Here is a 279,149-nt window from a genome sequence, read left to right as displayed (position 1 = left end):
TTGACCTTTTTTTTTTTTTTTTTTTTTTTTTTTGTCCTAGAAATGGATGACTTTGAGCAGGGTGGTACCGTCACACACGTGCTGGAGTGGGGTTTCAATAATTTTATCTTAACATATAAAATGACTTTAGACTGTCCTGGTAAATGATCTAAAAGCTGCTTTTAGATAGAGCTATTAGAATCTTCCTAAAGTTACTTGTTCTCCAGGAAAAAAAAAATCTGAATATCTAGTTGCTATTTATTGGTCTAATTGTCTCAGCCTAAATCCATCTTATAATACTAAGAATCTACTCAGAGCTGGGCAGTGGTAGCACACGCCTTTAATCCCAGCACTCAGGAGGCAGAGGCAGGAGGATCTCTGCGAGTTTGAGGCCAGCCTGGGCTACAGAATGAGTTCCAGGAAAGACTCCAAAGCTACACAGAGAAAAAAAAATAATCTACTCAGGTATTTTGCAGTCTGAGTATTAATTTTATCTGCCTACCATAGTGACAGAATTCTTAGACCCTGGTACACATGTAGAGACCTTCACAAAGAATTAACTGGTAAGTAGAGAAATGAAGATGAGAAGCAATTCTGACTTGATTGTTTGGACCACTCCACTGATCACTCAGTCTGCTGCGCAAAGAAACAGTATGAGTTGTTATTCATATGGCAGTAGTGTGTTGCAGGGATTCTCAAGCCTCAGACTCCATCCAGCTCTTCTGCTCGGCAGCCCCGTTACCTTGGACACTAACTTGATCCCTTTGTGTCTCATAGTCACTGGGATTCTTGTGATGAATAATGAGTGAGCATGAGATCCTGGTCCAGAGTTGGCATGTATATATGTTCATTAGCATTATATTTGCTTAATTTGTGTGTGCAAAGAACATGAGTGTACACACGAATTCTAAGGAAGGATTTAAAAACTGATTTACCCCATGAGAGGTGGCTAGGTAAATGCCATTGCCTACTGGCTTCGGATCTGTAGGAGGTGGAAGGTATTCTCCAGGGAGAATGTACTTTGGTAACCATAGGCACCACGGTGAGAAATCTTAGTTCTAAACTAATGAGCTAAATGTCAAGCTCCTGCTGTTCCCATATCTTCTGCTTAGGAGATACAAAAAGTATTTATGAAAGGAAGTCCAAGTCCATCATGAGAGAAAAAAATAAAAACACTCTAGTGTCAAAAGTCAGAGAAGATGCAGTTGAGCAACCCAAATCAATTCCTCCTGTGACATCTTTAGAAATCACAGGTGTCTGTTTCCAACTCATTTATAATTCTTGGATGTTAGCATCAAAGGCAGGAGCAATCGCAACAAAAGGACTCTGCTCTTCCTAGTCACCATGTAAACACAGGTGCTTTCATCCGCTCAGCACCGAGCTAAAGACTGCATGATATGAAATTCTGGAGTTGCAAATCATTCTGAGGTTCAGCGATACTTCATTCTCATCAAGGTAGATGAAATGGGATTATTTCAAAGGGCGAGAGCTTTTATAAGCATTATGCTTTTAAAACTCAGATGAGACTTAACAGTTTCTCATTTGACTTCACTGATGCCTCTTTCTCCACATAGCCCGGAAGTCAAGCTGAGCTCAAATTAAAATCCATTTTCTAGGCTGCTTCTGAAAGATAAAAACGCTAATTGGTTTGCAGCTTCTTGGAAGCCCATCCAACAGGTTGGGTTTTAGATGTTTAATCAGGTGTGGTCTGGAACAGTGTCGACCCAATTACCGGCAATCCTGGGCCTTTGATGAGTTGTTTTCTGTTCGTGCTTGTGATCTCACCAGAGCAGATCACTGGTTCTGCATAAGCACCTTGTCACTATTAATTGGAGATCTTACCCTATGTCACCATTGCTGCCACCGCATTTATCGCTAATGAAGCGGGTGACGTAGGTGCCACAGCTCTTTTGCTGTGCTCCAGCAAGGAATAAGCCCATCAGATGAAGAGGCGCTGGCTTCCTGGACTGCTGTGACTCCTTCTGAGCCTCCGTGGAGAAATGTTAAAAATAAATACGTGCGATGGTCCTGAGGGCAAAGAGCAAGTGAAATAAATAGTCAAGAATATCTATAAAAATTTAACAAAACAATGTGAGAATCTATGGTATCTAAATGAAGACCATGCTCTCCTTCCCGCAGCTGGCTAAGTAAAGCAGAAACATCTACACATGGAAATACAAAGGAGTTTTCTCAACCTGAAAAGGAGCACTGTGCAAAGGCTAGCTAGCTAACCTCATTACTGGTGAAGGAGCTGTCGGGTATGTGTCAATACTGACCCTCACGCCTCCGACCTAACACTGTACTAGAGATTCTATTTAGGGACACTAGGCAAGAAAAAGAATTGGAGAGGAAGAAGTCAAGTGTCTCTATTCACAAATAGCATGCTCTTCTATACAGAAAAATTTAGAGAATCCATCAAAAGCTATTAGGACTAAAATAAAGTCAAATTTCAGAACACAAACTGTGTTTAAAATTGTGTGTGTGTGTGTGTGTGTGTGTGTGTGTGTGTGTGTGTTGTATTGATGTGTGTATCTGAGTGCAAACACACATGTACCACTGAAGGCTTGTGGAAATCAGAGAACAACTTTCAGAATTGGGTCCTCTCTTTCCACTCTACTAGGCTTTTTCTTTTGGGCCACTAACTAGTTCCCAAATCATGACACAAAGACTTATTAGTTTTGAATGCTCAACCTAGCTTAGGCACATTTCTGGCTAGCTCTTTTAAATTAATCTGTTTATTTACCTTTTGCCTTAGGATTTCTTATCTTTTCTTACTTTCTTGCTGTTTGGCTGGCAGCTGCCTGGCTTCTGGCCCTGGGAGTCTCCTTTTTTCTTCATCTCTCAAGCCTAGATTTCTCCTATTTATTCTCTCTACCAGCTAGCCCTGCCTATCCTTTTCTCCTGTCTAGCTATTGGCCATTCTGCTCTTTATTAGACCAATCAAGTGCCTTAGGCAGGCAAGGTGAAACAAATGTAATACACCTTTTTATAATTAAACAAATGCAGCACAAACAAAAATAACACATCTTTACACGGTTAAAGTAATATTCCACAGCATAAACAAATGTAACACATCTTTACACGGTTAAAGTAATATTCTGCAGCATAAACAAATGTAACACATCTTTACACGGTTAAAGTAATATTCCACAATACTCCACTACAGGAGTCGGGGGTCAAACCCAGAGTAAGCACCTTTATCCCTCCAGTCATCTCATTGGCCCTCAGCTTTATTTTCATACAAGTGCAATGAACAACCTGAAAAATAAGTTAGAAAACAACTCCATTCATGACTATATCAGAAGAATGAAATACTTAGGGACAAAATGAACAAATGAATTGCAGAATTTCTACTCTAAAAACCATAGCACATATTTGAATGGAATTCTTGACGGTCTGAGTAGGTAGAAAACCATCCCATGCTCTTAAAACAGATGGCCCACACCATTGTGAAAAGGCAGTGCTCTCCAAACTGAGCTACAGATTCAACACCATTACCTTGATAGTCACAGAAAACATCTTTGTATAAAACCAGGTAGAGTTTCAAGGGATCAAAAACAGCCCAAGAAATTCTGGCAAAGAATAAAATAGGAAGATGCATACTTTTTGCTTTAAAATTTACTACAGAGGTTGCATACAAAATCTATATGATGCACACACACACATACATACACACACACACACACACACACACACACACACACCAGGCAACATACACATATACAATGTGCACCCTCCCCAAACTCAGTATAAAATTCAGAGTCCAAAAAATTGTGTATGTCTCTGATCAACTGATTTGTGACAGGTGTGCCCTAACCATAGTGGATAGAATGGTGTACTTGGCAAATGGTGCTGGCATCCAACAGCGTAGCCACATGTCAAAATGTAAATTTGGACTCATTTCAATTTATGTATAAAACCCAGCTCAAAACAAAAGTAACAAAGACTATTAGGGTCCAGCCTGTCTGTAGTCTTCTCCCAGAGTTCCAGAAGAGACACTACCAGTGGCAAAATAATCTGAGAGATTCTTGAATAAATCTACATACATGAAACTCTTTAGTCCATTCATTTATTCTTCTCTAAGTCAATTCTCTCTCTCTCACAGCTTCTTTTCTGCTCTCATCCATAGCTCATTTTCTGCCTGATATTTCTATCTTAATTCTACCATCTAATTCTTCCCTATCTAGTTCTTCCCCATCTCCCATTTTTTTTTTTTTGTTCTAGTTCTCCAATCTAGTCCTCCTCAAGTCTCTGAGGTTTACAGTTATATACCCATGCAATAGCAATGCTCTGGCTAAGGCATGTTCACCAGGCTTGAATGCCCTCAGGGTCAAAAGGAGGGGTGATAAGATCCACACAAAGTACAGTAATTGTCAGCTATCATAGCAACCCAAAAGGGAAGTGGCTAATGGGGAAAGAAATCAACTAAATGCTGGATTCAGTTAATAGATCTGAAAAGAAGGATATGTGTTCTCAAACTATATTCTTAGAAGTGGTTAGGTAAAATGTTAGGATTCTATAAGTCACTGAGTGAAAATAAAACTGCCTTTTATTCCTATGGCCTGAAATCTACCTTGGCTGTGCTGTACTCTAGCAGAGTTGGGGAAGTGCTTGGTAGCTAGGCAACCTGAGTCACAGCTTGATGTACCTGGTATATAAAAGCCCTTTAGTTCTGAGTTAATTGTTAAAGGTAGATCTCAAATTAGAGATAGCCCTTGGAAAGGGGAATGCTAAGCTTAATCAGCATATCTGCCAGGCATTCACTGACAGATAGTCTGGATGCTTATCTGTCTGCAGTCAGTTCTTAGAAAGTCTGAGAAGTATCTTAGATAAGATACTTTCATCCAGAGAAGGTCCTGACCAGATATTGCTAATAACAATAATTACAGAAAGGCCTGAAATTAGGGGTCTGGCTGTGTGACTGCTTTTAGCACAGTTTGGAGATGTTATCCAAATATTTTAATTGTATAGGGGAAATTGTGCTGAATGATCAAACACACTGTTCTAGGAATGGAAAAGCTACAATAGCACACCAGAAATTCATTGCAGGAAATGGCTAATATTCAAAAGCCAGTATCACCAAGACTCTTTAAGCCTTGGCTTCATCCTCTGGAAAGGCCCTTGGCTTCTCCCAGGGATAGCATTGTCACAGTCAGCTGAATTCCTGCTTCATATGTCTGTGGCCTGCAGCACAAAAGTCACAGTTGCAAGGTCTAAAAGGATGGAGGAAAACTTTAGAAGAAAACACAGGAATAAATTTTATGATATTACTATTCATGACATCAAAACCAGGAAAGACAAAAATCAGAACCGATGAATTGGGCTTTGTCTTGTTCTCTTCAAATTCACAGTCACTTTTTCTTTAATTGCTGTTACATAAATGTGTGTATCTTTACATAAATATAACCTGCTTAGTCTGTATCATGTTACTTGTACATATGCATTTTCAGACTGACCATTGGTTATTGGAAACCAATGTGCTCTTCCCTGGAGAGACAATTTCTCTCACTCTCAGCAACCTCTTTGTCTGGGGTTGAGGCCTCATGAGCTTTCCTTCATCCAGACTTTCTTCTTAATGAGATGTATTTGTCGTAAGATTTACTTTGGAGAGAGTTGCACACAGTTGTGCATATACTGAAGACTTAGATGTAGCATGAATTTACATGAGAGAATTGTGCTGGCTCATTTATAGAACTTAATATCTGTGTTTGGTACAGGACTCATACCTCCCTGGGAGCAAGGAGCATGTGGTGGATCAAAGATACTCACTTCGTGGCAATAAAGAGACACAGAGTGAGGGGATGGTTACAGGATACACCTTCCAAAGCCACACCCTAGTGTCCTACTTGCTCAAACTGGATCCCACTTCTGGGAGTTTCTGCCACCTTCCAGTAATCCTCTCTGCAGGCAATCAAGCCTTTAGCTCAGGACCTTGGTGGGTGGGTTTATGATACTCCAATAATGCAATTTTCAAACAAACAAACAAAAAAAGCCTGCTGAAAAGGAATCAAGAAACACAGAAATGAAGTGTATTCGGTAAAGCAGCACTCAGGAAGATTCTGGCCTCTGCATTCTGAGTAGCAGTGAGAGAAGGATGCATGGCCTTCGGGTTACTCATGACAGGTATTGATGTGCTCAATTCACACAGAAAATGATAAATATACCTCTACATTTTTCTCCTTGATATTTTGAAATAGAAGAAATGCAAAGCCAGAGGCTATAAAGCATTTTGGTTTTATTGAAATTTTTTTCATACAATATATTCTGATCTTGCTTTTCCGTTATCCCAACTTCTCCCAGATCCTCCTCACTTCCCCCCTCACTCAGTTTCATACCCTTTCTTTCTCTCCACAAGCATTCTTAAGAGGACACATTCTACTTAACATTCTTTGTGTTCTCCTAAACCTAGTAGCATAGAGCAATGATCACTTTGCGTTTAGAGAAAAGAAACACAGGAAATGTGTGATTGTACCTTACCTATGTTCCTAATTGTATTTTAAAATCTTACTTTGTCTCCCAATAGAGAGCAAGCTCCACAATCCATTTATGCAACAAATGTCTTTTGGGTCTTCTCAGTATTCCAAGCACTGCGCTGGGAGCAAACTGCAAAATTTCATGTCTTTATAGAATTTATATTCTGTTAAGAGGAAATAGATCAGCACAGTTAAGTAAATCATGGGGTGTGTTTGGGGCGGGGGGAGTTACACGGAGAAAACAAACTATGAGACAATGATTCAATATGTTCCCACCTGCTTCCAGCCTTGGTGTCTGGAAGAGCTTCTGGCTCAGGGAAGCAATAATGAATGCGTAGGTGCATTAGCATGGCTCAATCTGCATGCCTTCTAAGGCTTTGTGGTTTGCACTCTGGGCTATCTTTTTCTTCTCAGGAACAGAAAGTTTAATATCTGTCTCCCCACTGCTTGGGTTTGCTCTCTCAGAGGAGAGATAATGGATTGCTTAAGCACAAATGTCTCTACAATGTCTGCATATTCTGTCTTCACATGTCAGCTTTGCTTATTATTTCTGAAAACTTGAATGATATTTGTCTTTCTTTAGAATAATTTTAATTACACCGTCTTCTTTCACTGTGGCTTGAGGCCTTTTGCTCTGAGGAGTTCCTACTATAGCTAATTCTGATGCTGTCTGTTAACTCCATCCTGGTGGTTCCTAGTACTTTTATATTCAGTCAAGATTTATTACATGTTAGTTGTTTTCAAGGCACTGTGCCAATCCTAAGGGTATTAAATAATGATGGGACCATCACAGGTGATGTTAGTGATCTTTCTCTTCTGTCAATAGGAAATGTGATATCTAGGTCCTCTGTAAGATTCAGATCTCTGGCAGCTAAGATTGTTTCATTCACATTCAGCATCCTCAGAACCTTTCCAGTGGCTGGCACATGAATATGTATAGCATGTTTGTTGAATAAATAAAAAATTTGTTATCTAGTAACATCAATCAATTGTATATGCAAATAGCATGCCATTGTAACTGATTGAATGTACAGTTTAGAACATCTCTGGATTGCTAGAGATTGGCTCACATTTTATGGATTCTTTCAGAACAACAGTATCGTTATGGAGGTTGATCAGATGACCCACAGCTTGACAACAGCTCAGGAGCATGTTTCCCTACTCAGACATCAGCCAACAAGATGAGTTAAGGCTGGGGAGCAATTCCTTTCTTCCTCAGAAACATTATTGCAACTACTCTCTCAGCCACCACCTCCCAGCTCTGCTAACTGGTTCTTTATCTTTTAAGCCTTGCTAGATAATCCCATTTCTTCCTTTTGTCATCCTCTTTGAAAAGGAAACCAACAACAGGATTTGTTAAGGCATCTCACACAGACAGTAATATAGTAGGTACGATATCAGGGTACCAGGTAACAGTAAATTCTTTGGCTGTTTATTTCCTTCATTGTGGGTGGAAAGAGAAAATGCGGCAATGTCTCCTGTTGCTATGGTTACCAGGCATTTCAGCTAGTAAAATCCAGTTTAGTGAGATGACTTTTCTCTTGAATGTTCTATCTACCCAGCAAACTTTTTAATAGAATAAATTATAAGCCACATTAGAACCTGTTATTTACATTCTCCCAACTTTTTCCTGCAGCTTTACATTGCCTAAATATCCTCCATCCATCCTATATCAAAAAAAAAAAAAAAATGAAGTGAAGAAATAACCACAGCTCCACTTTTCTTCCCATCAGAGCAGGAAACCAACACAATTAATTCTACACAGTTTTATGTAAGGGTCACAACAGGTTTGGCCCAATTGTGATAATTGGCTTTTAAAAAATATCTTCAAAACCCTACTTAATTATAAAAAGCCATACAAACACCTTTTCATCATTCCATTGGCTCATTAAGAGTATTTTTAAGGTGTGTGAAATGGAACAAAGCACTAAGCAAATTGGTTGTTATAAGGGAAAAGAATCAGAAAAGCTTCAAAAGAAAACTCAAAAGACATTCAAGGGTAAAAGAAATATCTGTCCCTGTGTGTGAAAGCAGTTAGGCTCTTTCTAAGAATACACACTTCCAAAATGTAAAATGCTGGTTAATCTTCATCCATACGTTGTAGATGAATGACTTTAGAGATTTGTAACAGCAAAACCGGACACTGGGTCAGTGAGATGGCTCAACAGGTAAGGGGGCTTGCCTCCACGTCTAAGAACCCGAGTTCAGGTAAGAGGGCTTGCCTCCACATCTAAGAACCCAGTTCAGGTCAGGGGGCTTGCCTCCACGTCTAAGAACCCGAGTTCAGGTCAGGGGGCTTGCCTCCACATCTAAGAACCCGAGTTCAGGTCAGGGGGCTTGCCTCCACGTCTAAGAACCGAATTCAGTCAGGTAAGGGGCTTGCCTCCACGTCTAAGAACCGAGTTCAGGTCCTAGGAACGGGCTTGCACAGTAAACAGAGAGAACTGTCCAGTCTAAGACTGAATTCAATTCTTGGAACCTGCACAGTAAACAGAGAGAACTGATTCTGGCAAAGTGTCTCTTAACCTCCACATGTACACAATGGCATGGACTTACACACACACACACACACACACACACACACACTGTTTGAAACTCTTTGGTCCCTCATAATCTTTAGAAGGGGCTCAGGTTCATTGTATAAACTGAAAATTCTGCATTATTCAATAAACATTTTCTGGACTGTTTTTCTGGAGGCTGCCATGTTGGAGATGAAAGGACTAGGTTATGTGTCACCACAACTGGATTTTAGCCACAGCTGTGCCTCCAGCTGTGTGGCTTGCGATGAATCATTTAACCTCTGTGGTCTTCATTTCATCATCTGAAATTAGAGGTTAGACTATATTATTTTCTAAAGCCCTCTGACATCTTCAAATATCTACACCTCTTTGAAATGTATACACATCTCCATTTTTATCCAATTGATACCCAGCCCCAAGGTTAGAAACTGTTTTTAAATAGGCTTACTAAGTTCAAAACCAAATTAAAAAAAAATAAGTTTCAAAAGTGCAAGCCTGCCAGCAACTTGATTTCCATCTTGCACAGCATTTAAAACACTTTTACATTTACAGTGGAAAATAGGAATTCACCCGCACTGAGGAGGGTGGCTTCAAAACATTCAGTATTCGTGATGATTTCCCCAGCTGGGAAGTGTGTCATCTTAATCCTGGGTAACAATAACCGTCATCATTTCTTAGGACATGCTGGATATTTGTTAAGTGCTTTATGTGGTCCAGGGCACCAGCCCTCACAGTGAACTATGAAGCAGGTTTTATCGCGTCTGTTTTACAGTGAAAATGGACGCGGTAAGAACAAAAGGGGGGGGGGGGGGACGACTCTGTCCTAAGGTGTCCGGCTAGTGCATGACAGTGCCAGGATTTGATTCCCTCCTGGTGCTTTTCTCCAAAGCAGTCCTCTGAGTGTCTGACCTCAGCGAAGGACATCATCTGTCACCCATGACAGAAAACTGGGAACGATGCCGGTAGTTAGCTCATTTTCCCTCTCATCCACCTTCCTGGCCCCTCTCACTAAGTTCCAGATGTAGTGCATTTAATAACTAAAAATGGGTGCGTGGTCAGAGTCCCAGAGAAAACCTGGCTTATTATTAGGTACTTAGATGAAGGTGAGAAAATCGGGTTAGGCTACAGTAACCACTGGAACATGGAGGGACTAACAGCAGTAAAGGCTGATAACATCTGTAATGGGTTAAGGTGTGTTGCACACACACACACACACACACACACACACACACACACACACACATACAGATATATCGTGGTATCTGAACACTCAATATCTTGCCATTTGACCTTGTTTGGAGTCAGCCTCTTTCCAGAGCTAACTAAGCTAAAATGAAATCATGAAGGTAGACCCAGGTCCAGGCTGACTGGTGTCTTTAGAAAAAGGGGCAAGTTTGACACAGATACAGCCACACACACAAGAGAAAGCTGTGTGAACTCAGAGGCAGAGAGCAGAATGGGTGCTATAAGACAAGGAACTCTAGATATCCAGGACATCCAGAAACTGGGCCACATGAAGCAGATTTTCTCTGAAAGCCCTGAGAATCAGCCTGGCCTGTTCATCTCAGCCTCTAGTACTTTGAGACACTCTAGTTCTGGTGTTTGAACCACTCGGAATGCTCCTAGAAGAGCCTCAGGAAACATGCAGTCTCCTTCGGTCTAAAAGTGCAGGAGAGGGTACAGGACTCCAGGAGGCAAGCAGCAGCTGTGGCTATGGCAGAAAGGCTGCTTTCCGTGAAACCTGGACCAGGGAATACATTTCCCAGCTTTTCCATAGACGGTTTGCTTACGTTGAATAATAGAATTTATATGGAAAAGCTACAATACCTGCTTGATTGATTTTCTTTGCTGATTATTTTCCAGGATAATGGGTTGTTTTACTAGTAACCCCTATATATGACTTGCTTTTCGATACGCGATAAACAGTGTTTTGATGTTTTCACATACTTTGTGTATTACATCTCCTGCAAGCTATTTTAGTCTGTTTTTTTTTTTTTTGTAACACTAATAACTATTTGAGATAAGATCAGCTTAAAAGAGGAAATATTTGTGGTGAATTTTGATGGTTTCAGTCCGTGTCTGTTGGCCAGCTGTTTGGAAAACTATGCAGAGACTGTGTGCCATGGCAGGAACATGCGTTGGAGGATTCTGCTCATCTCATAGCGGCCAGGAAGCAAAGACGATGGAGGTGCTGGGATCCTAACATCCCCTTTAAGGACACACACTCAGCAACCTTGTGCCCTCCTACTAGACCCCGCCTCTTAAAGGTTCCACCACTTCCCAATAGTTCCATAGGCTGGGACCAAGCCTCTTAACACATGAGTCTTTGTGGGACACTTATCCAAACGATAGCATTGCCGTGTTCTTACTTAAATTATCTCTGGTTTGGACCCCAAATGTCTCTTCCGGTTAGGTCTTTTGTGATCTTTACATGCCCTAGAGCAGCAGTTCTCTCAACCTGTGGGTCATAACCCCTTTGAGGGTCAAATATTAGATATTTACAATTCATAAGAGTAACAGAATTACAGTTATAAAGTAGCAATGGAATAATTTTATGGTTGGGGGGGGGTCACTGCAACATGAGGAACTGTATTAAAGGGTCACAAGATTAGGAAGGTTGAGAACCACTGCCCTAGAGGTTTCTGACATTCTCTCACCAGAAGGACAAAATGCCTAATCTCATCTTGTACATTTCTCATGCTGGACCTGAGATGAATCAGTTTTCCAAGGAGTTCTGGCTTAGTTTTGTGTTTGTTTTCTTTTTCAGGAAATGACAGTGAATACAGAGTGGACATTGTCTTCATCCCTTGGAAGAGTCCATTCCCTTTTTGGAGGACCCCTGGTGGGAGGGTGGTGGAGATGACCTGTCTCTGCGTTTGAAGGATGCTCAGCCTTGCTTCTGTTATCAGGCCCCTGGCTTGTTGTCATGGCCTTGCTTTTCCTTAACAGGACCACTGGGCTATGTCAGAAAAACAAAAGTCTCTGCGACCACTTAAGGTATGAATCTTTTAACAAGAAGAGGCTACGGGTGGCATTCCTTAACCCTCATTCAGCTATCGAAGCTCTCCATTGCCAGTGTGGAAGCATTTGGGAGTTGAGGCATTTTGTAAGGTGGTTCTGTTTACATGAAGTCATAATGGTGGGGTGTCTCATGGTAGAATTAGCACCTGAAGAAGAGACAAGAGCTTTGGATGTCCTCCCTTGTCCCCCCACCAGTACACATTGAGAAAAAGCCACTTGAGAATATTTTGAAGACAATTGTCTGCAAGACGAGAGGATATCCTTGCCATAATGGAATTACCTGGTGCTTTAATATTGAGCATGGCTTAGTTGGAGATATGTCTTAGAGGTGCAAAAGGTAAGGGAGGGGGCAGCAGGAGATTTACATGTTCAAGGGCATGTGTTCTTTCACAGTGACATGAAGGGATGGAAGCTTTGTCCATGTGAACGGAGCAAGTGTTCTACAGCGAAAATGGAAAGGAAACAGTGTGGGGCTGGGACTCTATAGTGGGGTGGGGCAGGTCTGTGGAGAGGAAACTCCCCCTCCCTTCTCTTCCACCCAAATGTAACTCCAGAGATTCAGGGGTGGCATATGAGCTAGAATGACCATTTATATAGAGTTTTTTTCATAAAATCACCCTTTTCATCTCAGACACTTTCTGTAATAACAGCTGTAACCACAAACCAAAATCTTTACATGTGGTTGTCAAAAAATTCTGTATTAATGTACTGAGTAAGATATGGATCTTACGCTGTAAAAATTCAGGCTTGGATTCTCCTCTGCCAGTGGATCTCTACTACTGTCTCCAAGCAATGAGAAGGGCCTGGAGGTAGGAGTGAGCCGGCTGAGTTCAAATAGTAAAAGGAAGACTGCAGCATTATGGGGATGAAGGACAATGGGAGATAGCATCTGAGGCTTAGGAGGATGACAATGTGGAAGCCATTTTAGACCACAGTAAAAAGTATGGGTTTACTCTAAGTGTGAATGCCCAGGTCGGTGGACACAGGAGAGCCCTGGAATCTAATTTCCCCTCGGAACACACTTCTCTGGCTGTCATTCAGAGAATAGGAAAAGAAGACCTAGTTTCTCCGAGGAACATTGGGGTTCCTGAGGTTGAGGGCTCAGTGGGGTAGATGAAGAGAAATAGTCAGATAAGGAATGCCTTTTCGAAGTAGTGTCAAGCTTTCTCAGTGGGTCAGAAACAGGGGTGAGGAAAGAGGGACTCAAATAAAGATGGCTTCCTAGCTCTGGAGGAAGTGGGGAGGTGCTGGTGCCTTTCAATAAGATGGATGGGGCTAAGGGAGTATCATCCGGTAAGAAAAAATGAAGGGTTTTCTTGACTTGTGTGATTTCCAAGTGGAAATATTTGTTATGGCTCTGCCTGGAATCTCTTGTTCCAGTCCTGAATCAAACACTCCCCTCACCCCCATTCTACAAGCCATGATCCTATTAATCTTTCTAAAGCTTGGCTGAGGTCATACAACCCATCTAATTAAAAATACTCAGCATATCCCTGTTGTCCCCAGACACACACAGATCTCAACTTGGTTTTCAATACTTACCAACTATGGTCCAGGTATTCCCCTCTATACTGCCTCATGTAACTGCCACGTGTCTACTATACTGCCTAGTCAACTGGGTGACTTTCTCATCACTAAATATACCTTGGACCTTTGCTCAGGTTTCCCTCAATCGCGAATCTCTTTCCCATCAATTTGGATTGTTGCTTATTTTTCCAAATATAATTTGATGGATGGCAGCTGTCACCAGACTTCAGTAACTCCAGTAGTCAAGTGAGATCACTTTTTCTATCCTTTTACAAGGTGTTGTTAAGATTACATGCATGTACTAGGACTCCACTGGGCTCTAAAGTTACTGACATATTCATTGTTGACCCAATTTAATAGAAAACTCCGTGATACAATCAAATGTGCTTTCTTTTCACCTTTGTATTCTTTGCGTGTCTTTGAGCCTTATAAAATAAAATTCAAAACTAATATTTAGTGGTCAGTGTGCAGTACACATACCTGTAGTTGTAGTATTTGGTAAGATGAAGCAGAAAGATTGCTTGAGTGAAGAGTTTGAGACCAGCCTGAACAACATAGCAAGTCCCTCCTCAATGATAATAACATTTAACAACTGAAAAATCAATCAAATTATCCTCTGAGTCAATAATAGATTTGCATAGCAAACAAATAAATGACTCTACCCAGCCGATCTACCAGTCACACATTTTTAGGCTTATAAGATCCAAAAGGCATTTACAGACCAATGATAAGAATATATTTTTAACTCCCCCCCCCATGATTAGTGTCATTAAAATGAGTCGTATAAGTGAAGACTTGGGATGGAAGAGTCCAGCTTTCACCCACTCCTCAATATCTATCCTAACTATTCCCAACAATTTTAGAAAGGACTGTTGACTCCATTTGAATTCTGTTAGGCCTAACCATAAATAATTCTGTTTGCTAGGAAATGCTTTTCCCTTAGAAGCATAAACCTGTCCTCTAACTACTTTTGACTGTAGGGTCTGTTTCTCCTACTACTTAGCAATCAATCCCAATTTTCAACAATGAAGAAAGGGGCTGTCCTAGGCTCTCTCACACTCTGTGGAGTGACCAGGCTAACTTCCTCCGCCCCATAGTTTTAGCTGGTCATCTGGAGGTTTGTCTGGACTCAGACACCCATATACTTGGTGGTCAACACTGACTTAATGGGAGCTCTGGAGGGATGTCAGTGTCTCCCTAGGTCCTTTGCCACAATAGCCACTCCAGCTCCACTTGGTTCTACAGGTTAAGGGTGGCTATTTCAGTCTATCTCCACTACCTTCTGAGCAGTTGGGATAGTTTTTCATGCTATCATCAATGGTCAAAGATTCCTGAAGCCTTGGTGTATAACCAAGGGAACATATGTCCAACTTTATAAGGAACGAATGCCTTCTGATCTGAAAACAGAAAACAAATAGGAAAGGTCCAACTATCTCCTTCCACATTGTTCTTCCTGTTTCCAGAACAGAGGTTATAAGGTGGTCGCAGCACCAGAGAGACATTGGTTAAAGATCCATATATGACTAACCTAGAACAGATCACTTGAGTTAAAAAGACTGTGTTCTTACTGGAAACATCAGACTGTAATGGTTGTTGGTTGGAGAAGATTCAGTGAGATAATAAATGTGATTACATAACACAGAATGCCTGTTGCATAACAGAATGCCTGAGACGATTTTAAAATTTTAATTTCATAGTCCTATTACTATTGTTGCCCTTAGTAGTGTAAAGAATTTTACTCTTTTATTTAAAAGTTAATTTCACAACATTTTTACTTGGGGTGTGTAGAATTAATTTTATTAGTTATTTTACATCATATTATGTGCCTGTGAATGGGGCAAACACAATATACCTCATACAGTATTAGAAAACTAGTAACAATTTTGTTTTAATCTTAGCCCTTGGGAGGCTGAGACAGGAGAATTCTATGAGTTTGAGGAGCCAGCCTGAGCTACAAAGTAAGTGCCAGGCCAGCCTGGGCTACCGTCTCAAAAGAAAGTTAATCTTAAAGCATGCAAAGTGGCTGGCAGATACCAGTATTCAAAAGACCATAGTGTTGCTATAGCAGGGTAGTGAGCAAGATTTCAAACCCAGGGCTTCTGATCTTTTGTTCCATTGGTTTTTTTTCCCCATGACTTCACTCAACAGAAAAAATTCTTTTACAGTTTCGCCCCCATTTGCTCTCACTGCCCTTCTCAAGGAATGTGCAAATTGGAAAATAAATTCTCAAATTCCTGAAACAGTCAGGTTTTTTTGGTTTTGTTTTGTTTGTTTATTTGTTTTTGCTTTTCAAAACAGGGTTACTCTGAGTAGCTTTGGAGCCTGTCCTGGAACTCACTCTGTAGACCAGGCTGGCCTCGAACTCACAGAAATCCGCCTGTCTCTGCCTCTTGAGTATTGGGATTAAAAGCGTGTGCCACCACCATCCGGCCAGGTTTTGTTTGTTTGTTTGTGTGTGTGTTTGTTTTTTAAAGGATCATGATGATAAGATTGTAAGATGGCATTTTTCAGAATATGTTAAGGTTATGGTTTAGAGCTAAAAGAGAAATTTTGTTTTGTTTTGTTTTTTGTTTTTCGAGACAGGGTTTCTCTGTGTAGCTTTGTGCCTTTCCTGGACCTTGCTCTGTAGACCAGGCTGGCCTCAAACTCACAAAGATCTGCCTGGCTCTGCCTCCCAAGTGCTGGGATTAAAGGCATGTGCCACCGCTGCTGCCGCCACCACCACCCGGCTAAAAGAGGAATTTTAAGAGAATAAACAAAGATCAAATGCAACATTTGTAATCAACTAGGTCTTGGTGCAGTCAAAATTCTGAGGGATTGACACTGGGTCTTTAGGGATGCTGGGGTAACAGGGACACCAACTGAGCTTTAGTGACTCTCCCCAAGTGCCCACAGTCTTTCTGGAATTTAAGTGCATTTATAGTTTCAAATGCTCATTAATAAATATGTCATGCCAATGCTGTGGCCAATATAGCCAAGAAAAGTTATGAAGGTGCATAAATGCGTAGAACAAGGAGTCTGTCTCAGTAACCTTTAAGAGTCACAAAACCCACTATTTAAATTTTTGTTTAGTTTTAAAATCACATTATTCATTCATTTATTTACTGTATTTGTATGCATGTATATGTGTGTGCATGCCTTGGCACACCTTGGTGGTCAGAGGATAACTTGTAAGACTCAGTTCTTTCTTTCCAGCAGGTGGTTCCTGGGGATGGAACTCAGGCAGTCAGGCTTGGTGGCAGGTAACGCTACCAACTGAGCCACCTCACCACCCTGACACTCAGATATTTTAAAGAATGTTTTGTATAGTTGAATCTAGGGAATTCAAGGAGAGAATGGGCTTTTAAAAATAACATCATTGAATATATGCTGCTGGAGGAAAGAACATGTCATGTAAGTTGTACAAGAATAAAATTTTATTATTTGTGTGTGTGTGTGTGTGTGTGTGTGTGTGTGTGTGTTTCTGGAAAGGCATAACATTTCCCCATTTGACTAACTCTTCTTCCCACTGGTACTATTTTAGAGGATCTACAGGTTTACCTTCCCTGCTTTAACACGTTATCTGAATAGATAGATGTGAATCTGGACACAAAGACTCCCTGCAGAGCTCTTGGTAGAGGAGAACTAGTGTCCAACCTTAAGGCAGACCAATTCCCCTGATGGGCACACTTTTAACCATGATCCCTGCACTGGAAAACCAGGGCTTTCTCCCATCTCTAAGACGATCTGTGTTTTGTGTGCTTGGCAATTCAAGTTGTCTTTTTCTTCTCTCATATATTCCACTTTTCCAGCTGGGGAAAGGCTCAGAACTCATTTAGTTCTGGGCTTGGGAGTCTGTCTGGCCGTCCCAACCCCAGAGCCACTGCTTCCTCACAAAGCTGCCTTTGTGGCAGGGCTCCTTGACAGCAGAGAAACCCACTGGAGCCAGAAATTTCTTTCATTAGCTCGTGGGAGCTGTGACAAGACTTCTGGGAACTCAAACCAGGCATTCTGATTGTCCAGTCAGGTTTCTATGGCTACATGGTCCACATTTTGCAATACTGACTTTGGAACACTTGGGGAAAGCTCCAAGAAATAATAAGTGTTCTCCTGAAAGAAATGTCATTTCAGAAATGATTATAAATCACTTATATCTGAGAACTCAGTGAAATGTCTCATGCCCTGGGGAGAGCTCCTGGTTTAGAGTGGAGGTGCCAATGCTCATGGTCAAGGTTCACACTCACTGATGAAATGGTCTACAGATAGGTGATGCCCACCACATCAGAGTTTCCAATCAAAGTCATCCCAACAGAGTCAGAGGGCCAAAGGCAGGGTCAAGCCTACGTGAAATGTAAGACCTAGTCCTTAAAACAGTTTGAAAGGGACTGCAGAGATGACTCTGGTTGACAGAACTTACTGCTCTTCCAGAGGACCCTTGCTTGGTTTCAGCCATTTAGCAGCCAGTATCTTCAGCTCTTTGAGGATCCAATGTCCTCTTCTGGCATCTATGGGCATCTACACACACACACACACACACACACACACACACACAGAGAGAGAGAGAGAGAGAGAGAGAGAGAGAGAGAGAGAGAGAGAGAGAGAGAGAGAGAGAGAACAGTTTGAAAGAGCTATCAAAATGTTCAAGTACAGAAACTCAAGAGCTATATGCTGGGTGTTGACACCTTCAGCTCAGGGTAATAGGCTTCTGCCTTGAGCTCACGGGGAAGTAAGCCTCTGGTTTTAAAAGCTTGGAGCTACTCCTGAAGACTGGGAAATCTAAACCTGGGGGCTTAGAAGCCCAGCTTGTATGAGTCTCAGGGCTATCAACACAAAGGAAGCTGCTCTGTGCCCACCAGGAACTTCTACCCGGATAGACTGGAAGAGTCTTCAGCCAGCAGTTGGTTCCACACCTAGGGTTGCACTCCTCTGCTCTGTAGTCTCCACCCCAGACACACGGCTGGGAGTCTGTTCCCCATCCCTGGGAATAGCTTCAGAACAACCACTAGCCTCCTCTCTCCTACATTTATATTTCACTCACTCTGGAAGTTAGACTAGGATAACTCAAACTCATGGGCTGTGGAGGACCCTGCCTCTGGCATTTAGTGACTCGATTTTCTAGAAGAGGTCAGGCCTTAGGAAGACTTAAGAAGAAAGACAAAGTGTCCTGTCACACACTGACCGACCTTCCAGTTAAGTGACCAGAGCAACACTTGCTGCACTGTCTGGGCCACGGACCGAGTCTCTGTGGCACCTCAGCCGTGACAGAGATCAATCCCTCCCTCTGGAGTCACGTCCTCAGAGTGCTTCCTCTGATTCTCCCTCAGACAACCTGTGTCCTCCAGAAGAAAGTGATCCCAAGCATTAACATTTCTAGCCAGATACCATATTGACTCTGCTTGTACCTCCTAGCAGATTGGTGTCAATATTCCTATTTCCTAACATCTCTTTTTTTTTCCATATCATTTGAATTGATTTTAATGTCTCGCTGCTTTATACATTAATAAGTTACTGTTCCACACATGTTAATCTTCTATTGTTTGAAAGCATGTAATGTTTTAAACTTTTTGAATGGTTATGTTTGAGGTTAAGACTCCAGGTTTGGGGATCTTGCCTGTGATGTTCCTGCTAAAGGGTTGCCAAGCTCACTGGGACTTAATCAAAATGCTAGGGCTACACAGGCCACTTTCAGATGTTCTTGCTTTGGCGGGGGCGGTTTGATCCCCTTCAAAACACATGGGAACGTTGCCTGCTGCTGCTTTAGAGGTGAAATGAAACAGCAATAGCTTTGAATGTAGAGAAAGGGCTTGGGGGTTGTACCAGAAGCCTCTAATAATACAGGGCAAACTCAATGAAATCTGTGTCCTCAATGGCCAGACTTGGAGGAAGACCCCTTTACAGAGCCCAAGGGGTTGGACCTCATTACTCTGACCCTTGTCTTCCTGGTCATCTCTCCTTCAAGAACATTCTATTATTGTCTACCGTGACCACCATTCTGCCTGGGTCCCTTCAAGCTGCTCAGATTTTTTTAAAAAATATTTTTATTTTATAATTAACTTATTTTTACATATCAGCCATGAATCCCCCCATACTCCTTCCTCCCCCATTCCCACCCAGCCCTTCCCCCCCAATCCACTCCCCATTCCCACCTCCTTCAAGGCAAGGTCTCCCCTGGGGAGTCAGTCCAGCCTGGTAGACTCAGTTGAGGCAGGTCCAGTCCCCTCCTCCCTACACCAAGGCTGAGCAAAGTGTCCCAGCATAGGCTCCAGGCTCCAAAAAGCTAGCCCACACACCAAGGACAGGTCCCGGTCCCACTGCCTGGGGGCCTCCCAAACAGTTCAAGCTAATCAACTGTCTCACTTATCCAGAGGGCCAGGTCCAGTTCCATGGGGACTTCTCAGCCAATGGTTCACAGTTCATGCGTTTCTGCTAGTTAGGCTGTTTGTCCCTGTGCCTTTTCCAATCATGGTCTCAATATGGATCTCTGCATCCCCTTCCATCAGACACTGGATGAGAATTCTATCATGACAGCCAGGGTGTTCGGCCATCCGATCACCAGAGCATGTCGGCTCAGGCACTCTCTTGACCATTGCCAGTAGTCCAAGCTGCTCAGATTTTAATAGTTCTTGAGAACACATGATTTCCTGGACATTTTCACAGCTATGGCTAGGAGTTAAAGCTGCTGAGATGGTGCTAGATGTCAAGAGAATAATGAAGCTTACAAAATATGGCCTCCCTCATGAGCCCTTGAGAGACCAGGCTTCCCATTCATCTTTGCTTTGTATTTCGGTCCTTGGGTTCACACTGCTGGAGACCATGATTGGTCATGTGCAAGAAAGCTCTGTGAACTTGCTGCAAATACTGGCATTAGGCAATACGGAGACAGTTTGTCACTAGAAAATGGCAGTGTATAGGATCCTACCTCTCCCACATGGTTTCTACCATCAAGTGTGTGCTGTTTCTTCCATTTCTGAACAGCTCACCTGTGTCATCAGCTGCTGTAACAAACACACAGACTCTGGCTTGAAACAACACAAGTTTATTATTTCACTGCTCTGGAGGTCAGAATCCAGCACAGGTCTCCCTGGCATCGACTCACAGCTTGGACAGGGCTGCATTCCTGAGGCTCTGAGAGAAAATACATCTCTCCCTTTTCTGGATCTTCAAGGCTGCCCACATTTCTCGGTTCTCTCTTGCATCCTCAAAGTCAGTGATGCCCTTCATTGTCCTTTTAACTGTAGTCACACCTACCCCTGACCATAGCTGGAAAGGGTTCTTAGATTTTACTAATGTCAGGAGTGGGGTCCATCTGGGCAATCTTGGGTGAACACTTCATCTTGGAATCTTGAATCACATCTGAAACGTTCCTTTTGTCATACAAGGTAATGCTTATAGGTTCTGGAGATTGGGATATAGATGTCTTTGGAAGGCTATTCTACTTATCATGGTCTGTTAATCTTGAGATTCGACAGAGAAAAACCAATTCCACCACTTTGAGCCAAATTTGAAGCAAGCTTTAAATATTAAATACTGACCAAGATGGACTTTGGTCAGAACCACTCCCTGGAATTCCCAGCTGAGTGGCTTGAGTGTTGTAGGGGCTTATGAAGATCACTGTGCTTTCCTATGAGGCTTTATTATTTTTCAAGAACTACAACTCCCAGCATCCCAGGAAGTTACCTGGTCCTTGGGGAGGTGGGGGTTACAGGTTATTTTCTGGTCTTACAGATCATGCAGATTGTATTTGAAGGGAGGAAAAATTCTACCTAAAATATAAAATGACTTCTGCCTTCCAGGGATATGATGTTACTCTTTTCCAGAGTAAGGCTTCTTGTTTTGTTTTAATTTTCTTAGGATAATACTGATGTTTTCACTCAGCCACTTGCTCTTACAATGAGCTTAAATGTGATTAGATAATTTCAGAAAAAGAGAAAGGTGTTCTAGAAAGCTGTACCTAAGGACATACATGAAGTGCCCCTCACAGTCCTTGACAACTTGTTTACACATTGAAGTTAGCTTTTCTTTCTTTGTTGACAAGTTCTCACTATGTTCCCTTGGCTGGCCTGGAACTCACAGTGTAGAACAGACTGGCCTCAAATTCACAGGGATTTGCCTGCCTCTGCCTCAAGTACTGGGATAAAAGTCTTGAACCACCATATCTGGCTTTACATACTGAAATTTTAAACCCTCTAATTTAGGCTTTCCAATGTGACTGAGATTCCACAGTCATTCTTTCTTTGGGGCCGTTTACTGTGGGCGTGCTGTAGTAGTAGTAGTAGTAGTAGTAGTAGTAGTAGTAGTAGTAGTAGTGTGTGTGTGTGTCTATTGTGTCCCCCTGATTTCTTTCTCAGTATGTTTGTCATTGGTATATATAAGGTTCCTACTTTCTGTATGTGTCTTAGTTAGGGTTTTCTATTACTGTGAGGAGACGCCACAACCACAGGAACTCTTATAAAGAAAACATTTAATTGAGGTGGCTCACTTACAGTTTCAGAGGTTCAGTCAGTTATCATCACAGTAGGGAGCATGGCAGCATTCAGATAATGTTGTGGGGCTGAAGCTGAGAGTCCTTACATCTTGATTCAGAGGCAACAGGAAGTTGACTGACTCACTGGGTGGTATCCTGAGCATAAGAAACCTCAAAGCCCTGCCCTACAGTGACACACTTCCTCTAACAAGGGGGACACCCACTCCAACAAAGCCACACCTCTTAATAGAGCCACTCCCTATGAGATTATGGGGGCCAAATACACTCAAACTATCACAGTGTGTTAATGCTGTCCCTGCCACATTGCTGAAAACATTTATTAGCTAAAGCCTTTTATGTGATGTCATTAGGGTTTTCTACACATAGAATCAAGTCATCTGCAATAGGGGTACTTAACTGCCTTTCATGTTTTTATCCTTCTGTTTTCTTCCCTTTTCTTACAACTAAGACTCCAAGCTCTCTATTGACTAGAGGTGGAGAGAGCTGATACCCTTCACCTTCTAACAACTTCATAAGAATAGTTTAGAAGTTTTCCTCCTATGTCTATTTCATGGAATAAATTAGGCATTTGAGGTGTTAATTCCTTTAAGGTCTGGAAGAATTCTGGAGAAACTCCACCTAGTCCCAGCCCTTTTGAAGTGGGAGACTCTCCATTAAGTGCTTCAGTGTTGTTGCTGGTTACAGAGCTATTTAAATTATTCATGTAATCATTTCACCTTGTCTTAATTTTGGTGTTTCACACACATCTAGAAATTCAGCCACTTCTTTTAAGTTTTCAACTTAGTGCAGTTTAAGTTTTTAAGGTATGTTCTTATTATTTTCTGAATTTTATTGTCACCTTTTGTAATGTCTTCCCTTTCTCTTCTAATTTTACTAACCCCGGTCTTCTCTGTCTTGGTTTTGGTTAATTTGCCCAAGTGTTTATTAATCTTCCTTATTGTCATTGATATTTAGCTTTTTTTGTGATCAAATAGAATACAAAATCTTATTTCAGTTTCTTATATATTATGAAACTTTATTTGTGTCTTAATACATGATCAATTTTGGAGAAAGTTCTTTCATGAAGTTAGTCCTATCCACATTTGATGATACTATTTTTAAACTATAATCTCTTCTTGGTGGGTTGTTCTTGTAATCAGTATAGAGTGATTATCTGACTGACTTATCTCTTCTGACTAATTTTGGTTTGAAATAGAGTTTGTTAGACATTAGAATAGCTATGCTTGTTTGTTTCTTATTTACAGTTGCTTAGTTACTGTTTTTATCATGTTAATTTTAAATTTTCATTTAATTATAATAGTTGTGCTTTGTATAATAGTCTATGAACTTGGAATAATCATTCTAAATCCTTTTGGCTTTAAATGCTGTTAAATATTTCCTGGTGGATCTGTCTTTATAAGTGACTTGACACTTCTCTCATGTAGTTTTTGGTACCTTTCATTATTCTGTGGTCTTGCTGTTTTAACTATAAAATGCTACAGGGAGTGTCTTATGTTGTCTTGTATATTTGGTGTTCTATAGGTTGTTCAGTCTCTGGATGGGCATCTCCTTCAGGTTTGGTAACATTTTCTTCTATGATTTTACTGGAAATATTTTCTATGCCTTTGGTGTGATTCTCATCCCTTATCTTCCTATGCCCAGAGAAGATTTGGTGTTTACACACACACACACACACACACACACACACACACACACACACAGAGAGAGAGAGAGAGAGAGAGAGAGAGAGAGAGAGAGAGAGAGATTTATCACTGACCTTTATTGAGTAATTTAATTCCTCTATGTTGTCTTCAAACCCCAATACTGTTTTAAACACGCCCACGTTCTATTGGTGAAGCTTTCTTCTAAGGTTTATTGAGTTTTTTTTTTTACTTCCAACACCACTTTGGTTTGGCTTCTCCTCAACAATTCTATATTGAATTTTGTTTTCATATCTTAAATTGTCATCCTCACTTCATTCAGATCTTTGGTTTTGTTCTCTGGAGTACATTTATATCTTTGAATTGTCAAACAACATCATTGTTCTGAAGTCTTTGGTGTTGTGGAACATTATTTTAATTACACAAAGATGTGTTACACTTGCTTATGCTGCAGAATATCACTTCCCTGTGTAAAGGGGTGTTTCTTTTGCTTGTGCTGCATTTGTTTAATGATGTAAGGATTGTGTTGAATTGTGTAAAGATGTGTTGCATCTGTTCCACCTTGCCTGCCTAAGCCATCTGATTGGTCTAAAAAAAAAAAAAGCTGAACTGCCAATAGCTAGGCAAGAGAAAGGATAGGCGGGGCTGGAAGGCAGAGAGAATATATAGGAGGAGAAATCTAGGTTCAAGGTAGAGAGAAAGGAGGAGAGAATGAGGGACTTGCCCAGGGCCAGAAGCCAGGCAGCCGTCAGCCAGCCAGACATAGAGGCAGCAAGAAAGTAAGAAAAGGTAAAAAGCCCTGAGGCAAAAGGTAGATAAAGAGAAACAAGTTAATTTAAGTTAAAAGAGCTAGCCAGAAACATGTCTAACTAGGCTGAGCATTCAAAACTAAAAAGAAGTCTGTGTGTCATGATTTGGGAGCTGGTTGGTGGCCCCAAAGAAAAGGCCTGCAGAGTCTGGAAGTTCTCCCTGGTCACTCTTACTGGGGGCGATGGGATTAGTAATTCTGGGAGGAGTATGTTGTTTGATACTTTGTTTCTGCACAGAAACTTGTGTATTTGGAAGTAGCTTGTTAGTTGAGGCTTTCATTTTTCTTTCTTCCGTTCACTCATGTCAGCTTTCTTCTTTCAGTGAAAGCATTTACAGTGTTCAAAAGAGACTCAGTCATAGTAGGTGGAGAGGTCATTTTCCTCTGGAACTGATATTCCAGGCTCAGGCTCTATCTGTAGTTATCTCCTGATAGTCACCTACTGTCAGCACTAACAGTTGCTATCCAGGGGTCAAAACACCCCTGGGTGGTCTCTGCTTCTGCTGCTGTTTGGTGTGGCTCTCTCTCCACACCTGAATGCTCTACTTTGGGTTAACTCCGACCCAATCCTCATTTCCACAAGTAGTATGGAATTCCGTGTACCTGAGTCATCTACCTCCTTCCTGAGTCCACAGCTTCCATCATGAGTTGTGAAACTCACCTGGACATATGTTAATTCCCTGGGTCTCCCCTTATGTTTATAACTCCATTCACAATTGCTCCACCCTCATGACCCAATCACTTTTCAAAGGCCCTGCCTCTTAATACCGTCGTATTGGGGACTAGGGTTCAACACATGAATCAGGGGACACCAACTTTCAGTCTATAATGAAATGTGCTACTTATTCTCATCTCTGGCATTTTCATGTGATTTAATTATGCTAAGCAGATGCCCTGAAAGCTTTGAAAGACAGAAGTTCATATCATGGGGCTGTTTCTGGGCAAACATGGGAGGCAGATGTTTGGACTCTCTGTAGTAATTGCAGCTGAGGGCTCGGTGGCTTTGTGGGTGACAAGAGGCAGGATGTGGAACACCCACTTTCACAGACAGCAGCAGAGGTAGTGGGTGGCCTTCTGGTTGTAGCAGAAGCTACGAAGTGTGGCTCTGGAAGCTGACCCTGGAAGCTCAGCCTAGTGCATAAAATCTAAGAGTAAAGGAAGGTTCGTGGGTCAGATGGTAAAACATGACAACAGGTGTGTGTTTTCTGCTTGGATTTGCCAGAGGTGTTTCTATATTATACGAATGTGCTCTGGTGTGTATGTACCCTCTCTGGAAATAGTCATAGCCCAAACTATGAGAATGTTCAGTGGTTTTGTTTCTTGCTACATGGGGATGTTTACACTTTATGTCAACATAGACGGCTACATGGATAGGAATTGAGGCAGACAATACAAATCATATAATGATCCCCACTATCTGTGAGGTCTCATAGCATACATTATTTTTTCCTATGTTTAATATGCACCATGCTTTTGAACTTGAGATTCCTCAAAATATTGACCATGTGCCGCCCTCCCTTTGCTTAGACTCATTTAATGTGGATATTTGCCTGCAGCCGAGATGGACTGTTTCTTTAAATGAGATTGAAATACGATCCTAGAGAAACAAATACCGGGGCATAAACTTTAAATAAGTAGTTCACTTAGTGTAATTTTCCCTCTCCCCTAATCAATTTATGGTTATTGATTTTTGCCCTGTAGATCTTGAGGTAAGGTCAAACTTAAGGCTGAATGGTTATTTCTGCTCTGAACCACAGCCACAATTTCATTCTATCAAATCTTTCAATACTGTGAAATCAACCCAAGCTAGCAGCCTGCAGTTGGTAGGTCAGAAATACATTAAGAGAAGAAGTTCCAGAGGCGGGAGTATAAACTGTTACAGCCACTGTGGAAATCAATGTGGAGGTTCTGCAAAAAAACTGAAAATATATCTACCAAAAATTCAGCTATTCTCCTCTTGGGCATATAGCTAAAGTACTCTGTATCTTACCATGGAGTTATTTGCTCATCCGTGTTCACTGATTCATCATAGCCAGAAACTGGAACTGGTCTAGCTAACAACGCTAATAGTACCCCCATGTCATTTTCATCTCCACCACTGGGTGGCAGCCAGCTGCCAGGTGCCAAATTGGCTATACTGACAAATTTCTTGGGACAGTGTATGACTTCCCCATGCATCACTTTCTGGGAGTCAGCTTTCTCCATCACAGCCTTGCTGAAAGCATGAAGTAGGGGCTCATGTTTGACCCTGTGACCTCTGCTTTCTCAAGTACTTCTCTTCAAATCCTTTCTTTTGTCCTTAGAGGACTCGGTCCCCGACTAGCCAGTGGCTCACTGGATTTGTTCTCCAAAAAGTAAAGTGTCAAAGAGACCACACAGCTGGTCATGAGGAGTGGAGTCCAAATGGCCAAAGCACTGGTCACCAAAGGAGGAAAAGAAGACGGATTTGACTCCATCAGATGTCAAAGTGGGCATCAAGGAACACTACCAAGTAAGTCAAAGGCAGCCTTAGGGCTGAAAGTAAGTCTGCAAACCACACATGAGGTGGGGTCAAGAGTGAAGAATTCTTATGGTACAACAACAAATAGGCTGGAATTCATTAGAATATCTAATTTAGATATGGGGAGAGGATCTGACAAGATCTTTATCCATAAAAGATGGCAGGGAGCATGAAATCAGCATGGAGTAATACCTGTAGCCAGGCATTGTAGAGAGCCACCCCTTTCAAATGAGCATCTATAGAAGGCTTGCTATGTGTGCCAGGCATTAAGGACACACAAAACAATAGGGTATAGCCCCTCCTCCACAGTGAGGCAAGAAACCGGCTTGGGTTACACAGGCAGAGAGAAATGTGAAAAGTAGAGATGTGGCTCAGGCCTGGAGAGGTTTATACTCTAGTGGGGAAAGGCTGTTAAATAAACAAACACAAACAGGACATTAGATGTAAGCAGAAACTGAGTTGAAATAAAGGTGGGTTTTTATACAAACGATGACTATTGAGCTGGGTTTGTTTCATGGAAAAGTGTGCCGAGAGTTGCAGAGGTGACGAAGCCCTCAGGATCTGGAGGGACAGATTCTGGGTGAGGACTCAGAGCACTGCAGTGCTCATACATGCTTGGTCTCTGGCTGGCTGCCCATCTACGTTTCTCTAGGCCTCAGTTTCCCTGATTTAAGAGATGAGGAGACCATTTGGATCATTCCCTAGAGCTACTTAAGATTTTTGTTGTTGTTGTTGTTTTTCAAGATAGGATTTCTCTGTGTAACAGTCCTGGCTGTCCTGGAACTCACTCTGTAGACCAGGCTGGCCTCAAACTCACAAAGATCCATCTGGCTTTGCCTGCTATGTAAGATTTTTATAGGTTGCTTTTCTTACTGGTATGGAAGATAGGATATATTTAAATAAGGTAGGAAAGTCCGGGAAAGAATATAAACTAAGTTTCTGTCTGACTTGGAGCCATTATTAGCATCTGAAAAGGTGTGTTTCACAGGCTGGTCTTTAGGAGGTTGTAAGACTGACAGGATTTTAATGAGCCGTCCAGACAGGAGGAGGGAGAGGCAAGGGCACATGTTATTGATTGTGACTAAATGCTTCCTGTACTGTCTAACTCCTTGGCATGATACACTTGTGACTCGGTCTGAATAGCAGGAGTTGTCCTGGGGACATCCAACGTGTCCATTGTTTGTTTTGAGATAGCGTCTTACTATGTAGTCCAGGCAGACCTCCCTCCCCAAACCTTTTGCTTCAGTGTGAATGCAGCGATAGAACATAGTCACTACCATGCCTGGCTGACAGACATTGAAGAGAAACAGCTGATTTTCTTTGCTTGTAGCATGCACAGAGGCAAGTGTGGTTGGAAGTTTTCCTGTGTCCCGGCTGGCCGGCCATCGGGACAAATCTCTCCCACTCGCGTGCCCCAATTAAACACACAGAGGCTTATATTAATTATAACTTCTTGCCCATAAGCTCAGGCTTATTACTAACTGTTACACTTAAACTAACCCACAATTCTTATCTATGTTTAGCCACGTGGCTTAGTACCTTTTCTCAGTTCTGCCTTGTCATCTTGCTTCCTCTGTGTCTGGCTGGCAACTCCTGACTCAGCCCTGCTCTTCCCAGAATTGTCCTCTCTGCTTGCCCTGCCTATACTTCCTGTCTGGCTACTGGCCAATCAGCGTTTTATTTATCAACCAATCAGAGCAACACATTTTCACAGCGCACAGAACGACATTCCACAGCAGGCAAGACAGAGGGGAAGATGAAAATGGCGTCCACTAGCCAAAGCTCAGAGTGCATCCTCTGGTCACATGATGTCCTCTTTACCTGTTTAGTCCTCTTTACCTGCACTCTCTTTCTCCCCAATACCAAAAGACTACATACACAATACATATATGAACGTTGAATTGGAAATCAGAAAAATAAGTTTTAAGACAAAGAACTGAAAAGCATAAGGAGGGCTTGGCTTCACAGCTGTCAGCAACGCCCTCATAACCTGAGTTCTTTTCATTCCCCTTCCATAATGTCTGCTTTTCAAAGGAGCCCTTTTGGAGTCTCAAGATGGCTGCAAGCCCTGATCTGTGGGCTCCCTGTTCATCTGTACAGCATAGAGAAATTTCATCCCAACATCCCCCATGGGAGTCCTGAGATTACTCTGCTAATCTCACTGAGGTCACGTGCTCACTGTTAATCTAGCTGAGGTGGCTGTGAGGCGAAGGCAAAGGTCCACAGCCATGGCCACATGCTGCATGCCTCTGGGTGGAATGGAATTTTCATTTCTGAGGCCACGTAGCTCTCCTAAATTAAACCAGAGGTCTGTCCTTTACTCGTGTATTTTCAAGATCAACAAATTGTTTCAGGCCCCACTTCCAGAAACACCTTAGGTTTATCTCTAGCTGTTACTCTGATTTTTCTAAGCCTAAGCACTCCTACTTATGACAGAGTACTAACTCCAAACAAGAACCATGTGGAAGGGTCCAGAACTGTGTGGACACATGTGGTCAGAAATGCACAGACACAGAAAAGCGGGCAGTGGTGAAGACTGCTTTTTCCTATAATAGTGATGAGGTGATGTCACGATCCCAACTCTCCAAACATCTGTTGGGAGGCTCCTGTTGCTAAAAGTGGAAAGGCTGATTAGAGGACAAAGTTCTTAGGGCCTCCACTCACTTCCAACCAAAAGGGAAAGCCAGTTGGTGTCACAGAAGGCACGGTGACTATAGGAGGAGGTGACTGAATCATCTCGGAATTCATAATGGCAGGGAAGAGGAACAAATGGACATGTTCAGACACACCCACTGGCTTTTCTTTTTTTAATCTGAGAAGAGTAAAATGAGTTTGTAGTGTGTTTCTAAAAGGGACCATCATTTAAGAAGAATATATAGCTTTAAAAAAAAAAAAAAAAAGAATGCTTACTTGGTAATCTTGGGTTATCCTAATGAGAAGGATACAGGGAGTATCCACTTGGAACCATCCAGCAGAGATTTAGAAAGAACAGAAACAGAATTTTGAAGGAAGGGCACATGGTCAAGGCTGAGCATGAGACCCTGGGCACAGACATTGTGCCAGTGAAATACACTGAAAGGCCGGCTTCGAATACGTTGAAACTTGAAAAATATTAAGACCAGAGAGGCTCCTTGCTTTTTTTTTTAAGTGAGAAGATAATGAAGTGAGGAAAAGTCGTTGGAGCAGGCAGTGTCAAATTAGATGTCAAAAAGAAGTGGATCTATACAGTTGCTGCTTTGCTTGCCTCTCCCCCTCTGAGAAAAGGCTTTTCAACACGGAAAGGCTAGCATTGCAGAAAAAACTATTCCAAAAGAACAAATACCCCCAGCAAGAACACTAGCCCATCAGAATCCATTTCTGTAACAAAGACAAATAAATGAGACCCCAAGATAATGGAGCCACTATCTTGAGTGACGGGTCTTGGGGAGTGTGGTAGGCAGAACAATGGCCTCTTTCAAAGACAACGGCATCATAATCCCTGAAACCTGTGACTTTATGACCTCACGTGGCAAATAGGGCTTTACAGATGTGATTAAGGCTCTTGTGAGGGAAAGATCCAACTGTCTAAATAGGTCCATTGTAACCACAAACGTTCTAGTGAGAAGGAGGATGGAGGGTCAAAGAAGGCAAGGATGGTGTGAGGATGGAAACAAAGGTTGGAGTGATGCCTCTGATGGCTGGGGGCATGAGCCAGGAAATGTGAACAGCATCTAGAAATGGGAAAGGCAAGGGCAGGGTCATCCCTTAAGAGCATCTAGGAGGAATCAGCCCCACTAACACCTTCATTTTAACTCAGTTTTGATTTTTTGCTCTTCAAAGCTCAACACAACAAATCTGTGTTGTTTGAAGCCAGAAAGTCCATGACAACATGCTTCAGCAGCAACAGGAAACTAATACAGTCTTGGTGCTTCAGAACTAAAAAACCACTGTAAAGAGGAATGGTACGGAAGATGGTGACAGGCACACCCCAGGATTATTGTGTTATAATAAGCACAAACTTAGTACTCATCATCGATGAAAGTTTCGATTTGCTTACTCAAGAAGTGGTTTGAAGATACTTAGAAAAGTGGGTTAACACCAGAAGGAAGCATATGCAAAGCATCCATTATCTCCAAACACGGTGATTCTGGTTTTAAAGTTATTAGGCTTATTCTCAAGGACATGTCTGTATCAAGCAAATAAAAGACTAAAAAAAGAATAGAATTCCCAATGACACTCATTTGTAGACAAGACAAACCAATGTAGACCAAGTCATGAAAAATTTAGGGAGATTCATAGTTGACTGAACAGATGTACCAGTGTGTTGATTAGTGGATCAGAGCCATTTTGGAAAAATCAAAAGCAAAAGGGAAAGCAGTCTTCTCTGCTATCCTTTATTGATAATATTAATGACTCTGTAAAGTACATCCTCACTCTATGGGTGTCTCTGTAGATTACATCCTTTCTACATTTTGTGGATGAAAACGGTGTTAAAAACGTGACTAAAAAAAGTTCGTATTCAAAAGGTCTTCCTAGATTAAAAAAAGCGAACAGAAGCTAAATGTGAGACAGAAAGGGGATGACTGGGAACTCTGGCATCAGGTTTAAAAGTGTGAAAGTAGAGCGCAGATGAAGGAGACCTGGAATGGTGGGGACTCTTATTTCAGAACAACATACACGGTGATTTGAGTTAGCAATGAATGGAATTTAGGAAGAATGTGATCTAATTCTAGCTTCATCGTGATGACCATTTGGGAAGCTATGCCCTGGACTCAACTGCTACTGGAGGAAGTATCGAGTTTTACTTAGCACACAAGCCAAATATAATGTGAAGGGTTCTAAAGAACTAAGTATGTAGAGTGTGTGCTTGGGTTAAAGAGAACAGCTGGGCCATCGTGGGGGTCTGTCACTGGAGATATGAGAAGAACCCACAGCTGCAGTGACTAGGCTCCTCAAGTCTAAGCCCGAAGTGTGGGTCTCCTCTTGATGGCAGAGATATGTTAGATTTGAATATACAATGGTCTCCATAGACCCGAGATTATTCTCAATCTTTATTGCCCAGAAGGTGGCGCTATGGAGAGGTTGTGGAACTTTAGAAAGTAGGCCTGAACTGGAGGAAGTAGATCTCTGGCCAAACCTGTCACTCTCCTTCTGCTTGCTGTCCACTACAGTGTAAACAGCTGTCCTCCATCACACCATCCTCCTGTGGATATCGCTCTATATAAATAAAACACCGATGGCCAGTAACCAGACAGGAAGTATAGGCAGGACAAGGAGAGAAGAGAATTGGGGAAACAGGAAGAAGGGGGGGGGAGACACTGCAGCCACCATAAGGACAAGCAGCATGTAAAGATGCTGGTAAGCCACCAGCTACATGGCAAGGTATAGATTTATAGAAATGGGTTAATTTAAGATAAAAGAACAGTTAGCAAGAAGCCTGCCATGGCCATACAGTTTATAAATAATATAAGCTTCTGAGCGATTATTTTATACGTGGATTGTGGGACTGCGGGGCTTGGTGGAACCTGGAGAGAAGCCCTCCAGCAACGCCATCCCATTATAGTCCTCCACAGCACATGGGACCAAGCAGCTAAGGCATGCACTCTATGAAGTAGTGAGCCCAAATACATCATTCTCCGTTCAAGCAGTTCTTGGATCACAGAAATCAAAAGTAACGAATACAAGAGTCTAAGAAGTAAAAAGCAGAAGGGGCTAGCTAGAGTTGTGTTTCTGAGGTTAGATGCGACTTATTAACACACTTGGTAGACAAGTGCTTAGGGTCTACAATCTAAAACAGAAGATAGAATGCTGGTCTTCAATTTCCTTGTGTGTAACTATGGGCAGAATTTTATACATCTCTGTGTCAGTTTCCGAATCTTTAAATGTACTTAAGGACAGTGTCTACATATACAATTATGGGAGGAATTAAGTAAGTTAAAATATATGATGCACATACAATTGTTTCTAGCATGCAGCAGATCTGAGCAAAAACTAGCAAGTAGCTGTTGTTATTCAAACTTTGGGTGCACAAGCAATAAGAATTCAGAAAGGAAGGAAGAGTCACACAGAGCATGATGGAGGCAAAAACCCGGGGACTTTGCTGTGTATCTGAACTCTGACTCATTTGCTCTTGGCCGTTCTGAAGCATGCCAACCTTTGTTCCTGCCATGGCTGCAGAATGGAGTCTGCAAGGTCCTCATTGTCTGAAGCCTTTACCTTCACAAAGCCCCAGAGTGATGTTCATAACCTTTGGCTTTTACATTACACTCCCTTATCTGTTTTCTCACTTTATCAAGTTTGGGTACTGTTTCATATATGAATTTCTATCTCCTACAGCATCCGGCAGAATGGCATACAGATAGTGGTATTCCAAATGAAATATAGCTCTCCAGCATGCATTGAGGATGTTTTTCGGGGCTTCCCCTCCCTCATGGTGTCAAATGGCCGGTGCTCAAGTCCCTTTTGCAGAATGGTATAGTATTTGCCATTAACCCATATGCACCCTCCCCTAAACTTTAAATCATTTTGACATTACTTCCAAAACCTATTGCAATGTAAATGCTATATAAATCACCACTACTCTGTATTGTTTAAGAAACAATAGAAAAATGTTCGTTCAGGTTCAGTTTAGACACTATTTTTTCCCTCATAATTTTGATCTTCAGTTGCCTGACTTCTTAGAAGTGAAAGCTATACAACTGAAAATAGGAATCAGGCTAAGCTAATGACTTGGAGCTGTGTAGCTTGTCTTGGGGAGAGTGGTGTCATCTGTAATGGTGGCAGAGATATATACAAAGGACGGGTTACTTCGCCCCAGAAGCTCATAAGTTCAATTTTGGGGTACAGTGAGGTCATAACTTACTTTGACTTAAGTTACAAAAGCACTAAGACAGAACTCAATGCTTTGGTTCCTGTTGTCAGTCCTCTTTCATCAAGCACAGATGAAATTATTCAATGAATATTCCTTATTAAAAGATGCTGTCTTCTGGTCATGTGAGGTGGTGGCGGTTTTCCCAAAGAGTACTGTGAAATGATTAAAAGCCTCAGTGCTCATGATTGGCTGGTGTATGATTACATGGAATCTAGTCAGAGATGTACACTGAGTTTAGATATGACATTTAATGCTGGAGGTCCGTTGCAGTGATATTTCTCTTTCCTTGATGATGACCTTTTGATGTAACCTTTGGGAGACATGCCCACCAGTGGGAAAATATGAATACACGAAACTGCCTTTTATTACAGTTGGGCTTTGAAGACAGCTCAGGAGGAGAAGGCAGGGTGAGCTCTCACATTCTTTTTAATCCCCTCTTTGCTCAAAATGATATGCATGCTTTCTGTGCTATCCCAAATACACACATGGAGAAAAAAGAATACTATGGGGATGCTCTTTATTATCTCAGTAAATGTGGACTACTCAATCAACCACCAGCTTTAAAGATGGGGTAAAAAGAGGACCATCAGTCTGACACAGTGTGCAATTATCATGGCTATAAATCAGAAGAGACATCCTAAAAACACCAATTTGCTCTGGAGGGGAAAGTGGAAGCCAAAAATGCAATGTTTCACTTTCCTAGACTTAAGAGATGTTTGTCGTGACTGACGGGAATGTAAAAGCCAGCAAATGAAAGAAACAACCAATTAGGCAGAAAATGTAAGTCTCGTCACGGGGACATTCTGGCCATGTGGTAACAGTCAACAGACAATATGGTTGATAGAAAGGAGCCATGAGTGGAGCTCAGAGAGGGATACCACGGGGCCCTTCACCTCAAATGCCTGAGTCAGGCTGCCTTGTTTTGTTGACACTGGTGTCAAGGAAAAAGAAGATCATGAATCTGGACATCATTCCTCCTAATATCAACCATCTGCCCAAACGTAACCTATTTAGTTCCTGGCTGACATTCAGCTTGTGTGGCTCTTTCCTTCGTAGTGATTATGAAGCATCCCTACTGGTGACTGGGACTCACTAACGTCACAGAACAGTAGTTTGGAGGCTGGTTTCCAATTCTTTAATGACAGGTTCCCTTCCCTACCATGAGAATTTAGATGTTAAAATTCCAAGAGGGTGGCCAGGCAAGTTCATGTTCCTTGTGGAAGTCTCCCAAATGAGACCTGTTTTGGAAACTATTTTTAGAAGATTAGCATGAAGAGTTGAACAAAAGGGTACAAGGCCAAGGTTAAATACCTCTGGCAGGAAGGGAAAAGGGACTGAAGGTTGTTGTTTCAGGATTCCCCCACCTCCAGGAGCTGGGAGGAATCATGGTTCGCTAATGCACCACAGCTGTTCAAACAGAGGTGCTAACCTCATCGTCTCAACCAAAAGTGGTTGGAAAATGATGTTTAGAAGATGTGACAAGGTGCTATCTTTAAATGTGAAGGATTATGAACACAGGCAGATTAGACGAGCAGGAGACCCTCAGAGACACTCCTTAAACTATAGCAGTTCTTTTGCTGAAAATTTGACTTTCCTTTCATTTGTTGCTCAGAGTGGGTTAATCCCCTTGGAGTCTACAAGATCAAATGTGCATTGCATAGCTAATTATAGGGAGATTCTAAGAGATTTGGGGGCAAATCCACAATTAACCAGACTCCCAGTTTTATCTTGGGCCTAAAATTGCACTGATCCTTAAACCATTAAACAAAATGGAAGTATTCATTTTGGTCAGCTCTGTTTCCTCAACTGTAAACAAATGCAATGTTAGGCTTGGTTAGGGTTCTCTCTTCATTTGCACGTGTGCTTGTTTATGTGTGTAGATGCATGTTATATGTAATCACAAACACAACTTTGGATGTGATCCACAGAACTGGCATGCACATCCTTTGGTACACTGTCTTTTCGGCTCAGAGCTCACAAATTACACTAGACTGATGGGCCAGCGAGCCCCAAGGATCATGTCTCTCCCTCTTCAGCACTGGGATTACAAGCACATACCATGCCACCATGCACAGCTTTTTCCAAGACTGCTGAGGATTCGGGTCCTCATGCATGTGAGGCTAGCAGTGTACTGACTCTCTATAGTCAGTCTATATCTCTAGACTATATCTCTATAGTCCTTGGTGGGGGCTCTTGCTGCACAGTCCTCAGGACAGGGATGTATTTGGTGTGCCTCTATCAGACAGCGTTTTCCATCACCCCTAACTTTTTAAGGATCAGTTCAAAGTGTTCTACTGGTTGAGTCTCTGGCATCTGTCTTAGTGTTTTCTCTGTCCCTACATTTTCTACTGTGGTATTCAGTTCACAAACATTTATAGGTCCATGGCAGATGAGCCAATGAAGTCAGAGGATGTGGAGTGATGGGCTTCATCTCTCACTTATATGGTTACTGCAACTTGGGGATGGATGTGGAAGTCAATGCAGGAGGGAGGATGCAGCTTACTCTAGAGTTCTAGTCTCTTCCCTTGTAACCACCGTGTCATGTCCAGGTGGCTGGTGAAGGCAGCTCTGCTCTCTTCCAAGTTTTCTGGCTTTTGTCCTCAAACATCAGTTGTAATTTCAAGCCCGTTAAGATGAATGCTCTGCTACTAGGGTCTGCACTGCGTCACTTTAAACTTATTTTCTCGTCCACTTGGCCTTGAGCAATGTGTTTTTCCTTTTCACCTCTTCCTCCTTCAGATGCAAGACGTGTTACAAGGAGTTAACAGTTTAGCAGTCCTGTAGCAGGCAGCAGTAGATCCCAGTGAGCCACTTCTGTACACAGAAGTCCAGTCATCCTCTTTGTCTGTGGTGGAAACCTGTGTTCTGGAGGCAGAGGAAGGACAACACAGGGTTGTTGATTGGCAAGTTTGTTCTAGAAATAATAGCTTCATGGATTCAGCTGGACTCAGGGAAGTTTGTCATTCTCTCTTGCTTCACAATGGCCAGTAGAACACACATAAATCCAGGAAATAGAACAAAAGAGTCTCCTTGCCTGTATCTCTGGCTACTTTAGAGCTTAGACCATGTTAAGCCAGTATTAATCATCTTAGGCTAATGATGATGATGCTGGCAACTTACTATCAATGGAAGAGATGTTTTGGCAGGAACTTGAAGAGGGGCTGTCACTGAGAGTTTGCAGAGCAAATGTAGAAATAAATGGGTAAATAAATGCACACAGATGTAAGATCAGTAGGTACACACTCATCTCTCAGGGGCTTTTCCTTGGCATGGGGTGAATAGAATTTATAGTACTAACCAGAGACAATTTATTTGCTTAAGAACAAAGAAAACACATGTAGTCATTGAAAACAAATGAATGGAAGCAGGCAAGTTGGCAGTTCATAGAATCTATCCTGTCACCTAACATCCTCATCCTTCTCTTACTCACTTGGCCCCAACCACCTTGTGGAAATGTCTAGTTTAGTCTTTCTCCTTAAAACACAGAGAGGGGCCAAGAAGATCAGGGGCTGTATCAGTGTTAGCAATAGAATCAATGCTATGACCAAAAGCTCTACAGGGTTATCTGGGTTGGAATCCTTGTTCTTCAGCATAACAGCTTTGTAATGCTGGATGAGGAAAGTCCACTTATACCACTCACACAAGCCTCATGTTCTCATCTATAAAGCAGTAGAGCGCCGGGCAGTGGTGGCACACGCCTTTAATCCCAGCACTCGGGAGGCAGAGGCAGGTGGATCTCTGAGTTTGAGGCCAGTCTGGCTTACAAAGCCAGTTCCAGGAAAGGCACAAAGCTACACAGAGAAACCCTGTCTCAAAAAACCAAAAAAAAAAAAAATTTAAAAAAATTAGTAGAGCAATACTTGCTTTGGTGACTTGATAAGAGGGTTTTATTATATATATATATATATATATATATATATATATATATATAATATATATATATATATAATTTATATATATATAATTATATATAATATATACATATAATATATAAATATATATATCTTTAATATCATGTACCTATATATGTATATATACACACATCTTCTACATAATGATCCATAAGGTAGGTGAAATAGGGCAATGGGTAACACTGTAAAACAATGCCAGGCTAAGATTAGGGAAGAACTAGATAGACTTCAGCTGTGCCTAATGGGATGCTTGGTCACAAGGGACAGAGATGGACTTTGCCTTACAATGGTATGGCAAGACCAAACTTACTGCAGGCTCCACAGAAATGATAGGAAATAGACTGTTATGAAGAGGCAAGCTCTTCTTGCATGCTAGCAGTTAGATCTTTGAGCATCAGTGTGGTCCTCACTGGAGTCTAGAGGCTTAAAGAAGAGGATTGTCACTTTGCATGGGACGCTATGACTTGGGAACTCAGCTCCTACTCTGGGAAGGTCTGGTCCTTACCTGCTCGTGCTTGCCTTCTCTAACATATGCCGTTTGTTTCCCAGTTGGGCTGATTTGGGAGTAGACCAAAGTGAAGCTTTTAAACATCATCCTAGTCATCATTCTTGTGGCTCCTTAAACCGGGACCGGCGCTTTGTGGGTTGGCCTAGTTTAATGACTTAAGCCTGACATTGAATTACAAAGATGAGGATGAGCTTGGAGAATGAGAGAAAATACCAAAAAGCCATATATATATAAACGGGGGTGGGTGGTTTTAATTGATTTATTCTTGTTGGAGGTTTTGTTTTTTTTTTTTTTTTGTTTTTTTTTCCCAAGAGTCCTATGAATGGGACTGACACTTCAATCATTACTCCTAACTTGGACTATTCCCTTCAAGATCTAAATTACCAGGGGAAGAAATACAATTGGTCCACCATAGGTATGTGTCTAAGGTCCACCTACTCCTCCTAATGAAGGGAAGGTGTTCTCTTGGAGAATAGAGAAGTGAAGCTGTGTGTCTATACGTCCTTTAGTTGGGACTCTTGGCGGAAGAGCTTGATCTCCTTGGGTTGGCAGCTCACAGTCTCTGGAGTGAGATGCTGTGGAAAAGCACAGGAAGACCATGATCAACTGGAACCTAACTGCTGCTGCACCCGACTCTTAAGCTAACAATGCTTATACAACTTCTATGGGGCACTGGACAATTCAAACACAGCAGCCCTGTATTTTGGACAAAAATCTGTATTTAGACACCCAGAAGGACGCTAACCTGCATGCATATGAGGTTGGTTCAATTCTAGACCTTGTTGCAGAGTGACTTCTACCTATGCAGCCAGAAGATGGGATGCTAGGGATGCCGCCGAAGTCAGGATAGGGTTGGTCTCTCAACACTCTAGGATAGTGACCACAAACAGCTTTGGGGGCTGTGTTCTTGTGGCACAAGGTTTTCTCTCATCCCAGTCAACTCATTCTGAAGCAGCTCTTCAAGCCCCACCCTACCTCCCAAGGCAAAGTATTCCAATGCATGGGTTTCTGTCACATTGCTTTCCTATTCTCTGTGAGGTCAAGGACTCCATCTTTATGCAACCCATTCACAACCTGTTTCTAGAAAAGATTGAGATACTTGTTCACACAAAGAATAAACAGTAGCTAATGTCTGTAAAAACGTGTTCTAAGAGCTGGAACTGTCACTTGCACCCCTTCATCTCTGTCCATCTCGCTGTCTTCCTCTCCACCCTAGGAGACTGACTTCTATGACCTCTATCAATGGGCTCCTTCGCCAGTGGTTTCTGCCTGACTTTCTCCAATGGCAGGGACTGGCAGGGTTCAGAAGAGGACACGCCTCCCGCTCCTATTGTGTGATCCTTTCCTGATAGCTGCAGCTCTCTCTTTTACAATCCCTCTCCTTTTTCTGCAGATTTAAGACTGATAAAAGCCCCCCTGCTTTGTCCTGGCTCATTATGCCTCTGCATGTCTTACTGGTGTCCCTTAACCTTGAGCACATCTTGGTAAATAGTTCCTAAATGAGCTTTTTTAATTGCATTTGAATGTAGTATTTATTTGCTGAGCAGTCTCCTTGATAGCTTAGTATTATTGATCCTACTTTATAGATGAGAAGGTATGGCCCAATATCTTGATGAAATTCAATGCTAACCCAGACACCCATTTACAGAGCTCAGATTTATGAACCTAGTCTACCCACTGTCCTGGTGTTGAACATCAGCTTCAGCTTTGCCCTCCAGCCTCTCAGGCATTAAGTCACATGTAAGAAGAGCACACATCAGAAGAACAGCCTCTTCTGATCCCATAAAGAAAAGATCCCTCTTTGTCCTACCTCCTAAACACAATCTGGGTCTTCATTATCACATCATGAAGAACATTTTCTTCTATAGTTAAAAAGAATTGCCTGGAATCCCTTCTACATTCAGGAATAGCTCCTGAGATTTCAATATCTGAGATCCTATTAAGCAGAGCTCTTAAATGTAATTATTGGAAAACAACCTTAATAAAATCTAACTCAGGGCAAGTTCTGAAGTACCAGCTAGTGGAGGAACCTAATTAGCTACTTCACTCCCTCCCCCATACCACAAAGCACACTGAAGGGTGAATAGCCTCATAGATTATCCAGGCTCTTAACCTCATTTTGGGTAATACAGACCCTCTGAAAATGTGAAAAGTCTTAGGATCTTCTCCCAGGACCATTTCAGAATTGTACACTGTCTCATTCTTGCTTTCTTACACACACACACACACACACACACACACACACACACACACACACACACACACAAATCTTACTTATAACTATTTGTTTTCTATCTCTGTCTTCCTGAAGGCCATTCCCAGGCCCCTAGATTAATGTTTTCCATTTCCATTCTAAACTAATGCTTAGGTTTGCATGCAAAATAAATGTGTTGCCTAGGGTCACACAGCTTATTAATTGACATATTAATCTGATTTGGCTAATTTTTTTCTGTGGTAATGAGGTTTCTCTTCCCATGCATGTGGTCTCTGCTATGGGTTAGTTCAGGTCTCTATTCTATGCCATTTTTGTCCAGCAGTGTAGAGTATCTGGCACCATCTGTCACCATGAAAGGAGAGCTGGAAATTCTAGTGCTGATTTTTTAAAAATGACTCCTCAATGATGGTCATACACCATTGGCTGTAGCAAATCATATGGCCATTCCTAAATCCCAGGCTAGAGGAGAAGCCATTGTAGAGTATAAGACAAATGATATCGAGGATTGGAAAAGGAGAGGAAGAGGTAAGGGAATTAACCTTTTATCCCATGTGTCTCACTCTTCCCTGGCTACCATACCAAACTAATTCATCTGGATGTATCTCGCAAAAATATTCTTGATTATGAAGGCTAAATTTCCCCCTACAAAATTGAGCCTAATACTTGTCATAATGCCAGAAAGTAATGTCAGTTTTCTGGGAGAGAAAAGTCATCAACAAGATTAATCAGCTGTGAACCCTACAAGCTAAAATCCCACGCAGCCAGGTAGGATGTGCCCACTGGTGTGACTGTGGCATGATTGCTATGGGGGTAACCAATAATTTTCTGATTGGACTTGAAGTTCACTTCACAGGAAGAATTGATGCCTGGTACTGTAAACCTAGCTAAAAACTCATGGCTGGGGAGTTCATAGACCCTAAGGGTTTCCCTACCACTGTGGATATAGTATCAAACCGCCTTCTAAATATGTTTATACCCATGGACTCTGAGCCTTTATCAGAGAAGCTTCTGTTTGCAGTGGGCAATGGTTAATGCAGCGACTCATCACTCGTCAAGGCGCTATGTGACAGTTAAGTGCTTAGCTTTAAGCAGACAGCTGTATCATCCCCTCAGGCTCAGAGAACATCATAGGAGAGGCAGCAGAAAGAATGTGAGAGCCAGAGGATGGGAAAAAGTATTGTGAAACACTATCTTCTGGACATGACCTGATTGTTACACCCACATACTCACATCAGTGGTGGTTACCTACATGAGACCTGCACAAGACCAGGCCTGCCAATATCCCATTATGGATGGGGGAGAGGACAAGGGGATAAGAGGAGTATGGTGGTGGGACATATGATCAAAGTACCTTGTATATGTGCATGGAATTGTGAAAGAATAAATAAACTAGAAAAATATAAAGCAACAATAAAAATTGAGCCAAGCTTGAGGCTTTTGTTTATCTTCCTGCAATGCTGCTTGCTGCCACGGTTGGGTTCATATACTACCATAGCAAAGAAGGCCTGGTTCATAACGTGGGTCATCCTGGACTTTAAAAAAAAAAACAAAAACACTGATTTTCAAACTAAGATGTCTTCTATATTCTGAACTGCCCTGATGTTTCTAGTACTCCTTTTTCTTTCCTACTCCTCTGTAGTTTGGAACCTAAGGTGTTACCAATGCAGGTACAAGGGTGTCTCTGGACTTTTCTCATGATTGGTCAGAATGACAGCTCCTGTTTTCTCTCTGGGTGTTCACTCATTCCACAACTTACTGAACAGCTGTTTTGCTCTAAGGGTTCCAACAGGGACTAAATTAGGACTAAATTCAGAATCTGGCCTAGAGTAGATACTCAAAACATGCAAACTGGTCTTGAAATTACATATATGTGTGATGATGATTAAAAACACATATATGCTCTGACAGGTTGGGTCAGCATCTTGGTGCCACCACTTACTATAAAAATCATAAGATCTAGGGCTCTTTTAATATCCATGTACCTCAGTTTTCTCATCTGTTAGGTAGGGAATAGGGATACTATAAAACTCTTTTTTTTCCATGATAAGAACTAACTAAAACAATGTATGCAAAAATCTGCCATAATCCAATGTTTAGAGAAAGTGTTTAATATAGTTACAGTTCTTATTGTTGTCAGAATGGTTATGGGAGAACAGTAGTGTTGTTTGCCAACTAGATAGTGTAGTAAGGAGGAAGATCCCAGGCTTTGTAATTCAGTAGACTTGTGCTGGAATCTCAGCTCCATCATGGTGTGGATGTGCACTAAGGACTGCTCTGGAGAGCTTTAGTTTCTCAGCTTCCTTGTCTTGCAGGACACTTGGGGTGCACCTGTAGGGATACAATACTGCAGTGTCTCATGCATCGAGGTGTGCTGGAGACATGGACTAAACATTGGTTCCTCTGGACACTGTGGGGATATGAAGATGAACAAAGGCAGCCGTCCTCTCTCTTGCCTTCCTAGAGATCATCGTCTCATTGTGGAGATTGGACATGCTCACCTACAATGACTGATAACCCTTCTAGGTGACTGCCACGAAAGAGTTGCAGCTGCTCTTTCCACAGGTGTGGAAATTTGCATGAAGTAGTTTAAGCTGGAAAAAAAAAAAAGGTGCTTTTTACTAAAAAGAGATTTTAATTTACAAGCCCAATTTCTTTCATCTCTCTTTCTCCCATCAGCCCCTTCTTCACCCCCGAAACCTGAGGATACCCTCTCAGGACCACAAAAAGCTTATGTGGCGAGCGTAGATCCACAGCCCTCCCTCTAGCAGTTTCCTAATGTGCTCTGTTTCTGCTGGTGATATTCACGGTATTCAGCTTTGCAGCCCTGATTTTTCATTTGCTGTCTGAAATTCAATGCTCTGGCACCCGGAACCTCTGCCGGAAAGACTTACTTAACATTCAGAATCGATGAACAAAGTGGAGAAACGTTTTACCTGAGGCAGGCAGGCTACGTGTGGGACTGCGCTTTGGTCCTTAGCAGGGGGTTAATACACTCCACTGCTGTGCTTTCTGCGGCCAACCGCCTCTCTCCACCTCATTACCAAATAAGATGCCTCAGAGGTGTCCGGACCTGAGCTTCCTCTCCAGGAAATGTTAGAGCCCAGGATCTCTGGGTGTCATTATTATTTCCTTTTAATTGTGGCCTCTGGACTTACTCATTGTTGTGGGAGCTCTTTTTTTTTTTTTCCCCTTTCCTTTCCACGTGACTCTTCTGGGACTTGCCCTATGAAACAAAAGACTTGTCTGAAAGAGCTAGCAGGCCTTCTCTTTGCCTCATTATCTGTGCATTCGGGCTGCTGATTAATGCATGCTTGTACTCTTGAGTTTCTCATAAATCCTGCCTCTTAACTCCGTGAGATTGGTCAGCACAGGTGGGGTGGTTGGGAGCTACCCCACCCCCATTGGTTTTCGACTCTAGGGAACGTGCATGCTGTTTACCATGGGTGCAGGCAGACACTTTCTTACCCTACTGCCTTTCATTTTCCAATTCTTCTACTGAGTGGTTGAAGCCTATGGGGGTTCTGAATGCTTCAATTACTCACCCTCCCACCCCATATTAAAATCATTGTGAAGTGAGCAGCCATTTTGTATATCTTCATACATGCTCCTGACTGGGTTTCATGCACTGCAATGTAACAGGAAAGTTTCCATGAATCTCTTCACTGAGATTTGGGGTTTGAGACTAAAAGACTGAGGCTAGTCCACTCATAGGGACTAGAGCTAGACAGGACATTGGGGATAATCGGATGCTATTTTTCTTCTGTGTGGTAACGGTGTGCAGTGAGAGAAAAATGGAGCAGCACACCAAATGGAGAGGAAGAGGGAAGGAGAGAGGGTCCTAAAGGTCTCCAGAAGCTTTCTTCTGGTGGGGTGGATTCTTCAACCTTCCACCTTCCTGTGGGGTGCCCTCGACCTTTTCCAATGAAGGGTTTTGGCTCAGAATAGTCAAGTGGATTTCTGTCTGAGATAATCAAAAGCTGATACTTAGTGCAGTATTGTTGTTGGTGTTTGTTTTTAATCGAGTTGCCGGTTTGATGGTTTTGAATAGCTTACAAGGAGAAAAGCTAGGGTACTGGTTGTCATCCTTCTGACAGTATAGGAAAATGCTAAAATTTTAATGTGCTCCAAAAGAGTCACCAATTAAACTCAAAAGAATTGAAATTAGGGTCTTGACTAGGGAGGTATCTGTACACCCACCTTCGTACATTGTTATAACCGAAAGAGAGAAGTAATCCAAGCGCCGACTGAAAGCCGAGTGGATGAACAGAATGTGGAATGCATATTTGATGAAACATTACACAGTTTTAAAAAGGAACATCTCATTTCAGAGATTAGCAGAGGAGAGCAAGCAAGTGGCCAGAGCATGAGAAAGTCTCCCAGCACAAGTCTACATAATGAGTTATGGGCCAGCCAGGGATTCAAATCAAAAACAAAAACAAACAAACAAACAAAAAACAAGCCCAAAACAAATGATGGGTTAAAAAAATCAATAAGGACTTTGTCAGGAGGAATTTGACTAAACTTTTATTTGCTGGTGGCTACTCCACATACCCCAAAGGGGGATCTAGTGAAGACCCCACACTACTGTTCATGACACTCTGGAAGGGCATGGTGGTCCACTGAAAACAGAGATAGACAATATTCTTATCTCCAGGATAATCCAAAGATGGCACATCCATCAATGAACACTGAGGACATTATGCTAAATAAAATAAGCCAATTCCCAAAGATACAAACACTGTATTTGTATGAGGTATCTAGAACAAACAAATCAATGCAGACAGAAAGTATAATGGTGGTTAGTGGGCAAAGGATGCTGGGAGAGTGGGTCATTGTTCAATGAGTATAAAGCTTTAGTGTTGGCACAGCAAAGGGGTTCCCAAGATTAGCTGCATAACAATGTGGATGTACTCTACACTGCTGAACTGCATGTTTACAAATGATTATGATGGCAAAGTTCATTATGCATACTTTATCATAATTTTAAAATCATCAGCAAATTCCACAAATAATAGTCCGATGTATGGGATAGAGTAAAACAAAACAAAATTAACCCTTATTTTGAGTGAAAGCTCTAAGTTCTATTTGTGGCTTGGAGCTCTTGTCTTTGTTCTGTTTCTGAGATGCATCTCCATATGCTGCCCAGACTGGCCTTAAACTCATGACCTTCCCACCTGAGCTTCCCAAGTAAGTGGGAGTTTGCTTTTGTTGTTGTTTACTCTTGGTTGGTGGCTATGCTGAGGATCAAAACTAGAGCATCAGGTGCTCTACCACTGAATTGCACCCTAAAACCTGACCTTGAATTCAAGGGAGTATGACTTGTCCCAGGCCCTTTAACTTCTTCAAGCCTCACTTCACTCCTGGGTTACTTCCATTAACTCACACAAGTGCCTGCTGAGGATTTCATGTCCCATGCAAACTTCTGGGAACACAAAGGGGAATAAGAGATGGGTTAGTGGACAAGCCTGATCACAAAATCTGTTGTTATGGAATATTATTTTAACTGGGCAAGGATGTGTTACATTTGTTTATGCTGTGGAATATTACTTTAACTGTGTAAAGGTGTGTTGCTTTTGTTTATGCTGCATTTGTTAAATTATGAAAAGATGTGTTGCATTTGTTTACCTCGCCTGTCTAAGGTACCTGATTGGTCTAATAAAGAGCTGAACAGCCAATAGCTAGGCAGGAGAAAGGATAGGCAGGCTGGGAGGCAGAAAGAATAAATAGGAAGAGAATTCTAGGCTCAAAGTAGAGAAGAAAGAGAGAAGGAGAGAATGAGGGACAAGCTCAGGCCCAGAAGCCAGCCAGTCATCAGCCAGCCAGTCACAGATACAGTAAGAAAGTAAGAAAAGGTAATAAGCCCAGAGGCAAAACACAGATGAAGAGAAACAGGCTAAGTTATAAGAGCTAGCCAGAAAAGAGCTAAGCTAAGGCCAAGCATTCAAAACTAGTAATAAGTCTCTGTGTCATGATTTAGGAACTGATTTGTGACCCAAAAGAAAATGGCTGGTACAATCCATCTTTGAGGTCTCTAGAAAGGCCGTCAGAGAAAGGCTCACTAGGTAGAAAGTACAGGATGAGGCTCCAGGCAGGGAAGTAGTGTATACGAAGCCAAAGAGGACGAGCATGCCTGAGATGTTCGGGCTGAAGACAGGGATGAGAGCTTTCTCTTGGTAGTGGCTGGCTGATGGGTGGACCATCTGGGGATATTCTGGAGGTGGTGATACTTTCTGTCTGTGAGTTCAGTGGTCCACCACATGCTTTAAGGGTCTCATTAGCAACAATCTGGGTCTGGACTATACTACCCCTCCTTTGGGGTATGTTGAATAGCTATCAGCAAATAAAAGTATAGGTGGATTCCTCCTGCAATAGTCCTTATTGATTTTTTAAAATCCATCATTCCTTAAACTTATATAGAATCTTAAAAATATCCTTTAGTGGCTGTGCTGGTTCATTCTTAGTCAGCTTCATACAGGCCAGGGTCATCTGGGAAGAGGGAACCTCAAGTGAGAAAATGTATCCACCAAACTGGCATGTAGGCAACCTGTGGGAGCATTGTCTTGTTTAATAATTGATGTGGGAGGGCCCAGCTCACTGGGGCAGAGCTACCCCAAGGCTGATGGTCCTAGGTGGTGTAAGAAAGAAAGTTGAGCAAGCCATGGAGAGCAAGCCATTGAACAGTGCTCCTCTATGGCCTCAACTTCAATTCCTGCCTCCAGGTTCCCTTTCTGGCTTCCCTTCATAATGGAATATGTCTGTGATAGAGAGAGGGAGGGGATTTATTAGACTGGCATACAGGCTATGGTTCAGGTAGCCCAACAATGGCTTTCTGCAACAGAAAGGCCAAGAACCAGCAGCTGTGCTGTCTGTGAAACTGAATATCTCAGCAGCCTCGATCTGGTACTGAATTACTAGAAGATTTCTGGAGAACTGTTGATATTCAGTATAACTTAGAATCACAAAGTCCTAATCCAAGCAAAGGAATACTTCAGCAACAGGATACAAGAACTAGTGAGAGTAAGCTCAGGCAGACAGGAAGCAAAGGCTTCCTTCTTCCCTGTGCTTTTATGTGGGCTGCAGCCAGAAGGCGTGGCCCAGATTTAGGGTGGGTCTTCTCATATTAAATCAGGAGATCAAGAAAGTCCCTCATAGGCATTCCTAGCAGCTTGGGTTTTAATTGACTGCAGATATTGTCAAATTGATAACCATGATGAGCCATTTCAGCTACCAAAGATGGAAACTAAAACTGCTTCTTGCCTACCTGTGATTTCTAACTTGGAGAACAAAAGGACCCAACTGCTGGTTGGCAACATCAAGGTGGAGAAACATGGGTATATATATGTGTGTGTGTGTGTGTGTATAAATGTATATGTATGTATGTATGTATATGGAAGTATATATATAGTGCATATATACATGTGCTAAATGCCAAAAAGGATGGAAGAGTATTCCATGGGAGTCTGAAGAGCCAGAGGCAGAGCACTAGCCTATCACGTGCAAAGCTCCAAGTTAAATCCTTAGCACTTAAAAAAAAAGAAAAAGAAAAGAAACAAAAGAATAAAGAAAACACTCGAGAGTCAGAAGGACTTGGGGAAGGATAGTGAGACTGAAAGGGATTTAACTGAACAGAGAACACTTGACCTGAGAAGACAGGATTCGAAGAAGCAGACTAAACAGCTAGGACATTATCACACTTAGTATTTAATCATGTAATTATACAGTCATATAGTATGAGCACATATTTCTTCTTGACTGACTTGCATCAATATCCACTCACTGCATTCAAACAATAGCTATCGACCCACTTCAGGAAGGCACGTGTTCTACCTGTTAAGAAGACAGCAAAGAACTAATCAAGTCTCTACATTCATCAAACTCAAATTCTAGAGGCAGCTTTTTGTAACTGTCTAGAACACAAAGGCTCTGAAATAGTGTGTGTAGTATGATCCAATCTTTAACATCTGTGAATATATATACATTACAAAAATGAGACTGTGTGTATGGTTATATACAAAGGGAAAGAGAGAGCTACACAAGAATTTTGAGAAAGTAGATATGATAGTGTCAGCAGTAATGGGATGTCAGCTGTGGAATAAGCTTTACTTTTCTATCTGTATTTTCTGTACCATGGGCTCGGGGCATAAACTTGAGCTTTGCTGTACTGGTTTAGAAGCTGTGTTATACACAGCCAAGCTACTGAGCACTAAAAGTACGAAGCACCCTCACCTGTTTTCTCTATTTCCATCGCCTAAAATAGCTGTCACGCTTCTAACTCAAGGCCTTTTGATGTTCCACATCCCCCACTAGGTCTGCTATAACCCCCAACCCCTTGTTTGTAGTCCATAAATCCCTTATTTGGTCAAATAATGTCTTCGGTTTGAGGGGAGTGTTTTTCTTAAAGAACTCTGTACTAGGAATCTGAAGCTCAGGGCTTTGAGAAGGCACAATATGTTGGAAGTGCAAATGCTCACTTTTGTTTCTGTTTGCTGTGTAGACTGTTAAGAGTGTAGAAAATGTTCAAATAAAGCTGGCTAGAAAGTAGCTCATTGATTTTTACAATGGAAACAAAAGAACCACAGAGTTCAGAATCCCTTCCTGTGTCTGTCTTCATTACAAGGATGGTTGAGCTTAAGTGTTGTATCTTTCCCTGGCCTCAAGTGCACACGCTACTGGCCTTGATTTCCCAGTACTCAGCCAGGAGGCTTGGCCACCCGGTGCATTAGCAGAGCTACATTTTAGGCGGCGGTTCAGGGAAAAGTGTGTTTGCCATGGCATCACTTCTGGCAAACACAGATGTTTCTTTTCTACCAAAGCCCCAGTTTGCCGGCAGGACCTGCTTACCTGGCATGGCTCGTCAGCAGTGGTTGGCTTTCCAGAGCTGGGTCTGCTGTCAAAAGCCAGGGTGTGGTGGCTTTGAACGGATTCAGGGTTTTGAATGCAATTTTTTTTCAATGACTTTCGCTTGTTTGCCTTTCTGTTTCCTAGTCTAACCATTCCTGCGCTTTCCTCTCAATTTGATTTGTGAACATTTTAATGGGATTTTTTTGGTGCATGCATTTCATTGACAAATCCCCCCCTTTTGCACCCCAATGGGTAACATAATTATGAATCCTGCTGTCATTTTGAGTTAAAACTCCAACTATTTGCTTGTACCATTTTTTTTAAAAGATGAAGGTTCAGTAGAAGTAGATATAACTTGAGAAATGATTTATGTAAATTGTGGACAAATGAGAATGAGTAATTCAAATATTAAAATGAAAGCACATAGTTAAAATTATGTCAATAGGGAGAACCCTCAAGATTTAAATAAAAACTGATAACTCATCAAAAATCCATTTGTGTGATTGTTTTGTTTGTGACTTAGAATTCCCTGAAGTTTTCTGCTGCTCTTGGAATCAAGTTCAAGTACGTAGGTCAGCCTATATACCACCAGCATCTCCTCGTCCACAGCCCCGGCCCTTCCATACACCTTCAGTGTACCCACTTCTCCTCATTTCCTCCCATCCCTGTGCTGTCGCATTTGGAATTCTGCCCATTCCCCTCCATCTGTATAACTTTGGCTTGTTTGTCAGGCCTCAGCTCCCAGAGGCTTTCTTGGAGGAGTCTTCCCAAATCTTGGTCTAGGCCAAGGTCCTCTGTGCTGCGTCATCATTAGATAGTATCACCTGTTGTGTTCATAGTTCCTCCATTACCTGTCAAACTGCTCAAGAGGAGAAACAGTGTCTGTTATCATTTTGGCCTATGGACCTAGCACAGTAACTGGGTGACACTTAGTTTGTGTACAATAAATAGTTCTTTTTTGGTGTTTTTTTAAAATTATGTGTATGTATGTGTGTGTGTTCGCATCTTAGTACAGGTGCCTCCAGAGGTCAGAAGAGGGTGTAAGATTTCTTAGAGCTGGAGTTAGAAGTGGTTGTGAGCACCCAATGTGTGTGCTTTGAACCAAACGTGGGTCTTCCACAAGAGCAACATGCACTCTTGACCGTGAGCCATCTCTTTAGCACTCAACACATACTTCCTAACTGAATGGGAACCTGGGAACATTTGCTGAGAAAAAGGAATCACAATTAGGGTTAATTTTAAGGTTCCATGCTGTCCGTAGGTTGAGTACCTAGGCTATCCAGCCGATGCAGATGGACAAATGTTGAACTCCAGAACATGTGCATACCATTGCCCCTGTTCTTCCCTTACACTGTCTCGTAGCTGGGGGCACTTGAGCTCAGTGCACATGAACAGTACCTACAGAACTCTGGGCTGCAGAGTTCATCACTCCCCATGCTATAGGAGGCTGCAGCTGCTTCAAAACTCGATGCTGTTGTCACAACCACCTACTACACTCTGCTCTTGGGACAGCTGAGCCCTTGGACTGCCTCTGTAAGAGGGAAATCAGAGGCAGACACTGAAGTACATTCTGAAAAAGGAGAGAAGAGAGCATGGAGAAAACTCTAAGAACCCAGACATCTGGGGTTTGGACTCCCTTTTGTCCCTACCTGGCTGTTTTCACACTGGACAAGTCACCTAGACTCTCCAGGACCTTGGCCTTCTCAGCTACACACTGAGCGAAAATGACTGGATAATCTCTTAGAGGCACTTCAGTTGAAAATTCTACAATGCTAATCTTAGTCAGTATGTAGCTTTAGGATGGCATAGTGACTTCTGCTCTGAGGCTCACAAGGTCCACATGAGATACCTCACCTCGCCGGGCTCACGTGGAATCTCATATTGAATGAAGACAGCAAACAGAATTTCATACCACCCAATTATTAACTTTTTTGTGTGCATGCACAGGTAACTAAATAAGAACTACGAGTTGGGGAGGATTAAATAAGAAGAATGGCATGTAGTGAACATGCTGCCTTTCCAGGACCTGTCTGCAGCTTTCCTTTCAATGAGACCAAAGGGAATGTCTCCTCTTCAGCACAGCCTTCTACAGTCACACAGCACACGCTTTCTAATGGACACTTTCCGATGATCGTTTGTAGTTCTGCATCTCTTGAAATTACTTTGTGTATTTAAGCAATTAGCAATCAGATCTCACATCTTATTGCTGCACATGCAAATCTGAAACATAAAAATGCAAATTGTGGGGAATGAAAATAGATTTGAGATTGTTTGCATATAACTTGATCTTCATGAACAATTAAAACAGTAGATTTGTAATAATCTTTGAAGGTACTAAAGTAAATAAAATAATTGTATTACCTATGTGTGAATTTAGTCAAAGAAGAGGAAAATTGTCATTCTGGATTTTAAAAAGTTTAGCTTTTTAAAACACTACAGGGTAAAAATTTAAATGTGCGTAACTTTCAAACCTTGGTGTTCTAACAGGTCTTATATTAGTGACTTCTTTAAGGGCCCTTAAAACCCCAAGTTGTGAAGAAAGAAACAGAAAAGAATTTAAAATGACCAAACAGTTTGAACTTCAGAATTTGTTTGGGTTAAAACAGTAGACAATGCCAAATGATAGCAAAAAAAAGGGGGGGGATACTTATTTTTATCCTGTTTACTTCCTGTGTATCTACTTGAAACTGCATTACTAGTCAAGAAATTCATTTTCTTTCTCTGTCACCATCTGCCTCAGCCAATTTAGGTAAGTCACTTTAAGCCCTTCGGAGAGAATCGTTGATATGCATGGAATTATTATTTTATAAAAAGGTGACTAGAAACTTTAGGAAAACGATGAAAATATGCCAGCAGGGATGACACTGTAATTTACAGCCTTATTGCAAATTAAATAGATTCTGGAAGGATATGTCCACATTTTATAGGAAAACAAGTGATTCGATTTCTTTCTGTATTGGATCAGCTTCCTGTATTGAGATGGGATATCTGTCCTGGAAAGGGCTTGATCACTGGCCCTGAGGTGCGGGTATAAGTTCCAGACCATGGGTGGGAGAATTCCTGAAGGTGGCAGTCTGTACAATGAAGAGTAGAACAGCCTTTTCTAAGTTTGAGTTAAAGCTGCCAGCATATTGGAACGCCTCCTGGAAAGACCTCTTCTTCTCAGAAGGATGTACATCTCTTACATTTTAAAGTACTAAGCACCTTTCCCCCAGAGAATTTAATTTAATTACAAGTGAGCAGCTGTAATTTCTTTATCATAAAATCGTGTGTTTGATTGGTTTCAATGACAATATAAAAGTTTGTGCCACCTGTGGACTAGAGAGTTTATGTCATCTGTGAAACTCAGATTGTTGCAAGGAATGGGGGTTTTACGTGTTAATTATAGAGAGGGATACGACTTGGGTAGCACAGCTTAGGAAGCAGGCCTCATTTCGAGCATCACTGTGGTCTGAATGACCTTGCTCCCTCCAATGAGTGTGTTGAACTCTTGATCCACAAAGTGACTATCCCAGAAGAGATGGGGCTCTTGGAGAGTGACTAAGTCATGAAGGTGTCATCCTTGAGGGTGACATAAACATACTAACTAAGGAAGCCACATAGCAAACTTGTCCCTCTTACCATGTGCACAGCAGGAAGACCCTCCCTTTCCACCAACCCTTCAGGTGCCCTGACTCTGAACTTGCCATCCTCTGGAACCAAGAGGGAGGCTTTTGTTGGTGGTGGTTTTTGATATTAGAAGCCTGTCCAGTCTATGGTGTTCTTTTATGATAGCAGCCAGAGCTGGCTAATGCAAGCTAAGAGCAGATGGTCAAAAGTGAATTCTCTGGAACTCCAGGCTGAGCTGGAGGGACCAGCTGAAGCCTGCTGAGGAGGGAGAAAGAAATAATCCATAACAAGAGGGGTCTGTTAAGTGCGGGAGGGCGTGGCCCTGAGGGCTGATGGACAAGGCCATGAGAAGGAGTGCACACAGGGAGTTATGAATAGTATGGAGGTCACAAGAAAGGTTACTGTGGTTACAAATATGAGGACAGAGTGTGAGGGGCCAACAGGAGTCAGGGTGGTGATTATTAGTGAGTACACTTGACTGGCTACCAAAAGTGCTTTCCTGAAAAACAACGCTGTGCGAAAATTTAACTGTCTCAAGCTACAAACATGCTAAGTAGACATTTCAAAGGAAGGGATGTCTGTCAGGGAAAGGGCACTTGGGTAACTCAAATTCCAGTCCTCTGAATTAGTTCTTTTGCAATTCAAGATTCATGTTTATGTAAATTTTTTAGGGCAATGGACAACTGAATGAAACAGTTGGAAGGAAAGTTCTCAATTGTTTTAGTTTGGGGTGTGGCAGCAGTAAAGTACAGCCTGTTCCCAACTGAAAGAAGCCCTTGCCTTCTTCCTAATCCAACTCCTCATCCTCCCCTGACGGGAAAAACAGAGAAAGTGTTCCAGAGTAAGCGCCCTCCTGTTAACTGAAGGGTACTGCCTGCTCACCTCAGAACTGACTGGGCAGCAAGAGGTGGGACCCCACAATCCTCCCTCCCACTCAAGGCTCTCTCTCTCTATTCATGGGCTCTGACTGGTGTGTTGTGTGTGGAAGGGCAAGCACACCTCCTCTCAGCTCTCACTTTCCTCTGGTGCCTTCCAGCTCCCAAGGCCTGAAATGGGGCATCAACCCTGTGACTCCTGCTTCCCGAGTCTCGCCTAAAAGAATTCATTATAAGACTCCCAGGCAGCCGAAAAAAGAGAAGTAACTGTTATTGGCTCTCCAATGGCCAGGGACTGTAGTAATATATCTTACAGAAGGAGACAGATAATGCTAAGAGAAAAAATTTATCTCCCAGAAAGCAATAAAGCTTTAAAAGTGAGTGTAGGAAAAACAAAAACCACAGCCCGGTTTCTCAGCAGTTCTTCCAGAATTTGTCAAGAATGACCCCTTATACTGGTCCAAGTTTCATAGACCCCAGGAAACCACAAGTATGATGTGTTTGAAGATGTCGTAGTCCCTAAAAACATGTCACTTTGCTCTGGCTTTCTCTTCTCTGCACACCATCTAACCTTGCTTCCTGCCATTTCTCCTCAGAGATCCCACATGCGTCTCTGGTATTCCAGAAACGGGAACACCATTTTTATTTGTAACTGTAGAGAATGTGTCGCATGAGGATTCAGAAGGAGGGATGGAGGGGAGGAGAGTGTGTGTGTAACTTCCAAGCACTTCTTTATTCTCTGTAAACACCATGATGCCAATCCTAAGTTATGGCTTAGATTTTAATATCAGTGATGAAAACTGTTTTATTAAGTAGTAGCCTTGTACCACCTATTTCTTCTTTTTAAATTTAATATTTTTATTTATTCTTTGGAAATTTCATTCTTGTATACTATATATTTTGATAGTTTCTACTCCCACTTCCCATCAACTCTGCCCATACCCTTCTACCATATCCTCATCCCAACTTGACGTCCTTTCTTAAAAAAAAAAAAAAAAAAAAATACCCCCAATCCAATTAGTACTGCCCATTGCTTGGCAGCGAGGGGTGGGGCCTCATGAGTCCCTTCCACCTCCTCACTGGAGTGTTGACTGGCTTGATCTTGTTCAGCCCTTATGTATACAAGCCCAGCTGCTGTGAAATCATAAGTGCAATGGCGTATCATATCCAGGAGACACTGTTTCAGAGCAGTCATCCTTGACCTTTGGCTCTTAATGGTTTTTCCGCCCCATCTTCCATGAGGTCCCTTGAGTCTTAGGGAGAGGTGTTGTGATATGGATGCCCCCAGTTAGGCCTGAGCATTCCATGGACACACTTGTCTGCACTCTGACCTGTTGTGCGTCTCTGTATCAGTCACCTGGTAGGGGATGGGGGGAGTCCCCTGATGAGAGCTAAGAACTGCATTAATCCATAGGTAGAGACATCATTTAAAAAGCAGTTTGATGCTGTGTCTATTTAGCAAACTTTAAGTAGTAGGTTCTCCCCTACGAACTATAACCTCTTCAGACATTTATAGTAGCAGGCATGAATTCCCCCTTCCTTTGGAGTGGGCCTTCCATCCAATCAGATGTGAGCCAATGTACCTGGCTCTTATGTGGGTGCTGAACTCAGGTCCTCATTGCTTACACAGCAAGTTCCTTACCCCATGGGCTGTCTCCCTAGCCCAGCACTGTTATTTTGTTGTTGTTTTAATGTTTTAAAGCCCTGTTTTATTTTATTTTATTTTTTTTACAAAATAAAACCTTTAAATTTTTTCTTTTTTAAAAAATTGAAAATAGTTTTTTTTTTTCCCATACAGTATATTCTGATTACAGTTTCCCCTCCCCCTACTTCTCCAGTCCCCACCCCCATCCCTCTCACCCAGATCCACACCCTTTTTGTTTCTCTTTGGAAAACAAACAGGCATCTAAAGAATAATAATAAATAAGATAAAACAAAACCAAACAAATTGGAATAGGACAGAACAAACAGAAGAAAGAGTCAAAGAAAAAGCTCATGAAATAGGTATAGACACAGAGACACACACTTTCGCACACAGTAGAATCTCACAGAAATGCAAAACCGGAAAACACATGCTTATAGAGTGAGGACACACAGAGGACCTGTAAAGCTGAAAGAAGGGAAAGAAGGAAGGAAGGGAGAGAGGAAGAAAGAAAGGAAAAAAACGGAAGGAAGGAAGGAACGAAGGAACGAAGGAAGGAACGAAGGAAGGAAGGAAGAGATAGCAAGCAAGCAAGCCCTGACTCAACACTGAGACAAAGACCCTACAAAGATTCCTTTGAGTTCATTTTCTGCTGGCCATCTACTCCTGGGCATGTGGCCTACCCTCAAGAGTTGTTTGTTTCCCCAATGAGATTCCCTTGGAAAAAACTAATTTTCATTTGCAAATGGTAATCAGTTGGAGATAGCTTCTGAGTTGGGGAAGGGGGCATGTGCCCATTTCTTTCCGTTCTAAGACCTCATCTGTTGGAGACATCTGGGCATGCTGCCTCAGTCTCTGTAAAGTTCATACGTGTGTCAGTCCTGGTGATTTAAAGGTCCTTGCCTCCTTGGTGTCCTCCATCCCCTCTGGCTCTTATACTCTTTCTGCCTCCTCTTCTGCAGAGTTCCCTAAACCCTGAGGGGAGGGATTTGATGGAGATATCCCATTTAGGGCTGAATGTTCCAGTATCTCTCCCTCTGCGTATCTTCTGTCCATAGATCTCTATTTGTTCCATCTGCTGCAAAACAAAGCTGCTTTGATGATGGCTGAGCAAGGCACTGAGCTATGAGCGCAGCAGAATGTCATTAGAAGTCATTTTATTGCTATGTTCATTAAGCAGGACAGTAGCATTTGGTTTTCCCCTAGGTCACTGGCCTACCTAGTCTCAGGTGCTTGGCTACCAAAGCAATGTTACATATGGGTTCCATCTCATCGAGTGGGCCATAAGTCTGTTTTGAAGTTGGAGACCACTGGGAAAAGACAACCAGACTCAATTCAAATAGTAATTAGTCCAATTTATTAAGAGTGCTAACAGGGCTGCAATCTCTAGCTCAGATCAGAGACTGCCGCTCAGAGGGAGGTGCAGGAAGGGCTTTTAAAGGCAAGCGAGCTGCTCTGCTCTGCTCTGCCAAGACTAGATGGTCGAGGTGACTTCAAAACAGCTCTTGAATGTCTGCATAAGCAAGTTACAGATGGTCATGGATGCACATTGCTAGGTGGGAGTCAAGGAGTCAGGGTTGTGGAAAACTTATTTTCCAGGAACTGGAGTCAGAGACAAACAACTCTCAGGTACCAAAATGGATGCTTAGCACAAAATGGAGTTTCTTTAGCCATTACAATTCCAACCAGGTGGTGGTTGGTTACTCCCACAAGCTTAGTGCCACCATTGCACCAGTGTGTTGTACAGGCAGGTCGCTAGTGTAAATCAAAGGGTTTGTAGCTGGATTGGTTACCTTTCTACCTTACTAGTGAGCAGAGTCACACTTTGCTGCAGTTTTTCCTGTCTAGTTCTTTTTCTCAATTAATTTTAATCTATTTGTGTTTATGTGTGTATACGTGTGTGTGCCACAATACAAGTATGGAGGTCAGAATACAATGAGTAGGTTCTCGCCAATGTGTGGGTTCCAGGAATCAAACTCAGGTGGTCAGGCTTGGCAGCAGGCATCCTCACCTTGCTTGTCAGCCCATTTTTTTCCTGTTTTCCTGCCTTTTTTTTTTCTTTAAATAGGATCTCACAATCTATCTCAAACTGAGTCCAAATGTAACAATCCCCCTGCCTCAGCCTCCAGAGTGCTCGGATTATGGGAATACACTCCAACACCTGGTTTTGTTTTCTTTAAAAAATGTTAAGACTCTGATGCATCTTGAATAATGAACTTAATCCTTCTAAGGCATAAAGATCTGTTTGGAGAGATTTGCAGTAAACTTTCTTACAGCTGGTTCAACTTTCCATTAAGTTGTGACATTTCTGAGGTTCCAGCGGATGATCTAAGTATTCTGTTGTGGCTGATTGTTACATCGACATCTCTAGACTGTGTGAACTATAGAAATTGTCCGGTTTACCCTCAGTCATTCTTTGCTTTACCTAAAGAAATTTCACCTTGTGACAGTACAAGACCTTGTTCTGCTTGCTGTGCAATGGAAAGCAATTAGTTGAAAGGCAAGGTTCTGGCTGGAAGATGGTAGACCATAGGGCTGTGTGGTGGTATTGTGTTCCCCAAAATATTGTGTACCTTAATAAACTTATCTGGGGTCAGAGAACAGAAAAGCCACTAGGTAGGCGGTGATAGCACACACCTTTAATCCTGGCATTCCAGAGATAGAAATCCCTCTGGATCTCTGTGAGTTCAAGGCCACATTGGAAATAGCCAAGCATGGTGACACACGCCTTTAATCCCAGAAAGCCAGCCTTTAATCCCAGGGAGTGGTGGTAGAAAGCAGGAAGATATATAAGGCGTGAGGACCAGAAACTAGAGGCATTTGGCTGGTTAAGCATTTGGCTGGTTAAGCTTTTGGCTGGTTAAGCATGTGGTTGGTTAAGCTTCAGGCTTTTCAGCAGCAGTTCAGCTGAGAGCCATTGGGATGAGGACTCAGAGGCCTCCAGTCTGAGGAGACAAGACCAGCTGAGGATCCGGTGAGGTGAGATAGCTGTGGCTTGTCCTGTCTCTCTGATCTACCAGCATGGACCCCAATAACTCGGCTCAGGTTTGATTTTATTAATAAGAACTGTTAAGATTCTACTACAGGGCTGTTCTGTGGGGATGCTGATTTAGGAGGAAATATATAGGAGGTGGTTGATTGCATTCTGGTGAGTGCCTCTCCAAGGTAGAGATTTGTGTTTAAATGGTGCACATTTGATCTTAACCACTTAGTCACAAGATGTGGTTTCTAGTTCTGCAAATCTTGAGGAGGAGGAGGAGGAGGATCATTATTTCCTCAGTCTATTCTTGTACTTGTTTATTTTGCCCATATGCAGTTCCCGATGTATTGCACAATGAACAGACTGGAGTGGGTAGCTGTCCAGAGGCCCTGTTGCTGATCAACAAACTCACAGTAAAGACAATAAACAGATCACACCTGTTTATTGTGAAAGACAAGAGTCTGCTGAAATTCAGTCAGGAGCTGGGCAGAAGAGGAGCTCTTAACACATTTTGTACCACTCAGGAGTTTTCTCGTGTTTCACATACTGAGATACACTTAAAGAATTGCCCAATATCCTTAGCCATTAGGGAAATGCAAATCAAAACGACTCTGAGACACCATCTTATACCTGTCAGAATGGCTAAGATTAAAAACACAAATGACAGCTCATGTTGGAGAGGATGTGGAGTAAGGGGAACACTCCTCCACTGTTGGTGAGAGTGCAAACTTGTACAGCCACTTTGGAAATCAATATGGTTATTTCTCAGAAAAATCAATCTACCTCAAGACCCAGCTACCACTCTTTGGCATATACCCAAAGGATGTTCAATCATGCCACAAGGACATTTGCTCAACTATGTTTATAGCAGCATTATTTGTAATAGCCAGAACTTGGAAACAACTTAGATGCTCCTCAATTGAAAAATGGATAAAGAAGATGTGGTACATTTACACAATAGAATATTAATCAGTTGTAAAAACAATGACATCATGAAATATGCAGGCAAATGGATGGAACAAAATAAAATCATCCTGAGTGAAGTCACCCAGACCCAGAAAGACAAATATGGTATATATTCTCTCATAAGTGGATATTAACTGTAAAGTAAAGAATAACCATGCTGCAATCCATGACCCCAGAAAGGCTAGGTAAAAAGGAGGGCCCAAAGAGGGACACATGTATTTCCCTGGAAAGGGAAATGAAGAGATCTCTTGGGTAAACTGGGGGCTGGGGTGGGGGGTGGGAACATGAGGGATTGGGTTGGGTAGGCTGGGAATGGGACAAAGGGGGATAGTAATGAAAGCAATGTCTTGATGGGGGAGCATTTCGGGGTCAGGAGGAAACCTGGTGCCAGGGAAACTACCAGAAATCCACAAGGATGACACAAGCTATATCTGCAATATGGAGATATGCACTGCTGAAGGAAAATGATTGCAAGAACCTGTACTTTCAGTCCTTAGACCCTACCTTGGCATAAGGCACAATATTAACCAGGATAATTATTACAATGCGACGACGTCTACTGCTGAATTGCTGCTACAGAACAAAACTAGAGTCTGTGGGGCTATTCGGGAGGGTAGAGGTTTACCACCAAATCTGAAAATGAGAGCATCAAGAATGAAGAAAGATGACATAGTATTTTTTAAAAAAAGGTGATAGTCTCCTAGCATGGAAAGCCAAGGGCATTGTCCAAATGATATCAACGATCTATGACGCTTCTGTCTTGATAACAGGAAAAAAATAGAAAAATGGGAGAGACTGTGTAAAACCTACCTGCATCAAGGAATACAGTGCCCATGTGAACAACATTGACCCTGCAGGTCAGTTCCTTTTGTGTTGTTTTGTTCTAAGGAAAACGATGAAATGGACGAAAGAAGTAGTGCCGTCCCTTCCAAACTGTGGACTTTTCAGCTCCTTTCGAGTGTACAGCATCCTCAATCCACAAGCAAAAATGAAGTATAAACAGTTTCTGCTATCGGTGGTGAGAGACTGGGTAACAGATGACAATAATGAAGGCTCTCCAGAACCAGACACACATCTGTCCAGCCCTTCCCCTGGGGTGCAAGGAGAGGATCATGTAAAGATCCACCCCAAAGGTGGTCAGGTGATATGACACAGGATGAACCTGCGTGCACTCCAGCGAGTGGACAGAAAACATTTCCTAAGAGAACCTGCAGAGATTGTGCTGATCATGGGAAAAGGAGCGAATCTGGATTGGTCCTTCTTCTTAGAGGAAAATGTTTTGTACAGTACCATATGTTTAAAAAGTACTAGGAACTTTAATTGTTTAATTGTTTTTATAAATAAAAATGTCATCCTTATTGAAAAACAACACCTAAAGTGCATTGTGATCTGGAATTATGATGATTTAAATAATGTACAGTTTGCCCAAAAACATGTGGTTTCTGGTGTATGTCTTAGAGATTTCTATGTGGCAGGAAATGTGTTAACACTCCGCTTCACTATGAACTCCAGGCTTGGGATTAGCTGTGGACTCCAGAAGAACTTTGAACCGGTATCTGGAGTTCTGTGTCTGCCCTGTAGACTCCAGACATCTTTGTCTCCATGAATTGTCCACTCTGTCTTTAGCTCAGTCCTTCTCCTGTACTCTTCTCATGAGTCTCCTCCCTATAGCACTTTGCACTCATGAACTCCACAGCTAGAGTCAATGCAGCCCTACGACCCACCTCTCTTATCTCCCTTTCATCGAACACAGTCCTGCTGCCCAGTGTTTAGCATGAGGTACTGAGCACACCCTCCACCAGCAGCCCACGGACCCCCTCCAAGACAGATCATAGTCCAGGTCACAGAGCAAGTCTTAACAAATATGAAACAACTGAAATGATTTCTTAGCTCTTTTCAGATCACAGTCAAATAAAACTAGAAGTCAATAAGAGAAATCACAAAGGCTGCACAGACACTCGGAGTCTGAACTGTATGCTGCTGAAGGGCGGTAGCACAATCAGTAAAGAAACTGGGGAGGAAATTACAAATGAAAATGAGTGCCCAGCTTACCAGGACCTGCATGATACATCTAAGGCCGGCCTAAGAGGAAAAGTTTGCAACTGTGAGTGCTTGAGTTAAAATGCTAGTGATATATCAAATAACCTACTGTGTACCTCAAGGTCTTGGGAAAAAAACAGAACAAAACAGAAGACAAATAAATACCAAAGCTGCTGATAGTAAGATAGAAGATCAGACTGAATCACCACAGAGCCACAGAAATCAATGAAATGGAAGCTAAAAGAACAATACATAGACCAAAGCATTAGTTCTTTAAAAAAAAATAAACAGGATTTACAAGCCCGTGCCCAATACAATCAAAAGAAAGAGAGAAAGGCTAATTTGTAAAGTTTGATATGAAAAGGGGGTGTCATAACAGGTTCCCACAAAATTCAAAGTTCACTAAGGAATACTTTGAAATTTTATACATAAAAAACCTACAAAATAAAGACAAAATGAGTACATTCCAAAACACTTAAAACTTCTTTAAAATTCCATCTGACCCCAGTCGGAATGGCTGTCACTGAGAAAACATACTTTTGGAGCCCAGCACCTATGGTGGGACACCTTACACAGCCTTGGTGCGGGGGGAGGGGCTTGGACCTGCCTCAACTGAGTGCCCAGGCTTTGCTGACTCCCCATAGGAGGCCTTGCCTAGGAGGAGGTGGAAATGAGGGTTAGGTTTGGGGGGAGGGCTGAGGGGAGGGCGGGAGGAGGGAAGAGAAAGGCATCTGTGGTTGATATGTAAAATGAACAGAAAAATTTCTTAATAGTAAGAAAAAGAAAATAAAAGAAAACAAATACTGGCCAAAAGGTGAGGAAAGAAATGTATACACTGTCAGCAGGGTGTCACCTAGTCTATCCACTCTAGAAATCAATATGAAGGTCCTCCAAAGGCTAGAGACAGAGATAACCTATGACCAGCTACACCACTCCTGGTTTGAAACTCCAAGGTTTCCAAGTCAGCATCCCACAGAGCCACTTGCATATCCGTGTGTGTGTGTGTGTGTGTGTGTGTGTGTGTGTGTGTGTGTATGTAGGATAAAAATAGAAAAGAGGCTATGGAAAAGGAAGAAGAGTAAAGGGGGAGGGGAAGCGAAGGGGAGGATGGAACATGAAAGCAGAAGGTGGGAGTATGGGGGAGGGGGGAGGGTAGTGGGGAGGGACCAGGAAAGCAGAGAGGTGAATGGGAGAGGCAATAGCAAGAACACAACACAGTTATTTGTGTATGAAAATGTGACAGTGAAACACATGTCACTGCATGCTAACCAAAAACTTAGTAAAATAAAAGGAAAATAAACCAGCTATTCAGAATATTGTCTTGAGTTACAAGTCATGGTGAGAATATATGTTTCTTATTATAACAGTTCAATTACTTATCGCAGCAGGCAGCAGAATTTCCAGCATTAGATGTTTTACAATTGTGCAATCTTTCCCCAATTGTGGTTGAGAGCTTATTTTAGCTACGAGCCACAGCCACTGATAACTGCCGAGAAGTGTGGGCAAGCGAGGCGCTGTCTGGGTCCCTCGCTGTGGAACAACAGAGCGTGCAAACACACGGGCTTATTGGGAGCACATGGGCAGCGGTGCCTCTTGGCTGAGAGCTGATGCTTAGCACTGACTCAGCAGGACCTATAAGCAAAACACATGCTTGTGACTTCCACTGTCCAGGCCCCAGCGGGTGCTTCTTTATATCTCTTGCCCTGTGCTCCTGAGTCAGAATGCTGCAAACTCTCTTAGAATGCTGTGAAGATTTTGGGTGATGATTGCAGACAGATACTACTTTGGAGTGCTGGGAGTATTTGAACAGTAGAAGTAGTGAGAAAATACAAGACAAATTAATTAGCTTGCCAAATTCTTCCTGTCAAGGATCTGGAATATGATAAACTTTTACTGATCATTAGTCATTTATCAAGTGTCAAAAATTATTTTCTTTATTCTTTATTTTTTAATTAAGTTTTTTATGTGTATGCACGTTTCAACTGCATTCATGCATGTATGTGTCTATGTGTGTCTGTATGTATGGTAAGAAGGCACTGAATCCCCTAGAACTGGAGTTACAGATGGTTGTGAGTCACCATTTGTGCTGGGAATTGAACCTGGGTCCTCTGCAAGAGCAGCCAGTGCTCTTAACTGCTAAGCCACCTCTCCAGGCCCAAAATGTTTTATTTCCTTGATTCTCTTGTTTCAATTTGTTTTCCATAAGGTGCCTAGAAAATTACGATAGCATTTGTAATAGTTCAACATAGCAGATGAAGAATGATTGGGAATATTTTAATAGTTCCTGTTGTGTTTGTATGCCTACAGATGTAGTCATAACATAAATATAATGACATGCACCCTTTACCTCACCAATGAGACAGATGCTGAGTCCTAGAATTATAAGTAGGTTAGAGTTGAAAATATTTGTATATTTATTAAGATAATGAATTTATATAAAGGCAAATTGTTTTAATTCCAGAATCATTTCAACACTTGAATATTTTATGTTGATAATGTATATGTATATTGACTTAATTTTAATATCTCTGAAACATAAAATTTCAGAAACATGAAAATATCTTATTTTTAAAGTTCAGTTTTAATAATTAATAAGATATATCCAGATCCGTATACTTCAAATATTGTTTTAGTATTTTTTAATAGTTTATAATGGATACAGATTGAAACCATGATAAATACAAAAAATATGAAAATATAGCATGTGTGTATATGTGTGTGTGTGTGTGTGTGTGTGTGGTGTGTGTGTGTGTGTGTGTGTGTGTGTTGCTGGGGGCTGAGCCCAGGGCCTCCCACATACTGAGCAAGTGCTCTACTACTGAGCTACATCTCCAGCCATCATTTTACTGTTTATTTTGAGACAAGGTCACGGTAAGTTGCCCAGCCTACCTTTAAATTCCCTATGTAGCAAGCTGGCCTTGAACCTTTGATACACCTGCCTTGACCTCCTGAATAGCTGAAATCACAACCCTACATCACCAGGCCTGACAGCATCTCAGTTTTAAAGAGCTGAAGGGGAAAACATAAATGTCATTATGAAGATGCAAATCTGTCAAGGTAGGAATATTTGTCAAGGAGAATTGCCCTGGTTTGTGACTGAACCTGACAGAAACAATTTCAAAGGAAGGACCTGGTTTTGGCTCACAGTTTCAGAGACATCAATCTATGGTCAGCTCAGCCATTTCTAGTGCCATGCTGCAGCAAAGCATCAGAACATGGTAGAGCTGCTTGCCTTGGGACAGCTGGGAAGGAGAGGGAGGGGCAAGGAAGGAGGGACTGAGGGAGGGAGAGAAAGAGAAGACAAGGTATATTTTTCCTAGACGTGTCCCAGTGCCTGGTTATGCACCTCCTCAGCCAGGCTTCATCTCCCAATAATATTATGATGGTATATCATGTTATAAACCCACCAAGGGATTAATCTATTGTTCAGTCAGAGTCCTCAGGAGCAAATCACTTCTTAATGATTAGGTTTACCAGATGGGAACCAAGCAGCTAACATATAAGACTTTGGGGAATGTACTTTATATACAAACCATAACTGTTTCTATTGTAACTGTGTGTTCTTATATTGGGCAAACCCAGTGGGGACCATAGACAGACTAATTTGAGAATTCTTGTTTCCCGAACTGCTAATTACCCCTCTGCAAGAGGGCTTCCTTTTATTTACCAACCATCCTATGGCCAGGGCTGAGGCAAGTAGGCCTGTCTCTGAGACAGGACTCCAGCCAACAAAAGATTTAAACCCAAGCAAGGACACTGAGGCAGACATCTATCCCCACATGGATGTCAGAATTTGTAATGGGGTGGGGTGGGAGGAAAAAGCAGGTACGATTCACCTGTCCGTTTCCTGCCCAAAGGCCTCAGGGCTACACCCACAACAAGCTTGTGTGTTGACTCCCAGAGCTGCCTGTGGCTGCTCCTAGCACATTTCCTACACAGGCCAGGAGTGACCCAGAGCTGGTGGAAAACATCGTTGATTCCTGCTCACCAGGGTAGGAGACAAAAAATAATCGAGATATTTTTATCTGTCCCATGTGATTAAGAATTGTCTTCACAGCAATGTTTTATAAACACTTTAGTCATAAGCACCTCGCTAAGCATGTCTCCCAGGGCAAAATTTATGGTCTGCCTGTGATCGGTTTTGCTGGGTTACTCTGGCTGAACCAAGATTTATGTGGTGTTGTCTTCATGCCAATCGCTGAACTAGGCACCAGGCGAACTTTAGGAAGGAGACATTGGCTATCAGCTTTTAATGGACTGCTTCAGCTGTGTGAGGAAATTGTGTCTGTGAAGAACAGCTACAGAAACAAATCAGAGAAGCAGAAAGGGAGCCGGGGTCATTCATTTAGCTAGCGGAGAGTGCCTCTCTCTTACCTAAGCAATCATCCCAGTGAACCTCAAGTTGATTACTGCCTGCCCCACAATGAAATGTTGATGTTGGTTACAAATGAGCCAAGGACCCTGAACTATGGGAAGGATGAACTGTGCTGCATGCTGCATTCTTGCCCCCTCCCCCAGCCTCTAGGTGAGTGAATGCAACCTTGGCTGCCTGGTACCAACACAAGGACAGCTCTTAACAATATTGTTGCCCGAATCCACTCGAGCCCAGTAAGTAACATTTCCTTGGACATAGAACGCTGGCACATTCAAGTTATTAAAGCTTCCCAGATGATGGCAACGTGTAGCCAGGACTGGCATTTGCTAAGCTGGCTAGCAGGCTATTGGTTGCAAGGTAATTGCCTAGGAAACAATTAATAAACTGAACTAGGAACAAGTAATTTTTGCAGGTGCCAGTCTGAGAGAAAAACAATAAGGAGAGGGCTGCCCCCTTACGATGGCTGAGCCGCAGACAGGACCCTTTGTCTAGCAGTATGGCCCCACTGCAGCTGTAAGATGGCGTGTGTTTGGAGCAGGGCAGTGGGTGGCTTTCATCTCTGCTGGGGAGCAGTGAAGCAGCCTTGTGGTGAAGGCTTCCTTCGCCAGCTTCCAGTCCAGGGTTGTGACGAAATCACTGGTGTTTTAAAGTCGTACTGCCTTAGTGCCTTTGCAGAACAAATGGCCTCTGTTCATATTCACTCCTTTGTCTAAGATAGATGTGGCTTCCTTTGGTACCTGGGGGATATCTTGGCTAACAGGCCCTGGTGAAGGAATAAGAACGGCTCTTCTCAAGCTGGCGAGTGGTGGTGCACGCTGTTAATCCCAGCATTCGGGAGGCAGAGGCAGACAGATCTCTGTGAGTCTGAGGACATCCTGGTCTACAGAGTGAGTTCCAGGAAAGGTGCCAAAGCTACACAGAGAAACCCTGTCTTAGGAAAAAAAGAACATCTCTTCTCAGTAGATTAAATTAACTCAGATCACTCAGTTCTTGCCAAAATGTGATTTTGGAGGTAAGGTTAAAATACAAACAAGTTAGATAAGCTGCCTTATCAAAATATTTACAATGAATTAAAAAAAGACAGATGGATAGATAGGTGAATGACCAAATAATAACTTAAACCCCTGTGGCTCCCCATTGGCTCTGTAATGCCAAACTGATGCCAAGCGCAGCCTAGCACACAAGTACCAGGGTCACAGAGGCTAACACCAAGGTTCCAGGGAAGAGGCAAGAAGGGCAGCCAGTGAGGAGCAGAGCTGGAGTCACTGAAAAGAGACCCCGAGGGGCTGATATGTGAAGCGGTGAGGGTGAAGCCTGAGTTTCAACAGAGACCTGGGATGTCACGGATGGCAAGAATGTGGCTTGAGGAAAACTGCAGGCCCTGAGTGGAGCTCGCCCTAGAGAAACGTCACATATGACACAATAACTGATCTATAGAGGCAGGGCTACACAAATGCAGAGCCAGATGAGGCCACTGTTTCCCAGATGCTGGATGAGGAGCGAGGTTTGGTGCTCACCTTGCCGAGTTTCAGCCTTGCTTTGGCACAGTGTTTCCTTCCTCTTTTTCTCTCCCTTCCCTCGGAATGAGAGTGACTATGGCATGTCACTATAAATTGGAAGTATGAAACCTAAAAAGGATTTCACAGGGGCTCACAGTGAAGAGATTGCGTTAAAACTTTGGTCTCTTGAACAATGTTGGGACTGTTAAGAATTTGAGGACTGTTAAGAATTTGAGGAACTGGACGTATTTTCATTATGAGGAAGCCATGAGACTACGAAGGCCAGAGGGAGAGTGTTATGGTTTGAGTGTGAAGTGTCTCCCATGGGCTCAAGTGTTTAACTGCTTGGTTCCCAGCTGGTGACCCTGTTTTGGACATGTTGTACAACTGACAGATGTTGATGACCAGTAGTGGGCCTTAGGGATTAGAACTACGCCCACTTCTGGCCCAAGGACTCTCCTTTCTGATCAGTGCTTTGTGGGAAGCCACCACTGCAAGCTCCCTCCATGAAAGCTCCCTCCACACAAGCTCCCTCCACTGCAAACTCCGTCCACGCAAGTTCCCACCACGCAAACTCCCACCACTGCGAGCTCCCTCCATGCAAGCTCCCACCATGCAAGCTCCCTCCATGCAAGCTCCCACCACTGCAAGCTCCCACCACTGCAAGCTCCCACCACTGCAAGTTCCCACCACTGCAAGTTCCCACCACTGCAAGTTCCCACCACTGCAAGCTCCCACCACTGCAAGCTCCCACCACTCAAGTTCCCACTGCAACACAGCAATCCCCACCAATCACCATGCAAGCTCCCACCACTGCAAGCTCCCATCCATGCAAGCTCCCACCATGCAAGCTCCCACCACTGCAAGCTTCCACCATGTGAGCTCCCACCACCGCAAGCTCCCTTCATGCAAGCCATGCAAGCTTCCACCACTGCAAGCTTCCTCCATGCAATCTCCCACCACACAAGCTCCCACCATGCGAGCTCCCACCACCACCAGCTCCCTCCATGCAACTCCCTCCACTAAAAACTCTTACAACCATAAAGCAACCCAATCTAGTTGGCATACAGTTCTGGGCATGGTTATCTTAATCCTCTGAAATTACAAGTCAGAATAAATCTGATTTGTTGAAGAGATATGGGAGGCCTGGATAGGTAGGAATGAGAAGACAGGGAGAGGGAGAGCGACTGTTTTTGCTAGGCATGAGATTCCCATAGCTGTTGATAATAAATAGCATTCCCCAAAGTTCTGGACACTATCAGAATTTCCATAGACTTGGGCTCCAGGCCACTTGGGATTAATTGAGATCTGAGTTTACAGTGGGTAGCTCCACCTTATGGATCACAGAACCAGCTCAGGATGCCTACAATCCTAAAATCTTTGACATAAAATAGTTGTGGTGCTAATGCATACTGCAAGAGTGTCTCCTAGACTAGGCTAGGATGCTCCCTTGGTTCAGGGGTCAGGAAGCCTGTAGAAATAGTCTTGGATCCCCTACCTCTGCTCTGAAATGTTGAAATCCCTAGGCCATCAACAGGGCAGTCCCTGAACTCCCCGTTTGCTTCCCTGGGAGTAGCTGTAGCTTCTCTTAACATGATATAAGCAAGGATTTCTTCCTGCTCACCACTTAATCCAGCACAGCACCTGCCATTCCGAGCAGCCAGTGAAGACTGTTTGTCGTGGGTCAGAGACTAAAGGTGTATCAAGGGGTTCATGTCAGATATAAGAATGGGGTGTTAGCCGTTGGCTTGGGAAAGCAGCGGACACATCTGAGAATTAGGAGAAGGACATCAGAAACATGATACGACAGAGAGACGGAAGAGCATTTGAAAGGACACAGCACATTGTATTAAAATAACGTAACAGGGCTGTGAAGTAAAGAGAGGCTTCTTTTTAAAGCCTGAAAAAGAGCTTCATTAAAAGGGACAGCTTGAAGAATGGAAGGCCTGCAGGATGAGGTGAGGAGAAAGGAGGGGCTGGGCACCAGGATGGACCATAGTTACAGGCTATAAAACTACAGAACTTCTTAACTCTCTGTCCCAGGAGGGAAGCTGAAGAGGGCATGGCTTGATTTCTCCAGACTGTGAAATCTGACCTCTTAGAGTAACCAACATTGCAAAGGGATAGGCCCATAATGTATCCATTTGAATTTAGTGTCCTGGTCTGCTTTTTTGAAGATCCATTTGAATTTGAGAATTTCCCTAGAATTTCCCGTTGGACAGTGTGCCAATGCTTAAACTGTGTATACCTTGGGAAAGCCATCAGGTGGTCTCAGCCTAGTAAGAACTAATCCCATTTAATTTCTTTTCCTTCTCCTGCTGAGTTGAGGGAAGAAAGAAGCCAGAGGGTGGAAGACAGTAGCAAACTGTGCTTATTTCGTGGCTGTGTTTAAAGCTGTTGCCACCAGATTCCACTGAGAAGGAAACAGGTTCACTGTTAGCTACAGATGACCCATGCACAACTTTATTAGAAATTTTTTGCAACAAACTGAAACCTCTATTCTGTTTCTTTATCTGAAAACCTTTACCTCCTCCAATCTCCTCTTCCATATCAGATAGGAACAATGTCCTTCATTCATTATTGTAGCCAAGCATCTTCAGTTACATTCCTGCATTTCCATGGCACATCATTTCATGTCCCATCAGGGCTTCAGTCAACATACTCAGTGCATGACCTTGCTTATGGGAAACTGGAAGTGGAAGTACTCCAAATCATACTTTTCAAATGCTGTTTCTGACCACAAAATGGGGCAAAATTCCTTTCCCAAGCTTCCAGGCAGAATCTCCATCCATCTTCAGCCAGATGAAATGTGTGTCATACTAGCAGCCAGGAGCCTTGGGGAAGGCAAGACCCTGAAGGCCGTGGAGCAAAGTCATGAACCACTTGGGATGGAGAAGATACAAGGCAAAGGATTCTTAACCCTAGATGACCTTGAACCCCAGCTCTACTCATTGCTAGCTGGTGTCCTTGGGGAAAGTCTCTCTTCTCCCAAGCTTCATTATCTTGGCCTGTAAACAGTTTCCACCAGCTGCTCTGAATCTCCCTTAAAGGTGTTAGCTTCTGTATTCTGGGCATACTTCTGTGTCTATTGGTATATTTTCCTGAAACCATGGTCCTGTGAGTGGTGAGACACAATTATCCTGTGCACTTTCAATATGATAAAACCACAGCCTTAGCCAGAGGCTAGCTATGATCTGAAAACAACTTTGCTTTTGAGTCATTGGGAAGTCCAACTGTTGTGTTGTATGTGGAAGGACTTGGAAAAGAGTGATTTAAAGATGACAACAGAGGAAGCTGACAACCTCAAATCTCTGAGTCAGACAGGACTCTGGCTGTGTGGCTAGTGGTAGAAAGCTGGATGAGATGCTTCCCTAAGCTTCAGTTATGTCCTATGGAAGCAGACAAGATCATGGTATCCCCTTCCTGGGGTGTTAATGGGAATAAAGATAAATTGTTGCTGTGAAGCTCTAAGTATAGTAGCCTATATATCAGCTGCACATGTGTGGGCCATTACTGACATCAGGACCATGATTTTGAGGCAGGGTAAAAAGACCAGGAACATTACAGTGACATGGACAGCAGTTTGAGGTATAACTTGGAAAGGAAAATGGCCCATTGTTTCTGGGTCTAGCTTGACTGTCCAGCTGATGGTGTCAGGAAACTGATAAAGTCAACATTATCTACCGAGGAGCCCATGTTTGTCTACAGACGTCTCCCAGAGCGGTGCTGAATGCAGTAAATAACCTGCTGTCGGAGAGCTCCCCTCTCTTTGCTAAACCTAATAATGTCCTTCATAAATCCACGTTACAACTTTATTTATTAAAGAAAATTCTTTAACTTTTAACTGTTATCATTACACTTTGGGGTCATTGTTAAACTGAAAGTCGTCTTAGCAAACTTTACAGATGTGACCTGAGGGCCACCAACCTCCTATCTGTGTCTTTTGTAAACCAACTCTGACTCCCTTGAGAACCCTAATCCACGTTTGGGTGTGTCTCTTATTCCTTCCCTGGGTCTCTCTTTCTATTTACCCTGCTTAAAGTTTGTATTAAAACATCTCTCTCTAATTCTGCTGCATAATGGCTAACCCTGAAATTCATTTCTTCCTCGAAGCTGTGAATTGTGGTTTTGACTGAGTACAGAAAGGCCCCTAAAAAGAAAAGGCACTCTTTAACATATTGTGAGGGATGGGTTAAGGCTGAGCCTCTCTCTGTGTCATGGCTGATAATTTTAAGGTATTGATCACAAAGTAGGGTAAGCCCAGTTTCTTCAAGGGCCTTTCCTTGTCTTACACATGTCATCCTCCATTCCCTCCTTATTCCTATGTATGTGTAAAATTCAGAGGGAACACTGATCACTACCATGATTTCCAACCAACCCACTGTGTACTATGGGATGCCAAAGCCTCCCTCTACCTCCCTGGGATAAATGGAGTTCTACACCCAATACTTCAGCAGACACTGGGCAGTCCTTTCTAGCCATACCCTCTCCTTGCCAGCCTCCAACAAAGGTTCTTGCTTGGGCTGTGCTCTTCCCATCCCCATCTTCCACCCCAGTCTGCTTTGTCCCTTTTGTGCCTCAACTCTGAGCTGTCAAGTCTCCCCACTGTCCCCTTTTGTGCCCCTGGCTCCCTTTACTCATCATTGGACCCAGCACGTCTTGAGCATCATCACTTCCTGGTTCCACACTCTCTCTTGTCTCGGCCATCGAAGCCATCCCTATTATGACTGATGGTGGGAAGCTTTGCTTTGGTCAGGCTTTCATTGTCTCGCTCTGCCATTCCATTTTTAGCTCACTTATGATTCACACGGGGATGTGCACCAAGAAAAATACCAGCTGAGGCTCAGACTGCGTCTCTCAGAGTCAGCCCTCCAGATGTTTCCAGCAACCCAGGAGTTTTGGTCATAAAGCTGAATTCCTGTCCACTTAGGTGAATCTTTAACTAGTCCTCATGATGTGGCCTCATTCATACACAAACTGTGGTTTATTCTAGTTAAGAGCAGGATTACTACCTGGGTGTCATGGCACATGCCTATATAACCTAGGCACTTGGGAAGTAAGAGGTAGAAGCCAGGAGATCAGGAGTTCAAAGTCATCCTTAGCTACCTGCTGAGTTTGAAGCCAGTCTGTGTTACCCAGAGATCTTGTCTCAAAAACAAAGGAATGAACAGACAAAAAAAAGAAAGAAAGAAAGAAAGAAAAGAAAGGTCTCATGACTCATGATACACTGACTCTGGGATTGCCTCTAATGCAAATACACGTTTTTTGTTTTTGTTTTTTAATAGCAGCCTAATGAGTCTTTGCCAGCTAGTGTCAAAACCCAAGTATTCAGAACTGGAGAGGTGGTTCAGTGGTTAAGAGTACTTACTGTTCTTTCAGAGGACTCTGGTTCAGTTTCTAGAACCAACACAGGAACTCACAACTATTTGTATCTCCACTCCCAAGAGGATCAGATGACCTTCTCTGGCCTCTGAGGGCACCAGACATGCATGTGGTGCATATGTGCAAGCAATATATATATATATGTTAATACTATATATAAAATAATTAAGAAATACCAAGTATTCTTCAATGCACTTGAGCTTTGGTAATGGAGAAAGAAGATGTGGCTTCATCTTTCAGGCCACTGTGGTGCAGTTTTTCAGACAACCTTTTCCTAGTGGCTTCCAGGGCATCTGCACACCTTCCTTCTACCTCTTCTTCCCCGACTCATGGGGCCAAGTAGAAATCATATAATCTGCAGAAAACTCCCCAGACCCCAGCATGGAAACCCTGCTCTTGCCCTGACAAGTGTGTGTTCCAAGCGAGTGTGTTGCATGGGCAGCTACACCAATGCATGTTTTCATGGAGCAAAGGAGCTGCCACCCCAGATCACAGCACCCAAACATTAGAGAGAAAACCACAGCATCAGGAAGCTCACCCTGACCTCTCCCTCTTCCCCTGAAGCAGATCATGAAATTCCTTCAAGAGCCCCCACTATGCCCCAAGGGAAGGCACAGTTCTATGTCTGAAGTCAAAAGAAGACAGAGAAGAATCTCAGCGTATAGTCCTTGCTATGACTCTGCCAAGTTATAGCCGTATGATCACAGATTGTGCAAGCACACTTCTGTCCACTGCCCTCTTCAACAGATTTACCCAGCAGAAAGGCACACAACTGTCCCTGTCTCTCTGGGTCTTCATTTTCTGAAGGATCTCATCTTACACCAAACCTGCATTAATAAGTGTTCTTTCTTTTCTCTTGTATATATATTTGGTCCTCAACCATTTGCCAATGATAAGTGAAGACATCCTTTCTTCTGTGCAGTCTGTGTGTCTATGGAAGTCTATAAGCCATTCAGTGGAACATTTTCCTCTGATCACTAAGATTATCTGATGTTTTTCCCTGATTCCAGAGATAAAAAAAATGGACTTCCCAAAATGTTTTGAATATTTTCACTATAAAGAAATTATCAAAGTTTTAGAAGATGTGTATGCTTAATTGATTTAAAGATGATACAACATATGAACATACTGGAATATCACATGGCACTCTAAAGGTATGTACAACCTGTATATCTTATGTATAAATTAAACAATAAAATCTGCAGAAAGTAAATACCATAGTACCCAGAAAATGATATCATAATGCAGATGTTGATGAATGGAAGCCATTCAATCGATAGGGACATTAGATGCTTAGGCAAACTACTTTCACAATCAACAAACAAATGACTAAAAAGTAACTGTGTAAACTATGAAAATAAAAGGGATTATTAATAAACTAGACTACTTAGCCGGGCGGTGGTGGCATACGCCTTTAATCCCAGCACTTGGGAGGCAGAGCCAGGCGGATCTCTGTGAGTTCGAGGCCAGCCTGGACTACCAAGTGAGTCCCAGGAAAGGGGCAAAGCTATACAGAGAAACCCTATCTCAAAAAACCAAAAAATAAATAAATAAATAAATAAATAAATAAATAAATAAATAAATAAATAAACTAGACTACTTTCTATCTAAAGTGTAGAGTTGTCATTTTTTAAAAATGTTTCCTAAAGATTGCCTTGTTTGGACACCACTGGGTAACTGGGCTTGTTCTGACTGTGTGTGTGTGTGTGTGTGTGTGTGTGTGTTTGTCCCCGAATCTTCACGTTCTTTCCATGGCCACAGTTGGCCTTCCAGAGCATGAGGCCGCAGGCTGGTGTCTGTGGTTGGGCTGGCTGGTGAGCTGGGTCCAGCTGTGCTTCAGACTTTCCGTTGGTCTCTAACGGCCAAGCTCCTTCAATGTGTCCTCAGCTGCTTTAGCCTAGCCAGGCTGTGTCTGAGCAAAGGCCTCTCAGTGATTTCTTTTTTGCAAAAAGTTTTAATAGTGTGATTTTTTTCCCTTCAAAAAGCAATTCTGTGATGTTTGGCAGTTGGGAGCATCAGACTGGCTCTATAGTGAAGAGATTTCCTAAAAGTAAATACAGCCCTTGGGGGAGGAGGCTGTTAACATTGAAAGTACCACTGTGTCACTCAGCCATACATCAAGAGTTCTGTGAGCATAAGATTTTTCCTTTAATCCAGAGAAGATTTGAATTTATTTTTTTAAATGCATGCCATACAAACTCAATAAATTGTCAGACATGGGTAAGAACACAAAACAAGAGGGAAAAGCAGCACACATGTCATACGAATGCATTGTCAGAGGGCCCTGGAGTTTTAAACATCTTTAGAGTGTGTGTGTGTGCTGTCTGTTGTGTGTGTGTGTGTGTGTGTGTGTGTGTGTGTTCCTGCGTGCACAGAGACCACAGATCAATATCAGTGTCTTCCTCTACTGCTTTCTACGTTGTTTTTTTTTGTTTTGTTTTTTTTTTTTGAGACAGGGTCTCTCCCTGAATCAATGCTCAGTGATTGGCTACACTGACTGCCTGGCAAGCTCAGAGCATGGGCTTGTTTCTGCCCCCACCCCACCCCCATGCCACCCCACGCCACCCCACCCTACCCCCGGCGACTGCTAGCACTGGGTTACAGACACAGGGTGCCACTCCCTGCCTTCTTTTTTGTTCTTATGTGGCTGCTGGGGATCTGAACTCGGGGCCTCATGGTTGTGCAACAAGCACTTTACCCAGGGAGCCCCCTCCCTGGCACTGCCAGGGATTTAAAAGAAAAGATTTTATCAGCATAAATCATTTGCATAACATCACTGTGACATTTCCATACAAGAACTTCAGTCATATCCACTCATCTTTTAACCTTCTTTGCCTCCCTCCCTGCCCCCACTGGCATCTGTGTGAACAATTACAGACCCTCTAATCCCATGTATTTTTAAAAAATTGATACCGGAGGATAGAAAGCACGTGGCATTTGTTTCCCTGAATCTGGTTTGTTTCAGTTAATATGAGGCACTTTATTTCCATCTCTGTTCCTGCAAATGACATAATTCATTTCTCTGTATATATGTCTCATTCTCTTTTTTTAAAAAAAAAAATGTTGATTACTGTTATTAGTGATAGTATTAATAGTGTATCTGTGGTGTGTGTGTGTGTGTGTGTGTGTGTGTGTGTGTGTGCATATGGCATGTACATACCATAGCCTGCATGTGGGGATCAGAGGACAACTTTTGAGAGTTCTGAACTTCCACCATGAGACTCACACAGCAAGTGCTCTTAGCTGCCGAGCCAGGCCCTAAACCACATTTTCTATATCCATTCATCCACAGATGGCATCAGGATGACTCTGTAAACTGGTTATATGCCTAGAGCAGCAATGAACACTAGTGTGCGGGTACACTGAGTCACAGTTCAACTTCGTGTTTTCTGGGCCCCTTCCCACTCAGAGCTATAACATTGTAACAGATACCCAAACTAATGTCGTTTTCACCCTCCTGCCAAGTGGGAACTCTGTTTCTTCTCTAAGGAGAGCCATTATCACAAGTCTTGACCTGAACTGATGGATGCCTGAGGACTTTAGAGACCTTGTGTCAGTTGCCTTAGGCCCGATGAAAACAGTGGTGCACTGTTAATTGCCTTATAAACAGAATAAAACCATAATCTCCTTTCCCTGTACACAAGCAGAGCTGAAACAGCCCCGCTGAGTCTCAATGACTGTAGAGAATGCAGTGGGACCAAAGCCATGCTGCCTACTGAATGATGTCCTGCTTGATCATGTGGGAAGATTTTTATCCTCCAAAGGGCTGCTGAGGTGCCTGTATCCTATGCCTCCCTGGGGGCTTCCGGGACCCACCATGTAAGTCCTCACAGATCTTAGATGATGCATTACCTCACTTTGCCTTCCAGTCACCAACTAGGCCACCTCACCCTTCCATAAACACATCTGCAGCAGATGTTGAGCACTGAGGGTGCAGGTAGTGTGAAGACCAAATTCTGAGGGCCATCATGATTTTTCTCACCTAATCCTTCGGTGGTTCTGAGTTAAAGTTACTTTATCTCCATTTTACTGACAGAGAAATAATGACTCAAAGACTAACTTGCCCCTTTAATGGAACTCAGAGGTAGAGAGACTTCCAATCTATTCTCCAGAGCAGTGCTTCTTAACCTTCCTACGACCCTTTAATATAGTTCCTCATCTTGTGGTGACCAAAACATAAAGTCCTTTTCATTGCCACCTCATAGTTGTAACTTCACTACTGTTATGAATGTTAATGTAGATGTCTGCTATACAGGATATCTGATATACGACCCCTGTGAAAGGGTCGTTCAGTGCCCAAAGGCATCAGGACCCACAGGTTGAGAACAGCTACTGTAGTGGTTACACCAGGATGCATGTTTTAAAGGGCTAGACTGGCCTTGGGGTTGGGAAACATTAAATATGTCGAGAGTTATGTGACAGAAAAGTGTAAAATACTGTCTTTGTGCAATGCTTGGGTCTGACTTCAGTATAGTTCATAGTGCAGGACTGAGACCCCTCTGTGAGTTGAGCTGGATAAACCAGCTGTGGTGCCTCATTGGAGTAAGCATAATGGGCGATTTTTATCTCTCGAGATCAGATGTCATTTGAAGAGTGAGTAACACCTCAAGCCAGAGTATGAATGATGCTGTATTCATTTATTGGGAGCCACCAGATAGGAAACCAGAAGCAATCGTCTTCGCTTCTAATTTCTCCTGAATGTTATTCTTTCTCAAGGAAAGGGCAGTGAACAACTTCCTGCTAATGTACTCTAAACTCAGCAGATTCTAAAGTGGCTTGGCATGTTTTTATAGTCCTCTGGGGGATAATGAAACCATTACACTCATCTAATGTCGGTCTTTATTGTAACATTTTGATAAATAAGGCCCCACTCTGAAAGAGCTATGTCCTTTTGATATTCTTCACTTATTTCTTTTCCAAGGGTTTCCCAAATTGGTTGGCTACAAATATTTCTGCTAATGAGATGGCCTGGAAATAGCAACATTGTGGTTCTAGGCAATATAGTCAATCTCATTAGGTTGTTTGAGCTCCACTTTTGATGAGGTAGTCAATCTCATAACAGCCTTGGGTGGCAAATATATGGGGAAGTTTTTGACTATAATTAACTTATTTGAACGTACCTACTAGCTATCTTAACATTGTAATTCTAACTTAATCTTGGGCTACCTTAAGTACACAAACTAATTTCAAACTGTTATAGGGGCTTTCATGACTTCAGAGAATTAATAAGCTAAAAGAAACCACAGCCTCTCTAGTTTGAAGACAACATGACCATGACAATATGATTGAATCCTCCCTCTGTATCTCTGTAATTTGGCCACAAAGGAGTCTGACTGTATAGTGTCTAGAATGAGCACTCATACTGTACTAACAAATGATTTTATGGAATCAAACTCTTAGTGATTTGTCCTAATGACATTATTGTGTTTTGTTGTTTCTTGAACAATTCATGTTGAGCTATTCAACTCTTGATGGGTTCGTAAATTTTACTTATGTTGGCTTTGGGAGTGGACAAGTTCTTTTCTAAGACAGGGCTATGCATACATTCAGAGTAGCATATACAATTAGATTAAGTGCATGAGAATGCTGGTTACCTCTTCACTGAAGTGGTTTGGAAGAGACTAGGCCTTGCAGATTGTTCTGAATTCTCAGTTTACCCAACTGTGCCTTCCTGGTAGAATCTAACTTGCTTCTCTACCATCTGCATTTCCTGAAGCCAACTCCAGTACCAAAATGTTAAATCTCACTAACATTGAGTATATATGTTACCCATGGGCAGTTATGTGGTGAGACTAATTGTCAGAGGGGACATACCTTCAATAGAGGACTGGTCATTATACAACCAGGCATTATGAGCAAAGGGAGCGTGTGACATGAGTGACCTGATATGCTTCCATGTAATGTAGCATGAAAGTTACAGTCTCCTCTAGGGACTAATGGCAGCATTATGCTTGTTTTGAGCATATGGAGGGAGACATTCTAGCACTCCTTGGTTCATGCCAATCAGATTCTCACTTCTTTAAGTCCTTCAGGATATTCAGGTCAAGGGAACCCTGGGAAATTCTGTGGATTCAGTCATTGTATCCATTTTATTTCCTTCTCTTATGTTATTGCTATAGTTAAGACTTCAAGCACTGTGTTGAATAATCTTGAACTTAGTGGAACTGCTTTGAGATTTTCTCTATTTTAACATGATGTTGGCTATAGGTTTGTTGTATATAACCTTTGGTATTGAGATATGAGCCTTCTCTTCCTAGTCTCTTTGCAGTTTTACCATGAAGAGGTACTGAATTTTGTCCAAGACCTTTTCAATTAATTACATGATCCTGTGGTTTCTATCCTTGACATTTATGTGACCATGCCACCTTTACTGATTTTCATATGTTGAACCAGTCCCACATTTTTGGAACAAAGTTGACTGGATCATAATTAATGATCTTCTTGATATGGTTTGGAATTTCATTTCAGCGTGTTACAGTGCTGTGGGATGTTCTGTATGCTGTGAAAATGTGCTGCTATGATTGATTGATAAATAAAGCACCGATTGTCCAGTAGCCAGGCAGGAAGTATAGTATAGGCGGGACAAACAGAGAGGAGAATTCTGGGAAGAGGAAGGCTGAGTCAGGAGACACTGCCAGCTGCCACTGTGAGAAGTGAGATGTAAAATACTGATAAGCCATGAGCCACGAGGCAACCTATAGATTAATAGAAATGGGTTAATATCAGATGTAAGATCTAGATAGCAAGAAGCTTGAGCCATTAGGCCACAGTTTAAATAATATAAGCATCTGTGTGTTTATTTGGTTCTGAGTGGCTGCAGGAGCCCGGTGGACACAGGAATACTCTAGCTACATTATAGTTGGACTTTTTGTATCTATCTTCATTGGGAAGACAGTCTGTAACTTTCTTGGTTATCTGTCTGATTTTTAATATCATGGTAATACTAGCTTCACAAAAAGTTTGGAAATGTTTCTTCATTTTATGTTTAATGGAATGATGCTAAAAGGATTAGTTTCAGATCTTTAAAGCTCTGATTGAATTCTGCAGGGAGTTCATCTGGACATGGATGTTCTTGTTAAAAGATTTTTTAATTGTTATTCTTATAATTTCATTGCTTGATATAGATCTGTTGAAGTTATTTATTTCATCTTGGCTTAATTTCTATGTGTCACATGCATCTATTCATACTTTTTAGATTTTCTAATTTAATGGAATATAACATTTGAAGGTGTGCTCTTATGATTTCTGGATTTCATTAGTTGTATGGTTTTCTTTTTATCTATACTTTTAATCTTCTCTTATTGGCTAGTTTGCCTAAGAGTTTCTTGATCTTGTTTAGCTTTTTCAAAGAATCAACTCTTTATTTCATTGATTTTTTTAAAAAAATTATTTGTATCCCATTAATTTCTACTCTGTTCTTTAAAAAAGTTTTCATGTGTATAGGTGATTATCTGCTATGTCTGTATGTTTGTGCCACTCAGATCGATCCCCTGAAACTAGAGTTATAGACAGTTGTGAGCTGCCTTGTGTGTCCTGGGAACTGAACCTGAACTCAGTGGAGTAGCCAGTTCTCTTTACCACTGAATCATCTTTCCAGCCTTGCCTGCCCTATTCTTAACCAATTCCTTTCATCCACTCCTTTTTGATTTGGTTTTCTTTTGTTTTCCCAAGGCTTTAAGCTGTTTATTTTTTATCTCTCTGATTATTGTTTTAGTGTAGGAACTTATTGGAAACTTCCCTATAGGACAGTTCCATTGTTTCCCATAGGTGTGGCTATGGTGTATTTCATTTTCACTTAATTCTAGGAATTTTCTTATTGATGTTGGCAATGGTCCACTCATCATTCAATATATTATTGTTTGATCTTGTAAGTCTTTGTATTTTCTGTAGTTTCTTTTGTTGTTGTTTTATTATGGTCAGATAGGATACAAGGAGTTATTTCAATTTTCCTGCATTTGTTAAGATTTGCTGTATGACCTGACATATAATCTCTTTTAGAGAAAACTCCATGGGCTGATGAGAGGAATGTATGTTCTACACTATGTAGATAGAATATTCTATAGTTGTCTGTTAGGTCTTTTTGATCTATGATGTCATTTAACCCCAATGTTTCTCTGTTTATTTTTGACATGTTGGCCTCTATTTGTGACAGTGGGATTTGAAGTCACTCACTATTATTGTCCTGGTGTTAATCTGTGACTTTGCATCTAGTAGCATTTGTTTTATGTAACTGGGTGAGCCTGTGCTCTGTGCACATATGCTTAGAATTATAATGTCTTCTGGATGGAGAGTTCCCTTAATCAATATGAAGAGCTCTCTATAATTTTTTTTTTTTTTTTTTTTTTTAGTTTGAAGAATTCCCTCCAGTACCCTCTGTAGATCTGGTATAATGGTCATAAATTCCTTAAACCTGCTTTTGTCATGGAAAGTTTTTCTTTCTCTTTTGTTACTGCAGTTGGTTATACTGCACGTTAGTCAGGTTAGCAGCCACAGTCTTTATGATTGTGAGTTACGTTTTTCCAGACCCCTTCTGTTTGTTAAAATTTCTACTGAGAAAACAACTGTTATTCTCATGAGCCTGCCTTAATATGTGAATGGTTTGTTTCAGCTTTCAACACGCTTTCTTTGCCATGTACATTTAGTATTTTAATTATAATGTGATATAGGAAATTTCTTTTCTAATCCTGTCTATTTAGTATTTTATCTAGATAAGAATTTCTTTTTCTATATTTGGAGAAATCTCTGCTATAGTTGTATTGACATTGTTTTCTATGACTCTGGTATGGAATTCTCCCTTGTCTATGCCCAAAATTTGTATTTGGTCTTTCCATGGTGTCCCCAAGGTTTCTCATATCCCTTTCATATGTATTAAATAATTTGTCTTTGTCATTTAATGAGTTTTCTAATTCTTCAAGCCCCAATCCTCCATCTTCCCTATGCTCTATTCTATTAGTCAGTGTCCACTGAGCTTGCATTTGACTTAGTTAAGGATTAATTTATAGCATTTTAATTTGGTTCATCTTCAGTATTTCTATCTCTTTATTGAATTCCATTTTCATATTCTATTAAGACATTTTTATTTAATTAAAGTGATTGTACCTTTTTGGAGCCTATTGAAGAGTTTATTTGTATCTTCTTTGAGTTCTTTGAACATACTTGTAATCAGTTTTTGGTCTTTGTCTGGAATTTCATCTAAATCACTTTCTTTAGGAGACATTGTTGTGAGGTTGGCATACTTTGAAGAGACATGTTGTCTTGGCTTTTCATGTTATTTGTTTACTTTCATTGGAATTTGAATATCTGAACTTAGATACTTATTTTTTTAAGTTATCTTTCTTCTTTTAGTAGAAGTATTTGCAATGTTCATGAGTAACTAGGTCATAGTAGGATTGAAATGATATTTACCTCTATTAAACTGGTGTTTTGGACACCAGGCTTTATCTCCAGTCCTTTCCTGAGATTTGAGCTCTTTGCACAACAACAATCACTATCTGTGAATAGACCCACTATGAAAACAGAGTAATAGTCAACTACAAAAAAAATCACTCCTGTCTGAGCTTCTTTTCCTACTGCTGTGATAAAAGACCCTGACAAAAGCAACTGGATGTAGGAAGGATTTACTGTAGCTCACAGTTCCAGGTTATAGTCCACCACAGTGGGTAATCCAAGACAACAGGATCTTCAAAAAACTGGTCACATTGTATGCATACTCAGAAATAGAAAGCAATGAATGCCTAGGGAGTGGTGCCACCCAGAGTAGCTGGAGTTTTCTCCAGTCCCACCAGGCCTGCAGTCACTCAGACCCAAATAAACACACAGAGGCTTATATTAATTAAAACTGTATGGCCTACAATCTCGGACTCTCTGTTAGCTTGCTCCTCTGTACAGGTCTCAGATCTTACATCTTAAATTAACCCATAATTCTTATTTCCATTCTGCTTTTAGTGTTTCCTTTACTATCCCCACACCCAGCTACTATTTCACTTTATAGCTTCCTGGGATACATGGCAGTCTAGTCTTTTATAGTGGCACAATATAGTAAACAACAGAAAATGGCAACAAAACTATGAAGGCAAGATGAAACAAATTGGCATGGTTGAAGAGGCCCCTGAACTCAAACCAGAAAACCTGCCAGGTACTCAATCTGGCCATGAGCTGTTTATTAGTCAATGTTCATCTGAAGTCAACTGTCCTGAAGGTAGAGAGAAAGAATGAGCTCAATGTACATTTTACAAATAAAGTCATGTTTGTAGGTTAAGGTTTGTGAGGTTAAGGATTATACATATGTGAGGAAGCAGCTCTTTAGTCCACTCCAGTGAACAAGTGAAGAACTGGATCCAGGTTCCTTCCCATTTCAAGCCCAATGTACTTTGAACTGCCCTGTGCTCTCTCCTCCACTGCTTTGCTGGTATTAAAGACCACATCCTGACTTCTGCTTACTTGAGGTTCATATTGTTCTCTGTGCTTGTACTTTACTCCAGGGAGCAGCCTGGGCACCTAGGAAAAATCACCAAATTCTACTAACTTCTTCCTTCGCTTCTAAGGACATACCCCACCTAATTTAAACTAACAGTAAATCAGCTGTATAGTTGGAATTCATCGAATCATCAAAGCTTATGGTAATATTGATTGTTGATTATTTAATGCATGTTAGGCTGTTACTAATCACTTCCCATGTGGTGTCTTGTTTCATCCTAGAAGAGAGTGGCTATTATCATCTTTCATTTACAGAGGAAATTGAGGTTCTAAGAGGCCAGTGAATTTGTTCCAAGTCCCAGAACTGGTGACTGGTGTCACTGAGATTTGAACCTATGCAGTTTGGCTCCTGATATGATGCTTTGGAAGCAGTAGTTAGTAACAGTACCACTACATTACTGACATGCCACCAAGTCAGTATTCTGCTCCTAAACCAGGCTGGTCTGGGAGTAGTAAGACTTAACAAACAAAAACTTGTTAATCATGGAATTAACCCTGAGTTTCTAATAGGAATAGACAGAGCATTCAGACAGCTTTTTGTTTTCCTTCGTTTCATTTTTGGAGTAACTGTTGAAAGATATTTAGAACTGTTGAAGGAAAGTACTTGGAACTTGAGACCAGATTTTAGGAAAAGAATCAAACCAGGATATTTCCTTTCTGTTGTTACCCACTCCCACCCCCACCTCCCACCCCATTCTGGAGTTTTCTTGTGCATTCACTACTCAGAATGGTTGCTTTGAATTTGTCAGCACATTATAATGCATTTTTTTTCTCCTGCTACAATGGCAAAATTTGTTTTGGCCATTCATCAATGTAAAACTAATTCCCTTCAACGGGGTAACATAATAAAGGTTCACGTAACTCCAAGGAAGGATTTAGTGAAACCCAGTCAGCCCCATAATTCTTTCTCTCTGATTACCATTTTTAACTGAGAGAAGAATGATAAATCACTACTATGACCACTAAGTTCTAAACAAACCCTTTTTGCTTTAGAATATATTAATTTATTTTTAGTGTTCATATCTGTTTTAGAAGAATGGCATGGTGACAGGATTTTAACTACTTAAAATGATAACCACCAGTCTGCCAACCTGCCATCTGGAGTTAAATGCTAAACTGAACTACAATTGCTCATTGTAGTCTCTCTTGTATGAAATTCATTAACGATGGCATATTTACAGCTTGTAGGGAAAAGGTCATCTTCTTTTGTATATTGTCCCCCTTTAATTAAGTTGGGGGTCTTTGAAAGCAATTTAAGCCTGAAAGTCTTGATGGATTTATCATTTTCCTCTTAGAGTAAAATAAATACCACTTGTATGTAAAGGATCAAGTGAGCTTCATCAACTCCAGAGCGATCTGTGAAAGTCATGCATTTGAGAGGTTCTTGGGAGCACATGCCTGAATTCAGTCTTGCAGCTTAATTGCTTGAGGATGAACAAGATTGGGAAACAAAAACAAGGACTCTGGCAAGGAGGGAAGATTGGCCCTCTTGCTCATTTGCTGGGTTACTTCCCCTCCTCTGTATTCAATACCAACAGGTCACCAAGACAACAGGAGGCAGGATGCATTGGGTGGAGTTGCATGGCAACCGGGAACCAGTGTGTTTAGGCCTTTGAAAGCCGTACCAGGGACAATGCTAACAGTTATATAGAAAGTTTTGTTTCATTATGTGGACTAACGTTTGTGGACAAAAGTGAACATTTGATGATTCTTGCTGAATGTGTTGTTTTACAGACTGTCTATAAATTTGAAAGGAACAAATGTCTGCTCTTCATTTTCATAGGCAGCAGACAGTCTACAAGAGTGAATTTCCCAAACACTTGGTGGTAAGGCTACTGTGCTATTTTCACTGTAGAGCGAGGAAAACTAAATCATAACAAGCTGAAGAGACTTGTTCAAGGTCAATGGGAGATGAAGGAATTGGGAGTGTCAACTTATGCTAATTATTATTTGGTTATTTTCTTCTTCATCTGCATTTTCATTGACAGTGTGCTTTTTTTCTCTAAAATAGAAGAAAATGATTCTGAAAACCTTTTTCCAAATGAAGCAAGCTTTTAATATTTTTGCTGCCAATAAGTCTATTCCACTGTTCTTCATTCCAGGTAAGATAACTTGCTAGAGGTTCAACTCCAAATGCACCTATTGCTACTGTTGAGTCTCACACAGACTACCAGTGACAGCCAATGCAGATTCTCCTTTACACTCTTACGTAATTTGGGGGATGGAAGGGAAACTGAGGCAGCAATGAGAAGATAGGGAAGCTTCATAGAATACTTCCTGCCACTTCTATAGCTCCTGGAAGAATTGCAAGACCCAAATTGGTTTCAGTTCTCTTTCGAATCTACAGCATTTCATAACCTCAATTCACTGAGCATGCTTGTTCTGGGGAAAGACTTCATTACTCATGGTGACTCTGAATATTGCCCAAAGGCTCTTCTACTCTCTCCATTGGTTCAGCCCTGTAGGTATAAATTTTCATCCAGGGATGCCGATTAACCCAATATACAACTGTACTGCTGTACAATATGTGTAAGAGAGGGAGAGAGAGTCAGAGAGAAGAAAGAGGAGAGAGAGCGAGCATGTTCATGCGTGTATATACACACATAGATGAGGTCATTTTATATTTTGAGACGTGATCTCTCACTGAACCTGGAACTCATCCTGTCTCTGCCTCCCATGTACTGAAATCAGTGGTGCATACTCTTATATCTGCTTTGTAAGTGTATGTGTGATTATGAGTGTGTGTGTGTGTGTGTGTGTGTGTGTGCGCGCGCGCGCTGGGGACTGAATTCAGTTCCTCATGCTTACATGGCAAGCACTTTACTGACAGTTCCATTCCCCCATTCCCACTACAGGGATTTTTAAAAGTTCCTAAATTTTAGCAAAGCCCATTAGATCTTCACCATGACTGTTGGAAATTGAGAGAAACTACAGGAAGCTAATGACACAAGCAAGTCTTTAAAAAGGCCAGATAATATAGATTGCATACAGAGGACCAACAGCTAGACTGTCAATAAACTTCTCACCAATTTCAGCAGAGGCCAGAGCATAATAAAATAAGTATTTCCATATCAGAAGATGAAGGTTTGGAAGCAAACCTCTGGGGGAGTCTATAAGGACATTTCTAGAGAAGTTTAACTGGGGGTGGGATGAGGACCCTGAATGTTCGTGGCAAAATTCCATAAGCTAGGGACTGAACTGAAAAACCATCAGTGTTCATCTCTGATTCCTGACTATAGGCTCAGTGTGACCAAACTACACCTTCTCTGCCCTGATAGACCATTTCCCTTCTTAAACCCTGAGCTCAAATAATCCCTTCCATCTTTATGTTACTGCACTTGGGTATTTTGACAAAACAGAAAGAAAAGTATCTGGTAGGGAGTTCTATCCTTTTGAAAAAAGCTATGTGCATGTATATTTCCCAGACCCTCATACTTTAATAGTCATAGTTATTATTTTATTCAGCTCAATCATCAATGTTTACACCATTGTAAGTCTGATTGGTTTTTGAGTGTGTATGACTTGAATTTGCCCTTTGAAAGGTTTTAAGATACTCTTGTCCCCCCTTTCTTGGAGGTTCTTAAAGTTATGCCTTGGTAGGAGTCTGTTTCGTACATTGCTCTGGGAATTTTGTGGGCTATTCAGTCTGGAAACTCACAGAATTTTTCTTAAATCATTAATTTTGTTCTCATTCATTTTTTGTTCTCTTTTTCTACAATTCTATGCAGATATTGACCTTCCTAAATTGATTAATACAATGTTGTTGTTTTGGTTTGTTTTGAGACAGGGTCCTCACTATGTAGCTCTGTCTGGCTTGTGACTCATTATGTAGACCAGGCTGGCCTTGAACTCAGAGACCTGCCTGCCTTTGTTTCCAGATTAATACAATAGTCTATAATGTAGTGTAACGTTTAATATGTTTCTATATAAAGGAAAACATAAATACATAGTTATATTTTATATAATCATTGGTTCTGTTTTCAATTGCTTTTTCACTGCTTTCTAGGGGGTAGATTCAACACACCGTCCCTAGCTTTCTGTTGAGAGCTTCAATTCTGCCATGTTTTTAATCCCTGAGAGTTCTTTTATGTTCCCTGAATGTGACTTTTGAAGTAACATTCCAACCTTGTTTCTGGGATTTCATATCATTGTTCATCTCTTTAAAGACATTAATAATAACTTTATTTTGAAGTTTTCTCTCCCAACATAGTTTATTTTTCCTCCAAACTGTTTCATTTATTTATTTTCTCTGTTTGTAGTTTGCCTGGTTGATCTCTATCTTGCATGTCAGAGTCCTCCCTCGTCTGTCTTGGGTGTCTGATCATGTCTAGTTGTGGGAGAATTTAAAGTGGATGAGAGGTTCTGAGTTAAGTGCCAGGACAAGTGATCTGGCTGAGTCATGCTCTTTAGGAAACCTGGGTATCAGGATGGTCATGTCTTTCTTCATGGACCCATCAGAGTCCTCAGAGATGGCTTTTCTATCTTTCCAGCTCTTTTATCAGGAAAGAAGGAGAAAACCCTTCTGAAAGCTGAGTGAGCAGACAGGACTCAGGGTGAGTCTCAGCCTCCAGTGTCTCCATGATCATCTTCTCCCACTGGATCCTGTGGTGGACACATGTACATAACTCAGTCTGCACAGTCCAGCTCGGTGGACTTTGTCTTACTTTCTCTGGAAAGTAAGTATTGTTCTTTTGCTAGAGTTGAGAGATGTTACCAGGAGCAAGAGGTGAAGAAGGAGCCTAGGGCAGCAGTGTTCCTCTGGGTCCTGATGCTCCCAGTTTCAAGGCATGCTCTTCACTCCCGTGTACAACTGTCTGATGTTACCATTCTCTGCATTCTTGATGATCGATCCATCAACAAAAAGGGAGACAGCTTCAAGTTTGACTTTCTTCAGCTTGCTTGATCAGTTTTTAATTGGTCACATTCATTGGGGCTTCCAAGGTTTTTATTTTTGTCTCCTTCCTTATTCTCATGTATTTATAGGTTCATACATTACAAAATAATTATTCATACAGAACTTTTTTTGTTTTGTTTTCTGTGGGTTTTTTTTTTTTGTCAGCACAGGGTTTCTCTGTGTGGCAGCCCTGGCTGTCCTAGAACTCATTTTGTAGACCAGACTGGCCTCAACTCACAGAGATCTGCCTGCCTCTGCCTCCTGAGTTCTGGGGTCAAAGGCATGCTTCACTATCATCTGGCCTAGAACTTTAATCTGGAAGTCAAATTTCATAAACTACCCTTAGGGAAGATACTTCCAAAGTCTAGGAGAACTGACTTCTAGTAGAACTTGACTGGAAGAGTTACTAAGGGATGTTTCCAAGATTTAAGAAAAAAAGAAGATTCTTGAAGGAAGAAACATAACAACAAAACTATCAGTAGGTCAGGAGCCTGATGAAGACAGTATGAATAGCATTTCCAGTGGAGCTCTCCCCTTCTAGAAGATTCTGATGATACTCAGTATGGAAACATTGGAAATGCAGAAGGCAGCCATGCTAAAAGGCATCAAGACAGGTAGAAGCCATTCTAGACCTATTGCCTTGCTCTTCAGTGAAGCTCACAGGTGAGAAGCCAGTGTCCCCCAGGAGCATCCTATCCCACATGAGAATCATTCTAAGTCATTAAGATAAATATCCAGATATCTAACTTGAACCTGTTGTAAGTGACCAGACAAATCCATTAACAAGATAAAAAGGTTAAGTAAATTTAAATTTGTAAGTGGGTAATTTAAAAAAAAAAATCAGCTTTGGGAGTCTGGGGAGGAATTTATAGGGGCTTCTAGCTGTTTAAAAATCAAGATCACTCACCTAAGAGCTCCCCCTCACTCTTCCCATCTGGACATCCCCTGAGCTGTAATGAAGGCTCAAAACAATTTCCTTCAGCCCCTAGAAATACAACTGTGTTAGATGCAGATTCATAAGTGCAATTCCATGTCATCAAGAAAAGATTTTCATTTTAACCCTAGAGCCATTTTCCATGTGACCATTTTTAATGTCCTAGACGTTGGTTCCTGGAATGGCATCCATTCAGTAGCTGAGACCATTCATCTTTTTCTGACATAACATCCAAGCTGCAGATTATTAATTGCCCAATTTGCACACATACATTTTTAATTTCCGTGTCACTCATCCCAAAGGCAGGATCCAATATGAAAGCCTATTTTGATAGGTAAACTGTCTCATAAATTTCAAGTATAAGCCTGAACTTGTGAAAAGTTTGTGCTGTGAGAAAGTGAGCGCAACTGTATGCACAGTACTTGAGCAGCATGCCAAGTGAAGTTTGAAGCCTTCGGGTAACACACTTCAAACTAGCTCTCACAATTGCCTTGTGAGATGTACTGTGACTATTTCCATTTTTAAATATGAGGAAAACAAGGGACCAAGTAATAGGTTCCAGGTTCACAGACAGTAAGTGACAAGCTACAAGTTGAACCTGAAATTTTTTGCACCCTGATAAGGCTCTCAGCCAACGCAGCAATCCAGATCAGACTGAATTAGAAAAAGCCCCGGTTTAATGGGTAAAGCATTCCCGGGTGATTCTCCTGCCCCTCAGAGAGGAAATGGGGAAGGGAGACCAAAAACCAAGTGTCTGTTTTCTGAGGGGCAGTTTAAATAACCTATGGGAGTGGTCTTGAGCATCTCTGGGGAGGAGCCATGTTTGGCGAGACTTTCTGAGGGGCAGGGTCTGGGCAGAGAGGTGGGGCTTCCACTAGAACATTCCAGACTCTTTGGGTATATGGATACCAGGGTGCTAGGAGCTGAGGTAGAGCTCCCACCAGAATAGAACCCAGTCTACCTGATTCCTGAGGCAATGGCTTCTCTATCAAAAATTTGCTCATACCTCTGAAAAAACATGGTCCTGCTCTTTAAACAATTTTTTACTTCTCTCCTATGAATAATACTACTACTTAATTTTATTGATGATGAATAGATTAAGTCAGTGTTCTATGGCTGTAAAGAGACACAAGGTGAATTATTAAAGAAAGCCCTTAATTGGGAACTTTCTTACAGTTTCAGAGGATGAGTTTAAGACTGTCATGGAAGGCATCATGACAGCAGGCAGGCAGACATGGTGCTGGAACAGTAGCTGAGAGTTTACAGCTGATGCACAAGTCTGAGGCAGAGAGGGTTAATTGGATTGGTATGGGCTTTTTGAAACCTCAAAGCCTACCCCCGTGACACACCTCCTCCAACAAGGCCATACTTCTCAAACATCCTTCCCAAACAGTTCCACCAACTAGGAACCAAGCATTCAAATATATGTGAGCCATGGGGGTTCTGTTTTCATTCAAACTACTGCAAGTCTTAACCCAAATCAACAGAATTATAATACTTGGTTCTGATTTGAACCAGGAATTCTGATTTGATTGATCTGGTGAGGGCAACCTTTAAGAAGCTGTTCTTGTTCGTTTATTATTTCTCAATGCTGAGACTCAAACACAGGGCCTTTAAAATGTTCAGCAAGCATTCTGCCACTGAATTACACCTCCAATCACAACCTGTGTATTAAAAAAAAGAAACGTTTCCACCCCAGGTGGTTCCAGTGTACAACTAAAGTCATAATTTACTGACCTTGATCAGGTGTCTTGCAATTCTGGAGATTTTCTTCCAACTGGTGACCTTGCATACTTGGGAAATCTATTAGAACCAATGTCATTCAACATTATGAACTTGGTGTTGGTATTAGTAATTGTAGTGTGTCTTAGCTGCTCAGTGATGCTGTGCCTGCAACACACACACACACACACACACACACACACACACACACACACACACCACCACCACACCACACCATACCATACCATACCACACCACCACCACCAGCAGCAGCAGCAGTAAGTCAAATTCCAGGGTCCTCCACTTTTCCCTTGATCCTGAGAGGTGACATAGACCCTTAGCTCCCAGTGTTTAAGAGGTCATTCTGGGATGGAGTGCTCATGAAGCACCTCAGGATGGCAGTACAGCAGACATGCCACCCCTGCCCACAGCAGGCAACTTGCAATGCCTACAGGGTGGTGATCTGCAAGAGAACCAGGCACATCTGCCTTCTCTCCTCTTCCCTCTACCACAGTGGGCATTAACACAGGCTGAGCAGCTGCGGGCCCAGCGAACCACACGGCTTTCAGGGAAGAGGTTTGTCCAGCTCTTCTAAGAGCTGAGCCTTTCTCCTCAACCCAGATAGGAGTCCATGGAGGCGATCCAGGACAGACTCAGGCAGCAGGATCCAGGCTGCTTCATAATCTGTCTCCCTCTAGCACGCAAGCCTAGACTTTTACTGGTCAAGCTCTCCTCTAGCCCTGCCCCCTTCTCCTGCCTCTCCTGACTAGGAGCTTGCAGTCTCTCCTATTGGTGAAATTATTAAGGCCACGTAGTTAAAAGGGAGGTTTATTTTGTGGGGTAACTTACAAGTGAAGGGATGGGTTACAGGGTCTGGGGAAGGTGTGGTGCAGTCCAGTGTTGTCTAGAGAACTCTGCTCAGTCTACCTTCCGCATCCTGGCTCTAGGAACTAAGAGAGCTAGCCCATCCTGATCTTGGGTCTTCAGGGCCCTCTCTTGGCCTCGCCTTATAGGTGTGACAGTCACCGAAGCCACCATGGGGGTTGGAATTTCCAGAAAAAGGCTGGAATGGCTACCCACTACACACTCTCCCTTCCAGTTTGTGAAATGTTCTGCTCTCATCCCTGAAAGGCCCCTTTACAACCAATTCTGATTATTGCTTCTCTTTTGGATTTGTTCTGTGAATCCAGGGCACATCTGGGAAGCTGATTCATCTCCACAGCTGTCTCTCTGGGGACCAGAATCTCGGCTCAGTCCTCTGTCTACTAATCAAGGGATTTTGGCTTTGGCAAACAACCAGATGAGGTGTACCAACAAGAACACGCCATTCCTCCCGTCTGTCTCTCACAATGCCTTTACTGAGCACAGAGAGAAAATGGGCTGGCTTGCCCTTCAAACCTCAGCTTCCACTGTAAACATCAGAGACATAGGCAACGTGATTACAATACAAACGTGTGACTGTGTCACCACCCGCCCCCAGCTGCCCACAGTTCCAGGGCACCCTGCCAGGTTCAAGCATTAAATTTTCACCCTAAGGCAATGGTATTAGGAAGTAGAACCTTTGGGAGATAAGTGGGTTGTGGAAACAGAGCCCTTATGGATGGGAATTAAAATCCTTATAAAAGGTCCCCAGAGAGACCCTTTATCCCTTAGGACATTCGAGGACCAAGGGAGAGGATGAGTAACTGAAGATACAGGCCCTCACTGGACAGCAGCCTTCAGAGCCGTCAGAGGCAAACTTGGTCTGCCATCGGCACAAAACCTGTCTGTGGTATTTTGTTCCAGCAGCCTAAGCAGCCTTAGACATGGCTTAGGGTGATAGAAGCGGGAACATTTGGACTGAGTCTTGAACCTGAATGTTTGCTAGGCTGTTAAAAATACTGCAGACTCAGTGACTTAACCACATATTGCCTCTTAGTACTTGAAGCTGGAAGTCTGAGATGAAGGGCCAGTTGGAAGGATCTGTTGCTCCCAGCTCTGGGGGTGCTGGCAGTCTTCAGCATTCCTTGGCTTACGGAACCATCACCATGGTCTCTACCTTCATCTTCACGTTCATCCTCTCTGTATTTGTGGACAAGTCTCTTTTTTGTGTAAAGACAATGTGCACATTGGATTGAGTTGTCTACCCTGCTTCATTGCAATTATGGTGACCCCCATTTCCAAATAAGGTCACATTGAGATGTTGGAAGTCAGGTCTTTAACATGTCAGTTAGGTGTATGGACAGGGACACAATTCAACCCAAAACCCCCCAGGGTAGGAATTTGGATTCTGGGTGGTGAGGAATATGTGAGAGCTCAGGAGGGTAGAATGAGAAAAGTCACGTGGCCAGTGGAGATGTATGTGGGGACAGGAAGAGCAGATGGACATGAGGCAGGCTTCAGATTCAAGGAAGCAGGCTTGAATCTGAAAATGCTTGGCATAAACACATCTCTAGGGCAGAGTGAAGCTGGCCTTCCTGGCCTTTGCTAGATGTAAGATAGAGAAAGGACCAGGGAGTTTGAGAAGGTGACATGTCAAAGTTCATGTTCAAGACTGTCTGGGAGTCCACTGGCTTGGAGGTAGAGCTTTGGTGGCAGTTGGTGAGTCAAAGCGCAGCTTTGTGTCCTTAGGTAAGTCATCCAACTCACAGAGCTGAGTTTCTGCACTATAAATTGACCCTGGGGTTGGCTGGCCAGCTAAACACGCTGTAGAAATGGTAGCACTTTCACTTTGACCTGCTAGCTAGGAGTTTAGATTAAACAAATCAAAAATGGTTGTATTCAAGTCATAGTGAAAGATGTTCTCTAGTGTCAAGCTGGCATTTGGAGCAAGCTGATGGAGCAAAGATGAGTGACGGGGTGGAGCATGTGCTAAGGACCAGTTTCCTTCCAATGTTCCCCCTAGGAGAAACGCCTGCTTCACGGGTCCAGGTCATGTGAATGTGGCAGCTCAGACAGTGGGCTGTACAGGCTTTCTAATCAGAAGAGATGTGTAAGAACTAACTGGCCTGGGCCTTGTTCCTTGCAGTGATGACTCAGATCTGTGGCAGACACATGATTGCCCTTGGGGGTGAGAGGCAGCTGGTGCTGGGCAGTAACCAAGAGACACTGCTGGCCCCAGGGCAGAGCCCACAGACGGCACCTCCTGCTGGAATGCAACAGAGGTCGCAGGCAGGACAAAGCTGGAGCCTGGAATTGTTTTCAGCTCATTTTCAACCTGACAGTGAGTCGGGGCTTGTTGGGTTCATATGTTTAGAGACAGATACACACAGAAGAACAAGACAGCTAAATACTGCAAATGTAGTGTTTTTCATACTTCTGAGGAACATTACAGACACTTGTAAAAGTCACATAAAGAAAATGTTTTTGAAGTTGGTGGTGGTAGGGGGATGCAGCTGGAGAGTTAGTTGGCTCAGCAGTTAAGAGCGTGTAATGTTCTTGCAGAGGACTCAAGTTCAATTTCCAACACTCACATCAGACAGCTCACACATGCCTATAACTCCAGCTCCAGAGGATCTGACATGCCTCTGACCTCCTCAAGCACATACACAGATAAACACATATGCACATAAATGAATAATAATAAAAATATTTTTTAAATATAGTAAGTTACTGGTAAAAATAAAAATGTACACTGGACCAAAGTGAATGAGTCAGTCTTTGTAAGTCAAGGTACATTTCTTGTGATTATAATGTGTCCATTTTTTCCTGCTGCCATTTATTTTATTTTTATTGAAAATAATTCAATACAATATATTTTGATCATGGTTTCCCTACCCCATCTCCTTCCAGATCCCACCTCCCTATCCACCCAACTCCATGCCTTCTTTCTCTTTCTTTAGAAAACCAACAGACAAATAAAAACAAACCAGAATTTAAAAGAAAAAAAAGCATGAGAAAATACATATGCACAAAGAGAGACATATGAACCCAAAAATAAAACCCATAAAAATACAAAATTGGTAGTTGGGTCCTCCTAACAGCAGGAACAGGGGCTCTCTCTGACTTTTACTGGCTTTTGGGACCCTACTCCTCATACTGGGTCACCTTGCCCAGCCTTAATACAAGGAGAAGTGCTTAGTCTCACTGCAACTTGATATGCCATGAGAGACCTGCCCTTTCTGGATGGAGATGGAAGAGGAGGGGATTGGGGGATGGAATTAGGGGGTGGGGAGGGGAGGGAGGACTGAGGGGGGATGGAGAGGAGGCTGTGGTTGGGGTGTAAAATAAAAAGATGAATAAAAACAAAACAAAAAATACAAAATTGAAAACCATAGTATTCAAACATAATACAGTAAGGTAAAAAAAAAAACAACAACAACAAAGCAATATGAGAAAAAAATCTACAAAATATTGAGTTCATTATTGAGGCCATCTATCGCTAGGTATGGGGCCTACTCATAAGTGTGGTTTGTATGCCCAGTGAGACTCTGTTGGAGAGAACTAATCTTTCCTTTATGAGCAGTTATCATCAGAGATAGCTTCTTAGTTTGGGATGGGATCTCATGTTCACTTCCTGCTCTCAGTGCTGAGACCCCATCTGGCTGGGACCTGTGTAGGCCCTGTGCACGCTGCCACAGTCTCTGTGAGTCCTGTTCAATCTAGAAGACACTGTTTCTTTGGTGTCCTCCATCCTCTCTAGCTCTTACAATCTTTCTGCCTCCTCTTCTATATAGTTTCACCTACCCCATCTCCTGAGGGGAGGAATGTGATGAAAACATCCCATTTAGGAGTACTTATCCCAAGGTCTCTCACTTTCTGCACATTGTCCAGTTTTGAATCTTTGTATTAGTTCCCATTTATTGCAGGAAGAAGCTTCTCTGATGATGGCTGAGTGAAACACCGATCTATGAGTATAACAGAATGTCATTAGGAGTCATTTAATTGCTGTTCCATTAGCAGAACAGTAACATTTGATCTTCCCTTAGGTCCACTGCTTGATTATCTAGTCTTGAGTTCTTGGCCACCCAAGCTGTGTCAGGCATGGGTCCCATCTCATGGAGTGTGCCTTAAATCCAATCAGATTGTGGTTGGTTACTCCCACAATTTATGTACCACTGTTGCACCAGCATATCATGCATGTAGGTCACCATTGTAACTGTACTGGTGATTATCGTTATCACCTGGTAGCATACCAAGTACTTGCCAGTTCATTGAACACTAGTCAGTAGAGGACTCTAGTTAAGTACTAGCTTGACTTCTCTGTGTTCAACGAGACATGTAAGAGCTGTCTTTGGCAATAGGGCCTTGTCATCAGTTTTTGGAAAGCAATCAATAGCCTTGGCAATAGCCCAAGTTGTTTGGGAATTTCCATGGGGCCCCTTTTGCCAACAACTTAATTATATTTCACCTAGTTCTGACACTGGAAGTTTCACTTGTTGGCAAAAGATGTTAATCTTTAAATGTGTATATTGTCTAAACTGACTAGGTGACAACTCCATAGAATGGTTAGGGGAAGGTTTTTATTGTAGATGTGAGGGAGAGAACAGCTAGAGGCATCTGGAAGGGTTCAGAGCCGAGAGAGAAAGTAGTAGACTGAATATGGCCAGCAAACTAGATCTAGCTATGAGGGAAACAGGAGTAGAGCAGAGAGAAGAGAGGGGTAGAGAGGAGAGAGAGAGAGAGAGAGAGAGAGAGAGAGAGAGACAGACACAGACACACAGACACAGACACACAGACACAGACACACAGACACAGAGAGAGGAGAGGAAAGGAGAGAAAATAGCAGAGTTATAAGGAGAAATGAGAAGCTGGAAGGAGTAAGCCTATGAATTGGAGAAGTTTAGAGTAGGGGAGAAGGTGAGAAGAGCTAGGATACTAGCATAGACTCCAAAGTGTGTAATAGTTACTTGTAATACTGAGGGAGCCTAGAGGCCAGCCTGCACTGTGTATACTAACAGGCACCACAGAGAGTCATTTGTCCTTTCTTCCAGTGATAAGGGAAATGGTTCCTTTGGTAGAGAGAATCAGCTTCACAAGTTCCTGAGGAATGCTGGCTTTTGTCTAACCATCAGAATTTGGGGACATGGAGTTTCCTTTGGACTTGACACATAGCAGAGGTGGAGCAGGGGATAAGAAGGAAGAAAATGAGAGATGAACAGAAACAGGAACAATGAGAGATACAACTGTCTTAGTTGAGTTTCTATTGCTGTGAAGAGACACCATGACCATGGCAACTCTTATAAAGGAAAACATTTAACTGGGTGGCTTAGATTTTCAGAGCATTAGTCCATTATCATCATGATGAGTCTTGGTGGCATGCAGGCAGTCATGGTGCTGGAGATGGGAGCTGTGAGTCCTACATCTTGACCTTCAGGCAACAGGAAGTGGTCTGAGACACTGGGCGTGGCTTGAGCATTTATGAGACCTCAAAGCCCACAGTGACACACTTTCTCCAATAAGGCCATACCTACTCCAACAAAGCCACACCTCCTAAGAGTGCCACTCTCTATGAGAATATGGGGGTCAATTACATTCAAACTACCACCTTCCACTCCCTGGACCCCATAAGCTTGTAACAATATCATAATGCAAAATGTATTTAGTCCAACTTCAAAAGTCCCCATTACATTCAAACCATCACAAACTTCAAACACAATGTTGTAACATATACCAGAGGAGACCTAGGTACTAAGGGAAAAGACACATCAATGTTTTTCAAAACTATCTAACATGAGAGAACTTAATTAAGTCACAATGAGTGCTGAGAGTGTGGTTCCTGGGACTGTTACAAAGTCCTTTCTGTCCATCCAAGTCACATAGAGAAATGTGGTTGGGGGAAAGTTGTAAGACTCTGTTTCAATTTCATTTTCTGTGGAGTGGGACTGGCCACATGTGCTGGCAACAGACTCTGGCAGGGTGGGCAGTGTCCTTTTCCATCCTGTCTCCATGGTCTAGCTTCATGCTGCAAACTACAGCTCAAGAATAAAATTTTAAACTTCTGACAAATTAAGAAGCTCCATTCTCCTTTGTTTTAAGTTAGCAAACAACATTTGAAAACCAGGAACTGTTCACAAAGACCTGGCTATTAATCTACTTTTGAATAATGGCCAGAGTAGATATCCCCCAAGTTGGTCTTGCCAGTTCACCACAGTACCTGGCATTCCTGTTGCCTGCCTGGTACCAGTTCATTTCTTTGATTTATGTTCCTTCTCTGACCCCTTGTATGGTGGTTTGAATGAGAATGCCCCCATAGGCTCATATATTCGAATGCTTAGTCATTAGGGAGTGGTGATACCTGAGAGGGTTTAGGAGGTGTGGCCTTGTTGGAGGAACTGTGGGCTTTGAGGTCTCAAAAGCCCATGTCAGGCACATTGTCTTTCTTTCTTCCTGCTGCCTGCAGATCTGAATGTAGAACTCTCAGCTTCCATCTCCAGCACCATGTCTGCATGTGTGCCACCATGCTTCCCACCATGAAAATAGACTAAACCTTTGGAAATTGGAAGTGAGCTCCAATTAAAACACTTTCCCTGATAAGAGTTGCTATTGTCAAGGTTTCTCTTCACAGTACTAGAACATTGACTAAGGCACCTTGATGATTCTGTATGACTTTCTTCTACCTCACCAACACATTCTCTTCAAATTACTTTCCCATTGGCTCTTTTTCTATCTCCAAGGCAGAGACTTTGTCTTGTTCACCTGGATTTCTAGCCTCAAACATGGCACTCAGGAAAGAAACATTGACTGAACTTATATTCCCATGATATTACACAGAATGAGAGGAAGGGAGAGCCATGCACAGAAGGGCATGTGGGTGCTGCAGACAGCTCTGTGCTGGAGCAGCACAGTGCATGTGGTGCAACTGCAAAGCCGGGCTTGCATTCTTCTTCCCCCAGGCAAACGCCTTCCAGAGCTTTCTCCAGCTATGGGAGAAGACAGCAAACAGTGACAGGAACTCCTGCAAGGAGCACCCACCTTTCACCTGCCTCTCTTAGGAAGCCTCGATTTGGAAGTCTCCAGGCCAGAAGTGATGTTAAAGAAAGCACAGAACCTGACAAATCACAGTGGGGTTGGCCCGAGACAAGGAGAGGCCACTATGGTGTGTGTTCTGACATGGCGAGCAGGTCATTTCTCTCCAGCCTGGGCTGTAGGAAGCCCCTGTTAGAAGAAGCATGCCTCAGAGAGTGCTGCAGTGCACAACTGTCAGTGTCAGACATCCGCGACCAAATCCTGGAGACTTAAGAGTGAACTTGAGCAAGTTAATTGACCACTCTTGACCTGTTTCCTTGTTTATAAAGTGAGTATAATTACCACATCCACTTCACAGAGATATTGAATGAATTAAATGAGAGAAGGCATACAAAATGTCTGGCATACCTTTATGTCACACATGCATGTTTACAGAAAGAGAGACAGAGAGACAGAGACAGAGAGAGACAGAGAGACAGAGATCAGAACAAATGACTAAAACTTTTCCAGTGTTAGAGCTAGAAGTTCAAAATCAAGAGATTTGCAAAGCTTGCTCCTCCAGGGCAGGGCTCTGGGGGGAAATCTATTTTTCACCCTCTTCAGCTTAAAGGTTCCATACATTCCTGGAGTTGCATTAGTACAATTCCTGTTCCATCTTTCTGTGATTTGCTGCACATGTCTGACTTCTCTTCTGCCTCTTACAACACTTCTTTACCATTGACTCAGGCTCATCTGGTAATCCATGGTGATGTCATCTCAACATCCCTAACTTGATTACTTAAGCATATAGCCTCTCTTTCCAAATAAGGTCACAGTCATGAGCTTAAGGATATACACATAACTCATTGTGGAGGACACTATTAACCTACCATAGTTGCTAAATCTGTGTCCTTTTTTTCAGCCAGAGATTTACATGCATTTTTGATCCTTTGACTAAACTAAGTCTTAGGAGATATAGTTCTGGGTCCCTGGACCGTAATCCTCCTTTTCTAAATGATAAGATAGTACTGCAGCTATGTGGACTCCATACATAGGACAAGAGTTGATGCACAGAACTCCTAGATTCTCTGATTCCTTCCTCAGCTCTCTGCCTGCCTTCAACAATACCTCTTCCTCCTGTATAAAGGTCTGTGGTGGGCTTGATGTTTTCCTCATGCCCTCCAAGAAAGGATCTGTCATCTCAGTCATAGGAATACTGTCATCAAACAGTCTCCAGCTATCCACTTTTTTCTGGTCAGCCTCAGCACTAGTAGCCCCCTTGCTCAAGATCACTCTTGTCCCAAGACAAGAGTGACTTTTCCAATGACTGACAGAGGTAGAGTACAAAAGCCTGGTCACTCCAGTCCATCATGGAGTTGATCAGGTAGGCTATTTTACCTTGAGTTTCTTTGGGTAGAACAGGGTTTGTGGGGCTTGCATTCAAGCTTTACTTCTCTCTTAGGCCAATCCTTCTGCCTTCTCCTTCCTTCCATGGGCACTGATCCCAGGGCAACTCCCAGTAAACTTCCTACACATTGAACTATGCATCAGGTGGCCAACCTACAGTAGTGGCTGAGGGACCACACAATTATACTCTGGGTGGGAATTTTACTTCACTGAGTTTGTGCTGATGTCTAATGATCCTGTTTTCCTTAGGTAGCCATAGGTGCTGTGGCCTTAAGGTTGTAAAACATATTTTAATGTTTTGTCTATGTTCCTAAGGTTTTGAAGTTTTTAAATTTTCTTACAACTTGAGACAGACATATGAATCTAATGAAATTCTAAATACTTCAAATAGTCTATAGGGACTGGAGAAAAGGAGCACCGGTTTGATAGTGGCTTATGAAGCTGAAACAGTGTCCTGAAGCTCAAATGGATTCACATTTGTCTCTGAATGTTTACATCCATCGGAAAGTATCATCTATGAGCAAGAAGCCAACATGGAACATAAGGCAAAGGAGGCTCCTGTGCTGGCTGGGTTTGAGTCTGTCTCTACTACCTGCTGTCACTGGACTTTATACCTCAGTTTCCCCATCCATTAAGTGAGGCTCATTGTTCTAGTCAACTTGCTGTTATTGCAATGAATACCTGAGGTGATCAACTTATAAAGGGGAAAGTTCTCTTTAGGCTCACATTTTGGAGGTTTCTCCTTAAACCGTGGTGGGGAACATGTACCAGAGCAAAGTTGTTGAGTTTATGATCAATATTTTAAAGAAAGAAGGAAGAAGGAGCTTGGATCTCACCACCCCTCCAAGGGCACACCCCCAACAACTTGAGGACCTTCTAGAAGGCCCCATGTCTTAATCTTCCATAATCTCCTCATAGCACTGGTTGGGAACCAACCTTTTCTTTGACATGAGGGTCCTTCAGGAGCATTCCAGATCTAAACTGTAATAGCAACCATACCAACATTTTATGGAGGTCAAATGAGATTATTTCTATTAAATACTTATAATAGCATATAGAAAAAATGTTCATTTCCCCTCCTAACTGAGGAAATGCACATAAATGCATACGCCAAACAAGTTTCTGTTCCTTTGAATCATAACTTACTGAAAATATGTCTCAACTTCAAAATAGGATCCTTTGGAATATTCCTTTATACTGTGTGAATATATGGCATTATAATTGTTTTAATAAAAAAAAGCTGAATGGCCAGCAGTTAGGCAGAATTTGGGGGGCAGAGAGAATGTTGGGAAGAAGAAGGGTGGAGTCTGAGGGGTCATCAGCCAGATGTGGAAGAAACAGCATGAAAGTACATAGATGAGGTAAACAGGCCCCAAGGAAGCACATAGATTAATAGAAATGGGTTAATTTAAGTTACAAGAGCTGGCTAAAAACAAGCCTAAGCTATTGAGTGATCTTTTATAATTAACAAGAAGTCTCCATGTGGTTATTTGGGAGCCAGAGGTCCCGATGAAAATCTCCTCCTACAGGATCCCAGACACTTTTCCAAATTAAGGAGATGGCTATTAGATTTTCCACAACTAAAGTGACACCAGAGTCAGACACCAGACCTAACCAGGCAGCAAAGTGTCTTTGAGGAAGAGCATTTTGAACAGTGGGAATGGCTAGTCCAGCTGAGAGGACACAGCTGGACTATTTGGCAGGAGGGAAGCAAGTCAAGCTGTTGAGGACTGAGGAGTAAGAGGATGAGAAGAGGTTTGGTAGGACTTCTGCAAAAATTTTGGATTTTGGTAAATGATGTGGGAAGTTGTTGGGTCTAGAGCAAAGAGTGGCATGGGCCTATTTCTGTGTTAAAGGGAAGCCCTAAGGACTCTATTAAGAAGTAAATGTGGTGGGCAAGGCAGAAGTGGGAAGATCAGGATCAGGAGGCCACTGTGGTGTCCCAAGCTGATAAAAATGCCATCATGGATTAGTCAGGGCCTGACTATGAACATGGAGCAGGTCGGCAGCTGGTGTGGTGTCTGTTCTGAATAGGCAAGATTTGGCATGGTCTTGGCAGGAGGAGAACAGTCAGACGTGACTCTTGACTGCAGTTTTCCTGTCCCCAGCAAGTGGAAACCGTTAACTTAGATGTGGAAGAGGAAGTTAGAGAATGTGAACCACTGTCTTTGTGACCTGTTAAGTACTAGACAACTCACAAGCATCCAAATGGAAACGGAGGTGACAGTGAGACATGAGCCCTCCATGCTGAGCTGCTGGGGCTAGGGTAAGTTTGAAAGTCGTCAACCAACGGTGACATTTAAGTCAGTGGGGCTGGGTACGGCACTGAAGGGAAGGATGCAGGAGACTCTAAGCAAAGAGCTTTGGTATCCTAGTGTCACGGGTCAGGGAGAGAGGGCATCCAGACTGGAGGAGACAGCGGCTGGTGGAAGACAGGGAAAACGGCCTTGAGAAGTCCAACTGAGCAGAGCTTTGACAGATGAGCAGGAATGTTTTAGACCAGTGGCCCTTGGTGGTTCCAGGCCAGCCACAGCTGGAAGTTGATTAGAAACGTTCAGAATCATGAGTCCCATTCCAGAAGTACTGGATCAGGGACTCAAGCATGGACCTCTCCGAGGGATAAAAAACAAAAACAATCCAAAAAAAAAAAAAAAAAAAACCAAACAAACAAACAAACAAACAAAAAAAACCAACAAAAAAACCAAACCCCACTCCAGTCACAGAATTAATTGCTTGCACAAATTTACAAAGAAGATTAAGGAGCAGAAAAACCTCATGTACTGGGTGAGGACATTGTTGGAGACTTGTTTAGGCTCAAACTTGTAATAAATAGATCTCAAGGAAGTGACCCCCCCAACCCTACACTATGATGGCTGTTTGGAGAAGAGGAATGCCCCCCATTTCACTGGACCAGGGAATGCTGAGCACCAAGCATGCCAGACATTCCTCTGGCTAGAAATGGTGGGGTGCTATTCCAGGGTTAACAACTCTGGGCCATTAAGTCTGAACCTTCTGAAATTGAAGCTTATCCCACTCCCCACCCCCACCACATCCAAAATTTCCTCTAGAAAGCCCTAGCAGAATTCCATCCCTTTCCAATCTGAGGAAAAGTGGTTAAAATTAGGATCCGTCCCGAGAGATTGACAAGCTAGATGTGGTGGGGGAAGGCTGTCCCCTGAAATAAGCTGTTTCCCACCGCGAATGGGCGGGGCAGGAGCCTCTGGTGGCAACCCAGCAGAGGGACAGCCCCTTCCAAGTGTGTGCAAGAGGTCTGGTCCCCAGCTTTAAAATTCTGGACGCACCGAGTGCTGACCTCTCCTCTCCCCCCGCAGTGGTGGCTAGCCCTTCCCAAGTGTGCAGTTGTCTCCTCCCTGTCCAGCCCGGCGGCGGTCGTCCCGCGCCCAGCTGGGCTACAAGTGGCCGAGTGCTGCAGCCCTGCGCAGCGCGCTCTGCACACAGGCGTCTTGGCTTGCGGCTCCGCGGGCTCTACGAAGTTGAGCAGCTAGCTGCTCAGCCTGTGGCATCTCCCGCGGGTCCCCAGCTCCCTGCCTCTCTCTCTCCCTTCCCTCGGAGCAGCGGGTCGTAGTGAGCCAGCAGCCCTCTCGGGGCTCCCTGCCTGAAGTGTGCAACTATGCTGCTAAGGGGAATCCTGCTGGGAGTGCAAGGTAAGAACTGACAGGGAGGACCCCCCCCTCCCCCGGGCGTCCTGGAAACTCTCTTCTACTCAGGCTGGCAGGGTGGGGCTCCCAGTGTTGGCTCAGTCATCCAACGACTCTTCTGGATCATTCGTAGCCACCAAGCTCCCTGCCCTGGTCAAGCTTGGGATGAGGGTGGGCATGGAGTTGCACAGAGGAGTGTCCCTGGAGTGTTGAGAGAGCACATGCATCCTTCTCTCCCTCCTTCCCGCACGCCTCCCCAACCTTCACCAGGTACCCCAGGGCTGGTGCAATGCTGCCAGGCAGAAACCCAAACTGAAAGTCCCTTTGTGCCCGCAGCCTTGCAGCTTGCCAGTGCCCTGGACCTGCCCGCTGGCTCCTGTGCCTTTGAAGAGGGCACTTGTGGCTTTGACTCGGTGTTTGCATTTCTGCCTTGGATTCTAAATGAGGAAGGTAAGGGGGCTCCAGGGAAAGGTGCCCGAGGTGAACTTTCTTCATGGCTTGCCCTCCCCCCCCCCACCTCGCGCGCCCCCGGAAGTAAAGTTATCTTGGAGTTAGTTCCCTTTGGGAGGAAAACTGTGAGTCATGAAGCCTCCTTCCAACCACTCCTGCAGCAAGGAGCAGCCAGGAAAACCATGAGGAAGGAACGGGCTGTGTACCTGGCTCTGAGCATGCACTCCTACCCACAGCAGCATACCTACCCCATTGAAAGAAACAAAGTGTGTGTGTGTGGGGGGGGGGTAGTAATGCTAATGACTGTCACCACTAGCCCTGTGCCCCCTGCAGGCAGATAGCCTGGCTGGTCCTCAGCAGGCACGTGCCTGAGCTGAGAAACTCGATGGGATCGGGATCTTTCTCAGGAAGCTTTGCAGAAATGTTTCCACGCTGCTGTGAGGGTCCTCAGTTCTAAGACCTCCAGCTTAGGTCCACTCCCACAGCAGTTTTGCCTCTGATTCATCCGTTACCATCCCGTGTCTAATTCGGCACTGGACAATCGAGTTAACTCCAACACAGAGTATCTGAAGCCATTGGGCTGGGGCCAGTTGGCCATAGTCTCAGGACTCTGCACTGCTTGGGTTCCTGGGACAAAATTTAAATGAAAAGAAGTTTGATGTGTCTTCTTACCCGCTTTTCACAGTAAAAAAAAAAAAAGCATTTCAATGGCAGGCACTGCTGTCCCTCCCCCCCTTTCTCTGCTCCTGTTGCCATCATTTTGAAGCTTGATACTCTAGATCATTTATGTGGGCTTGGGGTAGACTCCTTTAAAAGACAAGCCGCCAGAAAGGACGCCAGCTGACCTTCCTCCCAACTCAGTTGTCCTCAAGTTCAAGTCATCCAGCCTGGCTCTCTGGAACAGGACCCTCGCTTAGGATGTCACCACAGCTCTCCCTGCCCATCCGCGAGTCTTTGGGAACCTGGCTGGCATGAGCTTCCCTGACCCACACAGGTGGCTGATAATAGCACTGGCGTGAGAATCTGAGCCTTCGGAGAGTCACGTGGTTGACTGAGTGACCAGCACTGATCTGTTCCGCTAGAGGAAGAAACCAGAAGGTGCTAGGTCAGTAATTATCTTTGTCTCCAACACTTGCCAGGTCCTGAGTGCAGTTTAATTAGACATACATGAGAAAGATCAACTTGCTGAAAGGCTCCCTGCCCTGCCGGTGGCTTTAGGGAAGACTTCAAGTTTATCATTCCCGTTCTGTTCTCTGCTCTAGCTGTGTTGGAAAGATGACTCTGCTTGTGTTGTGTTGCAGTAGCTTTGGGAGCATTGTTCTCTAGTTTGCAAGGCTTCTCAAAGTTTCTTTAAGAAGGTATCAGGATGACCTGGCGGGCATGTTCCAACCATTTCCTTTCCCTTCTTGAGAGTCTGATTCAGTGGTCTGGATTGAGGTCTGAGAATTCCTCACAAGTTCCAAGATACTAGTACCACTGCTGCTTCTACTGATCTGGGAGCCATACTTTGGGAATCCCTGACTATCACCGTGTACACACACACACACACACACACACACACACACACACACACACACACACACACACACACCTGTATACCTATACCTGTGCTGTTAGTCCCAAGTAAAACCAGGATCAAAATGAACCACTCACATCAACCTGAGAGTGAACAGCTCCCAGAATATTGTGTCCTAAGATCACTTGGGTCAGGCTGCTGTGGCCCTAGGAAAAAAAAGAAATGGATGTCTTTCTCACATCCAGGAGTCTGAGTCCTGAAGTGCTCTCTATGGCCTCTATCAGATCAAAACTGCCTCCCATCCAGAATTCTCCCATCCAGACTGCTCATGGGTGAGCATGCCGCTGCCTGCTGAGCACAGGACCCTCCCCGGCTGGCAGGAAGTGCTGCACTGGGCTGGCATCTCTGCACCAATGTAGCTGTTAAACAGCCTCCTCCAGGGAAAACAGAAGATGCCTATAGGAAAAGGTGATTACACTTTAATCATATAATAAAGGCACTGCGGCTCTTCTGCTTTCTTTCATGTGGCCACTGCTTTCTGGCTGGAGGCTAGGACCATTGGCTTGGCTGGATGACATTAATTTGTCCTATTCTGATGACTCCAGGGTAGAGCAGGCAAGTTAGGCTTCCATCAAAGTTTCAAAGGCTGGAACGTAGACATAACTGCCCACTGTAGACACTGGGGCAACAAGGCAGATGTGTGCCAGCTGCTGCACTTGCCTGTAAGGAGTGAGCGTGGAGAATTCCCCTTACTCTAGTTTGGGAAATTAAAGTAATAAAATGGTCCCAGGCTAAAATTTGGGAGGCTGTTTGAAAGCCTCCACTTTATTGCAGAAACTCTTTGAAAGAGATTCCAGACGCCTCTGTGTGCTGCATCCACCAAGAAAGCTGTGAATGTCACAGACTTTTACCCACAAGTCCTTGCAACACAAATAGCACTTCTTATATGTCCTTGGTCAGTAAGTTAACCTATAGTGGAGAGAGCAATGCCAATGTCCAGTGAAAGGTTAATTCCAGAAATCCATCTGTAAATTAGAATTTCCTAAAAGAAAGTCAGGTCTTGGAATAGTTGATGAGCACCCTCAAGCCACATAGCCCCTACAAAACTATGTGAGGCCCATTTCTTGGTTTATCTGAGTGTTGGATCTCTATGCACTTCTTATTACCTGGTTCATGGTCATATATATATATATATATTCCCTACCTTGTCGACATAGGTGACATTATGTCAAACTCAAATTGGAACTTGCTCTGAAATCTTAGGTTTGAATTCAATCTTAGGAAATAAGAGACCCATTTTATACTGTAAAAACTTCTTCATTCATTTATCTTTAACAAAATTACCTTTATTCATCCCTCACGAGGGGAATTCTGGATCCCATTTAAGCAACAATCCTCAGCTAAAATTGAGACTGTTCCCCACTCCCCTTCTGATACCCATAAAGGCAGAAGCCCTTTGGCTGAGGCTTCTTGGAGAACAGACAGTTGGCCTCACAGTTCAGACTAGTAATTGAGTGGGCTTTGGTCTTGGTTTGGGCTGGGTATCTTAACCTTCACTCTCTAAGAAGCCACAGGCTGAGCACTGGGAGGAAGGACAATACTCAACACAGGTACTATTCTTTTACTTCAGTGGAGAAAGTAAAAAGGACATTCAAAGTATTTATAAGGAAGATCTACTTCATGTTTCCTTGATAGTGTCCAAAGAGGGAGACATTTAAGAAACAGATGGGTGGCTTTTGTACCTCAGAGTGAACAACAATATGGAAGCTGAGAAAGCATAACCAGGGTCAGGGTAGGGGACACAGTAGAGTGTATTAATACCTCAATGATATGCATGCTTCTCTCTCTCTCTCTCTCTCTCTCTCTCTCTCTCTCTCTCTCTCTCTCTCTCTCTCTCTCTCTCATCTCTTTCCTACACCCAGACTCTTTCCTTGTCTTTTAAGGATACTCCTCCCACTGGCCATCTGAGTTTCAGTTCTGCACACAGTCATGTGCCAGTTATTATTAATAGTGATAAATCCTGCCTGATTCTTCTTGAGGCCCAGCTGGACCCAAAATCTGGCAAGGATCCCAATGGGCCTTTATGGAAGAGGGAGCCATTTTCCCTTCACTGTGCTGACCTTGGAAGGCTGCTGTAGCATCCCACCCAGACATCACCAAGTTGTCAAAGAAGATCTTGTCCTCATTGGTCCTGCCTGGATCCCATTGGTCCCCATTGGTGTTACCCCTATTGACCATTTTAGTACAGCTTTCCCAGCAGAAGCTCTACTCACCCACAACCCTGCTGGATAGAGGCTTGAAGTCAGAACAATCTAGAATGTTCCTTAGATGACTCTCAAAAAGACACTGACTGCAGAAATTTGCATCAGATGCAGCTCTTTGGAGTTTCTCTGGTGTTGCGGCTGCCAGTTTGAGCACGACTCTGTGTTCTAGGCTTGAGCAGTTTGGGTCCTGCTCAGGCTCTGCATATGGTGTCAGAGCTGGACTGCAAAGGGTGTCCAGTGCAGGCTGTCTGCTTTTCACACTGTAGTCCAGACAGGCTAACACTCATAGTTGGGTACAAGGTCCATGACGACCCTGGGGCAGGACCCTGTCTCATCTGCTCAATAGCATTCCTTTCCTCTGCATAGCTGGTGAACAGTGAGCCCTGGCTTCCAAGTCTCACAGTGTTGGTAACACATCATCCGAGATCCAGTCGGATGTTTAACATGTGGAAGAATGCAGATTCCTAAATGTAATGTTTGGGGCCTATCACATCCATAGAGAATGACATTTTATGTATTATAAAGATATATTCTCTCCAATTTGTAAGACCTGCATGCAGTCTTCAGCACGTAGGAAAAAACTTGGTGCATAATTGGGACTCAATAGGTAGTTGAATGAATGAATCCAGCATCTGGCCATGGAAGCACCCTTGTGCCTTTTCCCCCCTTCTGCTGTCTTTCCTTCACCTTCCAAGTCAGTTCCTTATCATGAGAAGCAGCTTGAACAGGCTGTTAGAAACCAAGACGGCCAGCTTGTATTAGAACCAGGCACTGTTCCTTCAAGGGTAGTTGTCTTAGTTAGAGTTTCTGTTGCTGCCATGAAACACCATGACCAAAAGCAAGTTGGGGAAGAAAAGGTTTATTTGGCTTACACTTCCAGATCATAGTTCATCATTGGAGGAAGTCAGGAGAGAAACTCAAGCAGGGCAGGAGCCTGGAGGCAGGAGCTCATGTGGAGACCATGGAGGGTGCTGCTTACTGGTTTGCTCGCCATGGCTTGCTTGGCCTGCTTTCTTATAGAACCCAGGACCACAAGCCCAGGAATGACACTACCTACAATGGGCTAGGCCCTCACTTATTAATAATTAATTAAGAAAATGCCGTACAGGCTTGCCTGCAGCCTGATCTTATGTAGGCATTTTCTTAACTGAGGTTTCCTCCCCTCAGGTGACTTCAGCTTGTGTCAAGTTGACATAAAACTATCCTGCATAGTAGTGTTCATTATTTTTCTCTCTAGACCTCAAAAGAGTTATGAAGGGGCTGGAGAGTTGGCTTGGTGGCTTAAGAGCACCAGTCCCTGGGTTTAATTACTAGAACCCACATGGCAGCTTACAACCCTCTATAACTGCAATTCCAGGAGACCTGATGCCCTCTTCTGTCCTCTATGGGAACTGCACACATGTGGTGCACAGACATCTGTGCAGGCAAAACACCTACACATAAAATAAAATGACAAAGAAAGCAGGAATAAAAAAATACCTACTTTTTATGATTTTTGTGAAGATTATTCACACTGACACACTAACACATAATGACCACCGTATGATACACATAACCTGATTCTCACACTATTACAAGATTTGTTTCTCAGCAACACTACACACATTATATATAAACATTCATTCTTCTGACTCAGTCTTCCAATACAGCGTCTGGGATGTGAAAGGGGTGACAGACGCTGTAACTGTCTTCTGCTTGTAGCTTTGCCATTTCCTCTTCATTACAGCGAGAGGGCGAACCTTCTTATCACTGTTCTGTGGTAAGACCCTGTGAGCTCCATCGTGTGTGTGTGTGTGTGTGTGTGTGTGTGTGTGTGTGTGTGTGTGTGTGTGTGTAAAGAAACGAGACTGCATCTCTCACTTAGGATGTCATCTTTTTCAGCAGTTCACATCTTCTTTTTCTTTACAACTCATCATTCGCTCCCTGCCCCTTACTCTTCTTCCCACCTCCGGCTGTTCTCCATTTGTCTGTCTCACAGAGCTGGGGCCTCAGCCTTAACTGGTTCTTCTTACTGGTGATGTTAGTATCTCCACAAGATTCCCAGTGTGCTGATATTCACTCCTTGGCTTCAAGTAGCCTTCTACCCTCGACCTTCCTATCTGTCAGCCTGCTTAGGAGATGCCCTTCCTGAGTACTCCTTTTGGGATTTAGCCTGGACAGCTTCTGCCTGCCTGCCTGGCTTATGGATAGACATTCTCAATATGGTCAGCCTCCCTCTAGGCCAATGTCCAGGCTGAGTTCCTCCCCTCAGATTAGAGTGTTGACTGGGAGCTGTTCTCTGGATCCTGGACCTCTCCCCTAGAGATGTCTGGGAATTTTTAGGATGTTTTCCTTCTCTTAATTACAGACGTCAGCCAAGGTCACAGAATGTTGTCATGGGACTTTATGTTTGCTTTGCCATCCTCAAGTTTTTTAACCTACAATGACCGTGTTTTGTAAGTTGTGTGTTGGGATATAATATTCAACAAAAGTTTTGGCTCTTTCTGAGTGTGATGGTTTATCTCAGCACTCAGGAACTTGGAGACTGAAAGTTCAAGGCTGGCCTGAGATATAGCACAAGGTCCAGGAGTATGTATCTCAACAAAAGCAGAAGGAGGTAGAGGGAGAAGGAGGAGGTCCTATTTTTGTTTTTAACAAGATTTTTTTGTTTTAATTGTATGTGCATGGATTTTTTGTCTGCATGTATATCATTGCATCCTGTGGATGAAGATCTTATGGCCAAAAGAGGGAGACAGATCCCCTAGCACTGGAGTTACAAGTGGTTGTGAGCCACCATGTGGGTGCTGGGAATCAAACCCAGGTGCTCCTGAAGAGCAGCTATTGCTCTTATCCTCTGTGCCACCTCTCCAACCCTAAAGTCCTGATTCATAAATCCTTATCCTTAAATATCAGTGTTTCTTTTATTAGGTCACCTGAAGTCTGGCCCTATTTTTATCTTATATAACAAACTTGATTTTCAAGAATTTGAGTGAGATCCAGCTATGCTGATAGAGGTTTGGACATTTCAATACGTAGAGTCGGCAGGTAATGAACTCTTCCTGGGCATTCCAGATGATTAACCCTGATTTTCACACCTGTCAATTTTTCTAATACTCTTCCTCAACTTTTTTCATATGCTTACCCAATCAAATATATCCAAAGATGCATTCACTATGATCTGGAGTCTTGATGTCTTTGACTATCAACTAGAAGATGTAGTACTGTTGCATACTGAAGAACACATTGCTAGTGATATACAAACAAGTTATTTAAGGGCAAGAAACTTTAGTGTGTCTGAAATTTCTGTCCCGAATGCCTCCCCAGCTCATTTCACCTGGACATTCGTTCTCAACACTTGTTGGAAAGCGTCTGAACATTTCCTTTAAAGTAGTCATGTCCAGTTCCTACCCCAGAGGATTCTGATTTATGTGGCCAGCAACAGGCCCAGATTTCACATTGTTAGATAAACTGACTGGCTGGCTGACAGACTGACTGATTGACAGACTGACACACATCTGTGGTTGAGAACTGGGCGTGGGGATGACTGCCATTCTATAGCCCCTTCAGGTCAGCAAAGAAGAGACACAAACTCATTAGAAATGATTGTCATCTGTCTCCAAAGTTCCTATCTCAGCATTCACAGTCTCAACATCCACAGCATTCATGATCTGCTACAAATTATATTTCGACCTTCCTCTCCTATTGATTCCTAGTACACGCTTAACACAGCCTTATTCTTTCGTCTCTGCCTCTGATTGCAGTGTTCTCTGCAGCTGCCTTACTATTCTCTTCTCCTACTCTTGCCTATTTTAAATGCTGCCATGGCTAGAGTATGATTTAATTATTTAATGTAGTTGGACTTTCTTGTCTGACTTTCTTTGGGACCACCAGCTCCCCAATAATGACACAGAGACTTCTTATTAATTATGAAAGCTTGGCCTTTAGCTTAGGCTTGTTCCCAACTAGCTCTTATAATTTAAATTAACCATTTTCTATTAATCTACATTCTGCCACATGGCTTTTTACCTCTCCTTCATAATGTACATCCAGCTTCCTCTGTGTCTCACTGACATCTCTTGCAGCTCCAGATTCTCATGCCCAGTTCCTCTCTCTGCCTGGAAGTCCCACCTAACTTCTCCTGCCTAGCTATTGGACATTCAGCTTTTTATTAAATCAGTCATAGCAATACATCTTCACAGTGCACAAAAAAGATTATCCCACAATTATTTAATTATACCAACTCAAGGGTCTGTATGTTATAAAGGCTTGGTCCCTAGTGTACAGAATTGGGTGAGTGTGTTGAAACATGGGAAACTGCTGTGGGATGTCTTGTATGTTGTGAATATATGTTGCTATGATTGATTGATCAATAAAACACTGATTGGCCAGTAGCCAGGCAGGAAGTATAGGATAGGTGGGACAAACAGAGAAGAGAGGCTGGGAGGTGGGAGCTGGGGGGAGACACCAGCCTGCCGTTCAGGGAGCAACATGTAAAGGAAACAGGTAAAGCCACGGAACACGTGGCAATATATAGATTAACAGAAATGGGCTGAGTTAAGTGTAAGAGCTAGTCAATGGTAGGCCTGAGCTAATGGCCCAGCAGTTTAATTAATGTAAGTTTCTGGGTGATTATTTTATAAGTGGTTGCAGGGTCCATGGTGCTGGGCAGGACTGGAGGAAACTACAGCTACAGGAAGTCCTTAGGTGCTGGGGACATGTCCTTGGAAGGACTGTAGGACCCTGCCTGTCCTTTCTCTTACTGTGTCAGTTCCAGATGGGACGGTTTTGCTCTTCTGTGCCCTCCCACCATGATATGTTGCTATCAAGAGATCACATGATGGGGCTACCTAATCTTGATCTTGAAGCTTCAGAAACCACAAGCTGCATGATTCTTTTCTTATATGTAAAATTAGTTGCCTCTGGCATTTCATTGTAGTACTGCAAAACTGACTAATGCAAATGCTATAAGATGTTTTAAAGCCCGGTGGCACAATTTAATACATCGGAGCAGAGCAGGCATCTTTGATTCAGCAGCTGTACAATGAGTTAGAAAAAACAAAAAAAAAAAAAAAAAAAAAAAAAAGATGTTTTAAAGCCCAGTTGCTCATAAAACATTCTGTAGCACAAATTGTTAGAAGGTCTTATTAATAAAAACAAACCCAGTGCCAGTTATTGGGGTGAATGCTGGAAGATCAGAGAAGCAGAACAAGCCACAGCCACCTCACCTTGCGAATTCCTCAGCTGATCCTGTTTCCTCAGACTGGAAGCCTCTGTGTCCTCATCCGAATGGATCTCAGCTGAACTGTTTGTTGCTCAAAAGCCTAAAAGCTTAACCAGCCAAAAGCTTCTAGTTCTTGGTCTTCATGCCTTATATACCTTTCTACTTTCTGCCATCACTCCCTGGGATTAAAGGCTCACTTTCTGAAATTAAAGGTGTGAGTCACCATGCTTGGCTGTATCCTTGAACTCACAGAGATCCAGAGGGAATTCTGCCTCTGGAATGCTAGGATTAAAGGTGTGAGTGCCACCATTTTCTAGCCTCTGTATCTAGTGGCTGTTCTGTTCTCTGACCCCAGATAAGTTTATTAGGGTGCACAATATTTTGGGGAACACAATACCACCACAGCATTCCACCACCATCTCAGATGAATGGGGCATTTCTCTTCCCTCCCTTTACACAGCTCTCCACTTTCCATCCTGTGAAATCTTATTAGTGTCTCCTATTGGAGTCTCCACCCCTTCATCTATCAGAGGCTTGATGGAGAGTAGATGGCATTAGCAAACACCCTGCACCTAATCTAATGTCCTTTTGAGAGTAGACAGAAAAATAAAAACCCTCAACGTTTTTCCTCGTAGTGAAAGGGTTTAGTAGTCCTTCCTACTGGATGAATTCAAAGAGTTTAGAAGCTCACATTGTAATTTACAGATGTCACGATGAAGCAGCATCCAGCTTATCTCAGCCATGCCTGGTCTGTGACATGCCAGTGGACAAATAGCTCTAGGGCTATTCCCCATCAAGGCTCCTAAGTGCCTTGACCCTCCGCCATTATAAACAAGCACAGTGCGGGCTGGAGAGCACTCCTGCCGACTCTGAGAAGTTGCTTTTAGCCAAAGATTATTAGGCTTTGTACAAGCTGTTGGAAATAGTGTTTCTAAGGAATTCACGTGTGAGGTGTCAGTAGTGCCCATTTTGATGGGGAGAAGCAGAGATGGATATTCTTCTGCTCCAGGGAGGGATTTCCTATGCAGGGATGTGGCAGCTGGGGAAACCAGAGGATAGAGTGTGCGGTCAGTAAAATCTGCTGGAATGCCTGGTTTCCCTGTTTTATGTCCTTGAGGGACTCTGAGGCTAAGAATGAGATAAAAAAAATAATCAAGCAGTGTAATGCCAGAGACCCATAGAGTAATGAATGAATCCTTTGTTCTATAGGAAAGGGCTGTTAAAGAATATTTATCCTATCAGCAAGTTTTTGAGTGCCCATTGGGAGCTATGCTAGTAAGTGGAGGATGCATTGCTTTGGGTACATGTGTGTGGAATTCATAGACATAGGTCCTGTCCTTGGCGGCAGTCATAGAGCAATGGGACTAAACAAGTATCTATAATTTACGGGAGAGATTAGAAGGAACTGTGTATAATCACAGACTATCGTCACAAGTAACAAAATGGCTATTTAAGTAGAGCAGAAAGGAACTTGTTTGAAGGGAATCAGTCAGCTCCCAACACCACTAAACTCTCCAGAGGGCTATATTTGAGTGGGAATAACACGATGCCAGATCTTACTAGAAGAACTACTTATATGACCTTTCCAATAGAGATTGGTTACTCCACTGCTGGACCTGTTTGTTCAGCAGCTATGAGACTACTCTGTGTAGGGGGATCTTAAAACAGGGACACTAGCTGAGGACTGTTCAGTAATCCACAAGGTAATACCGGGACAGGAGATTTGTGTGTGAACAGGAAGGAATAAGTAAAATACTACAAAGTGGATTTAATCGGCAGTGTTGGATGAGTCCTCGGATGCCAGGAACAAGTCAAGGAAAGTGACCCTCAGATTTCTAGTTTGGGAAGGTGGTACTAAGATTTGGAACAAATTCAAGAGGAACCTCATATTTAGGATAGGAAAGAAAACCATATCTTCTAAGCTGCTCGGGAAAGATCCAAGTGGGGATCTCTAGCAGGTGTTTGATGTTATGATCTATAGTTACTCCACTCCAGTTAGCCTGCAGGGCGTTTCTTGCAACATCTGCCTCCTCTATACCTGGGTCTGGCAGAGCCAGAGTGAGAAGAGACAAATCCTTCCTCACTGCCAGGATAATAGGGAGTTTTGGCCCAACCTTTGAGTACTCATCGGGATAATGAGTACCGAGAGAAAAGCACAGACTATGGTGCTGAAACAGACTAATAAGGAACTTGGTGATTTGTCCTGAGATCCTCCAGCACAATTCTATAAGTCCAAACTGGAGATGATATGTTTCATTGACAAGCCACTATTATGGGACCCAATAACAGCCCATATCAATCTGGTATATTTTTTTGACAATTCATTTTCCTACAGATTACCACTTCAACCACCTAAGGTTGCACTTACAACTAATATTTATCATCCAAATATTAACAGCAATTGCAACATTTGTCTTGATATTCTAAGATCACAGTGGTCTCCTGATTTAGCATTTCTAAAGTTCTTTTATCCACTTGTTCACTGCTATGAACACCCAGATGACCCCCTAGTTGAGAGATTGCACAGCAGAATATCTTGGGAATGAACTCAGAAGTATGTCATGTGATGCTACCCCAAAGTCAGATCCTGCATGGTGGCTGGAATAACTTTAAATTACTGTTCCTTTTTTGATTTCCTTATCCATCTGCTCTCCTATCAAATCTCATCTTAATTTTATTTTTTTTTGTTTACCTCCTTCCATTCAGTCACATGCTCATCAGAGAAGACTTAAGTTTTTTGGACAATAACTGCTTTAAGGAACTGTAAAATAGTTACCAGAGAACAATTGCCCAAGATTCGGAATTTAATTTAAAAAAAAAAAAAACTGGAGCATGTGTATTATACAGCCAATGTCTTCCCTCTAACTTGGTTATGGTACTAAACTCATTACTCTAACATGCTGAAAAGACCATATGAGGGGGAGGGAGATGGAAGGATACTCGCCCTTCACATCAAAGGAAGCAGCATCATTCTAGTAGCATTCATTCTTGTTTAAGCCCTCCACTGTCAGAGATTTGAGGTTAAGTGATATGCTTATAACTGATGTGACTGGTAGATTGGTATTAAATTAAGAACATCAGCAGAACACAAAAGGTGATGTATTTGATGCCTGTCAATAAAGGAACGACCTGCTCTTGTTCTACAGAGAATGGAAACGGGGAGTCAAACACCCTTTGTATCCAAAAATAAGGTCTCAAAACATTTTTTAATTTTCATTTGAATTATTAGGAGACTTGGAGCTATTGCTCTATCTTCTAATACCATCTAATATAGCACTGAATAGACAATGCAAGTTGTCAATGGACGAGTGATCAGCTAATAGCTCTCCCAGTGATTGATTTATTTCTCTTCAATAAAGTTGCAGAAACCAATGGTGGTGGTGGTGGGGAATCTGAAAGTCATTTGCAGTCTGGAACAGACAGTGGCTGCAAAGTCTCCAAGCATACAAATAATAGCCAAACTCTTGGTCACAGATGACAGGATGTCATCTTCACCTAGGAAGACTGGATTAGATGATAACAACAGGGGGCCAAGAATGCTGAGGATGCTGAGGGTGCTGAGGGGTGCTGAGGGATGCTGAGGGATGCTGAGGGATGCTGAGGGGTGCTGAGGGATGCTGAGAAATGCTGAGGGCACAAACAGACCATATTAAATGGAACCTACTCCTGTTTGGTGAAAAATTCTAAGCAAAAAGATTTGAATATTAGAGAAGAGTTTCAGTTGTTGTGTTTTGTTTAGGAAGTGGAGACCAGAGCTTACTTGTAGATGGGGGGGGGGGGAGGACCTAGCAAAGAAAGAGGATTCAGCAGAGTTCAAATCAAAAGGATGCCAGAGGTTGATTTGGGTCTAAGGTTGGGTCTAAGGGAATTTCAGTGACAGAACATATTCTAATTCCCAGTGGGAAGTGGAAAGGGACCCCCGTGCCATAGTCACATGGTAGTTGGGGTCTGTGACATACAGCTAGCAGCACTGAATGATGCCTGCCAAGCGCAGGTATTGCCATTATCGCTGACCTTTGCAACCATCTTGAAGGTAATGTAACCAATTAGTAATTTTACAGAAATTAAAATAAAGCCAACACAGAGTGCTGCCAGTCACAAGCCCTACTGGCTACAAAGGCTTGAGCTTCTGTGGGTCCCAGACCATCTCCCCTACACTTGCAGAGATCAGCACCAGCGAAGGCAGACTGACAGACTTCATGCCATTCTAGAGATCATGAAGAACCTCGAAAAAATATTGGTGAAGCTACACATCCTAACTCTCCCTGCAGTTTCTCAGTTATAGCTAATATGTATCCCATGCAGTCACAAGCCCTTGGGAAGGAAGCATCGGCAGAGGCAGGAAAATATGCTTTATTTTTCCATAACAAATGAGAGCTTGCTCCTAGAGCCATTTGGAGGATTCACTTCTGAGGCCTCAGCGTAATCTTGGAAGAAAACTCTGGGGAACTTCATGGCCTGACCTATCATGCTTTGGCAGTTTTACGGGATGCTCCTGAACTCCAGCTTCATCTCGTCTTACTGAGGAGGAATTGAAAGTACACTCAGCTCAGCATGCTTGCAAGCTGGCTCTCCTACCAGACACACAGGCCGGTGCCTATTTTGTTCCTCACAGAATGGCTGTGCTGCTGTGCACCAGGGTGATCTATAACTTAGCAAGATGCTTAGAGAAATTTCCATGCCTTCTTTGAAAATGTTCTGCCTCGCTGCCAAGGAGAGCTGAAGTGTTGTTTGGGGCTGTGTTTATGGTGAGATGACTTTAATACGCTGTGCTTCCCAAGAAGCCGGCTCGTGTGCTTGCCAGTGTCTTAGGACTGAGTCTAGCTAATTCACAATTACAACTCAGGAGCTTTTCTTCCCTTAGCCTCTAGGGCATTCTATTTCTGTAACTTTGCAAAAACACATGTGTTTGTGCACACACACAGACACACACACATACACATAGACACACAGACACACACACACACATATATACAAACATATATATATGGGTCAAATTCCAGAGGATTTGCTTTTGCAAATGTGTTTTGATCCTGCAACAAACAATTTTAAGGAAAAAAATTTATTGAAAGAAGTGCTTTGTGTTCTATTACAAACCCTTAAAAAATGGGATAAGGGTTGGAAATCACATCTTTGTTTCTGAATCATTTTCCTTTTTCCACAACTGTTGATGAGAAATATGTGAGCCAAGTGTGTGTGTGTGTGTGTGTGTGTGTGTGTGTGTGTGTGTGTGTGTGTGTGTGTGTGTGTGTGTGTGTGTGAGAGAGAGAGAGAGAGAGAGAGAGAGAGAGAGAGAGAGAGAGAGAGACGGAGAGGGAGAGGAGAGGGAGAGGGAGAGGGAGGGAGAGTCAACTTTGGCAGTGTCGTCTTGAACTCACATTTGCTGCACGGGCAAAATGAAAAACATGAATACATCCTGAGTTCTGTAGAGCAGGTTAGATTTTCATCTTGTTTTCGACATAAACTGTGGTGCCTACCCTTAGTCTGTCCTGAAGAGTGACTAGCATGAGGGAAATGGTTCTGGCCGTGCAGCGAAGAGGCACTATCCAGCCATGCGGTACGATTCACTCCAAGCTTGGGCTCATAAACTAGGTCTTATCTGCCTCATTAGCATGTGCTTTGAAGAGTGTTAAGTTGAAAAGGAAATTATGATAGCCTTAAAGCATAAATCCCAAGTTTTGGGCCACTTCAGTTAAAAGACTATGTCAATAATTATCAATGCTGCCTTAATATCTGTCGTGCTCAAATGGCCCTCTTGCCTGTCGATGAGAGTGATGTATTCATGGAAGAGCTGGAAGTGGATGGCTCAGAATGCTTCCCGTTACTCCTAACATCTCTCCAGCTTCTTATCTTTCCATAGAGGCAGCTACTCACAATAAAATGTTATCAGAAGAGGAAAGGAGGCAAAAATAGTTTACATCTTCAATTAACCCCCTCCCCCATCTGTCATTTAGGTTGTCTGGAAGTCATTTGTACTTTTGTGAATGTGTTCCTGTCATAAAATAAGTTTGGACACATTTATGAGCCATCTTGTGCTGAGCATAATATTAGCCTTGTTATTGAAGAAAATGAAAAAAAAGAATAGATACTATTCTCATCCATCACTCCATCACAAGTGCAGTTAACTGTAGCCATGCCCAAGACTTGCTGAGTTGGAGACTCAGCACAATTTTAATCACTGAGCAAGGCTGGAGAGTGAGTGGTAGGGATTCAGAGGGTCAGTCTCTTTTTTAGTCTCTGTGACCAGCCACCAGATGTGTTGCCACATGTTTGCCATCAAGATGCCCTGGGATGCAAGCAGAACATGATGCCTTTGAATTTTGCCCTTACCTCTCATTTCAGTGTTTCCAAACAAACTCTAAAGCCAAAGGGGCCTTTCCTGACAACCACCTTCTGAAACTCTTACTAAGGGCTTATTACATGGCTGACACCACACTAAAGCTTCAGCTCACTGAGTTCTTACAGTGACCCAATCAGGAAGATGGCCCTTATAGATGGAGAAATGGGAGACTAGAGATTTTTTTAACATCTCCAGAGTCACAGAGCAAGAAACTGATGGGTCCTGAATTTTACCCTAGATCTGTCTCCAAAGATGAAGAGTCACTGTGCTCACTGTCTCTCGGCTCACCCTGTTGCTTGATATGGGCTCCTAACAAGTGTAGTGTAGAAACAACAGTACTTATGAAAACATCTGTCTCTTATGTGAGTGATTTCTCCTATCTGAGTCTTGTTTTATGTTAAGTAAATTGAACTTCTGAGCAGCTATTTTAGGGTTGTAGAAAATGAGGTGTGCTGACACAGGACACAGAGACCCCAGGCAGCTTATCTGTTTTTTATTATAGATTTCCTGTTCCAATCTGAGTTCTGTGAAGAAGATAACATTTTATTTTATTCACATACTAATTATGATTATTAATTTTAGTTCTGGAGATTGACTCCAGAACCCTGAATATCTTAGCAAGTGTTCTAACTCTAAACTACACTTCAGGCCATGAAATAGAAATTTTAATATTTACTTGTGAGATTGGAAACTTAACCATGAGTTCTGATGTAACTAAGAGAACCATGTAAGAGCTTTATTTCTTCTAGATTTTTCTGCGCATATCATCTCCCCCCAAGTAAAGTCTAATTTGAGAAAATTTTATAGCAATCTTTTCTTCTTTAGAAATAGCACAGGGGCCTGGGACAACAGAAGAATTTTCTATTTGGTTCCAAGTTAAATGAGATGAAGTTGAAAACTTGTGTGAGAGTCTCCCACACAGAGTCCCCACGACTGCCTTGTGTTCCCTGGACGAAGTCCAGAGTCGCTTATGCTTTTGATAAACTTGATAGTCTTGTTTTGAAAGTGAGTCAGGAATCTTTCATGCAAAAGAAGGTAGAAATGTACTATTTACTCGCTTCAGGGATGTGAGCAGGACAACCATATGAGCCTAAGGACAACAAACCTTTTTGCTCTCAGAATAAAGGCAGGGGTTGAGTTAGTCTATCTTTCTGTCTTTGCACTCTCTATGTACTGAGCATGTCTTTGGATTCATAGATAGTCCCTGAATTTCTCTTTAGTCCTTACAACTCTCAATATCTGTAGAAGATATTCTTTATTAAGAAACTGGGAGTCATACAGAATTAAATATCTACAAAGTTTTTTTATAACGTATGAATATATATTTTAGGAAGCAGTAAGATAATAAGGGCTATAGTCCACTAAAATGGATGCCTTCAGCTTATTTTTTTTTATTTCATTTCATTTCACTGCCTACCTGTGCTAGGTAATGAGAGTGACAATACTAGGTAATAAAGATCCTGCCCTTTAAAGACCCAACGCCTCACAGAGATATGTGTGCATCCATGTTTACTTCTGCCTTATTATCGATAGCCAACAAACAACTAGCCTAGACACCCACCAACAGATGAATAAACAAAGAAAATGTGGTGCATACACAAAGTGGGATTTTTTTCAGACACACAAAAAATATGAATTCATGACACTTGAAACACGGGTGGACATAGAAACTATTATGTTAAATGAAATAAGCCATATCCAGAAAGACATTTGTAGAAATCAGAGATGGTAAGACCTTTGGCTTAATTGTTTTTTGCTAGGTTGTTCTGGTGATCTGGGGTCTTTGCTTCCATATAACTTCATTTTATGTGTATAGGGTTTTGCCTGTATATGCAACACTTGCATGCCTAGTATCAGAAGATGGTGTTGGGTCCCCTGGAACTGGAGTTACAGATGGTTGTGTGCCAACATGTGGGTTCTGGTCATTTTGAACACCAGTCCTCTAGAAGAGCAGCCAGTGCTCTTAACCACTGAGACATCCCTCTAGCACTCCATATGACTTTTGAGACCTTTTTTTTTTTTTTTCTATTTCTGTGAAGAATGGTGTTCGAATATATTGAGGATTGCAGTGAATCTGTAGATTACTTTTGGCAGTATAACTATTTCCATCCATAATATTGACTCTTCTAGTCTATGATCATGGAAGGTCCTTGGAACAGCATCCTGATGCCACCCAGCCAGAAGTGCAGAGCTAGGGCATGGAGGGTTGTTGTGGTACCTCTCCTGCCTCTTCAGTTCCAAAGCACTATCATTATTTTTTAAACCACTCTTTAAAACATTAGTCAATCTGCCAAAGGACAAAGTTATAATTCAGTTTAAAGACTTCTTGGTTTTACTTTACAATCCTAGAATCCAGCAACACTTCATTGCATAAGATAGAATAAGCCTTCCATGGAATGAGCAAAAGAAAGTGGTTTTATAAACATAATGAAACACAAACAACCAAAACAACAACAACAAAGCAGCCAGAAACTAAGGTAAAAAAAAAGCGGATCTGTCATTTCAACCTTACTTCCCTGGTAACGTGGGAAGAAGGAGAGAAAACAATTGGAAAACTGGCCAGTTTTTATAGGATTAAATAGGGGAACTTGGGGCTGGAGAGATGGCTCAGTGCTTAAGGGCCCTGGCTGCTCTTCCAGAGGATGGGGGTTTTATCACCAGCACCCACATGGTAGCTCACAGCCATTTGTGACTCCAGTTCCAGGCGATCCAACTCCCTCTTCTGGCCTCTGTAGGCTCCAGCCATTCACATGGTATATAGTACATGGTACATGAAGGAACACACACACACAACAACACACAACACACACACACACACACACTTTTTAAAGTGGAAAACTTCGTTATTGGGCTGATGTAAGCTGGTCTTGTTTGGATTCGTGGTTATTCCTCTGTCTGATCGAAAAGGTCAGATGACATCCTAGTTTGGGTTTAGTGACACGGAGCATGAGTGACCCATGTTGAGTTTTAGTCTGGTCCATCAGTTCTAGTTCAAGAGTCTAGTCCAAAACCTTGACCTCATATAGTTTCTGCTTAGCAAATCTTATGGGCACAGCTTCCCCAAACCCATGAGGTTAGGATTCTAGAAGTCAGCATCCATATTGCTTCTTCCTCAACTTTTTGGGTGTGATGTTTAAAGTGCTATAAAAATAATCTTAAAATTAATAATGTTTTAATGCACTTATTTAAAAAATTCAAATTCAGTGCAAAATTAGATTGACAAGGTATCCAAATTTTAAACGAAGATAGAGTCTAACCCAACACTTGTCTGCACACCCCTCCTGCCCCTTTCTTTCACCCTAGTCCTAACCCTGTGAAGGGGATTTACAACTAATTGAATGAATGGCTATAAAATCAGCATTTGGCTCATGTGAGCCAAATGCAGAATTAACGATCTAGTGAAATGTTCTTAGTCAGAACTGAACTCGCTGATGAGTCCTGTGGACAGATTCTTTCCTGCTGTCAGTCTGTCCATGGCTGTTGACTCAGCTGTAACAGTCGTGTGGAAGCCTCGAAGAGTGGCCAGTGGCCAGCTTTCCTACTGACTGGTGCTGCACACACAAGGGCTTTTCTCAGAAGCCGCTTAATAAGAAAAAACTTGCCTTTGGATGGTTCATACTCTGAAGCTTCTGCAGTTGCTTTTTCCTTTTGCTATTTTTCTTTCTTCCTTTTCATGCTTTTGAATTTCTTCCTTTAAGCAGTTATAATACAGCTATCCTTTGGTGTTTTCAGGAGTTTGGTTTTAGGTTCCCCAAGGATCCCAAAATCCAATGACAAAGCATATACTTGTGTCCTCTGCATGTACTGCTGGGTGCATGGCTCACAGCACTAACACGTGTGAGCGTTGTCAGCTGGCTGCTGTACTGTATTGTTTAATGAAGGATGACAAAACAGGCGTGGACATGTTTGGTCCAGTCACAGTTTGGTTCTTCTGTATATTTACAACCCACAATTGGTTGGATCTGCAAATTTGGAACTGGCAGATGGGAAGACTGGCCATAGTTATTTAGAAACTCAGGACAATGATATATAGAAATACATATGTACTTCTTCGTAGAGTATGCCTTCCTACAGCTCCCTACCATATATACCCCTCCACCAGGGACAGTAAGTACAAGTTTGAGAAAATGTGATTGTTAATTGATTGTAGGAGATAGAAGGTAGGAAAAAGACATGGTTTGATTTTTAGAATTAAATCAAATCCAAAGTCACCATTATGTTCTATAGTCAACTTTTTTATAGGCCGTTTGTTTTACAGTAAAACAGAAAGAAGGCTTGCCTAATTTGCTATGTTTAAGTTAAGCCCACTTATACCTACTGTTCTTGTTAATATTCAGCACATGAAAGGCTTAGACAAAGGTAGGAGCATAGTTTGGGCCTTATTCACAGTTACCTGTCATAAAACAAATTTTCAGCGCCCAAGTGTATGTTGGGCAGCTTTGCCTCTCATCAAACAAGCTCAGTTCCAGGGCAAATCACCGTCACTGCTTCTGCCTCCCACATGCTGGGGTTAGAGGTGTGAGCCAGCCCACTCAGTGTGAAGGGGGTAATTTTCATCAGAAGGCCTATTTACCTAGATGGGAAATTTTTAAAAAACGAAATTAGCTGTTTGTTACATGACCAGATCACTCATTCATTCAGCAAATATCTACAGAATGTCTATCTGCGCCCAGTGCTGGAGATTCAACAGGAAGGAAAATAGCCAAATAGAGCTGTCTGGCCCACATGAAACAGGAGTCACGGTGGGTGGCAGTTTAAGGTAAACAACTAAATAAGCAACGTGAGGGATTGCAAGTTAAGTGTAGTCTATTTTAAAATCATTCCCTGGGTCCTTCGTAGACAAAAACCAAAATGTGAGTGGAAAAAAGAAAAGTGAACAAACAGACTTTGTAGTGAGATAGGAAAAGAAGGATGGAGGGAGAGAGAGGTAAAGCTTATAAACCCTACGGAATTCAAAGGGGATTTAAAATATAGTCTGGGGGTTAAGTGAGCCAACAGCATCACTTACATGGTGTATATGGGAAGCAAGGATTTCTAAGCCTGGTATGCTAACACATGTCTGTAATCCCAGCACTCAGAAGGCAGGGACAGGGGGATCACTCCAATTTCCAGGACATTGTGTGTTACATAGTGATTTCCAGGCAATCAGGGATAGATTGCAAGACCTTGTCTTAGAAAAACAAAACATACCAGAAAAAGATTATTTCCAGGTGGCTGTTTAAGCAACTGGATAGATGATGGTACCACTAATGGAGATGGATAGCAATGGTGAAGAGATCTGGCCAAAATCAGGACCAGAAAATTCAACAGTTCTAGAGTGGATGTGTACCATTTGAACCCCTAGTTAGAGATTTAAATGCAAATATTCTGTACACCCTGCATATGGGCTTCTGAAGTTCAGGTAGAGGTCCAACAAAAAGACATAAGTTGGGGATTATCAGCAGGCAAACAGTGTTAGCTGCCCAGGGCTGGATGTGATAAGCTAGAAAAAAAACTGTTGCAGGACAGGAAAGAGGAAGGGTAGATGATCAAACCCACATTCAGAACAGAAATGAAGAGGAGATGCCAGCCAGAATCCTAAGAAGTGGTGGCCCGGTAGGAGAAGGCCACTTGAGATCAACAGACTGACTTCAAAGGAGAAGAGAGAATTTCCAGATGGGAAAGCTGCAGGGATTTAAGATGAGCCCAGAGAAACTCCAGGGTTGGACAGCACAGAGAGATTTAAGATGAGCACATGGAAAAACAGGGGAATTGGGCAGCACACAGACTTGCTGATCTTGAGTGGAATGGAGGAGAGCAGCTTTGAGCAGTTGACCTTTGGCCAAGAGAGCCATGTTGCACAACCCCTCCATGAGGTTACTTATGAATTTTTTTCTTGGACACAGAGAGATCCATTTCCTAAACTTTCAAACAGCTAGAAATGCTGGCATTCCCTGCGATGAAGTTAACCAAAATGTTTGGTGTCTTTTGATTAAAGCCAAAGAGTCCAAATTCATTTGTGCCTATTACTTCAATGTGTTGAGAACCATAGAATGGTCAGACGACCTTGATGATCTTGTAGACAATCTCTTCACTCTGTTATAAGAAACAAAATCCTGAAAGAGTAGAGGGTTTTGTTGTTGTTGTTATTGTTGTTGTTGTTGTTTGTGATTACAGTTGAACCCAGGGATTTGTACATGCCAGTATGTGCTCTACCACTGATTTCTAGAAAAGCAGAATTATAGAAGCAGACTAGAACCCAGGAATCTTTTGGCTGTATCATGTATTAAAGTTTCATGATCCATAGAACTCTTTTCTCTTCCCACATCATACCAAGTTGAATAAGCTTGGAGAGTTTGGGAGTTTTGTCTATTTGTTCATTTTTGGTAAAGGCATTCTATCTCTCAAGTATTATAAGATAGATCTATCAATCAGCTGGTTGTTTAGGATATAGAAAGTGTTATCAATGAAGAGCAAAGACAAATGACTGTACAGCCAGAATGTTCTTCCTTCCCATCAGAAAGCATTTCTGTTCATCCCCTTGTCTAGTTTTAGTGACATAGATGGAATTTACCCCAAAGTTAAATTTCACCATCCTAGGTGACATATGGTAGAAGGCACTGGTTATAGCCAGGTCATTTAAGGACCAAGGACACAAGTCGTGGCCAAAGCAACTCAAAGCTTGATATGCTTATTTCATTACTTTTGTTCAAATTTGACACAAGGTATGTTTACCTGACTCACACAGCACCTGTGTCTTGTGACTCGCAGAAAATCTAGGCTTGAACTCTACTGTAATCCTGAAATGGGACACAGTTGAGAACAGATGGAATGTGTGGGGACCAAATGTTTGAAGTCGTTGCAGCAGGGGACTACGGGACTAAAAAGGATCACAGATGCTGTGGAACACTTTCTGTGGAGAATAGCAACCACTACTATCTTCAGCAGCTGTGATCATAAGAAAACCTCAGGACTGGGCCTGTTAAATGTACCTCATAGAATAAGAAGGTAGGGGACATTAGGTGCCCACCTGAGAGTCTATCTTCTACTATCCATGTCCCCATTCTAGCTCTACGTAAATGTGCCCCAGCTGCACATAGTCTCTGGGCATGTCAGGTTAGAGCAGGCAGAAGATTAACTAACTGAATGGAGGGCTTATCTATGCAGCTAGGGAAAAGTCCTCACCATGATGGGGTGAGACATTTCAGTGATACAGCTGAATAGGGGTCACCCACACTCCTGTAAGTAACCCAGTGACCTTGTGGTTCACCAAACTGACCTGAATGGAATCAGTTCTTTGATCATCATCAGTACCCCCTATGAGGTAAATAGACGTTTGCTCGTACCTCCCCAGGAAAATTCATACACTGCCAGGCCATACTTAATGACAGAATTCAACCAGGACATAAGCAAAACTTAGAATTTCCCTAAGAAGTGTTTGGGTTTAGGTTCGGGCTGGGGTCAGGGTGAGAGGTCCTTGGGGCTCCAAACTCCTGGTTTTCTTGGTTAGAAAGCACTGATGGGCAGGCGGCCCTGACCCTTTAATTTGGTCTAGTTCTCTGACTTGGGGTATGAGCTTGAAATGGCAATACTTTGATGCCTACTGAAAAGCTTTCATCTATAAACTGATGAAAATGTCAAAGCTGTGTGAACTTTTGTATAGACCCACTGGGAAATTATTTCTCTGGCACTTGCCTAACTCTAATTTCTATTCAAATTATTTTTTCTTCTTCTCTAACTCCTCTCCCATAGATTAGGAAAACCTTAAAAATCAAATTCATGTTCTTTTTCATCTATGTAGGTAGTATCTTATTCAATACACAGCACAAAGTATACACTTGAGAAATAGTAATTGTATAAAATGATTTTTAAAAATACAAGAAAGTTCTAGAATACTATGTTTCAGGACTAAGAATTTAAACAGCTATTTTTTTTCTTTTCACTTTTTTTCTTTTTTTTTTTTTTTTTAAAGACAGGGTTTCTCTATGCAGCATTAGCTGTCCTGGAACTTACTATGTAGTCCAGGCTGGCCTCGAACCTGGAGATCTGCCTCCATCTGCCTCCCAAGTGCTGGGATTAAAGATGTGCACTACCCCCACCCCCCACCCTCTTCAACCCCTGACCCCAGCTACACAGCTATATTTGAAACTAAAGGTACTTTATCATTACTATCTTTTAAAAGTGAAAATAAGAAAGTTACAATAATATAGATGACTACTTCTGGAACCTGCTTTTTGATAGGCACCTTTTTAAAAAAAAAGTTTTAAGATAGTTTTGTATAGATTTCTTGTCTATCCAACAGATATTATATATATATATATATACACATATATATCACAATACATGTATTGTTTTATATATATATGTAATGTCATATATTTTTTTAAAGATTTATCTTATTTGTGTCTGTCTGTCTGTCTGTCCATGAAATTATGTGCACATGAGTAGAGGTACCTGAGAAGGCAGGTGTGGCCATTGGATCTCCTGGAGTTGGAGTTACAGGTAGAGCCACCCAGTGTGGGGGCTGGGAACTCAACTGTACTCCTTTGCAAGAGAAGCCAGAGCTCTTAACTGTTGAGCTGTTTTTGAGATAAGAAGACTGAGGCTCAGGTAAGCTGCCCAGAATTCAGGCTTTCAGATCTTACATCTGGGATTTGTACCCAGCTGCTTCCGTCCCGAAGCCCGTGTTCATTGTAACGTGAACTGGTCTTTGCTGAGCTATTTAGGAATATGTATTGTTTATCATAAAAATAAAGTATGTGAAGTACAAATAAAATGCACCTTCATATCATTGTTGACATTAAAAACTATTGTTAATAAAAATGACTATGCATATGACATTTAAAAATATTTTCAGGTTATATACATTAAACTAAAAGTCTCTTTTCTCCCCTACCCTCTCCTCTAAATAACCACTACAACTAATTTTTTACGAGTGTTCTGAAATTGTATTTGCATTTATAAGTGATGAGAGAGAGATGAGAGAGAGAGAGAAAGAGAGAGAGAGAGAGAGAGAGAGAGAGAGAGATCTATGTCTGTGTATGATCCATTTCTGAGGAAAGAGCTTTTAAAAATAATTTTCTTGCCGGGCGGTGGTGGCTCACGCCTTTAATCCCAGCACTCGGAAGGCAGAGCCAGGTGGATCTCTGTGAGTTCGAGGCCAGCCTGGCTACAAGTGAGTTCAAGGAAAGGCGCAAAGCTACACAGAGAAACCCTGTCTCGAAAAACCAAAAAAAAAAAAATTCTCTTTTTTTCCATCCCAGATGTCTTCAACTTCCTAAGTAACAAATATTTATTACATAACTCCTCTAAATTGAAGAAGTATAAACTGTTTAGGTGTGTGGGGGGGTGAGTTTCCAGCGGTCCTCTTCTGGGCAGAACCCTACAGATGACAAATAACTTGTAAGGTCACATGATCAGTAGAGGAAGGCCGGCCTCTATCCAGGAAGAAACTCGGTCTGGCAACTTGTCTATACAAGCCATGTTGTAAAAGAATGAAACAAAACAAAAGGCAAGATTATACTGAGCTGCTATAACAGAACTGAAAACAGCTCATTAAGAGTTGTTGGGAATTAATACTGTATGGCAATTAATTAATTGAACTGTATGAAAATTAATACTGGGGCAAATAACCAACTCCATTTCCGTCTATGTAAAATATAGTAAAGATAGATTAAGAAAACCTCCCTTGGTCAAATCACAGAGGAGACATACTTGAGAAATGGCTAACTGAATACAAACTACTCATGCAAAGCCTGTGTATATCCACTTTCCAAATCTGGATGGTGGCTCTGACATAAAATCCTATAGCTGAAAACTCATTTGTATCCCCGGAAAGGTGTGTCATGGTGAGCATTCTAATACATTAGCTTTACTCCCGTTGATGGGTTTTCTATTTTTTGCTGTCCCAGATGTCCAGGATTGAAAGCAAACGTCTTTCAGCCTAAGAATCCTGACATTTGTACAACAGATAAAGACTTTGGATGACCACTAGTCTCTCCATATGTAAATGTCTGAGGTTTAGAGTGCCAAATCAGAATCTGCTCTACACCACTGTCCTTTGAGAAGCTGGCAGTTCAGAAAGCACATCTCTTTTTTGGTCTTTGAAAATCCTAACTGGAAAAGCAATTCAATCCTTATCAAAGAGAATAGACTGAGTTTCATCCAAGCAGGAGTTGGAGCTTTTCCTGGTTCACGCTTAGAGACCCTGCAAGCTTAGACTATGTCAGAAAGTCACATGAGTTACAACGTCCCGTTTTGAAAAAAGCATGTGTTCTTCACTCCACCCCCTTTCTAGCCCGTGCTCTCAAACACAGAGTGGGGCACGCTGTGTCTTTACCAGAGTCACTTTCCAACCTTGCAAGACTTTACTAGACCCAGGATTCTGACAATACAGAGTCTAGGAAGCTTGTCTTAGTTAACATCATGAAACACCCTGACCAAAAAGCAAGTGGAGGTGGAAATTGTTTATTTGGCTTACACTTCAGCATTGCTAATAGTCACTGAAGGAAGTCAGGACAGGGACTCAAACAGGGCAGGGACCTGGAGGCAGGAGCTGATGCAGAGGCCATGGAGTGGTGCTGTTTACTGGCTTGCTCTCCATGGCTCACTCCACCTGCTTTATGTTGCATGGTGTATCTTATACACATAGCCTGAAGGTAATGCCATAAGATGTCTTTAGCATGGGTGTGTCTATTTTTTAAGACATACCTCTCACTGTAACTGTCCAGCCAGGCCCTGCAATCATGGATGCATGTGATCCTTTTCTTCTACTTCCTGATTAGCTGGGACTGCAGGCATGTATTACCATGTCTGACCTGTACCTGTGCTTCGACTATGACTTGTCCTGAAGCCTGGTGTGGAATTCTCCACTTGTGGCAACATTGAGTACTCAGAAGTTTTGGACTTGGGACCATATTGGATTTCATGTTAGGGATGCTTAACCTGTATAAAAGGTATCAAGTGCTATGAAAAAAATAAGTCACAGTAGGAGAGTAGGTAAGGAGGTAGGGAGGGGCAATCTTGGAAGGCCTCTGTCACAGCTGAGCAGAGACCCTATGAAGTAAGGGAGGCCGTGTGTCTCTTTCTGAGGTCTAAGTGCTACAGGCAGAGTATGAAAGAAACTCAAAATCCCCGAGGGTGGAGTATGCTTGGGGTGTGTAAGGACATGTCTAGAAGATCGTGAAAATGTAAGGTGAAGGCAGCCAGCTCACAGCATTTACAGACTGATAAGGTGATTTTGAGCAGGGGAAGGACATGGCCTGATTCCCTTTGAAAGGGGATGATGACTGGTACTGGGGAGTATACTGCAAGTAAGCCAGGGATGACTAGAGGGTATAATTGCACGAGAAATCATGGGCCTTAAGAAGAACTGGCTATATAGCCTTTGCGTTTGATTAAGTTCTTCATGCTCAAGAGCGCCTGGCTTCGCTCATCAAGCCAGGCAGCTCCTGGAGAGCTTTCCCACAAGCCACATGTCAGTGTCTAAATTGTTTGCTGGGGCTAGCAATGGCTCTGGGGAGCACCAGAGATGTGAAGGTAATGGTCTACTTGAGGGCATAGCTGAAGGATAAAGCCAGAGAAATTTGCTAATAAGGTACTGAAAAGGAAGAACTCCAACAAGTCTATGCTATTCAAGGCCCCTATGCAGACCCTAGGAGGATTACTGGGCAGGAAATTTAGAAGATCATATTTGAGGGTCCATCTCCAGAGAATGGGTGGAGGAGGAAACAGAACTAAGTAAGGAGACACTGGGCTGAGATGCGAACTCAGTGAAGGCTACAGCCTACTTCATAGACATTGCAAGGCTACAGCCTATACTTCATAGACATTGCAAGGCTGCAGTCTACTTCATAGACATTGCAAGGCTGCAGCCTACTTCATGGACATTGCAAGGCTGCAGCCTACTTCATAAACATTGCAAGGCTACAGCCTACTTCATAGACATTGCAAGGCTACAGCCTACTTCATAGACATTGCAAGGCTACAGCCTACTTCATAGACATTGCAAGGCTACAGCCTATACTTCATAGACATTGCAAGGCTACAGCCTATACTTCATAGACATTGCAAGGCTGTGTCTATTCATACATGCAGCTGCACTTTCATGACATTGCAAGGCTGCAGCCTACTTCATAGACATTGCAAGGCTACAGCCTACTTCATAGACATTGCAAGGCTACAGCCTACTTCATAGACATTGCAAGGCTACAGTCTACTTCATAGACATTGCGGCACTGGGACAACCCTTTACCTTGTTCCAAGTTGAGGCAAGGTAAAGTCCCTTCATTTTGCATCCCCTCAACCTCCAGGAAAAGTACACAACCTCAAGCATGCTAGTCCCCTTCACCAAAGACAGTCTTCATCAAACCATCTAGCTGGATGCTGCCATCCAGCAACTATCTGAGAATCTGGCAGGGGAGGGGGAGTCTCTCATTCTGAAGGACAGGTGGTGAAGTCTTACAGCATTCCATGGCCCAGAATATGCTCCATGTCCCTGTCTATGGCACCCATACAGTCATATCACATTTTTCTGCTTATCCAGATATAATCACCAGTGACTTTCTAGTCAGTTGTTAGTAAAATGAAGTATATTCTCATTATAGGGTTTACAATATAATACAAGTATCCGTGGCCCAACCCTCAGTATACTTTCAGTGTTCAAGAGCAAAATCTATACATACGGTAAAAAAGTTCTGAACTCAGATTGATCTGACTCCCATTGTTTGACAATAGCACCACAGTATGGTGTTGCCATGGTTACAGTTCCTCACTGGGATGCTAGGTCAGAGAATCAGATTCACAAGCAACTACGCGTGTTCCATCTGGGCCTATGTGTGCTGAGTAGGATGCTGCTGCACATGGCACTTGTCCTAAGTCTGAGTTCCAGTGTCGGTAAAATGAAGAGAGCCCTGCTCTGTGTACTTCTATGGAGAATGCTTTATGTTGTATGGCTCAGTTGAACTGGTAGGAGCAAATGCAGGTTATAAACTGTAAAGCACGATGCTATTTGAGGCTCTTACAAGACTTCCAGAGAGAATCCAGAGCCGAGTTAGAGAATCCAGAGCCAAATTAAGCTTGACAGTTTTGACATCTGAAAAATATGAATGACTATAAAAGTAAGGAAAATATTTATTTTACTTAAGTTGTGAGTTAGGCAAAGGCTATTTTTGTGATTATTCTGTATACACACACACTACTTAGAAGGCAGGATAATGGATCACAACTGTAGATTTAGTGCAGCCTGTGCTTAGAAAACACAGCCTGGAACTGGCATTAAGTGAAACAGCTTTTATTGGACATCTTTTCTAAAGGCTTGGAGAGCATTGGTTGAGTAGCATAATGTGACAATGGAGGCAGAATCCTTCCCTCCAAAGATAGAAAGTCAGGACAGTACAGGAGGCAGACATGTGAATCCCTGGACCAAGTGAGATGTGTATAACACAGAAAATTCAAAGGTCCCTCATGGTCTAAAGAATGGAAGAGCTGAGGGAGAAGGAGGGCAGCAGAAAAGATGTTTTCAAGAGACAGAATTGGCATTGTGCACAAAAGGGTAGAACTCTACCTATTTTGGATAAGCAAGCCAGTGTAAGACAGAGGCACAAAGATGGTTACAAAACTCATTTTGGTGGAATGGTTCCCTGTGACTGGAGCAAAGGCTGACAGTGGAAGAGTTATTGTAGTTAATATTAAGCACTGACCGAAGAGAAGTAAGAGTATTTCTTCAGAGAATTATCACAGCAGCCAGGTGCATTGCATATTGTTGTCTTTGTATGGATAAGCAACATGGGGCACGGGGAGGCTAAGTTACTCATCCAGCTAACAAGTGGCTGAGATAAAAGCTAAAGCAAGTGTCATTCAAGAATCCAAACTTTAAAGCACTGTGGTGTGCTGTACCTCAAGGACTCTGAGCAGAAATGATAAGGTGAGTCTTTTCTTTTGAACTTACTGTAGAGGTGCTAGGGGAAAGGTGTAAGTGTGTCCTTAATTCATTAGACACCAGAGTTCCTAAAAATTGGTATGTGGGCTAGTGGTAGGACAATAGTTATTTCAGGAAGGACATTTTAAAGTTTAACATGTACTAGTAAAAGTGTATTTAGTAAATCGAAACCTGGATCTGCTGGAAATGATTGCTTAGGCTGTTACTGTATTTTTTAAGTGTGTCAATTAAGACACTTTATTAAAGTTGCTTATGAGAGAAAAGGGGAATTTTAATACATGTTAGTTCTTAACATGGTAAACCATGTAGCTAGAGTCAAGGGACTGCTGTGAAGCCATAATGGATCCATGGAAACACAAGAGGGTCACAGAATCCCAATAGAGCCATGCAATGCTGATAGCATGGTGGAACCATGGTGGCTTCAGAATCATGTGTCATGTTAGAGCCATGTAACTCTAATGGGTCCGTGGAACCCCAATGGAGCCATGACAGAGCAATGGTGATGTCATAGAAGGAGATATAGTCACAGTGTAGGTGACATCACTTAAAGCAGAAAGGGACAGGTAAAAAAACACCCAAAGTTCTCCTTCCATTCACCTCTCCCAACTTTGCCCTGGAATACCACTCATTGGATGAGTCCTGCCTCTGGAATGCAGCCCTGCAGTAGAAAGCAGAAAAGGGAAAACAGCAGCAAAACCAGCACTGGACTCCAGCACTGATTGCCTTGGGAAGTAATTACAGGGGCCAATTGAATAAGGATGTAGAAAGTGCATGGTAGAGGCATTTGCAGAGGAGGAGGATAGGATTCCCTATTGCCTCAGGGGCAGGACCTGCACAAAGATTGTGCATGAAACAGGAAGAGGCTGAATTGAACCCATGAGTAAGAGCTGCAGATTGTCTCATGGATGTTCCAGCACATATGTGACATCCCATTTCCATTGGCTCCCTCCCATGCCACTTCATTTCCAGCTATACCAGAACGATTTATTCTTCCTGTTCCTATTTTATTTACTTGGAGTTATTGTTTTATGGATCCAATTAAAGAGACACGTATTAATGGTGATTACATTTATGATAACTCTGGGTGTTGTTTTGTTTTGTTTTACTGTTTTTCCAATTGTAGTATAACCTATGTGGCTACTACCTCCATATGCTTTCTCTGATATTCTTGTAGCTGGGATTCATCATTATAAATATTTCATAGGCAATAGAGTCAGCAGTGAAATATGACTATACAGTCTTCTATCATTTGGTATTTATTTCAAAGAGGGTACTTGACAAATCTTTAAAATGAAAAACTACCTTAAGCCATGTATGGGGGCTTATACCTGTAATCTCACCCTGCAAGAGGCTGAGGCAAGAAGACTTCTATGAGTTTAAGACTTGCCTGGGCTACATAGAGAGTTCCAGGCCAGCCTGGGCTATAGCCTGTCTCCAAACAACAACAGCAACAACAAACTGTAGCCCCACTTTATTCCTTAGTGGATAGCACAGGCTAAACAGCACTCCAAGGTATTGCTTTAAGGGAGAAGATTGCAAACATTTTCAACTGCTAAAATGTCAAAAAAAATTAATATGCTACTGGATATTTAGCACTGGCCTTGAGCCACCTTGGTGTACCTGGAAAGACAGTGAGTGCTCTGATTTCTGGAACCTCATGACCTTGAGGAGTGCCAGGGAAATTGGGAAACAAATTTCACCCAGAAACATTTGTTCTTTCGGTTGTACTCCCTTCGGTTCCTGGGACACCACTTTCATGTCAGCGTGATCTCGGCTAACTAAGAATTTATCCTTCCTGACATTTTCCTCCACTCACAGTAACTGCCTTAATTGCCTTTTTGCAACCCTGCCCAATTGCTCTGACATCCCTGTCTCGGGAAGAGATGGTTGCAAAAGTCACAAGCAGGACTTTGGAAATTGTGTGGGGTGCATGAGGACTCATTGGCAAAGCACATTTTCATCATTATAAATGTGTTATGCAAACCTAGGACACAATGTGGAAGATTACCAATAGGTAAATCCTTCCCTGGCCAGTGATACCTGGATTTGTTGCACTTTCTGAGAAATACCCACACACAAAATGGGCATGGGTGCTCTGTGGAAGGAGAAATAGCAAGGCACAATCTCATGCCCTGGAAGAGTGGGCCTGAACATTAACACCAAGAGCAGATTAAAAACAACAACTATTCCCTTACAGGATAACAGACTTTGGTGTATTTGGCACTCAGTAATTGCAACCCAGTTCTTACTTTTTGGTGGAGCATCATTTTTTTTTTCTTTTTGAGATTATAATGTAATTACATAATTCCCCCTTCCCTTTCCTCCTTCCTTGCTCTCTATCAAATTCATGGTCTCTTTTTTCATTAATTGCCATTACATGTGTATATGTGTATACATATGCATACCTAAATATAACCTGCTCAATATGTACCATGTTACTTGTATGTATGTTTTCAGGGCAGACCATTTGGTATTGGAATAACCAATTAGTGTGCTCTTCCCTGGGGAAGACTGTTTCTCCTGCTCTCAGCAGCTGTTAGTTGCTATAGTTCTTTGTGTAGAGTTGAGGTCTCCTAGTCTTTCCCCCCATCCTCTTTGGCTTGTCTATTGGTGGTGTTCTTGTCCAGCTCATGTTTAGGCAGTCATATTGGTGAGACTTTTTGGTTGCAGCTTCTGCCATTACCAGAGAACACAGTTTTACAGCAACCTCCCTGATCCTCTGGCTTTTAAGATCTTTCTACCACCTCTTCCACAGTGTTCCCTGAACCTTCCATGCCAGAGTTGTTCTTAAATGTATCCATTGGAACCTGGCTCCACAGCTCTGAATTTTGATTGGTTGTGGATTTTCTGTGATGATCTCCATCTGCTGCAAAGAGAAGTTTCCTTGATAAGGACAAAGGCGATGCTTTTCTGTGGGTATAAAGACAAATATTTAGAATGTGCATAGGGATTGTACTGATTTAATAAACTAGCTATTGTAGGGTCTCTTCCAAGACCCATGGCTTCTCTAGCTCTGGGTTTCCAGTACCAGGTGTGATTTCCCTCTTGTTGAGCAGGTCTTAAGTTCTCTTTGAGAGATGAAAGGTAAGAAGCAGGAAGTTGAGACATCAGTTCTTTAAAAGGTAAAACATTGACAGTTTAGTATAACTTTTAAGTGTTAAGAGACATCCAAAGACTTCAGTTTCTGGAAGTAGAAAGCTGAGCATATAAATAGTTTAGTAACCTCCTACTGATTGATTGTTTGAATAATATGAGGTCTTATTATAACACAATTTATCTATAATGTGATCTGTGACTTCCAACTTAAATAGTAAATTATATTCAAGCTCCAGAAGATTTCTTGGCCTTATTTATATGTATTTGTTATACATCTTTGACTAATAAATTTATCCTGTTCTTTATTTTCCTGTTTTAAAGTACTGCATTTTTTTGTTCTTGTTGCTGAGGGGTTTTTTGTTTGTTTGATTTATTTTTTGGTTTTGTTTGGTACTTCTGTACCCAGTTGCCCCCTTCTTAAGTAAATAGTCTGAGATTATATATATATATATATATATATATATATATATATATATATATGGTTTATTAAAAGCATTTCAACAGGTAGTGATGTTATATGGATGGCTTTCAAAAAAACTGTGACCAGTTAAATAACTTAAAATTAATAGCCTCTTAATTGTAGTAAAAAAATCCAAAATCTAGAACTCTATACAGGAAAATTTAAAAGAACTAATATAATTGCTCAACCAACAGTGCTTTCCATAAGTTCCAGAGGAGGATACTGGTATACTTAGAGACACTTATTAGAGCTGGTTTGTTAGAACGAAGCTGAATAATGCTGGATTATACATGATGACTCTTCAGTAACAGAGACCCACTGTGAGATACAGAAGAACCAGCACTTGATTGAACTTAGCTGTCATGATTTCCATTCGTGAGCCACAAAATTCTTTATTGGCACCATTCTACATTCAGAGTCCTAGAACAAAGTAACTATTTTTTCCATTCAAGTAGAAATGATTAATCAAGCAACAAAACATGAGTTATAGGTCCACAGGCTTTTCTTTTTCAGGTCCTTAAATGTTGTAACATCAGAATGGCTGTTGGGTAATTTCTCTGAGATGAGTGCTATTTACCTCACTATATTGTCTCCCAGGATTTTTGTGCAGTTAACAAAGACTGTGAAGCTAGAACGCATATTGTAAACTTAGTGGTCCCTATGCAAGTGTGGGGGTCTGTCTGAGTCCAGATCCGACCTGTTGAAGGGTTCTTGTGGGGAGCAGAGAGGAATGAGGAAATGATAGATAGAAAGATAGAGAGGATAAGAAAGACAGAGACACGGGATAGCTTCAGGAGGGCCCTGGGTCAATACCCAGTTGCCTTGAGGTTTATTCCAAGGGGCTTTTTATACAATGCCAAGGGTCAAGGCAAAAGACTCCCCCTTTCAAGATCAAAGCACATTGTACATCCAAGTGTAAACCCTTCAAAACATGGACATGGCCAAATCTGCTGTGGGATGTTCTGTATGTTAAATGTGTTGCTCTAATTGGTTAATAAATAAAACACTGATTGGCCAGTAGCCAGGCAGGAAGTATAGGCAGGACAAGGAGAGAGGAGAATTCTGGGAAGTAGAAGGCTGAGTCAGAGAGATGCTGCCAGCTGCCACCATGACAAGCGAGATGTAAGGTGCCGGTAAGCCACGAGCTGCATGGCAACTTATAGACTAATAGAAATGGGTTAATTTAAGATAGAAGAACTAGATAACAAGAAGCCTGCTGTGGCCATACAGTTTGTAAGCAATATAAGTCTTTGTGTGTTTACTTGGTTGGGACTGGCGGGTGAGAGATTTGTCCTGACTGTGGGCCAGGCAGGACCAGAAAAACTCTAGCTACACAAATCATCCCACTATGCAACCCTGCTGGGTAAAGCAAGCTCCAGTTCTCTGACCTTGAATAATTTGGGCCCCCACATACAAGTGAGATATAGTTTTTATTGTCACTTACCAATAAAATAAAGCCATAGAAAGACTCTGCATTATATAGCCTTGAGGTGAATTATTTTTGGTCAGCTCTGGTGGAAAGCATTTTCATTTAAGAATTTGTGGATGGAGGAGAAGAGTCAAATAATATAGAATCAGCACTTCTTGAAAGAAAGTGATAATTACAAAACTGAGAAGAAAATGGGGCCTGAGGGAGAGTGCCTGGGCTTGGGCAGGATCTGTTATCAACAGACACAGAGGCTGAGGGAAGGGACAAACGTGGAACTGACACTTTTCTTTACTTTACCAGAGTGCCTTTGAGTACATCTCAGAGTGAATGTGTGCACTGTGAAGCAGGTATGCTTAGCAGCTAAATTTAGAAATACAAATGTTATATGATCTGAAGAGCCCTCATTTGGACTATTTTAGGGGCTACTGAAGATTAAAACCTAAATAGAATATATTGAAGGTCAGCTGCCCCTATAGTGGATTCCATCAATAGTATCACTAATAAAAAGACAAATATTACATGTTTCTCTGTATGGTGGAGTTCCAGAACCTAAAAGTCTGAAGGAGGGAGTTAGATTCTCACCTGGGTTACTAAGTGAGACCCTGTCTCAGAAAAAAAAAAAAAAAAAAAAAAAAAAAAAAAAAAAAAAAAAAAAAAAAAAAACCCTTTTCTTCTAGTCAGGAACTAATAGGAGGAGATAGGGATGAGAAAGTGAGGATAACAGTGTATGCAGAGAATATGCTCAAAGATCACTACATACTTGCATGCTCTCAGTTAACCCCGCACAATAAAATGAAATTAAAGGAAAAAGAGAATTTGGTTCTCAGCAATCACAGGTTCCATCATAGATGAAGTTTCTTCTGACTGGACCTAACTCTCCGAGGATCAAATTTCTGGGTCTAGCCAGGGCCTCTTTCTTCAGGATTTATGGTCATCCTAACTTCTAGTCCCTGCCTGGGGTGTCTTTATCTGCTTACACTAGACTAGTAGTGGCAGCTTCATGCTTCTCAAACATGTTCGAATAGCTGCTGGGACTCATTTGGTCCTCACTGCAAACAGGTGAACTGTACCACTGTTCCTCCCCTTTTAGCTGAGATGCTTGAAGGATGAGGGCATGCGCAAGGCCCACTGTTCTCGCTCTGTTAAGACTGACCGGGATTTGCAGCTGGCCAATGAGGGGTTTTCCCCCACCGGGCCATGTTGCCTTTCGAATCTCAACAGCTACATTCCCAAAGTCTTGAATCAGCAACACATTACCACACATTTGTTTCCGTCTCTGCCACCCTAAAACCTAAGCCTAAGGAAGACATGGACCAAAGCGAAAACATGTTTTTATTAGCTCCTATTTAAGATGCAACCGAGACTGTTGAGGAAATGAGAAATGGGCGGTTAGTGAGTTAAGCTCTCACTTCCTAGTTAAGTGTTTACAAATATGTGGTTTTAAAGGAGAAGGTTGTCATTTCTGACAAGCCAAGTGTGTTTAAATTTGTGGTGCCTGTACATCTTGTACCTGAGAAGCACTGGATATTTGCAATAAAGTGTCATACAAAATAAAACAGTAACAAGAAACCCACAAAACAAAACAAAACCCTAGGGAAGGACTCCCTCTCTAGGCAAGATGAAATTTCTCTGGAACAGACTGACTTGTTCAGGTGCTGATGGGATGTTTCACCATCAGTGGGATCTTTGCAGCTGGAAATCATCTTTTAGGAATAATGAAGGGGGTTATTGAACTTTGGCCTTTCTCCAAAGGCTTTGGAGAGACAAATTGGAAAAAAAAAAAAACTAAACATAACACTATTCGGTGGTGATTTATAGACAGTGTGTTAGAAGCTTTCAAATGATATGAATTATATGCAGGATGCTAGCAGCTTTCAAAGACCAACTACCTCATTTTATGGTACTTTGCTCAAGTGCATTTTACTTTGACATTATGTTTCTTAAGGTTCCTGGCAGCTTTGTGGCCAGAAAGACTGTTGATGCTATATTTCCAGAAACTCAGATGACCGCTAGCACTTTTTTTTTTAAGCAAGTAAGTTTTTTTTTTTCTTCTTCTTCTTCTTCTTCTTCTTCTTCTTCTTCTTCTTCTTCTTCTTCTTCTTCCTCTTCTTCTTCTTCTTCTTCGCTGTGCTGGGGATGGAACTCAGGGCCTTGGGCCTTGCACATGGCAGAGAAGTATTCTGTCACTGAGATTCAGCCTCAATGCAGTAAAGAATGGTTTAATAATTTGTATGCACTGGTTTTTAGCCAATGCTATTGTACACATGAGAGGCACCAGTTCTACAAATATGACTTTTATAAGCACTAGAAAACAAAAGAATCATGTGACTTGTATCATAGTGCTGTTGTCTTTATTGTAGTAGTCTTCAAGGGCACTGCGTTTGCTCTGTGGTGTGCCTGTATAGATCAGGAGGGGTTCATTTATGACTCCCATGTCTGTGAATCTCATCTCACCAAGATGGCACTGGGAATGGAGAGGTTTGGCTTTCCCTGGTCTGCCCACAGTCCCCATCTTCTGATATAGTCCTTAGGTATGTTGCTCTGCTCTATGCCCTGCACTCATCTACCGATGACAGATTTCACTTCAGTGTGAATGGACAAAGAGAACTCTGAGCAGACATTGAAAGCTCATTCATCATAGCTGTGTTTGCTAAACTATTGTGGTCATGGGACCTTTGGAGAATCTGATAAAAACAAAACAACAACAACAAGCAAGCAAGCAAGCAAGCTGTTCTCTCTGCCAAGTATTCAGATGTGCGTTAGCTTGCTATGAGCCTCTAAAATCAGTAACTGGGCTTGAGAGTAAGAAGTTCAGGCTTATTACCTTTACATCAGTGGTGTCTTCTGCAATGGAGACCCCTTCTTGTATAAACTGAAGGCATGACTGCTCCAAGGTATGGTTAAGTGGAAAGTTTTTATCATAGATATGAGCCAGAGGCATCTAGAAGAGTCTAGAGCAGAGAGAGAAAGTAGGCTGAGCATGACCAGCAGACTGGTCTTGGCCATGAGAGGAGAGGTGGGGAGAGCCAGAGATGAAAAAGATTGTGTGGGCAAGAAGACCAAGAGAAAGGGGCAAAAAGAGAAAACATAGAGAGAGAGAGCTAAGAGAGGTAGATGAAAGAGAGAGAGCATGGTTGACATAGCAGGGTTATAAGAAGAATGAGAAGCTGGGGGAGGAAAGCCCATGAGCTGGAGAAGTTTAGGGCAGGGGGCGGGGTGAGATGAGCCATGGACTCTGAAATGTATAACAGGTACTTGTGATACAGAGTAAGCCTGGAGACCAGCATGGACTTGGGTATGCTAATAGGCACCAAAGAGAGGCATTTGTCCCTCCTGCTAGTGATAAGAGAGTTGGCCTTGTTAGAACTGGCTCCATTGGCATGGGTGCCAGAATTTGGGGAGTGGAGTTTTCTTTGGATTTGATACTTCTAACTCATTTGACATTGGTATTAGAACATAATTTTTTGCTGTAATAAAATACCCAAGGCTGGACACTTTATCTAGTTCACAATTTTAGAGGCTGAAAAAACATTAGTATCATCCATAAAACTCCAGTAGGGACCTTCTGGTTACATCATAGCCTGGTGGGTAGTATGATGGTAAGAGCACATGACAGGGAGAGAGCAGCCACATGGTAAGAAGGGAAATGCAGGATCTTGGAAGCCAGGTTAACTCTTTATAACAACCTTCACATGAGAACCAACCCAGATCCCAAGAGAACTATTTAAATGTTGATATGCAAGGCTGACCCCTGCACACACAACACTGCAGTTAAACAGGTTATCACATCTGGAAATTATTGATAAATAAACTTGAATATGTTTTATAACTAAAGTCCAGTGGGTCATGGAACACATGCCAGAGGATTGCAGCCCCAGCTCATGCAAGGGTCTATATCCTTTCTTTTTGACCTCCTCAGTATTGACGACTCACCCTCAACCTCATGGACGGACCTCCCCCATTTTCTTCCGCTCCAACCCTACCATTGCTCTGGGGACATGGTCCAAGGAAAGGTCACTACTAGGCAAGCATATCCCAGAGCATCTTGAAGCAGGGTATAGTGATATTGGTACCCATCCTGAGATGTCAGCAACACCAGCAAGCAAAGTGGACAGCTTACTAGGATGAGCAGATTTCTCAGCTTCCTCATAGCTGCCTAGCATGTTTCTGTTCACAGTAGCCTCAAATGTCACTGGCCTGCAGGGGGGTTGGGGAAGCCTGACTACAGGGTGAGTTGGTGCCTAGCTTGCTGAGTCACCAAAGGCTGGGTATTTGTCAGCAAGGTGATCCAACAGTTGCCCTGATCTACACCAACATGAGGGAACTTTATTTGCCTAATGCACAGGTATGTGTGAGGGATGGGGTGGGGATATATAGAGCACAAACAGGGGAATCATCAATATTCAAGAGAAAGACCCCAGAAGAATGCAGATACTTTATAATTAGTAACTTGAGCAACATCTTTTTCCTACTCTTTCAAAAAAAGAAACTCTGCACTTTTCTTTGGACTGTATCCCTCCAATTATACAGCCCATCCTTCTGTGTCTTACAGCCTGGCCACACAAAGTTACAAAGGAAGCTGAGAAACACAGTCTTTATTTTAAGTGCTGATGGTCAGGACTTCAGTTGCCATAGAAGATGGAGACAGTTGCCATGGAATATGGAGAAAGTGGGATACTAGAGCAGATAACTAGTAGTTTATTCCATATAAGAAAACATTTGTAAAATTATTACCACAGACCAGGCATTATTGACGGTGTTTATAACTTATAGTTTATTTCACTCTAAAATCAATACTCTTGCTATCGTCACTTACCCAGGAGGCTGAGACCAGAGAATTACAATTTCAAGGTGTGACTAGGCTGTTGAGTAGATTCAAAGCCAACTTATGGAGACCCTGATTCGAACATAAATGTCAAAAGAGGCTGGGTAGATAGGGCACTGACAGAGCATCTGCCCAGCATAGGTGAGACCCTGGGTTCAACACACTAAGACGACAAAGATGAATAAATTACACAAGAACACGTCCGGCAAGGGATGAACTTCAACTCCAGGACTCTAAGCCTGCAGAAACCACCATCTGTGGCCCAGCTGTGCTGTCCTAGCTCTGAAAATACCTTAAACAAACATTGGCTGTGGGGTCACCTGTCCCAGAGATGCTGCAGTATTTGTTTAAAGTGGAACTTCCCCGAATCTAAGTCGATACTGAGTTGTCCTCAGAAGTGAGGACAGATCACCAGTCACTGGGATTTTCATTTGAAACAAATCCCTCAAGGTGATTTTGTAAACTTTAGGAAATATTGCTGTCGAGTTTTAGGATACAATAAACTTCCTGGGATGAGTGTTGTATTTGAAGCTGTGAAGAGCAAGCCTGCCTATGAGTGTATTGGGGTTGGAGAGGCAGTAACACATGTTCATAACATGTTCAGGGCCAACACTGCAAAAAGAAAAGTAATAAAATAAAAAGAACATATGAATAATTAGTGACAGGAAAGCCAAAAGTAACAGCACAGTGGTAGAAAGTTAGCAGTTTCCACCACAATTTGAGCTGGGTTGGCCATATGACCAGCTAGGGTCAACATGCTGCCCAAGATCTCCCATGACTTGGGACTGAAGGACAGCTGTGGGCAGGCATAGGCAGCTCTGGCTCCACTTTGTAAATCCTGTGCTGAGGTAGGCTGTGATCCTGTTCACCAATTCCATCTTGCCCTGTCTTGAAAGGCTTAGGGATTGACCTAACTAGGAAAACAAGGGACAAAAAAACAATAGACTTGAGTACCACCGACCATGACAACTCCACACCTGAAATGCGGCTAGCATGGCTGGGGAATTAAATGTTCAATCCTCCATTATTTCAAATAGTTTGAGCGGCCACATGTAGATGACTAGGCTACCATTCAGGCTAGGAGCAGATGGACAGTGCGGTCTGATGGAGATGTACCAGCTGCCTGATGACTTGGTCCATTTAATATATACCGCTGGAAGAGGAGGCAGGCTAGGTAGGAGGTCTCTATAGCAAAGCAGTCTCAGGCTGCAGTCATCTAGGAGCAGGAAGCTGTGGTTGGTACTTTCTGCACACACTGTGAACATCTGTACTCAGAGCCGGGGAAGGCTTTGCTAGCCCCATGAGTCTGGGGTTATTGACATGGCCATGCTCATATCAACAGTGCGAATTCACTCAGGACTTCATCCTCTCCATACCTGATGACAAAGGGAAGCACCTCAGTGTGTTGCTTTGGAGTGTGATATGCGTCTGAGATTGCATTAGCTTTTTCATCCTACCTGCCTAGAAAAGCTCTGAGGCCTGGACAGGAGACAGGCTTTCCATCCTTTCACGAATCGGGATATGAGTGTCCCTCTTCCTGATCTGTATGATATCCCTGTCCTCTGGAATTCAGATGGCTCACACCTGGCATGCTCATCCTGCCAGGGTGTTTTCTGGGCTTTGAAGAATGCTGACTTACGCCCTTGAGTGGGCACATGCCAGAGTCTCAATAACATTGTTCTCTTAAAATAGTCCTCTTGCCTTTCCTGTTGGGTCAAGTCTCAAGGCTCAGCAACGGTTGCTAAAGCAGAATGGGTAATTTCCATTGCAGATTGTCATATATGGCTTCGTCACCCCAGAAGGGCAGACCTCAACCATCACCAGTTAGGGAGAGGAACCCAGAGTTTAGGTCAAGTTTTCTTTACTTAAAAAGCAAGAACTAAGAACTAAATGGTCTATTAGCATAATGAAAGACTGTCATCCTGTTTGGGGGGCCGGGGTTAATTCTAGGTGTCCTCTGTCCATAGTGGCTCCAGGATGAGAGCTAGGAAGGCCTTGAAGCTGTATTTTCATAGACTTCTCATAGGAGCAAAGAAATATAAATTGGCTGTGTCGTCAAAGGGGAGGAGTAGGGCTGGGGAAGCAGCTCAGCATGTGCAAAGCCCTGGGTTTGATCCCCAGCACCCCATAGACCAGGCATGATGGCCCGAGTCTGGAATCGTAGCCTCCGGAGGTGGAAGCAGGACAGCCACCATCCTGAGGCTAGCATGGTTTACACAGTGAATTCTAGTCTAGCCAGGTTTACATAATGAGAACTTGTCTCCGTAAACAAAGCAAATTAAAAACAAAAAAAACCACAGATGTGATACTAATGTGTGACACATTAAAAATAGGCTGATGCACTGGTGCATGCCTTTAGTAATCCCAGTACTCAGGAGGAAGGAGCTGCAGAATCAGAAGTTCAAGATCATCATTGGCTATATAGGAAGGACAGTAGAGCTTCAAGCCTCCTTCTCCATTTCCCCTGACTGAGCTCACACTGGTACTTTAACTCTTCTGACTTCACAAAGGCCCAGTTATGTCTAAGATGTACCTACATCAGAGAACCCTTCTGAGATGGAGGAAAGGTATAAGATATATATATATATATATATCACACACGCACACGCACACACATATACTTGGCTATCCAATACAGTAACCACTGGCCATGACAGCTCCATACCTGAAATGCAGCTAGCATGGCTGGGGAATTAAATGTTCAATCCTATGTTATTTCAAATAGTTTGAGTAGCCACATGTAGATGGCTAGGCTACCATTCAGGCTATATAGCTCCCCAGGACTTAGAATGGGTGCAGGAATTACAATTTCTGAATTCTGTCATCATGTCCAATTAAGAGATTAGTGATGTATGCACTATATGACTATATTTTATTATTATATAATAAAAGACATGATCCCGTTTGGGGGACCTGGGTAATTCTATGTGTCCTCTGTCTGTAGTAGCTTGAGGATGAGAGGTAGGGAGGCCTTGGAGCTGTATTTTTGTTGTGACTGGCTTTTCACATGACAGACTGGTCCTTATTCTCCTTTGGGATCCTCTGAGAGGTAGGGGTCACTTAGACTTGCTTGCTCTTTCCTGGACTCCATGAAACAGAGACATGACTGACAAGTGTTTCTGGTCTGTGCTGATTTTTGGTTAAAAAGCAATTATTGATGAAAAACAACAATGAACAAACAAAAAAAATCCATAGCTTTCATCTCTAAGGGAATAAGAGATAATTTATTCTGAAGCTATTTTGAGTGACCATAGCCTGGGAACACAGATATGAGATTTCCAAACTCCATGTTTTAGCATGAAAGCAAGAAGTTTCATAGTTTTACAGAATGAAGAAAATTATAAATCAAGGGAAGTTTAAAATACATTGATGGGTACCACAGAAAGGTGGTTACAGGAAGATGTCGGAAGCGTTTCTATAGGCCAAAGATGTTATCTGGTGACAGCCTTTAGCTTTTGGGTCAGTGGAAGCTAGTGTAGATTCCAACAGGTTTTTATCTATAGTTACAGGATGTTCTGACACAGATGTGGGCAAGGAATGGCTGTTCCAGGTAACCTAAGATAAGGTAATTAGCCTCTGGACCTGCAACATTCCGAAAATCCCTCCAAGGTACTGCAGCTCTAATCAGTCAATCAATCTCTACAGACACAACTTCTTTCAAGGAGTTCTCACAAAAGTCCAGCAGTCCTGGACGGGGAGACTAGCTTGAAAAGAGACCCATCAAAGAAGAGGTATAAAATCACAACCCATTCCAAAGCCCTGCCCACAAGTGAGAAAACTACATTTGCAATGTGTATCTTCCTTGAAGCTGAGACTCAATTCTTTAATTCCACTTGACTCTAATTCTACTTGTTCCTCCTTAGAATTTTTATCTGAACATAGGCATTTATTGCTGCAGTGCAGTTTGTGAGACTGTAGTATCATTGCTAAAAAAAAACGAAAAACAAAAACAAAAAAGTCGTTACAAAACAGAGTAGTACAGATAGCCATGGTAGTGTCTTAAAATCAAATGCTATTTCATACAGAGTCCTTGGTAACTCTAAATTAGACTGCTAACCCTCTCCTACATCCAGTTTCTTCCCTTGGGAATATTCTCTACATTGGTTTTAAAGGCCCTGTGTATTTTCTTACACTGCTGATTAATAGACAACGGGTGGTTGGAGTCTCTTCTTCTGGGTCCTACCATGTCAACAAAAGTCTCCATTATTAGGACACTAGGTCTCATCTCTCTAGACCCACCCCACAATCCTTCTTTTGTTAGGATTTCTGCTTTGGAATAGGGGTGGAGGTAAGTTGAATGGCCCATAGCAAATCCAACCTGCCTCAGGTCCAGCCATCCTTGCTCCTAAAATGCCCATCTAACACTTTCAGAGTTGACACCCAAGTCACCATCTTCCAGAATTTGGCTTCACTACCCCCTCATTTCTAATATCCACCCATGGGTAATAAAACCACGCTTTATTTCACTGCCCCCAGAGCAGAAGGCTCGAGATGCCACAAACAGGTGCCCATTGGCCCACTCACCCTCCCTAACAAACAGAGCTGCTGAAAACACAAATCCTGCTGGCACAGTCGGTCACTCAGGACACATGGATGCGATGTGGAGACACAGAAGCTCTCAATGGCTTCATTCAAAGAACAAACTCATAACACATTCCACGCTGCTAGAAGAATGACATTAAGTATTCCTCTCTCCCGCCGAGTGAGCACCCAGCAGAGTGTCGTGAATATAAACAGGCCTAGAGTTGAAGATCTTATTGTGCTCCTCACGAGCACACATGGTTCTTGAGCACGCGGTGTGGGTGGTCTGCTGGGGGGTTATGGATCAAAGCCACGGGTTTTCTTCTTTGCTCAGCCTCAGCCAGTTATGTCTGAGCCCTTGACTAATTGCTCACGAACTGCAGGGCTAATGGCCCCTTCTGAGTTTTTGACAAGAAAATGGCTACTTGTTTACTCTCAGATGCCGTAATAAATCTGCCCTTTACAAACCAGAGAGCCAGCATGGCCACGTGGATGGGTGAGTTTCAGAGGACTTCCTTGGAACCTCACAGCCCGCTGTATAACCTTGAGGGAGGCAGGAGGCAGGTGTGTCTCCAGCCTCTGCCCAACACCAGCTAAGTGCACCTGCCCTTGATCTGGCTGAGTGGGAATCGGCGCAGCTGCAGAAGATTAAAACCGAAGCAAGCTTCGTCTACAAACAGAACTCCTTCAGGCCTTCTGTTTTGTAATTTTGAGCCTTGTTGCTCAATATCATTCCTATTCACTTTGTATATGCAGAAACATTTTAAATTCGACATTCATTCTGCAAAGCAGGGTGTACTTCCTCGGTTTCCTGTTTGGGGCTTGAATATCCTGTAGTGTTTGGGGGTTTTCTGTTTGTTTGGGTTTTGATGTCTTGGTTTTTTTTCCTGCAAGGATGAAAATTAAACTGAGGGCCTCACACATGCTAGGTCAGTACTGCACCATAAATAATGCAGGCTTTCAGCAGCCTCACTATTTATTATAGTATTTAATTTCAGGAGAGAATGAATGTGTGTGTGTGTGTGTGTGTGTGTGTCTGTGTGTGTGTGTGTCTGTGTCTGTGTCTGTGTGTGTGTGTGTGTGTTACCAGAGATTACCTGGTTATTTTAAATGACCAAACTTGTTTTTTTATTAAAAACTCAAAGTGTGAGGAAGGCACAAGTGACAGCCTTCTTTATCCTGTTCCCCCCACCTTGAAATGACCAGTGTTTACCACAATTGCTCAGTGTGCATAGAGGCAGAGACTCTTATTTTTATCATTTATAAACACATGGCTATAGCCTTTATATGCTGTAGTGATAACTACCCATCCACACTCATGGATATGACATATTTCTAAATTCTATATATGGTCACCTCATCCTTTCTAGTAGTTGACCAAAAAAAAATCTATAATATAATCATAATCTATTTAAAAATTCCTTATTGCTAGGGTCCCTCTCTCCACTTCTTCCCACAATCTCGATCCCTTCCTCTCTCCTGCTCCTCTTATCCTAAAGTAAAAAGTGTCCTCCTCTGTGGCAATGGACCTTTCATACGGTCAGCTGAGTTGCAGGAGCGTTTGGGAAGGTTGTTTGTTTACACAGTCCGTTCCCTAGGTTTCCATGTATCATTGCCAATCTGTGACTTGGCGGCCAAAAGCTAAACTGTAGCTTGTGGCCAAATGCAAACTTAACATCGAGGAATGGAAAAATCTTGCAAAGTTTCTAAATGGTCAGGGAGGTTTTTAAGTCCAAAACAGGTCTAGTTCCTATTTTACAAAAAATAGTGTGGAGCCATCTAATTTTTTAGAATCATCTTAAGTATGTGCAGCACACACAGACAAAAATACAGTTTTTACATGGTGTGAAACAAAGAGAGGGTGGGGTTTCTGGTGTGGTAAATATCCTGATGCAAGTGTTCTTCTGGCATGGTGTTCCTTTAGTGAACTGGCATCTTGTGGAGGTGGACCTCTGTATTTTCTTTCTTTCTCTTTTTAAATGCCTGGCATATAGTAGATAATAAATATTAGTTGAGCCAAAGGGAGACGTGCCTTCTGTCATGTTTTACTTTAAGGGCATGCCCAGTGTCTGTTTGACGTGGAGAAGAGGTTTATGAGGCAGAGAAGGGCAAGGGTGAGTCAGGCCTAGAGTGAGCCTTGAGTATCAGAGAACAGAAAAACTAGGTGGTGCAGCCTGGCCTATTGATGGATGCTAATCAAATCATGAGGATGTTTATCTTGGGCTTTAGTGCAACATAAAGAACCTTGCTAGAAGGCAAGGAACAGTCAATTCATTGAGTGGAGCATTGCCTGGGGTTTTGTGTGTGTGTGTGTGTGTGTGTGTGTGTGTGTGTGTGTGTGTGTGTGACTGTGATTGGTGACCAAGAAGGGACTGTCCTGTTTTGCCCCTTTCATTGGATAAGTCTGTTAAGATTTTATGTGTACGTTTGTGGTTATGTGCACATGTGTGGAGAGGCCAGAAGTTGACACTGATATCTTCCTTAATCATACTTCATGCTGCATTTTAAGACGTGGTCTGTGCTGGTTGGTGTTATGTCAACTTGACATAAGCTAGAGTCATCAGAGAGGAGGGAGCATCAGTTGAGAAAATGCCTCCATAAGGTCGGGCTGTAGGCAAGTCTGTAGGACATTTTCATAGTGATTCATGGGAGAGACCCCACTCTATGGTGGGAGGACTGTTGGTCTTGGGTTCTATAAGAAAACAATCAGAGCAAACCATGGGAGCAAGTCAGTAAGCAGCACCCCTCCATGGCCTCTGCATCAGCTTCTGCCTCTAGGTTCCTGCCCTGCTTGAGTTCCTGCCGTCACTGGTTTTGAGGATGAACTGTTGTTATATGGAAGTAGTGTGAGTGAAATAAACCCTTTCCTCCCCAAGTTACTTGTGGTCATGGTGTTTCACCAAAGCAATAAAAGCCCTTACTAGGACAAGGGCTCTCAGTGAATGTCGGCTAACTGATTTAGCTAGAATGGCTGGTCAGCAAGCCCCTGCAATACCCATATTTAAGTATCCCCAAGAGATACTCCTGTCTCTACTCCCCCACTCCAAACTTTGATTACATGGGGTCTGGGGTCTGAATTCAGATCTTCTTGGTTAAACATCTTTCTTCCTAGATCCCTTAATCTTATTTCCATGTTTCCACATACCAAAGTATATCTGTGGCATTAGAAAAGCCCTTGTTTTCTACCTTGAGGATTTGTCTATAATATAGATGTGAGGGTTGTGCATGCACCTAACTTTCCAACAGATTAGCAAAATCCAAACATGCTTATAAATAATGAATCTTCTGTTTTTATCCTCCGAAGTCTCTTGGTGACCTCAAGATAACATGTTCAAAGGTGTATAAGAATTTGTGGATAGACTGAGCAAATTGGAAGCCCCATACTGATCCTGGGAGCTAGTCTGTCCCAATTCAGAAAAAGACATTTCAAAATACTATCTTTCTTTGAAGGCTCTTTATGAAACTTCCTCAAGGGAATCTCCAAGGACTCTATCCAAGGACTCATCTTGTCCTTACCCATCATTCACTCTTCCTGGCTAGGCAATATTTTCTTCCAATCTCACATCCAGTCACACTTCCTAGCTCTGGGGAAGTGCAGGAGAGAGGCGCAGCTGAGGCCCAAAGGACTGGCTAAATGCAAAGGGCTGAAGGCTGATGGAGCCGTCCATCTTCCCTCTTCATTCAGACAGTGAACCACTGGGATGTAACGAACTGGAGGGAGTAATGGCTACTTTAGATAACTGTAGTTAACTTCACAAAGGCTGGTGTTGGCAGTAGCCCTAAATAAATTGCAGAAATCTGTAAGAGTTACAAGATATTTTTTTAAGATGAAGAAAAAGAAGAAAAAATTGTTTTCAAAATCCAAGTTTGAGTCTACTGTGAGTTTCCAAGGAAAGTCCGTAATTCACATATTTAAATGTGAGTGTGCTCTCCCATCCAATGACTCACATTTTTTTTTTTGCTTTGGCCCCAATCATTTCTGATTTGGAATGTTCCTGACTTCTTATCTCTACAAAGTTATTGGGCATATTTTTTCCTCCTTCCATAAAGCCCATCTTTTAATCTAAGAATTAAGAGAAATGGCTGGGCTTCTCCACATCTGAAAAGAAAATCAAGAGCTCTTGCAGCCCTAAGTCTAGAGAAATGTGTGAGTCACTCAGTGCAGGTTTGGGACTACTCCCGGCATGATTGCTGCTGAAGGGCCAGTTAGGAAACAGGGCCAATGATGGAAGTTCTTTTTATTTGAAGAGGCCAATCCCTGCTCATCCAGACCTACAAGCTTAAAAAGCAATTTCCTCCACCTGGTCCACTTTCAACTCTCACAACACAATGCCACCTGTGAATCAGAACTTTCAAATAAATGCTTCCTACTTTCTCCCCAAGAAGGAATGTTGAAAATGTTAACAAAAAAAGAGGAAGAAGAAGGAGAAGGAGGGGGAGAAGGAGAAGGAAGAGGAGGAGGAGAGAGAGGAGGAGGAGGAGGAGGAGGAGGAGGAGGAGAAGGTGGCACATTATTCTAGGAGACACTATCTTCACTAAAACTTCAATTTTAATGTTACTTTTAGTTCCTAACTTCTTCAAAAGATTGGGTTTACTTGAGCTGGGCTGCAGATCATTTGCAGAGCATTTATCTAGCATAGATGAGGCCCTGGGCATCACACACACACACACACACACACACACACACACACACACACACACAATCTGTAGACTTAACAAAGGAATCATAGAACATTTAATCCTGTGAGTAAAATCAGAAGATCAGAGGTCATTATGAGCAACTTTGGAAATGGAGAGAGGTGTTCTTTTCTGGTATGAACACTGGTTTCCACCCCCTAAAGTCCTCTCTCGATATTCATACTGTATCCTTGACTACTTAGCAATAACTCAGCATTCTTATTTCCAAGTGTTGATCTGGGGGACTTTCTAATTTTAGCTTTATTAGATGATATCTGTTTCAGGCTGATTTTTCTAGAAAGCAATTCCCATCTCAGTCTTTCCTTTTCTACATTTCAAGTTTTTCTTATTCTACAATCAAAACAACAAAGAAAAGGGCTGCATGGTCCAGGAAACTCTTCTTGCACAGATAAAATCTGTCCCCTAGGCTCAAACAAGTCCTGCTTGCTTGGTCACTCCCAGCTAGCTGTCCTATCAAAGGGCCCTAGCAGTCACATGACAGAAGAGAATAGCAACTGAAGACAAGGCTGACCATTGTCCCTACAACTGGATTCCTTTCTCCATCCTTCTCCAAGTTTTTCCATTTCCTATACCTTTGCCGCAAGCCAAAGTCCTATCTACCAGACCCATGGGGAAAAAAAATGAAAACAATTGCTCTGAGGCACCTCAGGCCTTCCTTCATTGATGTGGGTCAATTCAATGACATTACTGAGGAGACTCCTCAGCCAGACACAATTAAATGTGGAAGTCACACAGAGAAGTGTCTTGTATTCATTCCAGTGCAAATGAGCAGGCTCTGTCTAGCACTACCATGCTCTAGTTAATAGGCTTCAAAGCAGTCTAGGTAAGGACTTGGACTACATGACTTCTCAGTTTTTGTCTGATGTTAATATTTCATGATCTTAAATATGTCTAACTGGGTACTGCTTGTGATACACACAGTCCTATTTGGCCCCAAAATACCACAGGAAACTATCTGTTGGTGATTCTCAGTTTCAATGCTGGAACGTGGTTTTTGTAAAGTGAGACATTCATGCTTTCCTGTACCTGTCCGGCACTGCCAGGTTGGACAGCTCCACTTACAATTGTGCCTTCTGATCATAATAATAAAAATAAAAATAATGAATAATAATCCTGCCCATTGCCCCAGCAAGCTCTATGAAAAGTGACCTGACTTCAGGTTGCCAGCAAAGTGTATATAATGCTTTAAACAACTGTTTTGTTTACAGTCATGTGTCTGAGTGAGGTCTGACACAGTTCCTGGCAGAGAAGCTGCTCAGTCAGTGCTGCTGAATGAGTAAAATAAGCAGAGCCCTCGCTCCCTACGCTCATGACTGCATCACGCTGGCTGCATCACATGCTGGAAAGTTACCACCACTGATTCTTGTCTCTGGTACTATGTTGCCCCTTGCCCAGCCTTTACTTACAGAGTGGGGTTTTCTTTGCCTCTGCCTAATTCCTTTCACACACTGATCCCATTCAATGGTCTTCTTCTCTGAGTAATGACCCAGATGCTGCGCCTCAATTCAGTGAAAAAGCCATTTGGACTAAGTCTAATTTTCAAGACTTTGCTGTTATCCACTGACACCATCAGCAAACCTAGCCAAAGGACTTTGTGAGTAGAATATTTCCTTGAGCTCAGGAGTCTATGGGCACCTCTAATGACAAGCAGCGGAAGGGAGCTCTCTACACTATGACAATGTCTGACCAGTTCTAGGGAAAGCCTGATGCCCACATGAAAGGTGTATACAGGGACTTTTGTAAAATGAACTTTACTATATGTGAAGTTACAATAATGAAAATGAAACCTGTTCCTCTGATGTGGTGTTGCATATCTTTTTTTTTTTTTTTTTTTTTTTTTTTTTTTTTTTTTTAGTTTTTCAAGACAGGGTTTTTCTGTATAGTTTTGGTGCCTGTCCTGGAACCCGCTCTGTAGACCAGGCTGGCCTTAAACTCACAGAGATCCATCTGCCTCTGCCTCCCAAGTGCTGGGATTAAAGGCATGTGCCACCACCACCCTGCTTGGTGTTGTATATCTTTAATCCCAGCACTTGGAAGAAAGATGGACTTTGAGGCTTGAGCCTCAAACCAAAACAATGTATTGAATTTGTTTTGTGATAGAACTTTTAACATCTACAAATATATATTGTTCTATATCATACTTCATCCCATCACCACCAGCACCAAAGCTCCATGAACCTGCTTTACAGAGCTATGTCAGGTCCTGCCATGGAATGCTATGACAAGTTTCTGAATGTTCAGGGACCACGATATTCCATCCAAGGGTGGTGGTAGCTGAGAAGGCCGGGACTTAGAAGATGAATGCCTTCCTTCTTATTGTGTGGGCTTTGTTAAAGAACCCGGTGCCTGGGGAACTATCCAAGGTGCTGTCTGAAGCTGGTCTTCCCTGAATCTCTTGTCCCAGCATTGACGTGTCTATCTTAAGCTTCTCTCTACTGTTTGGTTTAATCCTAAAGCTGTCTGTATTCCTCAGTTTGGATCTTCTCAGGCTTCTACTGGATTCTAAATCATGAGATATATTCTGGAGCATTCATAAATTTCCTTCAACCAGCTCTCTGTCTGCTTCTACACACACACACACACACACACACACACACACACACACACACACACACACACAGTTGGGGGTCTTCCTATGTAGTCCTAGCTGGCCTGGAACTCACTGTGTAGACCAGGCTGGCCTGAACTTACAGAGATCTACCTGCTTCTGTACCTCAAGTTGCTGGAAATAAATGCATGTGCCATCATGCCTGGCCCATCTCTACCTCATTCTTGACTCTGCCCCATCTGCCTGGCTAGTGTCCCCTCTTAAAGTTGATCATGCAGGATTTCTGTACCTATGTCACACATTAGCAGAATGGTAGAAATCACAGGATTTATACCACAAGAGAAGTTAAAGTTCAAGAATATGATGCTCTTATTTTGTATTATTATAAACTGCCTGAATTACATATTGCCACTAAGATAGTTTTCTAGTAAAAAAAAAAAAAAAAAAAAAAAAAAAAAAACTAATTATACAGAGACTAAAAGGAAAAAAGAAAAAAAATTTCATTCTTACGTTAATATCTTTTGGCATGCTTGCTAGAGTAAGTTAAGTATTCAGCTATTGTTGGCAAGGTGAATAATCTTAAAACACATTTTGATATATAGACATCAGTCCTTTTGCAATTTTTACCTAAAATTAAACTATGAAAATTACTTTAACTATAGCAGTTGATGGCACAGTCTGGCAATTGTACTAAGTTCTATTTTTTTAAGATACCCCTTTTCTTTTAAGATTTGGAACACTAAATTCATATTCAGTACAATATTTGCTCTACAGTTTTTATATAATTATAATGCTTTATATTACAATACACTCATAAAAATTACCACTATGGTATGTACATTGTCCATAAGAAAAAGTAAATGTTCATGAACTTAGAGCACAGTGGGTACATATCAAATTCTCTGCAGCTGAGTGTGGGTGCCTGTTTCCTGGCCTTCATTTACAATGCTCATTCTATCTTGGGAAAGAAGAGGAAAGCAGCTGGGAGTGGCATGCCCATAACCTCATCACCGGGGAGACATAGACAGGAGGATAACAAATTCTAGGTCAGTCTGGGATAGATATCAGCAAGATTTTCTACTCTGTGTTAGGAGTTGATCAGAAGACCCTTTCTCAAAAAAAGGAGAGAAGGGGGAAGAGAGAGCAGAGGAGAGGAAGGAGGAAAGGAGAAGGAAGCCTCTGTGCAGAACGCACTGTTTCCAGTCTGCTGAGCACAGCCAGAGGTGTTTGTCTTGGCACCTAAGGTGGAGCTAATGGCTCTGTGCAGTCATTTTTACTCTGTCCCCAGTCCTTGTGTGAACAATGACCTGCATCTCTAAGACAGTTCTCAAGATTAGTGACACGTATCATAGCCATTAACATTTTTTTTTCTGTCTGTGGAAAGTTAATAAACCCTCCAGAGACTACATTCTTGACCTTGTCTTCTGATCAGCTCCTAACATAGAGTACAAATTATTAACCAGACACGACATTCCTACTGGGCTCCAGCTGAGCTTTGAGTCAACTTAAACTCAGTATTAACAGAACTAGACTGGTCAGCTAGCCCATTTTAACAACATGATGCATTATTCCATCAGAACTCTCTAAGACAGCCTGGAATACCATACAGATCAGGGGAGAGCCAGTCACATGGAACAGAGGTCTAGGGACCTGGATGTCCATTACTGCCATAACACTTGCGGCTCATTCTCTGACCAAGAACTATTGATTGCCCATTTCCTCCATTTTCCAGAAAGGAAAACCAAGACTTGAAGATGTTAACCCACTACTCAAACTCACACAGTAAGTGTGGGCAAAAGAAAGACAGGGGTCTGGGCTCAGGACCATCTTCCACAGCCCAGTCCACAGCAGCTGGCTGTTCTCTTCCCATTTCTTGTAGTTGAGGCCTGCATTGTGCAGTGTTCTGTGTTAGCAAAGCTCTTTTTTTCCCCAAATAGAAATGTCTCTAGCTCAAAGTGGTGTAAACTAAGTGAAGACTTTATCATTTAACATCAATCAAAAGCGTGGCAGGATCTGGCTTTGAGTTCATGTAGGAGATTAAAATGTTATCTGGTTTGAGTCCCTCTCTATGTCTCTCATCCTTGTCTTCTGTTGTGCTCTCTTCATCCTTCCTCATGGACTCCAGCAGGTGGAGGCAGCCAACCTTCCTAGAGCTGATAGCTATCATAGAAAGAAAGCTGCAATCTCCTAGAAACAAAAAATTTCTTCCCACAAGCCTCACTTATCTGAGTTGGTCATGTGATTTTTATCACAGGGCCAGTCACTGCAGCAAAATGGTTTGAGAATCTGACTAGCCAAGCTTGGGTCACATTCCATCCTTGAATGAGTACAGTTAGAAAGAGACATGAAATAGCAATCATGGCATGGTACTGAAAGACGGCAAGATCTTGAGGTAGTATAGAACTGCAGGAAACTCAATAAAATAGATTGGTAGAGTAGTAGTATAACTTGACAGACATGAAATCTAAATCCCTGTTTTGTTGAGAACATACATGCTACCAAGTACTGTACTGGATACATGCATTGTGCTAAATATTCATATACATCCCTGTGAGGTCATGTTATGATCCAAGTCATGACATCTAGGAAAACGAAACTTTCTACTTGATTCAGTTCTGCAGGCAAGTCAGTTCTGCAACCCCTATCATATTAATTCATTATAGGAGCCCAGACTTTATATGCATTTGGATTTTTGCATCTTAGAAAATTATCTTTGTATTCTAAAAGGCTGCGTGACCATTTGGTTTATATCCTTTAGGGATTGGCAGGAGAATCCAGGAAATTACAAACAGCATTGATTTGGAAAAATGATGAAATGGAGATCATTATAACGCCCATAAGAAATATTAGAGGAATTTCCTTAATAAAAATTTCTGTAAATAATACTGAAGGATTTACTACCCAATGGCAAAATAGGTTAAAAACACCACACAATGGGAATGTCAATTATCAATGGCTTTTATACCTATAAAAAATGTTCTGCTCCACATAGAAAAAAAAAAGGCCCCTGATACCTTCAATAAAATACCATTTTGATCTACTGGACAAATCTCCATCATTCTGATGAATGCTAAAATGTAACATGAATCTTAAAAGGTCTTATAATTTAAAAAAAACCCAGAGCCAGATATTGGAGTGAAAGCTAGAAGATCAGAGAAGCAGAACAGCCATCCACTAGCTCACCTCTATGAAATCCTCAACCTTAAGAGAGTGAGTTGCTGTTTCTTCATGTCTTATATACCTTTCTATGTCCTGACATATTACTTCCTGGGATTAAAGGTGTCTGTCACCGCTGCCTGGTTCTGTGTCTCTCATGTAGCCCAGTGTATCCTTGAACTTACAGAGATCCAGATGTACCTCTGCCTCCAGAGTGATAGGATTAAAGATGTGTTCTACCACTGCCTGACACCTATGTCTAATTTAATGGCTGGCTCTATTGTCTGATTCCTAGATAAGCTTTATTGGGGTACACAATATATCACCACACTAAAATTGATTTGGATAGGAGAAATATTCCTTGTATTGTCATTAGAAAAAAAATTGGTACAACTTCAAGAAGGAACATTTGGTACCACTTAACTAAAGTTAAAAAAAAATCTCTATTTTCTTTAATTCTGCATTGCTGTTCTAGAGCTTTCTCCCATAGCTGTACATACTTCAAGTCTGTACTTATTTATATATAGATTATCACCATATTGCTCTTAAATGCAAATGATAGGGGGATATGTTCACCACTAGGGCAACAATTAGTTAAATATGGCGCTTCTAATCAGAGAGAAAGCTATGTAGGATATATATATATATATGTATATGTATATATATATATACATATATATATATATATATATGTGTGTGTGTGTGTGTGTGTGTGTGTGTGTGTGTGTGTATAAATTAGGGATAGAGTTCCATGGAAGAGCTAGACACATCATCCCTCGATTCTGTGACAATTCCTTCTGTTGACATTTTAGATTTGTGAGTCACTGTAGGTGCTGCCAGATCAAATAAACTGAACGTGTGACCCTTTCTCCTCCCCTTTCTAGCTCTCTGTGATGAGGCCTTAGGGTATAGGTCTTCTGGTACAGCCTTGGACCAAGCTGAGGCAGGCCCAGGAGATAGAAAGAATGTGTCTGGATTTGATCTGAAGCAAAGACTGTAAATAGTTAGATTTATAGAAGATAGATAAATAATAAATAAATAAATAAATAAATGAAATCTCTAAAGTATGTTCAAAGAAAAATGGCACAGAAAAGGGTGTTTTGACCACTTATATGAAAATTCAAAATTGATATCTAAATCCATAGTTGTATTAACTATTTTTCTGTTGTTGTGAAGAACACCATGGCCGAGGCAACTGACAGAAGAAAGCACTTGGGTTTATGTTCTGGATGGTTATGCTCATGATGGCAGTGTGAAGGCATGCTGGCAGGAGGAGAGAGCTCAGGGCTCACATCTTGAACTGAAATCAGGAAGCAGAGAGAGCAACTAGACATGGTGGAAACCATTTCTTTTAGACACCCAAAGCTTGCCTCCAGTGACATACTTCCTCCAACAAGGCCATGTCTCCTAAAACTACACAAACAGCTCCATTAAATGGAAAGCGAGCACTCAAACATCTGAGTCTATGGGGGGCGATATTCTCATTCAAATCACTACAAAGATTCTATGTGTTTTTATATAAATAAAGCACCTCTGACATAATGTCCCAAATTTTTAGGATAAGAGGTTTAGTTAGTTGTCTTATATTTTTAAATTGTGCACCTTTTTGTATTAATTTAAAAAAATAATAAGCCATTGAATCCATATATAGTGTGGTCCTGGAACCCTGGGAGATACCACTCCTATCATTCTTTACACACAGGTACAATACAAATATGTGTGTACACACACACACACACACACACACACACACACACACACACACACACTGCCTTGGCTTTTTCCAGAAAAAGAATCAGACTGGGACCAAGGGTTGCAGGATGCTCTGTTAAATCTGAATTGCAAATAAACAACAAAATTTCTTAAGGTCAGTATGTGCCATGCAATATTTAGAACACAAGCCAAGAGTTCCAAAGCTCTGTCTGGCCATCTGAGTGAATCTGGGTCCCATTGCTCATTAGGCAGAGTACAATGTCCAAGGCAGGCTTCTGCAATCTGTCAAATGAGGAACAAAAGTGTCCAGCTTCTTCATGGAGTTGATGGGAGGCTCAAGCCAGCTCCAGGGATCTGTCAATACTTTAAAGTCTCTAAAACTAAGTCAGAACATGTTTCTGTCAGTGTGTTGGTATCAAAATTTAAGCCACTCACTGGAACCTGATTTTTTCTACTTCTATTTTGGTTTCTTAGAAGTCTTAGATACAAATACACACATACTTCTCTCCATAAAAAGCAAGCAATGTTTCTAAAACATGTAAAATAGCATATGAAATATAACAAGAACTTCATTTTTCATTGTTTGTTTCCTTTGTACTGAAATGTGTAAAGGGGTCTGCTGTTTAATTAATTTATCACATGCTTATCAAACACCTACTGTGTGCCGCACCTTGAAGCTAGAGGTGAATGAAACAGGTACAGTCGACCATATCTGAATGCATGGTATAGTTGAACACCTCTCCCGCTGTGCTACTTCAGAATCACCTAGAAAGTGTTTGTGTGTCCTGCAGACCATGTCTCCTTCAGTAGTGCTGATGTGCGTGGGGTTGAAAGCTGGTGAATCCAGACTGTTCCATAAGGGAGGGCTTACACGGAGCAGGAGTGTCTGTCCTCAACCAAATACTCGGCAAACTGTGCCAATTAGAAAGCGGGATCCAGGTACAAGATTCAGTGTTAAGCTTCTAGTTTTGAGAAGGTCTGAATTATCTAAGAGGTTGCCAAACCACCACCAGGTTCAGACATCCTATTCCAGGGGCTTGGGAGGAAACAGAATCGGTGGGTAATTGAAGGTCTGTATAAAACTGTTTGCCCCACATGGTCATCTAGATGATTGTCTTTGCTCTGTTAACAAATGAACTACTGCATTTGCTTGTGCTTTTAAAAAGTTTTAAAAATGACAATTGTAGGTCGAAATGCTCATTTATCAGACATTGCAGGGTTTCTTTCATTTCTCTTTCTAATATTGTGTTTCTATCATTGAACATCATATCTTCTTGGGTATGTGTATGATGTGTTTGCTTGTTTGGGGACATGTGTGTGTATTCATGTTAACTTGCACAGGTTCCACTGAGCATATGTAGAGGTCAGAGGGACAAGCTCGGGTTTCATACAAGGTTTCTTTGTTGTTTTTATTCCCCATTGTATAGATCAGGCTAGCCGGCAGGCAACGTTTCCAGCATTCTCCTGTCTTGCATGTCACTGTAGGAGCACCAGATTACAGACATGTACTTCTGCTCCCAGCTTATACATGGTTCCAGGAATTTGAATCCAGGTCCCCATGCTTGCGGACAAGTGTTTTACCCACTGACCCATCTCCAGGCTCTGTAGATCCTATCTTCCATCTTCTATACAGTACAGCAAGAAGAAATGTGCTGACCTCTGTTTACTTTTTAAATAGAGTATTCTTGTTCCTTCTTCATCTTATTCTTTATAATACACATGATGCAGAATTTGAAATGAGAAACAGTAAATGTTTTAATATCCATATATGTGTCAATATCCACATGCATATACATATATATGTTCAGATATATTCGTTTGTGCATGCCACAGTGAAGTCTTCACAGGCATGTCCATTTTCTTCTGGTCTAAATAAAGCTGAAATGTGCATAACTTCACTTGACAAAATGTCTTGCCTAATTCATGACCAAAAACACTTAGCTGCACTAAAACACTCCCTGTCATGTTATTAGGCAATCTATCTTATTGTCTATCTATCTATCTATCTATCTATCTATCTATCTATCTATCTATCTATCTGTCTATCTATTTTTCTATCATCTATCTATCTATCTATAATCTGTCTATATCTATCTATCTATCTATCTATCTATCATCTATCTATCTATAATCTGTCTATCTATATCTATCTATCCATAATCTATCTATCTATCTATCTATCTATCTATCTATCTATCTATCCACCTCCTATCTTAATAAAGAACACATTTTTCATAGAGACAGGATGCCTTTCCCCTTCCCAACACACTTGTGAGACTGGCAGTGAGTCCAGTTACCCACTGTGCCTGACATCATTGCTATAAAACATTTATTTTGTTTTTCTTTATTTCATTGTTTTGTTTTCAAGGCAGGGTCCCTCTAGAGAGCTCAGGCTGACCTTGAACTGATGATCTCCCTGACTCAGTCCCCCGCTGCTGGGATTAGAGGGATGTGACACCAGGCCCAGCTCTTTTATGTTAAATAGAGCAGCATGTCAATATTTCCAAAGAGTATCTTCTAGAAACTCTTCCAAGAGCTGGTGTCTAAGCGTGCAAACACTCTCATCCAGTGGAGGCCTTTTTTACTTGCTCAAGCTTTGTAAAGCTGTGTTCCCTTTCCAACAGCCTCATGACCTTTCCCTGCGGGTTCATCACTTGGTTTCCTGTTGGTAGTTGCTAAGGTAAACTTCTCTTCCAGAACTGCCACTGGGGTCAGCAGGGTTTAAACCACACCCTGCACAGCCCTAAAGAAAAGTGCAGACAGACATCTGGGTGTCAGTTTCCAGGGTTGGCCACTGTTTACATTGGAGATTGCTGCTGGCGATCTCCTTAAGCACTCATAACATTTTGTAATCTTTTGACACAACTTCTGCAGTGTTAGCTACAATGAGAAGTTTCCCTGATGTCAGGGCAACGACAATGTCCTTGGAGACAGCTGTGCAGTGCTGGCCTGTCCCTGCCCCAGGGAGTGCTGACCTCTGTGTTTTGTAATGCCTCCAAATTGGGAGTTTGATAAAACTATTGCTCTCTTTAATCTGGAATGTCACATGGTGAACGACCTTCTGAATGCTTCCCACAAGCTCTACATTCCAGCAAGGCAAAGAATTGTCCCGTTTTACACTTCTTTGCCTATCTCTATGTAGTGGGGTTAATGTTTCAGAAAATATTAACAATAGGGGTGTATGAAAAAGTAATTAAGTGTGGCATGAGTCACAGGTGAAGACACTAGCTTCCATCAAATGTCATATTTCCTGGAGTGAAATTCAGGAATAACAGTAAGTGAGGAATTATTAAGAAATTTGTAACTAATGAGAAATCTCCATAGTGAAAGGGATTTTTAACGTGTCTTTATATAAAAAATAATAATGAAGAAAACCTACTGTCAGGAAGGAGTTTACTCACTAATTTAAAAATAGAGAATTCAAACCTGCTAAGAGCCAAGCAGATACGCTGTGTACCCTTAACTGTGGAAAGCCCTAATGAGGATGGTAAATGAGGAAACAGGCAAATAGAAATGGATGTAATGGGTGCTAAAAGAACTTAGAAGAGACATCCAATAATGTAGGTGGAGGTTAGCAAAGACTGCCTGGAAACAGACGTGTACAAGATCATGATGCACAGTTAAAGTTGCACATTGCATAACTATCCATGGTACCTCTGTCAAGATTAGAGTTTAATGAGGTGTCGACCACTGCACAGTCCATTTCTATGCCCAGAGAGGGTATACCCTGCTGTAGCCCTGTGTGTTGGGCTAAAAAGGAAATGTGGACACTGTAATTTTGTTTTGCTCCTTAAATACAGGTTCCCTTTTTTTCTTGATGCAAAACTGTATTTGAAATTCCCCACATGAGAACACTTTGCTCTGCTAGACTTTGTTCTGGGAGGAGTTTCTTAGCAATGGGGACCCAAATAGAGCTGCAAAGTTTGGTCACGCCTTCTCAATTATAGACCACTTTGCCCATTACACTTCAGGAGTGGGCTGCCTATAAAGAGGCAGTGCAAACCAACATCCTCAGAATGTTGATTTCCCTGGAGAGTTGGGTCTAAGTTAATACCTCTTAAATCACGTTCTCTGCACAAAAATAAATATGGAGCAGAAGGGGTTCGTGTACTTTTGCCGACTCAGAAAGAGAAGTCTCTGCGACATGTATCGTTATTAAGGACCTCAGATGGTAGCAGGAACAGAGAAGCCATTCCCATTGAAAATATACCGGGAAAGGCTGTAAAGCCTCGGAAAAGCCCGATGGAGTGACCCTTGCTATCCAAAGGGCCCTGGCGGCCTAGTGGGTTGATTTTTAATCTGATAGCATGGAGCAATGTGTTGTCAAGCAGCTAAGAGTCCACATCCTTTGTGTGAACACCAAAGACTTGTTCTGATGCCTTCTCCTCAGTGTCGGGAGTAAATATATCAGCCTTGTACAACAGGCTAAAACTTGGGGATGCTGCCATGCATGTTTTTTTTTTTTTTTTTTTTTTTTTTTCTGGAGTGGCTCTGTAACCCTTCCTGCCCTTGCTGCCACACTTCCAGCACTGTCTACAGGGATATTTGAGGTGGGGAGGGCTTTAGAACTAGAGACTTAAAACTGTCTCTGACAACCAAAATGCAGCTGGAAAAATCTTTAGTTAAATGTGGTGATATTGTGTTTTCCAATATATTGTGCACCCTAATAAACTTATCTGGGGTCAGAGAACAGACACTAGATATAGAGGCCAGAAAATGGTGGTGCTCACACCTTTAATCCTAGCCTTCTGTGAGTTAAAAGCCACACTGGAAATAACCAGGCATGGTGACTCACGCCTTTAATCCCAGGAAGTAATGGCAGAAAGCAGAAAGATATATAAGGCGTGAAAACCAGGAACTAGGCTGGTTAAGCTTTTAGGTTTTTGAGCAGCACAGTTCAGATGAGAAGCATCCAGTCTGAGGAAACAAGATCAGCTGAGGAATTAGCAAGGTGAAGTGGCTGTGGCTTGTTCTGCTTCTTTGATCTTCCAGCGTTCACCCCAATAACTGGCCTCGGTTTTGCTTTTATTAATAAGACTCTTTAAGATTCATGCTACAGTATCCAGTGAGTTAATGATTTGTCAACATCTTTCCAGTGTGAGGAAGGTACACTACTGTAGGTCAATATAAGACATAGTAAACTACAGTATAGATCAACTATAAAACACTGTGCACGACTATAGATCAGCTGTAAGTTGTAAATGTTAGAAGCCTTGATGTGTTGAGAACCTTCAGTGTTAGAGGCAATGTGGTAAAATCTCATGCTTGCATCCCCAACAGGAATGATACTTCTAGAGAGGTCTAAAACCCTCCCACGTGGGAACATCTGCTCCCTGAGAATACTGCTATAAAGAAAAAGAATAAAATTGTGCTCACAACAGAAATACCTACTTCCTGCTGAGGATATAAGTCACTGTGATAAAAGATACTCTTTTCTTCTTGTAGGAATATGAATACAATTGTGAAAAAAAATCAGTTAACAAAGGTGGCAGAGAAAAAATATTTGAGAACAGCATGGTACAGGGGAGGGGCATGCACTGTGAGCCATGTCTTGTATGTCTAGCTGTGATCTTGAGTTGATGAGTTAACTTTTGTGAATCTCTGGTTCTACCTCATAGGATGATCTGGTAGGAATAAGATTCAATAGTATGTATGAAGAATCTGCCAGGAACAAATATCAGTTCCCTCCCCCCTTTCATACTAGGGATTGAGCACAGGACTTTATGTGTGCATGTTGTGAAATCATTTTACTATTGAACTTCCTACAGCTGGCCTTGAACTTGTGTTCCCTTGCTTCTGTCTCCTGAGCAGCTGACATCTGCCACATGCTCAGCTGAATCTGTTTCTTAACAGATAATTTAGGAATTCTTAAAAGCTATGCTCATTTTCCTATGATTAATATTATAATTTTTTAAAAAGTAATGACAGTATTCAGGAACATTAGGAACTTCAACAGGAGAGAATATGAAAGTGACAGGTATTTGTGCTAGATATTTTCAAACAATATTTTTTCTAGAAGTAATCAGTAGATTTATTGGTGATTATGAATCCGGTTGAGAAAATTGAATATTAAAAATTTCAATTGTTTACTAGAATTCCTTTAACATTTGAAGAGTGCTATCCCAATTATTTTCAGATAACAACATCAACTGTTTATTTTTAGTTATGTATGTAGGGATATGTACAAATGATTGCAGGTGCCCAAGGCAGCCAGGGGCATCAGATCTCCTGAAACTGGAGTCACAGGCAGCTGTGAGCTTCCCAACATGAGTACTGGGAACAGAACTTAGGCCCACTAAAAGAGAAGTACATGTCCTTAACTACTCTACACCATCTCCATATGGTTAACTCTCTCTGAGGATCCTTACCTACTAAAGTTTCTATACATATTCATAAATTTGCCTTCTTGATAAACCTTTGATACACCAAAATAATCATGGCTCTTTCAAATGTAAGTTTATGGCTTGTAGAAAATCAGGATACACACCTGTGGAGGAGCTCATCTCTGCAATAGGATTCTGGTTCTTTGTAGAGAGGAATGTTTGCTATGTGGTTTGAAAGCATTGTTGTCCAGAATGCTTTGATCAGCTGTTGGCTCCAGAGATGACTGAGGCATAGCACAATTGGGCAATGGGATGAGCAGATGGGGAGGAGTTAGAGATGAGAAAAGGCTGTCTACACAGTAGCAGAGAAGCACTAAGTCGAAGGGATCTAGCTGCAAAGGGTAGAGTCTTCTGTGCAGTGGCAGAAGTTGGTATCAAGGGCAGGGCCATCACAGCAGCAGAAGAAGAGTAGTTAGTATCTGAGAGTTCTGGCATAAGGTGACGAAGAGGTTGTTAGGCATCCAAAAATCATACTGACTGGGTAACTGGAAATATAAGCGCTAACATTTATGTAGATCTTGGCTATATGCCAATTACCATACTATATGGTCTTATTTAATCTTCTTTAAAATGCTACAAAATCAGTGATTTAGCATCCCCATTTTACCAGTGGAGAAACTGAATCTCAAATACTATAATTAACTTGCCCAAAATGACAGTTTCTAAATAGTGCGGCTAGAATCTGAACCATCTGGCTGACATACCAGCTCCATCTGACTACTCTATACCTTCCCTTAGGTAGGGTGTGATCCAGGGAGAAAAGAAACCATGAAATCAGGGAAGAATATTCTAGTCTGAATTCAGGGGCTAGACTGCAGCCTTGTGGAGGAAGCTAACAAAAAACAAGCAAACATGACTATGCATGCAAACAACAGAAATGGACTCTGCAGGTTGCATTTGTATGTTCATGAATATATATATGTATATGTATGTATGTATGTATATATATATATATATATGAAACAATAATAATCAGAGAAAAAGAGGCTATCAGTTTGAGAGTGGAGGGGAATAAGAAGGGTGGAGGGAGAAGACATGGGAGAGGGTAAATAAAGGAAAGAGGAGAGAATGTAATATGTCAATTCCATACTATTTTAATTGTACAACACTGTTTATTTAAAAAAATTAAAAAATAAACACAAGGAAATTCCTTTGTCTTATATATGAAGAATCCTAAGAACTCAGCAAGAGAGACATGCGAGCATTACTGTCAAGGCTGGCTTACAAGATTTTAGGCAGAATCTCCCAGGAGTAGACTGGGCTTGTCTTTGGATGACACTAGGTGGGAATCAGCTGGGAGGTGAGGAACTGCTGAGGATGGACAAGTAAAAGGAGCCTCCCGCTATAGAAGGCACAGGTGTTGGATTTAACATCAAAGGAATAATTTGTTTGTTTTTTTTAAAAGGAAGTGAGAGAAGGTTATTCGCACAGCAGCACTGAACATTTGCAGCTGATCTGCTACCTGAATAAAATACCTTGCCCTGCTCAGAACCCAAAGAAAGTAAGAATGCAGTACAAACTTCCCCCTCTCTAGAACAACTAAAGGACTTACAACTCAATAATAAATGACAAATAATCCAGTTTTTCAAGAGAAAAGAGGCTTGGATATATTTGTTTGCAAAGAAGGCATACAAATGGCCAATAAACACAGGAAAGGTGTGCCACATCATAAATCCTTAGACAAACACAAGACAAAGGCATACTTAGACACCACTTTATATTTACCAGGATGTCTAATAAAAAAGATGGACAATAGCAGGCATAGATAGTTCTATCCATAGACGAAAAATAGGACCCACACATTGTGGATGGGATGCAAACAGTGCAGCCACGTGAGACTTTCTGGCAGTTCCTCCAAAGCTAAACATAGAGTTACCATATGAGCTGACGAGCAGGGAATAATGGTCTCATCAGTGAGAGAGACTTGAATGTTCATCTCCTGAAAACTCACATGCTTGCTCATAATAGCATCCCTGATCATGAGAGCCAAAAGATAGAGTAGCCCAAACATCAGGCAGCTGGTCACTACAGGATGCAAAACAGGACTTCATGTTAAGAAGGAATAGAATTCCAACTTCGATGACATCTAAGGGAAGAAGCCAGCCATAAGCATACTATAAGACTCTACTTAGAAGCTATTCCCAGAACAGGCAAATCATATAAATCGTGGTCTCCAGAGGCTGGTGAGAAGAAGGTGAAGAACCTGTGGAAGAGTTTAGAAATTTGGTTTGAGTGGTACAAATGTTCTAGAATCACATAACAATGAGATCATTGTGCAACTTCGGGAATACACTGAAAACCACTGAATTGTATTAGAGGGTAGAGTCTATGACGAATGAATTCTTCGTAACCTTAGATTCCTAATGTCAGTTTAACCAGTGTGGAATAAATTGCGAATGCTGTTTCATTCTGCGGTGTGTTTCACTTTAATAAAGTAAGCCTTACAGGGATTTTACTAGTTAGAGTACAGAGAAGTCGCTTTGCAGCCGTCTCTTGCTCATTCTATATTTGATTTCACAAATTTCCTCTAAATATATCATGTTCCTTCTAGTTTAATTTAGCTGTGACATGACCACAAAATACAGTGTTTCTCTGAAACCCCAAGTAGGGGTTACAAGCAGCTTCAATCCAAGTGGGGACTCAGACTGGCTAGGAATGGCTCCAGGGGGCTCTGGGTTTACAGAGACTCCAGACTGGGTAAGAAAAGTGAACTCGGTGATTCAGAGCAGTGATCTTGGACTGGGCAGTGCTAGTTAAGGTAAGAACATTTGAGTTAGTTAATTAACGTAGGAAAATGCATTGCTCTGCTGGGTAGATAAACCTGAGAACAACTAGTAGGCATATTAACACCGAGTGACCCAGAGCTGAATTTGAGGTCTGTAATGTAAATGTGGAATCTCAACATTTTGGAACAGTCAATATTTATGGATGAGATGTCAAAAAATCACTCAATAAATAGTACCAACTTTTATTATACAGTATAATATCAAGGTATTTGAATAATGCATTTTACATAGCGTAAGCTTCAAAGGCTCTTAACAAGCAATCATTAGCATATGCTTACAGGGAATTCCAAAGTGAGAAAGAATATCTAGACAGATGGGGGAAGTCTTCCATAGGAGAGCGATAGACTTACCAAGGGCTACACTCCTGGAGAAAACTGTCTCTCCCTCTCCCTGCGGCTACTATAATTACTGACCACTCTATGATTAGGAGTAGGGCTGTGTACTCGACTCCCGGCTCCATACTGGAATTTGGTTTAGTTTAGGCTTGCACGGGTCTTGGGCGTGCTATTGCAACTGCTGGGAGATCTTACGTAGAGTGGTCCTGCTCTATCCAGAAGATAGTATTTCCTTGTACTCATCCACCTCCCCTGTCTGTCTCTTGCACTCTTTCTACTCCTTCTCCTACAATGGTCCCTGAGCCTTGGGAGGGAGGAGTGTTGGATATATTTGTTCTTTTTAGGGCTAAGCATTCTGCAGCCTCTTATTCTCTGCACCTCAGCCAGTTGTAGGCCACTCTGTTAACCACCATCCACTACAACAGACTTTCCTTTTTGAGATGAAGTCTTTACTGGTCTCAAACTTGTCATCCTCTTACCTGATCCTTCATGTGCCAGGAATTAAGAGGTGTGCATCACCACACCCAGTTCAACACAGGCTTTTTAACAGCCCTCACCAAAAACTACAGATATCCTCAATCGTTACGTGTTGTGAATGTAATTACACACATTCACTGACATTTGAGTTCTACTTAGAACCATCTCCTCCCTCCCAAACATGCTATAGGAACCTATGATGCACTTTCTGTGATAGACAAAAAGTACCTGGGCAGAACAGTAGAGCGGGCTCTGGTGGTATGAGTGTGGGTGAGCTGGATCTGAGGACCTGGAGAGAACTGGCTCCACCCCCTTGTTACAGGCTGCATTGGATGAGCTGGCCAAACAGCTGGAGAGCTCACCAGGGTAGTGATGACGAGGAAAAGCTGCAGACTGACAACCAGCTACCACCCAGGCCCAGAACCAGAGCTAAGAGTTAGCTCACCCAACATCCACCTCATCTATGAAAAAAAAAAAAAAAAAAAAAAAAAAAAAAAAAAAAAAAAAAAAAAAAAAAAACCACTGTTGTTGTTTGTTTTTCACTCTTTTAGGGGCTCGCCACCCAGCTCCCAAATTAATCACACATGCAGGCTTACACTTAATTATAAATATCCAGCCTTAGCTTGGCTTGTTTCTTGCCAGCTTCCCTTAACTTTAAGTTATCCTGGCTATCTTTGGCCTCAGGACTTTTCCCATTCTCTTACTCCTGTAAATCTACCATGGCTTGCTGTGTAGCTGGGTAGCTGGCCTTAAAGTCCTCCTTCTTTTCTGGCTACTTCTTCTCTCTCCCAGATTTCTCCTTCTATATATTCTCTCTGCCTACCAGCCCTGCCTAGCCTCTCTCCTGCGTTGCTATTGGCTGTTCAGTTCTTTATTAGACCATCGGGAGTTTTAGGCAGGCATAGTAACATAACTTCACAGAGTTAAACAAATGCAACATAAACAAAAGTAACATACCTTAAAATAATATTCTACATGTTGGCGCATGAGAAGGGGATGAACCTATAGATCCAAAACTGCAGGGTCTCCACAACACTGGACAACAACAGAGTATCCAAGAGGAGACCCAGAGAGAGCCCATTATCGACAGTGTAGCAGAGGCCAGAGGCTCAAAACAGGCAAATGACTCATAGTAATGAACACTTACAAGTAAAGATGAATGGACTAAAGGGTAAACTGTGTGACTCAATGGACCACACTACAGCTTCCATAATGAGATTCTTCTCCCCCCCCCCTTTTTTTTGGTTTTGTTTTGTTTTCTAATTTTCTTTTAAATTTTGTTGGATTTTTTGGGAGAGGGGATGTTGCAAGGGCTGAGGGAGGAAACAAGGGGATGGGAAGATAAGTGTGGGGTTGGAATGCATGATGTGAAATCCACAAAGAATCAATAAAAATTTTTAAAAAATTAGGGAAAAAAATAAATGTCTTGAATCCCTAGCAGGTGTTTCAATGTCACCATTACTCAGGAACAGCTTCTTATTAAATTTAGTAGTATCTGGTGACAAGAGTATGTCCAGTCCTATAATAGTTTTGTGTCTATACAAAATGTAATTATGGCAGTAAAATTAAAACTACCATCAAAAGATAGGGCTTGCTATTGTTGTAAAGGGCTTAAATATTAAAATGGACATTTGATTAATTTTTTTAAAAAAAGAAAAGAGTGGCTAGAGAGTGAGCCCCATCTCTTTGGAGGGGAAGTGTCCCACCAGATGACTCCAGATGCAAATTTGAAAACTTCAGCCTCAAGTCTTGTGCTTTCTCTTCTGGAGTGTGGAAAGGAAGGAGGGAGCCGAGGCCGGGGAAGCTGGGAAGTGTCCGGGAGAGCTGAGCCTGAGATCTGTCATGAATGCTGGCAGCGCACAATGCAAAGGTTCTTCTTTTCTCTTTGAGGTTCCATCTCCCACCCCTTGACCTCTGTAGGAAAGCAGCACTCTCCACGCCTCCCCATCTGTCTTAGTTACGGTTTCTGCTGGTGTCATAAAGACCCTGAGCAAAGGCCACTGGGGGTGAAAGGATTTGTTTCAGCTTTCAACTTTCAGATCAGGTACATCACTGAGGGAAGTCAGGGCAGAAATGAAGGACAGGTATCTGGAGGCAGGAACTGGGGAAGGAACCATGGAGCAGTGCTGTTTCCTGGCTTGCTCCTCCTGGCTTGCTCAGTTTGTTTTCTTATGAATCCCAGGACAACCTTCCCAGGGATGATGTTGCCCAAAGTGGGCTGGACCCACACCATATCACCCATCATTCAAGAAAATGTCCCCACAGGCTCTCCTACATACCAACTGATGGGGGCATTTTGTCAGTTGATGTTCCCCCTTCTCGGATGACTCTAGCTTGTCTCAAGGTGACAAAAATCTAACCAGCTCACTATTGTAGACAGATGTTTCTTGGGTCCCACCAGGCCCCCACAGTTCTGTGGCCTACTTATAAAAGAATCACTCAGAAACTTATATTAATTATAACTGCTTGGCCATTATCTCAGGCTTATTACTGACTAGCTCTTACACTTAAATTAACCCATAATTCTTATCTATGTTTAGTCATGTGGCTTGGTACCTTTTCTCAGTTCTGCCTTGTCATCTTGCTTCTGTGTCTGACTGGTGACTCCTGACTCAGCCTTCCTCTTCCCAGAATTCTCCTCTCTGCTTGCCCTGCCTATACCTCCTGCCTGGCTACTGGCCAATGAGCATTTTATTTATCAACCAATCAGAGCAATACATATTCACAGCATACAGAACGACATTCCACAGCACACTATCCCATCCACACTCCACTCCGATACCTGCCAACTGAGACTTCCTGAACAAAGAGTTGGGAAAATAGGGTGGCACTTAGACATTCCCTGGGGCTGTAGTGATTCAAGTCTTTACTAGCAAATCCCTTTGTATCACGAACTCAGCTTCATAATTGGGAGCCAGTAAGCACCACAGATGGTGAATGATGAATGAGTACCATGCAGTTAGTGCAATGCCTCGCACGTGAGTACGAGCTGTACACAGAACACTTGGTGGTGACAATAGCTTTAAGGATCAGACTTAACAACTGGGCGGGGGGCGCTGAAATGTTTCTAAAAGAAGTTGTCACCTGTGAGTGGCTGCCACATGAAGACTGCCAGCTAGAGATAAGCTTGATCTTGGAGTCCTCCAGCTAGCAAGATGGCATTCTGTGTCCTACATGGGGGCTGATCATTTGCTGAGCGGCTCTGGTCTGCCAGGACTGGCTACTGATACAGAGATCCTAGCTGGGATGGCTATTTGGGGCAATCCATGTGGGAGGGTGGGCCGAAAGGAATCAAGGAAAGCATATGTACATTTCAGAGCTTTCTGGTTAGGGGGCCAAACAACCAGGGGTCAGTGGGGACCCATACAATAGAAGGCAATGGGTTAATGTGGACACCCATGTGGGAGCTTCTGGGCATTTGGAGGTCTTCGCCTTCCACCTTCAAAGACCAATAAACAAGTGAGTAACTATGCTAGGAGTCCAGGTGGCCAGCACAGTGGGGAAGGCTTCCGTTGGTGCTCTTGGCTTCACTCCTTCCCCATCCTCCATAGGAATGCGATTCCATATCCAGGCCCAGCTGGCAGAATACCGCTCATCCATCTTAGCAGGATAGAGGCGGTGATAGAAGAGGGTGGAAGGAAAATAGAGAAAAGAGGATGGGGAAAGGAGAAGGAAGATAAAAGAGAAAGAGGAAGACAGAGTGCGGGTGACCCTGCTGTGTCCACTGCATTCCCGTCCTCTGCAATGTGTTCTATACACACTCTCCATTTACTTATATTTGGTTAGGAAAGAGTCTAGGCAAAGAGAATCTAGTTCTTAATTTAAAAAAAAAGCTTACACTTCAGCTGGCTGGGCCCCAAGAGCCAGGCTGAGTAACTAAATCAATTTAGTCTATTCTAATGATACAAGCTAAATGCAAATTAAATCGTTAGTTCCAGGGAGACCTGTGTAAGGAGATGGTGGAGTACACCAAGTCATCCTATTTTGAGACTTCAGGGCCAGCCTGCTCATATCGCTCCCTACATTCAGTGTCCTGAGCCTGCACCCCCAGCCATGTGAGGGCCAGGATGCCTTGTGCAATGTGCTAAGTGGACCTGGTGTGCAGTGAGGAAAAGCATCAGACACTTGGCCTCAGTGATGGAGTTCAGAGGAGTTGAAGGGATGGAAAACTGGGAAAACTGGGCACTCCACTCTCCTGAGCGGCCCCGCTGCTCAGCTCCAGGCTGTTGTCATTTGGGGAAATGGCTACAGTGTGGCCAAACCATGTAAGGGTGTCCAGTCTTTGACATTGTCCTATAATATCCTTTTCAAGTGTGTTGGGATGCATTAACACTTATCCTGGGATGCATGTGGCCCACAAGGTGCAGAGTAGACATGTCCATTTCACAAGAGACCAGAGACCCAGTGTTCAGGCAGTTCTGTTGGGCTGAGACAATGCATTTGCAGGATCTGTCTTCCCATAGGTTGAATGGACCAAACTGTTGTCTTTTTTCCAAGTTACAAACAGAAGACTAATACCTTGTCTGCGTTCCTCTCTCTTTCAGGCCATTACGTTTATGTGGACACCTCTTTTGCCAAGCAAGGGGAGAAAGCCATGCTGCTGAGTTCTGATTTGCAGGCTGAGGAATGGAACTGCCTTCGCCTGGTCTACCAGATAACCACACCTCCGGGGTCTGTCTCAGATCCCAGCCAACTGAACCTCTATGTGAGATTTGAGGATGAAAGTTTCGATCGCTTGCTTTGGTCCACTAAGGAGCCTTCAGACAGCTGGCTCATAGCCAGTCTGGATCTTCAAAACAGCTCCAAGAAATTCAAGGTAGGTGGGGTTTAGGAGGACGATAGGAGGCATGTGACCTGCTTTATGCTACATGAGGTCTTACAACAGTGGTTCTCAACCTTCGTAATGATGAGACCCTTTAATACAGTTCCTCATATTATGATGACCCCCCCACCATAAAATTTTGTTGCTAGTTCATAACTAATTTTGCTAGTGTTGTGAATCATAACATAAATATCTGATATGCAAGGTAGTTGATATGCAGGATAGCTGATATGTAACCCCTGTGAAATAGTCATTTAATCCTCCCCCAGGGAGTTGTGACCCACAGGTTGAGAACCACTGTCTTATAACAAGTAAGTCAGTAAGGTTAGTTGCATTATAGAAATTTAATGTAAATTAGTATTTGTTTATCCCTTAAAACAGCATCTCCATGAACTTGCTGCATCTATTTAAAAACTAAGGCTAAATGGTGCTTAAATTGACCTCTTCAGTGAAAATGGACTTTCAGGAGTATTTTTGTTGCCAACAATTTTGCATCATGCTTCTAAATTTTTTGTGGAATATGTTGCGTTACCTTCCTAATGGGTTAGTTGCTCCAAAGTTTGAACAAGGCATTATTATAAAATGAGACACTAAAATACTTTGAAAGGAGAAAGTCATTTACCAGGCATGTTTCCTTCCCTTTTCAGAGAGGCTCATTGTTCTGTCAGCTCTGAGAGGAAGGTAGAGGATGTGAGAGGTGGGGCATGGAGTGGAGCAGGGAAGGGAGCTGGAGTTTGGCACATATGAGAGTGTGTGTGTCACTGAGGACATAGCAGAACCACCATTCCTAATGCACTCCGTTCCTAGGCTCAACCCTCTTCTTTGAAAGGCTTTAAAACAGAGCATCTCAGCCTAGCCCAGCCTGTTGGAGGTCTCTCCCCATCAGACGGACACTGAGGGAAGGAACATTGAGTCTGAGTTCCTATTTCACACCATATTCCAATGGTTATAGACCCCAAATCTACCCACATAGTTGCAAAATATCCTGCTAAAGCCACAGAAGAAAAAGCTATTTGAGAAACAGGGCCAGATGTGAACTCTAACATTCATTGAAACCAACCACATGGATTGTCACACTTTTATCTGTTCTTTGTGTAAAATTCTCAATTTCTCATCAAAGTAGAAACTATGGATTAACTTTTGAGCCTTCCCATCTCGTGGAGATTTCTGACAGATTTGGGCTCCCTGTCTTCTCATCCAATGATTCCCCTACACACACCACTTTTTTTTTTTTCTTTGTCCCTGCATCATCTGCCCTCAGTTCCATTCAGCACATACCTCCCCAGGAACGCTGCTCTTGTCTCTATCCACCACCAATTACTGCCTCCATGAACACAGGAGGATGTGGAAGTTAGGATAGAATTGGAAGGCAGCTGACTCTGAGCATCTGTTGGACACTTTGTTCATGTCAAAGTCCTCAGTGTGTGTGTGTGTGTGTGTGTGTGTGTGTGTGTGTGTGTGTGTGTATACAGTGAATCACACTGAATGATAGTTCCTGACTAAGAACTGAAATATTGGACAGGAAACATGGTATGTTTTGATGCCTGATTCCTTTTCCCCCCATACATTGTACAGATTTTGATAGAAGGTGTCCTGGGACAAGGGAACACGGCCAGCATTGCCCTCTTTGAAATCAAGATGACAGCCGGCTACTGTATTGGTGAGTGAATTTTGCAATCGTGGCAGCAGAATGCAAATCTCTTTCTACAATCCGCTGCCAGAAAGCAGTAAATCGATCCTAAAGGCCAAGTGTGTCGTAGAGCATTTTGCAAAATGCATAGTAGCTTCTGTTCTTTGCTAGGGTCACCTGAAGATGAGACATTGATCCTCGTCTTCAGAGGAAAGGCTCATTAGCATTTGTTCGAACTGGCTGGCTTAACCGGGAGAAGCAGCCACTTGTACCCCCAGCGATGCTAACCTCCCCCAGTTCTAATAAAAACAATTGCTGGCTGGCTGTGAACTCTATTTTTGGTGGCCTTTGCCAGGAGAGCGGACATCCATCATGTCACCTACTTCCCTGATACTCTGCTACTGCTGTCTTAGTCATCAAAATGATCAGTTAGACACTGCCTGGTGTGGGCAAGACTGGCTGTCTGCATGGCAGCTGTGAAGGCAGCCAGAGGACAGCCCCTCCCCCATGGGTGCCTGACTAGTCCTCATCTGCCACCGACCATTAACTCTTTACACAATGAGCACAGAGGGGCTGGCGACTGTGGAGGTGCACACAGGAGAAGAGGGCTGTTTGCGAGCAAAGCTTGTAGGAGAAAGGATCTGAGCATACAGAGGCAAAGGCCAGAGCTGAGCAGTCGGTAACCCTCCCAGAGTGTCTTACAGAGACTGGTCTCGGGATGGGAGCCTGGGTTTACCAAATTATGAGGCTGGTAGGTGCCAGAGCAGGGGACAGGTGTGTAGCTGTGGCTTTTGGATGATGCTGCTGATTTCCATGAGCTGGAGACAAGGAAAATACAGACACATAGGAGCTAGCAAACTCCTGGAAGAGACTCTGATTTTACAGGGATTACAGAAGGAGGACCTTGAACTGGGGGTTGGGGAGAAGGCGGCGGGGTTAGCATTGCAGAAGAAAAAAGTCAATAGATCTGCAAGATGCCTCAGCATTGACAGTATTGACTGAGGACTCGGGCTAAAGGGAGTGGCGAGTCAAAGATGATCCTGCACAAGGAGCCTATGCTAATGTCCTTGGTGTGCTTCTCTGTTTCCGTCTTTCACTGATACCTCTAAGGCAAAGATGGAAACAGACAGAACTTCCATCCCTCGAGTAGTCTAGCTCTTGCCCCGCCCACACGCACACAGAAGCAGCCAGACGCACCTGGGGAGCGCCACCTGCTGGCTCGGTCTCTCACTGCACCTCCCCGCCCCCCTCCCCTCCCCACCCACCCACCACTTGTCATCCTTTGCCACATGGAGCTGGTTCCTGTGAGGTTTGGGAAGAGGTAGATTTAAGGGTGGGCACTCAAGAAACGTTCATTCCTTTCCCCAGATGATTTGGTGGCTCCTGGTTTGTTTGAAACAAAAAGGACGCCACATAAGTGAGTCTTGCCAGGCTGTCACCGCCTCCCCCCCCCCCCCCCCGCAGCTCTGTGCCCACTTCCCTCGGTCCCTTGTCTGTGAAATTGGGTTAATAATAGTACCTCTCTCAAGGGGCTATGTTGAGGATTAAGTGAATTCGTAGAAAAAGCTTAGACTAGTGCCTGGCACGCTGAGAAGGATTTTGCTTTTTATTACACTCTGTGGCAGCCCTTGGCACTAGACGTTGAGCATCAGTTGGCAGATACTGCCGTGGAAATTTGAAAAGAAATCTTACGATTTGTCAGTGTACCAGCTAGAATCCTGGCAGGAAGGTGGGAACTGGGGTGCTGGGGGCGGGGATCAGCCTCACCTCTGTAATCTGAGGAAAGCCCATCAATATGAACGAGACCACAAAGTTGTACAGGGTAAAGACACCAGCAGGGGCCGGCACTGTGACCAGAATTAGGACCAGCCATGATTCATAAGCTGTTATCTGGCTAACCAATGAGACAAGGGAGGAGGAATTCTGAGCACCTGGAAACAGTGGCCCTATGGCCAAGGCTGCTTCTGGCTAGGCCCTTCCTTCTGTGAAGGGACATAGCTCACCATGGCAACCTGGCAGTGATGGAGCTGGCCACTAGCACTGATGTCACCTTCCTTCATCCCCCTTTGGTGGAACCCAATAAAGAGGTGGATGGAGCAACAGAGAACAGGATGCGGATCATCCTTCATTTTTGCAGGATTATGGTGTCAGTGACCGGAGTAGGCTTACGACTTCCCTGTTCCCACTAAAAGAATTTGTTAATGGGGAAAATTTTATAGCAAACATGTCAATATCCCCAAGCACAAGGGTTTTACTTCTGTATCTTTCATCTCTAGGCAGGAGTTGCAGGAGGGCCATGGGCCATGTGTGTGCCTGTCCCACCTATTCTGACTAGATTTTTATGCATCAGAAAAGCAGGGAGTTTTAGCATCTTGGAAACACGAGTTCTGGGAATCTTGTTCACCATAAAGAGATGGAGGACAGGGCCAGCAGGTAACAGAAAGGGTGTTGCAGAAAATGTCTATAGAGCTGAGAAATAACCCTAAAATAGTACATTAAAATGTAGTAGAGCTGGGAACATAGGTCAGTGGTAAAGTACATGCTTAACATATGCAAGACCCTGGATTTTTGGTCTCTGGGACCAAAACACTGACGAATTAATTAATTCAATAGACTGACAAAAATCATCAGCTTATATCAAGCACAGGCAATGTGACTGGTCCTCTGGTGCTGTACTGAGAGCGGCCCATGCCTACAACATGATGAGGTAGGACTGTTGTCTCCAATTCACACATCAGGAAACAGACTCAGGGAGATGGTGTGTCCCACAACAAGCCACGTGGCTAATAGGAGAAAGGGCTATGGTTCAGAGGGGCAATGATAAAGCAGAACATCGGTTCACTACTGGATCTCTCTTCTTGACCAACATTGTTCAGAATTTCTGGTCCACAGTTGAGGAAGAGAGTCCTCAGGATGACAAAGGGCAGACTCTGCAGAGCGTGTAGGTGTCCCCAGGTGCGGCTGTAGGTCCGTGAAATGTGTGTCTATGCCTCTTCCTCCAGAGTGTGACTTTGAAGAAAACCATCTGTGTGGCTTTGTGAACCGCTGGAATCCCAACGTGAACTGGTTTGTTGGAGGAGGAACTGTGAAGAACACCCACTCCATCCTCCCAGAGGACCACACGTTCAGGAGCGAGCAGGGTGAGCTGGCCGCAAATGCAGTCTTCTGCCCAGGGCGAACCTTGCCTTCCACTCCCACCTCCTGGCTTTTGTCAACAGAAGAAAGGGTGGGGATCACCCTGGGAGACCCGGTGGAAGAGGAAGGAAGGAAGGACAGTCTGTGGGACAGACAACTGCCGACATAAGCTCGTAGCTGAGGAAATCATAAAGGGAAACGTTTTAACTCATCTATAACCTTTGCATGCTTTTACATGTCCGTGGAATGTTTTCACTTCTTATCTATTGGCTGTATTCTTAGTTCTAAAGACAAGGCTGGAATAATCCCGGTCTTCATTAAAAATAGATAGCAGGTTGGCAAGTCCTTAAGAATTTCCCAGGACACTATCCGCGCTAGTGATTATTCTGCATGAAGTGTGCAACAGGGCCCCCTGGTGGTCAAGTACACTCTGCAAGGAAAACGCAGAGGCGAGGCTCTCGGGAAGCGCAGAAGGAGGGCAGGAGGAGAAAGCTTCTGGAAGAGAAACTAGGGTAAGGATGTGCTTCCTTGTGTGTTTTACTGGTCACACCTGGCCTCTGGTTTCTCCTCATATATAAGACATGTCAGTCCTCAACTCTACAGCCTTTTCTAAGTATTGAGAAGATTCTGACTTTCCCTCAAGAGAAAAGTAAGAAAGTTGGATCTTTTTCTTTTTCACTATTGACTCATCCTAGTAGATAGTGGAGGGTCCATTCGGTCTTGTTAAATTTCTCATGATGATAGCATGGACGCTTGCCTGGACACATGACAACTGTCTGTGGTTCCCTACTGTCCCTCATTGACTGCCGTTTCTCGTCATCTGAATGTTTAAAAGTATGTTTTCAACCTTGCTTTCAGCGTGTCCATCCTGCAGGTCACTTGGGCTCTGGAGTCCACACCCTGACGTCACTGTTCTCTTTGTTCATTCTCCCCTGCCTCCTTTGTGCCCAGAGCCTTAGACTCAATTTCAAGGGCCAAGCAGATAGATTAAGCAAGCGGCTTGTGGCTGAATGAGGACTGTAGCTTACTAGAGAGTTGGAATGTGGATCTGATCCTGTTGTATCAGAATGTGAGCCCACTTCATGAGATCTTTTGATTTTGTTTTTCTTAAAATACTCAGGAAGAAAGGGGTATTTTTTGAAATTTCTCAACTATGTAAAAAATTAGTAAATATTTTCTAAAAGAAAATACTATATGGGCCGGTAAAAGGTTAGCTAGCTCCTACTTTTCAGATTCTATTTTACAGGATTTTTCTTTTTTCTTTTTTCTTTTTTTCCTTTTCAACCTGTCCAGGCTACTTAGAACAAAATACTTCTAAGTAGCCAGCTGTGTACATGGGGCTTGTCTGTTTGAGAAAAACCTGACTTTGCATCTATCATTTCCATTCATTTGATCTTGAATTGGGTAGAACGAAGAAAATGACAATTAAAAAGACAAGCTGCCAGGCTGCTTCCAAACCTCAAGGAGTATGCCCCAAGAAAAAAACCTCTTTCTCCCATAAATGGACATCCAACAAGATCGTACATGTCAAATGTTGTCAGAGTCAGCCTCTTCCCTTACAAAAAGAAAGGTGGTAAATATTCAGAGATGAAAGAACACCGAGAAGTATTCAGAACTAAAAGCAAAGTGGTAGGCATTTGGAGATAAAGGAACCCTTGGAAGTCATGATTAATGAGGCAAAGGGATTTGAAGGGAAACTGTGCGTTTACAGGGAGAGAGAAAAGGAGACGGAAGCAATGATGTTGTGGATAACTGCACCAATTACAGGAAGTAAGGAGAGAGAGGGAGGAGTGGGGAGCAACGTGTGGGGAAAGTCTGAAAGGGCTGAATGCAGGAGCAGATTTCAACGTCACCGACAATGAGAAGCCAGCGGAGGTCCGTGGGTGAGACCGCATCACACAGTGTGTATAATATGACACTAAAGGTGATTGTCTGGGTAGGTGAGGACAAAAGCGCAGAATAAGAGTATAACTTGCCGGGCGGTGGTGGCGCACGCCTTTAATCCCAGCACTCGGGAGGCAGAGCCAGGCGGATCTCTGTGAGTTCGAGGCCAGCCTGGGCTACCAAGTGAGTTCCAGGAAAGGCGCAAAGCTACACAGAGAAACCCTGTCTCGAAAAACCAAAAAAAAAAAAAAAAAAAAAAAAAAGAGTATATAACTTTTTAGATAAAATTAGGTGAGTCAAGAAAAACATTTTCCCTTCCTGATTTTAAAGGAAAGGTTTAGCACTTTGGGTAGTATTGAGAGTTTGGGATTCTATGCCTAACCCATACTTCAACCCAGAAGACATACAAGCCACTGTGGCTGCAGAATTGACACTGGAGATGAGAGGGTCTATGCATAGTGAATGATGACCGGCATAGCAATGACACCCAAGAATCTGCATAACTATTGTGAAAGACCAATTAACTCAGAACAGTAAAGTGTCAGCACCCCTCAAAACCTTTGTTTAAGTGAATAAAGCGGCTAACAATCTCTTGGAGTTTCATAAATGAAAAGCCAGGTGACTTGTGCCTTCATATACGGAGCCAGGCTAGCTTGTTGGTGATTGTTCTTCTGTTATGTCTCACAAATCAAGTGCAAAGAGTGATAGGAAGTTGAAATTGTAACCATCGTGGGTCTCTGTTCTACATCTACATAGAGGTACAACTTTACCTGTGGAAAAGTACTAGAAACTTTCACAAGCTACTCAAAATTAGCTCCAAGGTGGTGACCATCATGATCTTCTGATGGTGTATTCACAGCACCACTGTCATCCTCATTGATGGTGAGAGTCATTTGGCTGGAAGGAACAGAGATTTCTCAGGAGAAATGGACTAGTCTCAAACTGTTCATCTGTCTGTATTTTCCTTAATGGTGTAATCTTTAGTGCTTCCTCTGTGGCCACACATCCCTCTGACCATATTGGGTCGGTGAGGGATGGAGAATGAGCCAGGCCAGGAGTCCCACAGCTTGTATTCAGTTATCAGAGCACTGGGTTTCCTGGAGCAACCCCTCAGCTTCTCAGAGTCACCATTTACCTATTTGCAGGTGAGGTGAAGAGTTTGCACCTAGTAATCTTCAAGATGCTTTTGCATTGCAATTTTTTACTTTTCTCTCTTTGCCTGGTGCTACACATTAAAGTCCCTGATTTCAGCACCCATTGAGATCTATTTCAGAACTGTGTGGGAGCTTCCTGAATACTTATAAGCACATTGTATTTGGCATCAGAAAAAAAGGAAAGGAGGATGAAAGGCATCAAGAGCCTGGTGTTGTTAGTGTCTTGACCAGAGGGTAAAGAGAAAAAGATTGCAGTATGGTCATCCTTGAAGGCCATTATGTTCTGCTGATGGGGACATCATCTCTGCTACTGCATTTGCCTCTGTCCTCTGTTCACTCTGTCTGTCCTATTTCCTCCTCTTCATTTTCCAAACCTTTCCACTTTCCTTTGGCTATTTCTAAAACATCTCCCAAAGGCAAACAGCTCTGCCCACTAGCATTGCTCAATACCCCTCATATCAATATGGAAAGCTAAAAAAGCATCAGGCCCCTACGGCTGAAGGGAAAAGGTCTAAAGAAACAGCGGTGATACTGTTGCAGGAAGACCCTAGGATTCTCAAGCAAATAACGCCATCCGGACGACCTCGGCGAGGAGAGAGGCTGTCTGATAATGGTCTCATCGCTAAAAAAACGAGAGTTTAACCCACACACATTAGCCTGCTGCATTTATATTGCTCTTATCCGCGTTGTAACAAGCAAACACAATATATACGGCTCGCATAGATATGCTTAGTGCGTCTTGCAGATATGGTGATATGATTAAATTAACTAACGTTGCTAAGAATCAAATAATAACCTGCACACTAATTAGCCCTCAACATTTCGTCACAGATGGGGAGGGGCTCACAAGTCCTTCTCTCCCTGAGTGACTCTGGGCATTAGTTGGTTGTTTGAAGAGGGGTGTCTGTGCATCATTTTCTTCATAGCTGTAATAACTGAAGAAAAGTATTCCTTCCCAAACAGTACGTTTTAGGGACTGCTTATCTCTTGATTACATATCTGGTGCACTTGTGAAACACGTCTGAAACAGCAATCTGGAGACACAGTGATATTACTTTTTAGGACTTAAGTCAGTTATCATTAGGGTCTGCATAGGGGGAGACCTCACGAAGCGGCAAACAAATGGATGGTTGACAGATTAACATTACAAAATTCCACATAGCAAGGCAGAAAGACGAAATGGCACAACATGACACTTCATTAGAGGGTCTTTCCCACTCGAATTAATGTCATCAACGATAGAAAGCCTCCAGACGTTCGATCAGACAGAGGCCCATGTACAAAGTAGATCCTAATTTATGATCGAAGATAGGCAGCGATTTAACCATGTGCGCTGGTATGACGAATAGACACTTGCATTGTGCAAGAGAGGGACAGAGAGAAGAGAGAGAGAGAGAGACGCACAAGAATTCATTGAAGTATCGCATGAAGAGCTAGTATCGCTTTGACCTATGGGCGACAAGAGACATAAGGACATATATAAAGCTCTAAACTAATGCACTCAGTCCAACTTCACACGGTAGGTCGCTACAATAGTGTCGAAGGGGTGCGCGAGAATGTTTCATCTCAACTATGAGACCAGCTAATTTCAATTATTTATAAGATTCATACTTCCGACATAATAAATGGACATACTGGAGAAGGTCCGCTACCATTCAAGAGGGAAAAAGATATATAAACAAACAAAAAAATCCAATATATAAAAGAAAACACCAAAGATCCATGTAGTCCAGAGGTTATGCACTGACTATTCCTATATTTCGTGGGCTCTTGCCAACTTGGATACAATGTGTAAACGTCTTGGATATGTTGAATCCACTTCGATGGGCAGAATCTAACCCATAAAGTCACTCCTTAGTTAGGAGATGGCTATAATACAGATAATGAGATTCTGAGATTACTAATATATGTCTAAGCAGATGGTCTCGCCCAGACTGATGTAGCAGTATAAGGCCTTGCCTCAGTTGGACTCGTTGGTCGGAGAAAGAGAAGCTAGCGAACACTGGGAGAAGACAAGGTGAGATGGTCTCTCTTTGTTTCGATTCTGACGCTTTTACTAGAATGAGGATAGTAGTGCAAACCAATGTTCATCGAAGTTTGCACTCTCATCAATGATTGGGGGAGTGAAAGGAGAAACACCAAGTTCATGGTCAACCTCATCGTCTGCCCTGCAGCCTAGAGATTTCTGTCTTCGGCTGAGCGGGACTGGCACGTATCTGATCATCCGATGTTCGTTACATACATAACTGGCAAGGAGTGCGACTACTTAAACACAGCTTGCTTATGCTCTATTGGTATAAAGTAAAATGAAGAAATGAACCCACATGCGAAGATGGACCAGGAGGTTGGAAAGGCTAAAGGACAGGCATCCCAGAAATGTTTGTATTTGAAGAAAATGAGAGGGGCAAACGTTGAGGAGCAAGCTATGGTTCAGGATATGCAATGGTCAAGATACACGATATTCTCTTTCATTTTGATTATGCCTATGCTTTTGAAACCAGTATGTAGTCCACAAACCTGTGAGCCTGCAAACGAAACCTGCTCACCAACTTCTTCTGAATAATCAAAACAGACGCCTTGATAATAAGAGAATTTGGTAGGACTTCTCTTTGAAATATTGGGAGGAGATGTGATTTCTATCTTGTTCTTCTACCAATTCGATTACTCTCACAGGAGTTTCTTTGTTACTATGATTTATGACAGGGAAGACAAAATCATCTCAGAGAGGAATTTGGCTGTAAAAAAGCATATCAGCAAGCAGGAAGTTCCTATACTGCACCTTGAAAAGAAAGAGACCTAGTACATGGATAAGAGTATAATGAGGAAATTATTGTCTGTTGTCACGAAGGTGCTTGAGATGGTTGTGTCAAAAATCAACTAGAGTCTCAGCTAGAGGACCAATCTGCAAGGAGCTGGAACATAAGTTTTAAACTCAAAAATGAGATCAGAATTATTTTATATACACGCTTAAATAGACTCTCATAGAGAATAGGAGATTGAATTCATTTCGTTACTGGCAAAGGTAAATGCAACACCATATGCGCCTTTTCCAGCTGCACACGATTTTCCACGACTTGCATGTGTTGTATGGAGCACTAAGTGTGAGAGCTCATAGAGACATTCCTTCATTCTAATCGCTCTGCAAGCATTTTGCATTGGTCCTGGTCCTCATAGCCACGCCTCCAGGTCGGGAATGTGTCGTGAGGGAAATTTCCCTCGCATCGCTGTTAACTAAGCTCGGCTTGGCCAAGTCTCCGTTCGTGGCTCTAGCTCTTGCTTTGCGATATACAAAAAGCCACATTTTCCATGATGTAAGTCAGCCATGGGACTAACTCAAGGTTGTGTATTTCTGCTGGACGTCCAAGAGCAGATCTTCTCTCAGGCATTCCAGCCACTGAGCTGATGCATAAGCCTACTGCAGGCTCGTCAGCTAGTCAGGTATAAGAAATCCCTCGTAGTTCCTTATGGTCTCAGTTCTGCTGTGTCTGTCCCGATTTCTGCACTGTGTTCTCTCGCGCTACTGCTGCTATACACCATTGCTGGCTTTGGGGGCGAATCGCGGAGAAGGGCAATACGGTTCAGTGTACAGCAAAATGAAGCGCAAGGGAAGCATAAAGACTCGGCGTATTCTTCCACTGGCTGCGTGCCTCCTTTAATTATTCGCACAGCTTGTAGTGCCTGTGCAGCAAAGCTGCAATATATGGTCATTCAGAGCCATGTTCTTGATGTGGCATGAGGAATTGAACGCCTCAGTTCCTAGGAGGAAGCGGGATGCTACGTTCTGGTTGACCTATCCAGGTGAATCCCTCCCATGCTTTTAAGGGAGTAGATCGAACAAAAAGGCCTAGACCTTCATCAATTGGGTGTGCTCAGCTCTATGCACGCACAAGCCTCTCTTGAGAGATTTTTTGAGCGCGAGCCTCTCAGCCAGGGAAAGTAGTCTTTATCCCCAGATCTGGAAGTCATTGGCACCTTAATAAATTATCCCCTCACCTGCACTGCTCTAACCAATCTGATCTTGCTTTCCTACTACATTCAAGAAGAAACCAGCACTTCTCTCATAGATACCTATCACTTGCTTTCGCTGCTCAAGTTCTCTCTAGAACTCGTCTATCAGGGCTGGGAGACAGCTCAATGGATAAGACTGCTTGTATGCAGCTAAGGCAGAGTTGATCGAAGAACCAAAGTATAGTGGGAGGCTCACCGCTCTAGTAGTCGGACTCTGAAAGCAGATTCAGGATGAGCCAGAGAAGATGCCTGGAAGGCAGGGCCAGCGCTATTGTAATTGGCACAGCCTCGATGCCTTAAGCGTGATGATATTCCTTTCGGTCCATGCAACAAGGGAGGAGGCTATTGGAAGACTCCTATAACTTCCTTAGTGTGTACCCTTCAGACCATGTACATGTACCCACATATATCTCGAGATACACAAAGCCAACAACAACAACAGTGCAACACACACCACACTATTTTGGATAATGTCCTCGACAGCACACACAACCGACAGACCGTAGGCTACTTGTGGGAGTCCACCGGCTCAGTACACGCCCACAATGCAAGCACAAGGCCAGCTGGATTCAGAACAGCAGTTAAAGTTTAAGAACTGTGAAGTCCCAGCTCTGTCTAAAAACGAGCTACATGAACCTTTTTGTGAGCAAGTCCAAGCGCAATTCTCATGAACCTGGAATCTGTGCCTGCCACAATACGACGTGAGGTTAGGTGCGAGAATTGCTGTTCCGCTTCATCCCTCCTCTTAACAGACTTACCGCTTGGAATCAAGGTAAGACAGCGAAGGACAGACAAAATGCCACAGAAAACACTAGGACAATGACAGTCTCTACGTTCTCACAACAAATAATCCTCTTCTCACTGGTATATGCCCATAATATTAGAGGGACTAAAATTATGTAAATAAAGTGCAGAGTGCGCCATAAGATGAACGAGGTATGTTAGCCTAGACGATGGCTAATATACACAAATTAAACAGTACCTGAGTCTCTGAACTCTTTATAGAATATAGAGGGTTTCGTCAGCTAGTGTGTGGTAAACACACGTGTATACTCCAGACACTTAAACGGCGACGTATGAACAAGAAAGGATCAAGGAAAGTATACAGGTCAGCATGAGACTACATAGCAAGACGTTGTTTGGAGACCAAAAAAAGGAAGGTGAGGTAGAAAGCGGAGGGAAGAGATCGAAGGCAGTCTGAAAGGGAGAAAGAGAAAGGATATTACATAAGCGACGTGCAGTGGCTAAAGTGATATAGAGACAACTGAAAACTCCTAATTGCCTGTCCATCGGATATAACTCTTGACTTGAGATCATTGAGCAGAAGAAGTAGTGTAAATTAGTTAGACAGTAGTAGTGCTGCTAAACAGGTTAAATATTCTCGTTATTCTCGAGAAATACCTGTGGTGGAGAAATGAGCCTAAAAGGTAGGTATTTCACGCTCCATGGGTCCATTTGGCTCCATTGCTTGGACTGCAGTTGACATCAAAAACATTACAGTGCTTTGAACATACAGTGGCACACAAGGCTCGCTCTCTTATATGGCCTGGAAGTATAATGAACAAATGCAAGTGTAGTTGGAAGTTTCTGTGTTCTAGCCAGCTGTGTTGGATGAAATCCTCTCCTACTCGTGTTTCTCCCCAGTAAACAACAGAAGCTATATCAATTATAACTGCCTTTGGCATTTAGCTCGGCTTATTATGACTAGCACTTCTTTACATTAACCATAATACTATTATTATCTTAGCACGTGGGTGGTAACTTTTCTCACTCTCACACCCTTAGTCATCACACTATGATTACTCTATCGTCTCGTGGCAGTCCTAACACAGGACTTGCACTCTGCGCAGAAGAGTATTGCACTCTCTGTGTAAGATGCCTGCTGTACTGATCCTGGCCTCGGGCTTTCTGGCCAATTCACATTTTATCTATCATCACCTCAGTAGCCACTTATTCACAGCATACAGAAGACATCCCCATGAGGCAGCATCACATTCAGTCACTTTTTTCTTCCTGACTAAGATTCCCACCCTTTCCTGGTCTCTACATCTTCCAAGACACCTATCAAGTTTATGAATCATTAATCTTCTTTTTACATTCCTTGCATCGGGGTCAGAGCTCTCTTGCTTCAACCATTTCCCTCAGTGCTCACTTCTGACATTACTACTAGGGGACTAAGTGCCTTTCAACAATGATGTTTCGAAGGATTATGTTCACATCCATGTTCATAACAATGTGGTCTGCTGTAATGTTCCACTTTGTGCCTGTGTTTTCTCCCTCGTACATTCTATCTAGCATCTTTGAATGTCTTGTATACTGCAAAGATTGGACGTTTCTGGCCTCTTATTTTACCACGATACCCCCCCATGAACTGATATTCTCCCCCTCAGCCTTGAAGTTCTGAATATACTCCATCAATATGAACATGGGCTAGTAGGCGGTCCAGTGACACTTGCTGTCTTGAATGTGTCTCTATCATGGCAGCAGCCCAGCGGGTATTCTTCTGTCATATACCTTTCTGAGCCCAAGATGTGAATATCAAGGAGGCAGCCTTATGTCTGAGTCGCTAAAGCGTATGGATTGCAAATATAGCAAAGCTCTATAAATGTATGGCAAAGGGGATCAACCTCCTAGCTGAGTCAAGGACTACTTGTATGGAGGCTGCTTGTGTGAACGCTGATGGCAAATCTCTAATAGGGAGATTCTGGGGCTAGCGCAGGACTGTGAAGAAACCATGCTGAGGAGTGTGTCCTCTGGCTAGAGATTCGTGTCGCCATGAATCCACAGGGGACATGCGACATGGGAGGAAGAAGGAGCTGCTGAAGATTACCGGTATGGACGTGCTGTAAAGCATGTCTTACTAATATTGGAGCATGCGTGTCTTTGTCATGGGAGGGAAAGTGCGAGTGCTGCATCATACAGGATGCAAGTGCCGCAGAGAGCTACTACTAGCGTTTCAACGGCGCAGGGGTAGACGAGCATTCAGCTGGGTATTTACCCACGACTGCATGAAGTCTTTCTAAAGTGTAATTCGCAGGTGGTTTTATGCGCCAGCATTAAACCTCACATTTGTTAAGTAATAACTAAGCAACCTTCATCGACTATAATACACACTGAGCTAGTCCTATCTTGACAAACGCAGTGGCTAGAAAGATGCGAATCGCAAACATTACTGATTTCTTAGTCTTTGAGGGACTCCATTGTCTCTATTCAACTCTTTCATCTTTTTTGCTTAGATTGGTTTTCTGGTTAGTGTGGTTGTTTAGAATAGCATATCTCATGTAGCTTATACTTAGTACCTAAGTGTGCAAGCCCTCAAATTTGTATCTTTAAGGCCTCTACAAGTGGGAGTACCACCCATGCCTGGCCAGTTTTTATACTTGGGCCTGAAGGCTCTCATGATTTGGTTGATTATAAAATCCTGTTAGCCTATATATACTATAGGTAGGTGTCATATCTAACTGATTTTCCTTGTACCGAGATCATTAATTGGTTGATAAATCACCTTTCCCCAGAGTACAGAAACTAGCAAACCTGAGCCACATAAGTTCGTCGACATGGGTGGGAAAACTCCCATAAATAAGCCAGAGTAAATTGCTATTAACCGGTTTTTTATACTAGTCGCTTGTGCTTCCTTGACGCTGTGGAGCAGAAGCAGATGAATAGTCCAACTAACCTCACTCTATACCACCAACAGTCTGGTCTCTCCCTTCAGAGCAGATTTCCTCCAGAGATGCTGCTAGCTTCCCCCAGGGTCTTTTGTATTTCTTTGCCGTCCTTGTCTCCTCCCAGGTGATAAACGCATCTGCGTAATCAAGTGGTATTCTGATTACCCATAAGGCCCCCTTTAAGTCGGGGGATAACCCTTTGTTGATGAGCTAGATTTTTTATTCACTGGTAATGACACCATCACGATTGTTACTGGCCTGCAATTACGAGTGGTGATAGAATAAAGGCTGAGTTACTCGGCCCGCACCATGTGGTCAACAAGGTAGTTGCTAAGAGAAGAAGAGAACGGGCTCAGGCGTGTTGAGGTCTATCATGTCTAGCGGTCTTCATGTGACACTTTGATGTTCAGTATCCCTCGTGTTCATAGAAAATTACCTGAACACCCTCAACTGATCTTCACTTTTGAGCGGCCAAGTCACATTGCTATTTCTCATAGGGTGCTTGTTTTGAGACCTGAACAATGTTACTGTGTTCTGCTTGGCTCACACCGTGAGCATGGAGCATTGTGCTTGAGAGAGTCTGTAAGAGCCATCTTATCTTAACCACTAATTGCAGGAGCATAAATCGTATGTCTCCATGGCCAGTGAGCAACTATCATTGACGCTGCTGTGATGCTTCTGTCAAACATGAGACGTTGTAATTCTTGTAAGTGGGTTCTAGTGTTAGAGCTTAATCTCCTTGCTTCAGAGAGTCTACGGATAGATAAACATCTTTAGACGCAGTGAGAGAGTGGCATACGGTTGCTGTCTCTGATTAGCCACTGCTCCTTTATCTAGGACTCAATTATAGGAGATAAAATATCTGGCATATCTCGACCCTTAGTGGACAGCTACGAGATATTACCTGTCGTTGCTGGGGTGTCTTTTGTGAGTTTCATTTTAGATAACATGATCACTGAGCTTTGATATTGAGGTGGGAAATTGCTTATTGAATAGAATTAAAGGCAGAATGGCTCTTGTGGTATAGAAATAGCTCACTTTTCTAGATGTGGGATAGTGTGCTTATTTATGAGACATGGAGTTTTAAGGGATTTCAGGGTACCGATAATATAGATTTAGTTTTACTTCAGTTATTTTATAAGCAGGATAGAGAAAAAGAGAAACAAACTCTTACATATAAATCTGGCTCTTGATAGATTACTATTTATATCTGCACAATTGCAGTCAATGTGGCTACTATCGGAGAATCCTATAGATGTATCCTTAGTCAGACAAGAGTACTATAGAGGTTCTCCGATTGGGAGGGGAAAAAATAGTGTGAGAGTGTCGGAAGAAAAGCTGGAACTTTGTTGGTGGTGACGTAGGTGTACGCGTATTAATTCAAATATATATTATGTGAGATAAACACAAGGCAGCAAGAATCAGAACAATAGCACTCAGATTTAATCTTGAGGCCAGGCATGTGCGCTACACTCTACCTTTAATCTAAGATTCGGTTTTCATTAACACATAGATGGCAGAGTATTCGGTCTGGATGCTCAGTTGAGTTCCATATAGCAGGTATGGACTTTTAGCCCATAGTAATGCACTCTCCACGTCGAGGGGAGTAACACTAACAAGTGGACAGGAGAGGGCGTGCGCACATTTCTAATCCAGCACGAAGAAGGAATGTCAATTTGGGCAGTACAGAATAGTACACCTCAAGGCAGGGGATAGACAGGAACTGATAAGCTTTTTCGGCTAGATAGAGTCAATGAGGCTGAGATCGCGGACAGTTGAGGTTTGTTTACTGCCTCATGATATCTCGCATACCAGCGCACATTTTATTAGGGTACAATATATATCACAACTACTTTGAATGGTGGGAGATGACACAAATTGGTGAATGACAATGTAAAAGATAAATGGTTTCATGCACTACACACATACTGGAACTAGCTAAAGAGAGCTAGTCAGTCGAGAACACACATAGAAGCTAGGGAGAGTCTGGGACACCTGCCTGTGTTGATCCCAAAGGTCATACTGGTCCTTTTTTTCTTCATGAGGCAACACAGCTCTGTTATAATGGAATTAGACTCAGAACTCAGGACTTACGCCAGCTAATAGTGAGAATAAAATTCCTTGGTACAAGCTGTGTGCATATTAATATCTTGATATGTAGGAAAATATAAAAAAAACAGTTATGGGTATTTTTTGTCTATGCCGACAATAGCTAATAGGTGGGAACATCACTTTAATTTGGATATATGATTTGTCCCCAATACATAGGATTGGGGCTTCTATTGAGAGCTATAAATATTAGATACTCTGTTATTCCAGACTAGCTCTGGGAATGGAGGCCACAGGCTCCATTCAGAGATATAGTTGTTTGAGTGCCTCGTAGAACATTCTTTCATGGAAGCTCTAAGTGCAGAAGTGAAATGGGAGAATTAGAAGTACATCCTGTGTGATTAATCAGCAGAGATTCGTCTCTAGAAAAATAAAATAAAACTTTCACAATAAATGTTTTATTTATTTATACAGCCTCAGTTTCCTCCCTCCCCTTCCATCTCCCTCCCAACTGCCTCTTTGTCTCCCTCCCACCCCCCACCCACCCCCCACCCCACCCGCAGTCTATTTCATCTCTATTTCTGTTACCGGAAAAGGCAGGTCCTCCATGAGTATCAACAAGCATGCATAACTTTAAGTTGCAGTAACGACAAAGGCACCTCCCACTGTGTATCACGAGGCTGGGGTAAGTGAGCAAGCATTAAGACTAGGCTCACGATGTAGTAACAAAACTATATAATAAAAACTTTTAACAGCATCTAGATGTACATGGTTGCATACAACACTAGTGACCCATTTCTATGAAGGACTCGACGCATTAGAGTTTAATAGATCCGGGGCTCCTGGATTCTAATCTCATCCGTTAGCAAGGGTGACAGTATCTCATTCTAGAGCCCAGGAAGTAGGAGGCCCGAGACATGATAATCTCAGAAACTACCACTCAATGACCTACCACCTACACAAGGAAGTGGCATTCAAGTAGTTCTTCTTGCGCAAGTGGCAAAAGTCAAAGCTCTCAAGAGTCTAACGTCTTTAGTATTTATTGCTAAGCGTTTACGGCTTATAGCTGCGGTATTAAACATGTTGTGCCTTTCTGTGGTCTGTCAGTAGTTGCGGGTTCGGCGAGACAGGTGTGCACATCATTTGGCTGAATACACAATTTCGACGAAACTGCCAAAATCCCTAGCCCTGGCCTGTGAGTCACTCTCAGAACCACTTAACTGAAACATTGTACTGCAGGAATCTTAGATAAGTACATATGTAACGACATAAATCCAGTTGAGGGTCCCCCCATGCCTTTTATGTAAATCAAGAGGAGATACAGAAATATATGTTTTGTTTCGACTCACGAGAAAGGGTGAATGCTCACATACATGCATTGTAGTGGGTCAGTTTCTCTGTTGAACATTCCAAGATACACTCTCGAGATGAATCAATCCTTCCATGTTGTTGCGATAAGTAGTACCTTCAATCAAAAGTAGAGGATAATTTATCAAAAATTATCTCTTCATCATAGCATTTTTGGCAGTAAGCAAAATCAATCAGCGTGTCGGCTTCTCCACTGTGACATCTTTCATACTAGACCTCACTCTTTACTCTTATCATGCGATCCATCGATATTCATATAACCCGTTGATCCATAATAGAGGTAGCAGGCAGAGTGTTTAGTGTTCAGGACTGCACGTTCATGCGCTAGTTCGTTCTTAACTATATTCGTGGTTGCGTGACATCTTCACGCAGGCAAGCTATACGTAACCGTGAAACTCTGTTCTCTACGTTAACAGCACTTCCTCAGGAGGTGCTCATGACTATCTCTTCACGGTGTATCTAACATAGCTCCCTTGTAGGCTGCTTATCGTTTAATTACCTTTAGCGTGTCAGCTAAGAGGAAACAATGTCTTCTCTCTGTTACCGGATATGCTTCGGCGTAGGTAAGGAGATCTGGAAAGTGGATCGGGCCAGGCAATGCCCGCCGGACCTTGCAGAGGTGGAGTTCAGTGGCTCCTTATGCCATGGAGGTAGGTGAGCTTGACCTGGTAGCATGCTGGGATGCTAACACACAGGTCCTGGCAAGTCGATGCTTCCATTTCTGTGAGTTTCGACTAACCTCATTGTATAGCTTGTCTGAAAGATAGGTACTTGCTTTGTTTTTTTTTTTTAATTTAGTAAAAAACAAAATATATAGAGCAGAACGAAATAAAAATGTGCTCCCATATGTATTCAGAAGGTGGGTGAGTTTGTATAGATTCATAGAATAATACAACCAAGGTGGACCAATCAAAGTCATGAGCATAAGTCTTAGCATTAATTTAAACCTCAAACTGTCAGTAATAAATTGTTAGTTTTAATAGCGGGGCAGACATGTAGACTTTCTACCTTCAGTTCGAGCGATTTGAAGTGTACAGTTATCATTAGTGTATCTTCTAAGTCGCCAATCTTTGTTGCGATAGAGAGGAGACCAATCCCTTTAGTCCTATGATGTGGTAGTTTGTATCCCATCTACAGAGCCACTCGGCAGTCAACTCAGCTAGCTGCTAGCACGTAGAATACTAGTGCCTGAAGACTTAGTAGTTATTTAGTTTAGGAGGGTGAGTACGTGTGGATTCAGATTTGGACTGCTAGTTAATCTTGTAAAGTAACGGGCGCAAGGCGGGGTGTAGATGTGATCACTCTGAGATCGCATTGCTCTATTGTATATAATGAGTTTTCAGGGTGGGAGGATAGGCTTAGCAAAGGTGGATCAACATAGAACGCTCTATTATTATCCTATTCTAGAAGAGGAAGGGAGATCAAGTGAGCTTAGCTCAGTACTTGCACCAGCTATTAGTAATCTTATTAGGTGGCAAGGACGGTAGACGCTCTGATCTGCTACAGATCGCTCTGATGTTAACCTTTAATGTTTGGGGAGGCAGTGTAATTTGTGATTTGTCCTCCAGCAAAGCTTTACCACATGGACACTCTACGCATGTAGGGAGGTCCAGAGGAGGACCGATTTGAAGTCCCTTGGACAGCTGTGAGTTGTTCGTGTTTGTATTAGCTGATAGGGGCGCTGGCTTGTTATGTGGGTTCTTTGTGCTGGACCTATCCCACAAATCCTAGTTGCCCTCTGATTGAGTGCAACTAGACGAAGCATTCTTACTCCTGAGCATGCTCTCAACGAACTATATATTTAGGCTAGTTTTCTTCTCCACTCTAATTCATACTTTACGGATTACTCATTTCATATAACTTCTTCCTCTGGATAGACACTTTCCGGCATCTCGTACTAACTTTCATGTTGCCATCACTGAGTACGATTGTCTACAGCAACATTAAGGGAGGTAGGGGAACGATCTAAACAGACATGAAAGGGGCTGCTGACTATCTGTCGTGGCTTAGAACTGTGATCGAAGAAATGCGTGGAAGAGGTCAACGGGGGCGGGGCCCGCAGGGCGAGAATAAGGCTTCGTTCACTGAACCAGGGCGACAATGAGTTCAGAGTCGCACTAGGGGTTCAGAAGGTCAGATGGTGTAGACAAAGACCTTCAGATTCTGGATTTGGCAGTTCTCTCCCTCGGTTTGTGCTGATGTGCAGAGCACGGTTACTTGCCTAGACACCAGACGGGCACGCGAGCGAAGAACCATAGGAAGCAATACTGATAACCGTTATTATGAAACTATCAATTGTCCTGTGCATCACTTATGGGATCTCAGACTCTCTCAGAGTATGATTCAATCTCTTGTGGACCGAGCTGCCTTAGGAGGCATGATGATCTACTTTACAGCAAGACCAAGTTCTTCGCTCGACTTCCGATTTATCCTACACCCAGGGCTGGTAGCTGAGACCAGTTCACTTGCGCCTTCGTGGCGACCTCTATGGCACTCTTCATGACTCCTAGAAGGATCCTGCGTGCTCGCATTTCTCGTGGCTCATGCAAACCTACGTTCCATTCTTGCTATTATCGCTTTCGAGTGCTCTCTAGACACATTTGGTTTCGTCTCTCACCCTCGTATTTTCTCTATGCAACGAGCGCTTTTCTCTGCTGTCGTCCTAGAGTCTTCCTGAGTACTGACTTAGATACTTAGCTTGTCTATTTCACAGCTGGTCAGGGAAGCAAGCCTTACCCACTTTGACATCTCAGGTGTCTCAGTTCTGCTCAAGCAGTCCTGCTCCACCCGGCTCCGCCACACTCAACTCGGATGACGGGCTCTCTCTTACTTTTCAAGTGTCCGACATACAAGAGCTACAAGATTCGAATAGAAAGAGATATCTGGTGCAGATAAGGGTATATACTATGGTCTGGAAAAAAGCAAGGGCTGGTAACCCTTCAGCTGAGTCTCAAGACGACAGTGCACCAAAGTGAGAGCCTCGAGCTGAGAATGCCCGCCGCTTTTCTAGCGAACACCACAGCAATGGAGCCTTTGATCTTTAGAGTCCAACTCACCCCTTTTGCATGCCTCTCAACAGTACCCAGGAGCACGCTTTCCTGTTTAGGCCTGCAAGATAGGGGAATGCAAATGCACTAAAATGTAGAATAGAGGTGCAGGTATCTGAGTTCACTGAGACGCGTGACAGCAAAAGGCTCTGGGACAACTGTCCAAACGCCTGATGAAGCTGCGCCTTCAAAGGCCGAGGCAGTGTCCTGTAATATTGCGTAGTTTATGCGTCACCAGGAATGTTCAGTCATAATCGCCACACTGGTGCTTCGGTAAGATACTAGAGCAGTCTGGTTGGTTATCCGCTCAGTACAAGCGGATTGTCCTTTCATTATCAAGATCACAGTGCAGCATGAATGCTATGCAGCTTTACGAATGCTGCTAAAATGGAGGAAACAGGGTGATCCATGCCCAGCTTATACTATAAGTCTACAGGAAGAACTGCAACATCAGAAAGCATGTTACCTACAACCCGTGAAGACGTTATTCTAGACACTGAACAGTTCACGTTAGAACAATTGGCACTTTTGATCGTGCTTAGTTACACAGACAGCCGCGTGCCCAGTCCAAAGCACAGGGGATGGGGCTCCCTTAGCCATAGTGTTATCTTAATGTTATCACCTTGCAGCTTACCTTGAATTAAGGATGGATCTTGTGCTAAAGAAAAAAAAAATTACTTCTTTTGAACACAAAACAAAATTGTTAGCTAACATTAACAGATATTACAGAAGTTAACTAATAATTATTGAAGAATAGCACTTATGTGATAACTAATATATTTTATTCTGTTTTTTTTTTGTTCTATAGATTATTGCCTATTATTTTCTCAATAGCTATTTGTTACGCTCTGTAGACATTTAAGGTGTTCTATTCTGTGTCGACGGCTCCTCCTGCCCAAACATGATTTTGGTGCTGCCCTGGATCTTGATCTTAGCCGGCTGGCTCGAACTCACAGGACTCCTTGTCGATGGCTCTGGCCTCCATGGTGTTTTGGTGAATTATATGGATTGCAACAGACTACCATCCTATGCTTTAAATCTTTATTCTATTGTTAACATGGTCTATCTTTAAGATGATTCTTTATACTAATGATTAAGAATATTCGCCGATCAAATAGAACTTGAAAATTCATAAGCAAACACAATTTAGTTAAACAACTTCACACGACAAAGCACAACTGACATTGCAGTGTTTATTCGTTGCACTGTACAGATATTATAGGTCATCATAGCTAATCTCAGCATAGTGAGTTGGTTCAGAATTCGATATATCTGAGACGTATTTTACTGACCCTCAAAAGGTATTACAGAAAGTAACATTGATGCCACATTCACCAGAGGACAAAGGATGAAAAGAACGAGACTGGCCAAGACGAATTGACTGAGAACATCTTTATCCATGTACTAGTCACACCAGCTGTAGCAACTGAACAGCGAGTAGGAACTTCTAGATAAATATTGATGCACACTGTAAGAAGCTGCTTTAGTCTGTCAAGCAAAACACTCTAGTGAACGCAAGGAATCTGGGGTGAGTATCAGATAGGTCCGCTGAGAGTCATTTATTTGCAGCATAGCTATAAGTAGTTAATAGAGTCCTATGTTCGCCTAAGTTATTAATGAGCATACACCAGCTTTCTTCAACTCTCGTGTACTTATGCTCGTGATCTTCTCCATAGGCTGCTCTTTTTTGTTTATCGCCTTTTCATAGAGTGGCGAGTAAGTGGTTTGTTCCAAGGCTGTGGCTGGGTTGAGAGTGGCGGCGGCGGTGAACTCGACACGTAGGGGACTGAGAGGAAGCTGAGTCGCATGGTTGGAACATAGTCGAAAGGTGCTACTGGTCAGGGCTGACTGCTTGCTGTGGATCGAGATTGTGGCTGGCATGTGCGTGCGGGGCATGTCAGTCAGCCTAATTACTCAGATTGCTTACATCTCTCAACATTGTCTCTCACGTAGATAGACAAGTTACGTCTGAAAAAATCTTTTGAGAATGGGAGCTCGTTACTTTCCTGTCAGCCCTGAAGTCTGATTGGATTTTGGTTTGCCCCTACAGTCCAGTGGAAATTTTTCTGTGACTTTGGGACACAGAAGGAAAAGAAATGCTGCCCCACGACATATTCCTCTATTGAAGTCAAATGAGTCACACATTAAAGCACATTCAGACAGGCATGTGTATATGCACGTGCGTGTGCACTGTGCTCAAGCACACACACACCTACATACACTGACAGTGTTTTCTTTGCCAACTTCTTTTGTCCGACATAAACTCTTCAGGCAACATTTGCGTGAATGAAGCATTGCTAGTTTTTTTTTTATTTTTTGTTTTTTTTAATCAGCACTTGAAAAGGCAGAATGCTGGCACTACTAACCCTTAACATGCATCTTTGGATCCACATGTGTGTGACTTTGCTCCACTAGTCTGAGTCTGTCATTTGTGTTGTTTGCTCTTGCTAATTGCCAAGAGAAGGAATTGGCACTGGAGAAATCAGTGAACTCATTGTCACCACATTCTCAAAGTGCATTTCAAAAGGAATATAAACACAGGAGACTTTTCTGAGTGGAGAACCCCGGCATATGGACTGTGATTGGCAGACCCTCGTCAGAAAGAGCTTTTTAATCTCTCTGCTCCATGCAGGCCATCTTTTCGTCTTTTCCCTCTCTCTATCAGTGTTCCAGTGTCATCTGTGGTGAGGGCAGGAAGCATGCACACATCAAAAATTTCCCTTTATAAAGACAATAAGGACATTAGTCATTAGGGATAGAGACCCACCCTTGCGCAGTTATGACCTCATCTTAATTATATTTGTAAAACCTCACTGTCCAATAGGAGAACAAACTGAGATCCTAGGGATTAGGATGCAGGGTAGCAGCTGCCTCCTTTAGACAGGCTTGCCTTCTCCACTCTTGAGAGTCTGCATCACAGCAAGCTCACTTTATGTATTTATACCTTCTGGGCCCTGGCATGCATTCAAGTTTCAAGCCATGATCCACGGTGTGACTTAGTTATCAACTCACACAGCACAGACTGCACACCTGGTTTTTTTTCCTAACACGACTTGGGGCTGTGCTGATCACACCCGATACCTTATTGTCACACACATGGAAAGTTCAAAGTTAGTGGGTGGAAGATAAGGAAGTAAAAGTAGAAGGGTTGATATCATTGACCCATGGTCTTCATCAATCTGTCAGAACATGGCTGGAAAGGCCAAGGCACAGTGCTCATCTCTGACTACTGTGTCTTTGCCCAGACTCTCATCCGGAGTACCATATGGGGCAAAGGGGCACAAACAGACATGTTAGTTTCCTGTAGATAATGAAAAAAAAAACCTAATCTATTTTCTCCACTGACTTTTTCTTTTAGATGAAGTCTATAGTGCTAATCAATTCTGGAATTCTGTCAGAAATATCTGGGCATGCCAGCTGAGAGTTGAGGAGCAGGGAATATAGCCACTAATAAATACAAATCTCAGATGTCTTGGTCCATTATGGGCTGCTACAACAAAATTCCATCACCTCAATGACTTAGAAACATCAGAAATGTATCTCTCCTAATCTAGAAACTGAGAAACCCAAGACCAAGATGCTGGCCCATGCATTGCAGCTAGGGTCCTTTTCCCAGTATAGCATAGATGGCATCATAGATGCCAGCATAGACGGCATCTTCCATTTTGTCTCCACAAGAAGAAAGCTCCTTGGGACTCATCACTAAACTGGAGAACAAAGGGCTCCACCCTCATGAGCTAATCACTTCCTCAAAGGACCCACTTCCTAATACCATCACATTGAGGATTAGACCACAATAGGTAACATTTCAGCAGGCCAAACCCCTCAAAATGTAGCAATTTTATGTTCCCTGAAAGAGGCCGTGGGTTAAGTAGGGTGACGACCAAACAGTTACATATTGGAAAGTGATTACATGAGTCCTTGTAACGTGGCCTCAGTTGGTTTGATGTGTTGTTTTCAATCATGTAAGAGTAAGAACATATGTAAATATATGCTGCCTGCCATTTTTCCTTCCCAGGTTATTTTCGAAGTTGCTTTCAATGGTCCCAAAGGAGGCTATGTTGCCCTGGATGATATTTCTTTCTCTCCTGTTCACTGCCAAAATCAGACAGGTGAGTCCTGCTCCTTCTTCCTCATTTGGGATGTGCCTGCCACACCAGGTGCGCAGAGCGGGCACTTCTTCTAGGTTGTCTTTAATGTCCTCCCTTGTGGTCTGACCTTATCTTTAAGAGCTCATCAACTGAGTAATCATTTTTTCTGGGGTATTACCCCCTTTCGTCCCTCACACAGTGGATTTAATTTCTTTTGTACTATACACAAGTTCTCATGAGACACTTTTGTCTCCCCTTCCTATTGAGAAAGAAAAAGTTAGAGCCAGGCGGTGGTGGCGCACGCCTTTAATCCCAGCACTCAGGAGGCAGAGCCAGGCGGATCTCTGTGAGGCCAGCCTGGTCTCTAAAGCGAGTTCCAGGAAAGGCACAAAGCTACACAGAGAAGCCCTGTCTCAAAAAACCAAAAAAAAAAAAAAAAAAAAAAAAAAAAGAAAGAAAAAGTTAAATATATCTCTTTAAACGATACCTTGAGTTCATACAATGAATAGCTAGCTAAATTTAGAGAAAAACCAAACCAAACCAACCCCCCCCCAAAAAAAAACCCAAAAACTCATAACCTACTGGGTGGAATTATAAAACCTCTAATTTTTAACCCTCCAAGATTCATAATCTTCTTATTTTTACACATGTTAGTATTCAGTAGACATCTCTGAGATGGTCTTGGCTAAACAGTATGTGCTCTTAACTACCTTCTTTTTCAAAGTGCAACCTCACATAATTTTATCCAGGCCCAAATTATACTCCAAAACTTTGTTGTCTGAAAAGAGAGGGAATTCTCTACTTTGCCAGAAAATGGATAAACAAAGTATTTTACAATAAGGATGGCAGCCGTTAAACCATGCCACAGTTAAATGCAGCTAACCTTACTGCTCAGTCAGTTCGTTTCTTTGCACCACCCAGGGCGCCGACACTGTGCCCATCCATTTTGCTAACAAGCTCTCTTTCTGTGTCTGGAGCACGGGTAATCAGTTAGTGAAGCTGGCCTTTGTGGCCTGACTCTCTTAAGACAGAACTGGTCTCTAATATGCTTTCAGCTATATCCCATCAAGTAGACTAAGTTAATATCTTCCACTTGAGCTAAACTGTTGTCCCTAAATTAGAGAGAAACCTAATTTGCTAACAAAAAACTAAGGGTTTTTTTTTTTTGTGGTGGTGAAAACGGCCCCCACAGAGTCATAGGGAGTTGGCACTATTAGGAGATGTGACCTTGTTGGAGTGGGTGTGTTCTTGTTGGAGAAAGTGTGTTACTTGGGGTGAGCTTTGAGGCTTCAAATGCTCAAGCCAGGTCCAATGTCACTCTCTCTTCCTACTGCCTGCAGATCCAGATGCAAAACTCTAATTTTCTCCAGCACCATGTCTGCCTGCACACTGCCATGCTTCCCACCATGACTATAATGTTAAACCTCTGAACTATAAGCCAGCCCCAATTAAATGTTTATCTTATAAGAGTTGTGGTGGTCATGGTGTATCTTCACAGCAATAGAAACCCTAACTATGACATTTGTTGTTGTTTTACTGATTCTAATTTCTTGAAAAGGAGTTAAATGAGACCATCTCAATCCAGAGCCTCAGCCATGGAAGGCAAGTACTCTACTTCCTAATGTGCCTGTCTAACTATGTGTTAACATATTTTAAATAATTTAACCCAAGGATTAAAATAGTCCCTAAATTTGACTGAACACAGAAAAAAATTGTTTTACTTCTTAGAAATTTGACTGCTGCCTGATGCCACCAGTTAATGTCTCAATCACGAGAACAGTAATTTTGTAATTTCCCTGTCATTAATTTTTAAAGTTTTCCTTCTCTGTTACTGGGCATTTACATTGAACCTTTCCATTTCTAAGCTAGGTATGTGGGAGAAGAAATATTTGTTCAATGTCTGCTCTGGATGGAGGGTGGGATGAAAAAGCAGCCAGGAAGTAACAAAACCAGCTTTGCAGAAGCTTGTAAAAGAGATGCAGAATGTGCAGGAGCACTTCCCTCCCTACAACACTGATCTGACTGGAAAATGGGGGGAAAAATGATTCCTGCACAATGAGGTTACTTCAGAGAGCCAGCAGCTCCTCAGTGCTTGATATCCTCACACAAGGCCCCTTTCCCTGCACGAACCCACGTGTGTTTTTTCATATAGTAGGTCAGTCAAGGCTCCATACTGGTCTTTAGAACTTGCTTTTCAAATTCACTAATTGAATCATTTTAGTATTATGCCCAAAAACCAGGAAATGGATTTTTACCCCTTTGTTCACACTTATAAGCTGTGTGATCTTGTCATGGTAATTTTAAAGAACGATTTGTTTATTCTTATGTGTTTTGCCTACATGTATGTATGTGCATTCACACATGCCCACTTGTAGCCAGAAGAGGGTGTCAGAACTGTCAGTTCCAGGTGGTTGTGAGCCATCATGGAGGTGCTGGGATGACAACATTGTATCATAATGTCAAAAAGTTAGGACACTCCTGGGAGTGTCCTGTTGCCTTTTAGTCTATACATCCTAGAACACCCAACAAGCCTTCCTGTCTACTTCTAGAAGGCTTAACAAAATGTTGTGTGTAGTGGGTAGCTGTTCCAGCTTTGACCTGGAAATACCACCCCCTTTGAGGCTTCAGTAACTGTCACACCTACAAGGTGGAGACGATCGAGGACCCCCAAAGTCCGAGATCTAGATGGGGGAGCTCTCTTGGTTCCTGGACCCAGAACACTGAAGGTAGACCGAGCAGAGTTCTCCAGAGAACACCACCAGACTGTGCTACACCTTTCCCAGACTCTGTAACCTATTCCTTCACTTGTAAGTTACCCCACAAAATAAACCTCCCTTTTAACTACGTGGAGTTGCCTTAATATTTTAACCAATAGTTGTGGCATATACAGGCCCAAGCTTCTCTCCATGCCACTCCCAGACCAGAGACTGCAAGAGTCCTGGCATTCATGGCTACTCATAGATACTCCTCAGAAGGCCACATGAGCCAACAGTGACCATTCACCAACAACTGACCATTGCCCAGAGTTCTAATCTAATTTGAAAACGACTCCAGTTGCTGCCTAAACTGTATATGAAGTTGCTGACATTTTCCTGTCTCTGTTTCCTAAAGTGTATCTGCTACATATTCTGAAGCCCAGCCCCTCTGTCATTATGGTTCTGTAGTCTAGGGCCAGGTCATACTCACTCTTCCCCCTGCAAGCTTTGAATCGCCTCTGCTGCCTTTAAGCTGCCTCATAGGAAGTCGCGCTATGCTCCAAGGTTAGCTTCTTTCACCACACTGTGTCCAGTGCTTGTCTCTTACTGCAGGGGCTGAGGAGTCTTTTAGATTACAGCACTGGTGCTAAGCTTGTCTCCAGGAGCTCCATGGAGCAGAGGAAAGGGGGACAAACACTCCAACTGTTCTTCCCAGGCTGCAGCGCACTCCAGCTAATTAGGTTGTCTAAAATGCCTCCATTTCTAAGAAGTTCAAATGTCATACAGCAAGTAATTAACTAATGCTTACATGATGATGCTTTCTGATAACTTGGTTTAAGGAGTCTGCTTTCTTTTCTTTTTCCTATCAACCGATGCTCAATGGCTTGTGTCTGCCTTCAGTTCCTCCCTAATGCATGCAACATGCCAATTTATGATCTTCACTTGACCCGAACTTCTGAAACAAGCTGTGAGCATGGGCTTTGCCCCCACCTCAATGCTGGGCAGTACACTGGGGGTCCCTGTCTTTGGTTTTCAGTTACTGCCTCAATATTCTGCATAAAAAGGACTTGGTCTATGATTTCCAATTTTGAAATTTTCTCTTTATCAGACCATAGACAAATCACTTCTAAGACCAAGTATTTATCAAGTGAAGAAGATAGCATAACCAGAAAACTCTGTGTTACCATGGAGAAAAGTGATTCTTGCTTAAAGCTGTGTTTTACTAGTGCATTTTGAGGTTCAGCCAAGTGATGAGAAGTCACAGCATATATCCTTCTCCCCATACATATTACAGTCACCCAGACTTCATAGTTTATTTACATTAAGGGTCCCTGTGGGTTGCATGTTCCATGAGTATGGACGAATTTGTAATGCGCCCACCATTACAGTGTAATACAGGCTCCCTCTCTCCTTCCTCCCCCAACCACTGATCTTTTCCTGTCTCCCTAATTTTGCCTTTTCCAGAATGCCTTGCAGTTGTAGAGTCACACAGTATACAGCCTTTTCAGACTGGCTTTCTTCACTTAATAGTGTACATTTATGTTTCTTCCAGGGCTCTTCATTAGCTCCACGGACTATTTTTTCTAACGTTGAATAATATTCTACTGTCTTAATGTACCACAGCTCATGTGCCTATTCACCGACTGAAGACCATCATGGCTGAGTCTACATTCTCGCAGCTGTGAATAAATCTGCTATAAACTTTTGAATTCAGCACTACCTCTACCCTCTCTTACAGACCGAATAACAGAGTTAAGATTCTCTTGCAGCCAGCTAGGGGTACTGCTCTGAGGTTCACTCCTGATGAGTAATTTCATTGCCCTGATTATCTCTGTGCCAGGCATTAAGGAGTGCCTCACTATTTCCAGAGCTAAATGGCTGGCTGAACATTTTGTATTTTCATCTGTTTTTCATTTTCAGGTAGAGAGAAGTTGGCTAAAAATTGAGATGGTGGGGCTTCCTCTGGTCTCCACTATCCATGCGAGAATGCTGAAGGGATGTTGAAGGACCTTTGTGTGTGACATTATGTTCGTTTGCAGGCTTTGTTTCCTGGGCTTAAAGATTTGCTCTAGTTCTGACAGAAAAAGGCAGAGCAGCATGTGGGTGAATCACCAGCCTGGAGCACCACAGGTCTCATTTCCTTTTCCACTATCAAGGTCTGGAATGTGACCTGAAATGCCCATGTTCCAGTTACATGGGGACAGTTTCTTCTCATTCTTTTTCTGTAATGTGCTGTTAGTCAGAGAGAGAGAGAGAGAAGAGAGAGAGAGAGAGAGAGAGAGAGAGAGAGAGAGAGAGAGAGAGAGAGAGATTATGGAACTCCTTTTGTAGCATTTCAAACTCAGATGAAATTTATAGGAATACAGGAATACAGTGAGGAGCTCCCACAGACTCTTCTCTCAGATCTACTAACCCATAGCTTTAGGCAGGGCCAGCATTTGCCTTATCAGGCTTTGAATAACATTGTACTTCTTTATCCATTCAAGTGTGTCAAGGTGTATCTGCAATGTAACCATAGAATAGGCAGTTCAGGAAACAATACTGATACAATGTTATCAATTAGTTCCCAAAACATGTTAACTGTTCCAACAGTGTTTTTTTTTTTTATAGCTATATGTTGTAGTCGGGAGGTTTCTCCAGTCCCACCAAGTCCATGCAGTCCTATGGCCTACTTATAAAATAAACACTCAGAAGCTTATATTAATTATAACAGCTTGGCCATTAGCTCAGGCTTATTACTGAGTAACTCTTATACTTAAATTAACCCATAATTCTTATCTATGTTTAGCCATGTGGCTTGGTACCTTTTCTCAGTTAGACATTCTCATCTTGCTTCCTCTGCATCTGGCTGGTGACTCTTGACTCTGCCCTTCCTCTTCCTATCTCTCTCCTGGATTTCCTGCCTGCTATAACCTGACTCATCATAGGTCATACCAACTTCTTTATTAACCAATCATAGCAACACATATTCATACAGTGTACAGAAAGACATCCCACAGCAATATGTTTTTCTGGGTCAAAACTGAATCTTGGGTTCCTTGTAGCATTTGGTTGAATGATTCTTTTGACCATTTGCTCTGGCCGAGTTCTTCCACCCACATGAGTGCTTTCTTGGTTTGAAAATTAACTGAGAACATAGTGTTGTCCTAAACAGCCCTGTGTCGCCAGCTGGGCTGTTCCTAGAATAAAAGTTTCTCTACAGATAACTTTCCATAACAACACCCTCTATCTCTTTGGCGCTAAAATGCCCAACAGTGTAGCTCATCATTCAGACTAGGCTCATACGGAGCATTCCAAACTGCTGTGGTCACAGCCCCTCTGACCCCAGAGGACAACCTTAGCTGTGGAGGTTTCCAAGTCCTGTGTTAATAGGACCAACTATTATTCCCAAAGGATCAGGATTCTTCCATATTCCACTCCATCTAGGCAGTCTGGGCCAAAGCCAGACTTTAGAACAATGATAAATGACAGTGGAACTCATCAAAGCCAAGCCAATAGCCTGGTGTGGCTTCTGAATCGTGTAGTTTGGGCTAACAGCTGCTTATCCTCCGGTGCAGTAGCTCCTGTAGCCAGTGCCAGTCATAACCACTCTGATGCAGAAACTAGTCAACCAAGGGGAATTACCTCTGGAAAATGCTATTTCTAAAACACATCTTAGAACTTACATGTCTCTTAAAATCCTCTCCTTTTTCTTTCTTTTAAATTTTGTAGGAGCCAGTTTGAAAGCTTTGAGTAAACTCACAGCCTTCTCATTCTCAAAGGAAATCCCTTTGAAACCTAGCACTTCTTTATTTTTGTAGACAATGTGATCAGAGCTCCTTCCCGCCCTCCTTTTAGAGAGGAAAAGAACAATTTACCTGTCATGTCAAAACACTGTTTTGATGATAACCTGTCAGGCCGCCACTTGGATAAAAATATTTGGCTGTGTCTCTTCCTCGGTCTCCCTGGCACAAAGGTAGCCGTGTCTGGCGACGGTTTAATGGAGTCCTCTGAGAGTCCTGGCTCGACTCTAACTTTGGTTCTCATTGCCCAGGGCTTCCTTTCAGCGCTGTGGAAAGCAGCTGTGATTTTGAGGAAGGCCTCTGCAACTTTCACCAAGACAAAGAAGGTCCCGGTTGGACCAGAGTGAGGGTGAAACCGAACATGTATCGGGCAGGGGACCACACCACAGGAACTGGTGAGTCAGGGGTCGGTCAGGCCACACATCCTGGGTTTGTTTTCACACACCACTTGCTGTTCTCACTCCATTTCTGCAAAGGCAATGGTGGAAAAAGAAGAAAAGAAAAGAATGAGAACAAAGAAGCTACACCAGGAGATAACTGGACATTTTTAAGCTGCCATTCAAGAAGATGCTGTGCTACTCAGAGTATTCGCCAGTCCGTCAATTAGACAAATATTTGCAAACTGTTTTGCTCTTCATTTCAGATAAATTACTTTAAAAAAAAAGCCACTGGATTCCATCTGCATGAAATCTACAAGGGACTCCATATCGACAGAGGCAGATTAGTGGTTGCAGGATACGGTCTGTGGAACGGCCATGGAGTTTACTTTGGGGGAGATGGAAATGTTACAGAATTAGAGAAGGGTGGTGGTTGCTCTTGCTTTGAGAGCTAATGAAATGAAAGCATGGCGAATCACCAGAGGGATAGCACTATGAACGTTGTTAAAGTGGGAAAATTTATATTATGTGTTCTACCACAATAATAAACATCATGGTGAGGAAAAAGCTATTGGAAAAAAATTGAGTGGACATTTCGTGGGCATATCTATCCCAGAACCCGGGTCTGAGTGCTGCTTGAGTATTGAAAATGCTTTAATGACATCCTCAGGAATCACACTCACGGGGCACAGGGCAGGCAGGGGGCTAAGTAATTTTGTGTTTTATTTATTTATCTACATTCTGGGAGCTGTGATGAATTTGCCGTGAAACTAAGGAAGCTAAATTTCTAGATATGCTCACTTACATAGAACCCCAAGATGGTCTTGGAAAGGGCCTTGCAATGTTATGCCTATAGTTTTGCATTGTTTTCTTACAGATGCTTTAATTTGTGGAAATCCAGACCCTATTTGTAGGCTTTGGCCTTTTCTAAACTTTGGCAAATTAACCCGGGGGGGATAAAATAGTGATATGAACCTCACTCTCCTGGCTGAGAACCATTTCAATGAACAAAGGAAGTGCTAGATAAGCATGTACACACATGAACGTAATTCCAAGGGTAGCAAAGGGTGTCTGGGAGGAAAATGTGTCCCCTTTCCACTTAGTTTCTGTAGCTGAGGCTGAAAATTGGACATGAATCAGGTTAGCAAGAGAAAAATGTAACATTCTAGTAAAATATTTTTACATGCACATGGGAACCTTCACAGGGAAAATGAAGACTAGAAAGGCACATAGGCCTGGAAGCTTATGTATCATTTGTTAGTAAAGAATGATAATGCTGTGGAAAGTATAGAGGTGGGGGGAAAGGGAGGAATGGTAAATTGTGAGAAAGAGATAGGAAATCTATGGAGAAAGCTAACAACAGACAAGGGGCTTTGTTGTGGGTTTGTTTGTACAGATCCATTTGGGTGTAGTCTCGGCCTGTACTACACCGACTTCCTAAACAGGATGTGTGCCTTGCTCATAGGAAGCTTTATGGCCTGCTTTTGATAGAAAGTGAGAGGGTAGAGAGCTCTCTCTCAGCCTCGTCTGTCCTCAAGTGCCTTCTGCTCAAAATAATCAATGTGCCAGAGTGGCGTATTTGGGGTGCTTTGTTCTGACGGCCTTCAGCGCTCTGGAGAGAATAGAGTAAGGAACTGATTTGGGTTGGGGATTTAGGAGTGGTCTCTTCAGGGGAGCTGCAGAGGACAAGCTCCTGTGAGGTCTTTCAGTGTGGAGAGAGATGACCACACCAACTGTGTGGTAGAGGGGCCAGCACAGCTGCCTGTGAGGAGACGGGGAGGGGAGAAGATAGAGAGGGCAATGGATGACAGGTTTGACAGACCAGAGTGAGCACTGGGGGTTTAATTATAAAGGAGATAAAAATCCACTGAAAGGCTTTGAGCAGAGAAGAGAAGGATGATATTTAGGTTATGAAAGGGTTGGGCTGTTGTGTGGCCATCCATATTTGTCCATTGCCAGAGCGAAGTACCACAGACTGGGGCTTTTTGTGCCATCCACGAGGCTGGAAGTCTGGAGTCCAGGGCCTGGGGAGGCTTTTCTTCCTGGTTTGCAGACGATGGTGCTGGAACTGTGTCACACATGCCCCACCTGTGCAGGGGAGACAACAGGCCCCCGACTCTTCTCACAAGGATGGGATTTCAAAAATATTTTTGGGAAAAATAGACTAGGTCAAACACTGAAGTGCCATGAAGAGAACTCACTGAGAACGGATCAGAAAAGGGGAAACTGTTCTGTTCTGCCTGACTTTGCATACACGGGTCCATTTTAAGTTGACTGTGTGGACAGTAGGGTTGGCGGTAAGGGAACCTCTGCTGCTAGAAGCTTCCTTATGTTATTTAGAAGAAACAAGGAAATTGAGCACAGCCTCAGCACCTCCGAGGGCCCATCTGGTTAGAAACATGGTTTTTCAGGGGCAGGTTTAATATGTGGTCAAGAGAACAGTGGGGTTTGCCCAGACACAGAAATTTCAAACGATGCCAGGCCACCCCGCCTTCCCACCACCCAACAAGGCACTACAGATAAGGCCTGGGGATGAGCTCGTGACTGCCACTGAGTGTGGCCCAGCACCAGCTATCCAGAGAGCCAGACAGTAGTTCCGAGCTCACTCCTTCTTTTTTTGTGTTATAAAAAAGTATAATTCTTAATACCATAAATCTGAGTCTGTGTACTATAAGATTTACTTGAATCTCTAAAATGTTTCATTTGCAATCAAGGTGTAAGGACATTTTATAGATTTTTTTTTCTTACTTAAATTGCAAACACTAGAAAAAAAACATCTTCATAGTTTAAAGCCTATGGAAGTAGTCTCTGCTGGCCCACCCCCTCGCCTTGGCCGTTTTCCTCCTGTCAGTCTGTGCTCCTCACTCTGCATTGCTGTGGCTCTAAGGGGTTTGTTTTCCTCACAGGGCATTACCTGCTGGCCAACACTAAGTTTACATCCCAGCCTGGTTACATCGGGAGGCTTTACGGTCCCTCCTTACCAGGAAACATGCAGTACTGTGTGCGCTTTCACTATGCCATCTTCGGGTTTTTGAAAATGAGCGACACCCTCGCGGTTTATATCTTTGAAGAAAACCACGTGGTTCAAGAGAAGATCTGGTCTGTGCTCGAGTCCCCGAGGGGTGTTTGGATGCAAGCTGAAATCAGCTTTAAGAAGCCCATGCCCACAAAGGTACAGTAGAAGCTGCACTACCTGTGTCCAGTTTTAGCTGCTTGATATGTGAGCGATTTCTGTTTAGTTACTGTCCACTGATGGTGTATTATACTTCTGTTCAGATTAACATCTGCCTTCATGCATACACCACTCATAACCTGCCCTCAGACAGGTGCAGGTTAAGTCTTCAATTCCTTTGCATTTTCTGAATTATGTCCACCTAAGACCTCTCTCTTTCTTCCTCTCCCTCCCTCTCTCTCTCCCCCCACCCCCAAAAATTGCTGAAATTTAAAAGATGAGATCATTGTGCCTGGGTCTTCACTGTGGCTTTAAGGTCAGTGCTTAAGGCCTTAGCAGAGCATAGGATAAGGACAGGCCGCTCACTAGAGTCAGCTGACCCCACTCAGAGACTGACACAGGGAGCCATCAGCAGCTGATTTTGATAGCAATGAGAGTGCAAAAACAGACCTATAAATCAAGAACACACAAGAATGGCAGTAGCTAGCCTCCCAAGCTTACCAATTCATAAACTCAAGGAGGTTTCACAGATGCACTAAATTCTGTGAACTAAGATATGAAACCAGTGTTGGAAAAATTGTTTTGTTTTGGCGTGTCAGCCAACTCACATTTTTCTTAAGTGTCCTCTCTGTGTAAGAAAGAGACCCAAAGAGAGTGAGCAAAGGTTCTTCCCTCCAAATGCATCTCATGCAATGAGAGCTCCGTACATATTGTTACGTGGATGGGTAAGTAAGCTGATAATCACATCATCCAAGAGCTACCCGAATTCCAGTCTCCCCAAGAAAGCTTAAAACCATGGGAGGGCAAGACAATCCTTTAGCTTGTTGCCTAGATAATTCCAGATGTGTTCTCAATGAATTGTTCTTTGTAAATGTCGTTTGACACCTGCAATGTTATTGCATTTCCTCCTCAATCCAGCACCTCTGGAGAAGCCCAGGCCTCTCGCATCTCAAGGAATTAAGTTGTTTTCCCATTACCAACCACTTAACTCTCACAAACAGTCATCACAACACACATACACAAATACACACACACATCCCGGTTTCATAGAATCGAGGATGCAGCAGAATGTAGAATGTATGTTATACTTTCAATTCAATTTCATTGATTTTTAAGGGAAAATATAATAAGCATCTTATTTATTTATTTGGCTTACATGTATTTAATCATTCATCCATGTGTCTATTCCTTTATTCAACCATCATTTATTCTGTATATGTCAGAAGCAAAGGATATAGAGATAAATGAATCTCAAATCCTGTTCTTGAGATGGCAGTCACATTTGACAGCAAATTAAGATGCCTTAGATTGAGATACAGTCATTGAATGCCACTATCCCACAGGAAGATTGCTCAGAAAGTTATAAGTGGTTCCACTGATTGTTAACTTGAATAATGTCATCAGACTTGGCAGACCTGATGTTTGGAGGGTCAAAGTTCAAGCCATGATGGCTTCTAACCCCTGCTCCTCCTCTCCCCAGTAACCTCCACTGGCAAATGTTTAGGAATCTGCTCAATCCTTCCCAGAGAGTCCCTGCTGTTACCTGACACCCACGAAGTTGGGTCAGCCTCCTAGCAGATAAGGATGCCCCCGAGGTTCTACCCTTTTCTCCTTTGGAAGCTGAACACCAAGATGCCCAGCCACTGTGGGAAAATGGAGCTAGGCCCAGTCAGGGTAGGGGAGTTCTTATCGCTCTTGGAAGGATCTGCTGGTGGATTCAAATGGAAGTTCAACACAGAAACCTCCAGGTGCATGTTTCAAACTGACCTAGTTCTAGAAGACTCCTGCTGGGAAAAACTAGCTCCTCAAAGTGGGAGAGAGTGCAGTAAGTGGAGAGGAACTGAAGCCTGCTTACATATGGTAGATACCCATGTGGACTTACGTATGTCTATGTTGTGTTTCCAAGTGTTTACACACATGAAAGCTACTTAAGACAAGGGATCCAGTGAAGAGCCAGGGTGTCTATCACTGTCCTCTACCCCTGAATGCAAACTCCAATTCTACTTCTGTTTTTTTCTGGGGAGTTTCCTTCCAGATTGCAATGTTTTCCTCCATTAACCTTAACTGTGTTTGCTGATTCTCTGCTATGAAGAGATAAGGACTTCTCCCTCTCATAGTTTTTAGTTGTTTTTATTTTGGCTCTTAGAATTTATAACTTTAACTATACTTCAATGTCAAACTTTAGATAGTGTTTGTTTACACCTACTTTGTAAGAAGAATACACTCTCGCCCTTATAATTTCCCTTTGCTTTCTTTGCCCATCTCAAAGATATAGTTGCTGTGATGTTGTTACAGCTTAAGCACACACTTATATTCCTACTACGCCCTCTGTGCTTGACCTTGAACAGAGATCCTAGCAGAAGTTCTGTTGACATTATAAGGCAGACCATTCTGACTGTGTATAGAGCCATCCCTCAAATTACTGGATTTTAAACTTCCATGGTTATTGCAACAACCGAAATCATTTGCCCATTTCTAAATGGCCCCAGGTGTGCCATACCCTCTAAGCTGATTCCAAACATGGAAATAATTCTGTCTCTAATTGCAAACCCTGTTCGCTGTTTTGTAGTAGTGTTAGAGTGAACCCTTCTCTTGACCTAACCCCTTGGCTTCTTTCTTTCTTTTTCCTGTAAAATGAGCTATCCTGAACCCAGGCTTGGCAGACTAGCAGGTTTTCAGTGGGTAAAAAGCTAGGCAAGTGATTCTTTATGTGAATTCCATGCCCGGTTCTCCCACTCTGAGATGCTGGGAGAGGTCCTTGCATGTTCACATATCTGGATGGGACTCCTCATACCCCTAAGAGGCTAGAGTTAGATGTGTGGTTCTTGTAAGCATCCTGCAATGCCTCTGAGAAAAGTATTTCAGAAGCACACCACCAAACCTGTGGGATTGTTCCCCACATGTGGCTCCTGTCCACAGAGGGTGTGTTTCTCCAAATATTCATCACATTTAGAAAAGAGTGTTAAGTCACTAAGCACTGAAAATAGGCACAGGGTGAATGCTTGTCAGCTGTTACATGTTGTCTAGAAGCTTCTATTGGCTGCTTTCTACAGTCTAATCATTCAATATTTATTTTAATTTATTCTAAACTGGTGGAAGCCTAAGAGATTTTCCTGAACATATTGTGCTTCGCATACATTTTTATAATAGTTGGAATTTATAATGACTAAGATTCTGAAATGAACCTGCTGAGACTTCTAGAAAGTTACAGATCAACTCAGGTCAAAACCAGAGGTAAAGTGACTGTTCACCAAGTACCTCCTTTGTGTCCAGCCGTGTGCTCTCTCACTCCCAATCCTTAACATCCTCCCACAATCCATTTACAGAGGACACAGAAATCTCATCGTGTTAAAAGGACTTGGTTCTCCTTAGTTTCTTGATGCTTTCCTTCAAATTGCAGGCAAGATCATTAGGTTGGAGCTCGAAAATGCATCTCAGACTTGTTCTCTCTGTCTCACTTGCTACCCCCCACACAAAATCTTCGTATTCGCCTCAATTATGAAGATACTTTGCTATTTTCTGTGACTCTGGCTTGCTGTTTCTCTGCTCTGAAGCAGCAACCAGATCACCTTCCTGAAGCAGGAATCAGATGGTGCCGTTCCTTCCACGAAACACTCCCACAGCCTGCAGGACAGAGCTGTCTCCCTGACCATGGCTTGTAAAGCACCACGTGATCTGATGCTCACCTACATCGCTAACTTCTGCTCCCTCTACCCTGCTCAAAGGCGCATGATCTCACAAGACTCCTCTCTGTGTCCCCCTCATCGCCTCACGCCCCTCGTCAAGGCCATTCCTTCATCATGCGCATGATCTCACAAACTCTCTCTGCCTGAGTGTCAAGGCCATTCCTTCATCATGGCGCATGATCTCACAAGACTCCTCTCTGCCCCTGAGTGTCAAGGCCATTCCTTCATCATGGCGCATGATCTCACAAGACTCCTCTCTGCCCCTGAGTGTCAAGGCCATTCCTTCATCATGGCCTTTTCACTTGTAGTCCCTTCTTCACTGGGAGTCCTTCCCCCGTCAATTCCCATATCCCCCTGCTTCACGTGGGAGGAGGCGTGTCTTTGTGGGAAGAGGCATGTCCTGTGGCAAGAGGTGTGTCCTTGTTGCAGGAGGCTACACTCATGAAGGGCTTCCTCTCTCACTGGAACTGTCCAGACCACTCAGTTTATCAGCTCTTTCCCCATCCTCAGATTGTTCCCCAATCATATTGTCTTATTTTGTACACCACAGCTATCCAAGTCCAAAACTAATTTTTTCGTTTACCTTTTATTACTTCTCTCCTCTCTTATTAGAGCCTTCATATAGACAAAACACTTTACCAGTTTTTTATCATCTCCGTGTCCGCAGCAAAATTCTGCTCAAGTGTATTTTGTGGATAAGTTGTGAATGAATGAATGAATGAATGAATGAATGAATGAATGGTTGTTCTAAGGGTGTTACATGGCAGCTCTGGGGAGTAAAATGTGATCTTGCTATCCCTGAGGCTTGCCCCTTGGTGCAGGAGAACTTTGGGAGGTTGAGGTCTGGTCTTAAGGAAGGCCTCTTTTTGGCAGTAGAGGAGGTGAAGCTTCCAACCTTTGTTGGAGTCTAGGTAGCATTTATTATTTTATTTAATTCCCATAACGTGATCATATCTTTAAAAAAAAATGTATCTCTTTTTAGTGTCCATTCTGCCCTAGAATGAAAGTAGATTATCCCAATGATGAACCCAGATGTGCTGCTAGAAACTGATGCTGACCCGAGGGCTTCCTGGAGGAAGGAGCCTGCACTGTGTCCTCCATACTTCAGGCCCCAAACCAGTAACTACGACTTGCCGGGGCCCATGCCCAGCAGGGCCTGCTTCCATGAGCATTCTTTTCTTCTCTCCGTGGTTTGTGAGTTGGGACCAAAACACAGCACAGCAATGGGCTTCTTGGCCAGAACTGTGAGGTCCAACCTTTCACCCTGTCTCCCCAGCTTCTCCTCCCATCCTCTCAATGCACAGACCCCCTCTCTGTCCCTTCCCCTCATGGCCTTCCTCCCAGCCTGTTTCTTTCTCTTTCTCCCCTTTTGGTACTTAGCCAGCCCACTTTAAAGACAATGGGCTAGTTAGATTAACAATTCCTTGCTGGCTCTCTTAACTAATCTTTAACTGAAACTGTCATCTATAGCCCTGTTTAAGGAAAGACAGCAAAAAGTACGCATTTCCTTTATGCCACTCCAGCAAACAAGCTATGAAGGTGCATTTTATGTGACACTCTTACAGCTGCCAAGGGTGAGGCTTCTAATAACTCCATAGGACAGTCCGCTAGCTGCCACAGCTCCCTTAGGAAGGGAAATTTTGTGATCATACTTAATAGAAAAGTTTGGCAAATCATAAGGATGCTGAACCAGGGGATGCAGGTGCACACCTTTAGTCCTGGCACTTGAGAGGCCATGTTCAAGGCCAACCTGGTCCACAGAATGAGTTCTAGGATAGCCAGGGTTACATACAAAAACTTTATCTTGAAAAACAAAAACAAACAAAACAAAACGAAAGGTAAAAAGACACTGTTCAACACCTCATGGCTTCCAAATGACCGGGTTGAGAGTGGATGTGGGATTCACGAACTACAGAACACAGGCTGTATTTATACAATCCCCGTATGCCATCCAAGCCTCTCCTGGTTGATGTCAAATGACAGGATCAGGGACGAAGGACAGTCCAGCCCGAACACAGATTAGGCAACTCAGCAAACCCAGGGCTTTATTAAATGGACTCTCCATTGATTGATTTTAGAAATGTTTGGCTCCTGGAAGGGATCAGAATTCAAGGTGGTTCATCACAGACAAAGCAGACCATGAGGTAGAGGGGAGATTCTGCACACTGCTTATGGTGCCTGACTGTGGGTCCTTTTCACTCACAGCTTCACACTCTGGGCTAGTTCTGTGGCCCTGTTATCTATGCAGCCTTCACTTTTCTCCCATGTGTAAAATGGGCATCTGGTGGTACTCACTGCATAAAGTTGTCCTGTGTGTCACATGAAATTAGGTGAAGTATGTAGTATGTCTCCTGGCATATAATTAGCACAATTAAACTCAGCACAGCACAGACATAGAGAAAGAAAGAACAAAGGCTGTTTTTCTAGGTCACAACATTTATTCAGTGCATGGATAATTCTGTATCTTGATTTTTGCTGTGAGGTGCTGAAAATTAGGTCAGAGTTAAATCATTTTTAGCAATATTAGGCTTTCTTGAATAGTGGAAGATGTATCCAACCATGAGTCCTACAACAAGATTTTGCATATGTTTGTGTGTGTATGTGCACATATGTTCAGTGCAGAGGAGTGTGTGTGTGTGTGTGTGTGTGTGTGTGTGCGCGCAATGGAGCCAGAGATCAATGTCAGAAGTTTTTCTCAATTGTTCACCACTTTGTTTGTTTATTTATATAAAAAAATTTATTTATTTGACATAGGGTTTCCCTGTGAAGCCTTGGCTGTTCTGGAACTCACTCTGTAGACCAGGCTGGACTTGAACTCACAGAGATCCACCTGCCTCTGCCTCCTGAGTGCTGGGATTAAAGATGGGGGCCACCACCACCTGGCTGCCACCTTATCTGTAAAACAAAGCATTTTCCTGAAGCTGGAGCTTCCTAATTTGATTAGACTGTCTGGCCAGCAAGTCCCAGGGACCCTCCTAGCTGCTTCCCCACCGCCACACCTGGCTTTTTATGTTGGTCCTGAGGTGAAGTTCAGTTCCTCAGGCATGAGTGGCAGGTACTTTATTAGTTGATCTATTTCCCCAGTCCCTTCTCTCTCTAAAAAAATACTTTTAATGTTTTAGAAACATTTTCAAAAGTTCAAGAACTGTAAAACTGTATCTCCCATGTCCCCATCTCTACCATCACAGTGTTGTACGGAATAGAGAGCAGCTGGGAAGAACTGTTCGGGGACTATGTGTGGTAACACATTCCTCAATTCCAACATTTGGGAAGGGGGTGGCTCAGGCAGAAGGGGTACTGAGAGTTTCGAATTTACAAAGCAAGATCCTATCTCAAACAAACAAACAAACAAAACCAAGCTACCTGGAAGAGAGAGCAATCTGTGAGGGTGTGTTCTAGCTTAATGAGATGGCACTTGCCAGGGAGGGGGAGAAGGGGAGGGGAAGAGAAGAGGGAGGGGAGAGAAGGGAGATGGAAAGGGGGAGACAAGGAGAGAAAAACAGAAACAGAGAGACAGACACACAGAGAGATAGGGAGGGAGGTGGGGAGGGAGAGAGGGAGAGGACATTTGCTCCAAAATGCTTTTACTAAAAGCCAAACCATGAGGAGAGACTCCAGAATGAGATCAGAAATTCATAATGATGACACCCAAACATTAGCCTTTCAGCCTTCAAATGCTACACCTAACATATGCTTGGTCACTGTCGCAAGGAGGGTAGCTCCTGAGGAACTTCCTGTCTGCAACTCCTTTTAGCGAAGATGCTTCAATAGCCTTTTAATTAAAAGCACTGGGGGTAGGAGGACTCAATATTTTGTTTATTAAGTATTTATTTGGGGGAGGGGAGTTAAGAGGCTGATAAATGAGAGGATGGCAAAGCACTCTAACTCTTCCAGAACTGGGCTGATGATCAGCTCAGCACTCATTAAAATCCTTATTGCAAAGCATTCTAAATCTACATCCTTACTCGACTACTGTAAGACTAAAAGTCAAACACTGAGCTTTGCATGCATTTAAGAGGAAGCCCCCATCCAACCAAGTATAATTTCCCCACCAGGTTAAGAAGACAAAAACAAAAGCTAAAGCCTATGTCTGCCCCTAGCTATGCACCATGAAGTACAACACAATAGACATGTTCCAGTGAACAAGAGTTCTGTGGTTAAATGAGTAACATTAGAAACTCTTGCTAGTGCTCCATCTGTCCTTTCTCCTGCCTTGTTATTGGACAGTCAGCTCTTTATTAGACCAATCAGGTGTTTTAGACAGGTAAAGTAACACAGCTTCACAGAGTTAAACAAATGCAACATAAAAAAATGCAACACATCTTCGCATCATTAAGACAAATATTCCACAGCATAAACAAATATAACACATCTTCAGCTAACACTCTGCAACATGAAGCCAAGAAGTGCATTCCAAAGACACATCCTCGGAGATGCACTTCTTCTAAAGCTCTTCGTCTCCCATAGTTCTATTGCCTCCCAAAAGGCTATCTGAACTTCCACTAACAGACCAATCCATGTGTGGGGTCACAGCCCTCACCATCCAGTCATCCACACATCCTCCGCCTGTCTTCCTTCTCAGTGTTCCTTCAAAGGGTGTCAGCAGCAGACAGTGTTACTCATTGGTGTTTCTGCAGGGATCACTACACTTGGAGAAAATCCTACCCATCTCCTGAGCTCTTTCACAAATGCCCCGTCCTTTGAAGCTTGTGTTTATTTGTTGCAGTGAAATTTGTATAATAAAAGAGCACTGGGTCAGGAATAGGAAGACCTGGCTTGGAATCTTGTCTCAGGCATTAACTGTAAATCAGAATGGCATGTCCCCTCTCTTTGAAATGAGCACATGCACTTAGGTGACCTGTCAGTCTCTGCTTGCTTTATTTTTAGGCATCTTAGTGGCAGGAACTGTGTTTTATTCTTGTGCAAAGTGCATTTTTTGCAGATGCTATCCTGCACTTATTTCTTCTTACAAGAATCTCTTTCCTTTAGAGAAAAAAAAAAGCTGAAATTCAAGTCTGCAATTTGTATTTCCACCTTAAATTCTTCATCTTCATTGTGCCCTTAAATAATACCAAAGTAAATAATTGTAAACTGCCTAGGGCTCTGAAATTTTTAAATATTTATTTTCTTTTGTGCATATGAGTGCTTTGTTTGCATGAGTGTGCATCATGTGTATTCCTAATACATTTAATATAAATTTTTCTAATAAATTGGTAAATAGAAGTAAGCTAAGCAATATGGAAGTGAATAAGACATCTATAGTGGCTGGGTGGTGGTGGCACACACCTTTAATCCCAGCACTGGGGAGGCAGAGCCAGGTGGATCTTTGAGAGTTCAAGGCCAGCCTGGTCTATAGAGTGAATTCCAGGAAAGACACAAAGCTACACAAAGAAACCCTGTCTCGAAAAACTAAAAAAAAAAAAAAAGAAAGAAAAGAAAAGATATCTATAGTAAAATCAGAAAAAAGAAATATCATTTAAAATATACATCTAACCTTATTTATCATTAAAGACATTTTAAATAATAATATATCGGGGGTGGGCGCCTTTAATCCAACTCGAAAGCAGCATCGCTGTATTGAGACTGTACAATGAGTCCAGAAAGCGCAAATACGCAGAGAACCTGTTCAAAAAAAAAAAAAAAAAAATATCTGTTATCAACTGAATATATGTTTAAAAAATAAAGTACCTTAAAGTGTGATGTTTGTCTTAATAGCTCTGTTTATACTTTATTCTGTTTGTAGTGTTTGATTTATGAATTATAAAAAAACAAACCTTTGCTTTAGAAAAAAATATAGAGGCCAGAATGTAACTCAGTGGTAGGTCGCTTTCCTGCCAGGCATAGAACTCTGAATTTGAGCTTTAGCACCTCAAAAAAAAGAAGAAATATATTTTATATATTATATTATATTTTATATATTGTATATATAGTATTTATATATTAAAAAGTAAATCTTTTACTTTAGATCCCCAAATATATTAACATATGTTCATATAAACATGATTTATTTTAATAAAAATAAATGCATTATAGGATATACATTCATACATACATAAATTTTGTGTATATACACATATACATACTAATATATGTGTATATATAAACATATGTGCATGCATATATGTACAAACATGATCCTGGAAAGGTGAGTGTCTTAGGATTACTATCGCTGTGATGAAACACCATGACAAAAACCAAGTTGGGGAGGAAAGGGTTTGTTCGGCTTATACTTCCACATCACAGTTCATCATCACAGGAAGTCAGGGCAGGAATTCAAACAGGGCAGGAACCTGAAGTCAGGAGCTGATGCAGAGGCCCTGGAGGGGTGCTGCTTACTGGCTTGCTCCCTATGGCTTTCTTGGCCTGCTTTCTTATAGAACCCTGGACCACCAGCCCATGGATGGCCCCACCCACAATGAGCTGAGCTCTCCAATCAATCACTAATTAAGAAAATACTACAGGCCTGCCTGCAGCCACATCTCAGGGAGGCGTTTTCTCAATTGAGATTCTCTCCTCTCAGATGACTATAGCTTGTATCACATTGTCATAAAACTACCCAATACAGTAAGGATGCAAGGATATCATTCTCATACACTCTTTTTAAAAAGTTTTATTTACTTTATTATTGTTATTGAGGGGGTATATGATATAAGTATGCATGCATGTACCATGGAGGATATATGGAGGCCTGAGGACAACCTTGTAGAGTTGGTTCTCTTCCTCCAGCTTCTGTGGGTTCTGGGGATAGAACACAGGTCATCAAACCTGCATTGTCAGGCAGTAAGCTCCTCTACCATGGAGCCAAACTGGGACTAATTTAGTACAATGTTTCAATACCATTTAACTATATTTATAAAAAGGAAAAACATCCAAACATGTATACCTTTGGTATAATGATTATATTTCTAAGGATTTATCAAAAGAAATAATTATTGAGCTAGGCATGGTGGTACATGCCTGTAATACCAGATACCCATGTTTGACGTCAGGTTCAGCAACTTAGTAAAACCCTGTCCTAAAAAAATAAAAATAAACTCATGTGGCAGTGGCTATCTTTTCTTTGTCTAATATTCACTTTTGGAGATCTCACATTCATATCCCATTAGAATGTCCCATATTTTGCAAAACTGGCCATCTTTGTCCCCAGTGAAAAGAATATAACAAATTGATTTCAGGCTTTGGTCTCAACATACAAGAAGTATAAAGGGGACGTGATGATGATGTTGTAGGATGATGGATTAGGGATTAGGGAATTCTTTCCTAAAGTCATAATGGAAAAATGGTGTGGTAAGGTAATGGGACTGAGTAAGGGAGAGAAGAGGTTACTGCTGGGTCCTCGTTAGCCAGTTCTGTGTCAGCCATCATTATACTCCAGTGTTCAGTAACTAGGCAAGCAGGGAAACATGGTACCTGTACTTTCCATGCCCATGACAACCTCCTTATTACACAAGTCAGGTCAGCAGGAGAATGGTCAAACAAATGGAAGCTCCAATTCAAGTTTTCTGTGACATGGGAGCCTTCAGAAACGAAGACTCGGGGATCCAGGAATATGTTCTCCATGCTGCATGGACTGCTGTATGCAAATACTATTGGGTGAAAAGAATGCACTGATGACAATAGGTAGGGAGCAGGAAAAGGATCTTGACTAGGTACTTGCAGTCCCCTCATTGGGAGGAGATTTTCCTCCCAAGCACAGTCAGGACCCCTTCTGAAGTAAGGGGAATATAACCTACTATCTGACATATAAGGCAGGTCAGAGGAGTTCTGCATGGCCATCTAAAGCAGAAAGATGGTAAAGATTACAGTAATGTTTCTATGTTTTATGAGGAGATTTGCAGGGAAAGGGGATTCTAGCTTTTGTCATTTCCCTTAGAGAAGATAAACTCTAGTCTTTACAGACTTTTTTGGAGGACCTGGAGACAAAGGTATAATGGGGGTGTCAGCAGTTGTCTAGAGGGTTGTCGAGTTCCTTCCCTAGAAGGAAGAAAGATGTGAGCCCAAGGAAAGACTACAGCCTGAGCTGCAAGGAAAGTTAACAGCTGCATACATTCCGGATAAGAGCAGCCTAAATCTGGAAGTCCTTTAAAAGGTCAGTCCCTGGCTCGGGTAGTTTACGAGACCTCTGGGTCTTCCCTTTCCACTCTTGATCCTGTTAAATGCCTCCCCCACCCCCACCCCCACCCCCATTGCCTTCCATCTTTCTCCTTGTAAGGTTTTCTGAGAAAATGAGCAGCCATCTTAGGAAGCCCATTTTCCTTTCCTAGTCTACCTGTATCACTGATTCCCCTTCAAATGGGCAAGAAAGTTTGCTTCTGAGGCTCTGCCCATGTCCTTTAGTTCACAATAGCTGGGATAGCAAAGCACTGTACTTTTGGAGCCCCAGCTCTGAAAACTCTTGGATGTAAGACTTCTGTATCTGGTATACAGTCAGGCTCAGAGCTCTTTAACTGGGAAGTTCTAAGATCAAGACTTTCCAAACCATATTTTTATTTTATTAAAAAATAGACTTCTTTAAATAAAAAAATATGAAAAAAATAGACTTTTTTATCACATAATATATCCTGATTATGGCTTCCCTGTCTCTACTCCTCCCAGGTCTTCCTCATCTCTCTTCCCATCCAGATCCACTCCCTTTCTGTCTCTCATTAGAAACAAACAGGTTCCTAGGGGATAATAATTAATATAATGTAATATAATTAATATAATATGATAAAACAAAAACTAACACATTGGCATTAGACAAAATAAACAAACAGAAGGAAAAGAGCCCAAGAGAAGATACAAGAATCAGAGACCCACCTGTTCACACTCAGGGATCCCATAAAAACACTAAACTGGATACCATGATACATTTGCAAAGGACTTGTGTAGACCCTTGCAGGCCCTGTGCACGCTGCCTCAGTCTCTGTGAGTTTGTATTGATTTAGCAGGCCTTGTGTTCTTGGTATTCTTCATCCCCTCTGGCTCTTTCTTCTTTCTGCTCCCCTTCTCTGGAATGGTGTGGGGGAATGAAGGGGGAGTCCTTGAGCCCTGGGAGGAGAGATTTGATGGAGACATGCTGTTTAGGGCTGAGTGAGGAGCAGTATTTTTAAGTACCTGAAGGAAGGAAGGAAAGAATGAGCAGGATGGTATAGTTTTCCCCATCACGGACGTGGCAAGGGGCTGGTGTTTCGTGCTTGGATGTGCAGCTTGCTGTCATGCGAAATTTCTATCAGAGACTCCCCTGGTCTTGCTCTAAAACTGACAGATTCTGAGGTCTCTTCTGCCCATTCCCCATTTTTCCAGTGGCAGGAAGATCCAAAAATGATGCAGAGTTTTGAAATCAATGAGTTGTGAGGTTTGAATGTTTACCACCCAAAGAGCAATGAAAAAATCAGCTGTGGCCTATATTCTATCCCAGTATGCCCTCTCTCTCAAACTGAAGGCCTATATGAATAAAGAAGATTTTTTGCACTGGAAAAATCCAGAGGCTGATCAACCTTTGTTGCTTGTCAAAGCTAAAAGTTGAATTAAATCACATGAGTCTTGAAAGAAAGAAAGAAAGAAAGAAAGAGAGAGAGAGAGAGAGAGAGAGAGAGAGAGAGAAAGAAAGAAAAAAAGAAAACCTGATGGTCTTTTGGGGTCTTTTAAGAAGAAAGCATCGTCAGCAAAAGACTTGCTTAAGAACACATGGTCCTTTTGTGGTTTGTGGGACATGCAAACCAAATATAGCATCTGCAAGAGGCATGCTGTTACAATTTAGCAACAATTTCCTAAAATATAGCCAGGTTCTAAGAATGCTTAAATCTCACACTCTTTTCCGGGTACTGCTCCTCTCAGCTTGTCCTTAGAAATCAGTGGAAATTCCTTTATTTCTGCCAAGTGCCTTCATTGTGAAATCTGTATTGTGTTCTTTGTGCTTTTGTAGATTTCTGAATCAAACACACTAACTTACTGACAGTCATTCAAATGAGTACAATGACGTTAGACATTCCATACTATTCTTGTATGCACAGAATCTTAATGAAGGGTTCTAGAATCTCTCTAAGTATATCAGAGTAATTTTGTGAACAATTCTACCAACTCTGTAGTCACCACACCCAACTTTATCTCTGAAATGATTTCAAAGGACTTTAGTATCACAAGAAGAAATGTTCAGTTTAACCTGGGGATCTGAGGTTGAGACCCACTATTGATAACAAAGAATAACTGGGGTCCCTTGATGGACATGGCTTACTTATGGCTATGCTAGCAGAAGATTGAAGTGTTTTGATCTGAAGATCATTTATGGAATCTGTCCTTCACAGTCTAATTATGGGGCTAACTGGAGCTTTAAATCTCTGATAAAGTCCGTGTTGGTTTAGTCCACCACTAAACAACTTAGCCTGCAGTCTATTAAACAGGCCATGGAAAGGTCTTTAGAAGTCACCATGAAACCATGCGGTTAGGCCAGGATACCTCTTTACAGACAATCTTTGTTAATCATTCAGCAAAAGCCATATTTTATTATATTCCATAGCTCTTTACAAAGCCTGATCTCCTTTGCCTTGCAAATCCTATTCATTGTGTTGGCTAGTGTTTGCACTTTGACACCTCTAAAGTGAAAACTGGTAAATTGTTCTAAAACAACCTGATATGACTTGACTAAATGAATTCCTGATAAAAAACGATTTCTGTAGATTCCCCCCCACACACACACACTACTCTAACCAAGAACTTACCAAGACTTTCACTATCTTAGGGGCAGTCTGACCCATTTGACTAACACAGCCATGAGTAGGTTTTCACACAAACCTTCTCCTCACCCTCCACTCTAAAATCAGCCACATCTTGCCTGATCAGTTCCCTCCTAAATTCTTCTGCTTACTATTAGTATCTTGTTTCTAGAGAGTAGAACATTATTTTTTCAATGTGAGAAAAAGATGGAAACATGGAGGCAATTCTATTGTCCTCTGACTGTTAGAATTTTGGGGTACAAGTACTTGGAACAGCAAAGCCCTAAAAGTTGAGGCTGAAGAGAGGACTCAGTGGATAAAGAGCTTGCCTTCTGGAAGGCATGGTGGCTACCTATAATCCCAGCACTGCAGAGACAGAGACAGGGGAATCCCTGGGGCAAAATGCCTAGCTAGAATAACAAGAATCATCAAGTTCCAGGTTGAGCAAGAGACTCTGCCTAAATAATTAAAGTGGTGAGCAATTGAGGAAGATGCCCAAAAATAACTTCCAACCTGCATGCACATACATACGCAAACATGCATTCATGCATACCATATATACATATACATGCAACAAAAATTAAATTAAAAGTAAACAGACCTGAAAATCTAAGGTATGATTATTGGTTTGAGTATTCCTCACTTGCCTTGCCTCGTTCCTTTATCTTTTGTTTCCAGGGATTGGGAATGTGCAAAGGAAATAAATAGCTTGAAATTAATAGGAATCAAAAAATAAGGTAGCAGAGCTGCAAATATCAGTATGTACAAGAAGCTATTGCATATTCTAGTACTAGGACTTGCAAGTTAACATCGGTTTTAATTAACTCTAGCTATAGTAAAAGCCATTTATTCTATATTTATTTCTAGACCTCATACGCAGGAGGCTCTTGCCCCTCAAGGAATTACTACTTTTGACTACCAGTGATCATGAGATTGCAATATCTTGATTGTCTTGATTTGGGGGTAATGGTAGCATCTAGTGGGTATATAACTAAGGGTGTGATTCCACTGCCATTTAATAAAACCAACTTGAGAGATGGCGTGATAGGAGAAAAGCTTCACTGGCCATGAGGATGTTGTCTTGCTGGGGTCATAGGCACAAAAGCTTACACAGGGCTTCTGAGTAATCTAGTTCCAGCATGGCCAGCTGAGTGCCAGAATGGCCATAAACTCTTGTGTTAACCAACTCTCTGGACCTGGTGTTGCTGATGTCCACAGGTCACCGAGCATCTGTGTAAATAGAGATCACTGCTCAGAAGGATGCATGACTGGTGGTGTTTGGGGTTCTTTTCCTTTATTCTTCTCTTTGAGCAAGATTGATTTCATATTCTTTAGGAAATGAGGCAAAAGAGAAACAGTGAAAAGCAGATTGGCTGCTGCCAGGGCACAGATAACCTGTCCATGAGCTTGAGGGGCCAAGAATGCCGTGAGCCACGTTACAGGACCCAGAACACCCACAACAAGATGTCATCTGGCTTTAAAATATCAATAGCGCTAAGCAATATACACCCTGCTGTGAATAAAAGAACATATGTGGTATTTTTTTTTCTTGGCACAGTGAAGACTAAGATAAATAGTAATATCTGTTGCTACTTAACTATATTGTTTGCAAGAATATTTGTGTAGATCTCCATTTGCTGTGTATTTGTTTCCAAAGCTAGTCTAAAGAGGCTTCCTCAATGATGAATATTCTCCATCAAAACAAACATTTTCAAGCATTAGTGGCACCCAAAAGCTGAAATGTTCATGCACTGAAACATACTGTTAATGAATATAAATAGACCTAACTTCTGAGCTACAGTATACTGTACAGCCCAGAACACCTGTCTAAGAAATATCATCTAACTTCATGTCTAGGAAACATTGTTCATCTTCATCTTTCTCTTTCTTCAATACATTTTAATATATACTTGGCTAAGGTGTATTTCCCACTTTCTAGAGATGGTTTACTATCTTTGAAATATTACTGAAATTGATATAAACGTTGCTATTTTAAATCTATAAATAAGTTAATTCTCTCATGAACTTAGATTATGGCTGACCTTTGAAACAGTCTCATCTCAACCCACATGGAAAGGGTTTTTAGTGGATATTCATTGCACAAAATTATGGGTTATTTATTTTGTTTGTTTGTTTGAGACAGGGTTTCTCTGTGTAATAGCCCTAGCTGTCCTAGAACTCACTTTGTAGATCATACTGGCCTCAAACTCACAGAGATCCACTTGTCTTTGTCTCCTGAATGAGGTTGTTGCAATTTTTTTTCATGCATAAAATGTACTTTGACCATAAGCCCCAATCATCCTATCTTCTCATTCCTATTGGTCCCCTTTCCTCTTCCCAAGTAGTCCCCCTTTTATTTTCATGGCTCACAGATGTATTTTTGTACCTAAGAGGAATGTGTGATATTTATCTTTCTGGGTCTGACCTATTTCACTTAGCATGATGGTCTCCAATTCCATCCATTTTCCAGCAAATGTCACAATTACATTCTTCTTTATAGCTGAATCAAACTCTATTGTGCATATATATTCTTTATTTTTCATGAGTTGGACACCTAGGCTGAGTCTACAAATTTGGTTTTTATAAATAATACCATAAGAAACATGGGTGCACTGGTATCCACAGAGAGTTCTAAAGAGCAAGCAGCAGGTTAACTTTTCTTTTGTCCTGGACAAGTCAGCCACCCCTTCAGTCACCAACTACCTGAAAATAATTTCTCCATACCAAGTAGCCTACAAGAACCATAGTGCTTAATGTTATCAGTGCTTAGGTAGAGAATGCTAGCTGCTAGACTGAGCAAGATTATCTTGTTATACTTCTTTTATTTTCTGGAATGCTGACAGAGAACTGTCAAACAACTTTGAGGTTTGAGGACTTAGCTTGAATCTAGTCCGTAGATGATGGATTTGGGAGATCTGTGGGCTAGTCAGTATTCTACATGTGGAAAGTCTGAAGGAGAGACAGGCTGGTGGTGTTCCAAACACCTTTAGCATTTTGTTCAGCACAATTGGCATCGCAAAATGAGCCAAAAAAGTCCATTCAATGTTACTTTTTGCAATTAGGAAATGTTATATATCTGTTGGTTCAATTCAATGAAGTACTTGGCTGCATATCGCTACAGTATTGAGTACATTGGCATGTTTCTAATGAGACTGAATAGCTTCAATTTGAATAGACTTTGTGCCTATAAGCTGTCATAATAAATAACACTAGTCTAGAGTAAATATTAACTCATTATTCTACTTTTATTTCTATCTTTTGCTGGGAATTGAACCCAGGGTCCTGCACATGCTAGGCAAACTCTCTGTCACTGAGCTACATTGCAAACATTATTCCACATTTTTCTTATAGATATCCTGATTTTTTAACTGTAAATTATAAAATAACCATAATTTTATGAGCCTAACATAATAATTATATAGCTAGTAAATTTTCTAGGCCTCTTCTATTATTTTAGATGAATTGGAGACTGTTTTCTCTTTTAATCAGCTTTTTAACTTAGCATTGTAAATCTATATTTGTGGTGCTGAATAATTTTCACAACACTCAGATTTAATGATCACCTATTTTTCAGACTGTTGTATTCTAGCTTATTTCTGTCCTTTTGAAATTTTAGGCTATTTCATCTGTTGCCTGCCTGTATGCTTCTTTTGGCTTAGTGGTCATTATAAAATAGTGCTATGGTAAATATATAAAAGCATGTTAATGTTTATCATCTTTAGAATGCATTGCTATGCAAAGTGAGCTTTCCACAGGGACAGATTTAGAGGGTGGAGCATTTTACTTCTTCATATTCATTGTGCAGTAGTCTTCTTCCAGTGCACTTGTGAAAAACGGACTTTAAAGCTGACAAAGAAAAGAAAGTCATTTTCTCTCTGTGTAGCACAATTAATTTGATAAATTATGAGACATATCAATGCATTCTTTCTAATATAACAATAAGATGCTAATATAATGTGACACTGGTTGGGAGTGATGACAGAGATCTTTGCTTCCCAAATGCAGAATAAGTTCCCAGACATGAACTTAGAAAGTAAAATATATTATATACTGTTTAGATAACCTCTCCAATCTCTCCAGAAGAAAGATTAAAAGATGCTTTAAAAAAGAACCATAAAAGCCACTCTATTTTGTTTTGTTCTGTGTGAATCCACAGAGATAAACATTTGTATCTCTTAGCTATCCTATTTATAAAAAGATATGAACATAGAGCCAGGAAACATTCATGTATCAGGCAATTAGAGCTTCCCTGGGGAGATTGGCTTAGGACATTTTATAGTTTGCATAGTGACAAAATGTCACATGAGCTAAGATTTTTCTCTTAAAAATAAATTCTGTATCCTAATAAATCTGATCATCATGAGCAAAAGGACTCCACACATATAACACACATAAATAAACCGAAACCACAGCATTGGGCATAGCAGAACCTAGAAAGTCAAGGTTTCTCATTAATCATAAATAGAACTTTGGCTCCTGTTATGTCATTCTTCACTTGAATGGAGATTTGCAGTTGGGAGACAGGATATGGACCACACTAGCCCACACTAATTAAACATTAAGCAGCCCGATCAACTACAGTGAAAACACAACATAAATATTTTAGGAAGCACTGTTTGGGCAGTGTATATCTGAAACACAGCTTTTTAAACTGGACCAATAGTAAGAAATCAAAATCTTCACCCTGTCTGTCTGTCTGTCTGTCTGTCTGTCTGTCTCTCTCTCTCTCTCTCTCTCTCTCTCTCTCTCTCTCTCTCTCACACACACACACACACACACACACACACACACACACACACACACTGAATTTAATAACATATGGTATGGATTATTTTTCCTTTACACACAACAATACTGCCAAGACTGGTAAAAAAAAAAAACATGCTAGGGCTTTTATTTATCTTTGTCTTGGAAATGGAGCAGAAGTCTCTGGATGGATTGGTGGTCAACAGGACTTTGTTCATAGTGTAAATAAAGCACACTACTAGATAGTTCTTTCCAAAACAATAATGTTTGTACTGGAAACATTTGAAAGATGCTTGGGAAACAACCACCACTTTGGGAATTATCAAGAGAAGATACTTAAAACCTAACAGGCTTTTCTCTACCACTTAGCTGATTGCTTGCTTTCCTCATAGCAGCTGCCAATCTTTTTGTTTTGTTTTGTTTTGTTTTGTTTTGTTGTTGTTGTTCTGAGACAGGGTTTCTCTGCATAGCTTTGGAACCTATCCTGGAACTTGCTTTGTAGACCAGACTGGCCTCGAACTCACAGAGATCTGCCTATCTCTGCTTTCTGAGTTCTGGGATTAAAGGCATGCACTACTACCACCTGGCCTGCAGCTGCCAATCTTTAAAGACTGCCTCTAGTTTTTATATTCATATACATAGTATGTTATTATGAAACCAGCTCTGCTTTAAAAAAATACAATTCCAGGGGTGTAGACCAATGGTAACCATTCTTCATACCACTGTGTCCTGTTACTCATACGGGCAATGAGAGGGTGTTTCAAATTGCTTGTGCAGTTCTGTTGTGTTGAGTAAATCTCAGGTTGAAGGGTTTCTGTTTTCAGCTAACAGAATTCATAACTTTATTTTTATGAATTACAGGTGGTTTTCATGAGCCTATGCAAAAGCTTTTGGGACTGTGGACTTGTAGCCTTAGATGACATTACCATACAATTGGGAAACTGCCGGGCTCCAGGTAAGAGAACTGTTAGTAATTTCAGCTGTGTGTCTCTCTGCTCTATGATGGACATTTTTAATTTGTCTAAGAACTTCATGCATTTGATCCACACTATTCTATCCCTTGCTTTTCTTAATACACGCACTCTCACAGAGCTTTGTAGTAGACTCTACAAGTTGGAAATGAGGATTCCAGTGTTTTGTGTGGCTTTGTATGTATGGCTTGGCTCCTTTTCCTCATTGTAAGGAAAGTTAGCAATACCTCCCTGAATGTTGGGGACAATGCATATACATTCCCTAGCTTATGAACTGCCTATAAATAGCACTTCAAAAACAAGTGCCCTCTATCTTAACTAGTATTATTATTAACCTTGCAATTTTGGAGAATGCACATTTTCAAGTAATATTGGTGGCATTGCTATTTCACAAATACTTGTGAGACGTATAGCATTTAATTTTTAATAAAGCTGATATGTTCTAAGTCAATAAGTGACAGTAAAACAATAGACCCTACAGCAGCAACAGAGGACATAGCCTGCTGCTGCTGCTTATAGCGGCCTAATCATTATATGTTGTTTTATTTTTGAGCTCCTTGAAAGTTTTGTACAATATTGTTTTGATCATATTTACCTCCCCAACTCTTCCCAGAACTACTCCTTTTCCCCTATTCTCCTAATTTTGTGGGGTTTAAAAAAAAAACCCTTCAAGACCAATTTGTACTGTCCAAAATTTTCTCAGAAGTGTGCTTCCACTGAAACATGGTCAACTTGTGAAGGGCTACACTCTTAGATAAATCTGGCCCTTCCCTGTCCAGCAGCCATCAATCGTGAGAAATAGGATTGTGTGTCCACCACCCATCTGCATGCTGGGATTTAGTCTGGCTTGGACTTGCACAGGTTTTGTGTGTGCTGTCACAACTGTTGTTGGTTCGTATGTGCAGCTGTCCTGCTATGTCCAGCAGATGTCTTGTTGCAGTCATCTACAGCCGCTGGCTCTTCCACCCTTTGCACCCATGTTTCCACAGTGATCCCTGAGCCTTGGCGTGAGGATGCAGTGGTTCTTCCAAGGACCTCAGCTCAGGCCTCTATACTCAGGAAAGAATTTCCGAATGAATCAGAAGCAAAGTTGGAACTTATTAAGAAAAGGTTTTAACACAGTTTTAAGTTCTAGTGTCAATACAACAAGATGCTTTAGAAAAGGACAGTAGACACCCAAAGCCATGGCTGTGGGGCTTCTTAAGAGAGACTGTTGGTAGTCATATAGATAATTTTGGTGACTTCTGGAGTTACATTGTTCAAAGGATTTCTAAGGACTTTTTCTTTTTTGGAGAAAGAGATAATAAGGTGGTTTCTGATGTGTACTGATAAACATAAAGGCTATTAAGAAGACAAAACCATAGGTCACAGGGTTGAGGGATTCCTTATTATGTTAGTTGCAAGGGGGTTGAGACATACTTTGTCTGCAAACTAAGTTCATACACTTGTGAGATTCTCAGAACATAACATATTTGCATCTGGAAATGGAGTAAGGTTAAATTTAAGTCACACGCAAGCCTTAAGCAAGGCTCACTGCTATTTTAGCATTATTATTTAAAATAGTTCTAGAATTGTGTCAACTCTTCCATTCTTGGCTAGCTTGAAACTTCAGCCAGACCCCAGAATGAGCTCCCCCAGGCATTTCTTCATAATTTCCCCTTTATTTTTATCTTACTTCAGACTAAGCATTGATGATAGTGAGAAACTAAAGTCATGGTAGCTAGTAGCATGCTAGACATGGCGGGCAATGAGTAAATGGTGCCTACCTCAAAGATGCTCAGTGTTCTTCTCTTTAACAAATAGCCAAAGTGTAATAACAGTCTGATACTGGAGAATAGTTGAAAACCGTATGTGGGCTGGTGATCTAGCTCAGCAGCAGACACTTCCACAGCTTACATAGGCCTTACACAGGCTCTGGGTTTATTCCTCCTGCTATAAAATGAATTTAAAGGAAGACACCTTGCTTTCAGACCCCTGGTTTCTGAGTCCTTGGAAGGACAAGAGCAATAAGAATATCCACATTCAAGGCATAGAACAGGGAATGGGGTCTCATTGATTAGAACTGTATATAAAATAAAAACAAGAGGAACATAAAACAAAAGGCTACCATTGAAAATTTTACTATGAATATGGATGGAGAGAGGCAGTGCATCTCCAGTTTTCAGAGCTTTGTAATTCCACTCGCACAAATTCCAAGGTTGGGGGTGTGTCTTGTTCACAGTACCCCAATATTTCAGATCTAGATTTCTGATTCTGTGCCATGATAGATCCATGATGGAGCACAGATTAGCTGGAGGTATGGCTTGGTAGGCCACCGGTGGGGGTCTGCCTCTCCATAGGCTTGACATATGGCCAGACACCTCTCAGACATGCAAAGTGGGCTGCTAGGATCCATGAGAAAATACATATTCATCGACTGTCTCAGCAGTTGCCACACCTGCTGTTTCCTTGCAGAGAGACTTCCACCTGCACCTGGAGAGTGCACGTTCGATCAAGATGAATGTGCGTTTACACAGGAAAAAAGAAACCGGAGCAGCTGGCACAGGGGGAGAGGAGAAACCCCCACCTCTTACACAGGACCGAAGGGAGATCACACTACTGGGGTAGGTGAGTTATGCCACATGGTGCTGTTTCCTAAGAACATAGCGTAGCGTACGAGCGGTCATTTGCTGCATTTTGAATGTGCAGATTTGTGTCTTGTGACTAGAATGAACTACATGGGATTCTACACACATGAGAATTTTTAAAAAAGGCTTATTGGAAAATCATTTTTTGTGTTTATAATTCTGATTAATGGATATTGTTGCAAAGGTAATTTAGAACTAGGTTTAAAAAACTGAAAGAGGCACAAAAGTAGGGAGAAAGAAGTTAATCAAAATTGGAGCTGAGGCTTAGTATATAAATGTTCAGGCAGATTGGGAGCATATGGAGAAGTTCAACGCCGTGCTTTCTACAGCTGAAACAAAGACAGAAAATTCACCTGTGAATTGTGATTCACTGTGTTCTTGGGATAAAGCAGAGGGAGCAGATAGCTGGAGGTGTAGATAATCAGGTGGCACCTTATCTGTTTCCCCCCGACCCCAGACAAGGTCTTGTTCAAGCTGGTCTGAAACTTAGGATCTTCCTGCCTCAGCTTCCTGAGAGTTCCGAGATGTGGATATATGCCACCATGCCTGGCTAAGGAGTATGTTTTCAACATAGAATGTCTAAACTATAATAGGACAAATTCAAGATTGATCATCCTATTACTACTGTCTATCAGCAAGTTAAAAACAGTCAGTGGTAAATAAAATATGTCCCCATTTAATATATCAGTTAAATCACAACCTTAAGTTCAAAAAAGGAAAACTGTCCCTGAACTAAACTCACAGAAATCCTTGACACTAAGCTTCAGGGTCCTTAAAGAAAAGTCAGGAGGCTATGGTGGGTTATACTGTGCTTACCTTATGACTAACCTCAAGATAAATCTACAACCAAGTATCATGGATCAACATACAGTGTATGTAAGCTTTCTTCTGAATTAGCCAAACTTGGTAGAACTCAATCATAAATAGCTTTATTTTGCTTTCTATCATTCACTTCAGTTTTATCCTGAAGACTTTTCTCTCCACTCCTTGTTAAATCCCTCAACTCCCAGTTCTGCTAGGGTATTAGAATAGTCTTAATTCAGACATGTTAAAAAGTCTAGTCCAAATAAAAAAACTTCCATTTCTCATTCAATCAAAATGTTTCTGATCTCTTCAGCTTGGCTTTAACTCTTATCTCAAGAAGATAAAGGAGGAGATTGTCTAGTCTTTAATCTTTATTTCATCCCCTACCCTGCCTTCCCTGTTTGTCATCCTCTAGTCAGAGCAGGGAGAGGAAGAATTAAAGGAAAAAAACTTTTAAATATTTGGTGCTGTTTTAAATTCTCTCTTGGCTATTGGCTGTTCCCTCATTATGACAAATGTCAGTGCAGGCCAACTGGAACTTCTGCAGCACACCATTCCTGGCAGTGTCCCCTCTGCCTAACCCTCCGTAACCAGCCCTTTGTACTTGCTGCCTCCATATTAAGGTACACACCTCAATCCAGCCACCCAGGTTTTTCTGAACATTTCTGCTTTGTTTGAAGAGCACTCAGTTCCATCTGCCTTCCCAGAGTGTCCACTGGCCTCAGAAACTAGTGCGCTCTCACCTGACGGGTGCCACCCAGTGCCACCGCTGCCCTTTTTCTATGCAGCTTTGGTAGACTCGGGAAGATTGCTTCCTCGGAGAAGGATGTTGCTGAAGAGACTCAGCACTGGCCAAAGGTAGACCAGATGTCCACTTTCAGCATTGAATAGTGATTCTAAAAGAATGATGAGGCCCATTGAGCTCCATCTGAAAATGCATCAGGAAGTTACAGTGATAACCAGAAGCCATATATGATAACACTCTGGCAGCATAAAACAGAAACTGAACTCAGACTCATCTAAGTGGACAAGGAATCCTTCACTGAACTTTGAAACAGGAAAAGGTCAGTTCAGGCACATTCTGATGCAAGGGATAAACTATATAATCAGGGGACCCTTTTCTCTTTTTAACCTCTCTGTGCTGGGCTTTCTGGATTGGTTCCAGTCTCCAACAGGATATCCTATCATGTAAGAAATTGGCTCCAGCCAAGGCAGCCTCGTGGACTTTCAACACTGAATTTTGTAGAAAGGGATAACTCTGATGAAAATCTCCAAACTACTCCCCCCCCACACACACACACTTTTTGAGAAAGGTTATTACTGTGGAGCCCTGGCTGGCCTGAAACTTGCTATTAGACAAGATTGGCCTTAAATTTACAGAGATCCACCTTCCTCTGTCTGCCTCACAAGTGCTGGAATTAAAGGCCTGTGACACCATGCCCAGCCAAACTGAGCCTTATTGACTCTGAATAGCAATGTCATGAGGGCTATAAAACCATTGAATTCCCACAATACTTAATATTGTGACTTGCACAAGATAGATATGCAAAAAACTCTCTATGGAATAAGTAAACAAATGAGTAAATGAATGGATGAATAAATGAAAGCCTTTACTGAAACAAATAAGAATAATTATTATTTAGCAAGACCTCCAATAACTAGCATGGTGGTACACACCTATAATCCCAGCACTCAGGAGGCTGAGTCAGGAATATTACAAATGTAAGGCCAGCCTGGGTCACATAATGAGATCCAGGCCACATTGGGCTATATAGCAAGTCCTGTCTCAAGACAAAAACACCAAAAACCTCTCTAGAAAAAATAAGATTGTGAGAAGATACTACTTTTAATATCTGGTACAGTAGAGAAGAGCCAATCAATTTAGCTCATCTGTTATAAGATCTCCCCATCCCCCGGTAAAAGGTTGATAGTTTTTATTCCTTTTATGCAGACATAAAGAAGGCTTCAGTTAGAGGTATGAAAAGATGTTATCAAAGATAAGCATAAGATGACTTCAGGGGGAGGCATTCTGGATAATGAAGACCATGGAATATAGTGATATTTTATTTGTACTAAAATGTGATTTGTATGTTAATAGACAAAGTTACCTGGGGGTCAGAGCTATTAGAGCCATAGCAAAAGCTGGGTGGTGGTGGTGCATGCCTTTAATCCCAGCACTTGGTAGGCAGAGCTAGGTAGATCTCTGTGTGTTCAAGGATACAGCCAGCATTGGAGACACACGCCTTTAATCTCAATACCAACCATAGAAGACCTGGAGTTCTGTACAGACAGGCAGTGATGAGGCAGTCATGTGGTTGGGTTTACAACCAATGAGAAGGCAGAACAGAAAGTCTATATAAAGACAAAAACACAGGAAGTAGGTCTCTTGATTGAAGAGGCTAGCTGCAACAGCCAGGTAAGTCTCTTGCCTCTGATCTCTTGGCTTTCTTCTTTGCATTCATTCTGTGTTTCTTATTTAATAAGATGGTTGGTTACATCTACAATGGAATGCCTTGGACATGGAAGACAGAGAAGAATCAAAGTCATAAACAGTGAAGGTGCCACTCCTGGAAAGAGCAAAGGGAAGCCAGGGCTAGAAGAGATCCATGGGTTTTGGAGTTGGGATAACCCATCATGTTGCATTCATTGAGTATGGCATTAAGAAAGCTACTTAAATTCTCAGTTTCAGCCTTGACATTTAGAAAATAAGAATACCTAAAACTACTTACTCATTTCCATAGTTTCAAGGAGTGGTCCAAGATCAAGGTGTCCTCGTGGTTGCTCTCCTTTGGCCTCTCTGCCTTGCAAATGGCCATCTTCTTGCTGTGTCTACATATGGTCTTCCCTCTATGCCAACACATCCCTGATGTCTCTTTTCTTATGATACTTGGATTGAATCAGGATCTACCCTAACAATCCTCTTTTAATTCAATTACATCTTTTATTTATTTATTTTTTTTTTTTTGGTTTTTCGAGACAAGGTTTCTCTGTGTAGCTTTGTGCCTTTCCTGGAGCTCACTTGGTAGCCCAGGCTGGCCTCGAACTCACAGAGATCCGCCTGCCTCTGCCTCCCGAGTGCTGGGATTAAAGGCGTGCGCCACCACCGCCCGGCTCAATTACATCTTTTAAAGCTCAGTCTCTAAATGTAGCCACACTCTGATAGACTGGGGTTAGGTCTTCGTCCTGTGTGTTTTGCAGAGATGTAACTTAACTCATAGCAGACTCCCTCCCAGGAATCAGTGTCATGGGCTAAATATCAAAGGAAATTCTTTCAAGTTAAATGAGTGACAGCCCAGGCCTGCTTCTGCTCCTCACGGCTCTATGCTACAGTCTAGGCTTGTCTGACTCATGGAAAGTGTTCTACTTCCTCCTCACCCATTCAAAACTCTATGAAAAACTTATCAAAAACATGTGCAACATATATTAAATAATGCATAATTTTAGTCCTTTACTGACATTACTGGGCTATAGGGACATACGTTAATTAACTTGGGATGGCTTTATTTGAAGATGGTGTAGTTGTGTTTTCTTTGTCTCTTTGAAAATTTAAAGAATGTTTCAGCTGGCTAGGGTGAAACTTCATAGCAAAAGAACGAATGCAATGTTTCTTAGTGAACTCCATACTTATTCTGAGTGAATACTAGATATATTAAATGAAAGTCTCTGGTGCACAGTATAGAGAATGCAGATTTTAAAAAATAAATTATTTACCTGGTTCAATATGAAATTCCAAAAGATTCTCAAGATGCCTTTCAGATTTTTAACTAATAAAATATTTTGGAATCTATCTTTTTATTCCTGTGCATAACAATGCAAGTAAGAAAACAAATTCTACTATACTATGCCCGAGGTACCTATAGATATATATATAGCATTTGGCTAGGGCTGTCAATTACTTTAATAACCCTTTCATTATAAAGCTAGGGATCATTTGTTGAACATTTGTCCTGGACAGACTCTATGCCTAGAATATTTATACCCTTCCTATAATCTGCAAAGTAAGTGAAAGGTCCTATTTTTCAGACAGGCAAAAGCTTGGAGAAATTAAGTGCCCTTTCAAAGCTACATAGTAGTAACTGGTAGAGCAGGGACTGGATTTCAGGTTCATTTGGTTCCAGTGACCATATTCTTTCCACACTGCCTCACTGGAGTCTCCTAGCCTACGTGACATTAACACATCACACAGGACTCATAATGCATGTGGCCATCAGAAATAATTTACAGGCTTCCTGAACTACTTCTAGTGTCACTAGTCTGGTATTTTGAGTGGAACTCCAGGAGTGCACCCCTGTCTCCTGTTGTCTACCCTCATACATGGAAAGGTAGCTTTTTTGTCTCCCAGTCTTTAATAGTGTGGGCTAAATAAGGCTGAAATATGAGCTCTCAAATCAAAAAGAGAGAAGTATAACCCATTCAAAAACAAAAGCACAAACAAAGACTCTCCTAAAACAACTGACTGGTGTTTTCTACACATTTATTTAATGAGAGGGAGGGGGGGAGGGGGAGGGAGGGAGGGAGGGAGGAGGAGGGAGGAGAGAGGGAGAGGAAGAGAGAGAGAGAGGGAGAGAGATCATGTGCATGCACATGCCACAGTGTGAGTGCAGAGGTGAGAGGACAACCTTCTGGAATTTGTTCTCCATCCACCCTGTGGATTCCAGAGACTGACTGAACTCAGGTCATCAGGCTTGGGGAAAACATCTTTACTCTCTCAGCCACCTCATCAGCCCCTAAACAACTAATTGTTCTAGCTACCAGCATCAGAAGCTACATGCATATAAGAATAAAATATCTTAGAAATGGGAGTTACCATTAATATCACACAATCCTGGGTCCCCACTTGATTCATTCCATATCTTCTGAGCAATCAGTATTCATTACATACAAAAAATCCAAGTGACTCAAGCTATAAGTAAAGCAATAAAGGTCAAGTTCTAGAGATGATGGGACAATGCAAGGTAGCAGCTCTCCTTGGCAGTCTCTTGAAGGATGAATCAGAGTGCGTCAGGAATGGTAAGGAATATGAACACATGTCAGGATGAAGAAAGAACAGACATGAGACATGCAGTCCTCTCAGCAGTGGGACAGCTTTCAGGAACTCTAAGTTACAATACTGGCCATAGGATTCTGTTAACCAGGAGTCCCATGAAAGTGGAACCTCAAATGTGACCTTATATGGAGGTTGTACACTTGAAGGTATGAGTCCCCACAGCAGGAATGGGGAACAAGGTCATATAACAAGGAAATTATCCATCCATACAACAATGATATATCCTTGACTTGGCCACTACTGTGTCCAGTTGATTGCTTGAGATAGTGGGAACATCTAATAAACCATGTTGAATCATGTCTCATGGACAAGGACTAGAGATTAAAAGAGAAAAGGACATTTTCATACACTCCCACCCTCACTGGCCTAGATATGTGCCCATCTAGCACTGACTTCCCACTCTACCTCATTCACATGGGTGCAGAGAAACTCTGCAGAGGCTTAAGCTAAGAGTGACCGAAGACACCTCTACATTGAAGACCAAAAGCCTTGGGCCCAAGATGAGACATCTACCAAGGTGCTTCTGAATCAGCCCTGTCTTTTAACTTTCTCTGCTTAAAGCCTGTCAGTTTACAGTTGGCAGAACTCCAACAAGAGAGGAAAAAAGAAAGATTGGGTGGGTGCAGGGGGATGCAAACCTGTTTTATAGACAGCTGCATTAGATGATCAGTCAATACATGTCCAATAAATAAAAAGAAAAGCTCAGAAAAGCCACACTATAAATATGTCAAGCTGCTGTGTGTCTGTCAGAATCAATACATCATCTCAGGTTAAATAAAGACAAGCCCTGTGAATGAAGCTCTTCAATTTAGCTGCTGAACGGGTCAAATAACATTGATTTCCCAGGAATGGAGTGTTTGGGAAGTGACCCACCTGTTCTGGCTCAGTGGCTGTGCCCATCCTGCCCTTGGAAGGGCCTTAGCCGTGAAGCTCTTAGTTTATAGTTCTGTCACAGGAAAGGTGCCGATGGGATGAGGCTGAGTAAAAAATGTCACTGTTCTTAGCAAGAGCCAAGCATTTCTCTTGAACAAGCATTCTGGAGCTGGTAGGGCTGTTGGTTAATCACCGGACTACTAATAAAGTTGATTTTGACCAGTTTGTTTTTTCCAGTGTTCTTGTTGCTTGTAGGTGATATTTAGATCTTCAGAGGTCCTTATTCTGCTTCTCTGAAACCCTGCTCACTGCCTGTTTGCTTTTTAGTTGGTTCAAGTTCATTGGTGAAATTCTCTCTTTCCATTTTCTTGACTGTATCCACATATTTATGTACACATATAAACATGTGCATGTGTTTTGTAGTGCTGAGGACTGAACTCAGGACCCTGTACATACAGGGCAAGAGTGACATTATTAATCTATACTCCAACCCTTCAAACTTACTATATACTCAAACCATTAAACTACAGTCTCTTTGAATATTTTTTGTTTGTTTGTTTGAAGACATGGTTTCTCTGTGTAGCTTTGCGCCTGTCCTAGAACTCACTCTGTATCCCAGGCAGGCCTCAAACTCACAGGGATCCGCCTGGCTCTACCTCCCGAGTGTTGGAATTAAAGGTGTGAGCCACCACTGCCCGGCAAACTACAGTCTCTTATATGATAACTCCATGTTATGAATTACCTGTTTCTCCAGGTGGAATCTGTCTGTTTACACACACACACACACACACACACACACACACACACACACACACACACACACACACACACCTTAAAATCTATGATAAATCAAATGTTGTAAATGAAACATCACAGAACACTTCTGTGATGATGTTTTCCTCTCAGAGGATAAGAACTGAGGCCACATGAGGTGGCTGTGGCTCTGCTTTCCTGGGTACCCATCTGGTTCTGCCTACAGTCCAGGCATATTTTCCAAGAATGGAGTCTGGAGTTTATTTAGGAATTATCCTCTCTAGTATGTACTAAACTTAAACTTTGTCTCTAGCTGGTAAGATGGCAAGAAACCCTACTTTGTTTTGCATTTAACTTTCTGTCTCTTGGTCTCTTCAAGTTAAGAATTTGATAAATGCCTCAGGAGAAGATTGCCAAGCAATATGTTCTCTTTCCTGTCCCTCTTTCCTCATAAAATGTGGCCCTCCCAAGCCCAGCTGCTCGAGCAACTCTGAACACTAAACACTAGTTACTTTCTGCTCACATCAGTGAGCCTGTTGGTGTCTCTGCCACAAAGCCTAAAGAGGGAAGCAGCTCGGAGAATGTGGAGCTCATTCTGTGGACCTTCCATTTTCTCTGGAGTCTGTTGGTTCCTCCGTGCCTTGCAGCTTGCAACGTTCTCTGATAGCTCCGAAACAGGTGCCACACCTGCTAGATCAGGATTGATCAAGCAATTTGAAAATAAGGAAGAGGAGAGCTACATCTGCAGAAGCGGATTGTTCTGGAATCAGAACAATGAAGAGTAGCAGGATTGAGGGCAGCGCACAAAGATGCAGGGAGCCTGGAGGTTTTGTAGGGCAGAAAAAAAAAAAAGGAACTTTTGTGGTTGAAGATCCCATCTGTGATCTGTTCCCTCCAGCCCCAAAGTTGCAAATGGTGACAGAGGTTGGAATGCTGACCTTGTCAGGAGCTTGCAGGCTCCTAACTACCTGAAGACGTCATGAGCCTGCAACTTTCTGGTCAGAGTTTATCAGCTCACCTGAGGCTTTTAAGCCACTAGCCCTTCAAGACCCTGAATATTTTTTTCTCTGTTTGTCTATCCTAAGTTTCCTCTAGGCAGACTAGAAGCAGTGCCAGTCAAACAGTAGAACCAGAAGAGGCAGTTCTGATATCAGGCTCCTGCTATAACATCATTTATTTACAACGGATTGTTTTGCTCAGAAGTTAGAAACATTGCTATGTGCTAGACTACAAGCCAACCAATCATAGTTTTAAAATATTTTATTTATTATTTGACAATTTCAAACATGCATATAATGCATCTTGATCATGTCCAACCCAAGTCCCCTTTCCTACTGTTCCCAGAGTCTCCCACAAGGCTTCCCTTCCTGCCTTCATGTCCTCTTCCTTTTTCTTTTCTTTTTTTAGAAATGACCCATTGAGTCTGTATTTGCATGGGGTTTGGGTCATTTAGCAGCGCATGGGACTATTAGTGGCCATACCCCCAAAGAAAAATGGCTCCCCTCTTCTAACAATCATCAGTTGCCAATAGCTCCTCAATGAGGAATGGACTATCATGAACCTCTCCTACAGCCATGCTCGATCTTATGCAGGTCTTGTGCAGATAACCATAGATGATGTAAGCTCATGAGCATGGTGGCCATGTCATGCCTAGAAGACAGCACTTTACAGCGCCCCTCCACATCCTTGAGTTTTTATACTCATTCTGCCTTACCCTCAATGTGTCCTGGATCTTAGGAGGTTGGTTTAAATGGCCTGTTTGGGGCTGATCATTCTACAGTTACTTATTCTCAGCATTTGGATCAGTTATGGGTCTCTGCATTAACCACTGTCCAGTACAAAAAAAAAAAAAAAACTTTTCTAAGTTTGAGAGTAGCACTAATTTACAGGTACAAACACAAATACATAGAAAGCATTTTGATATCATGTACATTTACAAAACAGCAGTAGTAAGTTCTCTCCTAGGATCTAGGACCTCCCCAACTGTGGGTTTTTAACCAAGTTTAAAATACCAGGCATGAAACCCCTCATATGGAGCAGATCTCAAATCTAATCAGAAAGCAATAGCTTGCCCTCATAACTGTCATACTACTATTGTACAAGTAGGTATATCTTGCCTAGCAGGCTGATATTGCTGCATGTAGGATCCACTTCTTGGTAAATCTACGGATGTGTTTTCTCCCCCAGCAGCCTGCATATAGTCCCTTTCAGCACTATGAAAGCTAGCCATCACATGTGTGTTAATATTCTCTACTCTCACTAAGGGTCTTTTCCTCTCCCCTCTCTCCTATGCCCCCCCCCTAGCTTTTTGATCTCTAAAGAAACCCCAAATTAAACACACAAACATAAAAATTTGAAGCGAGGATCCATGTATGAGAAAACATGCAGCATTTGTTTTTCTGAGTTTGAGTTACCTCACCAGTTCCACACATTTTCCTATAAATTTAATAATTATATTTGTCTTTACAACTGAATAAATTCTGTTGTGTAAATGTACCACATTTCATTATCTATTCATCAGTTGATGAACAGCCAGGCTGATTCTATTTCCCAGCTATTGTGAATACAGTGGCAATTAACATGGTTGGACAAACATCTCAGTAGTACAATGTGGAATCCATGGAGTATATGCCCCAGAAATGGTGTAGCTGGGCTGGGTCAAATGGTAATTTTAGTTAGCATTTATCAATTTATTTACCTGTGTGTTTATGTATGTCTGTTTTACATTTTGTATTTTCTTCTCTTAAATTTGTTGGGGGTCAAATCATGGGCATAATATCATGAAGAAAAGTACACATAGTTCAAAATGTTCAATTTATTATGAGTCATTATTGTATATATGCATGCACACATGCATGTGTGTATGCCACCAAGCACATGTGGAGGTGTTTGTTTTTGCTCAGGAATGTTTCGGATATATCATTCTTTTGCACTTACATGTGAACTTTGAGACTATTTTTCCATTTCTGTGTATAATGTCATTAGAATTTTGATGTAGATTGTGTTGAACTGTAGACTACTTTTCTTAAAAAAAATTTATTTATTTTTACACATATGGATGTTTTGCCTGCATGTATGTCTGAGCACTATGTGTGTGCAATGTCCACAAATTCCAGAAGAGAGGATGCTGGATCCTCTGGAATGAGTTTCTCATCTACCATGTTATCCATAAGTCCTCCCGATCATAGTACTTAGAATGAGATCTTTATATCCCTGGTTTCTTATGACTATAAGCGTTTGTTGGTGTTTTCTGCCTCTTTAGCCAAAGGTCTTGTTATATCTGAGATGATATTTCACAGTGTGCTATTCTTTGGCAAAGGGTAACAGAAGAATAATAAAATTTACATGCATTCTGGCTGTAAACTCCCCAACAGAAGATGTCATTGTTTGTGTCTTTCCTTTTATAACTCCCTATTCTGAGGAATAAATACCAGGGACATTATGTTAAGAAAAATATCCCAACTGTACTTGTTAAAACACGGTAAGGTAGACTTTACTCACAACCATCATGGTAAGAACCAGCATAGTGCCGTTTTTTGGTGGAGGGGAGAGACTGGGCTCAACCAGAATACAACATGACCAAAGGGGAATAGAGAAAAAAGGAGCTGCATGAGATCAGGGCATGGAAAACTAGCAGGAAGAAATGTCAGGGGTAGGAAAGATTCTGGATGAGCTGACCTACCAGGACTCTTGCTGAAGGCAGCCCAGGGTTATCATGTGTCACCTCTGGGACGGTGGGAGGTGAAGGAAATGATCACATAGCTCCTTGATTAGATATCAGGAGTGGGAGGCTCCTGACTTAGAAGCCTCTTATAAGATAAGATTTTGTAAGGAAAGCATAGGCCTAGGGAAAGATTTAGGAGCTAAAGTTGAGTCAAGCAAGAATCCTTGCAAACTCTTGAGTATTCAAGTGCTACAATGTCTTCTTTTTATTTCCTTGTCAAAGAAGACACTTAGAAAACCATAGTACATTATTTAAAGTGACTTGTATAGTTAATATAATTTTGCTTAGCTAACACTGAAATCTTTAATGGGGAATATATCTTGAAATGATGTATTTTGAAATTTTTCACTTACTCAACAAATTAACACCAGTACATAGATTTTTAGGATGCTGGTGGTAGGCAGCCTATTGCAGATCAGCTAAAGAAATATATACATTAAATATTATGGAAACTAACTTAGTGAAGTTTTAATAATTATCTGCTGTTATCCTTAGGTAGCAACAATAAACATTCTTGTTACTAAGTACACACTGTAAACAATAGTGAATTTCATCAAAAAAAGAGAGAGCTTAGTGCCTACATGGGTGACTTACTGCATTTAGTTTGCACAAACTTTTCTATGGCTCCTTTTAAAATCTAGGTCATGAAATAATGGTAGGAGCGACTTTAAAAGGTGGAGCTTCCTATTTTATACATTGGAAAATGTTCCCCTGAGACTTGGGACCAGTAGCACAATGTGTTTCTCCTGATGCCTACCATGTATAGTGGTCACAGAGCCCTTTTTTTAAATAACAAAATGCATTCTGGGACTTCCGAAGGACATGCTTATATCTGTAGACTGCATTCTACCTTTTTACTTCCCATCCTTAAAGCCTGTCATTTTACAGTTGGAAAAACATGTAGAGGGAAAAAGAAGAAAGGAGAGAGGCATCAAACCTGGTTTATAGATAACTGTATTAAATGGTAAGTCAATATAAATTCATTAAATAAAAAAGAAGCTCAAAAAAAAAAAAAGAAGAAAGGAAAACTCTATAAATATGCCAGGTAATTCTGTGCCTGTCAGGATCCATATATCATCATGTATAGCAGTTCCAAGGGAGATACAGCTTCTGCCTTCCTAAAAGACAATGCATAAAGACCTTTCCATATTCTGAAGTGCAAGATATAGTCTAAGCATCTGGCCATGTCTTCACTGCCCTACAGAGCCTAGGGCATGATTACATGGCCTCTGAGTCTGAGTTTCCTCATATATAAACCAGCAATAACAGTTAATGCCCTACTAGTCTCTTAGGGTTGCTGTGGTAATTAACTGACAATATATAAAAGCCACTGAAACATGTGGCGTTGTTATTTCTACAATTCATGAATCTTTTATTGAATCTGATGTCTGGCTCTGTAATACTTTCCTAGACTTGCTGTTTAACACTATGTGTGCCTCTATAAAATAGAAAGCCATTGCCTGTGACCACTGATAAACTTCCTTGGTAGAAAGAAGAAGACTTGGTAGAGTTATTAAACCAAAATGCCCCCTTAATCACATTCTATCTACCTCCAGTATATCAAGTGATAAGAGTATGGCTATTTTTAGGCTTGCCAGTAATACTCATGCAAATGAAAAATCCATAACCAGCATGCCAGAACTGTTATTTCATAGACTTATAGCTCATTTTCTGTTTTCATGCTAACATGAAGTTTCTTGTTTGAATAAATATATCTGAGTAATAAAACCATTAAAAGAAAACTATTATAAGTAAACTATGAAAAGGAAAATATTAAATTCTAATAGCATATGATAGACAAAAAGTGTAACGAAGATAGAGGCTATATGATGAAAGCTTGGGGAATAGTTATCAATAAATCATTGTATAAAATAACAACCAAGACACCCTCCAAAAAACACTAGCCCCACCATTTCACTGCTGTTAAAAGAAAGCAAGCATTCTGTGACAGATGGAGCGTGACTGGCATTAAGGTGACATGGGCTTTGCAGTGTTTATCTCTCTGGTTCCTGCACCATCTGCATGAGTAGCTCTCTCCTGCAGAACCAGAAAGTTTCCCAACACAGATGCCACTGAGCTTCTTAGTTACAAGACAGTGACAGCAAATCATCACAAACTTCCCAGGGTTTTATGGCCATTTCTATGATGCCAGGCTGTCAGAATTCTTCGTAAGCATTTGTTTTAGGGTTTTTTTAATAGGGATTTTGTAGCCAAATGATAATGAATAAATAAACCAACAGATAACTATCCCGTTTATGAGAAATCTGCCCTCTGTGCTCACCCCCCTTCCCCCTGTTGTCTCAGCTCTTGGCCCACTGAGTCTCCTAACTGGTGGAAGACTGTCATGGTCTTCCCACCCTATCCTTGCTCCTCCCAGAAAAAGCAGCTCCATTCTCCATCTTAACAACTCCAAAGGAAGCCACCATCACTCTCTTCCAGGACGCTCTTTAATGTGTGTCCTGGAAACTAAATTTTATTTCAGGAAGCTAATAAGTAAAAAGTAGGAGTTTTCTTTATATCCAAGAACACATATCAAAGAATAGTTTACATATGGAAATGTGCTCTTAACTGAAAACTATGTATTTGAAATGTTGTTTGGGTTTGGTTTCTTTGTTTCTTCTGTTTTGTTTGTTGAGGCAAGATCTCCACAGCCAGGTGGCCTCAAACTTCTGATCTGGCAGGAATATGTGCATGCACATGTGTGTGTGTGTACATGGGTGTATCTGATTGAGGACCAGTTTACTTCAAGTCCTCGTCTTTAAGAACTTGGGTACCTGACACTCAGGTACATAACCTAGCTACTCCATCGGTTTACACTCTCTGAGGAATTAGCTCCAGATTTGGAACTTTTCAGGGTACAGCAGTCTTTCCACAGCTAAACTTCCATGACAGAGTCTGGTACCATCAGATCCCACTTTGCCAGAGAAGTCTTCCAAGAAAAGCCTTTAAAGATGTGGTAAAATGTTTGAAAATGCCAAAATGAAACCCATTATTCCATATTCTAACCTAAAGAACTAATTGTTTAAAAACTGCTAAAATGCTAGACATCTGGTAGGGCCAACTGGATTGACCTCTGACCCCCAATACCTCACCCTCATTTCTGCCGAAAGTCCTTTAAAAAACCCTGAGACTAACGGCCTGATGGTGCCCGTTGCCTGGGCCCTTCCTCCCTCTTAAACTCTCACCTGTGATTTTAAACTTCTGTCTAAAACATACCACAGTAGTCAGATGTACATGGTAAGTGCAACCACTTAAGCACATTCATATCACTGTGCAGCCACCATCCACATTCAGCTCCAGAAAATTTTCACCTTCTTAAACAGAAACTATACCCATTAAAGACTAACTCCTCATTTTTGACATGCTTTTGTTATTATTATTAATTAAATTTATTCATTTATTTTACATCCCAACTGCAGTTTCTTCTCCCTCCTCTCCTCTCCTTCCTTCCCATACTATATTGATTTCCAAAGGGGTTGTACAAATTTGCACTCCCACCAACAGTGGAGGAGTGTTCCCCTTACTCTACAACCTCTCCAGCATAAGCTGACTCAGTGTCTTTGATCTTAGCCATTCTGACAAGTGTAAGAAGGTATCTCAGAGTCATTTTGATTTGCATATCCCTGATAACTAAGAATGTTGAGCAATTCTTTAAATGTTGTTCAGTCCATTTGAGATTCTTCTGTTGAGAATTCTCTATTTGGATCTGTACCCCATTTTTAATTGTATTATTTGGGTTTTTAATGTCTAGTTTCTTGCGTTCTTTTTATGTTTTGACATCAGTCTATGGTTGATATATTGTGCACCCCAATAAATTTATCTGGGGGTCAGAGAACAGAATTATATTAAACATAGGTTTAGGCAATAGTAGCACACACCTTTAATCTTAGCATTCTGGAGGCAGAGTCAGTCTAGATCTCTGTGAGTTCAAAGCCACACTGGAAACAGCCAGGCATGGTGACACACACCTTTAATCCCAGGGAGTGATGGCAGGAGCAGAAAGGTATATAAGGCATGAGGACCAGGAACTAGAGCCTTTTTAAGCTTTTAGGTTTTAGCAGCAGTTCATCTGAGATCCATTTGGATGAGAATTCAGAGGCTTTCAGTCTGAGGAAACAAGATCAGCTGAGGAGTTGGCAAGGTGAGGTTGGATATGGCTTGCTCTGTTTCTCTGATCATTCAGGGTTCACCCCAATACCTGGCTCTGGGTTTGTTTGTATTAATAAGATCTTTTAAAATTTGTGTTACATTAGTCCTCTGTCAGATGTGGGGTGGGTGAAGATGTTTTCCCAATCTGTAAGCTGCCATTTTTTCTTACTTACCATGTCCTTTCCTTATAGAAGCTTTTCCATTTCATGAGGTCCCATTTATTAATTGTTGATCTCAGTGTCTGTGCTACTGGTGTTCTATTCAGGAAGTGGTCCCCTGGGCCAATGCATTCGAGGCTCTTTCTGACTTTCTCTTCTATTAGGTTCAGTGTAACTGGATTTATGTTGAGGTCTTTGATCCACTTGGACTTGAGTTTTGTGTAGGGCTATAGATATGGATCTATTTGCATTCTTCTACATACCAACATCCAGTTATGTCAGCACCATTTGTTGTAGATGCTCTCTTTTTTTTTCCATCATATAATTTTGGCTTCTTTGTCAAAAATCAGGTGTCCATAGGTTTATGAATTTATGTCAGGGTCTTTGATTCGATTCCATTGATCCACTGTGTGACAGACTTTTTAACATGGCTGAAGGAAATGGGTGGCATAACAAACCCGAGTCCTGAGTCTGGGAAAGGGACAGGTAGGGAGTCAGGGGTGAAAGGAAGGTATTAACAGGTAGAAGGGGGGATAAGAGAGGGTTGGGGAAGAGTAACCAGACTGCATTGTGTATGTATGAAATAACCAAAGAACTAGCCTGATAATAATAATAGGGTGATTTTAGAGGGACACTTTTTTTTAATTTATTTTTTAAATTATACTCATGATATTCATTCATTACACTCATGATATTAATCACATTTGTGGTATCCATAGATTACATTCGCAGTATTCATTCAATTATATATATATATGTATATATACATATACATATATATATATAAATTTTAAATGCCTAATGTCATTTCTTGAAGGGGGAGGAGGTATTAAATTGTGCTTACAGCACAATGGGAGGACCCTGGAGGGCAGAAGTTCACTACTGATGTTTTACAATCTTACATCTAAGCTGTTAAGGCCCATTATTCAGGATACACAGACAAGGAACTTCCCCTTAAGCATTTAGGAGGGTGAAACCTGGCAGGAATTAGCATAGGGAGGATATCAAGGTCAAGATTCGAAAACAAGGCAACAGTTACCCAAAACGGGGGCCAGGGCTAGAGGGACACTTTTTAACAGTTGTTTTTCCCAAAGCTTTGATGTTTCCCCCTGATTTTTAGGAGTGCTCTTCCAGTCTAATGAAAACAGCTTGCTGCTCCTTCCACGCAGACTGCCAAAGACCCTTCCCAACCCTTTAAAAGAGAGCCAAAAGCCGAGAGGAGCAGCTGTCTACCAGTTAAGGATTATGAGTACAGTGTGAGTCTCTGCTTCTCGGGGCATCACAGTTGCCTCACAAACAACAGATGGGGCTCCAAGCAACCAGTAGATCTGTGGGACTCCTGCATCCTAGATGTCAGACAGTAGCCCACAGAAAGAAAGCACTTTAGCAACCCCGCCCCACCCAACAATTGCTCATGTGCAGGAAGTCGTGAGCTAGGCCTCAAGCATCAATTCTGTGACATCCTGCTCCACTCCAAGTTTTGTTGCTGAGACAGACAGAGCTTGAAGCTGTAATGTGGAAATGTCAGCACACTCAACTTTTCTCTGTTCTCCAAACACATGTGAGGCAGACTGGCCTCTGTGAAGTTCTCTGGTGGTTTCAGGAAAAGGAAGTATCATGTGCAAGTCAAGAAGGGAGAGATATTTGTAAACAAGAGGGATAATTAATTCATGCATAGGGGTAGGGGTTCCGATCAGCTAGCAAAGATGTTAAAGATCATTATTTAAGAATAGGAGTTGGTCTATATTCCTTTAAATAGTATTTCCAAATATGTGTGTTCTTAGTACAAATTATATCCTGAAGTGATTTGCAAAGGTTAAAAATACTGAAGGTAGACTGTAGTTAGTATCCTAGAAAGTCACTCTTCATCCAAGCAGGACCCCTCTTCCAAAAGAAGCACAATCACATGGGTCAAGCAGTGTGGATTTCCTTTCATATCATACAGCACTAAGCCCAAAGCTCTCTGGAACTGGTGCTCTTAATTGATAGCTTGCACCTGACACCCAAGACTCAGCAATACAGGAATGGACAGCAGTTGCATCTAGAGGAGTGTGTGGTCCAAAGCAAGGTGAGATGAGGGAGTAGGAGGCTGCACAGACAGCCCTGATTTAGTTAGAGCCCACCTGGCCTGCTGGGAAGAGCCTGGCATGGAGTCCTACTTTCACTTTCAATGCTGAAGAAACTAGTATCTTGTACCCATGAAGGAAAGAACTTGAACCAATTCTTGGGGAGTGACTGAGAGTTTGTTCATCTCGTAGGACCTCAGAATGGCCATGGCCAAGAATTATTATCACTAAGTGAAAGACAACCCTAGGCCATCTGTCACTCATGATGAATCCATTGCTTTCTATTTTATCTCTCAGCCCCTCACAGTCTTGTATTTGCACTTGCTCAGTGAAAGCGTTATTTCAAGGATGATGTCTTTCCTACTAGAGTCTCATTTCTAGCAAGGGTCTTTTATGTGGGATTTCAAGTGGCCTTTGGAAAACTCCAAAGCAAAGTACAAAAAAAATTTCATTGTGTGTGCGTTTTCTTATTGCCTTAAAATTATTTCTTGAGATATTTTCTCTTCTTGTATAGCTCAGGCTGGCATCTAATCACAATCTCCCTCCTTTCACCTCACAAGTACTAGGATTGCAGGTGTGTACTACTACACACACCTAACTCAGAATGCTTCTTAATTGAGTATGCCTTAAGGTGTTATCAAAATCTACTATGCCACTAATTTGCACACAGGAAGCACAGAACTCCTTGGTACATGGTTTGATGACATACCATGGCCATTTTCATTCCTTAACCTTGTTTTTCATGGAACTAAATTAAACATACTCTTCCATTAGGATTGTGTGTGTATGTGTGTTTGCATGTGCACCCACATACATGTGTATTTGTTTACTTTGACAGTAGCTTAAGTGGTACATGTTATAGAAAATAAAATACAATAAAGTTTTCCTGGATTGCAGAATGTGACAAAACACCCACTGTAGCAATTTTTGTGCAAATGAACAATAAAAGTTACACAGTTAAAGATTATCATACATGTGGAGTATTTTTCGGTCTCAGGTTGGGTTTTTGTTTTTTTTTTTAAATATGGTTTCAAGAATTTTCTTGCGACAAGGTCTCAAGTAGCCCAGGCTGGCTTCAATCTCATTATGTAGCTAAGTATGACCTTGAGTTCCAGTTTCTTCTGCCTCTCCCTCCAAAGTGCTGAAATCACAGGCATGCACCACTACGCCCAGCTTTATGTATGCTCATTTTTAAAAATACCTCAGATGATTTGGAACTTATTTCAGAACGTTTGCTTTAATAAGACTTTGATTTTATCACATCTTGGATTTGTAGTAGCTTTGCCTTAGAGCATCCAAGTCCAAATGCCTTTCTCATTGCCAAGAACCTCAACTTTCAGTGTGAACTTGGTGGAGCCATGTGTTCTAGAAATGATCAGACTTGTTTGTGGTTTAGTGCTATGAAAGAAAATATGTTCCTCCATCCGCTCACAAATTCTTCTGAACCTCTCCCGTGCCTAGAGCACTGCTCTAGGAACTGGGGATAGGGTCCTGAACTAAACAAGGATACTCTGTGGGATAGAGAAGAGGAAAACAGAGATTAAAGAGGAGAAAATGAAGTAACCCATTAAAAGACAAAGTTACAAAAGCATAATAAATTAAGGTCTAAGGGATGAGGCGTGCTGAGGAAGCAGGTAAGAAGGGGAGACAGCAACTTGCAATAGTGAGGTCAGAATAGGCCCAATAGAAAAGATAGCATCCAAGCGGCCATTTAAAGGGGGAAAGAGTGTGACCCCAGAATATCTCCACAAGAGTCAGGGTCAGCATGCACAAAAGCCTGAGGTGACATCCAAGAACAGTAAAGTCCACTTAATGAGTGATAAGAAAGATAGTAGTGAAAGGTAGTGGGTGGGAGGCAAGTTGTTCAGGGCCCTGAAGCAATCCTGAGGCAGTCAGCCTGGACTCTGAGCTAAACTAATGGAAACTTGAAACAAAGCCATGGTACGATTTAGTTTTTAGGATCTGGAAAGATGCCCAGTAGGCAAAAGCACTTTTGTGAAATCATAATGGCCTGAGTTTGGATCTCCAGAACCCGTGGATGCAGTAGCATCAGCATCTGTAGGGAGAGGCAGAGACGGAGGATCCCCAGAAGCTCACAGGACTGATAACCTATCATATACAATAGAAAAACAGCAAATACACCCTGCCTCAAACAAGATGGAAGGCAGGGATCAACATCCAAGGTTGTTCTGTGACCATGACACAGGCATGGTGGCAGACACAGGCTCACATTGATACACACAACTGGGTGTGAAAACACACATGCGCACACACACATCACACACACATATATTAAGCATTTAGAAGATTGCTATAATACTGCTGAGGGTAGACTATCCGGGATAATGTAAGCGCAAACACATGAGCCAGGAATCTGTCACTTTAGTTCAAGCTGACATGACAGGAGCAGGACACTAACAGTGGAGGGAGTGAGACAGGGCTCTGGATTTACTGTGAAGGTGGACCCACCAGGACTTCCTGACAGCCTGGAGAGCAAGGGGAGGGAGAATGCTGTGTGGTTTATAGGTCCTAGCCTCAGCAACTGTAAGAGCTGGAATAGACTGGGGAGGCTATGCTTTAGCTCTGCTGGACTGCTGGAAGCTTATAAACAACATACATTAGTTCATCCCAGTTGTAGAAGCTGGGAAACCCAAGATCAAGCCACCAGCAGATTTAGTGTCAGGGGTGAGGGTGGGGGCTTCTTCTTCAGCCATGGCCATCTCCTCATGCTCCTCTCTCATGGCATGAAAGATGAGTTAGTTTCAGGAGTCCTTGATGAAGATGCTGACCTCATTTTGGGGTCACTGCCCTTGTGACATAATCACCTCTCTAATGTGGATACCCTAGGCATTAGGATTTTAATGAATGAAGCGAAAGGGAGTATAAAAACATATGGAACAAAGTATTATCTGTGAAGTAGTGAGATAAATTCTGATGTGATAATTATACCAGTGACATAATACTGGTGCACTAAGTCCTTTTTTTCTATTAACTGAATTATAAACCATTAAATGAAAAGAATCATTTTGCGGTCTAATCCTCACAGTGTAACTTTTTTTTTTTTTGATCATACATACTCTCCAGAATTATATACCCTTTTCTCAGTACCACAGCTAAAGTGTCTATGTTACCAGGAATACTACGAAAGAAAGAAAGAGAGAGAGAGAGAGAGAAGGAAGGAAGGAAGGAAGGAAGGAAGGAAGGAAGGAAGGAAGGAAGAAAAAAGAAAGAAAGAAAGAAAGAGAGAGAGAGAGAGAGAGAGAGAGAGAGAAAGAAAGAAGAGAGAAGAGAGAGAGAAGAGAGAGAGAGAGAAGAGAAAGAGAAGAAAGAAAGAAAGAAAGAAAGAAAGAAAGAAAGAAAGAAAGAAAGAAAGAAAGAAAGGAAAGAAAGTGTGATTGGGTCTTTTTTTAACCATGCCTGCTTTTCATTCCTCTCAAGGCTACTACATGTATATCGAGGCCTCCCACATGGTGTATGGACAAAAAGCACACCTTTTGTCCTGGCCCCTGAGAGGCGTCCCTGGGAAACACTGCTTGACTTTCTTCTACCACATGTATGGAGCAGGAACTGGCCTGCTGAGCGTTTTTTTGAAAACAGAAGAAGAGAGCAAAGAGTCCCTGTTGTGGAGAAGACAAGGGGAGCAGAGCATCTCCTGGCTGCGGGCACTGGTTGAATACAGCTGCGGGAGGCAACACCAGGTAAACCCGGAGGGATGAGAATCCATCAGAGAAACCTGAACTGAAGCGCCTGGTGCTCTCATTTCTTGCTACAAAAGAGAATATTTTGTCCCTTTTCAGGCTAGAGATAAAGGCAGGATTAGTTGAAGAGTAAACATAATTAGCCTGTTATTGATTAACTCTTAAGCAGTGAAGGGAAAATTAGACAAGGAGCTAAAGCTTTGGCCATTCATGCATAAAGTGATTGTTTTTTACAATTCAAGGATGAAAGGGTTCCTAGTCTGTCTTAGTGTGTTGTGAATGTCAAGTACATTCCTTCCAAAAGGAAGTCTCTTTTTTTCTAAATATACTAGTACTGCTCCTATTACCCATAATCCACTTGCATGTAAGGGCTTTTGTTCTCAGCTTCCACTTAAGAGTGTGTATAGCCCATGGCAAGTTCTTTAAAACCTCTGTATGCATTACTTATTGTTGTAGAAGAAACTAGGGGTCTTAATCCCAAATCCACAGCCATCTGCACTCCAGCTCCCCAACTCCCCGTGTGCTATAGAAAGCCCCTGTCCTAGAGGTACTTAATCATTCAAGTAGGTGGACCTAAGCAACTCCTCTAGCCTAGAAAGCCTAGGTTTGCCTTCCTATAACCACACACTTCACACAGCCACCAAAGCTAAATTTCTGGGGAGACAACCTTCAGGCTCCCAATTGTTCTTGAATTCACTCTGTAGAATTCTGGCATGAGCATGCTCCCAACTAATGCTCCAGCTTCCTCTGCAGCTTTGCTTTTGGGTGGTAAACCTCCTGGGTCCCCTCAGCTTTTAACCACTGGCTAGGTGCCTTGGCCTAAGCTCAAGTGTTCCTGAGAAGAGGTATCCAAATACGGAATTTTTTTTTAACCACTCTACAACACAAACTGATTTTCTAAAGATCTAAACTAAGAAATTGCAGCTCAAGTGTCTGAATACAATGCCACTCAAGCTACTACCTTGATAAGCATAAATGACAAATTCTGCTATCTAGGAAGGATCCATCAGTTAAGCATGAAAAACTGTTTGGAGATATATTAGAGGATGGCAGATTGCTCCATGAAGATTTTTTATGACTGTTATAGAAGGTACATGAAGCAGATGAAAACTTACTAATGTAGTTGATCATCATTCAGAGATGGTGGCTCAATCTTGTTAGACTCCAGGGAATTCAGACCCTTTTTCAAATAGTTCTCAAGACATGGTCCATATACCAGCAGCATCAGAAACATCTGAAATATAAGTTCCCCAAATGCTAATTCTTAAACTCCACCTCAGAATACTAAATCAGAAACTCTGGAGGGCTTTGGAATCCCAGAAATTTACTTTAATAAACCCTCTAAGTGATTCTGATGCAAGCTAAAAATAGAAAATCTCCAAATTTAAATGAATATGACTTTGAGGATAGTATTCAAGCACGTGCACGCGTGCGTACGCGCGTACACACACACACACACACACACACACACACACAAAAAAAAAAAAAACACACACACACACACAAACACACCCCTCCATTTTGCAGTGCAGATCAAATCCATTACCTTTATGCCAGGCAAGTGTTCCATCTCTGAGCTATACTCCCAGGCTAGCACTGATTTTTTTTTTTTTTAACTCTCAAAGGACACACACATGAATGCTCTGAAATTTGAATTCTGGGAATCAGCACACAGGGCCTTGCATAAAATATATTATGATTGCTGCATAGGTAGTCTTTGAAACTGGTTTTGTTCTTGCTTTGAGAGGTCTGGTTATATAGCCCAGACTGGACTCCAACTCAGGATTCTCCTTCCTTAAATTCCCATTGCTGGGATTCTGGGCATGCACCACTACACTCAGCTTGAAATACTTTCTAAATGTAGATTGGCAAACCATCTGGAGTGTTGATTTGGAATGTTGCAGTTCAAACAGTTAGAAAGACTAACTACAATCTAGAGGAAGACTCTAGAGTAGACTGCCCCCTTTGGCTGATAATAGAACAGGAAATCAATTTCTTCTTCTGTACCTAATGCTCACCTCAGGAATCCCATACGACTGTAGGTGGTCTAGGATGCATTCTACTGTCGAATAAAATGCAGATACATTGCACACATAGCCTGCCATCTGTTACGCAGTAGGTACTTACAGTGCTAAGAACTCTACATAAGTTGTTCCAATTAATGTCATAGCTCTATTTTATAGATAGAGAAAAGCAAATGGCTTATAGAGAACTTACACTCAGACCTACCTAGTATGGTGATATTTTAATTGTACTGAAATGTGATTTTATTTGTATGTTAATAAATAAAGTTGCCTAGGGGTCAAGCTAACAGCAAGCCATAGCAGAAACTGGGCGGTGGTGGTGCACGCCTTTAATCCCAGCTCTTGGAGGCAGAGCTAGGCTCTGTGTGTTCAAGGATACAGCCAGCCTGGAGACACACTCCTTTAATCTCAATACCAACCATAGAAGACCTGGAGGTCTGTACAGACAGGAAGTGATGAGGAGGTCATGTGGTTGGGTATACAACCAATGAGGAAGGCAGAATAGAAAGTTTATAAAAAAGACAAACAGACAGGAAGTAGGTCTCTTGCTGAGGAAGATAGCAACGGCAGTGAAGGGTAAGGTTTTTAGCTCTTAGCTATCACTCTGACCTCTTGGGCTTTCATCTTTGCATTGGCTCTGCGTTTCTTATTTAATAAGACAGTTACATCTATAACCTAGTACCAAAGTCTGTTTCCATAACCACAGTTCTATACTGCCCCCTGCCCTGCAAAACTCCCAAACTGTCCTCCTTCTCTTAGGGTCACAAGCACCAAGTAGCCTTGGACAAACCTTATTTGCTCTGGAATTATTTCTACATATTCAAAATGGGTGAATAATTCCCATCATGCTGACCCTAGCAGAGTAAAAGTGGGCATCAAATAAGATTGTATGTGTGAAAGATTTTATAAACTTTAATATACCAAGTTATTAAAAAATGTTTCACTGTTTCTAAAAACTACATTTTCCTCCCAGATTTCCCTGGTCTTTAATTCTCATCACCATGGCAAAACTGATATTCTCATTAGCTGTATCAGGTTTCTAGACGGAGTTCTTGTAGTCTAATATAAAGTATCACATTTTCATAAATATTTATTGACCACATGCATGTAATATATGCTAAATTTCTGCCATAACTATAACATAGGAAGTTCTTACTTCTTTTCGATTCTATATTCATGTAGGAGAGTAATTTAAAAAAAAAACACTAAACTATAAGCTGGGACTAGAGAGATGGCTCAGTGGTTAAGAACACTTGCTCTCATTCAGAGGACCCGAGTTTGCTTCCAGCACCCATGTTGGGTGGTTCACAACCTCCTGTTCACTCCAGTTCCAGGAATCTGAGACCTTCTTATAGCTTCCATGGGTACCTACACACATGCATAGACATACACAGACATACACACATACACATAAATTAAAAACTTTAAACCATAAGCCAAAAATAGATAGTATAATTCCAGTGCCAATAAAAAACAAGGCAATTTGAACTCACAGAAATGGAGTTGAATAAAGGATAGCTGAGCCAGATGTGGCAAAGAGAATGGTGGAATGATAAGTTGTGATGGAATGATTGTACACAGATTTTTCTATCCCGCCTGCCAGCTCCCAAATAACCACACTGAGGCTTCTTATTAATTATGAAAGCTTGATCAATAGCATAGGCTTGTTTCTAACTAGCCCTATAACTTAAATTAACCCATTTCTTTTAATCTATGTGCTGCCCTGAGGCTTGTTTACCTCATACTGTCCATGCTGCTTGTTCTGCATCTGGCTGGTGACTCTGCCCTTCTTCTTCCCAGCATTCTCTTTACTCTGAAAATCCTGCCTAGCTATTGGCCATTCAGCTCTTTATTACACCAGTCACCACAATACATTTTCACAAAGTGTACAGGAATATTCCACAACAAATGATAGGTTGTGGGTCAAAGGCTGACACTTGAGGAAGACAGAAGGAATGAGTTTTGAGGTCTAACTGCACAACAAGGTGACTGCAGTCAATAATAATGCATTACATATTTCAAAATGACTAGGCAAGTAAATTTTAAATATCTCACCTCCAGAAAATTATGAACCATGAGTAATCTGCTTGATTTAATCTTTGTGTATTATTAATGTATATTAAAATATCATATTGAGCCTTATAAATATATGGAAGTATGGTTTGCTCATTAAAAATAATAACAGAGAAGAGGAGATGAAGATGATTAGGTGATAAAGCCAAAGGAGTACTGGGATAATTTTGCAAAACTTCAGAGTATGTGGTAAAAGTTTTTAAATTATTCCAAAAGCAATAAGAACACACCAGATGGCTTTAAGGCAATTATCTGGTTTTTAAACAGTAGCTCCAGCAACTACTTGGAAAACACAGTATATCAGGGTCAGGATATTTGGGCCCCACAGCACTAGCCCTAGCAAGAAGATGGCCAGGAAGCAGCAGTAAGGAGACAAGCCTACAGGTTCTTGCTTTGTATCCCCTTCTAAGATGCAGTCAAAGCTGGTCTTGAGTTCATGCTCCTCCTTTCTTAGCCTCCCAAATGCTGTGATTATGGGCATGAACCACCACGCCACCTCTACTTTGTTGTCTTATAGCTGCCTACTCTTACTAATTTTGACCTGGTTTTCTTTCTTTTTTCTTTTGGATTCCCAAGACAGGGTTGCTCTGTGTGGCCCTGGCTGTCCTGGAAATTGCTCTGTAGACCAGGCTGGTCTTGAACTCACATAGATCTGATGGCCTCTGCCTCCTTAGTGCTGGAACTAAAGGTGTGCACCACCATACCTAGATTTTGGCCTGGTTTTCTAGACCAAAAGAAACACATATCAGTTCCATTTATTAAGTATTTGGGTCCAAATAACTTAAGAAAAACTATATTCTAATGACTTAGTAGTCATTTCACATTTATGCTATATATACAGTATGTACATAATTTTATGCACCTGCTTGGCATTGTGTAACTTTTCAAACCAGCCAAGGCTTCAGAGCTTGTGAAAGTTTGACCAGTTTAGATATACCATCTTCATTTAAAGTTTCTTACAGAGTTTTACATGGCACTTGCTTTAATTACAGCGGTTACCAAAACCCCAACTGTATAATGATAAAATGTTATCAGAAGGAATATAAGCCCACCTAATGTTGAATCTTTAGATGATTTTCAACTAGTAGTTCCCACAGTATTGCTAAATGTTGAATATTTCCATCTGAAATTTCAAACTATCCTACAACACCCTTAGGAATACAATTGGATGATTCAGCCCACAGTTTGGGAATCAATATTATACCTAATTTAATCCCATATTTATTGCAGGTATTCTGTAAATAAATATTTGTTTATTGGTTGCTACAGGATAGGGTTGGTTAGACATAAACCCAAAGATAAGCCAAAATAATCTTGTAAATGAAGAGAAAAAAGAGTTGCTACCACATACCTAAAATTACAATGGGGAAGTCATGGGCTATAACATGGCTGTCACTCAAGGATTAAGGAAATTCACAAAAGGTTTATAAAGTCCAGAGTTTAGCCAAATCACAGATTACTCAGAATGTCATTCCATCAGAATTTGGCTATTATAGTCATTGGAATCTAAAAACCATATTGTTGTTGCTGTTCAGAAAACCGAAATGTTTATTAATTGCATTCATATATTCTCCTATGCAAATGCATTGGACCATTTTACCCCCTTTTCTTACCACTTATTTTGATTCTTGCTTAGGGTTGTATATTCTAGAGAAATAGAATTCTGGATGGATGGATAGGCAGATGGACAGATGAATCAAAGGGAAGAGAAGGATTTACTATAGAAATTAGTTAAAAATTTCCACAATGCGTCATCTGCAATCTGGGGAACCCAAAAGGTGTAGCACAGCTTAGTTTTTATCTGAGAACCAGGGAAACAAAGGTCTAACCTTCAACAAGACCTGAAGCCTCACCTAATATAAGTCTTGGAGAACAAAAGCCCTGGAGTCCAACATTCAGATACCCAGCAGCCGATGATAGCTATCCAGTTCTAAAAGAGAGAGAATTCCCTCTCCTTCTGCCTCCCACACTGAATTAAGATCACATATCCTAGCTTGGGCCGTGACTTCAAAAGCCAATCTTTTCCAGAAAGTGCTCCTCCACACACATGCTCAGAAATAATGCCTTATAACCACCTTGATGCCCATCAGTCCCGAAAAGTTCATGTTTAAAATTAACCATTACATGTTATGTTCTTAGAAAGTTTTCTTGACTTTATCTTGTTATGTGCTTGTCATTAAAATTTCCTTGAATCATTAAATTTAGCATAATTACATAAACTTATTAATTATTCTATTTATATTCTTTATTTTTAATTTATTTTTATTTTATATGTATTTGATGTTTTGCCTCCATTTAAGTCTGTGTGAGGGTGTTGGATCCTGGAGTTACAGACAGTTATGAGCTGCCATGTAGGTGCTGGGAATTGAATCCAGGTCCTCTGAAAGAGTATTCAGTGCTCCTAACTGCTGAGCCATTTCTCCAGCCCTCTATTTATACTCTTAATTTGGGATGGCTTTAGTAGGATTAGCTTAGGGGCTTTTTACAAAACTTAATCTGAAGCACAAATTAATCTAATGACATGGGTAGAGCACATATATCTTCAGGACAGTTGTCATTACCCACAAACCTGTCTGAAGATTCAGTCACTTATTAACCATTATTGCAACATCCTTGGAGCTGGAGAACTATTTTTCTAGATCAAGAATATTTGATTAGTTGTTTTCTTCAAACTATGAAACAGGGTGCCCCACCCCCCAAGGCACGTAGGCTGTGCTTTTGATGTTAAGGTATTTAACATAGGTGATTCACTATCTTTTGATCAATTTAATTATTTTACACTTCATTATTTAGGTTTTCCACATAGTGCCAGTACCAAAGGTAGATTCAATGGCAGCCTAAAGAAACTGAAAATGCTGAGATGAGCTAGACAGAATGTTCTAAGTGGGGTGGGTTAGCAGGTTCCTAGGAAGCACTCCTGATTAAGCATCTCTGGAGGATTGCCTAAAGATGTCGAAGAGTCATGAGGCATCATACTTCATTGTGAAATATTTCAACTCCAAAAAATCTAATTTGAATTTGTAATGTTATTTTATTGTTGTTTGATTATTTTATTTTATTTTATTTTAGAGACTTGGTCTCACTATGTTTCCCTGGCTGGCCTCAAGTTGCAATGTAGACCAGGCTCCCCTAGAACTCACTAAGTAGTCTAGGCTGGCTTGAATTTGCAACCATCCTTCCACGTTAGCCTCTTGATTGATGGGGTTATAAGAGCCAGGCTTGAATTTGTAATTTGTGTCCTTTTCCTTAAAGTCAGCCCCACCAGTTATCAAAGCTTTTAGAGCCAAAAAGCCTAGATCTCCCCTGACCAACAAAGTTTTATTAGCTTGACTCTTTTTCTAAATACAAATGTCATTCTTTTTCAGATCATTTTTGAAGCTGTTCGGGGAGTGTCAATAAGAAGTGATATTGCCATTGATGATGTCAAATTTCAGTCAGGACCATGTACAGGTACTATTTTTCCCAATTACATAAGCTTGATTGGAAAATGAATTTTATAATATAGTCTCAAATTATAAGAATTCAAAAATTATCTTTTCTATAGAGAAAATAATTATTGTCTGTCTTTCTTGATAGAAATGGAAGACACAACTCAACAATCATCAGGATATTCTGAAGACTTAAATGAAATTGAGTATTAAGAAATCATCTACATTGGGTTAAGTAGACAAAATTTGTACCTCTCTTCAATCAAAGTGAAAACAGAAGAAATGAATACTGGATATTCTTAACTATTGCATAAGTTGAAATGACTTCAGAACACCCCTTTCATTACTTTTGAAAACTATATATATATTGACTCAGGGCTTTCCTTTTTTATTCCCCTGCACATTTGACAACTGTTACTAGAAGTACAGGCTACTGATTTTACATAGATCATTTCATCTTAATTTTGGTGCCAGTTAAAAATACAAATGTACTATGTTAAAGTCATTTCAAAGTGCACACATGAAGGGCACAATCAAAGTGAATGTGCATATTTAAGTCTGCATTCAGTGAATGTATTGAGAGACTAGGTCTTGGTGGTATTTCCTTTGAGTTTCAAGTATGAAAATTTGTCTTAAATCATGCAAAGTGTCAGTAATATCTGCAAAATGAATGCAGTTTTATGGTAACAAGTTATTCTGGAAATAAAGCATCATTTATGCATTATAGTCACAGAAGAAAGCTATAAATCTTTACTGTTACATCACCATAGGTATAGGAAAGGAGCTTTCATGGAGCCCCAGGGTAAGTCCATGCTAATTAGCACTGCAGTACAAGACAATGCTACCTGCTTTCTTCTCCCTTTGAACTACCTTGGACAGGCACTATGAGCACATGGACAGAAATGCACCTTTCAGTAAGGCAAGCTTGAATTTTTCTTGTACACACACCCAACAATTTTTATAAACTTGTTCAACAATTCGACTGATTTTTATAATAAATGTTTTGGTGACATTTTGAGTAATATGAGTTCAACTACATTTACTAAACTATTATTTTCTATTTACTCAGAGAATTGTATATATGTGTGCAATTGTGTGGCAAGTAGCTGTTGTAAAACTTCAAAATTAACTAATAAAAGATCATTTGAAACTCCTTTCATTAGCAATTAACTCATTTCTACATTATTTGTCTTTATCAGAACATATTTATTATATAATTGTAAATTCTAATTTGAATCTCTATTCTGCCATAATTGTCTTCATTCACCTAATTAGTGACATTAATACTGCATATGTTTATATAATAATTATATTTAAAGAGTATTTTATTTCCCATAAGCAATCTCAGTTTCCCTAAATTTTATCTCTAGTATTAAACTATAACAACAAAACTATTTTCTTTTAGTTTTTATTTTTATTTTTTTATTAAGAGATTTTCTATTTGTTTTACATATCAGTCAGAGATTCCCTGTCCTCCCTCCTACTGCCCCCCACCCTTCCCCCCACATCCCACCCCTCATTTCTACCTCCTCTAAGGCAAGGTCTCCCTTGTGGAGTCAGCAGAGTCTGGTGCATTCAGTTGAGGCAGGTCCAATCCCCTCCTCCCTGCACCGAAGCTGAGCAAAGTGCCTCAGTCTCTCTTTTAGCTTTTAAATGTACTTATTGGGGAGGGGGCACATGAATGGCATAGTGCAAGTGTTAAGATTCTGACCTTCAATTGAGAGAGTCGCTTTCTCTCCCTCTACCACATGGGTCCTGGGAACTGACTCAAGTCAGGCTTGTCAGCAAGTACCTTTACACACTGAGCCATATAAACAACCCAGAGCTCAGAATCTGTTGTTTACTTTTATGTTCTTAATGCCCAGAAACAAAGTTGAATGAGCAAATGAGTTTAATCTCTCCCTTATCCCTGAAATCGAAATATAATTAGCATTTTCACAGATATGAACGCTAAGTATTAGTACTGGGGACGTAGCTCAATGATGCAGCACTTGGGAAACATAAGCACGGCCTGGGCTTTGATCCCAAGCATCACGAAGATAAAACAAAATGAAATGACATGGTGGAAAGTTACTTAAGACTGCATAGTATTGAAGTGGTGGCATGTCAACTTCTTAGCTTTGCATGGCTATAAATTCATTGGCCTTATCTGTGAAGAACACCATGCCTCTCTGCATGCCACATTACTTAGAAAATAAAAATACTCAGCTGCTAGCCGGGCAGTGGTGGCGCACGCCTTTAATCCCAGCACTCGGGAGGCAGAGGCAGGCGGATCTCTGTGAGTTCGAGGCCAGCCTGGGCTACCAAGTAAGTTCCAGGAAAGGCGCAAAGCTACACAGAGAAACCCTGTCTCAAAAAAAAAAAAAAAAAAATACTCAGCTGCACAACAATCAACACCCTAAGGTTTATTGGAAAAACTAAATTCATTTTGTAATAAAACAACTTTGTTAATGAAAATTTTCTTATTCTGATTAATTAGACACACATTAGTCAGCATAAATCCTTCAGAGCATTGTCCCCACCTGTAACTATAGTTATATTTGCTGAATAAAGGAATGTAGAGTGTGTCTCCAGCACCCGCACGTATCTGAGTACACCGTGAGGTATTTGTGCTATGTGATGAATGAATGAAGTAGTTCACTGGCATCTTTGATGGTGACATAAACTTTCATGTAATCATTCCATCTAACATTTACTGAATACCTGTTTTCAGAGGCAGAGCAAGTATGTTTTTACACAAGTCAACTTATCTAACCCTGACAACCTATGAAGAAGTAGATCCAAGCAGCAGTCTCATTTCATAAATAAGAAAACTAAATCTTTTCAAGAGCAGTAGTTAGTGCAAGACCTGGGTTGGAAATCAAGCCTCTTGTGCTGCCTGTCCCGTGTTCTAACCTTTCTAAAATGGCCTCCTCAACCTGCCAGCTCTCCCCTAAACTCCAACAGCAATATGAATTACAGACTAGCCAAAGGTTCCTAGTTCCTCCCTTCTAGGGTTTACTGCCTATACAGATCGCTCCAGTATGGAACTAAGCGGATGGCTCAATCTGTAAAATGCCTGCCATGCCACCCTGAGGACCTCAGTTAGGATCCCCGGGCACCCGTGCTAAAAGCTTGACATGGTGGCAACTAGATGAGCTCCAGGTTCAGTGATGGACCCTGTCGGGGGGCGGGGGATGAGCTTAGCAGGTTGGAGAGATGCCTCAGTGGCTTAGAGAACTATTTGGGAGCAGGAAGGAAAGAGGTAATTATTACCGGCAGTTGCTAAGAAACAACCTGCCTTTTTTAGATGCAAGGAGGTAGAAAGTGAGCTGAGTGACTCACCTTCCCTGATTTATGCTCCCTTGCAGGGTTCCACTGTTTCATGCCTCGGTTCTCTTTCCAAGTGGCCCTTAGCATTCTTTGTGACTATTCCGTGTAGATGAAAATACAGGCAGATTGTAAGCACAGCATAGTTTTCCCAGGTTCAGAAATGTCCAAGGGGAAGAAGGCACACTAGTTACTAGGAGCTACTTAACAACTTAACCCCAGTCTTTGAATTCTTCCAACTCCCAGCAGCACCTAAACACCCAAGCTCTTTAAATAAAAACAGCTTTCTACGCAGATTGCCTTCGCTCTTACAATTCACCATCTGCAGTTGAGGTTATTTCTGTATAGAAAGGAGGAATAGCGTAGATACCAAGAAAACAGTACCTCTGATGAAGGGTCTGGCTTAACATGAAAGAATAGAGTTCAGAGATGATTTCTTAAGATATCTATGTTTGGGGCTTCTTACCAAGCATGGAGGTTTACAAAGATGCTCACAGGTTAGTGGAGAAGGAGAGATATAAGACAACTAGTAAGCACAATTTCAAGAAATACAATGTGGTCATATACTCAGGGTTTATGGGAAAGCCTAGGAGGAGCATCTGACAGCAGAGATCCATAGTGTAGGACTCCAGAGGCCTGGGTGCTTTCTTGTCTTACTCTTAGGGGATAAAATATGGGGCTCCTTGACTTCTCATCCCCATATTTCCCCTATACCACGAGATAGGGGAAAAAGTTTTCATAACTAATAATGTTTCTAATACTACTGGATTTCTGGTATGTGAATCACTGTAAAGATATAGCACAGCCCAGAAATTAGGTACCCTGCTCCTGGATTCTGGCTCCCTCCATTCGAATCCTAGTTCTGCTGCTTACAAACTATAATTGACAGCAAGTCATTTACCCTCTGGTTCCTTTTTCTACTTTGGAAAGTGGGGTAAAGTAGTAGCTATGAAGAATAACCGGTTTTTCATGACCTCAGCAGCTGTGAGCAGCAAAGTCTTTTGCAACACCCTGTACAAGGTAGTGCGGGAAGTCCTGCATGGGAACCAGCACAAGCATCACAAGTTTCTGGAAACTGTGGAGTTGCAGATCAGCCTGGAGAGCTATGACCTTCAGAAGGACAAACGCTTCTCAGGCACCAACAGGCTTAAGTCCACTCCTCACCCCAAGTTCTCTGTATGCGTCCTGGGAGACCAGCAGCACTGCCATGAAGCCAAAGTGGTGGATATCCCCCACAAGGACATCGAGGTGCTGAAGAAGCTTAATAAGAACAAGAAGTTGGTCAAAAGCTAGCCAAGAAATGTGATGCCTTTTTGGCCTCTGAGTCTCTTGATCAAGCAGATCCCGTGTATCCTGGATCCAGGCCTAAACAAGGCTGGCAAGTTCCCTTCCCTGCTGACAAACAATGAAAACATGGTGGCCAAAGCTGATGAGGTGAAATCCATAATCAAGTTCCAGATGAAGAAGGTACTGTTGGCCATGTGAAGATGACCGATGATGAGCTAGTCAGTCTACGACATCCACTTGACTGTCGATTTCTTAGTGTCCTTGCTCAAGAAGAACTGGCAAAATGTCCTGGCTTTGTACATCAAGAGCACCATGGACAAGTCCCAGTGTCTGTACTAGAACACCCCAATAAGCCTTAATGTTACCATAAAAAAATACATGGCAAGATATGGTAACACATGCCTGAAATCCCAGCATTTACAGGGCTGGAAGGAGAATCAGAAATTCAAAGTCATCATTGGTTCGATAGGGAATTCAAGACCTGTCTGGACTATATAAAACTTGGTCTCAAAACAAAATAAAACCAACAAAATACCCAACAACAAGAACTTAGACACATTTAGTTTCTGACACAAAAGTCTTCCCATTTTATATGATAAGGAATTAATGAAATTCCAGCTAAATCTCAGTTATTTTTGTGTCCCTTTCTGTATAAAGAAATTGTGAGCTTATAGTGCCATCTTAAGGATAAAGCAACCATATAATCTTGTCATGCTGCCATCTTTTTTAGCACTAGGTGCTCAAGACTTATTGTAAGCAGCAGTGAGGCAATGTCTTCTCCTTGTTCCCACAGTAGTCGCTGACTCTTGTAGCTAGAGTTTTCCTTCCTGGCCCACAGTCAGGACAAATCTCTGTCACCCACCAGTCCCACAGCTGCTCAGAACCAACCAAGTAAACACAGAGACTTACATTGCTTACAAACTGTATGGCCATGGCAGGCTTCTTGCTAACTGTTCTTACATCTTAAATTAATCCATTTCCATAAATCTATACCTTGCCACGTAGCTCGTGGCTTACTGACATCTTCACATGCTGCTTGTCATGGCTGTGGCTGGCAGTGTCTCTCTCCACCTTCTTGTTCTCTCAATTCTCCTCTCTGTTAGTCCCACCTATACTTCCTATCTGGCCATTGGCCAATCAGTGTTTTATTTATTGACCAATCAGAGCAATTTGACATACAGACCATCCCACAGCAGACTCTGGTTCTTCTGAACTGTTCATGACTTTCTCAAAAACCTTATGTTAAATTAGACTTCTTGTTTATAGAGCCATCTTTTCAAAAAGTGTCATCTAACTTAGCTTTCACAAAATATTTCTAGATTAACTAAAGCTCAAGAAAAGCACTAAGTTTACCACTAGTGTGCACTTGGGTTCCAAATACCAGAAGGGGAATAAAAGGGTCTCTTGAAGGTCTATAATAATTTCATTGGTCCTCTTTATGCATTTATCTGGATGTTACTGTCCCCAATTTAGCCATCTTCTAACACGTCATAAATTATTAGGCTGCACAGTGAATGGTTACATATTGTAAAATATGTAATGGATACAAACCCAACCAAACATCTCCTAAAGCCAATTTTTAAATAAGGCAAGAGAGCCAGTTAGATGACTCATCAGATAAAGATGCTCACCATTAAGCCTGATAGACTGAGCTGGATTCCCAAACCCCATATGGTGGAAGAAAACAACTCCTGTAAGTTGTCCTCTGACTCCACATGTGCACACCCATGTGTGCGTGCACAGAAGCACATACACACTAGAGAGATGGATGGATGGATGGATGGATAGATAGATAGATAGATAGATAGATAGATAGATAGATAGATAGACAGACAGATAGAGTTAAAACATTTTTAGGAAAATATGCCAAGAAAGAATGGTGGGTGGAAATGAGGCAGAATAGGGAAAAGAATTCAAAACATATTTTACAATATATAGTTGTTGACATATAAATATGTTGCTGTTCAAACATTAAAAAATATGGTAAGAAATAAATGCTGGGGGAATGCTGAGCTGGTTCAGTAGTTAAGACCATAGAGATACTCAGACATCCACACTGATTGCTACACTGTTCACAAGAGTCAAGATAACGGATCAACATTTGTTGCTATGGGATGTTCTGTATGTCCTGTGGGAGCCTGTTATTGGGTTCCTCCTGGCTTTACCCAGCAGGTCCACATAGAGAATGATTAGGACCACGGGCCTGAGTGCAGGTGTCTGAGATGGTCTGCACTTGGCTGTGCTGGGGGATGGTCTGTATGTCAAGTTGCTCTGATTGGTCAATAAATAAAACACTGGCCCATGGCTAGGCAGGAAGTATAGGCGGGACTAACAGAGAGAAGAAATAAAAGAACAGGAAGGCAGAAGGAGTCACTGCCAGCTGCAGCCAGGACAAACAGCATGTGAAGATGCCGGTGAGCCACAAGCTACGTGGCAAGGTATAGATTTATGGAAATGGGTTAATTTAAGCTATAAGAACAGTGAGCAAGAAGCCTGCCATGGCCATACAGTTTGTAAGCAATATAAACCTCTGTGTTTACTTGGTTGGGTCTGAGTGGCTGTGGGACTGGTGGGTGACAAAGATTTGTCCTGACTGTGGGCCAGGAAGGAAAACTCTAGCTACAATTTGTTATCATTTATTTTTGTCATGACAGTCATTCTGACTAGAATAAGATGTACTCCCCAGGCAGTTTTAATTCACGTTTTCCTAAGGGCAAAGGGTGTTGAACATTTTCTCAAAATATATATTGACCATTTGCATTTTTTTAGATAATCATTTTTTGAAATAATTTTTTTGAAAATTATTGTTCAATTTATGCCCATTTTTTTTTGTTCAGATGATTTGGAGTTTCAGTTGGAAGTGTTCTTTTTTGTTTGGGGTGTTTAGCTTCTCTAGTTCTTTGTTTATCAATTCTTGGAATTATTTCCTTAGCTAGTAGAGTCCTTTTCAAAGCCCCTTGATGATGCCTGATTCTTAAAGCACTTTCCTTAGCAGTTTCTGGGGGTCGGGTGTTACCTGAAGTTTTTGGTGCATTTTGAATTGCTCTTTATACAGAGTAAGAGGTAGAGATGTATTTTATTCTCATATAGATGAATATCCAGTTAATCCTGAACCATTTTTTGAAAAAGCCGTCTTTTCTCCCATGTTGTTTTTTATATATCTTTGTCAAAAATCAGCTGGCTGTAGCTGTGTAGATTTACTTGACGCATAGATTCATTTGAGTCTTCTACTCTATTCCATTGGTCATGTGTCTGTTTTAGGGTCAGTTCTGTGCTGTTTGTTATTTTGGGCTCTGTAGTACAGTTTGAAATCAGATTTACTCCACCTCCAGAACTGCCTTTTGGCTTAGCATTGTTTTGACTATTTCGACCTTCTGTGTTTCCACATGAATTTTCGTGCTGATTTTGTTGTTGCTGTTGTTTCCTAGTTTTGTGAAAGATGTCGTTGGAGTTTGATGGAGATTGTGTTTATTCTGTAGTCCATTTTTGATAATAAAGCATTCCATAATATTCTGTTAATCTTTGAGTGATGGAGACCTTTCCATCTTTTAGTATTTTCTTCAATTTTTTTCTTCAAGTTCTCAGCGTTTCCTGGATATTTTATCATTTTGAAGCCATATTGTATGGGATTCCCGCCCCCCATCTCTTTCTAATGTATGTGCTTTTCTAAACCATCACTTGTATGGTTTTTATATCCTGCTTTGTTGTTGAAAGCATTTCGCAGTCCTAAGGACTTTCTGAAGAATTCTGAAGAATTCCTTCTGGCTAATTGTACATCACTTCATCTGTAAATACAGATTATTTGATTTCTTCCTTCCTAATTATATCTCCTCTATTTATTTCTCTCTTCTTTTTTTTCTTTTCTTTTTTTGTAGGGGGGGTTTCAAGACAGGGTTTCTCTGTATAGTTTTGGTGTCTGTCCTGGATCTTGCTTTGTAGACCAGGCTGGCCTCAAATTCACAGAGATCCACCTGAGTCTGCCTCCTGAGTGCTGGGATTAAAGGTGTGTGCCACCACCGCCCGGCTTCTTTCTTCTTATTGCTCTAGCTAAGACTTGAAGTGCTATAGGAAATGAGAGTGGAACAAGTAGAAATTTTGTCTCATTCCAGATTTAGCAGAAATGCCCTTAGGTCTTTCCCATTTAGTGGATATAGGTTTGTCATGTATGATCTTCTCTTTTATGTTCAGATCTCTCTCTCTCTCTCTCTCTCTCTCTCTCTCTCTCTCTCTCTCTTTCAAGATGGTTTCTTTGTGTAACAGCCCTAGCTGTCCTGGAGTTTGCTTTGTAGACAGAAGCTGGCCTCAAACTCACAGGAGATCTGCCTGCCTTTGCCACCCTAATACAAGCATGCACCACCATGCCTGGCTCAGATGTTTCTTATATTCCTGGTCTCTTCAGGACTTTTAGCATAAGAGCATGTTGAACTTGGTCAAAGTTTTTTTTTCTGTATCTATTTAGATAATTGGGTGCTTTTTGTCCTTAAGTCTATTTATGTGGTAGAAAAATTTACATTTAGTGATTTGCATATTCTGAACCAATCTTGCTATGATTCATTTTTTAAATGTTTTATTGCTTTATGTGTATGGGTGTTTTACCTATATGTATATCTATTCACCATGTGTAATTGATGCCCTCAGAGGGCAGAAGAGGGCATTGGCTCCTCTGGAACTGGAGCTTACAGGTGGTTATGAGACACTATATGGGTGTTGGGAATTGAGCCCTGGTCCTCTCGAAGAGCCATGATGTTTTTTAACTACTAAGCCATCTCTCCAGTCCCTCCTATTTTTTTGGGGAGAGAGGAATTTTTCTATGCCTTTAGAAGGAGATTCTTCTCTTCCTTCTATATACCTATACTCAGTCTTCACAGAGTGTAACATACATCTTGAAATTCCAATGATTAGTTTATCTTGGTTCTTCTTTGATTGTTCAAGTTATTCCATCTTGTCTTCCAGCTCAAGTATTTTGGCCATCTTTCCATCTTGCATTGCTTTCCTTATTTCATTCAGCTGTTTATGTCTTGAGCATATTTATATTCTTTTCAGTTTTCTGTCTGAGATCTCATCTATATACTTTAAAAAAATCCCTCATGCTAGAAGTTCAAGTACCAGGTATAAGTGCTATATTATTCCAAGTAGGATAGTAACTGAGAGAGCAACCACAAGTATTTGGTATTAGCATTGTGCAACTGTCATACTCAACAACTAATAGTAGCCCTCGAGATGAAGAGATGGCTCCGCAGTTAAGAGACTTACTGCTCTTCCAGAGGACCTGGAACTCACATACATATACCCACATAGTCTAGTACCAATTTCTGTCTTAGTTAGGGTTTCCATTACTGTGATAAAACACCATGATCAAAAGCAACTTGAGGAGGAAAGGGTTTATTGACACTTACACTTCCCACTAACAGTCCATCATCAAAGAAAGTTAGGGCAAAAATTCAAGACAGGAACTTTGAGGCAGGATCTGAAGCAGGGGCCATGGAGGAATGCTGTAGCTGAAGTTTTCCTGTGTCCCACACGATCCTGCAGCTGCTCAGACCCAAGTAAACACACAGAGGCTTATATTACTTATAAACTTACCATCAAGTTCTTGGGGGCAACCAAAAGCATTAGCAATAGGCTGTAATGTTTGGGTGTCTGTGGGACCTCACTGGCCTAGCTCTTTGGGTTTTTTTGTTTTGTTTTGTTTTTGTTTTTGAAAAATGCTTAACTCTTTGGGAAAGGAAAGGGATTGTGACTGGGGAGTATATATAGAGTTCTTCTAAATTGCTGTTAATGCTTTACTTCTCCTGCATTGTCAATAGTCCATGAGTCCTTTAACATTTTCCAGAAGAATTATGGGTTAATTTAAGTGTAAGAGCTAGTCCATAATAAGCCTGAGCTAATGGTCATACATTTTATAAGTGAAGACTGGGGTTTAGGTTCCCAGAATTCAAGTAAATGCCAGTCAAGCATGAAGGCTGCTGTCATGGTAGCACTGGGGAGGTAGAGGCAGGGGATCCTTGGCACAGGCTGCCAAGATAGTGGCCAGTCAGTAAGCTCAGGGTTTGATTAAGAGACTCTGCCTCAGTAAAGCAGAGCACTGTCCAGGAATAAACTGGCATAAACTGTGGATCTCCACTAGTACATGGACACATGTATGTGCACTGGTGCACATGTGCAGATACACACACTATGAACATGTATATCTTTACAATGAACACCATATATGGATTGTGTGGGGGCAAGAAAACCCAGTAAAGTCTGGGTGTAAAAGGTATAGGAACAAGATGAAAGGGGAAAAATCAAATGCACATTAACTTTATTTATGCTGTTTTCATGTATAAGAGGAGAGAATAGTCATATATTTGATTTAATATTTTAAAAGTAGATAACAGAAGACTGGGGAAAATGCCATATTGTTAAAAGATTGACTATTGGAACATGGATGCTTGGGATGTTGGTTTCTGCTTTGGGCATTCATATTTTCAATTTTCCTAAAATACCAAAATACAACCAATTTTAATTATAAAAAGAAATGTGCTGGGCTGTGGTGGCGCATACCTTTAATCCCAACACTCAGGAAGCAGAGGCAGGCAGATCTCTGTGAGTTCAAGGCCAGCCTGGTCTCAAAAGCGAGTTCCAGGAAAGGCACAAAGCTAGCTACACTGAGAAAACCTGTTTCGGGGGGAAAAATGCATGGCTGATAATGAAAGCCATAGAAGTACAACTCCAAGCCAGATATGGTGATATTTTATTTGTGCTGAAATGTGATTTTATTTGTATGTTAATAAATAAAGTTGCCTGGGGGTCAGAACTAATAGCAAGCCATAGCAGAAGTCTGGCAGTGGTAGCACACGCCCTTAACCCCGATCACATGACAGGCAGATCTCTGTGTGTTCAAGGACACCACCAGCCTGGAGACACACACCTTTAATCTCAATACCAACCATAGAAGACCTGGAGGTCTGTATGGACAGGCAGTGACAAGGAGGTCATGTGGTTGGATTTACAACCAATGAGAAGGCAGAACAGAAAGTCAATAAAAATACAGATACACAGGAAGTAGGTCTCTCTTTCTCAGGGGAAGGACGGCAGCAGCAGCGAGGGGTAAGAAGGCAGTTTAAAGTCTCAGCTCTTAGCTACTGCTTTGGGCTCTTGGGCTTTTAACTCTGCATTTGGCTCTGTGTTTCTTATTTAATAAGACCCTTACATCTACAGCCAGAAGCTATGGAAAAGCTGTGGAATTCCAGACTTTAGGAACCTATATAAAAGGATTCAGTCATTTTACAACATACAGTTTGCTCTGGCAGTTTTCCCACAATTCTCATTATTGCTAATTCTCTTTCCTTTGGGAAGGCAAAAGGGGTGAGGGAAAACTCTGGGTCAGCTCCCAATTCCCCCAGGACTCTGATTATACCCTGACTTTGTCCAGGCAGTATTGAGAGCCGCTCCACTGGTAGCGAAAGTCCATGAAAGTCAACAGCAGTGACAACTAGTATTCAGAAGGTCAACCTATCAGAACTGAGGGTTCTGTTAGAGGAAAACATCATGCAGGGTGTTATGGAATTACTGCCTTTTAGATGAACTGGCTGTTTCTTGTTGTGAACTTCTTGTGCAATAACAGCTATGATTCTTCCCATTTACCCTGCACTTCCATGTTATGTGAACATGTAATCTCATGACTGCATCTCAGTCTAGGCACAACTTTCCCTATACATTTGGGGTAATTGGGCAACTGTCCCCAGCTGCATTTATTTTTCATTAACATATATTTGGCTAGGGCCATTCTTCAGACAAAAGTATTTCAGCAAAGATACCTTTTTCCAAGGACAAAACTGCACATAGATAAACATTAGCTCATCTCACTCGCAGATAGAGAAAAGAACCACTAACAATTAAATCCTCAACCCCTTACCTTCACCCCAGGTTATTTGCACAAGACTCTAACTTAAAAGATTTACTGCTCACATTCCTTGGATAATGTTTTAGCCACTTGCTAGTTACTGAGTTAAGGCAGTTACTTCCCACTGACCCAAGGAGATTGCCTACAAGGCCAGGCAGAGGATAGGTGCCAAGCTTCTTTCTTGTGCAATTGAGTTTTAATTCCTCCTCAGCCAGATGCTATTCTTAGATTTTCTCCTCAGCAATTACTCTGAGCAAAAGTGCTTTTACTAACCAAATGCTACATGCTCTGACATAGGTTGCTTTGCCACCTAGTGTATGTCCCCCTCCCTATCAGAAAGCAGCTGCAGCTGGGATGAGTGGGAAAAGCGGCGCCAAAGACAGTTTACTTTCTTGTGACTTACTGACCCCTAACATTCTACCTAGCATTTCTAGATTATAGTTTGAGCACATAAATTCTCTAATTGATCTCAGCTTTTAGTTGCCCCTAACAGAGAACTCCCCTTTAGTCACTCCCCTTTTGGGTTGAAATTGGAAGCTGACAATTAGTTGCTTTATGTGTGGATCCTTATCACCTCTTTCTGTGACCCTGAAAACTTCAAGCCTCACATTGCTATACCAAAGAATTAATGTGTGGGTATATATACTGGTTCTCTGAGAGCACTGGGAGGATGGATGGAGAAGAACAAAGATGAGGACAGAGATGGAAAGAGCTAGGTAGAATGCTGAGAGAACAGTAGAAGGGACTGAGAGCAGGAGGGACCGAGAGGAGCTAAGAGAGCAGAAAAGAAACTGTGCAGATAGAATCACCATGGAAGAATAAAGTGAATGAACTAAAGAACTCAGTGTGCTTAGATTCATTGAATATCCTTCAGATTAGAATCCTCAGTTGGTTGGTAGACTCTTCCTCAGACCCTGGGAGCAAACAATATAGGCTGGACCTATTATTATTGTTTGGTCAAGGCAGAGGACTTTCAGTTCAGTTTCCAAAGTCTGCCAGAGGTACAGACAGCTCTTCGGTCCTTCTCTCATGATCTTTCTGAGATTGCAGGTCAGTTCTTCTGGAACACTTCAATACCCTTTTCTGATCTTACGTTCTTGGAAATGTGAAGGCCTCTTTACCCACAGACTCTGTTGTAATACATTACAAGGATTACTTGAAACTTCATATTAATTTTTCATACATTTTTAACCGTTCAGTTAGCTTTTCAGTAAAAAAGATGGACATTTTAGAAAGGTACTGTTGAGACACTGATTTAGCATACAAAAGTGAAATATGGAAAAGTGATTCAAATACTAACTGGTATAATAAGTATTCCTGGTATTAACTATTATGACCAATTCCACAGGTATTATTACTACAACCAGTACCAACACTGATAACACTATAGTTAAAAAAATGCACATTTTGATAGTTTTAAGCTTCTGTGTGACAAGTCAAAAATTTTTTAATGAAAATCACTGGAATAAAGACATTTGCATTTCTGTCAGAAGCCAAATCTGTGTACTTTCAGTTCCCTTGTGGTACGGGCACTAGTTCCCTTCAGGAATTCTCATTCAAGCCTAGATCTTTCTCATCTGTTGGTTGACTGCACTGATTAGAAATATGTGTGATGCTGAGTGTCGGGGTGGAGATTTGTCCCTAGATGCCAAGATATTGGGTTTTCCTATCTGACCTCTTCTCTCCCTGTCAGGTCCTTGAAAGCTCACTTCTCTACTTTATGAATTTGCTAAAAGCAAACATGGTATCCCCTTTCCCTTGTCATTTAAACCAGAGATTAGACCTATTGAAGAAACAAAGCACCCCTATTTCCAGCAAGCCCCTCACCCCAGCTTGAAACAGGCCTGAGTTTCAAAATTCTCAGAGCTGCTGACATAGGTCCGAGGACAAAGTCAGGATGTTTGAAGAGCCATCTGGTAGCAACTGATTAACCATAGAATGCCCCAATGCCGGAGATGGTCAAAGTACAAAGTCAGGATGTTTGAAGAACTATCTGGCAACAATTGATTAACCACAGAATGCCTCAATGCTGGAGGTAATCTATAAAGTTTGACAAACAATCAGTTAAAACTACAAAGTAAGATAACATAGAAATTCTAAAAAGCCCCTAAAACTTGAGCCAATCAGAATTGTACCCATACTAGCACCCCTAAATGATGTAACCTTATGGTTTTTGCCTTTAAAAACTGAGCTTGCAGAGGGGTGGGCACCTCCTCCAGCCTCTACTATGTTGGATGGCTTGATGAGGGCCCTGCTGCGGCTTGAACAGCTTCAATAAACCTTGCTTTTGCATTTTGGTGAGTTCATGTCTCTGGTGGTCTCTTTAGGGGTCTCATGCCTAGGGCACAACACTATAAGTCCTAAGTGTCTTCATTAGAAGAGGGATAGAAAACTGTCTCAAAGATGATCTCAGCAGAGTCTGATCCATGCATCTTATCCCACTTTCTTGCTATTGTGGTACCATTTGCAAGCACTTGTGGTGAAGCCAAGAAAGAAAACACAGAAGAGGTTACTACGTCTGAACCTAGTTTGTGACCTAAAATTTCTATGTTGAAACTTAACTTTCAGTGTGTTGTTACTATGAGATAGGGACACAGGGAGATATCAGGTCTTTTGGGAGCAGCCTCATGAGTGGGATCAGTGCTCGTACATAGGGCTAATAAGACCAGTGTTCTTCCTTTAGCTGTGTGAAGATACAGAGTAAAGATACAGGATTACCTGTGGGAAGCAGGTCCTCAACAGACACCAAACCTGCTAATGCCTTCATCCTGGGCTTCTCAGTTTATAGAACTGTGAGAAATAAATTTCGGATATTTAGAAAGATTTGGCATATTCTTATAGCAGCTTAAATGGGCTAAAACAATGTTATTCTAATAAAAAATATTTATAATTCTTGACTCTAAGTATGACTTCCAACTTTTTGGGTTTTGCAGAATTGGAAAGCTCACATTCAGAATGGCCCATGGTCACACAATCCTTGGGCAGCAAATGCAGTTTCTTTGTCATATTTATATGCCAACCAAGAGAGGGTGATGATGTTAGTTGGTGGCTTCCTTAAGACTTAATTTGGTTCCACTGTTGGTTCTAGAAACTGAAACCAGCTGGTCAGGCTTTTAAAGCAAGACGTCTTACCTGGGGAAATGCCAAGTCTGCTTGCTGCGGGCCGCAGGAATATATCATAAGAACTCAGCTGGTTATGGCAAAGTCACTACCTGGAGGAATCAGGGAATTCCTCCAGAGGAAGCCAAATCCCAAGGAGTTTTTGGTGTTACTTGGCTTGTTATATATCAGCTGTATTCTGTTATGAAAATCATGTGTGCCTTCATAGCTTTCCCAATTGACTTTTCCCTAAGAAGGGCTAACAGTGTAGACTGATCACTCTCTGGACATACACATTCCAGGTATTTGGAGAACAGCCTCAGGAAAGGCTTTCTCTGGAATCAGATTATCTCCCTTGGCCACTTTCAAGGACTACAGGAAACACCACCCAGGTGGGCGCCCATTGTTAGTCCCAGGTGGACTAACAATGATAACAGCCCACATACAAGTCTCCTGACTTACGGTAAATTCCACAAGGAGACACCGCCTAGGAGAGGTGGACGTTAAGTAATAGCTTTACACAATTTAGCTCGGACCCTCCCTTTATATACCGAGACTTCCAGGGCACGAGGGGAGAAGAGAAAAAGAGAATGGAAGAACTAGATGGGTAAGAACTTGAGAGGAACAAACTGAGATGGGGAAGAACTAGATTGAAGGGCTAAAAGAGAGGACTAGAGGAACAAGATGGAAGATGAGGAAGAGCCAGATGGGGAAGAACAAGATGAGGAAGAGCCAGATGAGAGAGAAGGAGACAAGAGAGGAGCTGATAGGGGAAAGAACTAGATAGATGAGAACCTAGAAGGGACAGAACTAGATGAAGGAATTAAGATAGAACCTAGAGGAGACAGTAGATAAATATAGAGAGAAATCAGGCAAGAAAGGAGCTAGACATGAGAACAGAACTGAAGCTGTGTATAAAGGATGTTATGCCAGAGGAATTAAAGCAAGTGGACGATAGAACTTGGTGTGCTGAGATTATATTTCCTGAAAATAGTCCTCGCTGTTAGCAGTTCTCTCTCCTGAGCCCCTGGGATGTATAATATTAAGGCTGGTCCCTCTAATATTATACAAGATCTGCTGTTGTGCCTCACGTATCACTAAGACAAAATTCCATGTCAGAGAGGTTATTTGTGAACACATTCTCTGCTCCTCAACATTACCTCTCTCAAGAACTTTTTTAGATGTCCATGTGGGGTACACTTGAGTGCAGTTGCCTGAGGAAGCCAGAAGAGCATGAGGACTTGCAGGTCCACTTGAAGGTCCACCTTGCAGCTGGACTTGCAGGCAGTTCTGAGTGTTGTGGAATATTCCTTTACACTGTGTGAAGATGTGTCACTGTGATTAGTTTAATAAAGAGCTTCATGGCCAGCTGGGCGGCAGTGGTACACGCCTTTAATCCCAGCACTAGGGAGGCAGAGCCAGCGGATCTTTGTGAGTTCAAAGCCAGCCTGGTCTACAGAGCGAG

The 279,149-nt window shown here is 42.0% G+C and overlaps 1 protein-coding gene and 1 pseudogene across 1 annotated transcript; both read left to right on the top strand.

Moving 5' to 3' along the window:
• The first annotated feature begins 103,180 nt into the window (after nt 1-103,180).
• On the top strand, nt 103,181-263,258 carry LOC114710946 (MAM domain-containing protein 2). The gene is made up of 17 exons (XM_037202271.1): nt 103,181-103,588; nt 103,919-104,032; nt 174,242-174,513; nt 176,095-176,179; nt 179,152-179,443; nt 179,691-179,796; nt 181,052-181,167; nt 185,797-185,993; nt 187,083-187,102; nt 200,433-200,574; nt 207,283-207,426; nt 210,315-210,580; nt 230,568-230,661; nt 233,132-233,284; nt 254,317-254,576; nt 262,039-262,123; nt 262,250-263,258. The coding sequence occupies exons 1-17, from the start codon at nt 103,555-103,557 to the stop codon at nt 262,312-262,314; spliced, it is 2,445 nt and encodes an 814-aa protein (XP_037058166.1). The 5' UTR covers nt 103,181-103,554; the 3' UTR covers nt 262,315-263,258.
• A 3,100-nt stretch (nt 263,259-266,358) lies between these two features.
• On the top strand, nt 266,359-267,036 carry LOC114710939 (annotated as a pseudogene).
• Nucleotides 267,037-279,149: the final 12,113 nt, after the last annotated feature.

This window comes from Peromyscus leucopus, chromosome 1 (genome assembly GCF_004664715.2).
Source record: "Peromyscus leucopus breed LL Stock chromosome 1, UCI_PerLeu_2.1, whole genome shotgun sequence".
In the NCBI taxonomy this organism is placed as follows: Eukaryota; Metazoa; Chordata; class Mammalia; order Rodentia; family Cricetidae; genus Peromyscus; species Peromyscus leucopus.
This window is presented reverse-complemented; position numbering and strand designations above follow the sequence as displayed.

What these genes read in the sequence shown, in the direction of transcription:
- LOC114710946 (XM_037202271.1), top strand. Translation starts at nt 103,555, where the DNA reads ATGCTGCTAAGGGGAATCCTGCTGGGAGTGCAAG. An exon ending in AGTCTGTGGGACAGACAACT is followed by an intron (nt 179,444 to 179,690) that starts GCCGACATAAGC and finishes AGTGTGCAACAG; the next exon opens with GGCCCCCTGGTGGTCAAGTA. An exon ending in AGAAGCCCATGCCCACAAAG is followed by an intron (nt 210,581 to 230,567) that starts GTACAGTAGAAG and finishes TATGAATTACAG; the next exon opens with GTGGTTTTCATGAGCCTATG.